This window comes from Kogia breviceps, chromosome 1 (genome assembly GCF_026419965.1).
Source record: "Kogia breviceps isolate mKogBre1 chromosome 1, mKogBre1 haplotype 1, whole genome shotgun sequence".
Classification (NCBI taxonomy): Eukaryota; Metazoa; Chordata; class Mammalia; order Artiodactyla; family Physeteridae; genus Kogia; species Kogia breviceps.
This window is the reverse complement of record NC_081310.1, coordinates 157,577,783-157,787,637: the sequence shown is the minus strand read 5'-3', so window position 1 is coordinate 157,787,637 and position 209,855 is coordinate 157,577,783. Positions and strand designations below refer to the sequence as shown.

Sequence of the window (209,855 nt, the reverse complement as noted above, 5' to 3'; positions counted from 1 at the left end):
GGTATGTCAGAAACCTTCTTTGGGGCAAACTTGACGGGTGAATAGTAACGACAGCAGCCACCATTTACTGCTTACAGCGCCAGGCACCGTACATACCAAGTTGTTTCATTTCACATCTAGGAACGTGGGGTCTGGGTTGAATGATCATACCTCTACTTCTCAGATGAGGAAACAGAGGTTTAAATTTTTTCCCATAATCTCCCAGGGACAGAGTCTGGACCAAATTTATCAGATTCCAAAAGCTTTTTCCGGCTTCTCTTTTTCTCCAGTTCAGTTTCTACCTTGTTCCAAAACAGGAGAAGGATGTGGCTTCGGAGCTCGGTTTCCTGCCGCCTAGAGAGCAGAAGAGAGACCAACAGAGCCGGGAGGCGACGACCGTGCCAGCCCCGCAGTGGGCTGGACCCTCTGAGCCTCAGTGGGTCTGTGGGCGGGCCCATTTGCGGGCGGGCCCATCTGCGGGCGGGGCCTTCCGTGGGCGGGGCCAGAAGGCCGGAAGTTGTTCCGCGGATCGGCACAAGCTGAACGCGAGTCCCTGACGCAGCGTCCTAGGGCACTGAGGGCGGCGGCCTGGTCTCTGTAACCAGAACTCCGCTTTCTCGCTGCTTCCGCCTCCCGGGACGATGGTGGCCGGCCTGCTGCTGCGCGCCTGGCCCCGGGGCCTTGCGTTTGGCCCGGGAGCCCCCAGTCGCCTCCTGAGCACAGGCTTCGACCCGGGCCAGTACCTGCAGCTGAGCATCGTGCCCACTATGCACTACCAGGACAGTCTGCCCAGGTGAGCCCGGCCTCCCGGTCCCCGCCGTCCACGCGAGTTGGGGTTCAGCCCCAGCCTTTCTCCAGTCACTCACGCCTATTCTGCTGAACCCTTTTCCGTCTCTAAAGTTTTACCTGGGACGCTGCCGCATCCTCCAATCTGAAAATCCTGTGACTTTCAGGATCTCATGGCACTGGAACATCAGAATGCCCAAATTCTCTTCCAGAATCCCCCGCTCCCCCCAGCCATTGTTCTCTCAGATTTTCTCTCTTGAACTCTTCTCCAACTCCTACAAAAAACCGACTTCCAATCAAATATCTTATTGTCCCTCACATTTCTCCCTGAAAAATGTCCAACCTGCATATCGCCAACACTACCCTTAGCCCTCCAACTAGGTTGTCTCCCCGCATTCCTGCACAGAATATGGATCGGTCAATTCCTGATACATAATAGGTACTCTCCCTCAATTTCTCCCAGCACGCCACCTTTTTCACGCCTGTTACTCATAACCCTCAGCCCCACTCCCCGTGCCTCCAGTCCTCTTGTATTTTAGCACGCTATCCTCCCCCAAGCAGATTCAAGTATTCATCTTACCCTCCAAGTCCTCAGCAGTCTTCACCTGGAAACCTTTCACTCCTACCAATACTTGCTCAACACTCCCCCCACCCTCCTCCCTAACCCACATTACTCCCTGCAACTTCAGCCCACCCTCACAGAATTCTAGGCAGCACCCTCAGTACCCCTCCCCAAATCTTATCTTATTCACATTAGATACAGAGCCCACCCAAATTCTGTGCCTCCTCACCATAGCTACGCCCCCGTCCCCTTCTAAAACACTTCTCCCAGAATCTACTTCCCCTGTGAAACACAGCTCCCATACATCTTCCTTCTCCTTCCCTCATCCAGTATTTTCTTTAATTCAGCTTCCAGTTTGCCCAGTCTTTGAACTCCCAGCCTTACTCTAAGCTGCCAGGTCTCCTCCAATATTAGAAATGTCCCTAAATTCCTTCACCCCCTAAAACCAAACTTTACTTTCTCTACTCACCAGTTAGTTCCTGGTGCCAAGTTCCAAATTTGTTTCAAAGAGCCTTTTTACTTCCTTTCTCCCCAAGCTGCCATTAGGGATCTCCCTCCCAGTCCAGGGGCTGGAGGCCCTACCCCATGAACAGAACAAAGACTGTCATGGGCATCAACCCCAACTGCTAGGTTGCTGTTTTTCTCTACAGCCGGGAACCCCTTAACCCATTGTCATCACTGCCCACCCCCATCCTCTCAGGAGTATCATCTGAGGGATACTTGTGAAATTACAGTGTGCAAACATCTAAAACAAGTTAAAATGAGATTATCTAGCCCCAGTCCCACTGTTTAAATTTGGCAGGAGGATGGGGAAGAGAAAGAAAAAGTCCCTGTGCCTGTGAGATAAGCCTTGACCTCTTGACTATGAGCTGAGCCAGTATGTGGGGGAAAGGTGAGGAATGACAGAGCCTGTCTTCACTTGCCAAGCCCAGCTGCAGATGGCCTTTAACTTTCAGACAGTCCCGGGCCCCACCCAGGTGTAAGATCAGAGGGGTTTTCTCCATTTTAGAATTGGAAAGCTGGGAAGGATATTAAGAATATCAAGGAGGGCTTCCCTGGTGGCGCAGTGGTTGAGAGTCCACCTGCCGATGCAGGGGACACGGGTTCGTGCCCCGGTCTGGGAAGATCCCACATGCCGCGGAGCTGCTGGGCCCGTGAGCCATGGCTGCTGAGCCTGTGCATCCGGAGCCTGTGCTCTGCAATGGGAGAGGCCACAACAGTGAGAGGCCCGCATACCGCAAAAAAAAAAAAAAAAAAAAAAGAATATCAAGGAATATCAAGATCATTTCCTCCAATCCACAGCACAGATATCTTGGAGCTACAAACAGTAGCGCTTATCACCTGTATATAACTTTAAATGATGACTCCCTCCCCAGGCCTCCAGCACCTCACCTGTAAGTTGTAAGTTAGATAAGATGAGATTCCTTTTATCTGAGATTCTGGAGAGGTAAAATGAATTGTCTTTCACACTCTTTGATGTCACACTTTGTGAAAAGACCTGGCTTTGAAGTCTGGTAGAACTTAGTTTCAGATTTCAGATCTGATACTCTTTCTGTATAGCTTCAGACAATTCAGTCAACCTCTTTGAGCCCTAGTTCTTACCTGTAAGGTAGGAACAGAACACACAATTCATAGGGCTATTGTGAGGCTAGAGTGAGGTAAGATGCCAAAACAGGGAACTGTCCTTATTAGTTGGCATGGGAAGGACTAGTCCCTTAGTATTAAGTGGTCCAATTGGATCTCTCTTCCTCCTTCCCTCTTCCTTTTCCTATTATATCACTGCCTTTTAATCAAGTGGCTTTGGACTTGCTTTCCTCTAGGAAGCTTTGCAGTATCATTTGCTTGGTTTTTAGGTGTTATATTTTTTTCTTTGTTCTTTTTCAGTGTAGTCAAATATACAAAACATAAAATTTACCATTTTAACTATTTTTAGGTGTACAGTTCAGTTAGGTGTTTTTTTTTTTTTTTAGGGTTCTGTTTATACACACTGAGCAGTTAATCTCAGAATATAAAACTTCAAGTCCGAAGGAGAGAAAGGGTGGAACAACCTGACCTACACATTCACATTATTAATTTGATAAACATTGATTAATAGGGATTTGGAGACCAGTCAGTCATGGTGAGGAGCTTACTGTATAGTGGGGGAGATTTAACAGGTAAACAGTTATGATATAATGGATAAGTGGCAAGCAGCATCTCATGGTGGTTACAGTCATGAGATAGGAGTCAGATTTGATTTTTTTTTTTAATTAATTAATTTAATTTTGGCTGTGTTGGGTCTTCGTTGCTGCATACGGGCTTTCCCTAGTTGTGGCGAGCGGAGGCTACTCTTCGTTGTGGTGTGCGGGTTTCTCATTGCAGTGGCTTCCCTTGTTGCTGAGCACAGGTTCTAGGCATGCGGGCTTCAGTAGTTGTGGCACGTGGCCTCAGTAGTTGTGGCTCGCGGGCTCTAGAGCTCCGGCTCAGTAGTTGTGTCGCATGGGCTTAGTTGCTCTGCAGCTTGTGGGATCTTCCTGGACCAGGGCTCGAACCCGTGTCCCCTGCATTGTCAGGCGGATTCTTAACCACTGCACCACCAGGGAAGTCCCAAAGCACGGAGTCTTAACCACTGGACTGCCAGGGACATCCCTCTGCCCATTTTTAAAATCAGGTTGTTTATTTGACGTTGAATTGTATGAGCTGTTTATATATTTTGGACATTAGCCTCTTATTAGTCATATCATTTGCAAATATTTTCTCCTATTCAGTAGGTTGTCTTTTTGTGTGTGTGTGTGGTTTCCTTTGCTGTGCAAAATCTTTTAAATTTGATTAGGTCCCATTTGTTTTGCTTTTGTTTTGTTTTTGCTTTTGTTTCCTTTGCCTTTAGGATACAGATCAAAAAAAATATTGCTGTGATACATGTCAAAGAGTGTTCTGCTGATGTTTTCTTTTAGGAGTTTTATGGTTTCCAGTCTTACATTTAGCTCTTTAATCCATTTTGAGTTTATTTTTGTGTATGGTTTGATAAAATATTCTAATTTCACTCTTTTACACATAGCTGTTCCATTTTCTCAGCACTACTTAATGAAGAGACTGTTTTTTCTCTATTGTATATTCTTGCCTCCTTTGTCATAGATTAATTGACCATAAGTGTGTGGTTTTATTTCTGGGCTCTCTCTTATGTTCCATTGATCTGTGTGTCTGTTTTTGTGCCAGTACCATAGTGTTTTGATTATGCTAACTTTGTAGTGTGGTCTGAAGTCAGAGAATGTGATATCCCCATCTCTCTTCTTCTTTCTCAAGATTGTTTTGGCTATTTGGGGGTCTTTTGTGTTTCCATACAAATTTTAAAATTATTTGTTCTAGTTCTCTGAAAAATGACATTGGTATTTTGATAGGGATTGCATTGAATCTGTAGATTGCTTTGGGTATTATGGTCATTTTAATGATATTAATTCTTCCAATCCATTAACAAAGTATATCTTTCCATCTGTTTGTGTCATCTCCGATTTCTTTCTTCAGTGTCTTATAGGTCTTTTACCTCTTTAGTTAGATTTATTCCTAGGTATTCATTTCGATGCGGTTGTAAATGGGCTTGTTTCCTTAGTTTCTCCTCCTGATAGTTCATTGTTAGCAAGTAGAATGCAACAGATTTGTGTATATCAATTTTGTGTCCTGCAACTTTATTGAATTCATTGATGAGCTCTAGTAGTTTTTTTTTTTTTTTTTTTTTTTTTTTTTTTTTTTTTTGTGGTACGCGGGCCTCTCACTGTTGTGGCCTCTCCCATTGCGGAGCGCAGGCTCCGGACGCGCAGGCTCAGCGGCCATGGCTCACGGGCCCAGCCACTCTGCGGCATGTGGGATCTTCCCGGACCGGGGCACGAACCCGTGTCCCCTGCATCGGCAGGCGGATTCTCAACCACTGCGCCACCAGGGAAGCCCTCTAGTAGTTTTTTAATAGTGTCTTTAGGATTTTCTATGACATAGTATCATGTCATCTGCAAACTCTGACAGTTTTGCTTCTTCCTTTTCAATTTGGATTCCTCTTATTTCTTTTTCTTGTCTGATTGTTGTGGCTAGGACTTCCAATAGTATGTTGATTAAAGGGGCAAGAGTGGAATTCCTTGTCTGGTTCCTAATCTTAGAAGAAATGCTATCAGCTTTTCATCATTGAGTATGTGTTAGCTCTGGAGCTAACATATGTGGCCTTTATTATGCTGATGTATGTTCCCTCTGTATTTACTTTGTGGAGAGTATTGTCATAAATAAATGTTGAATTTTGTCAAAAGTTTTTTCTGCATTTATTGAGATGATCATAAGGCTTTTATTCTTCAGTTGGCTATTGTGATGTATTACATTGATTTGTGGCTATTGAACCATCCTTGCATCCCTGTGATAAATGCCACTTTATCCGGCTGCATGATCTTTTTATTGTATTGTTGGATTTGGTTTGCTAATATTTTCTTGAGGATCTTTGCATCTATGTTCATTGGTGATATTGGCCTGTAATTTTCTTTTTTGTGTGGTATCTTTGTTTTTTGTATCACGATGATGCTGGCCTCTTATAATAAGTTTGGAAGCATTACTTCCTCTGCAGTTTTTTTTGGCATAGTTTGAGATGGATGTGTGTTAACTGTTCTCTACATGTTTGGTAGAATTCACCTGTGAAGCCATCTGGTCCAGGACTTTTGTTTGTTGGGAGTTTTTAAATTACTGATTAAATTTCATTACTGTTAATTGGTCTATTCATATTTTCTGTTTCTTCTTGGTTCAGGCTTGGGAGATTGTACATTTCTAGGAATTTGTCCATTCCTTCTGGTTGTCCATTTTATTGGAATATAGTTGTTCATAGTAATCTCTTACGGTCCTTTGTATTTCTGTGGTATCAGTTTTAACTTTTCCTTTTTCATTTCTGATTTTATTAATTTGGGCCCTCTCTCTTTTATTTGATGAGTCTGACTTAAAGTTTATCAGTTTTGTTTATCTTTTCAAAGAACCAGCTCTTATTTTCATTGATCTTTTCTATTTGTTTTTAGTCTATTTCATTTACTTCTGCTCTGTTCCTTATGAATTCTTTCCTTCTACTAACTTAGTGTTTTGTTTGTTCTTCTTTCACTAGTTCCTTTAGGTGTAAGTTTACATTGGTTATTAGAGATTTTTCTTGTTTCCTTAGGTAAGCTTATAGCATTATAAACTTCCCTCTTAGAACTGCTTTTGCTGCGTCCCATGAATTTTGAGTCATTGTGGGTTTTTTTCCCATTTGTCTCCAGGTATTTTCTGTTTCCTTTTTGATTTCTTCAGTGATCCATTGGTTGTTTAGTAGTATATTGTTTAGCCTCCACATGTTTGTGTTTTTTGCAGTTTATTTCTTGTAGTTGATTTCTAGTCTTACAGCATTGTGGCTGGAAAAGATGCTTGATATGATTTCAGTTTTCTTAAATTTTCTGAGGTTTGTTTCATGGCCTAGCTTGTTTTGAGGCTTGTTTTGTGACCTGTCCTGAAGAATTTTCCATGTGCACTTGGAACAGTGTATTCTACTGTTTTGGGATAGAATGTTTTTTATGTATCTATTAGGTTCTCTGGTCTAAAGTGTAATTTAAGGCCAGTGTTTCCTTATTAATTTTTTGTCTTGATGATCTGTACATTGATGTAAGTGGGGTGTTAAACTCTCCTACTATTATTGTGTTACTGTCAATTTCTCCATTTAGGTCTGTTAATATTTGCTTTATGTATTTAGGTGCTCCTATGTTGGGTGCATATATATTTAAAATTATACCTTCTTCTTGGATTGATCTTTTGATCATTATGTAGTGTCCTTCTTTGTCTCTTGTAACCATCTTTGTCTTAAAGTCTATTTTGTCTAATATAAGTATTGATACCCCAGCTTTCTTTTGATCTCCATTAGTATAGGACATCTTTTTCCATCCCCTCAAATCAGTGTGTGTCTTTAGGTCTGAAATGAATCTCTTGTAGGCACCTTATACATGGGTCTTGTTTTTGTATCCATTCAGCCACTCTGTTTTTGAATGGAGCATTTAGTCCATTTACACTTAAAGTAATTATTGATGTGTATATTCTTTTTTTAAATATAAATTTATTTATTTATTTATTTTTGGCTGTGTTGGGTCTTTGTTGCTGTGCACGGGCTTTCTCTAGTTGTGTCAAGCAAGGGCTACTCTTCGTTGTGGTTCATGGGCTTCTCATTGCGGTGGCTTCTCTTGTTTTGGAGCACGGCCTCTAGGCGCACAGGCTTCAGTAGTTGTGGCACACAGGCTCAGTAGTAGTGGCTCGCGGGCTCTAGAGCACAGGCTCAGTAGTTGTGGCTCACAGGCTTAGTTGCTCCATGGCATGTGGGATCTTCCCAGACCAGGGCTCAAACCCGTGTCCCCTGCACTGGCAGGCGGATTCTTAACCACTGAGCCACCAGGGAAGTACCGATATGTATATTCTTTTTTTTCTTTCTTTTTTTTTTTTGTGGTATGTGGGCCTCTCACTGTTGTGGCCTCTCCTGTCGCGGAGCACAGGCTCCGGACACGCAGGCCCAGCGGCCATGGCTCACGGGCCCAGCCGCTCCGCGGCATGTGGGATCTTCCCGGACCGGGGCACGAACCTGTGTCCTCTGCATCGGCAGGCGGACTCTCAACCGCTGCGCCACCAGGGAAGCCCTCGATATGTATATTCTTATTGCCATGTTGTTCATTGTTTTGAGATTGTTTTTGTAGTTCTTTTTTGTTCCTTTATTAGTCCTTTGTTCTCTTCTCTTGTGATTTGGTGACAATGTTTAGTCTTACCTTTGGGTTCCTTTCTCTTTTTTGCGCATGTTATCAATTATAGATTTTTGGTTTGTGGTTACCGTGAGATTTAAATATAGCCATCTGTGTATATACATGATTGTTTTTAATTGCTGGTTTCTTAATTTCAAATGCATTTTAACAACCCTGCATTTGTACTGTCCTTCCATATCATGATGATGGTTTATGACATCATATTTTAGATCTAATTGTTTTGCGATTCCCTTAACTGCTTATTGTGGCTATAGATGATTTTACCACTTTTTTCTTTTAACCTTCCTACTAGCTTTGTATGTGGTTGATGATCTAAGTTTTTTGTATATTTGCCTTTACTGGTGAGCTTTTTCCTTTTCTAATCTTCATGTTTCTAGTTATGACATTTTCTTTTTTGCTTAGAGAAGTCCCTTTAACATTTCTTGCAAAGCTGGTTTGGTGGTGCTGAACTCTTTTAGGTTTTGCTTGTTTGAAAAACTTTTGATCTCTCCATCAAATCTGAATGAGAGCCTTGCTGGGTAGAGTATTCTTGGTCGTAGGTTTTTCTCTTTTATCACTTTAAATATATCATGCCACTCCTTTCTGGCCTGCAGAGTCTGCTGAAAAGTCAGCTGATAACCTCATGGGAGTTCCCTTGTAAGTAACTTGTTGCTTTTCCCTTGCTCCTTGTAATATTTTCTCTTTATGCTTAATTTTTAGTTTAATTACAATGTGCCTTGATGTGTTCCTCTTTGGGTTCATCCTGTATGGGACTCTCTGTGCTTCCTGGACTTGGATGTCTGTTTTCTTTCACATGTTAGGGACGTTTTCAGCTATTATGTTTTCAAATATGTTCTCTGCCCCTTTCTCTCTCTCTTCTCCTTCTGGGACCCCTATAATATGAATATTAGTACAGTTGATATTGTCCCAGAGGTCCCTTAAACCATCCTCATTTCTTTTCATTCTGTTTTCTTTTTTTTGTTCAGCATGAGTGATTTCCACTACCCTGTCTTCTAGCTCATTTGATCTGTTCCTCTGTATCATTTAGTCTACTGTTGATTACTTCTAGTGTATTTTTCATTTCAGTTAGTGTTTTCTTCATCTCTGTTTGATTGTTCTTCATATTTTCTAAGTCTTTGTTTAAAACTTCTAACTTCTTGCTCTGTGTATCCGTTCTTCTCCTGAGTTCTATGATCGTTTTTACAGTTATTACCCTGAACTCTTTCTCAGGTAGATTGCCTATCTCCACTTCACTTAATTCTTCTTCTGGGGTTTATTTTGTTCCTTCATTTGGAACATGTTCCTTTGTCACTTCATTTTGCCTAACTTGCTGTTTTTAGCTCTGTGTATCTGGTAGGTTGGTTATGTTTCCCAATCTTGGAGAAGTGGCCTTTTGTAAGAGATGTCCTATGTGTCCCAGTATTGCACTCCTCTTTTGTGACCAGAGCTATATGCTCTAGGGGTGCCCTTAATGTGGACTGCGTGGGTCCTTCTCCTGTGGTAGGCTGACTACCATGGGCAGTCTAATAGGCTTGGTTGTCTCCTGGTCTGGTTGGTTGCCAGGCCCTGCCGTGTGCAGAGGCTGCCGGCTGCCGTTGGCTGGGCTGGGTCACAAGGTGGTTGGCTGCAGAGCTCCGGGGGTCCCAGGGCTAGTGCTGGCTCACTGGTAGGCAGAGTCAATTCCTGGGGTCTGGCTGCAGGGCCCAGGGTGCCCAGAGGTTCCAGATCTGGTGTTGGACTGCTAGTGGATGGGGCTGGCTCCTGACACAGCTGGCTGCGGGGTCAAGGGTGTCCCGAAGTTTGTGTTGGCCTGCTGGTGGGTGAGGCCAAGGCCCAACCAGTCCCAGGGCAGGTGCTGCTGGCCTGCTGGAGTCTGAGCTGGGCCCTCCAGCTGAGGGACTGTTGTTGCCCTGGGGCTGGTATCCACCAGCTGGTGGGTAGGCTGGTCCTGAGGCTAAAGCAGCCTTACTGGTGGGCAGGTCAGGGATTTGAGGGCTGGTGCCTGCTCACTGGTGGGTGCCTCTGGGTCCTGTGGTCTCTGGCTGCAGGGCCCTGGTGGTCCTGGGTCTAGTGCCTGTGCGCTGGTAAAATTCATACTTCTAAAGTGTACAGTTCCATGGGGGAGGGTTATATAATCACGGAGTTGTGCAGCTATCACCACTATCTAATTCATCACCTCTCCCCATCATTGCAGTCATTCCCCATCCCCCCAACACCCTTGGTAACCACCAATCTACTTTCTGAAAAGTGACTTGTTTAAAATTTGAACTCGGGTTTGTTTGGCTTCAAAGCTTAGGCTTTTCCAGCCTAGCACACTGTCCCTAAACAAAGAACGAATCCACAGTTGACAGGATTATGCTCCCTTGCATACCTTCAGTTTTCTTCCTAGTTGCCTGCTTGGAAGAGCCTGTGGAAGTGTCAGAGTTGATTCTGTCAGAGCAGGGGGGATCACTGATGGAGTATCCAGTCAGAAGAGGGCAGAGGAGCCAGTCTTGAGAAAGCTGGCACTTTTAGGGCAAGAGGACATAATGGAGGAAAAGAGAATCAGAAGAAGATGTCAAAACCAACAGGATGGGAGAAGAGAATCTCTAACTCCATCTTCTGCATCCTTAAAGGATCTCATGGTCTGCATTCTGATGGGGAAGAGAGACATAAATACATAAATGCCACTAAAAATGATAGAGAAGGGTCCTGGGTGCGTAGAGGGGTAAAGGAAGGTAATCAACTAATTCATTTAACACACATTGAGTACCTATTCTGTGCCCACCCATGTGCCAGTGGAGGTGAGAAAAGGGGATTCAGAGGAAGAATCCTAATGTGTGGTGAGCTCCCCTCTCTATACATCACCAGAATCATGCGAGCCAACTCTGTGCATTTCTACCCAGCTCCACATTCAGTGACATCATGTTGGTAGCCTGAACTTGGCCATGGTGGGAGTTTTACAGAAATTGGTAAGTGCTACAAATCAGGGCTTCACCCCCTACCCACCAGAGAGCTGGTTTACTAACCCAGCATTCCTTGGAGTGGATAACAGATGATGATGGGGAGAAGGTGGTACAATTAGATTTGAGAGGAAAGAAACTTGTTTGATGTTGATGGCAGGTTGTGGAGGTTAGGAGGGTGTTGGTCCTTCCTAGAAGTTGGGGAGTGGCTTTCTTTGAGGAGGAATCTGAAGGCAAGTGGTATTTACAGAATAGTCAGATTTTGAGAAAGGTGACCTGGAGGTAGAAGAAGTTCTGGAGAAGAAGTTATAGAATATAGGGTAGTTTATTCAGAATGGAATGGGGGTTCTGCAAGATAGAGTGGAGTTGGCTTGTGAAGAGTAATAGCTATGTTATTAAACTGGATGTTGCTGAGTGGGTCGAAGGGAATGGCTGGGGACAGGGTTTGTGCCTAAGGTGGGAGGTGTCAAAAGAGGAGGGAAGCAGGAAGCTAGGAGGGAAATGAAAAGGAGATGGAAGGAGCTGTCTATAGATATCAATAGGTATCTGGGTTCTACAAATACACATTCCATATGTGCTATATGTTTAGTGCCTACTATATGTCAGTTACCTTGTTAAGTTCTTTATATATCCTCATAATGGTCCAGTGAGCTAATATTTAACACATGGAGGAAGAAGGGCTGGAGAGGTAAGAAATTTGCCCAAGATCACCTAGATAGTAAGTGGCAGAATCCTGGATGCAAACTCTGAGTTATCTGTGAGAGTCCAAAGGCTGTGACCCTAACCTCTCCATATACCAGCTGTGCTGGTGATAGACTTGTACAGGGTGGGGCTGGAACTTGACAGGATTTCAGATCTCTCTGTGAGGCAGTTCTTCTCTCCAACTTCCTGTGAGGCAGGAAATGGAGTCTGAGGGACATGAAGTAATTTGCCACCTATAACCATATCAGAGAGATTAAGTGACAGAGCTGGGACTTAACCCTACGTCCGATTCTAAATCTCCTTGTCTTTTCACCGTCATATACTTTTAGATTTCACAGATCAGTAAAATTATAGGGGAAAATACTGTTATCAACATTATCTCTTAAAAAAAAAAAGACCTTTAAGGACTCTCACCCAAAAAGGCGGGGTGGGACAATCTCAGAATTAAGAACAGACTTTTCATGTAAGCAAATTTAGCTTTGTGAAAAGCTCACTGTACTATCCATGTTTGTTTCATTTCCTTGTGAATCAGTAACTTCACAACTATGGCCATCTTCTGCAAGTATCAGGTAATCCAGTGATATGGACTATGTTCTTATTTGACATTTACAGTGAGGGTATTTTATAGAAGGCAAAAATATAGACTTGGTAAGTTTAGCATATTCATTAAGTGATCTTTGATAATTTTTATAGAAAACAGGTGACTTTATCCATGATAAACAATTTTTTTGTAGAATCTATACTGCCTTAATTTAGTTCCATTGAGAAAATTCAGTTTGTTGTACTAATAACTCCAAAATAAATCATCACTCTGAAAACTTACTTTACCCCACTAAAGTAAGTTCAGGCTAGAGTTAACACTCCAGGATCTTTTTAATAAGGACTGCTTTTATAAAACTGTCATTGCGTCTAATTTAGAATTATTTAAAAAGAAGATAAATTTTCCTAATGTCCCTACTGTATCAAAACAAAGTCTTGAGAAAGGTAAGTAGGTAACTTTGTAATTATGAGATAGCTGAGGTAGTGTTGGGGATTTTCTGCATAAGTCCATGTAAGGGGACCTGCAGTGTTACAGTGTTGTGAATGGTTACTCAGTGCAGCCTAAGTCCATGATGGCTGTAAATTCAGATTTATTTTTTGACATTGTATTTTGGATAAACATGCATTGAAAAATAAACTGAAGAACTACAGTGTATCTTATAGTAAGGTCTTAAACTGTGTTTTATGGATAACTTTTCAGTTTTCCTAAATGGCTGCTATATTTAGGTATTTTGAATGTATCAGTGTTAATTTTGAGTTGGCAGAGGTAACCTAACAAACTTGGATTAAGTTTTGGCACTAGGGGATATATCTTTCAATAAAATTATTAACATGAAAAAAAAAGTATGCCTCACGACATAGCCCTGGTGTGTTCATTTCACTGTGGACCTGTAACTTCATCGCTATAGCTGTCATTGGGAATCCACTGGTAGAGAATGATGAGTAAGTAAGCACAGAGGAAGATTTGGTTCTTCCTCACAGGACTTCTGGTGAGCTATGCATGGCTTGATGGTCGATCCCATGGTTGGCTGGCCCATTGGACAGACCTGTGTTTCCCTTTTGTGTGATTCTCTGTCATAAAATACACTAGAAAATTTAAAAATAGAAGTTTTTTTTCATCTTTGGAGAGAAAAAGACAGTCGTTCAAACTAAGGGTAGAAATAAAATCAGTGCCAGTATAGGGTTAACACAGGTATTATAACTGTGACAGGAAGCAGAAATTCTGCCCCATTTTGAATCTGTTAGTATGTTTACTAATTCAGCTTATGAAATTCATCATTAATACATTAAAAAGTTACTGTTTTACTTTAAAAAAGAGCTACCAATTGTACTTAAATTCATCTATTCTTATTTGTAAGTGGCTTCCTTTTTTTTTTTAGAAAGAAGTTAATTACCCAGTAATTATTGGTTAGTTTGGGTTGGGAAGCTAATTAACCTCTTCTACAGATTGTCACCCTTACACTTGACCTTACTTTCTTCCCAGGCTGCCTATTCCCAAACTTGAAGACACCATTAGGAGATACCTCAGCGCGCAGAAGCCTCTCTTGGATGATGGCCAGTTCAGGTAAAAGCTGAGAACCCTGAATGGCCATGGATGGGTGGCTCAGGGGAGGCTGGCAAGTGCTGGTGAACCAAGTTTCAGGGAGTATCTGTGATTTGATTGGGTCACCAGGCACCTAGGACCTAGTCTTTACATTTGCGAATTCAGGAAATAGATTTTCACTCATGAAGGGCCGACCAAGCCCTGAGGTGAGAGTCTCTTTAACTAGACTCAACAGGCAATGGTTTATAAGCCAGAATGCCAAATTTGTGCCGTCTTGGTGGGTGTTACCTGGTCGGCTAGCTGGTTCCAGTCATTTATAGGGAGCATGTGCTCTTGTAGGGAGGTTCATTAAGGAGAGCAGGTAGCAGACCAGAAGTTTGCTTGGTGAGCATATGTACTGGGTTGGATAGTGTGCCCTCCAAATCCATTCCCTTTTGAGAACCTCATTATGTGACCTTATTTGGAAATAGGGTAGTTGCAGATGTAATTAATTAAGATGAGGTCATACTGGAGAGAGCTGAGTCCTTAATCCAGTATGATTGGTATACTTATAAGAAGAGGAGAGAGACAGAGACAGCCATGTGAGGACAGAGGCAGATTAGAGTGGATTAACAAGCCAAGGAATGCCAAGGATACCTGGTAACACCAGAAGCTAAGAGAAAGTTCTGGAACAGATTCTCCACTGGAGTCTTCAGAGAGAATATGGTCTTGTCAGCACCTTGATTCTGTACTTCTAGCCTCCAGAACTGTGAGAGAATAAGTTTCTGTTGTCTTAAGCCATCCAGTCTGTGGTACTTTGTTATGGCAGTCCTAGGAAACTAATTCAGTCTGGAATTGGAAAATAATATTGGATATTGTTAAAAAGCGGATTCCATCAAGCTCTTGTATCCTGGTATAGTACTCTTCTTCCACAATGGGAATTTGTTGTGCAAATAACTGGCCTTCTCATTAGAATCACAGAGTCCTTCAATGGACAGTGATGGGAAAAAAAGATGACCATTCATAATGTAGTCCTCTGCTTTTAAATATTCCTCATTAGTCACTTGAAGCTTCTATTGACATGGTAATGATGTAATAGCTACCTGTTACTAAGTATTATGTTTCAAACTATCCTAAATCCTTAGCTCTATAAATATTTAAAAAATCATGTAAGGTGGTATATTATCTCTATTTTACATATAGAGAAACTGAGACTGAGAGAGATCAAGTAACTTGTCCACGGTTACACAGTTTGAAAGTAACAGAGCTAGAATTCAAACTTAGCTCTTCTTGGCTCCAAAGCTTATATCATTTTCTCCATGCCAAGCTGCCTCCTAGATTACACATTGTTTTATGAGATGTGGATTCATCTTCCTGATGAATCATTTTAAGATATCCTAGATTTATCTGTTTAGATTGATTCCTGTTCTTCTGACCAGAGGTAATTTCTGATCTCAGTCCCTGGTTCTAGGGATATGCTATTGGGGACCCAAAGTTCTATGATGAGTTCTTGGCCACGAATCTAAAAATCATCTATTCCCCAGCTGCATAGTACAGGGAGATCAGCTCAGTGCTTTGTGACCACCTAGAGGGGTGGGTTAGGGAGGGTGGGAGGGAGACGCAAGAGGGAGGAGATATATGTATATGTATAGCTGATTCACTTTGTTATAAAAGCAGAAACTAACACACCATTGTAAAGTAATTGTACTCCAATAAAGATGTTAAAAAATAATAATAATAAATAAATAAAAATTATCTATTCCCTGCCATGGTTTGATTCTATCTTTTCTTTAACATTTCAGGAAAACGGAACAATTGTGTAAGAGTTTTGAAAATGGGATTGGAAAAGAACTGCACAAGCAACTAGTCACTCAGGACAAGCAGAATAAACATACGAGCTACATTTCAGGTGGGTAGGCAGGGCTGTGGGCTTGATATTTCCAGAGCCCTCCGTAATGGAAAGCAAGTCATCTCTCCTGTTTTAATCTCACAGATATTTTTGGTGAGACCAGCACTGAAGTGTTATCTCATCCTCTCTTCCTGAGGTAAACATTAAGGTTGAGTGAGTTCATCCTCTACGAGGTGCTGCCTGCAGTCCATGCTCAAGAGCAGTAGCTTGCCTGCTCTGTAGGTGGGATCAAGACAGAACCTAATCATTGGTTCTGTCTGTAAAGGATGTAGGATTTAGTCCTGTGTCCTGTGTATATCATTCTGGGTCCTTCACAGTCTGGCCCAACTGCCCACTCCAGCCTCATCTCTTACCATCCTTCCTGACACACCCATGCTTCAGCAAAACTGAACAACTCCTTCCCTCAACCCGTTAGTCTTTCATTCTTCTTTGCCTTTATCCATGTTGTTTGCACCACCATTTTTAACCTGGCAAATTCTTCCTTTAAGACCCAGTTAGGGTGGTTATGAGAGGTTCGGGACAGGGGCTAGACAAAATGGGAGATGGGGGTCAAAAGGTACAAACTTCCAGTTATAAAATAAGTTAAGTCCTGGGGATGTAATGTATAACCTGGTGACTATAGTTAATAATACTGTATTGTATATTTGAAAGTTGCTGTGAGTATAGATTTTAAAGCTTCTCATAAGAAAAAAAATTTTCTAAGTATGTATGGTGATGGATGTCAACTAGACTTACTGTGCTGAGCATTTTGCAGTACATACAAATATCAAATCATGTTGTACACTTGAAGCTAATATAATGTTATATGTCAATTATATCTTAATTTAAAAAAAAGGAAAAAAAAAGGTTGGGTAGGATGATTTTTCTATGAAACCTTTCAGCCCTTCTTCCCATTCAGAGTTGGTTGCTTCCACCTCTGTTCCCACAGCACTTCTTTTAGCTCAGTTTATGTTTTTAATAAGGTTATACATGCATATAGTTTAAAGAATCAAACAGTTTTCTCAGGCTTGTTAGGAGAAACAGAAATTTCCTGACCTTCCCCTAATTTCTCACTTCTCATTTTCCCCCATTCTCTAAATTACTTACTCATATTAATGCATCTTTTGTAGTTTTAGGCATTATCTATTGATGTCTCACTGTAAAAGATTAGGATTTAGCAGTCTCTTATATCCTCACCACATTTCCATCCCCTCATTGTCACAGTATAGTTATTTGTAATTTTCGTTTGCTCAATACCTAGTGTTTAGACTATTATAATCATGTAAACACTATTGTCACCTGAATTGTGTAGCACATTGGAATTGTTTTTCCTTTCCCATATGAACTTTGGTTTCTCTGAAGTTAATAATTATACTTTCTTTTGTTTTGCTTTCTATGTGCTTAATAATTTACCTTGGATTTTTTTTTTTTTTAATTCTCATCTTCCTTCATAGTCTGTCTCGAATTTCCTTTTTGCTGGATTGTTTTACCCTCTTTTCTTTCTTCAGATGTTTCATAATCCTTCTTTGTTGTCTTAGATCTGAATGAGGTATTTAAAAGTTGTGGGAAGCTCTGTAGATGAGGGTGTGCTTGTCAGTCACAGCTTCACTGTAATGTGATCAGCTAAACCATTTCCTCGGGGTGCCCCTAATGTTGGTGTCTTTGGGTTAGACTCCCAGGGAAGGCTTTTCCAGTAAACTGCCAAAAGATATTTTCCTGTTTGCTGCTGTTGTAGGAGTGGGATAAGGGAAGAAGACTTGAGCTCTCATATGTAACTTATGTCCCCCAATTTTACTTTCTCCAGTGAATAAAACTTAAGTCTCCTATTGGAGTGGGGAAGGAATCTGGGGGGTGGGGTGGGGGTCTAATTAAACAGCCCTTCAACCAGATATATCTAGGCTGCTACTTCCTGAGCTCTCTGGGGGTTCTGCTGTGTAAATCATACTGTTTCTTGGCTTTCTCTGCTGCCAGGTTAGGGTTGGCTTCCTTGAATTGGCTAGAGAGGTTTCCAATTTCTAATATTTGCTCCTTTCTCCTCTCTCATTCTTTGCCTTATTGGTTTCTGTCTCTTTAAAATTCTTTTATTGAAGGGATCAGAGGCATAAATTCATGTCTTCTTTTGTCAAATACATCTTGCCCCCATTTTAATACATTGCATTATGTTTTAATTCTATTTGTCTCCTTTATCAGAGTTCTTCTGGATTTAAGTCCATGCCCTATTCTTCTCTATATCCCCTGGGCCAGGACCTGGCACAGCACTGATTCGCAAGGAATGAAATGGAATGAATGGACCAACAAATGAATAATAGATAAATTCATGTCCATTAATCCTTTCCCAATACTTTATATGTAAAAACTATTTCCTTGAATCAAAGATAGACTATATTTGATTAGGAAGTTCCTAATCCCACCAGGAACTTCCCTTGAAAACACATTTTCTGTTAAGATACTGCCTCTGGAATTTTTACAAGCAAAACATCCACAGGAATACAGAGGGCTAGTTGGAGTGGTTCACTCTCACTGATAGTTATTTCTAATTGCTTTTCAAGCATTTCCTAAAAGAGGGAGTGCAGTAATGTACATAGTACACAGAATGATGGTGAAGACTTTTTGCCATATTAGGGAGACAGTCAGGTGTGAATGTCGTCCCTGAAAGGAGATGAAGCATGAGAAACCTAAGCTGATGGGGTGTGAATTAACAACTATTCTTTTCAGCATGAATGCCAGTGAGGTATTATTGTTTTTTATTTCTGTAAGTATCAAAAAAGGAAACGGAATGAGGAGGAAAAAGCAATTAATAAACATTAGGGAAATGTAAATCAAAACCACCATGATGGTTACCCACCAGAATGGCTCCAATCAAATAAGAATTACAGTAACAATAACAAATGCTGCTGAGAATATGGAGAAATTGGAACCCTTGTATACTGCTGGTGGTAATGGTTCAGCCACTTCGTTTTTTTTTTTTTAATTTATTTATTTTTGGCTGCATTGGGTCTTTGCTGCTGCATGCGGGCCTTCTCCAATTGTGGCAAGCGGGGGCTACTCCTCGTTGTGGTGCGCGTGCTTCTCATTTTGCTGGCTTCTCTTGTCGTGGAGCACAGGCTCTAGGCGCACGGGCTTCAGTAGTTGTGGCTCGCGGGCTGTAGAGCACAGGTTCAGTAGTTGTGGCGCACAGGCTTAGTTGCTCCGCAGCATGTGGGATCTTCCAGGCCCAGGGCTCGAACCCATGTCCCCTGCATTGGCAGGCAGATTCTTAACCACTGCGCCACCAGGGAAGGCCTGGTTCAGCCACTTTGTAAGACACCCTGGCAGCTCCTCAAAAGGTTAAACATAGAGTTCAGTCCAAGATGGCGGAGTAGAAGGATGTGTAGCTCACCTCCTCCCACAAATACATCAGAAACACATCTACATCTGGAACAGTTCTCACAGAACATCTACTGAAAGCTTGCAGGAGATCTCATACAACCAAAGCTGCAAGAAAGATCCCCATGTAACTGGGTAGGAAGAAGGGAAAAGGGATAAGAGGATGTGGGACAGGACCTGTGCTCCTGGGAGGGAGCAGTGAAAGAGGACAGCTTCCCTCACCCTGAGAACCTCCTTCACTGGCTGGGAGGTTCACCAGGACAGATAGGGAGCTTCAGAGGCTGGAGAGGAGAGTGTAGGAGCTGGCTTGCCGCCCTGCAGTGTAGAGACACACCAACACAGATGGTTCTGGCCATGTTGCTGCATTTCTGAGCCCAAGACGTCTGCCTGCTGGTGTGTGCAGTGACTGGGTGCTGAAACTCAGGTTTCAGAGGACAGACCAGGGAGAGGACACGGTTTGACTGTGGGGAGACATCCCAAAGGGCCTGGAGTGTGACCCAGGCTGCAACTGGGGGTGCCCACAGGATGGAGCATGGGTCTGCAGGAGCCCCGTCGTCAACACATGAGGGGAGGGGTGTGGGCCTGCCATAGCAGCCTCACTGTCAGCATGCTCACAGCAGGGTGTGGCTCCAGTCACCACAGATTCTGTGAACTTTGTGGGCGGCACACATGAAGGCGGGCCTGAAATCTGAGCTTATCGCTGGCGATCCCACTGCAGGTGCTGGGTTGCAGCTTTGGCAGGTTGCTGCTCTGGCAGATTTTGGGTTCAGGACTGCACGTGCCTGCCTGGGGGCTGTCTGAGCTGATTAGCAGCAGTCCCACTATGGGCGCAGGGAGGTGGCCCCAGTGAGTTCTCACTCTGGTGGATTTGGGACCAGAACCATGCATGCCTGAAGGCCATCTGGGTCGATTGTAGGCGGGCTCAGGGAACACGACCCCAGTGGGTTTATGGAGCAACCACTTTGTGAGTGCGCCTGCACGCCTAAGGGACCTCAGGTTACCAGAGCCCCCAAGCAAAGGTGTCCCCCAAGGGCAGTGCCAGGCAGTAGTGGTCTTTGTGGGTGCTCACACCAGGTGGCAGGCAGCATCACAGAATCGCACATTCTGGCAGACAGTTTCTGGGGAGAAACATGCAGCGGCTCCTTTTCCAGAGGGAGTGCTCCAGTTCCGCCTACTTCACACCACAGCTTAGAACCAGATCTGGGAACTTCTACTACAATAACTGGGGAGCAGACCCTTCCCCTCTGCAGTGCTGTGACATCCACAAAGCAAAGAGGAGGGCCCACCCAACATCCAGTGCAGGCTTTGGTCACCACAACACCAAACACACCCTGTATCAAGGGGACAAGGGCCACCCTGAGGAAAGAGATGGCAAGCATCCATACCAAAAACAGCCCTCACACGGGAAATTTTGGATTCAGGCAGGCTACACAGGGACACTCCCACATAAAAACAGCCCTTCAAGACCACAGTAGATAACTCTCCTAAATTCAGAGTCAGAGAAATATAAGAAAAATGAAAAAGCAGAGGAATTACTCCCAATTAAAAGAACAAGAGAAATCCCCTGAAAGAACAATGAAACAGATGACCTCTCCAGTCTACCAGACCACAAGTTCAAAAAGGAAGTAATAAAAATGCAGAAGGAATTAAGAAAAGCTATTGTTAGAAATTCAGATCATTGTAACAAGGAGCTAGAAACTACAAAGAGGAGCCAGTCAAAGTTACACCACTCAATTGCCAAGATGAAAACCAAGCTAAAGGCAATAAATAGCAAACTAAATAATGCAGAAGAATGAGTAAGTGATCTGGAAGATAGAATAATGGAAATCACCCAATCAGAAGAGCAGACAAAGACAAATGAAAAAAAGTGAAAGCAACATACGAGATCTACGGGATAACGTAAAGCATGCCAATCTACACATAATAGGAATCCTAGAAGCAGAAGAAAGAGAAAAGGGGATTGAAAATGTACTTGAAAAAATTATGGCTGAAAAATTCCCAGAGCTAAAGAAGGAAACACATTTCCAGGCACGGGAAGCACAGAGGGTCCCAAACAATATGAACCCAAACAGACCTGCTCTAAGACATATCATAATTAAAATGCCAAAGGTTAAAAATAAAGAGAGAATTCTAAAAGTAGCAAGAGAAAAACAAGTAGGCAGTTACAAGGGAACCCCCATAAGGCTATCAGCTGATTTCTCTACAGAAATTTTGCAGGCCAGAATGGAGTGGCAAGATATATTCAAAGTCCTGAAAGGGAAAAACCTGCAACCTAGGATACTCTACTCAACAAGATTATCATTTAGAATAGAAGGAGAGAGCAAGAATTTCTCAGACAAGCAAAAACTAAAGGAATACAGGAATACTGAACCTATCTTAAAATAAATATTGAAAGGTCTTCTGTAAATAGAAAAGAAGCAAGAATCTATAGGAAAGAGAAAACAACAGTAGAAGAGGTAAGTATATAAAAGGATTAAAGCTCACTTAAATAAGTCAGTACATAGGTTTACAAATTTTTTTTAGGGCTTCCGTGGTGGCACAGTGGTTGAGAGCCCACCTGCCGATGTAGGAGACACGGGTTCGTGCCCCGGTCTGGGAAGATGCCACATGCCCGCGGAGCGGCTAGGCCTGTGAGCCATGGCTGCTGAGCCTGTGCATCCGGAGCCTGTGCTCCGCAACGGGAGAGGCCACAACAGTGAGAGGCCTGCTTACCGCAAAAAAAAAAAAAATTTTTTTAAATTCTATGAAAGCGATTATAACTACCGTGTACAGTAAAAGAATAAACATGAAGATGTAAAATGGGACATCAAATCACAAAATGTGGGGGAGGGGAGTAAGAAAATGTAGATCTTTTAGAATGTGTTTGAGCTTATATGACTACCAGTCTAAAGCAAGTAGATTTAGTGATGGGTTAACATACTTGAAAATCAGAGTAATCACAAATCAAAATCATATAAAAGATTCACAAAAACACAAAAAGAAAAGGTACTCAAGCATAATACAAAAGAAAACCATCAAACCACAAAAGGAAAAACAAAAAGAAGAAACAAGATATACAAAATCAATTGAAAAACAAGGTTTAAAATGACAGTAAATACATACTTATCAATAATTACTTTAAATGTCAATGGACTAAAGGCTCTGATCAAAAGATGTAGAATGGCAGACTGGATAATAAGACAAGAACCTACAATATGCTGCCTACAGTAGACCCACTTTAGGGCAAAGAACACATATGTATTGAAAGTGAGGGGATGGAAAAAATATTTCATGCAAATGGAAATGACAAGAAAACAGGGATAGCAATACTTAAATCAGACAAAATAGACTTTAAAACAAAGGTCATAAAGAAAGATAAAGAAGGACACTGTATAATGATAAAAGGATCAATACAAGAAGAGGATATTACATTCGTTATCCTATATGCTCTCAATATAGGAGCACCTAAATACATAAAACAAATACTAACAGACATAAAGGGAGAATTGACGGGAATACAATAATAGTAGGAGACTTTAACACCCCACTGACATCAATGGACAGATCTTCCAGACAGAAGATCAGTAATGCAACAGAGATTCTAAATGACACAATAGAACAGTTAGATTTAATTGATATCTTCAGGACATTACATCCAAAAAAACCAGAATACATTCTTTTCAAGTGCACATGGAATGTTGAAGAGGAGGCAACACTCCCAAAGTCATCCTATGAAGCCACCATCATCCTGATACTAAAACCAGACAAAGACATTATAACAAAAAAATCACAGGCCAATATCTTTGATTAGTATGGATATAAAAATCCTCAACAAAATATTAGCAAACCAAAGCCAACAATGCATAAAAAAGGATCATACACCATGATCAAGTTGGATGCATCCCAGGGTCACAAGGGTAGTTCATATATGCATGTCAATCATGTGATACACCACATCAACAAAAGAAGAGACAAAGACCATATGATCATCTCAGTAGATGCAGAAAAAAACATTTGATAAAATTCAGAGTTCATTCATGATAAAAACTCTTACCAAAGTGGGTATAGAGGGAACATATCGCAATATAATAAAAGCTATTTATGGCAAACCCACAGCCAATATAATACTCAACAGTGAAACACTAAAAGCCTTCCCACTAAATTCTGGAACAAGACAAGGATGCCCACTCTCACCACTTCTATTCAACATAGTATTGGAAGTCCTAGCCACAGCAATCAGACAAGAAAAAGAAATAAAAGGTATCTAAATTGGAAGGGAAGAGGTAAAATTGTCATTGTATGTAGGTGACATGATACTCTATATAGAAAACCCTAAAGACTCCTGAACACAGAAACTATTAGAACTGATAAACGAATTCAGTAGAAGGATACAAGATTAACATAGAGAAATCAGTTGCATTTCTTTACACTAACAATGAAATATCAGGAAGACAAAGTAAAAAAACAATCCCTTTTAAAATTGTGTCCAAAAAAAGTGAAATACCTAGGAATAAACCTGACCAAAGAGATGAAAGACTTATATGCTGAGAACTCTAAAAACATTAATAAAGGAAATTGAAGGTGATTCAAAGAAATGAAAAGAAATACCATGCTCTTGGATGAGAAGAATTAATATAGTTTAAATGGCCATACTACCCAAAGCAATCTACAGATTTAACATGATTGTATCAGATTACCCATGACATTTTTCACAGAACTAGAACAAATAATCCTAAAATTTACATGGAACAACCAAAGACCCAGAATTGCCAAAGTAATCCTGAGGAAAAAGAACACAGCTAGAGGCATAACCTTCCCAGACTTCAGGCAATACTACAAAGGTACAGTAATGTAAACAGCATGATATTGGCACAAAAACAGACATATGGATCAGTGGAACAGATAGAGAGCCCCAAAATAAATCCACACACCTATGGTCAATTAATCTACAACAGAGTAGGCAAGAATACACAATGGAGAAAAGACAGTCTCTTTAATAAGTGGTGCTGGGAAAACTGGACAGCTACATGTAAAAGAATGAAATTAGAACATTCTAACACCATATACAAAAATAAGCTCAAAATGGATTAAAGACCTAAATGTAAGACCAGATACTATAAAATTCCTAGAGAAAAACATAGGAAGAACATTCTTTGACATAAACCACAGCAATATTTTTTTAGATCTGTCTCCTAGAGTAATGGAAATAAAAGCAAAAATAAATGATTGGCACCTAATTAAACTTAAAAGCTTTTGCACAGCAAAGGAAACCATAAACAAAATGAAAAGATAACCTGCGGAATGGGAGAAAATTTTTGCAAATGACATGACCAACAAGGGATTAGTCTCCAAAATTTACAAACAGCTCATACAGTTCAATATCAAAAAACAAACAACCCAATCAAAAAATGGTCAGAATGGGACTTCCCTGGTGGCACAGTGTTTAAGAATCTGCCTGCCAATGCAGGGGACACGTGTTTGATCCCTGGTCCAGGAAGATCCTACATGTTGTGGAGCAGCTGGGCCCATGTGCCACAACTACTGAAGCCCACATGCCTAGAGCCCGTGCTCTGCAGCAAGAGAAGCCACCGCAATGAGAAGCCCATGCACCGCAACGAAGAGTAGCCCCGCTCGATGCAACTAGAGAAAGCCCGCGTGCAGCAGCGAAGACCCAACACAGCCAAAAATAAATTTATAAACAAACAAAAAAATAAATAAATAAATTGTATATCTTTAAAAAAAAATGAGCAGAAGACCTAAATAGACATTTCTCCAAAGAAGATATACAGATGGCCAACAGGCACATGAAAAGATGCTCAACATTGCTAATTATTAGAAAAATACAAATCAAAACTACAATGAGGCATTACCTCACACCAGTCAAAATGGTCATCATCAAAAAGTATACAAATAATAAATGTTGGAGATAGTAGGGAGAAAAGGGACTGTTGGTGGGAATGTAAATTGGTACAGTATGGAGAATAGTATGGAGGTTTCTTAAAAATCTAAACATAGAGTTACCATATGATCCAGCAATCCCACTCCTGGGCATATATCCGGAGAAAACTAATTCGAAAAGGTACATGCTCCCCAATGTTCATAGCTGCACTATTTACAGTAGCCAAGACATGGAAGCAACCTAAATGTCCATAGACAGATGAATGGATAAAGAAGATGTGGTATGTATATATATATATATATATATATATATATATATATATAAAATGGAATATTACTCAGCCAGCCATTAAAAATGAAATAATGCCCTTTGTGGCAACATGGATGGACCTAGAGATTATCATATAAACTGAAGTAAGTGAGACAAAGACAACCATCATATATCACTTATGTGTGGAATCTAAAATATGAAACAGATGAACTTATTTCCAAAACATGTTTGAAACAAGACTCACAGACATAGAAAACAAACTTATGGTTGCCAAAGGGGAAAAGGTTGGCGTGGGGGAGGGATAAATTAGGAGTTTGGAATTGACAGAGACACACTAATATATCTAAAATAGACAAACAAGGACCTACTGTATAGCACAGCGAACTATATTCAGTATCTTGTAATCTATAATAGAAAGGAGTCTGAAAAAGGCTAGGTATATGTACACGTATAACTGAATCACTTTGCTGTACACATGAAACTAACACAACATTGTAAATCAACTGTACTTCAATTAAAAAAGAAAAAATTAATAAAAAATAAAACAATTTCAGTCAAAAAAAGGGGGGGGTTAAACATAGATTTACCATATGACCTAGCAATTCCACTCCTAGGTGTATCCCTCAAGAGAACTGAGAACATATGTCCACGTGAAAATTTGTACGTACCAGCATTATTCAAAATAACCAGTAAGTGGAAACAACCCAAATGTCCATCTACAAATGAATGGATAAACAAAATGTGGTACATTATTGGAACATTATTTAGCAATAAAAAGAAGTGAAGACTGATATACCCTATAGCATGGATGAACCTCCAAAACATTATCGTAAGTGATAGAAGTCAGATGCAAAAGACCACATATTATATGATCCCATTTACCATTTATGAATTATTGCAGAGCAAAAAAATAATCAGAAAATTCCATCCTCTGGAGGTTAATGTCACTTCTTCTGAATATGCTTGATGCTTTTTTTTCTTTCTCAAATTTTATCTTTAGGAACTACATTAACTCTTTATTGTTCATTTTTAATTTTTATTTTTTAGGTCCCTGGTTTGATATGTACTTAACTGCTCGAGACCCCATTGTCCTGAACTTTAATCCATTTATGTCATTCAACCCTGACCCAAAGTCTGAGTACAACGACCAGCTCACCCGGGCAACCAACATGACTGTCTCTGCCGTCCGGTTTCTGAAGACACTTCGGGCTGACCTTTTGGAACCAGAAGTGTTCCACTTGAACCCTGCCAAAAGTGACACTGATACCTTCAAGAGACTCATACGCTTTGTGCCTTCCTCTCTGTCCTGGTATGGCGCCTATTTGGTCAATGCATATCCCCTGGATATGTCCCAGTATTTTCGACTTTTCAATTCCACTCGTTTACCCAAACCCAGTCGAGATGAACTCTTCACTGATGACAAGGCCAGACACCTCCTGGTCCTAAGAAAAGGACATTTCTATGTCTTTGATGTTCTGGATCAAGATGGGAACATTGTGAGTGCCTCAGAAATCCAGGCTCATCTGAAGTACATTCTCTCAGACAATAGCCTGGCCCCTGAGTTTCCGCTGTCATATCTGACCAGTGAGAACCGGGACATCTGGGCAGAGCTCAGACAGAAGCTGGTGAGTGGTGGCAACGAGGAGACCCTGAGGAAAGTGGACTCTGCTGTATTCTGTCTCTGCCTAGATGACTTCCCCATTAAGGACCTTGTCCACTTGTCCCACAACATGCTGCACGGTGACGGCACAAACCGCTGGTTTGATAAATCCTTTAACCTCATTATAGCCAAGGATGGCACTGCTGCTGTCCACTTTGAGCATGCTTGGGGCGATGGTGTTGCAGTGCTCAGGTTTTTTAATGAAGTGTTTAAAGACAGCACTCAGGCCCCTGCTGTCACTCCACAGAGCCAGCCAGCTAACACTGACTCTTCTGTCGCCGTACAAAAACTCAACTTCAAGCTGAACGATGCTTTAAAGACTGGCATTAGCACTGCTAAGGAAAAATTTGATGCCACCATGAAAACCCTCACCATTGACTACATCCAGTTTCAGAGAGGAGGCAAAGAATTCCTGAAGAAGCAGAAGCTGAGCCCTGATTCGGTGGCTCAGCTGGCCTTCCAGATGGCCCTCCTGCAACAGTATGGGCAGACAGTGGCCACCTATGAGTCCTGTAGCACTGCAGCATTCAAGCACGGCCGCACCGAGACCATCCGCCCGGCCTCCATTTTCACAAAGAGGTGCTCTGAGGCCTTTGTCAGGGAGCCTTCCAAGCACAGCTCTGGAGACCTTCAGCAGATGATGGCCAAATGCTCCACGTACCACAACCAGCTGACCAAAGAAGCAGCGATGGGTGAGACAGGGTTTGGGGAGCATGCCCATAGGTCTTGTTGCCCTCAGCACTGGGGTAAGCCTCAATACTATTCTACCCCACATCTGATTTCCACCTCTTCACTAGGTTTAATCCACCTGCCAGCTGATTATTATTTTTTTCTACCTTAGCAGTCCAAACAGCCAGACTAGCCATTAGGGTTCAGAATATTCTCTCCTCCTAAGCAAGGATGGGGAAATGCATCTAACTTCGTCCTCATTTAAGGTCACTTTCAGCCATGTTACATACTCTCTTCCTATTATTTATTGGTCATCAGACTCACTTTTGACAACGTAGGATTTCTAAGCCCACGGCCCCTCTTACTTCACTTCAGTTGAAGTGTATTGGCTGCCTGTAAATAGGCCATCTCAGAAGCTCTTCCCAACCTAAGTGTCATCCTTCTTTGCCTCTTCATAGTAAAATTCGTGACCTAGAAAGGACCTGGAGGATCACACAGTCTAGTCCTTTTATGTAGGCAAAGTCCTAGAACTGAAAGCGACCTCCAAGACATTCTAGTCTCATCCTTCTCTATTTTATAAGTATGAAACTGAGACCACTGGCTCAGGGTCATGCAGCAAATTAGCAGGAAAGCAGAGATTAGAACCCTGGTCAAATACCCCTTCCATTTTGTTCCACTGACTCAATCTTGTCTTTTACACTTGATTTGGACTTTGGCTTTTACCTTAGTTTTTAAGTCCATAGTGTACTTTCCATGTGTTTTTTTTTGACTGTTTGACTAAACTGATTCAATTTCAAAATTTTAAAAATCATGTTCATTTTAGGCTGATTTTTAGCTCAGCTGTTCACAGCTTTTTAAAAAGGAATATTCTAGAATAGACTGCTCCAGAGGTTAGCAAGCTGGAGGTGTGCATGCAGAGATCAACAAACCCTTCTTCCACTCTCAAGGATGCTGTGAAGGTGCTCCTACCATGGGTTGGAGGTTTTACCAAGTGAGGTCCCTTTCAGTTCTGAGATTCTTAGACTCTGGTTTTCCATTTTGTCTCTGACAGGCCAGGGCTTTGATCGACACTTGTTTGCTCTGCGGTACCTGGGAGCAGCCAAAGGGAATGACCTGCCTGAGCTATACCTGGACCCTGCATATAGGCAGATAAACCACAACATCCTGTCCACGAGCACGTTGAGCAGCCCAGCAGTGAACATCGGCGGCTTTGCCCCCGTGGTCCCTGATGGATTTGGCATTGCATATGCTGTTCATGACAACTGGATAGGCTGCAACGTCTCTGCCTACCAAGGCCGCAATGCCCACGAGTTTCTCCAGTGTGTGGAGAAGGCCTTAGAAGGCATGTTTGATGCCTTAGAAGGCAAAGCCATCAAATCTTAACTTCTGGGTGGATGAAAAGCCTCTATTGCTTCATCAACATGAAAATTGGGGCCTCTGTAGCCAGTAGGCACCGTTCTGTGACTAATGAAACTAATTATGAGGTGCCTGAGCACAAGTGCTATAAGGTTTGAGCTTTAAAACCGTGGTTTTAAAGCTAAACATGTAATTTCCAAGTGGAACTAGATCACAACTAAAGATAATGTGAGATTTCAATTTTAAGGACATTTGATCAGGAGGTAAGACTTAGAAAATAACTCAGGTGTATTTATTGTTGAAGCAGAAATAAAATGCAATTCATGCTTAGAGGTGGTTCCTCTTAGGTTTGGGGTTTTTTTGTTTTGCTTTTTGTTTTTGTTTTTAATTGTTTAACCTCATTGCCTAATCCCCACAAAGAACTTCAGTAGTAAGTTCAGGTGATAGTAAGTTCATATTGGCTCCTGGCTCTTTGGGTTATGGTAGGAAATACTCTTTTATCTTTCCTGTAAACTTGCTTCTCTCTCCTGGGATACCCTTTGTTTAAAAACCCTCTTCATTTTTCTAAGGAGTAAACCACTACTGCTCGATTCTGATAGTCCTGCTTCAATGAAGGGTTATACCCATGGATTTAGGGAGTTCTATATCACTGTTCTTCCAGCCAAATGAAGATTAATAACTGGTGTGTATTTATTTTTACCAGTTGAATCTTGTGTGCTAATTATGGAATAAGGTAGAATTATTGCTCTGTACATTTTGCACTTGAAACCTCTCCATTGAGTGAGCACAGAATTTATTGTTAGAACATTACTGCTCTAACAATTTATTGTTAGAATACTGCTGTAATGTGAAAAGGAAGCGTGTTCTGTTTTGTTTTTGAAAAGGAAGGGTTTTTGTTTGTGTTTAATTTTACCTGTGTTTCTAGTGGCTTGCCCAGCAAGTTACTGGACAGCTGGGTTGAATTCTGGTATGAGCCAGTCACAAAGCTCTTCCAATGCATTATCTCATTTAATCCTCCTTACAGTTCATGTAAACACTCCTGCACGTTTTCTTAGCCGACCCTGTCTATCCTTTGCTCATTAACCATTTAGTGAATACCCAACAGGTCCCAGGTCCTCCATTCTCCATGGTTTGATCAGAGAGAGGCATTTGTGGCTGCCAATGCACATAAACATATGGTACTCTCATTCAGGAACCATGCTCAGGAATACCTGAACTCTGGTATCTTGGTTCCACCGTGTCCTCACTTTATGACTATAGGCAAGTTCTTTTGCCTTTCTGGTCTGTGAGTTCCTTTGTAAAATGGGGATAATTCCTATAGCATGGGGACATCATGAGAATTAGCTGTAATGATATAGGTAAAGCACCTAGCATACAGCTGAAGCTGAGCCTGTGCTCTCTTGTTCTGTGATGTCTTGCTGCTGCTGTTCCATTCCTTATTGAAGTGCTGACCCCTCTTGGATAGCAAGTTCCCCATAGCAGGAGCTCTTAAGACCGAAGCCTCAATTGAAGCTTGGTGGAAAAGTATATTTCATGCTTATGTTCAGGTGGATGTACCCTTGGGCAGTACATCTTGGGTGTGAGCAGTCCCTTAAGGGGAACTGCCGGCCTGTCCCAGTGTTCGACATTTGTATTTACAACTTCCTCCACCCCTCCTTCTAATCTTGGATTCATGCTGTGAAGGGTTCTACGAAGTAGCTAGGATGGCAAAAACAGTTATTAAGTCTCAATCCAGTTGGAGCTCACACACAGGTCTTGCACATTTGTACAGAACTCAACTATTTGTAAAGCATCAGCCGATTTGATCCCCTCAAATAGACAGAAGTTATCCCCATTTGTCATACAAAAGATGAACAGGTTGGGGGAGCTTGATAACATGTAGGATTAGGACCAACTCTCTTGATTCCTTGTCCAGTGCTTTTACCCCTATATTTGTTTGTCTAGGCTTCTGGTAATTAGATCTTAAATTAGCTGGCCTTCCAACTCAGGAGGATGAGTTTTGTTAAATTAATACCTGTTGCTCCTGACCCTAAAGCAGCTCCCATGTGGAGTTTCCCACGGTGCTTTGGGAAGCCAGCAAGCTCTGTCCTGGTGGATCTTTTCCATGACTCCTGAACAAGTATGGCACATCTCCAGATCCACGGTCACACCAGCCTCTCTGGAAGTTATCTGCTACTCTTTGAGGTGCCTCCAGGATCCCCAGAGTGAGTTTCGTGGATACTATGTAGGTTACATTTTTTAAAAGACAGCTTTATTGAGCTATACTTTCCATACCATACATTTCACTTATTTAAAGTATATCATTCTGTCATTTTTAGCATATTCACAGAGTTGTGCAACCATCACCACAATCAATTTTAGAACATTTTCATCTCCAGTAGAAAGGCTGTACCGATTAATAGTCACTCCCCTTTTCCCTCAACCCCCTAACTTCCCCCAAATCCTAGACAAAACCATAATCTACTTTCTGTCTCTATAGATTTTTCTATTCTGGACATTTCATATAAATGGGATCATATAATATGTGGCCTTTTGCTTAGCATAATGTTTTCAAGATTTATCCATGTTCTAGAACATGTCAGTACCTATCTTCTTTTTATTGCTGAATACTATTCCCGTATATAGATGGATCACATTTTATTTATTTATTGATCAGTTGATAGTCAAGTGGGTTTTTTCCACTTTTTAGCTATTATGAATAATGCTGCTATGAACATTTGTGTATAAGTCTTTGTGTTGACGTATGTTTTCATTTCTCTGGGGTATTTACTTAGGAGTGGAATTGCTGGGTCATGTAGTAACTCTGTTTAATCATTTAAGAAACTGCCAGGATATTCACCAAAGCGGTTGCACCATTTTACATTCCCACCAGCAGAGGTGAATGTTCCAGCTTCTCCACATCCTCACCAACACTTGTTTTCATCTATTTGGATTATAGCCATTCTGGTGAGTGTGAAGTGGTATCTCGTTGTGGGTTTTATTAGCTTATGTTTTAAATTAGACCACCTTGAACATATTTTCCAAATCTAGTGACACCTATCCAATTATCTTCATGTGACAGAATAACTGACAAAAAAGGAATGGGAGCCAGGATTGGAGGAGGTGGACATGAGACAGTGGGGTAGGTGCTGAAAGGGAGAGAGTTTAGGGTGTTTCAGGAGACACAACTGGGGCTTGATAAACAAAGAGATGAAGGGAGCCTCCAGCAAGAGCTCTGGGAACTGCTTGAGCGGAATTGGTTACAAGTATATCTTCTTTCTGGGAGTCTCCCATTATAAAGAAGACAGGGCCACTGAATAAGCAGAATCACATTTGGTATTTATGATATTAAGTGGAAAACAGTTAAATATAATCTTAATGCTGCTAGGATTATAGCCATATAAAAACATGTCTGTGTGTAGATAGGCCCTGAAAAAGAACAGGGGAAAATAAACACACTTTATTAGGGAGCTAGGATGGTGGGGTTTAAGAAAATGTTTATTTCCTTTTTCCTTTATTGATATCATACTGTTTGTGCAATACCAAGTTGTTAGGCAGGAACCAGAAAAAAATTCACGTTAGCAGCCCCTCACTTCCTTACCAGCCCTCCTCATGCCTCATGCTTCAGCCACACTAAGCCTCCCATTGGTCTCAGACATGTCTGAGCTTTACTGTGACTCTGTACCTTGCAAATGCCATCCTCCATCCTCAGAATGCCCTTGGCTCCAGCACATCCTCTGCCAAATTAGTCCTTGTTCTTTTTAGCCCAGCTCAAATGTCCCCTCCCATGAAGTCACGCTCATGGGGTCTCCCCGGAAGAATGTGTCATCCCTTCCTCCATATTCCGCTACTCCCAGCTTTGGCTTCTGTTTTGGCCAGCGAGGGGCCTGACACATAACGTGTTATTTCTGGAGACTGCATTGTTCCCTCCCGGCACCTGCACCTTTGCAAGGTGACTTTGTAGCGCCTCCTGTCAAGAGGCGGAGCCTATTTCTCCCCTCCTAACTGGCCCTCCTCCTGCCTCTGGACTCCACTCATTCCCTCCAGTCCATTCTCCTCACTGTAGCCAGTGATTTTTTTCATGTACAAGTCTGATCATATCCCTGCTTAAAATTCCTCAGTGGTTTTCCATTAACTTGGAAAACAGTCCGTACTCCTCAGTGTGACAGTTGTGGCCTTGATGGAGCTGGCCCTGCTCATCTTTTCAGCCCCACCTCTCTTAACAGCTTACCCTGAGGAAGTTGCCTCTGCTTGGAGCATAAGCCCCTCTCCACCCTTTCAGTTATCTTCTGCTCAACCTTCAGGTTTCAGATAGACTGCACCTCCTCTCACCTCACCCCTCTGAGACTGAGTTAGTTGGTGCCCCTCCTGTGTATGCCCAGAGCATCCTGACAATCTAACCTTTATCACAGTGCTTTTCAGTTTCTGCAACTGTCTCCATTACTAGATTGTGGCTATATTCCCTGTGCTGTACAATACGTCCTTGTAGCTTATTTTGTACATACTAGTTTGTACATCTTAATCCCCTACCCCTATCTTGTCCCTCCCCCTTTCCCTCTCCCCACTGGTAACCAATTAGTTTGTTTTCTATATCTGTGAATCTGTTTCTTTTTTGTTACATTCACTAGTTTATTTTTAAAATTCCTCATATAAGTGATATACAGTACTTGTCCTTCTCTCTCTCTGACTTACTTCACTAAGCACAATACCCAAGTCCATTCATGTTGTTGCAAATGGCAAAATTTCAGTTTTTTCCTTGTTCTTTTTTGTGTGTGTATCTGTTACAGATTTTTCATTTGTGGTTACCATGAGGTTTATACATAGCAATCTTTATGTATATGTGATTGTTTTTAGTTGCTGATCTCTTAATTTCAAATGAATTTTAACACCCCTGCATTTGTACTCTCCTCCTATCATGATGACTGTCTTTGACATCATATTTTACATCTAATTGTTTTGTGTATCCCTTAACTACTTATTGTGGATATAGATGATTTTACCACTTTTTTTCTTTTAACCTTCCTACTGGCTTTGTGTGTGGATGATTTCCTACCTTTATAGTATATTTGCCTTTACTGGTGAGCTTTTTCCTTTCGTAATTTTCATGTTCTATTTGTGGCCTTCTCTTTTTCACTTAGAGTTCCTATAACATTTCTTATAAAGCTGGTTTGGTGGTTCTGAACGTTTGTTTTTGATCTCTCCATAAAATCTGAATGAGAGCCTTGCTGGGTACAGTATTCTTGGTTGCAGGATTTTTCCATTTCATCACTTTAAATGTATCATGTTGCTCTCTTCTGGCTTGCAGAGTTTCTGCTGAAAAGTCAGCTGATAGACTTATGGGAATTCCCATGTATGTTATTCCTTTCTTTTTGCTTTCCCCTTTCTGCTTTTAATAGTCTCTCTTTATCTTTAATTTTTGCCATTTTAATTACAGTGTGTCTTGGTATGTTTCACTTTGGGTTAATCCTGTATGGGACTCTCTGTGCTTCCTGGACTTGGATGACTATTTCCTTTCCCAGATTAGGGAAGTTTTCAGCTATTCTCTCTTCAAATGTGTTCTCTGCCCCCTTTCTGTCTGTCTTCTCCTTCTGGGACTCCTATAATGTGAATGTTAGTATGCTTGATGTTGTCCCAGAGGTCTCTTAAAACTGTCCTCATTTCGTTTCATTCTGTTTTCTTTTTCCTTTTAGCATCAGTGATTTCCACTACTCTGTCTTCCAGCTCACTGATCTGTTCCTCTGCAACAGTTGGTCTACTTTTGATTCCCCTTGGTGTATGTTTCATTTCAGTTATTGTATTTTTCATCTCTGTTTGGTTCTTTATATTTTCTAACTCTTTGTTAAAAACTTCTAACTTTTGCTCTATGCATCCATTCTTCTCCCGAGTTCTCTGATCATATTTATGATGACTATCCTGAACTCTTTCTTGGGTAGATTGGTGCTCTCTTCACTTAGTTCTTCTTCTTAGCTTTTACCTTGGTCCTTCATCTGGAACATGTTCTTCTCTTGCCTTACTTTGCTTAAATTGCGGTTTGTATTTTTATGTATCGTGTAGGTTAGTTGTTTCCTGACCTTGGAGAAGTAGCCTTCTGTAGACGTCCTTTGTGTCCCAGCATCCCACTCCCCTCTTGTCCCCAAGCTATATGCTCTAGGGTTCCCCCCCATGAGGGCTGCATGGGTCTTTCTGTTTGGCAGGCTATGTGGGCAGTCTGGAAGGCTTGGGTAGCCCCCAGTCCAGTTGGTTGCCAGGCCCCACCTTACGCAGAGGCTGCTGGCTGTTGGTTGGCAGGGCTGTCACAAGGCAGCTGACTGCACAACCCCAGGCGGCCCTGGGGCTAGTACTGGCTCACTCGTGGGTGGAGCCATGATCCAGAAGACTCCAGGATTGTAGTCTGCCCACTGGTGAGCAAAGCCATGTCCTGAGGTTAGTGCCAGACTACTGGCAGGCAGAGCTGGGTTCTGGAGTATGTTTGCGGGGCCCCAGGATCCCAGAGCTGGTGTCGTATCACTTCGGGGGTGGGGGAAGGGAGATTCCTGACATGGGTGGAGTGTGGGGTGTCCCAAAGCTTTGTTGGCCTGCTAGTGGGCATGACCAGGGCCCAGCTGGTCCCAGGGCAGCCTGCTGTGGGCCGACTGGGTCAGCAGGCTGTGGGATTGCAGATTTCTTGCCTCTGGTGTCTGTCCCCTTGTGGGTGAGGCTGGTCCAAAGGTTAGAGCAGACTTCATGGAGGGCAGGGTTGGGGCCCAGGGGGTTCTGGGACTGGTGCCTACCCACTGGTGGGTGGAGCTGGGCCCTGGGCCCTCTGGTGGGCAGGACAGTGTCCAGAGGTGGCTCTGGGCTCATGAGGTCTTTAGCTTGTGTGCTGACAGGAGGGGCTGTGTCCCCAGCCAGTTAGTTGCTTGGCCTGAGGCATCCCAGCCCCGGTGCCTAGAGGCTGTTGTATGGGGCCAGGTCTTGGTGCTAATGAGCCAGAGGACGGGACCCACAGTGGTGCCCACCAGCGCCAGGGCCCATGCGGTAGAAGCAGCTCCCAAGAATGGCTACCACCCGTGTCTATGTCCCCAGTGGAGCCACAGGCGCCCCCCTCCAACCCCCCAGGAGACTCTCCAAGACCAGCAGGTAGGTCTGGCCCAGGCTTCTATCAAATTAGTGCTTTTGCCCTGGGTCCCAGAGCATGTGAGGTTTTGTGTGCCCTTTAAGTTTCTTCTTACCCCAGTTTTGTGGGACTCCTGAAACCAAGCCCCTCTGGCTTTCAAGGCCAACTGCTCTGTGGGCTCTTCTTCCCAGTACAGGAACTCCTGTGGGAAGATCCTCTGCAATATAATTACCCTCATTTGTGGGTCATCCAGCTGGGGGTACGGGACTTGACTGTATCATAAGCCCGCCTCTCCTACCCATCTCGTGTGGTTCCTTCTTTATATCTTTAGTTGTAGATCTTTTCCAGGAGGTTCCCATATTTTTCATTGATGGTTGTTCTACAAACAGTTGTGATCTTTGTGTGCTCCTGAGAGGAGGTGAGCTAAGGGTTTTTCTACTCTGCCATTTTGACCAATTTATCGGTCATGAACATCTTTGATAGATTTAATTCCATTACCTTTGGGGGTATTTTTTTGGTTGCTGTTCCTATTGTAAATGGTATTTTCTCTTGAATTGTGTTTTACATGTTGCCAGTGTACTGAAATGCATTTGATTTCTGTATATTGATCTTAAATCCAGCACGTGATAATGCTTTTGGATTCGCTAAGTGGAAAACCAAAATCTGTGAAAAGTGAGTTATTTCTTTTTAGTCCTTGTACCTTACTTTCTTTTCAGTCTAAGTGCTGCAGCAGGGGCGGTGTAGGGACAATGATGAATAGAGTGATCCAGGATATCCTCATCTCACCCCAATCGTGAATGGAATACTTCAAACATTTCATTTGCTCCGGGTTTCCTGTAGATATCCTTTGTGAGGTAAGGGTAGTTCCTTTCTGTTCCTAGTTTGCTAAGCGTTTCTATGGTTTGTTGCTGAATTTTACCAAATAACTTTTCTGCATCTACTGACATAATCTATTTTCCATCTGTTACTGATTATTTGGGTTCCTCTACTCCCTACAAGATGAGAAAATAATTTACAATATAAAGAAAACCTTGAGATCCTTTTAGTGCTTGCCTTTGTAACGCATACTGGCTAGTACAGACACTAAAACCCAGAAAGCCTGTTTATCCAGCCTGACGCTCCCTTGTTTGCTTTCAGGCCAGGCAATGGACCGTTCTAGTCCGTGGGGGCTGGTGGAGCTGCTGGCCGAGGGAGGCCAAAGAAGCCCTGCTCTGTCAGGTGCAGAGAGCACAGGCCCAGGGGCCAGGAACACGGGGGACCTAGAGGACACGTGACAGCTGCCAGACTGGAGAGGGGACAGGGCAGGCATCTCTTCCCCACCCTTGGCCATGGCTTTACCTGCCTCTGAGGTCCCCTTCCTAGAGCTCCACAACCAGCGTTGGAGTGGGCAGACCCTTTCCCAGAGGGCCACTCAGAAAATGAAGGTAGTAATTCTTCCAAAGAATTCCAGGCTCCAGCAGAACACTGGAGAGGAGTTAAGGTCTCTCGCGACAGGTTTTCCGAATGGTGGAGTCACCGGTATGAAGACGTGAGCTTGCCCTCATGACTTAACTGTGCACTGAACAACTCTGTCCACTATAAGAGGATCTTTAGACCCAGGGAACCAGGCCCACGGGACACAGAGGCCGGGACTGTTGTCTTCACACCTCCACAGGGCTGTCCAGGGGCAGAAGAACACAGAAGTGTGACCACAAATGGGACAAACCAGTACCATCAGGAGGAGCTAAAGGAAGCACAGAGGCTGACTCAGCATAAGGAAGAACTTTCATAGGGATTCCCTTGGTGGGAGGGATTGCCCCATCACAGCAAGTGAGCAAAGACCTGATGACCATCTGTCAGGAACTGGAGAGAGAAGATTCATGCCAGGATGGAAATGCTGACCTCCAAAGTCCCTCTGGCCCTGGAATATGCAGTGACACCAGTGAACAGAGTTGCCTGGGTTTACCCAAGAGCCAAGGTGGTCAGTGTGACATTTTGGCTCATGACATCATTCCGCAGGCTCTGCTGCCCTCTGTACCAATGAGTTTGACACCTCTCGTCCCCTGGGGTGGCCTGTGCTCTCCCCAAGAGCTTGAGAGCTCTTAGGAGCTCTGTGTTCCTATTTTGCAAATTGGATCAGGCTAAGATTCTGTACTGTGGGAAGGTGCCAAGAAGCCATCAAAGCCCTCCAACATGAAGGGGAGTGGAGGGAGGACAGTGGTTTTTCATCCACCAGTGTAGCACAAACAGGGGCTTTATTGGTGGGGCTCCGGAAGCTGTGACAGCCCAGCACGCAGGCTGTGAGGGCCTGGACAGCTGCTAGGAGACAAGACGTGAGGGGACCAGCCTCTGCACTGTGCTGCTTGGGACACGTTGTCCCTTTTCAGTTCTTAGAGGCAAGTGTGCAGGAAGAGGGTTCAGGGCTTCACAAACTGGTGGGTGACCTCGTAGATTCCCACAGACTCCTGAGCCTTTTCGTCATAGTCAGTCCAGTCCTGTGGGAAAAAATGGCAGTGTTAGCCTCACGAGGCAGCCTGGGACAGCATGGGGAGTGGAGGACTAGGACTCAAAAGGCCCAGCTCAGGCTCTGGCTCAGATCTTCAGGAACATGTCAGACCCAGAACAGAGCCAGACTGCTCAGGCCTGAATTCCTACTCTTCTAGCTTTGTGATTTTGGGCAAGTCACTAACTTCTCTGAGCCTTGGTTCTGTCCTCTATTAAAAAAAAAAAAAAAGAGGACAGCAGTAGATTTTACACTGAATGTTGAAAGAATCAAGAGTTAACACATGTAAAAGTATTTAGCCTAGGGCCAGGCACATATGAGAGCTCAGTAAATCCAGTTACTGTTATTAGGTGTTATGCAAACTGAACGTTTTTGTCCTTCCTTCCTCTGAGGCCTGACCATAAGCCTTCCTTATCTGCAAGGCAGTAACATGTCCAGTTGATTCTTGGTATTCACAGTAGTTATGTTCTACAAAGTCCCCACAAACACTGTATTAGTGAATACTGAATCACTGCTCCCAGGGGAAATACAGGGTTAGGGTTAGGTTCCTGGGAGCATATGATTCTGTTTAAAAACACCTTATTTAACATATATATATAATATACATATATATATATATATAGCTGATTCACTAATACTGAACTCACAGCCAACAGTGGTGTATCTCACAGCTGAACAAGCTTGTCTAACACGTATTGTGTCTGTAAGGCACACCCAGCTTTCCTGCGTGTGAACACTAGGCAGCGCTTCAGCACTACGCGTGGGGCTGTCGTAAACACCAAAATCACCAACAAAAAGCACGAAAAGTGTGGAGTCACCTTCCCACTGAAGAGCCTTGTTCACCAAAAGGGTTATTTCCACCAGGTGCCCTAGAGCTCCCCGCAAGGCCCCCAAGTCCCGTACCTTTTCCTGCAGATTAATGTCACTGAAGACTGTCCCGGATTCCACACCCTCAGCAGCAAACCCGGCCTGCAGGTGACAGGAAGGCAGCAGTTAATCTGGGGGAAAGGAGGCACTGGTCTGGCCTGTGGGTCCTGGTCAGGGAACAGGCCTTTCTCACAACACCTCTGGCATGGGAAGACAGAAATACAGTGTGGGCTACTGTTCTGGAATAACTACTGAGCTTCCATACCCTGGCAGCTGCCCTGGAACTAGAGTGGTTTCTCCAAATTAGAGCCCTGGCCCAGAAGGCAGGAGGTGTGGGGTAAACCCTTCCATCACCCTTGATTTTCTGAAACACCCTGGGCATGTCACTTCCCTCTCTGGACCTCAGTTTTCTTACTTATGAAACGGGGATGACAATACTCTCTCTTCTGCCTACCTCACAGGGTTGTGAGGTGAAAATGCTTCACAAATAAAGTGGCCTGAGCACTGGCTCTGGAATCGGATAGAAGTGGGTTCAAATCACAGCTCCATTGCTTACTAACTGCATCACCCTGGGCAAGTGGCAAAATCTCTGAAGTTCTTTTCTCATCTGAAAAATAGGATGTATAACTTCACAGGGTTACTGTGAGGGTTAAGTGAGGTAACATTAAAAGTGACAAGCCTGGTGCCCAACATATATTAGATGCTTAATAAATAATAACTGTTACTCTTAGAAATGAGAATTCCTAGTCCACGGTCTCTGTAGGAAGCACAGTTCTGCTGTCACTTCCTATACGCCCTCCCCAAAGATACAGGTTCCCCAGGAAGACATGCACCTGGGGCTGGAAATCGACTGGTTCAAGTCCTCGGCACTCAAACTCCACTATCGTCTTGAACTTCTCGTTGTCTTCGGCCTAGAAAGGAAGTGTGTTGAGGAGGTAGGTCCAACTGTGCCCTCAGGATGACTCCACAGCCCCTGAGAGCCCAGAATGGGACTCGGGGGCAACTCATCCTGTTCTGGAAGAAGGCTGCCTTGACCTGCTTGCCACGAGACCTTCTTGGATGTGGACTCTGGGGTCAGGGTGCCTGGATGTGAGCTCAGACACAGTTCTGCTTCTCTTCTCCTCTGGGCCTAAGACTGTCACCTGGAGCTGAGGAAACCACTACAGGTTTATTGTGAGAACCTGAACTAGGTGTAAATTGCCCAGTATAGGACTCGACACTATGCTCAATGAATGGTAGATAAAATTATCAAAATAAAAACTATGAAGAATGTTAAGCTATAAGGTTTCCAGGTCATCCGAAAGGCCCCAGTACACTTCACTGTGGCCTTTTGCTAACCACCCGCCATGCTGTCAAGGCAGGGGCTGACTTAAAGCCCTTGAAGTGGGATATGCATGTGGAGGAGGCATACTGAGGGGGGTGGTACAGCCAGGAAATTCATGCCTCCCTGACCCCTGGGCCCACAGACCCCAAGGACACACCCACACATTCATTCTCATTCTGTCATTTACTGTAGAAATGCTTCCTGCACACCAACCATGTGCCTGGCCCTGGATTGGTTTTTGTTTGCTGGTCTGTCTCTTCTACTAGATTATGATTTACTTGAGTGCAAGTCCTTATGTGACTTTTCCCTTTAACTTCAGGACAAAGCTGAGAATTTAGCATAAATCAGACATTTTTCAAAAATACCAAACAAGGAATGGATGAAGACACAGACCCAAAGCATACACTCCCTCCCTCACCTTTGGACTAATCTGTTAATGCAGTAACGTATAAATTCCTAATAAAATCAAATATCAAGGATGGATGCACTGTCTCATCCATGGATTCAGAGAAGGCTCACTAGCCCTCCAAGATGTAGACAAGGCAAGTGTTCCCAGTGATGGAAACTGAGTGGCCAGGTTGGGTCAGAGGTCCCCTAAGCTCCCACAGCCCAACACTTATAAGAAGGCAGTACAATAGCCTAGTTATGAGTCTTTCCTACCGAGCAACTCAGTCAGGGTAAGGTGAATAAATGATTGACTGATTGACAGTGAATGAATGACTGAGTGAATGAATGAACAAGTAAGCACATGAAGTCAATCAGTTCCATGGTGGGCCACTCTGGGGCAGATGTAACTAGAACCCAGGCTCCCTAGTTCCCGGCTTGGATCTAATCCCACCATGCCTGCCACTGCAGCAGGAAACTTACATTGTAAGGTTTGATGGTGCTGCTCAAAATCTCTGAAATGTAAAAGAGAAGACAAAGTCGATTTGAGTTCATATCCCGGCCCCACCCAGGTACCCAGATGTGGCTCTGGGCAAGAGTCTACGGCATTAGCTTGGATACCTCAGGCCTGGGTCCACCCACAGGTAACATGAGCATGCTTTCGGTCTGGTACCACAAAGCCGTGGGCCAGCCTGGCAGAGGTCAATATCCATGGCCTACCTACCAATGGAGTTTTCCCTTGAACACAGCTTGCACTTCTGGACCATGGAGGCACTGCCACGGCCTCCTTTCAGTGCCACGTTGTCCTGGCAAGCAGTAAACAGAACCTCTAGTCACTTATCAGTCAGATGTAAGGGTCCCCAGGAGACCCAGTCCTACCACTTATTATCAATTAATATTATAACAATATTTAAATACACACCATCTAGATCTACCAAGACCCAGACAGGGTGAGCAACTTGCTAGGACAAGAATCCTGGGAAGGCTTCTTGAGAGTGAGGAAAGGACTTCCCCTTGATTTTGAACTCTGCCTCACATCCCAAAGCCCATTGTTCCCAGTTGATCACACTCTGCCTGCCCTCCCAAACCACAAAAAGTGGGGTCCAAAGACCGGGGAGGTGAGGGCCACATATCCCTGCCCAGAGGCCTATGTGTGTCTGTATATGGGTATAGTGGTGGGGGGAGCAGTTACCATCAGCCGAATGTACTGCCACTTCTCTGAAATCTCACCACAGTTGCCACATTTCATCTTGGGGAGGGGGAAAAAGAGTATTAGTAAAGAAGTTGGCTCAGTTGGGCAGATGCTGAGGGAAGGGTAAGAACAGTGTGAGGTGGGCAGGCTCATCATCTTGTCAGCAATCTTACCTCATCCTTATGACCAGCCCCACTAAGGACATAACCAGACTTCTCTCTGGGCAAAGTGTTTCTCATGTTGTCTTGCTCATCCTCCTCTAACAGTCTGGCTAGGGATTCAAGGCTCAAGTAGTACAGAAATGGCTTCAAAGTCCCCACACACCTCCGTTGAGTTAGGAGCTTCCTGTGTGTCCTTACAGGCCCTGTAGGTTCCTGGTAAAAGTCTTTATCATTCTGTTGCTACTCCTCCTTTGTCTCCTTCTCTAGACTCTGCTTTTTGAAGCCAGGAAACATCAACTCCTCAAATAAGCCCTGGCACTCGGGCTTCAAAATACTTGGAAATAAAGGTGGGCGCTTCCTGAAAGAGGGCTTTTGCCAGGTACTGAAGGATTCTGGGGTTTAGACTAAAAGGAAAACAGATCAGAAGCTCCAGGATCTGGGAGAGTAAAGGGCCTCAAACTGCTCAGTTAAGAAAAGGACCTCTGTAGACCATCCCACTAGAGAACCAGATTTACCAACACAGGATGGGGAATTAAGAATGGAGCCATGCACAAAATTAAACGATTTCACAGTAAATAAAACCTAATCAACAAAAGAGAAGGTGAAATTATTCTTACTAAATAATCACAAGATCCCTTCAAGTAGCCTTTCGTTTAGTGTTTGTTTACATAGCATGAAATATGTTACGGAGGAAAAAATTACAAAAGATATTTCAAGGCACTGCCAATTAAGAATTAACCAGGGCTTCCCTGGTGGCGCAGTGGTTGAGAGCCCGCCTGCCGATGCGCGGGACACGGGTTCGTGCCCCGGTCCGGGAAGATCCCACATGCCGCGGAGCGGCTGGGCCCGTGAGCCATGGCCGCTGAGCCTGCGCGTCCGGATCCGCAACGGGAGAGGCCACAACAGTGAGAGGCCCGCGTACCCCCCCCCACACACACACACTAACCAGTAGGGCTTCCCTGGTGGCACACACACACACGCACACACACACACACACACACACACACAAATTAACCAGTAGGGCTTCCCTGGTGGCGCAGTGGTTAAGAATCCTCCTGCCAATGCAGAGGACACGGGTTCGAGCCCTGGTCCGGAAAGATCCCACACGCCACGGAGCAACTAAGCCCGTGCGCCACAACTACTGAGCCTGCGCTCTAGAGCCCGCGAGCCACAGCTACTGAGCCCACACGCCTAGAGCCCGTGCTCTGCAACAAGAGAAGCCACCGCAATGAGAAGCCTGCGCACCGCAAGGAAGACCCAACGCAGCCAATAAATAAATAAATAAATAAATTTAAAAAGAACTGACCAATAAACTTAAAAAAGCAAACATAAAATTCTACCCAGAAGAAAAGAGAACATTTAATAAGCATTTCTCATATAGCCGGAGAGAAAGCTCCTGTTCACCACTGAGATCAGGGTGGGAAACCTTTATGCGGCCCCGGCCCTGGCGCCCTCCCCAGAGCCTTACCTTCAGGTACCACCGGAAGTCCTCGCCCATGGGCCGGAGGTTGGTGACATTCTCCAGGGTGGCTTTGAGCTGCAGTGCGATTTTCTGAGAGGAGCAGCAGGAGGAGGAGCGCCAGGGAGACGGCATCAACAGCGCCCTGGCAGCTCCGCGCCTAGCCCCTGCCCGGCCCCGCCCCTCTCCTCCCCTCCCGGCATGAGCTGTGCCTTTCCGCTCCTTCTCAGCGCGAGCCCACTCCCCTCCCTCCCTCCTGGCGCGAGCTCCTGCCTCCCAGGTTCTCGTCACCCCCCGGCCTCTGCCCAGGCAGCGGCTCGCCTCCGCTTACCCCCATAGCGACTCGGCTCAGCCGGCGTTGGCTGCGGCCACTGCTTTCCGGCCCGTCGTAAACGGCGGGCGCCGCTTGCGTACCCTCCCTGCGGCTCTGGGCGGGGCGCGGAGGCGCGGGGCGGGTCTTAGCGCGCCGCGGCTACAGCCGCACACCTGGCTTTTTCTCCTAGGCAAAGTGATCCTGTGGAGGTAGGCTGAGTCCGCAACTAGCCGGTGCTCAGACCCGCGGAAGGCTGCCTCCAGCAATCGGTAATTCCAGATATTTCCTGAACGCCATGCTAGTCTGAGGGATACCGCAGCAGACAAAGACAGTCCTGCCGAAACCTCTGCGGGGTCCGCTTCCTGCTCTTCAGACTCCGCCTTTCCTCCCCCAACCTCGCGCTTGGTCCCTGCCTGCCCTTGGAGGCTTCTTAGATCACGTCCGTTCACCCAGCCCAGGGCCGGCTTCGTAGATTTGAGAGATGCGACCCTTTTCATCTCCTTCCTCCTTCCCCCAGGGGACCTTGCAGAGGGTTGGCTCGTGTACATGTCCTTCTCATTGTGGTCGCCAAGACTGGACACTCCCTTTCAGCTGGCTCTTCTCTGAGTTCCTGGTTTATTTTCTATCATACATTTACTGAACCTGTTCTTGTGCAGGGCACAGCTGAGACCATACAGAAGCTGTGAGCATTATAAGGAACAGCCTGTTTGAGGCTTTTACAGCTTCCTGAGGTCTAGTTTCTTTAAAATTTGGAGTGACTCTTTCGGATGTCTACTTTGCCACGAAATTACCTGATTGCCAGATACCCTTCTGTAGCAGAGGGTGCACTATAGCCAGGAAGCCTGACATCCCAGGTCCCAGATCTGCACCTAACTTGCTGCCCTGTAATCTTTGAAGGAGGCAAACTAGAGTGTGTGTGTGTTGTGGAGGAACACTTGCCTAGGAGTCACCAGACTTGGGACCTGTCCCAAGTTGGCCTGTCTTGAGGGACGTTGAGCTCAGCCTAATCACCTCCCCTCAGTCAAATGAGATTTATCAAGACCTATTTCCTTTCAGCGCCCACTGTCTGTTCAGTCAGCAATTTGCCTCATTAAGGAAGCCATGCAATTTAGCAGCAAGAAAAAGTTCCTACAGATTTACCTGCTGAACAAATCTCACACTATCTACAACAACTAGGTTGCTTCTTAATGGCCGCTGGTATTCTGATTTTAAAATGAATTATTGGAAAAAATTTCTGAGACCAGGCATTTTATCCTTTATAATGTATTAAACCAAACATTTACCCCCATACTGAAGTAGCTTCAGATACAGCTATAAAGGTGACTTTAAAAACCCCAACCTCAGTTATAAAGCTGGATGAAAAAAAACCCAAAATACCAACCACAATACTATTTCACATCTAAAAAATTAACAATACTTCATTAATACCAAATATCGTGTTCAAATTTCCTTAATGATGTCAATTTTACATTTCCTGAATCATGATCCATATAGGGTTCAAATGTTGTACTGATTGTCTCTCAAATCTCCTTTAATATACAGGTTCTCACTCCATCTCCATTTATTTTATGTTTACAGCTTATTTTTTGAAGAAATCAGATCCCTTGTCCTGGAGTTTCCCAGGACAAGGATATTGATTGGATTTCCACTGTATTTTTTAGCATGTTTCTCTATTCTTTTACTTCCTGTAAACTGGTAGGTATGTGTATAGAGTTGATTTGATTTTTTGCAATACTTCACATAGGATGTTAGTGTTAAAAAGTAATTGAGAAGAGTGCACATGTTCAGGTCTTTATAAAATAATAAAAATTGCATTTTGTTACGTATTTATTAAAGACAATCATTTATAGTTTATAAAAAAAATACTGCCCTGATATACACAAAAATGTCTTGATAATGGTAATTAAAAGCAGCACTCCCACCCCCCTTGTGTCCACACCAATATTCAATCTAGATTGGCTTAATCTTGAAGTGTAATCCAATAAGACTGAAGACCAAACACTTCAGGTCCTGGACAAGATAATAAAATACTCGTAAGCCTTCTGGATCCCTAAAATGCAAGAAGAAAAAAATGTTTAAAAAGCTGAGAAAACTCAGCAAAAAAAATACCATTTACTAACCCACATTATTTATGTACCAGGATATTCCTCATAGAGGTACTTACAGAATTAAAACTTTGAAAACAACCCAGTGTCCAAAAAGAAAAAGCCTATATGCTATATATTAAAATGTAATATTATGAGGTAATTTAAAATGTTAAGGTTTTTCTTAATGAGGAAATGCTTATATTAAGTGGGAAAAAATCATGATTAAAGTAACAGACTGTTGATCTCAATTACATTTTTTGTGCTTTAAAAGACTATATATATTTTTTAAAGCACAGGAAAAAGACAAGAAATACTTTAAGATTAATGGTTATCTAACTGATAAGTTTACGGGCTATTTTCACCTTTCTACTCTTCTGTATTTCCTATATTTTCAACAATGAGCATGTATTACTTTCAGAATTAGGAAAACTTATTTTTTAAGAAGTAGTACTAAGCAGGACCAAGAGGCTGAAGATTACTACAGCATAACTGGGTAAGAACAAGACTGTTCACAGGAAGACAGTTATGCCTAACATGTACTAAAAGTGAGCCATATCTAACCCCAAATCCTCAAAGCACAAGAGCCAAAGAGGTGGCCAGATTCTAAGGATTCTTTGTGGCATGTAGATTCATGTCTCAACTTTATAATTTACCCTACTGACAAAATGAATTTTTAAATTTATATTCTGAATAATTTCAAGTTTCACTAAAGTCAGGCTTTAAGATGTGCTATCTGAATAGCCAACACTGAGGAAGGTGTTCAGACTCACTGATTCTACAGTTTATTTCCAGCACTTGCTTTTTCATGTTTCATTTCTGTTCTGGCCAGATTCTTACCCACTTTGGCTGCTCTTATGGCATTACTCTGTGTGTGTGTGTCACTGAGAAGCTCTTATTAGTAATGATTGACTAAAACACCAAAAGCAAAAGGAGCAAGCCCTTGAAAATATATAATTTGGAGTCTCTCTATTGAGGGGGACAAAGCTGACCAATTCTGTCTTACATTTGTACCAGATCTTACCATAATGGTCCCAATTTGGTTAAGGGTTTCGTATCAGCCTGCTCTAAAACAGACACATCTGGATATAAGGATCATGGATACTTACTTGGATTGATTGACATCAATAAGGGAACCAATTTTTGATGTTGTGAAAGAAATATGTTCATCTCCAATGACAATTTCAAGCTCCTAGAAACATGAAATGTCAAGCTGAATTGGATTTTTCATCAGTCACAAAGGAGAAGGGTTCATCATCTGCCAAATCACACAAACTCTAATACAGTTGGCCACATTACCAAGACCAGTTCAGTCTGAGCCCTAAACTGTACTGGGCACTGGAAACAAAGAGATAAATAATTGGTATAAGATAAATACTGGTTTAGCCCTTGAGTAGCTTATACTCTTAGAGGAAGTTGTGTGTGTGAGGCTCCACCATTTAGAAGAATTTACATCATGCTTTGTATAGTTTTCATTGTTAACGATGTGAAGTAACGTGTATAAATCTGTTTTATGAATATCAAGAATCTAACTTTTCTGGGCAACATGGGACAAGGAAAAGAATTCCAGACCCTGAGCAGATCCCAGCTTTGTCACTTACTAGCTGTATGCCCTTGGGTCTGAATTTCTAAAGAGTGAAACAAGTACTATAATCTTAAAAAAAAAAAATCTATTGGGTGGGGAATTGGAGGGGGCGCCTATGGGACAGATCAGCAAAACCAAACAAACATCTCTGCCCTTGTGGAACTTACAATCTATTTTTTTAATATTTATTATTTATTTATTTGTTTATTTTCTCTTTTTTTTGGGCTGCATTGGGTCTTAGTTGCGGCATGTAGGATCTTCACTGAGGCATGCAGGATCTGTTGCTGCATCGCTCGAGCTCTTCCTTCGTTGAGGCACGCGGCTTCTCTCTAATAGTGGCTTTAGCTGCCCCGCGGCATGTGGGATCTTAGTTCCCCCGACCAGTGATAGAACCCGCATCCCCTGCACTGGGAGGAGGATTCTTTACCACTGGACCATCAGGGAAGTCCCAAACTTACAACCTATTGAGCTCTACTTCTTAACACTCAGATTTTAAAATGTTAATATTTTATCATATTTGTGTCAGATTTCTTTTTTAAGAAATATTACCCACCTCCCACTCTGTTCTCCTTCCTGCCTCCCCAGAAGTTGGGGTGTATTCTTGCCACTCATGATTTTATATTAGGTAGTATATTTTTAAAATTTCACATAAATGATCGTACTATATGTATCTTTTTGCTTTTTTCATTCAACAAGGGTTTTTTTTTTTAAATTTGTTTTTTATTGAGTTAACATTGGTTTTTTGTTGCTGTTGTTGTTTTTGGCCACACCATGCAGCTTGTGGGATCTTAGTTCTCTGACCAGGGATTGAACCTGGGCCCACGGCAGTGAAAGCAACGAGTCCTAACCACTGGACCACCAGGGAATTCCCATATTGGGTTAAAATTGGTTTAAAAGTTTCATGTGTACAATATTATATTTCTACTTCTGTAAATACTACAGTGTGCCCACCACCCAAAACTTAGTTTCCATCTGTCACCATACAGTTGATCCCCTTTACCCATTTTTCAACACCCCCTCCCCACCTCCCCCAGCCCCTTCTCTCTGGTAACCACTACTCTGATTTCTGTATCTGTGTGGTTTTGTTTGGCTTGTTCATTTATTTTGTTTTTTGTTTTCAACAAAGTTTTTGTAGGTAGATCAACTCCATTAGTTTTAAATGCTTTAGAATATTCATTTCCCTATCGAAGGAGACTTAAGTTCCCAATTTTTGTTTCTATAAACAATGTGGCAAGGATATCCTTCTATGCATCTTGTGTATATATGTGAAAATCTCTCTAGGAAATCCCTAGAAGGTAAACATATTTTCAGCTCTGCTAGACACTAACAAATCGTTCCTTAAATGGTTGTACCAATGTTGTTTCCACCAGTATATATGAATCCCCCTTTTCTTTCTCATATCCTTTTTAAAACTTGGTGGTTTTTTTTTTTTTTTGACTGTTCTAATAGGTCTGACATGGTATTTCACTGTTGTCCTCATTTTCACTTTTCAAATAAAACTGTAAATGTTTTCATAAATTTACTGCCCACTTGTTTTTCCAGTTCTGTAATTGTCTATTCATAACCTTTACACATTCTGCCACTAGTTTACCTTTTTATTATTAATTTGTAGTTCTTTATATATTCTGGATAGAAATGCTTTGCCAGTTATGTTTTGCAAATACCTTCCTCTAACCTGTGGCTTATCTATTTTATCTTGATATCTTTAGATAAAAAGAAGTTTTAAATTTAAAGAAGTCAAAATTACTAAACTTTTCCCTTGAGGAGTTTAAAAAACTTCTCTACCTGGAAATAAGACAGTCTATATTTTCTTTTATGTTTTAAAATTTAGCTTTATTTCTGTAAATCGTCTAATTAAAAAATACTCTAAACATATTGCCAATCAACTTGGTATACTTTGTTAAACAGTCCATCCTTTTTCTACTAATTTGAAAGGCCACCTCTGTCATATACTGTTCCAAGTTCCCATATATTCATGGGTTAATGTTTCTGGGTTCTCTATTCTGTCCCATTGGTTTAGTGGTCAATTCCTGAGGCAATGTCACCATACAAATGACTATAGTTTTATAAGAAATCTTCAAAATTATCTTGGCTACTCTTGCCCCTTTGACCTTCCATGAATTTGAGGCTCCATCACGTTTTAGGAAAAATCCTGTTGTGATTTTTATCTGAATTGGAATGAATTTATAAATTATTTTGGTGAAAATCGATATAATATTGAGTCTTCCCATCCATAAAAATGATACATATTTTTATGTCCTTCTATAAAGCCCTTTCCCGTAAGTTTTATATATCTTGTTAAGTTCACCCCCAAGTTCTGTATAGCTTTTGTTCCTGTTATGAATGGGATTTTGTTTTTAATTACACTATCCAGTAGGTTGTTGCTGGTATATAGGAGTATGCCTTGCCCACTTCACAGGACTATTGTGAATGTTGAATGAGCTAATGGAGCTGAAAATTTTATCAATCCTAAAGCAAAATACGTATATATAGTATTACTAAGATCTTATGAACGTTAATTAAAAAGTTAACTTAAGTACTGAGGATGAGATTTTTTTCATTCATCCTCAAGAGTTGGTCCATCATTCTGAGGTTAATTAGAATATGCTTATACGAGTTTTCATATTAATTTAATAAATATAATTATTATTGAGCTTTTACTATACACTGGCACTATTTCAGTCACTAGAGATATAGCAGTGAAAAAAAATAGGTAAAGTCCTTGTACTGAAGGAGTTTGCAGGTGTATGTGTATGTCTGTGGCAGTGGAGGATGAAGAGGGATGCATAAGGAAAATCAAACAAGGCAATTTCAGACAATGATAAATGCTATGAAGACAAAAACCAGATTTTTTTTTTTAAGTGGTGGGGAAAGGCATTTTAGATTGGATGGACAGGCAAGACATCACTGAGGAAGTGACATGTGAAGACCTCAATAATAAAGACAGTCTTGGATAGAATGTTCCGGGCAGCATGTAGGAAATGCAAAGGTCCTAAACTAAGAACCACCTAGGTGTATCTGAGTAACAGAAATGAGACCGGTGAGGTCTGAACACAGTGAGAGATGTTGAGAAAAGTAGAAGGTAAGGTGGGAGTTTGGACTTTATTTTAAATACAGTGGGAAGCCACTGGAGAGTTTAAAATTAGTGGAATAAACAAATTTACATTTTAAAAGATTACTCTGGCTTCAGGAAGGAAAAAAAATGGGCTGTACAGGACAAAAGAAGAAACAATGAAATCAATTAGAAGTCTGGATTAGGAAAGCAGCATTAAAGTGGAAAGAAGAACCTTTCCTATTAATTCAGTCAAATATGACAGTGGCTTTTATTTTTTAATTGCCACAATGTTTTCAGAATAAATATCTAAGCCATGAATGTAAACAAATATACTTAGTTGCTTGCATCATTTTCCATTAGATTGTTGAAATAACTATGTTTTATTTATCTTTGTATCCTCACAACGTTTTGTCCATAGTTGTTACTCAGTAAGTAATATGGGCAGCAGATACTGTGAGAAGCAAGGGAGGGATCACAAGAGGAAATTCAGGGCTGGGCTCTAGGTGGTGAGCAGCACCACTTGCTCTCCCCGATCCTCTGTGTGGGATGAGTGCTTCCTTAGACCACAGTGCTGGTAATCTGCTCTGTGTAGGGCTCCATATCGCACATACATACATGAGTATATTCAGTGTCATATGCAGAGCAGTAAACCTCATCTCATTTGTAAGATTTTTGCACCGTGGATAGTTGCTAAAACACCCACCTGCCGGCCCACTCGGTCAGGAGGAGGCCACAGAGCATCATCCTCTTTGGTAATTTCACTGTCATCAATTATTCTCTTCAGTTCCTCCATCACACTTCTATGTACATAAGCCTGAAAGCAAGTTAAAAAACAGAATTTAAATTGTACCGCTAAGCAGCATTCTGACTCAGATAGTGATGAAAAATAAAAGACTACTCATGAAAACTTATTTCTGGCACCTCTGTAAGTGGGAAGACATTCCGGCTTGACCTCAGCATGCCAAGAGGACGGCAGGGTCAGAAGTGCCCAATGACTACACCTCAGTCCCCCAACTAGTTGTTTCTATTTCTTGGTATATCCTGTTCACATGGACCTACTCCTTGCCTACCTACTAAACTCACACTTGAGCCCCAAACAAAAGATCTGTGAGTAACTCTGGTTAATTTTAACTAAATGACATGCTTCTGAAGAGCAGAGATATGTCTTTTACATTTTACATATTAGTCCACGTTAAAAAAAAATTGTGAGGATGCTGACATGTATGGGTAAGCATAATGCTGATTGCTAATTAAATACAATAGCATGAGAATATACTGACTGTTAAGACATTTTCAAATGTAACAAAGTGGTTAAAAGGAAAGAAAAACTTTGATGAAACCTTAATGGTGTGGTAGAAATCATGCCAAAATGGAGCACATGGACTTGACAAAGGCAGGCATAGGTCTGAATTCCTGCTCAATCTCTTACTAGGAGGGCTAACTTTGTACAAGCCCCATAATTAATATCTGGGCCTTCACTGTCTTATCTGTAAAGGGTATATAATACCACCCATCACAGAGGCTTACAATAGGGGTTGAAATAAGATCACAGATGTATTACGTAGTGTCATGGCTGGCATCTAACATGATTCAATGATGTTAACTTCTTTCCCATGCTCCCTTTCCCCCATTCAAATGCAAATTAAAAGAGCTCTATTGAGTGCTAGGTACCAGGGAATATATCAGACACTAAGTTAGTGGGGGGGGGGGGGGGTAGGTTTTCTGTTTTTGCAGATGAAGCAACTGAAACTTATCAAGTTCAACCAGAAGTGTGCCCAAGGTCACAAGGTTAGTAAGTAGCAGATTCAGGGTTCAAACCAAGATTTGCAAGACTTCAAATGATTACCTGTTACCGATTCAGCATTGTTAAAGAAAATATAAACTAAAAGAAGATTTGAGAAAAACTTTAGAAGCTATCTACAGACATGTCTATACTTCCCTATTCTTTATCTTTCAATACTACTCACAGAAAGAACAAAAACAGGACAAAAGGCTAAATGGCTCTCAGAGGATTCATTACCTCTTTTCTGATCATGACATCATTTTTGTAATTGCTGTTGTTGGCATATCTCAATTTCCCTGTGAGGGGCAAAAAACAAATTCAATATATAATAAAAACATATAAATAAAGGCTGCCTTATCAGTAAACAAAGGATGTTGCCGCCATCAAGCCACCAGCCACACCACTCCCAGCTCCCTCCCCACGGGTGCACCCTGAGGGGATTCAGGGTGGGGGAAACAGGATACTGGCCCTAGATAGTCAAGGTGCATATCAAAGGAATGATCTCAAGGAGCCAAGCATCTTCCTCTACAAAGAAAAGTGCTAACTTCTTTAACTTGAGCTGTCTGGTATTTCTTTAATTAATAGTTAATAGTAATATTTTGATGTTCTGACTACCTGGTTTTTTTTTTGTCTTTGGAGTTTGTTTGGGTTTTTTTGCACAAACTCCTATATATCCTGGCTCATCCCTTACCTCTTCGGAACAGTCCCTCAAAGCTATCTGAGAGCCTGTCTCCCAGGCTTAAGTCCTCAGTATTTCTGCCGAATAAAACATAATTCTCAATCTTTAGGTTGTGCTTTGTTTTTTTAGTCGACACTATTAAATAGCCTCCCAGCCAAAAATACAGCTGACAATGAATTACAATTCTTGCAAAAGGCAGCTCAGGTGTGATAAAAGAACAGACTCTTTTGTGACTGGCAAATCATGTCTCTGCAGGTTAATGTCCTCAGCTGAAAATAGGAGTAATTGATAACTCACCTGCACACAGGGCCTTCTAAGGCTCAAAAGAGTGGTGAAAACTTCTGAAAACTGTAAAATACTTTTTACATATATTAACATGTGACTGTGAAACACTCTCATCTATCCCTATGATGGAAAAGCTGTGGGTTTATTATTGAGCATATTTGGTATACAAGGCCCTTTGTGCATATGTGCATCTAACAGGCTAATTTGGGTATATATGGTGGATATGAAGACGATAAAAGGAAATAGAGGAGATAATTATTTCCCTATAGAAGGCACACTAAAAAGAGCCAAATTAATTGATGCCTCACTGCACTGTCTCTCTGCCTCAAGTCTCTCTTCTTTCAGGTCATTCTCCATACAGTGGATAAAGTGATATAAGTAACAGATGGCTCTTATTAGGTTACTCTAACACTCTGATACTGACAATGGCTTCCCACTGCCTTCTTGATAAAATCCAAATTCCTTAATGTGGCTTACTGTTAAGCTGAGCCCCTTTCCAGCCTCACTCCTATAATAGTCCTCTCTCACAGAGCTGGAGTTAATCAAACTACACTTGACCCTTAAACAACGTGGGGGTTAGGGGCGTCCACCCTCTACACAGTCGAAAATCCGCGTATAACTTAAAAGTCAGCCAGCCCTCTGCATCTGTGGTTCCTTGGTATCTGTGGTTCCTTGGTATCTACGGTTCCTTACCCGAGATTCAACCAACTGTGGATCATGTAGTACCATAGTATTTACTATCGAAAAAAATTTGCATATAAGGGGACCCATGCAGTTCAAACCTTTGTTGTTCCACGGTCAACTGTCTTGATTTCTGCCTGAAACATCCTATGCACTTTTCGGGTTTTCAGCCTCCTTGCTGTTAATGCTGTCCAAAATGCCTTCTTGACTCATCTACCTAACCAACTCCTACACATTCCTAAAGACTCACACCCCCCTTCCCCGTGTCATCTTATACAGGAATCCTTCTTTGACCCTTCAGGATAGGTTAGGTGCCTTCTTTCTGCTCCTAGAATCTTCTGTTTCTTTCTACCACAACACTCAATACACTGTCTTGCTATTGTTAACAAAACTTTCTCTACAATTGGGGCTTGTCAGTTCATCTTTGTGCCCCCATTTAGTGGAAGTTTTCTGTCATCTTTGATTCCTTTTCCTTCACCATGCTGGCCACGCCCCAAATCCTATCAATTGGCAAAGTCCTTTTGGTTCTGCCTCCAACAGTATCCTAAATCCTTCCCTCTACTTTTACTGTCACTGTAGTCCCAACCAACATCCTTTTTGTCTTAACAACTGTAACCGTCTCCCATTAAGTAGTTGCCATTCTTGCCCATTCTGCACCTAATAGTTACAATACTTTTTCAAGGACAGATTACATCTCTGCTTGAAACTTTCCAATTTCTGCCTGCTGCACTTAGAAAAAAATCTAAACTCTACCATGAACTATAAAGACTACATGGTGTGACCCCTGCATTACTTATCCGACATCATCTCCTACTATTCTCCCCAGAGTTCAGTACTATTCAGCCACACTGGGCACCCGAAACACACCTAGCTCATCTCTGCCCAGCTCATCTCTGCCCTACGGCCTTGACACTTGTTTCTCCCTCTGCCTAGAATGCTCTTCTTCTTGAGCTTCACAAGGCTGGCTCCTTCTTGGCAATAAGATCTCAGTTCAAACATCTGCTGTTCACAGAGTTCTCCAATGGCCACCCTTTCTAAAAGCGGCCCACCAGCAATTATTTCATCATTTTATTTTCTGACCACTCATCACTATCTGGAATTTTTTTGTGTGTGTACGATCTCCCAGCACGAGGATACAAGTTCCATGAAACAGGAAACCTGTCCATAGTTCACTCCAGCATCCCAGAATGTGGAACAGAACCTGGCACGAGATATAAGCTCAAGTAATGTTTGTTGAATGAAGCATTATGGTCAAAAACGTCACTAAACAGAAGTCCCTGCACACATACAGAAAGAACCAGTGGGGCGGACATAGGATCGTTCCTTCCAAATCAGCGCCTCACAGCCATCTGTTCCTTCCTCCTCCAGTTCCTCGTACATTCCAGATCCCCGGCCTCCCCACTACCCCGCCCCCAGGCCTAGTCCTCGCTCCCGAGGAGCTTCTCTCACCGTCCGGCCGGAACTCAAACTCCAGGAATTCGTGGCCGAATTTGCCCTTGTGACCCACATAGTAACGCAGATAGAAGTCACTCTCCATCGCTGGCAAAAGGAAACCAAGACCAAACTTTAATAGCAAACCTCACCGCCGCCGTATGCGCCCGACACTGACGTTTACGGCGGCGCGCGGAAGTGACGTCAGGCAACGGCACGGCCTGTAGCGGAGAGAACCCCTCTCTACCCAGTCCACCCGGAGGTGGGACAATGCGGATGTGCGGTCTGTGCAGCCCTGCCGGCTCAGCCCGAGGCGTGAAGGGCCTGAGGCTGGTCGACCTGCCTTCTCTTGGGCTTGAGGCCGGAAGCCCTCCGTGGGCTTATGAGCCCTGCGGCGGGGGGCGGGGGTCTGGAGGCAGCGTTGCCTGACCTCGGGCTTAACACCCGGAATCCTGCGTCCCCCCAGGCTCCACCTCCATTTGGGACACCCGACTGTGTGAGTCGGAAAAGGCCCTTCACCGTCTCTGGACCTTATGTCGTCTCATCAGTAAAATAGGGTTAAAAGGAGACCTCAAGGGAGAACGCAGCCCACCACGGTGAATGCATCTAACGTAGGCTCCGACTGAACTCTGCCTGTTTGAGGATCAGTTCTAGAAATCCTTCTCAGCGACGCTTTCCCTGAATCCGCAGTGGAGCTTTTCATTTCCCTGCAGCTAACTCGGCCACACTTATCCCCCATTTTATCTCTTTCTACCTTTTATTTCTTCCTTTCCCTTTCTACCTCACGGGTCTCTAGATGAGGTGCTGTGAATAGGACTTAAGTTGAATATTTGATCTCCCACTCCCCAGCACAGCTTACCCAGCAGTGATTCTCGGCCCGGCCTGCGCAATCAGATCGCCTTGGAGCACCTAAAAAAATACTGGTGCTTGGGCCCTACCCCAAACCAATTCAACCAAAATCTACAGTGGACCTGTGTGTCGGTATCGTTGTTTTGTTTTGTTTTGTTTTGCTTTGCAGAGCTCCCCAGTTGAGTCAGGATTGAGAATTACTGCCCAAGAGGCTCTTGTCTTTTCAGGTCAAAGTGGTTGACCTCTGTGAAGGCTTTCTGGCTATGGAAAAATTTTCCTCCTTGCTTAGGCCAAGGGCAGCAAAACTCCTAATTAGTAGAAGCCTGCTGTAGTTCATCTAAGTTCCAGCCAGAGGGTAAAATGGAGTTGGAGCTAGAGACAATGCCGAAATGGCATCATTCTTGGCGCCTGTAATTACACTATTCTGTACTCTTCTCATTCCCAGTCTTGCCATTACTACTTTTCTCCCTGAAAAAGAATTGGGGGCTTCCCTGGTGGCGCAGTGGTTGAGAATCCGCCTGCCGATGCAGGGGACACGGGTTCGTGCCCCGGTCCGGAAAGATCCCACATGCCGCAGAGTGGCTGGACCTGTGAGCCATGGCCACTGAGCCTGTGCGTCCGGAGCCTGTGCTCCGCAACGGGAGAGGCCACAACAGTGAGAGGCCCGCGTACGGCAAAAAAAAAAAAAAAAAAAGAATTGGTAGCAGAGTGTAGAGTCGATGTGATGGGGGGAAAAAGTCACTGGAGATTTGTATTAAAATAATCACTTGTGTGACAGTGATTCACTGTGACCAAAGGTGAACTGATTGAATTTTTTGGACTTCAGGTTTCTTATCTTTAAAATGAGCATAATAATGTTATACATCTGGCAGAACTGATGCAAGGATAAGAAACAATGTCTTGGAAATTGGAAAATACTTTATAAACTGTAAATTACTATAAGGCATCCTATTAAAAAAAAAAAACAGTGGATGTGGGTGATAACAAGGGACTTGTATAAAAAAGAGAAGGGATCCATCGTGTATTAGGCACCTAATAAATGTCAACCCCTAGGCTGAGTCTGTTTACAAGTGCTTGTTCTTCGAATCCTCATGACAATCTTGAGGTGGTAGTTGGAGTTAAGTATTTAGAGACATTGGGTAATTACCACAGGATTATTTTCCAAGAGTGAAATTATAAAAAATTACAACATAATTGATGAGTCTGGGCATCTGCAGATATGGCAAGTATCAAAAGTGCTGAGAAGGGCTTCCCTGGTGGCGCAGTGGTTGGGAGTCCACCTGCCGATGCAGGGGACACGGGTTTGTGCCCCGGTCTGGGAGGATCCCACATTCCGCGGAGCGGCTGGGCCCGTGAGCCATGGCCGCTGAGCTTGTGCGTCCGGAGCCTGTGCTCCGCAACTGGAGAGGCCACAGCAGTGAGAGGCCTTCGTACCGCAAAAAAAAAAAAAAGAAAAAAAAATGCTGAGAAAATTTAAAGGACACCTACCTGACTCCAATCAGGCTGTAAGGTGATTTCAGGTTTTGGGGTATGAGGCCACATAGTATAGCTGAAAAAGCATGGTCTATGTGTCTGATGTGCCTGAAATTAGCATAATTTACTGAGCATCTACTATGTGTCATGTGCTGGGAATACAGTGGTGGACAAGACATACCTTTGTAGAGCTTACAGAGGAGGCAATCAAGGAACATACAAGCAATTATAATGGAGGGATAAAATTTACAAATAGGGGAAGCACAGAAAACTATGAAAGCACATGGAATGGCTCCTAATCCAGTCTAGGGGGTCTAAGGGAAGTCTTCCTGAAGAAAATGTTCCAGACCGAAGGCCCAGAACTGTGTGGTTAGAATACAGAATAAGGTTGTGAATTTAATAATGAGGTTGGAGAAGGGGTAGAAGACTAATCATGAAGGGCCATACAACCCATATTAAGGAGTTTGGGCTAAAACCCAAGGCTACTGGATTTAAATGGAAGGAAAATGGATGAAGGGCTTTAGGCAGGAAAGTGGAAAGAGGTGGTGGTGACATGACCTATTGCATTCTAGAAGGATCACTCTGGCTGATTGTAGACTGGATTGGAAAATGGAAAGATTATAAGTATGAAACTCGTAGGCAAGGAGATTAAGATGTAACCAGAGAGGTAGGGGAAAAACCAGGAGTATGGTGTCAACGTAAGCCAAAATAAGAGTATTTCAAGACAGGAGTGCCAACGGTGTTACATACTGCTTCCAGGTCAAGGAAGATAAGGACTGAAAATATTTACAAGGTTTATAATCAAGGAAGTCCTGGGTGACCTTGGTGAAAGCAACTTCATTGGCCTGGGAGTTAGAGGCAGAGCAGAAATATTGGGATACAAATGGAAAAATTTGTTGTGGAAGCACAGAATTACCTAACCCTATGAGTTAGGTCTGAGTCTGAGAGAATAGAGAAGGCTTCCTAAGGAAAGTACTCAAGGACAAATAGGAGTTAGCCAGATGAAGAGGCAGAAAAGGAAAATCGAGGCAGAGAACACCACATGTGCTACACGTACTTTGGGGGCACTAAACATAACTATTGACTCTGGGAAGTTTCTTCACTCATATTTCTCACCTCTGAAATGGGAATGATAATATTGATAGTCTTTATCTCACAATATCATTCACTCCCCCCCTCATTAAAGCATCACAGTACTTTCATATTTTAAAAAAATGAATTTAATCTCTCTCTAGAAACAGTGCACTGATTTTACAAATGTCCACATTTGGTTTTTAGTTCACCAAGATGATGTTGGTACAATCAGCGAGATGCAGCACACCACCCTTTGCCTCTGGAAGAGAAGCCAGACTGCAAAGGGGACTGAGTACAGAAGCTAACGGAACTCAGAAGGACAAGACAAAAAAGCGTAAATGGTTAGTGTGACCCAACATTCTAACATGCCTGTTACATCAAATATGGTCACTTGGGGGTGTTCAGAGGAAGACAAACAAGGAAAGTTCATTTGTGTACAACGTGATGGAGTTTGCAAACCAGTAACACCCCACATCAACGACAGCTTGTATAGAACAAAATGCTATTTTAAAACACATGGTTTGCACAGATATTTTTCTCTCGTAATTTTTGTAAAAAAGTATCAAAACCTTCACGTCTTTAAATATATATATACATATACAGGTGGCTTTTTAAAATTACTCTTTATAGCACAAAGTGTTTGCAAATGCAGAGGATTTCTGCTGATTCTTGACTATGCACATGGTGTATAGCCTGAATGAACAAAGCTTCCTGATTTCTTATATTAACTGAAAATTTGAAGCTATAATTCCTCCACCTCTAAGTTCTCCATATCCTGAAAATCCCCAATACCCTAAAAATAGTGTGAGAAGATTCTGATACTCTTATCTTCATGCATTGCCAGGAAAAGAAATTATTTACTCTGAAGCATTTAACTGATAACTAATTTATATTTTGTGAAATGATGAGTGTATAGCAGGAGTGAGGGAGTGGGGTAGAGAGGCTCACATTGCTGTGCTCTCTCCCCATTCCCCCTAGCACCTGACTGGACAATGCTTGGGGTCCCCTCTGCAGACCCCACGTCTTCAAAATTTCCAGTTTTCTTTTTCACCGTTGAGAAAATCCCAGAGTCTCTTGACAACATGGAATCCTTCTGTGAAAATCCGACTGCCCTTCCATCAGTCTTCATTGACCCTATCAGAAAACTTCAACTCAAATTTATGAAAAGCAGTCAGTTTCCCTTTGGCCACAGGAAAGCTTGAGAGTGAAGACTGTCATGTCTGCAAAGTGCTGGCAACACATTCTGATCAAGTTTCCATGATGCACTTGGTGCCTTATACACAGTAAATGACCAAGAAATGTTTCATTAATTGAATCAGAAATTAAATAGAAGTATTCTATAAAGTGCTTACATTGAACCTGTCTTTCCATCCAGCCTCATTTCTTGCTAAGTCTCCCTTGAGCCTTTTGCTCATTACAATGAATTACATGCAGTTCCTTTAAGATCCCCATGCTGTTTCATGCTTCTGTGTCTTAGCTCAGTGTGTCCTCTGCCTGAAGCAGCTTGGACACCCCTACTTAATTTCTAAGATTTAGCTTAGGTCCACTTTTCCTACAATGCCTTTCTTGACCCCATTCTTACACCTTTGTAAGTTAATAGTACCCCCAAAAATATCTATTCCTTTTGTTTGTTTGTTTCCAGATGTCTTCCTCTAATTGCTACTGTGAGTTCTGTCAGGACAGAAAGCGTTTGACTGACCTGTACATCTGCAGTACCTGGCACTTAGTTGGTACCTAGCAAATAGTTTCAGTGGATGAATATATATATTGCAATCACACAGAACTGGAGGGATGAAAAGTACTTATTGCTATACATTTAAATACGATCTCATTCCGAGGTTACAGTTTACCTCAATCTGTTTTATATGTAATCATGCTATCAAGAGTAAATAAATAAAATTTTAGTTTTCCCCATTTCTGGAAGGATATTTCTGCCAGTGCTTTCAAAATTCCATCAGAAAGATAGGCCATAAGATAGGTAGCAGGTTTGATACAATGTTCGGGTAGCCCAAAGTAGTCTCCTGGAAAAGGAAAGCGAGGAAAAGGGCTGGAACTAGTTTCTTTTACACATATAAAAAAATGTCTGATAAATTTTCGGCCCTTCAGGCCTTATCTCTAAGCTTCCTTCCAGCTCTGTAGTCCAATGACTCTGTGATCCATTATTGGCTGTAGGTATATGATGACGCAGGGGCAAAAGGCAACAGAAGTGCAACTGTACCTCAAAATGCATCCAAGAATAGAGAAGGATGAACCTGACTCCTCAGATTTCATCTTATTTACTGCCATCCAACACATAAGTATTCCACAGTTTTTTGTAGGTTGCTTCCGTAACTGCCTCTTCCAAACTGCAGTTGTAGCATATTCAGGAAACATGGATGTCTCTCAGCAAGTTGTGTTTCATCATCATTTTGAGATCTCAGGCTGAATCATCCTGACCCTATTCATTATTTTTTTCTGTGAAGGACAGGATCTGACTAAAAGTTTAGAAAGTATGCATTAGTCACTATTATCATTTCCCCAGGAAATTCTATTTCTCTGGAGGCAGGTTACAGAAAACGTTGCTTGTTTTGTGTAAGTTTCAGTGTTTTTCACTTTCATGGTTTTTCTTCAGTCAAAAATAATTTTACTTTCCATTCTTGAAAGAATAGTAGTAAGTGATTAAGCTCTATAGGAGTTGGCCACCTGTTCTTAAAATTCTGTTTGGTTTTGGTCATTCTAGGTCAATTGCATATACCCTCTCAATGAATGTTTCAGGACTATCAACACATGTATATCATGAAGAAACTGCTTGCTTATGCAAAGCTTAGTGCCCAGGCTCCAGAATACAGTTATTTTCTCAGAAGACAGGAGACCATGAGCGATGTAGAGAACGGTCCTAGGAACAGGGTGACAGAACCCCAGAATGTCTGCCTGGAAATTCAGAGGGTATCAAGCTGGTGAGCCATCCAAGCTTCACAGAGTTGGGGGCAGCTGGGGAGTAGAAGGGGAGGAATTTGCTTAAAGGTGTCAAGTTCCAGGTATGTTAAGGTTAGATACATGTCCTCTGCTCCTACTTAAACCAAACACTTCCACGTCACACCTTGTCCCTGGTTGTCCAGTGGGAGTGAAGTGGCAGAACAGCAGAGTTAAGACCACACCTTGGATAAGAGCCAACGGGGACTGAATTCCTTCTGGGACTGTAGGATTATCTTTTCAATGGTAGACCCCACAAAAAGAAAAGTGCACTTCTCCCTGCCTCCCCCAAAGCCCAGGAAAAGCAAAGTAAGTGTCCACAATGAAAAAAAAAAATCTATACATATACCCAGAGTTTCTCCTTTTATTTACAAAGCAGTAAACCAAATCCCTGTGTGAACATATATATCTGATATACTGTAGTATTGTGTACGCCGTTTCCCCCTCAAACAGGACTTTAGGTTTGGCCACCTTTTTCTGATTTAAGCCAAATATTAGTTTCATCTATGTGAACACATGATGGTAACAAACCTATGTATCACTTTAAATTGTTTTCTCCACCTAAAGGAAATGGTAGAGAGAAAGGAGAAGGGAGAAATAGAGATGTAACAAAACCTATTCCTCCATCCTTATCCTCAACCCATAGCATACTCAGAGGTCAGTGCCTGAGCCAGTCCCAACAGTAAACTTGGGCTGTTCAAGAAACATCTCCATTTAGCTCTCTATAAGTAAGGATGGCACCCTCAGTGTGCTTCAGAGGAAACAGTGAATTCAACCCAAGTGTCCTAAAGGAAAATGAAGTTACTTGAAATGCTGAACTTTAAAACAAGGAGTAGCCGAGGTTCAGGCATGTTCTCACCTGAGCTCGCGGGAACTTTGGGTACTGTGTGAAGTCTGTACACTGGCTTTAGCCACATAAGAGAAAGCCCAGGTGAGAACCACAGTAGCCACGGGTGAGCTGAGGGGCTTTTGCTGACTGATTGGAATCCCAGGAACAGCCAGAGGCAGAAAAGATCTACCTCTCCCCACTGCATGTTTGCACAAACCATGGTATCTCTTTTCTGATCCAAATTTCCAAAGGCTTCTCTGAAAACTACAGATAACCCTTCCTGTGGACTGTTTTAAAATATATTTATCTTTATGTATCTGAACAACAGCCTAGGTGTGCCTCTTCTCTACAGATTTTTCTTTCTCACTCACATACACACATAAACATAAATGCACACAGAGTCCGGGTGGTAGGCCAATCATACCAAAAATAAATACTCTCACCTCTCGAAATTACTTATAGAACTAATCTTATTTTTGAAATATGTTAATAAATAATCTAAATGGGAGAGGGAGTTGAAGTGTTTTCTTTTTTTTTTTTACTTATGTTGATGGATAGCCACAAAGCATAATCATTCTATTTACAAAAAAAAAAAACAACCTCTGAAACCTAAAAAAGCCCCCCAAAACCAAATACCCTCTGTAAATATAATTTTTAAATGATGAGTAAGCTACTGTACCATCGGCCCCATTTGGTTATGTACATCACGTTAGTCACTCAGCAGTAGCTATTCCATGAATTCCTCATGGGTAGTGCAACCAGTTAAAAAGTGTATAAAACATTATACATATAAAAACTCTCACATCCTTTGGATGTTTGCAGTTCATCATAACTTTGTGGTTACCTTTCCGCAATATAAATTAAAAAAAATTACACACGCACACACACACACAGACACACAGACTCATGTACAGAAACCCTTCCATCCAGGCATACACCATGCAGGGTGTAGTGCATGGGACTGCATTCCGTGAGGCACGAAGGGAGTGGTCCCATCCTCAGGGCAGTCCGTCATCTTCAAGGCTTAATGCCACTCGCTGGGGGAGACAGAGCAAAGAAATCATCATTAGACCCACTGGAGCTATTTATTGGGTCACAAGGTACCAGAAATTCTATTACTTTATAGGCAGTAGCTCACATACTCTTCAAGCTACCTCAGAAGACAGGTTTGTCATATTTATTTTACAGATGAGAAAACTGAGACTCAACGAGCTTAAACAGCATTTGTCCTGGATCATAGAGCAAGCGGGTGAACTCAGTTTGAACCCAGATCTGTATGAATCCAGAGCTATAGCTTTTTTCATTATTCTGTTCTGCCTCTGTAGAGAGGAGGGCTGCAGAGATCTAAACTTTCTCCATCCTCAACTTCAGTGGGTTAGCTTTGGCAAATGTTTAATCCAAGGCCATTAGCTACTTGTCTCTAGCATGCTAATCACAATCAGGAAGGTGACTGGCTGCATCCCTCCCAACTAATTATACAGAATTGGAAGGCAGTGGAGATCAATTAAGTTTAATCCGGCTTTCCCTCACCCCTACTTTCTAGTCATTAGATACTAGACTTCCCTCTGCCACAAATGGCTGACCACCCACTAACCCTTGAGCCAGTCTATTCCATTGTGGACAGTGGACTTAAATTCTTTCCTATATTGTCATGAAATCTGCTTCTTTATATCTTCCGATGTTCCCTGATTCTCTCTCTTAGACTCAGAGAGTTCTACACAGACAACCCTTGAAATTTTCAGTGTTTGTGTTCCCTTCCCTTCCTTCTGAGTGTTTTCTTCTCCAGGCTACACATCTAGCTTCCCCCACCTGGTCCTGATATAATGCTGTGTCCCACTCTTCCATTTCCTGGATACCCTCCTTTGGATAGACCCCAGTGTTTCAAGATCTTTCTCATAGCTATATGAATTTAAGCTAACCACTTCACCTCTCTAAGCCTCGGTTTCATCATGTTAAATGGGAGTAATAATAGGACCTACCTCATGGGGTTGTTGGGAAATCAAATGGGTTTATGTATGTAGAGTGCTTAATGTAGTACCTAACACACATGGGGTCCAGAGTATTCTAAATCAACCTAACCAGCATAAGATAGAACCAGACTAGCATTTTCCATCTCTGAACATTCTATAAACAATAAAAAGTAACTCCACTGCCTTTCAAGTCATCTTTGGATTATTTGTGGTTTTGCATGAATGTCACAGCCTTGCTCCACTAGACTATCTTTTTCTAGTCTGTGACCCTCCCACTCTCCTCAAGATAGATCTCTAGGCCAAAGTCAGGTCCCAGCAGTGATGGTGAAGCTACCTGAGAAGGGGACAGGGGAGAGAACAGGTTGTTGAGAATACTGATTTCCACAGCTTCAAGGCTATATACCATGAGAAATAGTGGAAAAGAGCATGGGCTTTTGTGTACATACAGATAGGAGTTTGAATCCTGGTTCTACCGCTTCCTAGTTGTGATCCTAGGTAAGTTATTCAATTTCTCTGAGTCTCAGTTTCCTCATCTGCAAAATGGGGCTAATATCAAGTATATAGGTTCCTGTAAAGACTAAACAAGAAAATACATGTAAAACACTGAGTAGTGTCTGATACACAGTAGGTTCTTACTAAATGTCAATTTCCTCCCTCTCCTACTCTATTTCTCTGCAGTTGGCAGGAGCTTATTCTTCAGGCCTTAGATTCATCAGGAATAGCTCCTCCTGAGTGGTTGTTTCCTCCTGTAGAAACAATGACACTTTACATGTGCAGAGCACTTTATAACTCACAAAGCACTCTCACATGTGCTATCTCACGTGAACTTTATAAACTTAGGCAGCAGAGAGAATGGGGGTTATTATTCCCATTTTACAAATAAAAGTAATCAGAAAGAAGGGACTGAGATCACAGAGCTGTGGAATAGTGAAACTGGGAGTCATCTCCACTCCAAGCTCAACATTTCTTCTACTGTGCCCCCTCTGATCTTTAAAAATTGGTTAAGCAACTGTCTGCTTGGATTGGCCAAGGTTAAGGATCCTCAAGGCCATCTGCTAACCCTCCTCACTTGCTCGACCTCATTTCCCATGTCTCCCCTTCACGAACAATTAGCTTCAGCAGCAATTCTGTCTGTCCTGCCCTGTACTCAGTCATTTCTTCCACATGCCATTTCCTTGGTCTGCAACTAACCCATCTTTCCTCCTTGCCCCGACACCCAGCTCACAGTTTGCAGCATTCTAGAACCAGAAAGCCTTCTAGGATTGACTGCACCTGCCTGGTTCATGCCCTCGCTCATTAGCCCCTCAGACTCAGAGTGGCACTGCCCTACCTTGCACTTGACGACAGGCAGCTCGGAAAGAGGGTTCTTCGGGAGTTGGTGCAGCTGTGACCTTGGTTCCCCCGGCAAGACAAAAAGCTCCTTGAGGGCAGGGGCTGGGTCTTCCATTTCTCTGGTCTCCCCAAGACAGGGCTCTGCCCACAGTGGGTGATCAAAGCTGCTGATTGCCTGACAGGGGGATGGACTGGATGACCTATGAGGTCACACCCAGCCCCGACTCTGCTATACAACCATGACATCTGCTCCAGCCACTTTGTGGTCCTTGATCCCCCAACAAGCCATGCCCTGTCGTGCCTCTCGGCCTTTGCTCATGCTTCTTTCTGGAATGCCACTTTCCTCCTTCTCTACGTGGAAGACTGCTATGAATCTTCCAAGGACACAGTTCTTCTGTCACCTTTGTTGATGTTTCCATAGCATTGGTTCAACAAATACTTACTGGGAGCCAAATATGCTTTGCTAGGCATCAGGGAAACATTAATCAGACAATCCTGCCCTCAAGGAGCTCACGGTCTAGCGGGGAGACCAATGAGTAAAAAGACAAGTAGACTATAGTGTGACAGGTGCTGTGATGGAGAGAGGTGGTGAGAGAACAGAGAAACCAGGGAAAGTTTCCTAGAAGAGGGGACCCTTGAGCTTCCACCATGGCACTCAGCACACAGCTGTTCAATAGCCAGTGACTCTCTAACTCCCCCACCAGCTCCCTGGGAGCAAGTACATCCCTTCTTTACTTTTGAACACTTGGTATCTTATATGGTACTTGGCACATAACTGGTATACATTGTTCACTGAAATGAATGCATTTGAACTGAATGGCCACAGTTGCCTTTCTAGGCCAAAGGTTCTGAAAACGTATTCAGCACAGGCCTCTTTACTCCAGGAAGAGCCTCTAGGTACAAGGTGGTCCTGATACCCTTCTATCCCAACCACCTACCCCAGCATTCCTGTGTCCCCAGGGCCTAAAACAGTGCCTGGCACATGGTAGGTTCTTGAAAAATGTCTGAAGGAGGGAAGGAGAGAGGGAGGGAGGGAAAGAAGGAAAGAAGGAAGGGAGGGAAGGAAGGAAAGAAGGGAGGAAGGGAGGGAAGGAAGGAAGGAAGGAAGGAATTCTTCCAGCAAGGAACACTTACTGCTGGATAGACATGGCCAATCTGAGCAGCCCTCCCTATGTGGAGCTCATCCTCATCCTCTTCTTCTGTCGTTTTCCTGTATACGGGGTTGTCGAAATTCATGCTTTTGGTGTTCTTCCGCTTCCAGTTTCTCCAGATCAGGTAGCCACTCATGCACAGCAGGGCTATAACCACTGGAGGAAGAGACACGTTACAGTGGATCTCCAGCAGGCTCCAGCCCGTTGCCCAGACATCAGTGCATTTCTCGCCACCTCTCCAGCTTGACTGCCCCTTGTTCCCAGGCTCTGTTTCTGCATATTCTTTTTCTGCAGATGGGAAGCCCTTCTCCTAGCTCTTCGTTCATTAACTATTCATCCTTCAAGATCCAGCTCAAATGTGAAGTCTTTCTCAACCTCTCACGGTACAGTCAGTTGTTCCCTCACGTGTGTTCCCAGACCACAGTGTTGTACTTTATATATGTGTACCCCCAACTAGACTGAGCTCTTTGAAGGCAGGGACCATGCCTTCTTTCTCTCACTGTGCCCAGTACCCAGTAGTGAGTAGATGCTCAGGAACATGCTGAGTGAGTGAGTGAATTTCTTTACCACACTCTTGCCCTAATACTGCTACTTCCCTGGATTTCTCTAAGAAACCATTCTCTCCCAAAATTGGAGGGTGGAGGGTGGGGTGGGGTGCTTCTTTCGAAAGCTGGGGCTCTGCAAGAAGAGGGGCATCTCTAGAAGGGAACACAGCAGGGAAACACAGGCTCTGAGTTAAAATAAATGGCTAAATTAATGAGTAAAGGAGGAAGTTCTCAGATAGAGCCAGGAGAAAATGGGGCAAGCAGCTTCACAAGATAGTAAGCAGTCACCCTGAGCATTCAAGTGGAGGCTGGGTGATAGCTATCTAGGATGCTATAGAGGGGGTTTCTACAATAGTTTGGTAAGAATCAATAATAACTGATATACATAAAGATAAGAAAAGGGCAAGGATGCCTGTTATCGCTGCTAGTATTTGTTGTCCCAGAGATCTAACTATGTAGTGAGACCAAATAAAGAATTGAAGGGCACACATGGGAAAGGGAGAAATCAAACTGTCATTAACAGATATTGTATGCTTGGAAAATCTTAGAAAAGCAGATGAAAAACTATTAGAAATGATTTTAGTTCATCAAGAATCAACATAAAAAAATCAATAGCTTTCTTATTAATCAGCAATAACCAATTAGAAAATGGATGGAATAAGAACACATTCGTAATAGCCCAACAAAAAACTACAAAATACTTGCGATAAACCCAATAAGGAATGTGCAAGTCCTATGTGACCTATACAATTCGACTGAAGGCCATAAAAGAAGGCTCAGATAAATAGAGAGATACATCATGTTCCTCGACGGGAAGGTTCAATGTTGCAAAAATGTAAATTCTCCCCACATCAATTTATATACCCAAGGCATAAGATTCCATCATAAGTTTTATAGAATTAACAAGATGATTCTAAAGTTCACTTAGAAGAGAAATTGAATAAAAATAGCTAAGAAAATGTTCCAAGAATAATAATACCCTATTAGACATTAAAACATATCATAAAGTTGTGTTTCGAGTGTATAGGAATAGTATATAGGAATTGGTGGAGAATAAACAGCCTAAAAGCAGATCAAAGTATATATAGGCATGTAGTTTACAATAAAGATGACAATTCATGTCAGAAGGAAAAGATGGACTATTCAATAATGGTCTTGTGAAAACTAGACAAGCATGTAGAAAAAAATACTTAAATCTCTACCTCTTGCTGCATTCTAAATTCCAAATGGATAAATAATTGAATACTAAAAAATGCTTAAAATAGTAGAAAAATACATAGAGAGATATTTTAAAAATTTAGAATGAGGCAGACTTTCCTAAGCAAGACACAAGGCCCAGAAGTCATAATGTAGGAGATTAACAGATCTGATATTAAAAATTTTTAATTTATGCATGGCAAAAGAGACCATAAACAAATTTTAAAAATCAAGTGGCAGGATGGGAGAAATGATTTGTAACACATATTACAAAGGTTTAACATTAATTATGTAGAAATATAAATATTTCTACAAATAAGTAAGAATAAGACAAGGAACCAATAGAAAAACAAGAAAAGACTGTGAATAGGCAATTCATAAAGGATGCAATGTAAATGGCCAATACGTTTGTGAAAAGATACTCTGCCTCCCAGGGAAATATCAGGGAAAGAATATTCATCTTTCACCCCTCAGATAAGCAGAAATTTAAAATAATGATTCTATTAGGGCAGGTTACATCAGGGAAACAGCATACACATGCCTTTCTATGGAGCAGAGTATGGCAGGACAGGAGTTGATTTCTCTTTCACTAGACAATGCTGAGTATTTTCCACTCTACTCAAAATGAGCCTGGAATAGTCTCACCGTCATCTTTACTAATAAAGCCTTTCAAGGCCAATTCAAATGCCACCTTCTTTAGAAGTGCCACTCCCTCTCCTCCACAGAGCATCGGGTCTCTATTATAGCACCTTATAATATGTAGTAACACCTCTCTTGTATCACCTTTTTTATGATTAAGTCTGACTAAAAACTGAAAGCTCTTAAAGTCTTTTATCTTTTTCTTCCCTGGATCCTTGGTGCCTCGCACAGTCCCTTGGATGGTGTTGAAGTTTTTAAAACACTCACTCGCTAACTCACCACCATATTGGAGATTCTTAGGATAAAAGGGCCAAGTCCTTAACCTTGAGGTACTACACATAGGCAAGTAAGGGAGATAAACGGATGAATGCACAATCGCAAGTCAAAGATGCGACCAAGAGAAGAGACTGGTATGAGAGATAGGATGTGCAGGATACTAAGTGAATATCAGGGTAAGAGAGAATGAATCAGCCCACATGGCTCTCTGTGAGGTTTAACCAAATGTTATATTTTGGCCATATTCCAAATCCACCCCACTCCCGCCCTCCCATGCCATTTCCCATTCCTGGCTTTGCCCATGCTGTCTTCACTTGCTTGGGTTGCTCTTGACCCTTCTTCACTTGGCTAATTTGGCTCAAGTAACTTTTCCACTAGGAACCTTCCCCTGTCCGCTTCCCTCCTCTCCCAATTCCAAGATAAGTGCCTCGTCAGCACTTCTACTGAACTGCATATGGCTTCATTTTAGGACTTACCATGTAAGAATCAAATTATCTGTGTTACGTGTGTCTCTCCAACAAGTCTATTAACTTTTGGAGGACAAGAACCATGTCTTACTTATTTTTAATCACCTTCCCTCCCCTTATCACAGAATCTGGTACATCATAGCTGCTTGATAAATGTTGGTTGAAAACGAAACAGAAAGAAAGCAAGATAGCACGATCTATTAAAGGAATGGCAAGCAGCTCTATGAATTTTTTTTTTTTTTTTTTTCGGTACGCGGGCCTCTCACTGTTGTGGCCTCTCCTGTTGCGGAGCACAGGCTCCGGACGCACAGGCCCAGCGGCCATGGCTCACGGGCTCAGTCGCTCCGCGGCATGTGGGATCTTCCCGGACCAGGGCACGAACCCGTGTCTCCTGCATCGGCAGGCGGATTCTCAACCACTGCGCCACCAGGGAAGCCCTGAATTTTTTTAAATGTATGTTTTTTCTACTCATTAATTTGACAAATACTTTATTTCCTCCCACGTGCCAGACACTGCTAGGAGCTGGGGAGAGTGGTGAGCAAGACAGACACCAGACCTGTCCCCATGGAGCCTACAGTTTGGCTTCACATGGCTGGTGTGTAGAGTATCAGTGAGGGGTAGTGGGGGAAATATGCGGATAGTTGTCTGGGGCCAGGTTCTGAAGAGCCTTGTGTGCCAAGCTAAGAAACCAAACTAAATCAGGACTGGGAGGTGAGCAGGAAGGCGGCCAAGGCAGAAAAAGTCAATGAGAGAGGTCCGTGTGCTAAGTGCTCTATTCTTCTAGTGCTTTTACCCAGACCCTGGGCAGGGTCTCTCTTTTCTCACCAGTGACTTGGGGCCACACTCACCCATAGGCACAATGATCCCAATGACAGCAGCAGTGACTGTTGAGCCCATCTTGCCACTTTCATTCCCATCTGCAAAACACAAACATCAGCAGAACGATGCTCCATCACTGTGAGTCCCAAGTCCTTGCTGGCCTCAAGCAGTAAAAACCACCCAACTGCTTCTAGCCCCCGTTCCAAAATGATGATCCTGGCTACTGCTTAAGAATCTAGTCTTTCCAGATATTATCAGGACAGAGGCCATCTCCATTTCACAGATGAGGAAATTGAGTCTTCTTGGGGTTTTGGGGACTCACAGAGAAGTGGCAGAGCTGGGAATCAATCCCAGGATTTGTGACCTAAATCCCTTACCCTTTCCACAGTATCTGGGTGGTAGGAAGCTCGGGGCTGAGCCCTTAGGTCTTTATGTTACTGACAATTGCCTTTTTCAGCCAGTATCTGTTGTTTTGTCTCTCTTATTTCTGGTGGTCTGTCCATCTGCATCATCAGTTTTTTTTAAAAAATAAATTTATTTATCTATATTTTTGGCTGTGTTGGGTCTTCGTTTCTATGTGAGGGCTTTCTCTAGTCGCAGTGAGCGGCGACCACTCTTCATCGCGGTGCTCGGGCCTCTCACTATCACGGCCTCTCTTGTTGCCGAGCACAGGCTCCAGACGCACAGGCTCAGTAGTCGTGGCTCACGGGCCCGGTTGCTCCGCGGCATGTGGGATCTTCCCAGACCAGGGCTCAAACCTGTGTCCCCTGAATTGGCAGGCAGATTCTCAACTACTGCGCCACCAGGGAAGCCCCCGTCAGTTTATTTTTAATGAGTAATTAAAATGAGACACAGTATAGCATAGTGGAATCCAGAGCACAGGCTCCTGGGTCAGACTTCTAGGGTTCAAATCCTGGCTCTACTACTTACTACTTCTGTGACCTTGGGCAAGTTGTTAGATATTATAAATATTATATTTCTTTATCTTTAAAATGGGGATAATTATATACCTACTTCCTAGGGATATTGTGAAGATTAAATGAGATAATTCATGTAAAATGCTTACTTAGCACAGTGCCTGGCACAGCCTTGCCTAGTTCAGACAGGCCAGGGAGTGGGGTTGGGGTTGTTGTGAGGCCTGAATAGGGTAGATAAAAGCACTTTCTAAACTGAAAAGTGCTCAGAAATTGTATTATATATTTTTAAAAGTAGGTTGTGCCATCTTTTTCACTCTCTTACACTCATCTTCATTATAACATCTGTACAGAACTTTTTAGTTTAAAAAGCAGTTTTCCCTTGGATCCTCATGACAGCCTTCTGAGGTGTGAAGAGGAGCTATCATTTGCTCCAAGAGAGGAGATGACTGTCTCCTGACAACAGCCCAAATGCTATCCTATCAGTGTGTCTGTTTCTCCAAGTTACTCCAAGGGAACCTAATTATTAAGGGGAGAAAAGAGCTGCAGTGCTTACAAAGTTTACCGTAGAAATGCCGTTCTCCTCTCCCTCCGGGTCCCAAGAAAACACAGGACAGTGATATTAAAGCCTAGAGCGTGATGAAGCCAGTGGGGAGACCCCCTGGTTGGAGGCTCGGCCCAAGTGTAAGGAACTGGACTTCACACGTGACCCATCTGCCTCTTCGAACTTCAGGGTAAGCGCTCAACTCTGAAAATCCAGCTTCTGCTGGCAAGATGGGCCTGATTATTATTTTTTTTTTTTCTTTTTTTTTTTTTTTGGCGCACGGGCTCAGCAGTTGTGGCTCATGAACTTAGTTGCACCGCGGCATGTGGAATCTTCCCGGACCAGGGCTCGAACCCGTGTCCCCTGCACTGGCAGGCGGATTCCCAACCACTGAGCCACCAGGGAAGTCCAAGATGGGCCTGATTATTAAGATGCTACCACGCTGCTTAGTTTCTGGGCCATGCACATATGGGAAAAAATTTAAAAGATAGTTTATCCTCTTAAATGAACTCCCCCTAGCAGGTAACTCAATTTAAAAGGTATTTGCTGGTTAATGAGATAGAACATTTCTAGCAGTGACAATTACTGCTCCCGATGATTTAATAAGTGGTGAACTTAATTAGTTTCATCCCAGGGTTTGCAGAAAGGCACTAACAGACCATAGTTATGGATATTACTATGTGGGGGACCTACCGAGAGTGCTGAGAACTGAGACCAGGGCATTTGAAGCTTCCAAATCTGAGGGATGCTCCCTCATACACGTCAGTGATGTGTGACACAGACACACTATCAGAGTCAGCAGAGGCTGTGTGCATGAGCACTTCTGTTTACACAGATGCCTCTGTCTCTCATGGCAACCTTGCGAAGCAGGGAGGGGAAGGGTTATTATTATCCTACTTTGTAGGTGAGGAAACTGAGGCTCAGAGATAGGAAGCAGCTTCCCTCAAGACCCTCTATCAGGTAGGAGCACCTATGACTCCTAAATTGCGAGTTGGCACTCTTCCTTCCGCTGCTTCCTCCTTGTAGACAGCCAATATTTAGCTCTGGTATGACCACTTCTTCCCACATATCCCCCCATCCTGGCTTTCCCTAGGACCCTCCCATGTCATGAAAGAAGGCAGAACTCATTTCCTTACAGTGCTGGGAGTGGTTGCTGGTTGCAGGGCTTGGGGTAGACGGGCTGATGCTGGGAGCCCTGGGGACACTAACTGAGCTTGGGACCGCTGCTGCCAGGCTCGGTGTCTCTGTGCTGTGGTTCTGGTAGGCGGGGCTGTGGACGGTGGTCCCAGGGGCTCTGGTGGTGTCGGCTACTGTCCTCGTTGTTGTGGAGGCTAACGTCATAGTTGAGGTAGACTGAGGCGCTGCGGGGGAAATATCATGAAGGTCACTGGACAAAGAATTCTGCTGTTTTAGTGCCTAAATTATTGCCTCGATGAAGTATACTTATGAACTCATCCTCATGGCTCAGCTCAAACTCCTTCCCTAATCCTACTGAATGGGCTATGATTTTTACTTTAGCTGAATGCCAAGTATCTTGTCTGGGTTTATACTGCGTTTTGATTTGATAAAGATGAGTCATTAAGACAATGCTGTAGAATCAGGTGTGGGCAAGACCACGATAAAAGACTGGGAGGAGTGGAAATTATACATATCTAGAAGGAGTTTGCATGTATACTGGTACACTATTAGGTTCAAAGTCTCACTCCACTTTAAACAATTGAACCTGGAAATCATGAATGCTGCAGCAGACTTATGCTCAAACAAAGGGCCTTGTGCCTTCATCATGACTGGAGGATGGATATAAATTTATATGGTTGAAGTATTAACTGACTGTTAGTCCCAATCATATCACAAAAGGGCTAGATAGTGTGTTAAGTTCTGGATAAGAAACAGGCAAGGTCATAGTCACCTGCATATAAATAGTAATCAGAGCTATGGGGATCAAGGTTTTTAATTTGAGGTCTTCAGGGGATTCCTGATCCCCCTGAAACTGAATTTAAAATGTTGTATGTGTATGTCCATTTTTCTTGGGAGTGAGAAGAGAAAGCCTTGGAGGAACCTATGGGACACCAGCATTCAAGGTAGGTGCAGAAGAGGAGCCTGCAAAGGCAACAAGTAGCCAGAGAAGACGGAGGAAGACCAGGCGCTCATGGTTTTCCAGAAGTCAAGGAAAATTTCAGCGGATGGGGTCTGGCATTGCCAGGGGCCATCCCCTCCCAGTAGCTCTGCTCACCTCGGTAGCACCTCTTCATGTCAGGGCCCAGTCTCATTGTGTCAGGACAGGCACAAGTGTACTTAGGGGAGTGGCTGGAGATCTGAGGAGCAGGAAGGCACAGGTACTCACAGCCTCCATTGGGCTGGGCACTCAGCTCGCAGGCATCTGCAGCTAATGGCACAGAGAGAGATGGGGGGAGAGAGTACTGGGGCACAGACGGGACGTGCCAGGCTCTCCCTCCCCCACGTACGAGGCCCTTCCCACTCGGCTAAATCAAAACGCTTTCTCTACTACTTTTACTGGGCACCTTCCGTCACTGTACCTGCTGTTTTATCCCCACTCTTTCTTCCTTTTTTTTTTTTTTTTTTTAACATCTTTATTGGAGTATAATTACTTTACAATGGTGTGTTAGTTTCTGCTTTATAACAAAGTAAATCAGTTATACATATGTTCCTGTATCTCTTGCTTCTCCCTCCCACCCTCACTATTCCATCCCTCTAGGTGGTCACAAAGCACCGAGCTGATCTCCCTGTGCTATGTGGCTGCTTCTCACTAGCTATCTGTTTTATGTTTGGTAGTGTATATATGTCCATGCCACTCTCTCCCTTCGTCCCAGCTTACCCTTCCCCCTCCCTGTGTCCTCAAGTCCATTCCCACACTTTCATTTAATGTTGATCACAACTCGGAGTGGGGGGGGAGGTGTTATGCCCAGGTTAACAGATAAAAGACTGGCTCAAAGAGAACAAACGTGTCAAAGCTATACCTCTAGTAATTTTGGAGACAATTTAAATCGAGGTCTGTTGGACTCCAAAGTCCATGTTTTTTTCTCCCTATGCCACATACTATATCTCTTTCTTATTTAAATTTCTAATCTAGAATCAGGCACCAACCTTATCTCCTTACCCCTTTTTGCTTTCCCACCTTCACCCTTCCCATTACAGTTAGAATGAGTATATCCTAGTGACAGAGGAAGGGACAACCTAATTGTAGGATTCCTGGCGTCTGCTGCCAACCAGCAAGCCGACTTACTGGTGGCCCTAGGATACATTACTTTATACCTCTGCAAAGTACGAACAAATAGCAAATAAGAAGCAATGTGCTCCTTTACAGCAGAAGGAGCTCTGGAATCAGACAGGCCTCAGTTTAGGCTTTAGCTCTACCACCTGCTAATGCTATTTTACCTCTATGAGCTACAGCTTCCTCAGCTGTTAAATGAGAACAGTAATATCCATACTTTGTAAGACTGGCAAAAATGGGACATTTGCATATTTATTTATTTCTACCCAGCCTTGGTTCACCAAGAGCTTGAGGCAAAATGAAGTAAAATATGTGACAGCAAAAGGCAGTCCACCAATGAGAGGGACTGTTGCCACTACTTCTGGGGAGGCTGAGACGTGACATGAATGTGAATACAGCCTGCCTACTAGAGGGAGAGGATGTGGGCAGGGGACCTGGGACTGGGGAAGGCTCACCTCTTGGCTGCTTCAGCTCATGGAAGATGACAATGTCATGTGGGTTATTGAGGTTCTCAGCTAGGACAGAGATTTCCAGGCCATTGAGCCGATTTGCACTGAAAATGGCCTCATTCTCCAGGTCTGTCCAGAACACCTTGTCCTGTGGGGTACAAATACAGAGGATGGGAAGCCTAGAGCTTAAACCCAGGACCTCAGCCTGAGGGCTCGGCCTCAAACCATAATCACAAGAACTGCTCTGGCATCTCCCCTGAACTCTCTTGTTCACAGATTCATAGTGGGATTCTCAGCTCTGATCTGTGGCATATGCTCTGGTTCCCTTCTGTCTCAGAGGGTTATTCAGCGCTTTGGCCTGAAGGCTGCTCATGAATGCTGAGCTAGGCCTGCTTCCTGGAGTTCAGCAGAAACCAAGGTTGGGTCTCTAGCTGTTACCATTACTAGGGCCTGGGACCAAGATTGGAGAGGATGTATGATCTAGTGAGCAGTATCCCTATGGGGCCTCCTACAGCCTCTGGGCATACACACATACACATCCAATGGTTAGTCCATACAAGCCTAAATGTGCATCTGTAGGCAAATCCACATTTATAGGTACAACCATGCAGCCTCATGTACAGATCTAGACACATACCCCCATGCTCATCTACACACCCAAAGGCACACTTGTACCTAAAATGAACTTGTCTAAGTACTGGTATGCATATTTACACTCAAGCACTAGCACATACAGGAATGCACATTTTTAAACAGACGCATTTATGTATACACAGGCACATACACATACATGCCACATATACGCACAAGCACAAACACATGTGTCTGAACACACCTGTCTTTTGAAGCAGAGGCTGGACTTGGGAGCTGGATCTTTGCCCACAATTTCAAAGCTGTGCTGGGTGATGTCACTCCAAGCAAATATTGCCAATGCCCACCACAGGCCACTGTCCCCTTGCTTTCCCTCCCCTTGGTGGCAGAGTTAGTTTGGGGGAAGAGGTATGGGTGTGCGAGAACTTGGTCGCTTCTGGCTTCCTCATTCCCCAAGGAGAAAGTTGTTAGGATCAGAACATAGGAGGGTCTTGGCTCTTCACCCTCCTGTGAGCTTCTTGAGGGCTGGGATGACGTCTGATTCACTTCTATGACCCCAGGGTCCAGCAAAGGTCAGTGAGAGTGCGCTGAATTGAACAGCATCTCTCAGGCCATTTCCAGTAGTAAATGATACTAAGGAAATGTGTGTTCCTTTTCCCTTTCTTTATTGGGTACCTTCTGTATACGTGGGTACAGTGCTGGGTGCTGAGGGTACCTGGACTAGCAACTTACCTGTGAGAAGTGCTCTGAGGGAGGGGCCTCGGGGAGGAAGCACAGGAAAGGCTGCCAGATGGACAAGGGGCTGCATAGCCTCTGTTTGCAGACAGCTCACATATTGTGTACAAACAAGCCAGTCAGCTTCCCTGTCCCTTTGTTTCCACTTGGACGAGTCTCAGGGAGTCGTCCTATTTGAACAGCCTTTCCTAGGCTTCAGCTTCCCGATGGGGCCATGCCTCCCCTCACGGAGCTCACCTCAAACACAGCTATCCCGAAAGGGTGGCTCAGGAAGTCAGGGGAGGAAATCAGCATCTTCCTGTTGCCTCCGCTGAAGTCAATGCTGGACAGCTGGTGCAGCTTGGAGTCCACCCAGTACAAGCGCTGGTTCAGCAAATCTTAAGGAGGAAAAAGGGACAGGGGATCGGGTTGTGAGCTTGGGACCACAGCCTGGATTTCTGCTCCTCTGTGCCCCTTCCCTGCCCACATCTCCAGGCCAGGCCTCAGAAGGCCAGCCCAGGGCAACCATCAGGAAACACAGGCACTGGGACTGTAAGGGGACACAGAAACAAGACCCATGGAGCTCCAGGCAGTGGTCAGCACCAGGCGCTAGAAAAGGCCCCCCAACCAGGGAAGGCAGGGCTCACCCAGGGTGATTCCATTGGGCCACTCAATACCGTCTGATACCAGTGTCTGCCGGTGCATACCGTTGAGCCCAGACTTCTCGATCTTAGCCTCGTACCCCCAGTCAGACCAATACACGAACCTAGAAGAGAGAAGAACCCAATGCGCTTCTTGTCAGGGGACATGATTGGGGTGGTGTGGGTCACAAGGGCTCAATGGCCCTCTGAATATTGAAGATTACGCTTAGTGAAGACTGGACAGACCTCTGAAGTTCATGGGAACCATCAAACCTTAGCATCGGCAGGCATGTTGGTCTTGGCCTTATCTGAGTGCCTAGAGAAGCCTGTATTCCCCGAGTCCACCTGACCTTGGCTGAACAGCCTGTCAGCCCATCTGTCCCACTTCAGCAGCTCCAGCTACAGCCCTAGCGTGCCAGAGCAGGAAGGAAAGGGCCCTGTCAACCCTCTTACTTTCCTGGTTGACAGAGGAGAAAGCCAATGACCTAGCCAGGGTCACACAGCTAGGACTCTGTCCAGGGCTTCTCTCTCTTTTTTCTTGAACCGCTATTGAGTATTTACTAGGTGAGTGGACTCATCTCATGTACTTACAAATGCAGTAATCACTGACCCTCTAATTCAATCCCCACAGAGCAGGCAAAATGAGCTTCTAAAAATGGAAATACCTTGTCATTATCCTGTTTTTTAAAATTGAGATATAATTGACATATAACCCTAGTTTCAGGTGTACAACATAATGATTTGATATTGCAAAATGAGCACAAGAAGCTAGTTAACATCCAGCACCACACACAGCTACAATTTTTTTTTCTTGTGATAACTTTTAAGATCTATTACTCTCCAGTTTTTAAAGTTTATGATGGTTTCTCCTATTGACCTTAAAATCAGATCCCAAATCCTTACCACATCTGACAGGGCTCTGCATGACTAGGTCCCTGCCTACCTCTCTGGCTGTCTCTCCTGCCACCACTGCCCACTTCCCTTACAAACTCCACACACACCCCCAGGGCTTCTCTTAGATCCTTCAGGGCACCAAGGCCTTCACAGAGCCTTTGCCCCCACTTGTTTGCCATTTAGAACGTCTTTTCAGTAGAGAACCTTCCTCCGACCCTCAATGTAAATAGGTTCTCCCTGTTACTGACTCTTAAAATACCCTGTTTTTTCCTTCCAGAGTGCTCACACATCGGTTACTTACATATGCATTCGGGTGTGTGGTATATTTGTTTACTGTCTGTTTTCCCCACTAGTCTATATGCTCCACAGAGGGCAGGCTCCTCATCTGCCTTACTCCTCATTTTGCACCTGGCAGGTAGCTCGTGTGTGGCATATAGGCCTTATTTACTATTTGTTGAATGAAGTAGCCTCACAATGACCCCAGGAGGGTATAATTATTAGTCCCATTTTACAGATGAGTAAACTGTGCCTCAGAGAGGCTGACTTCCCTAAGATCACATTGTGAATAAGTAGTAAGGCCAGGCTTCAATTTTAAGTTCAAATCAAGTTGGACTCTAAAGCCCGCGTGCTTAATCCTCCCCAAAATGCCTCTACTGAAACCTGGTGTCAAGCCAAGGCTGGCTCCAGGCTAGGGGGCTGCGTGGTTGTTCTGGATCCCTTCCATTTGCCACTTTGAATCCCATCGCCATTCTGCTCTGTATACCAAAAGGCTGGCGCATGTAGGGACCATATCAATGGGCTCAGCTCCCTCACCGTCTGGCTTCCAGTTGTATTCAGCAAAATATCGGAGGGGGAAGGGGAGAGACTGAGGTCAGGATGTCTATTCCCATAACTCCCCCCCCTACAAAGGTGCCTCCAGCTGGCTAAGGTCCTAAAGGTGACCCTCCCTACCCGGCTCTTTCCTTCCCAACTCGGGTAACCCTCCCTGCTCCTGCCCCTCAGGCCTGTTACCTGTTACTAGTCCAGGATAGTGCATTAGACCTTACCCGCTTCTTTGTAAATCGTCCCTTTATTAACCGGCCTTAAATTATCTTAAAATGAGTGTACAGTGGGTTTCCTGGCAGGACCCTGACCGAGCCACAGTGGACCAGGAATGGGCTGAGTGTAACTATATGGTTTGGGGGACAAGGCAGGTGCAGCCCCAGGTCTGTGTGACAGCAGACAGAGAAGAGGGTCGAGGTGGGGGTTAAATGAGATGACTCAGCTGCCTGCAGAGTGCCTGGATGCACCTGTGCGTGCCTATTAAGCGGCAGCTGTCGGTCACTTCCCAAGGCCACGCACACCCTCTCAGGTGGCCAGCCTCACCCCCAGCTGCCCTCACTGGAAGAAGAGGGTTTTCTTATCCCTGCTTAACAGTTAAGGAAACAGCAGTAGGAAGAAGCCGGTGATCCTGGTAAACATAATATGATGCAGCTGCTTAGAAACCATGCCCTCTCAGGACATCCCCACTGAGGGAGGGAGGGAGGGAGGGAGTCCTGCTCTGTTCAGAATCCCTACCCTTGATATGGAGGCATGGGCAGAGCAGGGCAGCCTGGGTGGTGAGGGGCCCAGAGGCTGTGGGCCACAGGGATGGGGATGGAGGTGGGCAGGCTGGAGCAGAGCTGACCCAGTCATCTCAGTCCTCAAATCTTGCTGGCTGTCCTGCAGGGCAGGGAGTAGACATGCTAGAGGTAACTCCGGAGGCCAATGGAGGAAGTCGAAGAGAGGCAGATACGGGAATATGAGAAAGAAACAAACAAAAGACTACTTTCTAATGGGCAGAGCTGCCCCAAAATGAAACAGGCCGTATGAGAAGTAACAAGCTCCTGTCTCTGGAAGTGTGAGCCGTCGCCAGATGTCCACCTGCAGCGCGCAGCAGCCTGAGGGAAGACTTCCTGCCCCGGGAGCGTCTACCAGGCAATTTCTAGCGCCCTACTCGGCTCTGAGATGCTCTGGTTCTATGATATGGTGAGAGAGTAGCAGAGCCCTGGCGACCAATGCGCAAGAGCCCCTCGGTCAGGGGTTCACAGGCTGAGGGGCCCGCATGGACTTTCTTCCCCGTGGCTTGTGTCTGGGTGGCCCAGGGCCTTCCAAAGCCCTCAACGGAGCTCTTGTGACAGACACATGAGGACTGAGCGCCTAGGGCAATTTGGGGTGGGAACACTCACCCTCGCAGGGGGTCGACGGCAATGGCCCGGGGTTCACTGAGGTCACGGCTGAAGAGAGTGCAGCGGCGTCCGCCATCAACTGTGGCCACTGAGATGGTCTTGTTGCCCGAGTCGGTCCAGTAGATGTGCTTGTGGACCCAGTCCACTGCCAGGCCCTCCGGAGAGTGCAGCTGCTTGCCAATGAGGACCTCCTGCTCTGCAGGGTCGCTGGCTTTGTCCATGTAGGCGCTAGGAGCAACCAGGGCTGGCGTGGGCAGGTGTGCCACCCCCGGGCCCATCTGGAGCTGCCCTTCCCCTCTCTCTTCCCTCTGGGCCACAGCAGTGCATTGGAGAGGAACTTGGCTAATTTCCATTCAACACATTCCCTGGGCCACCAGGGTAAGGATACAGGCTCAAGTCAGCCCCAGTCTCTGGCCTGGAGGAGCTCAGTTTAGTAGGGACAGAAATTTACAGCCAGATAACTACACCAATACACTGTGATTACGGAAAGTATCAGAGGCTATAGCAGCAGAGAAATGGAGACTACATCATCTTGGAGGGCTGGAGAAGGCCTTGTAGTTGAGCGCTGAAGGACCAGTTTGTCAGGAATACAAAGAACAGAAGGCAGAGGGAACCGCATGTGCAGACGCTGAGGCGTGTGTTCTGGAACAGTGAAGGATCCAGTGGGGGTGGAGTGGGGTAGGTGGGGTGTAAGACAGGAAGTAAGTGTAGGCAGGGGTCACACCCCGACGGGCTCTGCATGCCACGCTAAAGGCTCAGGATTTCACTGTGGAGGGGTAACTGAACAGGTTGGAGGACGTGGCCAGATGGGCATGTTAGATCACTGTGGCACCTGCGGAATATGCGAGGGATCGGAGGAGGAGGGAATGAAGGCAGGGAGACCAGTTAGGAGGCCGTGATCGACGAAGAGGGTGTGCAGAAGGGCTGAGGCAGTAAGAATGGACAGAAGGGGCCACAATACAGCAGACACTCAGGAGGCAAAATTAGCAGGGCTTTCTCTCTCCCAAATGCTTTCTTTGCCAAGGTTTTCTTCTTCTCACATACCCTCTCTTGGGGCGATTAGCTCCACAGTGCCCACGGCCATCCACAGCTCTGACCCTCTGATCCTGACAACTGTCTAAGTTCCAGACTATAAAGCCAACTGGCCCCCGTCGGACGTCCCATGGACACCTTGAACTCAGCACATCCCAAACTGTTCGTCCCCCTTCCCCTCCTCTCAGCCACACAGACAGACTGCCTACCCCCCACCCGAAACTCCTCCCCTGCTCCCATCTCAGAGAACGGTACCGCCGTCCACAAAACCTCCCAAGCCGGAAACTGAAACTCCCAAAATGAACCTGGGAATTCATTTTGACTCCTCCTCCCACAGCTCCATACCCAGGGCATCATCAAATCCTGCCTCTTTCCATCACAACCATCGGACAGGCACTGCTCAAGCTGGTTCTGGGTGTGACTGCGAATGAGTGTGTCTGTGCGTGCTGGGCTGTGATAGGCATCGAGTTGTCAGTGAGCAGCACTCGCATTGCTTCCATCCATCCATCCATCCATCCACCATTCGTTCAACAGTCCGCCCAGTGCCTGGTCATCGGCAGTCCTGCCAAGTGGATCTCAGGACAAAGAAAGGGGGCCTGGGCATGCAGAGGCTCCTAGGAGAGAACCTCCTTGTGTGTGCGAGGAGCCTTCCCAAGAGCCAGAGTCCACTGACTGTGGTGTGAAGGGCTGGACTGCAGGTAGTGCCACCCAGGAGGACTTCCTTGACCGCCGGATTGGGTCAGAGGCCTCCTCTATACTTTTCCCTCATGATCATCACAATGGATTTCGCTATCCTCTGAGTGGGATCCTCCAGGCAGGACCAGGTCTGAGTTATCTTTGAGTCCCCAGCATCCAACATACATATATGTGAGCTGCTCTGAAAATCCCTACCAAAGCCCAGAGGCTTCTTCCTTTCCGCCCCGGCATAACATTTCCTGTGTCTCGCAACTACCCCATCAGGCCGCCAGAGGTCAGTCAAAGCCCCCATGTGTGGAGCTCAAAGCTGCTCGCCCATCCAAGCCCTCAGCCCCGGAAGGCCCGGCAGGTGGAGAAGTCCTGGCAGTTCCACAACCGCTGTGATCCCCCCCGTGCCTTCCTAAGCCCCATCTCTGTCCTGGGGAAATATAGAGGCAGAAGGGGCGCAGAGGCCACCCTTCCTCTCCTCCTTTGTTGGCCCCAGCCCCGCCCCCAAGGCCTGGTGGCAGGACCCAGGCCTCGACTCACCTGTAGATCTTGCGGTAGGAGAGGTCACACCAGTAGATGCGATTGGTGGCAACTTCGACGTCCAGCGCCACGACGTTCTTGAGCATGGGGATGAGACGCGAGTAGTCTCGCTTCACCAGGTCTATCCTCCGCACTTCGTGCCGGTTGGTGAAGATTAGGGACGGGCTTCTGCCAGCTGCCATGCAGGGGGTGTTGAGAGGGAAAGGGTCAGTGTAAGAGGCAGGGGATCTGGAGACCAAGGCTCTGCCACTGGTTTGCTGGGGGACTCCTCATTTCCTGTAAACAGTGGTGACGACTCCTACCTCACAGGTTAAAGAAGCAGGTGAAATGATGGATACAAGAAGCATAAGATGCAAAGCACCATGCGTAACAGAGGGATTTTTATTCTTTTTATCAGACACAAAGTCCTCCCAAGTCTTTGATGACTCCCCATTTCCTCTGGCCTGCACGGAAGGTCTTCTGCAGCATGATCCCAGCTCCCTGTCCAGCATCATCACTCACCCCCCTAACACCTTGATTCCGGCCACCAGACTACCTGTCATCACTTCACCACGGCACAGCTCTGCTGCCTCGGGGCCTTTGCTCAAGCTGTCCCTCTACCTAGAGTGCATTTCTCCCCGGCAGCTGCCACTTCCTCTGCTCGGGCCCCACTGCAGTGTTCAAGAAGGGGCAACATGAGCGTTAAATGATTTAGAAAGATGACTGAGGCTGCAGAATGGAGCCCGGACCTCAGGGCTAGGGGTGAGACTCGAGGGAGGAGATTCAAGGAAGTCGTGAGTCTTTAGTTTATACAGAGTGTATTGGCATGAGATGAATCTGCAGATGCTGGCAGGGACCAGATCACAAAGGACCCTATGATCCAGGGGAAGAGTTTGTACTTTATTCTGAGCCAATAGCAGGGGTGGGATGTGTATAATATGACACAGATTTTATATACATGCAAAGGGACAACACACAACCCTCCCATGTATACACAAACCCATTTTTAGATTTAGGATTCGATTTTAGGAAGATCTTCAGTGAGCTAGACATTCCTGGCTACTCCATGGGGAGGGTCACTGTCCCCCAGGCCTATGAGGGCCTAGCACTGCGCACAGGCCGCCACTCCTCCAGCCTGTTTTCAGATGGAATGGGCCGCTCTCAGGCACCTGCAATACTGAATGGCAACACCTGCACCTGGAGCTGCCTGTACCTTCTCCCCCTCTTGTTTTCCAGCTGACACTTCTGCAGGCCACCTGGTTCCTGTCACTGTCCATCTGTACCAGGGTAATGTGCTCCCTGGGGACAGGGTAGGGCTAGCACAGAGCCAGGTGGGGCCTGAGGCTGGGCGTGTGACCTGTGTGTAGTGATGGAGATTATTTCAAAGCAGGGTTGGGGTGACAGGGAAGCTGTGGGACAAACAGATACCATGGAAAAATAGAGGTCTAAGCTCAAGGAGAAAGGAGGAAAGCTGGATTCAAGGCCCAGCTCTGCCACTGACAAACCGATTTTCCTCACCTCAAAATGAGAGCAAAGACACTTTATCTTCCTGAGGGCACGAGCTGGGTTACAAGGTACCTTGAGGTGATTTTTACTGAGAGCTGTGACTGTGACAGGAACCCTGTGTGTCTATGATTTGAGTTTTTGTGTAACTGCACTTTAGATATTCACACGTAGGGCTTTGTGTATACATGGGCCGTTGTATGTTGTCTCCACTGCATGTATGTAATCCCTGTTCCGTGTCACACCTGTCCCATGTGGGGGTAAGAACAGGTTGCATGTTACACGTGATGTGCTAATGTATGTGCTGTACATTGTGCAGTTTGGGTGGTATATGTTTGGGGTTTACGGGCTACATGTCAATTATTGTAACTGCTGTGTTGTTATAACCTATAGAACGGGTATTCGTGCATCTGAATTCCAGGTTCATATATCCAACAGCCTACACAATACTTTGCTTAGATGTCTGAACAGTTTTGTTAAATTTAACATGTCCAAATCAATCCAATATTCTCCCAAACCTGCTTTTCTCACCATCTTTCCCAACTCCATAAATAGCAATCCTATTTTTCCAGTTAGTTCGTCAAAAACCTTGGGGTCATCTTTGACTCCTTCTTCTTCTTTCACATCCTACATTTAATTCATAAGCAAATCCTGTTGCTTCAAAATAAATCCTGACCTTCAAAATATATTCATACTTTCATACTGTCCACTTCTCATTATTCCCACGCAAGGCCCTGATCCAAGCACCTCTCTCCTGGCTGACTGCAAGGACCTCTGCAGCAGTTCCCCTGCTTCCTCTCCTGACCCCCGCAGTCTATTCCCAACACAGCCGCCAGAGGAAGTCGGTTAAAATGTAAGGCACACCCTGTCCCTCTACTCTGAACCCACAAAGGCTTCCTTCCCCCTGACTGACAGTGAAACCAAGAGTCAGCCCTTAGAATGGTCTCGAAGGCCTTTGTGATCTGCCCCCAAGTCACCTCTTGGACTTCATCTCCTCCCATGCTCCTTGCCCTGGCTGCCCTGGTTTCCTCGTTCTTATCTGACAACAGCAGGCATGCTGCTGCCTTCGGTTCCTGCAGGTAATGCATGGCTCACTCCTTCATCTCCTTCAGTCTTTATTCAAATGTCACCTTCTCAGTGAGGGCTTTCCTGACCACTCTATCGAAAACTATAACTTCTCTACTTTATATTTCCTCTGAACCCTCATCACCATCTGCCATGCACTGTATTTATTTTTCTGATTTCTTGTCTGTCTCACCAACTAGAGGGTAAGTCCCATGAGGATAGACAGGGATTCATGTCTGTTTTGCTTACTGCTGAATCCCTAGTGCCTACAACAGGTGTTCAGTGTAAAGAACTGAATAAAACAAGTGAATTCCGTTGGCTGACCTGACGATCGACGTTAGGTCTGCACATGGCCTGCTCTTTGTGTGGGCTGCCCGTGCCGTGCGTAGCCAGCACGGTCCAGCCTGTGTCTGGCACTGTGTGTCGTGCGAGTGCAGACTCTGTGGGCTGTACCGGGTGGCGCTGTGCAGCGTCTGCGTGCATGCCGAATATTTACACTCTGAGCACCATGTGTGCAACCTGCCATCTGTGTGTGTATGCGCAGGTGTGCACACCTGCTCCTCACGTATGTGAAGCACGCTGCTTCCTGGACTCCCTCAGAACTGCTCCCCTGCCCCCCACCTTGTGGTGTCCATACCGACGGCCTTGCAGTTCTTGGTCAGGGTGTCCATCTCGTAGCCAGGGTGGCACTCGCACTTAAAGTAGCCCTTGTAATTGACACAGATCTGGCTGCAGGCATCTGGGTCCTCACACTCGTCAATGTCTGTGGGGAGGAGCAGAGGTCAGAACTGGCAGGAGGGGCCGCCTCCTTGAGGGGCTCGGGGAGGGTCTCACCACCACAGGTCTTCTGGTCCAGGAGCCGGTAGCCTGATGGGCACGTGCACTCAAAGCCGATCTTGAGGTCAGTGCAGATGTGGGAACAGCCGCCATTGTTGTGCAGACACTCGTTCAGCCCTGGGGAGGGACGTGGGCTCCTGAGGGTCCAGGAGCTCAGATTGGGGTGGGGGCGGGACAGGGATGGGCCTAGAGCCGAAGCAGAGACTGAGGGCAGCGAGCTTCCCCCAGTGCCTCACTGAGCCTCAGCCTCATTAGCCAGGTGACGGGGCAAGAGGAGGCTCAGAGAGGGCCAGGTCACATAGACAGGAGAGAGTGGAACCAGAACTCGGGTCCTTTGCCTCCCAGGCCAGGGCTCTGTCCACCACCAGGCTGAAGGCAGCCAGGCTGCCTAAGGTCTTTCCTTTCACAAACACGTTTCTTATGGCTCCTCCTTCCTTGTGACCTCGGAGTTGAAGGTGCCTGCAGGTACCACGTCCAACCCTCAGGTACCCCAAGAATCCCTTCCGAAATGCCCTTGCTCAAACACCTCCAGCCTCGGGAAGACTGAGGCAGCTGGCTCTGTGTGGGGTTGGCCAGAGTCCAATGGCTCCCTCAGAATCTCCTTAAAGCGCCGATTCCTGGTCCCCCACCATTCAAGTACCTTTCTCTGGACGCACTCCATCTGTCTGTGTCCTTCTCCGCCAGGGCCCAGAGCTAGTCTGCCACCCAGAGGAGTCTGAACAACAAGGGCTGCCCGCTGCTGAGCTTGGGGTTATCTAAGACTGCCAGGCCTCTTTCTCCACGGAGCTGTTGCTAAGTCAGTTCTCTCCCACCGTGAACTATGGTGGATTTTTTTCACCTCCTCTCATTTCAGCACCTGTCCCTATTCCTACACTTAGTCACAGGCCCGGTCCCAATAATACCAACTGCAGCAAGGGATGAAGGGATGCCAGGAGGTCATCTGGTTCCCCCGTCCTCCACTCCCTTACCACCTCGTGGCAGGGTCCTAGCGGAGATCAGGGAGGCCAGGACCAAGGCTCACCAAGTTCTCACAGCATCTTCTGGGCTTTAGAACCATGGAGGGTTAATTCTGCCAGCCAGGGAAGGTGCCGTGCCACCCTCTGCCCATCAGGCCCACGTCCCACCACTCCAGCCAAGCCAGGCAGAGCTGTGCCAGGCCAGCCAGGGCCATGCACACTGCTGGTCTGAGCTGCCCACCCCAGGCCATGCACAGCTGTGGTGCCCCACCTCCAGCCTGAGCCATGCTTAGGGAATGCTCCTCTTTACCCCTGGGCCGCCTCCTGTTTCTCTGGGATGTTGGCAGAACTGAAAGAAGAAGACCATAGCAACCCCATGACTCGGGGGCCGGGGGGTGAACCAGCCAGGCCCAGCCCTGGGAAGCCCCAGCCCCTCGGGGTGGGCTGAGCTGTGGTAGCTTTGCGGTGGTCTCTGTAGGGCACGACCTCCAGTACTCTTTCTGTCACTCCAGGCCCTCCGTGACCTCTCCCACACCACACTGTTCCCTCCCGTCCATTCATCTGTTCACACGCTCACTCACTTCCAACCCCTCCTTCTGTAGGAGCAGCAGCTCAGCCACTGTATTTACCGAGAGCACTGGGTGGAGGGGCATGTGTAGGATGGCTCTGAAAGGGGAAAGGGAGGAGCCCCACGGGACTCAGGCTTCGATGAAAGACCAAGGAACTGAGTGCTCCAGGGCTGAGGTGAGCCGGGGTCAGAGAATGGGTAGCGGGTCCCAAGCTGTCTATCTCCGTCAACCCTTCCCTGGAAGGTCAGCACTGAGGCAGAGGCTGAGGGGAGTCTCTGGGCCTTCCCAATTCTACCTACCCTGGAGGTGATTCTGCTGGGGGCCCTGCAGGGTGGGGAGAGGGGAAGGTGGCCCAGAGAGGCCTGAGGAGCATTTGAGGTCCCCTGTTGAAGGAAAGGGCAGTGCCCTTCTCCCAGCACGCACGCCCACCTGCATGCACACACGCATGCACACACACACCAGCTTACGTGCACAGGCAGGCACATTCACACAGACGTGGGAGCCGCACAGAGATACGTGATGCAATTCCCTTGCCTTCCTCAGAGAAGGAGCCATGGGTACAGACACTGGCCTCTCACCAGCACAGAGACACAAACACATGCGTACATACGTCTCTTTGGTGTGTCATGCAAGAGACAAGAGAGAAGAAAGTTTAGCAGGTTAGTAGTCTGTGGGTGGGGGGCGGGGGGTGGTGGCTAGGCTCAGCTGTTCCTGCTTCCTTATCCTCTTTTCCACAACTTCCTTCTTCTGGGACTTTCCATGGCAGGGCCTGGGGGGAGTCTGTCACCTGCAAGCTCAGGTGGAGGCCGAGTGACCTTCACCCAGCTACTCTTCCTTCCAAAATCAACTTCTTAATCTTCGATAGGGGCAGAAACGTGCTATTCCAGGGAGCTCCACGGGGTGAAGCTCCTCTGAGGGCCCAGGAGGGGAGGTACTGGGTGGAAATGGGTCTGCCAGGAGGGTAGGGGAGGGAGGGTCTGACCTAGGCTCTGTCCCCCAAGGAATTCTCTGTCCCCTGACCTCAGAAATGAACCTTCCTGGAGCCCACGCTGTTTCCTGCATGCTCTCTAGGATATCCGCCCACCTACAGCCCAGACTCTCCTGTTCTTTTTAGCCTAGAACCTACCCCTACAGCTCTGGCCACCAGGACAGCCGCCTCTTTCCACTCCTAACTCATGTCCAGCCTGTGAGTCTGGTCTCCCAGAAAGCTTCTCAGGGCTCAGGATGGTGCCACCCTCTGCTGCTGGGTCTGCCCTAGGCTCATCTGGGCCTGACCTGAGCCCAGTGGCCTTCAGATGTGCCTCGTCTGCCCACCCGCCTGCTGTTCTCCACCTCCTCCTCTGCAGGGTCTCCTGCAGGGGGCTAGAAGGTCTTGGAGGCCAGCGCCCTGGCTAGGTCGGCAGGGCAAAAATAATGAGGAAGAGAGAAAGTTCCAGAGTGAGCACACGCTCAGAGGTCTGAATCTGGAAGAAGTGAGGAGAGGCTGCATTTGTGAGAGGAAGCATAATTTCTGAGCATCTGGAAAGGAAAGGCCCTTCGATTTGCGGAGTAGCAGAACAAGAGGCCCCAAAGGCAAAGAGCCCCGTCTGAGACCACGGGAGAGCACACGAGTCCAGAGAGAGGGTCAGATCAGAATGTGTGCAGAGGGGCAGGTGAGGGCTGAGGGCCGAGGGCCAGGAGGGGGCGTGGCCGGGAGGGTTAGTCCACCAGTCGGACGGAGACAGGTACTGTACCACACTCTTTCAGAGGCTCATCTGACCAGTCCCGGCAGTCCCTCTGAGCATCACACACTTTCCCGCCGTCCACGCACTCGCCACTCTTACACTGAAATCTGCGGGGACCCTCACATGTTGACTCTGTCGGGCCGGACAAGAGAGTGGACAGCACCTGTGAGACCTTGGGCAGGGAGGGCTGGGGTGGGCTGGGCCCATGGGAGGTGAGAAGAGCTCCAGCCCCAGCCCCTGCTGGTCTCCAGAAAGTGACCCAGGACAGACAGCTGTATACAGGGCCAGTGGGAGCTCTGCTCACAGAAGGACAGGACCCCAGGGATACTCGGGATACCCAAGCATCATCTAGGTGGGCAGGGCATGGGGGTCTGTGTCTGATCTGTCAGTATTAGGGAACTTGGAGGGAAAAGCAGCGGCTCTACAGAGACCCTGCGGATGCACCGACCATCTCCTGAGAGGGACCTATGCTCCAAGTGCCCTAGACAGAGGAGGCCACGTCACTGCCCAATCACTGACCCATTTCTCCAGACGACCAGTGGGTCAGGGTCCCTGCTGCTGCTGCAGGGTGAAGACCGCAGAGCCATCTGAGAATTAAGTGGGCTCCCTGGGAAGCGGGACTCAGCCTCTGCTCAGTCTGGAAACCAGTGAGGGAGGCTGCTTGGAGGCGTAGATGTGGACAAATGGTGGGGGCTGGACTTCCTGCAGTGCCTTCATGTCCCCTCCCCCTAGGCCCCTTTCAGCTTTTGCAAAGTCCTTAAAAATCCAGGTCTAGTGCCACTAGGACCCCAGGAAGGGGATCTGGGTGGTTTAGGGGCAAGTAATGCTCTGAGGGAAGATGCATCTTAGGGACCAAGGGGTGATGTCTCCCTCGCGCTCTCTACGGAGCCAGGGGGAGGAGCTCAGGCATTCGCCTCAGAGGATGCTGCCCCTTTGCCGCTGACCACACGCACCCTGCAGGCAGCCAGCTTCATCACTCCTGTCTGGACAGTCCTGTTCCTGGTTGCAGCGCTTGATGGCAGGGACACAAGTCCCATCCCCACACTGGAACTCGTCTCCACGGCAGGTGCCCAGCGCTGCCAGGAGAGGGGAAGGGGAGAGAGTCAGGGCCGCTGTGGTGCTGGGACAGCTCTCCTCCCCCAACCTCCACCCTCACCCCCACTCCATATCCACCCCTGGCAAAACCAGAACCGGTCGCTGAGCTTGGAAGTCTTCGGAGGACAACTGGCCAAGGCACAAAATGGGGAGACTGAAGCTCAGAGAGGGGGAAGGCCTCACCCAGGGTCACACAGCACTCTGGCTGGCAAAGGCAGGACTACAACTCAGGTCTCCTGTTTCCCACTCCGTCTCTCCCCAGGGCCACCCCTCCAAACAGACACGTGGTCTTCGTTGGAGTCTCCGTGCTCATTACTTAACAACCTAATCCCTTCAGCAAACCCCTCCTGAGTGCCCAGTGTGTGTGTGCGGTGCCGTGCAGGGGTGGGGAACACAGAGATTACTAAGAGCCTCCCCATCCTCTAGGAGCTCAAGGGTGCACAGTGGGGCTGAGGGGCGAGCAACGAAGGGATCACAGTGTGGATGTGCTGTAAGAGAGGGCGCCAGGGACCTGCAGCGGCTCAGGGGAGAGACGCAGCCCAGCTGGATCCATCAGAGGAATCTGGGAGAGGCCTTGAAGGATGAGCAGGCCCAGCAGGTGGAGGGGGGGGGCTTCCTGAGTGTACCAAGGTGTCTGGCATTGGAACCACTGGGTGACTGCTTGGGGCAGGGAAGGGCAGGGATGGGAGGTTCGGGGGAGGGGGGGAGCATTACTGAAGGTCACAGGTACCAGTGAAGACCCTGAGCTCCGCAGCTTAGCAGCCACGTGACCTCACACAAGTCACTTCACTTTTCCCAAGTCCTGTTGCCACCGTTAAAACATTAGGATCAGAGAAGGGCGAGGAGACGCGGCCCCTCCGCGGACAGTCGCGCACCCGCGGCTCTGGGCGATACGGAGGGGAGGTGGCTTACGGCAGTCGGCCTCGTCCGACTTGTCCTTGCAGTCGCGGTCGCCATCGCAGCGCCAGCCCAGGTGCACGCACTCGCCGCTGCGGCAGGCGAACTGGGCGGCAGCGGCGCAGACGGCGGGCGCGGACGTGGCCCTGGGGCCCGCGCGGCCGCAGAGGTCGGCCGCCTCGTCCGAGCGGTCCTCGCAGTCGAACTGGCGGTCACAGACCCAGCGCTCGGGGATGCAGGCGCCGCCATCGCCGCCGCAGCGGAATTCGCGGGGCCCGCAGGCCGGGTCGGCGCAGCCACGCTCGTCGCTGCCGTCGCCACAGTCGTCGTCGCCGTCGCACACGAACACGGCGGCCAGGCAAGAGCGGTTGCTGCACTGGAACTCGTGCGGGGCGCACACTGCGCGGGACAGAGAGCCGGTCGGCCCGCCAGACCCCATCCCCGGCGCCCCGGCCCGCTGGTCCCGCTACAGGGCCCCTGACCCTCACCCACGGGCCAGAATGAGGCCGGCTGGGCGGCCGAACAGGGGACAGCAAAGGGGGCCTCCAATCCGGGTCACCCAATGCTGGGCGACCTGGGGCAGCACACTTGCCCCCCTGAACCTCTCCAGCCTCATTGGGAGTAAGAATTCCTGTGCTGCTCCCAGCAGGATGGTGGGACTAGGAGAGTCTCTAAAGCTGCAGAACACGCCCTGTCTTGAAGGGCTTTGTGATGTTCTCAGGAAATGATATGTGTAACATGATACTGAACCTTCCAGGGAACAAGGTCTGGACCTGCTTCTTTACAACACAGCTCAGGTCCCTCCCCCCTCCCAAGTTTGCCCAGAACTATCCTAAGTCCCTGGGCTTAGCATCCAAGGCCACAGGCATGGAGCTACTGCTCTGCCCCATCACCTCACTCCGGCACATGCTCCGGCTTCATGTCACACACTGGACCATTTGTACACTTTCCCACCTCCCGGCCTTTGCCCAAGCTGTTCCATCTGCTGGGCGCCCATCTCTTGCCCACCACTGTCTCTGTATATCGCAATGATGAGTTCGCATCCTTCAAGGGCCCAAATTCTACCTCTTTCATAACACACTTCATGCTCCCCTGCTTGGCAAGTTTCCACCCACCTCCACTCTCCTTTCTGGTGCCCTTCACAGCCTGCTCACAGATGTCTGGGTGTTGTGTCCTTCTCTGTCTGCGCCATGACCACAAACTGCGTGGGGGTGGGCTCTGAGACTGATCCACTTTTGTTCTGAAGGCCCAGCACAGAGGAGCTCGCTGCAGTGAGTGGGTGTGGTGTGGATGGCGGCTGGAACGGCCCAGGCGTGAGGAGTAATTTAGGGATGTGCAGTAGTTAAGGGCACAGGTCACTGGCCCTGCCTGGGGCCCTGGGCTTCCCCTCTCTGGTGGGCTGCTCTGAGCTCAGAGGCTGGGAGAGCCCTAGTGACCATCAGCCCAACTACCAGTTTACAGATGGGGAAACTGAGGCCCAGAGAGAGGAGCAATTTGCCCAGGGCCACACAGTCAGTCCATGGTGATGAGGGAACCAGAACTCAGGTTTGGGGCTCTTCCTTCCTACTCTGACTCATCTCAGCTTTCTGGTTTTCCCCCCATCCTGAAGTGTAGGCTGTTTCTAGAGCAGCGACCTGGCCTCCTTTCCTCCTTCATTCCTTACACAGAGGCCAAGAACAGGCCTGGGGGCCCAGGCAGGGTGTGGATGCAGGAGCTGTGGCCACAGGTAACTCGGTGGCGGCAGCACCAGATCTCTCCACGTGGGGGCGCCAAGAGTCTGTGTTTTTATTTTCCGGTGAGGAAAAAGTCCTTTCTCATCGTTAGGGAACATAAGAGAACGATGTCTTCAGTTTCACCATGTAGAGCAGCTCGTGTCATGTGTTGCTGACAGCGCTACCAAGTTTCTGACAGATGCATTTTTTTTTTTTTCCCTTTCTGGGCTTTTGGGATGTTAGGGCATTGGTGGGAAAAGCACACCCTACCCTGTGATGTCCACACCTCAAGATTAAGCTGATGCCTAGATTAGCTCCCCTCCTTCCTGTCCAGACAGGGAGGGAGGACTCATCACGATCAGAGTTCTGAGAAGAAATGCTATCTTTATCCTGAGTTCGCCCCAAGGTTTCGAAGCTGACAGCACCTTGACTATCTATATCCTCAGGCCTGTGCCCAGGGACCCCCCATGCCCAGCATTCACGAATGGAAGAAGCTCTGAGGGATGAGAGAAGGGAGAATTCTTTCTGTTTCCCCCCGGTGGTTGGGAGCTGAAGCAGAGAAGCCCCACAGGCCCTTCGAACACCACTATCTCCTATAATTAACAGGAAACAGTCCTGCCACAACATGCCCTTGTTAGAGCTACTCCTACCCCCTGCAGTAGTGGCTGATGGCCTTGATGACTGAGGAAACATTTGATTTTCAGGGGGTAGGGGAGGGAAGAGGATTCTCACTGGCCCCACAAAATTATCACAGCTGAAGAAATGAGTCAATGCCATCAATGGGGCTTTGAAACTGCTGGCCCCAGCCAGGATCTGCCCCCATAACCAGATGCTTCTGGCTTCAGACATATCCAAACTCCAGACTTAGAATCCTAAAGTGCTATGACTCAGAAGCCCCCAGAGGAGATGGCATTCCCCTGGGCCAGGAAGGATGGATAGGATGAAATATAGAAGCCGATGAAGGAGGGGGTGGGAGACAGTGGTGGGCAGGTGCTTGGCAAAAGCCCCCAGGGGTTCGCCCAGATCTCAGCCCAGCCTCACAGCCTAGTAACAATAGCCAGTCTGTCTACCCCGTTAATCATGAGCTCCCAGAGGGAGGACTGTATAGCAGTCACCTTACCGGCCCTTTCGGAGCCTGGCTCCGGGCTTGGCACACAGTAGGTGCCCATCAAATATGAAACATGCACGGTTGGGTTGCGTTCCCCACTGGCCCAGGCCCTGCTGGCCCAGGCCCTGGGAAGGAGATCATCCCTGTGTTTGAAGCTCAGTGATGTGGAACTGCCCCAGTGACCACTTCCATCTGTCCCTGCCGAGGCTGCTGGGAATGCCTTCCTGCCCTATGGCACCGGAGCTCAAATCTGAGATTTTAGCAACAGTCCCCCTCCCCACCCCTGACACTGCCAGTGCCCTGGCCCCGGGCCACCACCGTCTCTCACTACGGTCCCCACCCTGGTCTCCCTGTCCTTGCTCAGAGATCAGTACAGACGTGTGGAATGGATGAGCAGATGTCAGGCAGGCATGGTTTAAGAACGCATGGATTTTGCTGTCCAGACCTGAATTTGAATCTCAGTTCCATCACTCAGCCGTGGGCACTTTTCCTCGCTTGTCTGAGCCTCAGTTTCCTCACCCACAAATGGGGATGATAATGGCTGTTCGTGAGGTGTTCGTGAGGATGAAAAAGAATGTCTCTGCAAAGTGCCCGGCCATTACTAGTGTCCTGACCGTTACCTTTTCCTCTCCACCTGCCAAGCCCCCTGGAGAACCTGGCCCCTCCCCACAAGCGGCCACTGCTCCCCAAGGCTGCCTGACTGTGCTTGGCAAGCCCTGGGGACCTGAACCCGGACTCACAGGTGGCACAGCCGGCCTCGTCCACTCCACTCTCGCAGTCCTTCTCCCCATCACAGCGCCACGAAGCAGGCACACACTTGTGGCTGGTGGGTCCACAGCTCAGCTTCTCTGCGGGACACACCTGCTTGGCTGTGGAGACAGACGCACGTGCATGGCTTAGCCGCGGGGGACACAGGGCACGGTGCCAACCAGTCCTACTGCCTAGCTCCAGCCACCTGGCCCGAGGCCCTGGGAATACACCAGGGCCTTCCTGCCCCATGTCTCAGTTTCTTCGTCTGAGAAGAAGCCCCTGTCTTCCCCTAAGACTTCCTGAATCCTATAACTGACCCCACCACTGCCCTGCCTAACACCCTTTCATGGCCCCCTGGCCCCTGGCCCTCAAGGCCCTCCTTGATCCAGCCAACCCCTGCCTGCCTCACCGGCCCAACCTTCCACCCTTCCAAGCCTTCCCTTTAGGCTCCAGCAATGTGGAGCTGTCTTGCCCTGCATGAGTCTCTGCCATTTCCAGCTGTGTGCCCTTGGGCGAGATATGCCCCATGTGGGCCTCAGTTTGCCTTCCAGATCAGTGACTCCGTGATCTGAACCTGCAGATGTGAAGGGCTCACCAAGGCCCCAACAGCTCCCTCCAAGCCCCCTCCCCTGGTGATGGTGCTGAGCCCGCTGCTGAGAGCAACCGCCGAGTGGCAGGGCCCAGCGAGACCACATAGCTATAATTACTGCAGCTGCAATAATCAGAGGCTGACTCAATCAGGGGCTCGAAGCCCCAGGGTTGATTCTCAATTTGGAAGAAAGAATGAGAATCCTGATCAGGCCTAGGGATGGCTCTCATCTTGAGTGTCCCAGAATGGCCCATGTGACAGACCCAGCTGAGGCAGATACATCTCAGACCTCCGTGGCTGGGTCCCTCTGCTTTGCAGGGTGTACACGAGGCCGAACTCAGTGGTCTCCAGGATGTGCCAGGCACAGTGCTAGACGCTTCCATTTAATCTTTACAACAACCCAGCAGGGTAAAGATTATGTTGGGGCCTCCAGCACGAAGGTCGAGGCCATGGGCTCTGGAGCTTGGCTGCCTGGGTTCAGCTCGGTCACTCACTGGCTATCTACCTTGGCCAGCAATCCTTATCTCTGTGCCCATAAAGTGGGGACAATACTATTCCCTATCCCACAGGATTGTTGCGAACACCTACCTTAATGTCTGTAAAGCACTTAGAACGCCCAGCCAGTGCTCACTAATGATACCTACTATTACTCTCCACGCGTAGCAGCTGAGAACTTGTTTGTTCCCTCAGTGAGTAGCTATTGAGCACTGCTGTGTACCAGACATGGCACCCATCACCAGGTCCTAGTCACACAGCTGTAAAGGGCCGAGTGAGGATGCAGTCAGCTGTGTCTGATGCCAGAGACTGGGCACAGTCCACTGCACCCTGCAGGTGGCAGGTTACTGGTGCCTTACCCTCAGTTTTTCTCTCTGATCTCAGACCAGTTTTTCTTCCTCTTACTTCCATAGCTGGGGTGAGAGGCCACAAGAGATGGAGAAAAGGGCACAGACAAGGTGGGGGTGGGAGCAGGTATCTGAGTCAAGGCCTCCAGACACTACTATGTTGTGGGAGAGGAGTACCTCAGACCCCTAACTGTGGACCCCAAAGTTATCCCTAGGAATACATTTCACAAATATAAGGCAACCTGTTGGGAATACGGGATCCATAGGATTCATTTTACAGAAATTTCCCCTTACAAATACTGTTGTGTAGAGCCCCGGAAAGCATTGACACTCAAAGACCCTTTACAATGGCCTCCTCGGTGCGGTAGTTCAGGGTGTTGAGGGGCCTGGGAGTCAGGAGAGGGGCCCAGAGCACCTCCATCACCCACGTACTGCAGGACCCGAGAAAGCACTTCCTGCTCTGGGCCCAGCAGAACACGAAGGGGCTGCAGCGACCAGCATGTCCTGGAGTCCTGACTAAGGGGTGGGTGTGTGAGGGCTGTTAGAAGTGCAGGTTCTTTGGCTCCAGCTCACTCTAGACTGAATCCAAACTTCGAGGGCAGAGCCCAGGCATTTTAGCGAACTCCCCCCACTTCACCTCCCCTGGTGATTCTCATGCACCCTATTTGAGAACCCCTGAGTTATCATTCTACAAGTCTAAAAGATATAGGATAGTTCATCTCTTAAATTCACTCCCAGAAAAGTGATAGAGGAGGTTCTGTATGTTTGCAAGCTCCTGAGGGAACCATGGGATGGAGGGACAGGGCAGCCACATATCCCTGCGCCAGGCCTTAGGAAACAGAGGAGTTGGCAGGGAGCCACATTTACTGAGCACCTACAGTGGGTCAGGCTGCTCCATTCTGAGGAGCTGATATTTTTCCATGTCATCCTGACCCTCACCCTGCCAGGTCAGCGGGCCCTGCAGGCTGTGAGTGCAAACTCCAGGGGCACCATTCACAAAGATCATCATGTCAGTGGCACCCCTAGAATGGGATAGGGCAGTGGTCCTGCAGGCAAGCACTCTATTTTACAGATAAGGTAACTGAGGCTCAGAGAGACCAAGTAACTGGCCCAAAATGCACAGCAGTGAGGGGCAGAGTCCCGGTTCCTTTGACTAAAAACCCTGCCCTTTTCCATCAAACCCCTCCTGCTCCTGTGGGTAGAGAAGTGGCCCAGAACCAGCCCCAAACTCTCCACCCAAAAGCCCAGGTGACTGGAATGGCCCTTGACCTGTCCACACCGTCTCTGGGTGCCTGGTTCTGCACACCCCAGTGCAGCAGGCAGCTGCTTGAATTCTGAATGAATATTTATACAGTTAATTGCATAACCTTTCAGCAAGGACAATGATTAAACAATCCGTCTGCTTCCTTTCTTTATAATTAATAAGACATTTGCTGTGTCCCTAAATAGAGAGCTCTAATTACAGGCTCTCGAGGATTCAGCAGCGCCTGATACCAGCCCTCCTACCCTCAAAGAGCCAAGGCACCTTCTTGGAACGCCGGGACACAAGAGGCCTTGGAGGTCACACTGAGGAGCAGCCACTGAGGTGACAGGAGGCAGAGGCCCAGAGAGGGGAAGTGACCTGCCCGGCTACTAGATGCTGGGTGATCCAGCTCTGTCTCTGGGGTTTCTCTGTCTCTGAGAAACCCCAGAGACAGAGCTGCTGTCTCTCCTAGAACCCTGCCGTCTCTGTTGGGATGCAGCTGTTCCCCAAAGCAGGAAACAGACCTTGCCCTGAGGGCTCCTGGGTGAGGCTTCTCACCACCCAGCTCTGGGAAGTGAGTCTGGGGAGTGTTGATGTGCAGTGTCTCCTCACGAGGTGGGTGCTATTATTACCTCTATTTTACGGATGGGGAGAGCAAAGCCCAGAGAGCAAAAGCCGTTTGCTCCAAGTCTTGTGGTGAAGGGCAGAGCTGGGCTTCCTCCCCAGGTCCCTCAACTCCAAATGCACTGTTTAACTTATGGCACTGGACACTGCACGTGAGAAAAGTAGGCCCCACGGGTCTCCTGGCAACCCTGGGCTGCAGAGAGGTCACTAGAGGGAGGAGGCTCACTGGGCCTTTGCTTAGGCAGAGTCTGCGAGATGGCAGAGGGCCGTCTGATGTCCACTTTCAGGATAACTAAAGCTAAAAGCCCCAGGCAGCGCAACGCAGGAGACAGAGCATGGGTTTGGAGTCGGACAGGCCTGGGTCCAAATCTCATTTACTAAAATGAAGGTCCTTCAACAAGTCACTTAACCCCTCTGCACCCTGGCTCCCCTCACCTGAAAAAGGGGCTACATAATCTCCCAGAGTTGGTGAGTGGTTTAAATGAGGAAACATGGAAATCCCTACAGTCAGGGCCTGGAGCAAACTTGGAACTCAGCAAACGGTTGCCCTAGTTTTATTTCATGAAGTGCAGATACAAAGGGCTGGGAGGGCCCTGGTCTCACCTCTGGGAATGCACATTACACATTATTAGAGTCCACACGGCCTGCCACGACGCATCCTCCACCCCTGAACTGAACACCTCTCCCTCTCTCCAGCTCTTGTCCTCTCCTGCCCTCTCTCTCTCCCTCCCTCCTCTCTCTCTCTCTCTCTCTCTTAGAAACAGATGCCCCAAGGGATGCCTCTGGCCTGCTGTCCAAGTAACCCCAGGTTCTCCGAGGCAGGAGTGACAAGCCCCACTGTCTCTCAGACATCAGGAACCCTCCAAGTCACCAAGGGCCTGCAACTGCACCCTGGAGTGGCCGGGGGCATTTATAAATTCCCAGAGAAGCCTGCACCAGAAATCCAAATCCAAGGGTACTTTCTCTAATTCCTAAGTTCACAAATTAACAAAAAAGGAAATGTCTGTTGAATAAAAGAATGAAAGTGCTTGACAGCTACTTATTGAGCAAGCACATCTGCAGCGTCAGGTCACGAGAGGCATAGGGGCAGACAACCTCCACATGGGGTCTGTCAGCTCCGAGGGGACCAGAGGCTCAGGCAGTGGGAACTACAGGGTCTAGCTGCTGCCCCAGGAAGCACGACATGGGACGTCCCACTGGGCAGAAGGGGGCAGTTACACCAAGCTGCTTCTCACAGGGTCAGCTGGTTGGCCTCTAACCTTGCTGGGATCTCAGAAAATCTCTGGTCTCTGATAGGAAGGTGCGCTTGGTTAATCTGTGAGGTCCCCCTTTCAGATGGGAAGGCTCTAAGATGCATGAATAAAACCTCATTTTCAATAAGCAGCACCCAGAATTGTAACTCATTCACCTTGAACTAACCTCCCCACCCCCATCCCACGCCCCTCCCAACAGATGCCTGAAGGTGGATCACAAAGGGCCCCAGTCAAGTGAGCTATAATTAGAGCTGAAATGCTACTTTCATTAGGCAAATGTCGGGGCTTTCCCACTGTGACTCCTGGCTCAATTTGATAGACACAGAATCCAGAACCAGAAGGAAACAGAGCTGGGAGAAACCCCAGACAGCTAGGGGCACATGACATAATGGGGGAACACAAGAAGGGCGACCTGCTTCCAAATTCCTTTCCCTTCCATGCAAACCCCCCTCACTTAGACTATTCTAAGGCTTTAAATTGGGGAGAGGGCCTACAGTCAAAACGTAATCATAAAATAACACTGCCATTTGCTCCAGCACCGACACTTCGTGTGCATTTTTTTCATTTGATCCTCATAACCCCCTGTGAGGTAGGTACCATTACCCCATTTTGCAGACAAATGAACTGAGGCTCAGGGAGGTTGGACCTGAGGTCTCACAGGTTCAAGGACCTAAACCCAAATATAGCAGACATCAAACCCACTACCCCTTACTACTGCCTATAATCTTTCTTTGCAGGTGGGCAGGGGGCTCTATCCTGGAAGCTGGCACAGTCCCCAGGAACCTGGTAGGCTGTGGAGGTTGCTATGACAACGCCAATTAAATGGGCAGTGAATTGGCTGCCGGGTTCTCACTTGGTCAGCAGGCTGTGAGCAAGCCTGTTACCAGGTGCTGAGGCTGTGAGCAAGCCTGTTACCAGGTCCCGCTCCCGCAAATTCTGCCTGACCCTCAAGGACCCACTCTGGCTGCCCTCCCCCAGGCAGCCCTCCCCACCCACAGACCTTGCCCACCTGTGACCAATGTAACTGTGCATGGAAAGTGGGATCCTGGGCCTTGTGCCCCAGCTGGGTACAGGCAAGGGAGAAAGAGGGCCTCAGAATCCTAAGAGTCCAGGAGTCTTTGAATCACAGTCTTTGTAATTCTGAACTGTTAGAAACTAGGGCTCAGAGAGGGGTGGGAAAGTATGCAGGACCTCACAGTGAATCACTGGGAGAGCCTAGCGGAGAGCTGGGCCGAAGACTCCCAGGGTGTGGCCTTGGTGGCGGCTCCCACAGAGCCTCCTGTCAAGCCTCAGAGACACTGCGGAGCCTGCCTTTTTTTCTGGAAGGCAGACCAGCCATGAACCACCTGTGTGTCTTGGAAGCAGGGCCCTCAGCTTGCCTAAGCCTCTAGTTACTCAACGGTCAGATAACCGTGCTCTACAGCTGAACACAAAGCAGGCCTGGGAGGCAGGAGGCAGGAGGCCCGAGGGCACCCGCACAGCCCAGAGGATGGGAAGGCAGCGAGTGCTGGGACGGCGATAGGGAGGAAGACAGAGGGAAACGTGGGCAGGGCAGCAGAGAGAGAGCCGGCAAGAGGGAGGGGGAGGAGGGGCAAGCAGGGAAGGGAGGCGGCCCGACAGTGCAGGGCTGGGCAGGAGGGAGATGAAAAGGAGCATCAATGCAAAGAGACAGAGACCTGGGGAGGAGGGGGAGCACAGCTCTCAGGCAGCAGGACAGACCCCAGTAATGATTCTGATGATGCTCCCCCTCCCCTCCCACCTCCAGTGTCCAGGGAAACCGCAGGCATGGGGTCTGGATGACCGAGCTGATTGCCGTGGTGGCCACAGCCCCCTGCCCAAACACACACTCTGGGCTGCACACAGCTTTGCCCTATATTAGCTGGGCAGCCTTGGGCAAGTGGCTGAATCTGTCCCAGCCTCAGTTTCTTTCTCTCTAAACAGATCCACCCCCCACTCCCAAGGTTGCCAGGAGGATGAGTCACAAGTGGGCATGGCTGGGCTTTGTTCCTCCCAAAGCAAAGCTCAGGACAAAGCACTGGGCTGCCCTTGGGCCCAGACACCTGGGACTGCACCAGCTTTGGCTACTTGGTGGGGTGAGGGAAGAATAGGGCCTGCAGCAAGTCCGGGGAAGGCAGGGCAGCTGTGCATGGAAACGAGGGGGTGCCCTGTCTCGGGCGGGGATGGCTCCTGCTCTCCCTTTCTCTCTCCCTTTCTCTTTCTCTCCCACAGAGACTGGTAGCTGTGTTGCTAGGAGACGAGGAAACCCAGTTATCGCCAGCCGCAGCCCTAGATGGGACACTGGCCTCCACTGTCCCCACTTCTGCCTCTGGGGTGACTGTGACACTTAAGGAAGATCCAGGACTGTGACTCACAGGTCCCTGCCAGCCCCCCCCCCCAACCAGGTCCCCCCTGCCCCGCCCCCGTCCTCCACAAACGGCCCCCACCCCAGCCTTTAGTCTCAGGCTCATTCTGCTGAAGCTCTGCCTCCGGGACCACCAGGTCCTTCCCTGCCCCCTGTCTCATTTCCTTTTTAATTTAACAAATGTCATGGAATGACCTGGCGGGTGTAAGTTTGCTTTGAAGATTGGGGCCTGGAAAAGAAATCGCAGAGAGACAAAGCCTGAGTATGGGAGGCGGGCCTGGGGCTCGGCTCTGGTCCTCGCCTCGCCCCTGGCTGTCTTCGCTGCCATCAGCCCGCCCAGAGCAGAGGACAGAACTGGGGCCTCAAAGTCCCAGCTGAGTGGCCTCGGGCAAGTCACTCAACCTCTCTGAGCCTCAGGGTCCACCTCTGCAAAAGTTAGAAAGTGACAGTACCTGCCTCATGAGGCCGCTGTGGGAATAAGATGAATGAAAGCATACACTGCTTAGCACAGTGCCCGCTACATAGTGAATGCTTGATAAGCACCAGCTGCCATTAGCACTATTAGAATTATGATTAGAGTCCTAAAAAAAAAAATAGTGGGGGAGGCTGAGGGGAGGCCTGGAGGATGTGATCTGGCTACTTCTGGGCAGCAGGGCACAAAGGGGCTGTTTCTAGCTCCTGGAACTACAGGAGCAGGGCCCAACCTGCCAGAGGACTGGGAAGAAAGTCCAGAAACAGGCACCGGACACCAGCAACTAGAGGCACCGGACTGTCAGCCCGGAGCTTGCAAGGGCTCAGCACAAAGTGAGTCTGAGGTTGTGTATGACAGATCACCTCACCGGACACTCCCAACCTCCCAACAGGGAAGGCCTGATGAGGAAACTGAAGCCCAGAGCCAGGTCCCCTTCCCCAGCCTAGGGGCAACACTCACTGCAAGTGGCCTCGGACTCGTCGGAGCCGTCGGGACACTCCTCCTCGCCATCACACTTCCACCGCTCTCGGATGCAGTGGCCGTCATCACAGGTGAAGTCGCTGTCTGCACAGGTCTTCTTGGCTGCGGGGCAAGGAGAAGAGTGTGAGGGGCCTGGTGGGCACAGGAGGCTTTTCTAGGACATACACTCAGGTGGCTACAGGATGACCAGATGTACTGGTCTGCAAGCTGGACCACGTGACCTCCCATGGCCCCAGGAGGCCACGAGTGCCTCCCTGACCAAGAGGAGAGGACAGGACAGAAAGGCTTATTCATTCCACACCAGGAAGAGATGGGCAACCCCTGGCCTTGCTCTCCAAGTTCAACAAGGGTGACAGGATCCATCCATCAAGGGAATGCCCATTCCCATCACACCTCTCTCTTCCCCCCAAGTCCAGGTCCACTGTCACAGCCTCCAGGAAGCCTTCCCTGATCACATACGGTAGCTGCCTTAGCCCCTTCAGCCGGTTCTCAGTCCCTTTACCTGCCTTTCCTACTCCCCACAACCAGACTGAAGTAGAGGCTCCTTCTGCAAGCACCAGGGAACTGGCGATAATAAATCATAAAAGTAAATGATCACCTTGTAGCAAGATCGATGAGGTGTGTTTTGTTCAGAGCGAGGGAAAGAGATTCTGTGGGCAAGACATCCAAATCAGTCTCTGCTCCCAAGGTGTTTATGGCCACACAGGGCGTTGGAATCCCAGCTCTGCCTCTTTCTATCTGTGTGACCTTGGGGATGTTACTTAAGCTCTGAGCCTCTGTTTTCTTATCTCTATAATGGGGAGAAAGAATCAAAGGACTCCAAGGAGAAGGAACAAGAAGTTATAATGTATGAAGATCAGGCAGCAGAGACCCTAGCACACAGCAGATGCTCAGTAAGTGGCAGCTATTGCTGTTTTTATGGTTTGAGTCTTAATTAGAAGCAAAGGAAATGCGGTGTTCTGTGCCCTCATAGGGGATGTACACAGCAGGCTGGACTCTCACAGCTGGGAGCAGAACTGGGACAAGAACACAGGGACCAACAGGGTTTGCTTTTCTCTCTGTCCCTCCACTGGCCTGATACTCCCCCCGTGTGGGGATTGCATCAGATTCAGCACAGGACCCAACTCAGGGTAGATTTCAGTGCAGGGCACTGAACCCAACAGAAATGTAGCTGTCCAGCCTCTGCTCCCACACCTCCAGGGCCAGGCTCTTCCCCTCCCTGGGAAGCTCCTTCCCAGTGACCAGACTTGGGTTATGTAAATCCTCCCACAGGCCCTCTGGCCCCCTCTGGAGCCACATGACTGCTCCCTCTGAGCAGCCTAACAGGGATTTGGGGACAGATGCTAGGCCTCCTGAATCCATTCCATTTCTGCCTTTCTTATTTTTTTTTTTTTTTTTTTTTTTTTTGCAGTACGCGGGCCTCTCACTGGGAGCACAGGCTCCGGACGCGCAGGCTCAGCAGCCGTGGATCACAGGCCCAGCCACTCCGCAGCATGTAGGATCTTCCCGGACCAGGGCACGAACCCGTGTCCCCTGCATCGGCAGGCGGACTCTCAACCGCTGCGCCACCAGGGAAGCCCTCTGCCTTTCTTTTCAATGAAATCCTTGCAGTACATCTGCATTCTAAGCTGAGCTCTCTTCACACTTTCCTTAGAAGAACATCTCTGCCTGTGCAGGGCTGGAAGAAACCAGAGGAATCAGAGTCTACCTACAGATGGGGGCCTGAGACCCAGAGAGAGAAAAGGGCTGGCCCAGGGAAACACAGGAAGGCAGGGATCAGAACGAGCTCACTTGCCCCCCGGTCCAGGACCCCCAAAAAGCCCTCCCTGAGCCCTGCACTGAGGGGTCGACATGGGTGATAAATACCAATGTGGTACTGCCTTTTGGTAAATCACGGCTTATAATACATCAGAAAGGAAGTATAGTTATGAACCACGGCACCTGGGGCATTTCCTAATATGAACACCAGAGTGCTCCTTCCACAAGAAGCTCAGCGTCCAGAAAAGAAACATATATTCCAGTGCTTTCTTTTTCCTGTTCTAACATTCTCCAAGGGCATCCTGTGTGCCAGTCTCTGTGCTAGGCACTTTACCAGGAAACCCCACGACGAAGGGCCTGTTCTGTCCTCACTTGACATGTGGGAAAATTCAGCCCCAGGCTGTTAAGTTACATGCCCAAGGTCACACCTCGGTGGGAGCAGAGCCACCGTTGGACCTCACAGTCAGACGTCCCTCTTCCCCACCATGGCTCTCCAAACAAAATACCCAGGGGCATCAGATATGGAAGAAAAGCCCAAGAATAGGTGGGAAGTCCATGGAAGCTTCAGCTCAGCGCTCAGTGAGCTTGTGTCTGTGCCCTGAGCACACTGAGGAGAAGTCCGCCCAGCCTGTCAGCATGAGTGCATGACCAGCAAACCCCAGGAGAGCAAGGCAGGCCTGACGAAGAAAGGGATGGAGGGGCTCCGTCGCTGGGCCTCGGCCAGTCAGATGCTCGCCACGGACCCTTTCCTTCCTGGCGTCCTGGGAGCCTGGGAGTCAGCCGGGCCTCCCACAGTGTGCCAAGTCCCGACAGGCACTAGGTAAAGAGGCCAGAGCAGCCACAAGCAACATCACAGTCCTGAAGGGCAGCACTGAGGCCAGGAAATGGCAGGCTCGGGTGCATGTCCCTTGGTGGTGTTTTGGGGAACACACCTGTTTCACTGTCATGACCAGTTTGGACATTTTCCACCCTTGCTCTGCCCTGGCACCTTTCACTCAATATCCCAGTGATTCCTCGTAGCTATCCTGGCAGCTGTTGTTAATCCCATTTTACAGAAGAGGAAATTGAGGCTCAAAGAGGTGAGGGTGGTAGGTGGCAGAAGTGGGATTTCAAGTCCATGTGGCAGTTTCCAAGGCTTGGACTCTTTATACTAAGTCCCTTAGCCACCTCGGCATTATCGGGCGAAGAATGAGGACCCCAGAGAGGCAAATGCAGTTGGACTAGATCCCAGGGGCTGCAGGACAAGGCAATGTGGCAGATCCACCACAGACCAGAGGCACCTCCCCTGGAATGTGCCCAGAAATGTGCAGTTAGAACAACCCTGGGCCTGTGACAACTTATGCTTTGCTAATGGACCATCCTGGGGAAACTGAGGCAGCATGATCAGTTTCAGGCTGGAGACTAGACTAAACCACCTTGGCGGACCCTGTGTGAAGTGTAACCACATGGAAGGATTTGGAAGCAGAGCTGAGCCTGAATCCTGGCACGACCACCTCTCTGGGTGACCCTGGGCAAGTTCCTTCTCTCTCTGGGCAAATGAGGATGGTGGCTTTCCCAGGCAGCACTGCCACACAAGGTCAAAAGGCAAAAAGGGATCTGAGCAAGCATCCCAGTATCAGGTTGTGCAGTGTAAAGAGCCCAACAGCCCCTTGTCAAGAGGCTACATCAGCCCCGCCAAGAGATGAGGGCAGGGCAGTCTTTTGAAGCCGTCAGAGCAAACCATGCCAGCCCCTACTCTCCTGGCCTTGGCAGCCTTGGCTCCAGCTTCCAGGGTGATTCCCAAGCTGGGCTCGAGGCCACGGCTCTCTATTTCCAGGGGTTTATGTCCCTCCATGCCAGTCACCCCTTGGACAATTCCCACCTCTGAATCCCTGTACTCCACAGCCCAGGAGCAGTACACAGTCATCCAGGATCTGCGACATCATAATCTGGTGTCATGGCAACAGATGGGCCACCACAAAGGACTTGAGATTCCTAAGGGCAGTGGGGAGGGGCCAACCCCAGGGCAGAGGGGGAGAGAATGGGAAATCTAGGACAAAAGAAGGGGGAGCTGCTAATTATAACAAGAACGCAGGCCAAGGAAAGCATCGGACTGCTCACGGTTGATGGAACTCTGTTCTGCCACTTGTGGGCTGTGTGACCTTTTGCAAGTTACACAGGTTCTCTGAGCCTCACTTTCTTCACCTATGTTCAGGGATAAAAACTCTGCTTCACCACACAGGGTTGTTGTGAGAAGCAAACGGGCTAAGGATGGTGCCAGGAACTGAAAAGCAGAAAGGTGCAAGTTTGTGGCATGTGAAGTCAGCAGCTCCGGCTGCTATGTGTGTGATACTAGGCTCATCAGCCACATGGGCCTGCCTCCTCATCTGGATATGGAAGTGTGGAGCTGACTGAACCTTCAGCCCTCTGTGCCCAGAGTCTATGATCTTGCAAAATTGTTATGATCACTCATCACCTCCCAGCTTCCCTGCCCCAAGAAGCGTCCTGCCCCGAGACAATGTGCATCTTTCCTGCTGTTATTCCACACCCGTGCTCATCCTGCAGCCCCAGTGCAGACAGGAGGCTTCAAAACAAAGATTAGCCAGGACTGCCAGGTGGAGCTGCTCGGTGTGGCTTCGTCTTGACACTCACAATGCTCTGTCCTGTCAGAGCCCAGGGCTTTGAAGTCCCCTCTGCGGATCTCCTGTTCTAGAAGCTGGAGCCAGGCCCAGGGAGAAGGGACTGCTCCAAGGCACAGCACGTGTCTCTGGGAGGGCTGTACCTGAGCCCAGGTATTCTGACCCTCAGTCCCACTGTGTGGCCAGGAAGCCAGGAGAGGGCTACCCAGCCATCCCAGGGGTCAGGGAAGGCTTCCTGGAAGAGGGGACTGTGTTCAAGGAAGAGAGGTCATCCAAGCCATGGGAGTGAGGAGAGCAGAGAAGGGTGTTCCAGGGAGAGGGATAACAGGCCCTGGGGTGTGGAGGAGCCAGCGGAATGGCCGTTTGGGGCTGGGGAGGAGGCAAGTGGCAAGGGACCTGGGAGCTCCACTAGGCCAGGGGCCAACTCGCCCCTCCTGGCACCAGGCTGCCCCTCAGAGGGCCAGTGCAGGGACCTGGCTTTCCCTGAGCTCACCTTGGGACTCACCCCACCGCTGCTAAGCACAGGGCAGCCAACAAGACCCACGGCTCCAAGCTGCCTGGGCCTCCTTCAGGATTTGGCGTGTCCGTGCACACGGACCATCAGGTCCCGGCAGAGGAAGAGAGAGGCAGAGGGCAGGACAGAGAGCTGCAGGACCATCCACCCAGATGTTTGGGTTAAGATTTATTACCTTCCCCTTGGAGATTCATGATGCCCACTGGCTTACTAAGGGCCCTGAGAGGCCTACAGTAAAGATATCAGATTGATTTTGTTTCCTCCAGCACTTCCCAAACTTGTTTAGCCAAGGAATGTCTTTGTTGGATGCCACGTCTATTAATTTCCCAAGAAACAAGTGTCCAATGAACCACACTTGACGAAATACTGCTGTACTGCCAGCCCCTCAGATCAGAAGATGAGGCCCAGAGAGGGGAAGGACTGGCCTATGGTCACACAGCAGAGGCTGGTACCCAATCTTCTGTCTCTGGGCCAGCTCCACCAAGCCATGAAAAACAGGAGAGGGCATTCCTGGAGTACTTGGGGCAAAGTGAAACTGAGGGGACTCCACTGGGAGACCCCAGTCCTAAGAGCAGGGACATGTCTAGAGGCAAACCCAGGATGGGGTCAGGGGGGAATTGATACCAGGTCACACGGGACAGGGAGATGCGAGAGATGCAGGTTCTGCCTGCCCTCAGGTTTCTGCAGACAGGTCGTGGGCCCCAGGGAACATTCTCTGAGGGCAGAGCAGGGACCCACAGACAGGTGATTCCAGCTCAACATTGCTGCGGAGCCACCTGGGGCAGGTCCCTTCCCTCCCAGGGTAGTTGAGAGTCTGGGAGAGCAGAGATGTAAACCCTCACCTTGGAGCCCTGTGCACAGAGGGGACTCGTCTGTTCCCACTTTCCTCTCTCAGGCCCGGACCAGCACCGAGCGGCCTGGCTCTGGCCCTGCCGCCCAGCCCTAAGGCAGCTGGGCCACTTGTACCCGGGTCGGGGAGATGAAAGAGCTGCTACCCCCACTGTTCCCCTTCTGCAGAGCTCGCCAGGCCCTGGCGTTGCCAAGACGACCACTGCCAGCAGAATGAAGATCCGGGGTGGGGGCAGGGGGCGTGCCAGCCGGCCCCGGCCTACTAACCTGGCAGGCAGATTTAAATGACAGCCCAGGAAGCTACTATTAAACTGTCACCCCAGTCAACGGCACGACAGACCCGGAGTGTTCTCTGGCTGCAGCAACAACACAGCAGGAGTGAGAGGGGGAGGAGCCAGTGGCCCAGAGCAACCTGCATCCCCTCCCGGGAAGCCCGGTCTGCCTGCCTGTTCACCCGCCGGTCAGAGCCACCCTCTCAGGCTGAGGCGGTTCCCAGCCCAGAGCTGCAGCACAGCACAGGGCCTGGAAAACTTTATTTTTAAGCAGAGGGATGCTTTTCCTAAGTGAGACCCCAGCATATAAAATAGAGTAAAATGGAGCTGCACTACTGGAAGCAGGGCAAGAGGGGACCCCATCCCTCCCTTAGCAGCCCTGGTGGGGCCATGACACCCTGGGCTCACAGCCCGGCAGCAGCAGCTCTGGGGTCCAGCAGCACTGGGTTCAAACCCACCCCGGACACATGATGTTCCTAAAAACCCTCAGTTTAGAGATCCCGTGAGTCTAATACAACATTTAGAATAGCTTTTGTGGGTTTAAGGTTCTCCTAAGGACCCAAGTTTTTAAGACTGCACCACCCTGATCCACACACCCTCAGCCTCATGACGGGACTCCAGGACAGTTACTGCATGACACACACGTGTCGACAAGCTGTGGGCACCCCCCGATCCCATCCTGCAAGGGACTGTGTCCCCAAGCCCATGCTGACAGACTCGAGGCTCTGGGTGGTGCCAGAAAGGCAACCCGTTCCCACAGTGTCCCGACACCCACGGAGCGCGGTGGGAGGGGCTCAGCTTGTGGCTTTGTGCTGCCCAGCAGGATCCGGGGCTCAGGCCACCACCATCCATCAGCAGGTGACATCTGAGTCCGCTTTCTCCTCCACCCTCGCATCCCACCTGGGGAGTAAGAGGAAACTAAGCACAGATGCTGGTGGGGAGGGGTGGGCATGTGAAGGGCTTGAGGTAGAAGATGAAAGAATGAAGGGGGGATGGGAGGATCACTCTTTGGGGAGGGCGCCTTTGCTTTTAAATCGGACAGTGTCCTCGGTCAGGTGTCCACCTGACTCCACACACCAGCGCCTGCCAACATTTCCTTCATCTCAGCGCCCCCCTCACACAGGGTCCGATGCCAAGCAGGTGCTCAAAGAATACCTATGGTCCCACACCTCTGACAGACCGTGTGACCTCTTCCCCCTTGGCCTCGGTTTCCTCAGGTGAACATACCTTTAAGGACCCCCTCCAGCTGACATTCTGGGTCTGTGACTCTATGACACAGGGGGGTTGTGCTTCCCTGTGCTGCTCCAGGGGATCACCTGGGGCTTCCCACAGCCAAGTCCCTCTTCCAGACCCTGGCACATCCCAGCTGCTCTCGGACGCTGCCCGACCCCGGCCCCGCTGTCACCAAGGGAGGTCCAAGCCATCACTGGGATATGTGGGACTCCCTGTCGCCACAGGGAAGATGTGCGTCTCCGAGGGACAGACGACAAAGGGGTCTTCCTGTCGCAGTGATTTGTGGACAAAGGGGTATTCAGCCAGTGACAGCTGTGAGGGGGTCGGGGGGAATGGGTGTGGGGGAGAGGTGGATGGGATCAGCAGGGGTCCCCGGCGGGCGCCTGCACAAGAACCAAGCACCATGCAAGGGGCGCGGCTCAGAGGAGCAGGCAGCACGGAGAGGACGGCCACTCGCTGACCAACTTCCAGGCTCAGGACTGCCCACTCCGGATATGGGACACCCACTTGGCGCTGGGATTTGAGGTTGCAAGGAAACAGCTGGAGGGAAACTCACAGTATCCTCAGGGTAGGAGCCGCCAGAAGGCAGAAGGCGTGGCTAGGAAACCCTCCACGACCTCCAGCCAGAGCCCTGCCTGGTTCCCAGCCATACACTGTCCCTCCGCTCAGGTGAGAGCACTTGGCTGGCCCCAGTGGGGACTCGGCCTCCTCCGAGCTTGGGGACCTTCCTGTCTAACCCCAGTCAGTCACGGCTCCACCTCCCACGAGCAGACCCCAGAGCCTGCCAAGGACACCACCTTCCAGGCCTTGTTCTCCCATCACCAGCCCCAGCGGGAAGACGGACAGCTCTTCTGCAGCTGAGGGAAAGGCTCCAGGTCTCATTCTAGCCAGGCTCTGCCACCAACAAGCTGGGTCGCACCGCCAGGCCTCTCTGGGCTCTGTTGCTTCCACCCCGCTGACTTCGAGTGGGAAACCCAGGGCTCCCTGGACAAAACTCTGCAGCGGTGGGTGAGGAGGTCAGGCCAGAGGGGCCTGAGAAGCTGCCTCAGTCAGCAGCCTGCGTCAGGTTCGCTAAGGCAGTAGGAACCGGGTGGCCAGTCGTTCCTACCCAAGCAGCCAGGAGGCACGAAGCAGTGAACGATGGAGTGATGACCCCCACCTGTCTGGGGGAGGGGCAGTCCCTCCTCACCCCCGACCCCACAGGCAGTAATGGATGCCACACCCTCTGCCCACAAGGCAGCGGCTGGGAAGCAGCCCCACCTGAGTGGAAAATGCAAACGTTTTCACCAAAAATTAGGCTGTTAGGACAAGCGTTTTGAGAGGAGCCCCACTGTGGGGGTGATAAATTTATCCTGGTGATAAATGGGCAGCAACACCCTGTTACTGGGAAATCCATCCCCTGGGGCTGGCTGGGCTGCGGCCTCTCTGGGGCACCCCCTGTGTGCTGGCCCTGGGTTTCTTGCCCAGGAGGCTGGTATGGGCTGTCTGCCACCCTCAGCCCCTCGCCGGCCAATCAGGGAGCCTTGGCCCACTGGGTGCCCAACAGGAGGCCTGAGGGTTAGAGCACTGCTCTGCAGAGTAGTTGAGGCCTGTGTCTGGGAGGCTGCTGGCTTTTATTTGGAAAGAGGTTAGGACCATTTCACTGCAAACAGGGTTGGCACTGGGCTCTCTCCCACCACTGGCCTGGGGACGTGGCTCTACTGTGTGACCTTGCATAAGTCCTCTGCCTTCCCTGTGCCTGGCTCTCTTCCTCTACGATGGGACTGGATTGGACGAGATGACCTCTAAGTTCCTTTTCTTTTTAGTTATGGTGCTAAAAAGAGGTCCAGAGTGAGGCTGGCAAAGGAAGGGATCTGTGGCTCAGTCCCCAGGTCCTCCCAATCCACCCCTGTGGCTCCAGGTAGGGGGCTGGAAATCCACAGCCAGTAGCCACTGTCCTGCTTAAGGCCTCTCCATCATCAGAAAGCCACCTTTTCTGGTCCTGCTGGGTTCCCATCTCCCCTAGAATCTGACCAAGTATCTTAGCAAGGTGCTCAGGGACACTTCAGGTTGCCCTGCTAACTGCTCTCACCCACCCCTAGCTACCAACGCCTCCACATCCACCCAACGGTCATGGACAAACCGTGGGATTGCCTACCTGGTGTCCCTGCTCGTGCAGCTCCACCTGGACGTGCTTCTTCATCTCTACCTAGCAAAACTCTCCCCACTCCTCAAGGCCAGTTCAAGCATCAGCTGTTGATGGCGTCTGACAATGCCCTCTACCTCCAACAAGGCCCAAAGGAGTGGAGTTCCTGCCTGGGGCCTGCCAGGGCCCAGACACTAGCAAGCTCGAGTCACCACAGGGTGCTTATTTTGCTGCCATATTTTTGGCAGGTCAGACCTACCTGGACAGTGCCCGCAGCAAGGCTTCCAGGCTGTGCCCACCCTGGCCGCCAGTGCTGAGGTGAAGCTCTGCAGCTTGGCTGGACATCACTCATCTCCCTGTTGACAGCCTGGGAGGCCCCGGGAGGCTCCACCAGACCAGAGTGGACTCAGTGAGTCATCCCAAGGCTCAGCCAGCCTGTAGAGCTGGCCTCAGGGAGATGCAAACCTTCCCCTCCCACTGTAGCTGGGCCCTTGGCTGTGGGAAAGCCCTTCACAGGGCTATTCTGGGGGCATTCTGCAAACCCAGGCCTGGGTTGCGGCCGGGGGGAGCTGGGGAGGAGCTTCCGAGTAGTCTGGGCCTCAGAGCCCTTGGCACTACTCCAGGTTGCCCCTGACTGCTGGGGTGATCTTGGACAAGTCCCTTGCCCTCCCCGTGCTTTGGTCTCCTCATCTAGACATCGGGGGAGAAAGGAGTCAGGTTTTCCATGTGCACCATTCACAGGCCTGCCTTGGTGCCCCTCCAGGTGGAGAGTGGAAAGGACAGACAGAGGGTACTCCCGGCGTGTGGGCAGGGCTACATGCCCCGAGCCGGCGCAGTCAGCACCCGCGTCTAGAAGGGGAGGCACGTGTGCAGCTGGGTGGTGAGGACAGCAGAGCATGTACATGGCTCAAGGTGGGTGCTCCATGGAGAGGGGGCAAGGGCCCTACAGCAGGGGCCACAAAGCAGCAGCAGCTCAGACGTGGGGAACCGCGGGGCTGTTCTGAGGACAAAGAGAGTCTCTGGCTGGAAACTCAGCGAAGGCCAAAGGAAATCTGGCAGAACTGGGATCCTGAATGAATGCGGTGCTGAGCGGCAGATTCACGACCCCAGCCCCCGGCCCCTCAGTCTGGCTCCTTACAGCAGCTCTGTGAGGCAGGGGGCATCACCCCCTTTGAGAGATGAGGAAGCAAAAGCCCTTGAAAGGCAACGGACTGTCCCAAGGTCACAGAGCTCAAGGGAGGCCCAGAACCCAGGGCATCTTATCCCTAATGTTTGACAAGGAAAGCAAAGGTTGAGAGGTGGACCTTCCCTCACAGATATTACAGCCAAGCTGAGGAGACAAGAACTCAGATATAACGGCCACAACCCAGAACAAGATAAGATAGTCCTGATCACAATCGAGGGTGGCGAGGTTGCTGTGTGGCCTCAGACAGTCATCCCCCTCTCTGGGCCTCAGTGCCCCAGCTGAAAGCAAGGATGCTGAACTCAGCCCTGCGGAGCTCTCACCAGTGCCTCTCGTCTCGTGGGGTGAGGGGTGCTTGGGGGACAGGGGCGGTGAGCTAGGAGCCTTTTGAGTTGGACCTCAAGAAGGGGTGATTTTGCACCAATGGGGAAGCAGTGGGGGCTGAGGAAGCCCGCCCTGAGAAATGTCGTTTGATCCAGAAGGAAAAGGTAGATTCTAAAAGCAGATGAAGAAGGCAGTTTCTTTTCTGGGTTCTTGGTGCATTGGGAAGGAAACAAGGTCCATTCTCTGAAGCCCTTGAACATCCCAGGGGTGGTTCCAGGGGAGAAGCATGAGTGTGTGGGTGGCAACCCCACCCTGCATCAGACTCTGGGGAGAGATGCCCCCGGGCTCCCTCATCACACTGACCACCTCGGGCTGCTCATGCCTCGTTCAATCCAGCCTGCATGTGGCCGGCAGCTGTGCAAGCAGCAAGGGACTCAGGGTCCTGGAACTCACCAGTACAGGTGAGTTAACCTCCTAGAACCTCAGTTTCCCCACCTATAAAATGGGGCTAACAATCAGTAAGTACACCCCTTGGGGGGCAAGATTTAAAGGAGATTGTAGATGTTGAAATTGTAGAGTGAATTGTTCAGCCCACAAAGACGATGGAGCTCTTGTCAATGATCTGGTTTATTTCTTCTTATCACCCCCACTGGCTTTCCTGCTGGGACTTTGGAGGAGAGCTGGGTCGCCTTCCTGCTGGAAGGCGAGAGGGCTGGGGGCAAGTGGGCAAGGGGTGTGGCTCAGATGGGAAAAGCTTCTGGGTTCCCAGAGGTGCCGTGGGGTGGCCAGCGCTGACGGGGCACTGTGTGGACAAAGCTCAGAAGGAGCCAAAGGCGCTGCAGGCAGAACGCACCTTCGAGGCGAGGCAGGACCTGGAGGCCCTCTGGTCCAACCCTCGAATTTCATAAATGGGGCAACTGAGGCCAGAGAAGGCCTGGGCTTTTCACACTCCCAAAGCAGCCTCAGCAAAGCAATTACACCCCCTCCTGAGACCCAGTCATGGAGCAGAACTGCAGCTGAGGAGGCTCATGGAATCATAAAATAGCCTAGAATCACAAAACAGAATCTCCAATTCCAGGAGAGTATCTTAGAATCTTAAAGCGCACGATTTAAAAGTACTTAGACCCAAATGGCTCAATGGTAGGATCATGGATTCACAGCTTCTTTTCAACTTGGAAGTCACAGAGAAAATTTTAAACTTACAAACAACAGAATCCTAGAAGCTTCAAATCGCAGAATCTAATCCAAGCGCCAGGAGTGGCAAAGGCCTGTCCCTTCCCCACCAGCAGTGCAGGAATCCTCTGTTCCCACCGCTGATATATGGCCATTCCACCCTCTTGAATGCTCTCAGCGACAGGGGACTCACTCAGCTGTGCCGGCTGGAGGCTGGACACGTTCCTTCCTCTTGAACAGGGAGGGAAATAAGTTCTCAACAGGAGATCCCCACTTCGTACAAATGGATTTTTCACCCCTCCTTGTTCTTTGGCTCTGGTCAGAAAGATTCCCAGGGAAGTGGAAAGGAGCCAAGAGCTGCCACAAAATGACTTTAACCAGCAGACAGGCTAGTAATGTGTTTTGGTGGGAAAAAGGAAGGAGAGGGGCGATTAATTCCAACTTGCTATGTGATAAAGGAAATTAAGGCATAATACAGAGGAGACAGCAGTTCTATTAACCTGTGTGGAATACCAATTACTCAGGCTTCTCAAAATTGCTGGAAATAGAGAGAAAACCCCTAAAGAGAATGTGATTGTGGCCCAGCGCTCATCTGGATTAGGCTGTTTGTTTGCCCTGGCATCCTAATAATGGGAATGAGGGAAAATTCCACGTTTCCTGGGAGATGGCTCTGCCAGAGTAGGGGAGAAAAGGCAGGCCCACGTGTTGCCACTGGACTGCTTGGCGAGTGCTCACGGCGGAGGGGGTCCCTGCCCACTTAAGGAAGAGTTTGGTACAGTCGGGGTCCAGCACACACCCTTAGTCCTGCACTCTGGGAGGGACCCTGGGAAGGCCAAGCTTCTGACGACCCCTGTTCCCACTGAAGAGTCTCAAGTCTCTGCTTCTGGAAGCTGAAAGAATCAAGTAGGGGGCCTGCTGTGTGCCAAGTACCCTGCTAGGTGCTGGTAAGCCCTGCCATTAGGCAAGATCTTCAGAGGGGGCCGTGTCTCGGGTGCTGGTCCTGCTGGGCTGGTGCCCAGGGCTCTGGCCTGCACCGCCCACCTCTCTGCAGCCAGCCCAGGGACAGGCAGCGTGGGCAGAGTTAATGGCCAAGGGCCGCAGCTCGGTGCCTACGGCCAGAGCCCCAGCAGGACTTCTGTGAGGGCTCCCGGCCAGTGCTGGGCAGAGGAGACAGTTGTGGCCATGGGAAGTGAGCTGAGAGGGAGTGTGGCAGGTGCCCAGCAGAGCCTCACGCCCCACTGGCATCCTGGCCTAGACCCTTGCCACTTCTCAGACCCCTCTGACAGGGGGCCGTCACTCGGGCTCTGAGCCAGCATGGTTCCTCCAACAAGATAGGTCCCACCACAGCCTGGCTGAAAGGGAAGCTGCCTCTGAAACAGCCTGCTCCGTGAGCACGCCCATCACCCATGACAAGTCCATCCTCCTCAGCCTTTTCTTCAAGTGGACGTTTTCTCCCAGTACAGAGATTTGGAAGATGCTTGTCTGCAGCCCTCTGTGGCCCTCCTCCCACGAGGGGCAGGTTAAGGAAGCAGAGCTCACATCCTGGCTTGGGCCCTTACCAGCTGTGTGACCTCAGCCAGGTTACTTGACCTCTTGGAGCCCATTTCTCCCTCATCTAAAATTGTGATGCTGCATCCTGACTTGCAGGGTAGTTGCTTGTAAGATAACATAGCAGTACCCGACGTAGTGATGCAAGTTCCTCTCAACTTTTCTTTTTCACTCTCCCACCCCCAGGCTCTGTACCTAGTAGGTCCTCAGGAAGTTTTTGTTACAATTATTAAAGGGCATCAGGACGCCTGGCCATTGTCATCCTGGGCCTCCTGGTTCTTCCTAACATGGTTTCTCCGTGTATAAAGTAGAAAGCAGGGCTGTTCCTTGGAGAAAAAGGTCCAGGTGGAATCATGGCCGGGCAGCCAGCTGGGCTCAAAGGACAAGCTATTTCAGAAGTGGTGTCGCCACTAATCCCCCCGTGATCATAATCCTGAGTGGGGCAGAGTCAAGACTGGCCCACCTAGGCATACAGGCGGCACGCTCCAGCCACCAGCACGCCCTGCCATCTCCACCCGTGGACCCACAGATAGCCAGGGTCCTCTAAGGGGCCTCTCCTCCATTCTTGGGTGTGGGCCCGAGCCCAGGGTGAGCTACATGGGGGAGGGGAGGGGAGGGGAGCTGGAAGGCGTCCAGCGGCCCATTTCTGGGTGAATGGTCAGTCTGTCCAAGGTCAAGCCCACGTGAGGCCAGGGTGTCTGGTGGGCACATCTTCCTCATCCTCTGGGGTTCCCCCATTCTACTGAAAAGTCTTCCATGACCCCACATGGAATCTGAGGCCTGTTCTGGCCACAGCCTCATCACCCCGTGTTCCTGTCACTCAACTACCCTTCCCCACCAGACTAGCAGCTCATTGGAGGCAGGATAAGATCTACATGGTGAGCACCAAGGGGATGCTTAGGAAATGGATGCTGGATGAATGAACGATGAATGAATAAATGAAAGAACATGTGCAGTCTTGAGGCCTGGGTCTTTTCTATCTATACAGAACTTACAGCCCAAGATACAAACCATCTTTACCATCCAGCATTCTGCATACACAGTAAAAACAATAATCACTGAAACAATGCTTTAAAAATCCTTCATTCATGCATAATGAACTGGAGCTTCAGGGGATCCCAAGTTCTCTCCAGCTGGCTGGTACCCCCACCTCCCTCCCCGCAGGTACAGGAACCACCTCTCTGTTCTCCTTCTCCCTTTCCAAAGACACAGTACCAAGGAGAACAGAGCCAGGGCCCAGGAGGCCTGCATTCTGGTCCCAGCTTTACTCCTGAGCTGCTATGTGGCCTTGAGCAAGCCACTCACCCTCTTTGGACCTTAGTGTCACCACCTGTTGGAGAAGAGGTGGGTCCCACTGCTCTCTGAGCCCTGTTCCTGCTCTAGTTCATCATCACAAGCCACATGTGGGAGACTGGAGCTGGAAGACAGTAAGTGCCAGCACTCAGCACCCAGGCAGATAGTTCTGGGGAAAGGTTCACAGTCTGCAAGGCTGGGGAGGGCACCAGCCTCCGTCCAAGGCCCCACCTCCTACCTGCTCCTCAGGGAACCCTGGAGACATGTGGCCCTGATCATAGTGTGACAGCCACCCCTGGGCCAGGCCCTCGTCTATCTGCCACACCTTGAGGTTTACAAAGCCCTTTGCATGCATCTCCTTATTTAGTTCTTACAACACCCACGAGGCTCAGAAAGGGACAAGATGGGGCTTCCCTTGTGGATCAGTGGTTAATAATCCTCCTGCCAATGCAGGGGACAAGGGTTCGAGACCTGATCCGGGAAGATCCCACATGCCGTGGAGTGACTAAGCCTGTGCGCCACAACTACTGAGCCCACGTGCCACAACTACTGAAGCCCACATGCCTAGAGCCCGTGCTCCGCAACAAGAGAATCCGCTGCAATGAGAAGCCCATGCACCGCAACGAAGAGTAGCCCCCGCTCGCCACAACTAGAGAAAGCCCACGCGCAGCAACGAAGACCCAATGCGGCCAAAAATTAATAAACTAATTGATAAAAAAAAAAAGAAAGGGACAGGTTGGGCCCAGGCCACACAGCAAGTCAGTGACCATCCATCGGCCCAGTGTTCTGCCCTGACTCCACCCTCCTCCACACAGTAAGAAGGATGCAGGATCTGCAGTGCAAATCCTGACCTTGCCCCCTGAGCAACCCTGAGAAATGTGAGTGCTACCCTCTCAAGAACTTCTCTGAGCCTCCATGAAAATCCAACAGCATAAAAGAAGCCAAAGGTGTAAAAAGAGCACTGCACAGGGGGGCCCAGAGCCAGGGCTCCAGTCCTGGCCTCTCCACACACTGGCCTGGGTTTCCCCACCTATCAAACAGGGGATGAGAATCCCACCCTGCCCGCCCCCTGCAGGCTGTGCACTTGCCAAACCTACCCCGGTCCCACCTGTGAACGGCCCACCTACCGTTCTGTGAGCATCACCTCAGCCAGGAGGGGTGGAGAGGCTGCCCCCTCTCTGCAAAAAGCTCATTTTGACTCACCGCCCCCAAAAGCCAGGCCTGGGCACAGAAGTGTGCTCAGGCAGACATGCAGACCCTCAGGCGCATGCACACAGCACATGCAGATGGGCACACATGCACACAAACACACTGCCCACTTGCACACTCAGATGTGCACCACATACCAAACACAGACACACACGCCATGGTGTGCACACACCGCAGCACACGGGCCACACACTCACACATACACAGGTGGCTTCATATGATGCTTACACGCTACACACAGATACGCATAGATTTTCCTGCCTCTCCTATGACAGCCAGATGGTGGGATTCTCCCAGAGGGCTACCATTTAATGCTCTAATTAATTTTTTAAAAGTTCTATGTACCCAGAGCCTGGGTTTGTTCCAAATGTCCCAGGCATGGCCCAGTTCGAAACCAAGGAAGGAAGCAGACCTTAGGGGGAAGGACTGTGGGGCCGGGGAGGGGGAGGGACTCCCACTGCCCGGGAGAGCCTGCATCCTCACCTGGAGGTCTGATACCTAGCCTAGTAAGGGGGGTCCAGACTCAAGGGTCATCTGCCCAGATGTGGTCCTGATCCTGGTTCCAAGAGCACCCTATAACCCAGGACAGGGAGAGACCCCTCGCAGCACCCCTGGCCGGGTTGTCTGGTCCTGCCAGCACACTTCGGTTCCTCAGACTTCACTGCAGAGGAAGGTGTTTACAGACACCAGGGTGGGCTCTGGGGCTCCCGTCCAGATCCCAACTCACACTTTACGAGCCCTACTGTGTGACTCCACTGTCAGAGGAAACAATGCACAGAGCCAGCGCAGTCTGCAGGGTGAGATGGATGAGGCGGGAAGACGACGGGCCAGCCCAGGGGGACTTGCAATGCTCCCTGCCTTCCCACTTACATGCCTCCAGTGAGGGGAAGCTCACTCTGTCTCCAGGCAGCCTGCTGTGAATGGACCAGAGACCATCCTCATCCAGGTCCCCTGGTGAACCCCGGCCGTTCTCTGGGTCACGGTCCCTGGTGGTCCAGGCTGCGGGAACCACGCAGCACTTGCCCTCCAGGCCTTTCCTCTTCCTTTTCCGGGGGCATGTTCTTCGCTGCTGAGTGTTTGGGAAAACGCAGCAATAAATTTACCGCTTCACTTATGAGTAATTTGCTGTCAGGAGCTCTGCGTAAACAGAGGGCTGAATTAACGAGGCTTAATTAACATGAATGTTGTGACAGATTTCAACTGAGTCGGGAAATCCCCCATCCCCATCCTCGAAGTCCAGGCCCTCGCCTGCCACTTCGCAGCTCACATGGGAGAGGAGAGGCCCAGGGAGAGCACTCAGTGCGGCTGATGGATGTGACCCGGGGCTGCCTCTTTCCCAGGATTAGGAGGGATTTGGGATCTGGGGGATGGAGGTTTGCAGATCAGCACAGGAAGCCGGGAGCCTTTGCAACACCAATTCCAAAGGAGTTTTCAGGCTAAGCCCTTCGTCCCTACCTGGCTCAGTGACAAATGCATGGGCCTCGGAGCCTGAGACCAGGGTTTGGATCTGCCACTCACACGCTGAGAGGCCTTGGGTGAGTCACCCTACCTCTCTGTGACCCCCCATCCCCGTCAGCAAAGGAACAAGACAAATTCCCCCTCACAGAGTTGTCAGAGGATTCCTGAGGTCATGCGTGGAGAGCAAAGGTGCTCTGAGATCTTCATTTCCTCCCCCCACCCCGTCATGAGCGTAAGAACAAACATTACTGAGTGATTACCATGCGCTGTGCTCATCATCCATCTCATTTAATCCTCCTCATAGTCCTTTGAGGAAGAAACTACCATAACCCCATTGTACAGATGAGAAAACCAAGGCACTCAGAGGGGAGCTAATTTGCCCAAGGTCACACAGTCAGGGGGGTGAGGGGACCACAGTCACCCATGACGCTCACTGAGAGCCCCTGGAAGGATCTCAAGAGCCAAGGCAAGGGGTGAGGTCAGGCAGTGGGGGCCATGCTGGGGTGGGCACGGGGCCTGGCAGTAATGTTCGTGGAATCAATCTGTGGATGACGGAGGAAGGGGAGAAGCAGGCCCTTGAGCAGTAGGTATCCCATCAGAGAGGTATGTGTTTTTCAACCACTAAGACTTTATTAAGTTGCCCCCCGAGGGACCAGCCTGGGTCAGGCTCTGGGGAAGAGAAAAATGTGGTGGAAGGTGCACCCGCTGCTCGCAGGATTGGTCCCCCCCCTTCTACTCTCCTCGGCTTTCCCCCAGGGCACCCAGCCCAGCCCTGGCATGGGGCGGGAACACCATAATTTATCATTAATGATTGCCATTATTAATATTAACATGGAGGACACCTCTGACCAGAACCAACTTTAAGGGGAAGCAGGAAGGAGGCCCAGTTCCCACCTACCCATCTCAACACCTCGGGCCCCCGGCCATCACCCTGCACACCTTAGATCTCCGAACAGGACAGGCCATGTTAAGGTCCTGGGGCTCCCCATGGAGCACAACCAGGGGAACAGGCGGGGCTCTGGGCCCCAGGTCCCCAGGGCTCACCTGAGAGACACCCAGTTGGAGTCTTGGTGTCAAGGATGTGTCTGGGAACAGTGTAGGGAGGAGGGAGTGGACAGTGTGTGGTGCAGGGTCAGATCTACCTCCAGAGTATAACCCTCCTCAGCCCTGCCAAGCCCCCCACACCCCCCCAAGTCCTGTCCCAGGAGGCCTTCCCCTCCCCCCAGCTCACCCCCCAACTTCCTGATTCAGACACGAGCCCCATGACCTTGGGGAAGCTTCTCATTACCTCTGCCTCATTTCTCTCCTCTGCACGATGAAGGATCAAAACAATACCTATCTTATCGGGCTGACCTGCGGGTTGAGTGAGGTACCACCTGGCACTGAGTGGCAGCTCAATAAACTATAGCTATGATTACTGACCCTCACCCCCCGGTTAGCGGAGACCAGCCCTGTCAGGTGCCACTGAGGAGCCGGGTGGGCTCGGGGGTTCTCTGGTCTCTACAGGGCAGCTCCAAAGCAGCAGGATTAGCCAGGGGGCTCTGTACAGCCCCTGTGACAGGCCTGGGACCCACAGGGCCTCTCAGGACAGAATCAGAAAGAACTCTGTTTTGGGAAATAAAAAGAACTGCCTTATAAAGAAGTGAGGTCTCCGTCCCAGGAAGTATGCAAGCATGAGATCCCTCCATGCATTCAACAAGCATTCACTGGGCCTCTCTGCTGTGCTGGGCCCTGTGTTGGCCAACGGGAGTTGGGAAAGAGAGCATGAGACACAACCCTGCCTGGAGAAAACCACGATCTAAAAAAGCAAGAGCTACTGAAGTTGCCAAACTGACCCCAGGCCAGGGCTGCCCACCCCTGTACGCGTGTCAGAGCCTGGAGAGAAAGCAAGAGGCCCTTTGGCATGAAGGGGGCTTGGGGAACACGGGGGGCAGCTCAGTGAATGTGCTCTGGCCCTGCAGACATGAGGTCAGGCCCCACCTGCTCTGAGCCCCTCGTGGCCCTGTGATCCCGACGGCCTCCTGGTGCCTAAGCTCTCCTTGCCCTGGTCCACCTTGACCACAGCTCAGCATCAGCCTCCAGAGCCCCCACCCACCCCGAAACCCAGTCGGGGGGGTAGGAGGTGTCCTTGGAGGGAGGGCCCCTGCTGGCAGCAGAGGTGGCTCTGTCTGCCTGGACAGGGGCAAGGGCATGGCCAGTCCCAGGCAGGTGGCAGGCTCATCCCTTGCCCACTTTCCTGCCACCCCCCCAGCATCTACAACCCTGCCAACCACGGTTCCCGGGGAGCAGGCTCCAAGGAGGCCCAGCAGCCAGACCACCAGCTGCTGCCCCCTCCCTGTACAAACACTAGCCACAAAGCACCCTCCCCCAGCTCTGCCCGCCTGTGGTGACAGCCTCTTGGCACCAGCTCTCCCCTTCCCTCCATCTGTCAGGGATCGGTGCAGACAGACTGTGAGAACCACAAGAGGAAGTAGCGATGCTGCTTGGACCCCACCCCTCCCCCCTACCTCCCCAGTGCTCTCTCCCCCGCACCCCACGTCCTCTCTCTCCCCACTCCTCTCTGTGTCTTCCTTTCCCGTGCATCTGTCTCCTACTGATGAAGCCACTGACAAAGTTGGGAGTGGGGAGGGCAAGAGGACCAGCCAGCCAGTGACCCCCACTTACTGATAATCACCACACACCACGGCCACAGCACGGCCACCCACCCATTGGTCTTCATCCTTTACGTTCTCTCAAACCATTAAGGAGTCGAAATCCTGTGCGACTGTGGGCTCAGTGTCCCCCTCTGTACAACTGGTACAGCAAATCCTGCTGAGCCCGCCTCCCAAGGGATACTAGGAGCCCAGAGGCAATACACGGAAAGCGCTCTGTAAGCCACAGAACCTTATACAAGGCAAACAGCCTGTGTTCCCAGCTTCTTCCTATCTGATGTGGGAATAAAGATCCTAGTGTTGCCCTCCTCCTGCGAGTAACGAGGCCAGGATGGGACATGAACAGACAGAAAAATGCCTTGAAGAATATAAAGGGCAGCAGGAACGCAGAGGCAGGGTTGTCGAGGCAACGATCCTCACCGTATCGATGTGAGGAGAGCAGGGCAGATCTGGGGAAACTGAGGCCCAGAGGGAGCTGTCACACAGCTCGCTGTGTCAGAGGCAGGGTCAGAACAAAGGCCAGGCCTCCTGGCCATGTCCACACCAGCACCGCAACAGGGATGCTCAGCCCTGGCTCCTCCAGACCTTCCAAGGGGGTCTATGTCTCTTCGAATTCTCCCAAAACGTGGGGAAGAAATCAGCTTTTTCCTTTTTTTAGAGTGAGCCCTGCCCAACTGGCAGCAGAACCTACAGGTAACGGGGGAAGACCTGTTGCGGAGCCGGGGGAGCAGCGACAGGGGTGGGCAGGGTGCAGGCCGGCGGGCCAAGCGTCCCATTGGACGTGAGGCTTTTCATTTTAAAACGGGGGCGGTTCCAAGCTGGGCACCCTGCACGGGAGCAGGCGCTTGGTAATGCCAAAGTGTGGGCAAACACGGGGGTGGGTCTTTGCACCGAACAGAGAGCATAACCCCTTTCTCCCTTCATCCCAGCGAAGCTTGGCCCAAGGCCCCACAGGCCCCAGAGGGGAGGAAGTTCTGGTCTAGCTGCCGTCTCCGGGTCCTGTGAGGCCACGACTGCCCTCAGCTACAGCACAGATGTGCCCAAGGAAAAGGGGAAGGAGACATGGGTCCTCCACCCCTTTCACTGCCAAGGAAGCTTGAGGTTCAGAGAAGCCAACGGCCCAAGGTCACATATTGAGTTGGGCGGCCAAGGCCTGCTTTTCCATCTGCAGATCCTCCCCAGGTCCCAGCAGGGCACTGGCACAGAGTAGGCCTGCAGTGGATGCTGGAGCTCAGACTCGAAGGCTCCAGTCCACACCAGGCACTTCTCGGGGGCTCACAGAAACACCATGTGCGAGCAGGCACGTGGCGCAGGAGGGTGCAGCACACAGGGAGGGAGCAGAAACACAGCCTGGGGTGGGAGGGGCGCCGGGCGTGTGAAAAGCCAAAGAGCCCCACCCGCTCTCCTCCCTTCCCTGCTTCTCCACAGGCCCTAGCCAGGTCCCCCGCCCCATCCTCCTGAGGCCCCTGGTCTGGTGTGAACCATAGACTCTTAATCGGACCATCCTGATGCAGAGTGGTAAGGATGGAGATGGAAGGAAACACAGGGACGGGGGAGCCCAGAGGAGGCCCTGACTCAGCTGGGGTGTGAAGGCTCCCTGGAAAAGGAGACTCTTGAAGCAAAGTGGGGTTGGACACGCAGAGGAAGGGCCTTCCAGGCAGAGGGACCCACATGTGAGAGTGTGATGATGCCCCTGTGACATCAAACACACGTGGGGTGTGGCTGGAGCCCAGAGCCATAGGGCTTGGGGGGACAAGTGGATGGTGAGGTCTGCAGCAGGAGAGCTGCCAGGTATGTGTTTGGGCGTTGAAGCGCCCCGAATGTTAGCAAGCAGACTATCCTGTGAGTGGTGGATGTCACTGTGCAATGCTGAACAAGGGCAGGACAGAGCTCCACGTGTTTGAGAGGGCTCGGCTGCAGAGTGGAGAATGGACAGGTTGGAGGGAACAGAGGTGAGTTCGGTGCTGCTAACGTGGTCCGGGGAGGCTGAAGTGGGATGGGGAAAGGGCCTGGACCGGCAAGTAGGAGGGGAGGATCAGGCCTTGGTGGACGTTAGAGGTAAGGGAGATGGGGACTGTGATGACTCCCAGGTTCCTAACCAAGGCCAGGGCAGTGTCCATGCTGTGGACTGGTCTCAGGGCAGAAGAGGTCCATGCACAGCCCGCAGTGCCCGCGTGTCCGGCCACAGGTCATCGCAGGGTCTGGGCACTACCAGCTTGCTGACCCGGAGACAAGCTGTCTGCAGAGGTGTCACCTTTACTGCTGGACATGGCACATCTGTCTTCAGCCCCCCACTTCCTTGGAAGGTAGGTCACGGTTACAGAAAGCAGCCAATGTTTATAGAGCCCAGAGTGTGCAGCCCACCAGGCCCCAAGAAGCAGTGGCCAGAGAGGGGATAGGCCTTACCCAAGGCCACACAGCATGTCAGCTATCACAGGCCAGGAAGGGACACTGAGCAGGCTTGGAGTGAAGGTAGGGGGCAGTGTTTGTGAGCAGAGGTCCCAGAAACAGTGCTGGGACCTGGGTAGGGCAGAAGCGTCACAGGAGACAGATTTGAGATCGAAAGGAAGACAGATTTTGTAACAGGAAGGGCTATCCAGGGACAGAAAAAGCTATCAGGTTGCCTAGTGAGCTCGCTGTCCCTGGAGGTATTTAAGCAGACAATCCCCCTCTCCCCATCTCCAGCCCCTGGGGCTGCTGAGGGGATTCCTGCATTGGGATGGGGGTGGGGAGCCTGCTTTGGCCAAATGAAGATGCTGCTCCAGCCCCAAGAGCCACAGCTCACTCATTCATTCACCCAACACGCATTCACCAAGGTGTGCTCTGTGCCAGGCCAGAGACATTGGGCACCAGGGGCAGGTGGAGCAGAACAAGAGAAACCTCATCTCTCAAGCTTCCCCACCCCCATCCAGGGGGGTGAGGCCAAAGCTGGGCAGGGGGCAGAGGATGGAGGCCCTGGCTGCCCACACTCCATGTCACAGGTCTAAGGGGCTGGGCTCCCTTATCTTTCTGGGCACATTTGGGGCATGGGGCCAAGGGTTGGGCAGGATCAGACACAATGCACCCTCCTCCTGCACCCCACCCCTCCTGGAGGTCCCCAAGGCTCTGGGCTCATTTCCTAATGAGGTCCCTGGAAGGACTCTTCCTAATTAAATTAGGACAGTAAGTTATGGCCTGGGGCCACGGGGGAAGAAGCAGGGACAAAGGTGACTTCTGGGGGTGCTCCCTGGCCCCTCCCAGCCCACCCAGCAGTGCAGCAGCCTGGCATGGGAGGGGATTCCTAAAGGACAGATGGGATATGGAGGTTCAGAAAAAGAGGTCAAAATAAGCAGAGCAAATCTTGAATTGAGCACTGATCACGTCCAGACACTATTCTTGGTGCTTTTCCTAAACAAACTCATATAATCGTCCAACCACCTAGAGGGTTAGGTGTTGATGGCTCCATTTTAGAGAGGAGACAAGTGCTCAGAGAGGTGAAGTAACTTGCCTAGGGTCCCACAGCTAGGAAGCAGTGAAGTATGGACTCGATCCCAGGCAGCTTAGTTAGAGGCCCTGCTGTTATCTGAGTCACAGTGGAGTTGCTCATGGATGAGGCAATGCAGAAGCAGTCAGACGTAGGGGATCTGGGGGGCTTCCCACCCCTGTGTCTATGGCTCCCACCTGGCCGCACAACAAGCAGAGGTTTGGAGTCAGACCTAGACAGGGGTCAGGGAATCTGAATTTCAAAAGGTGTCCAAAGTGACACAAACTCCTGATCCAATCCTCACAGGTGGGAAAACTGAGGCCCAGGGAGGAGCAGAGACTTGCCCAAGTCCCTCAGCACGTCAGCGACAAGGTGAGGCCACCTGGCTCCTGGTGTGGTGAGGGTGAGAGCCTGGGGGGGACTCGCTCGTAACGGACCAACAGCGACAAAGGCTCAGGCCTCTGCTTCCAGGGGGAGAACTCAGTGCAGAATTTGCAAGTGTGGGAGAGGCCAAAGGCCAGGGAGAGGGAGGGCGAGGGGTCTGTGAGAAGGGGTGGCAGAGAGAACAGGGGCTCCAACCACATGGCTGGCAGACCTCTGTGTCCTGGTATGGCCCAGTTCCCAGTGTAGGAAGAACCGACTGGCTCTGTGAGACCCAGTGAGGCTTCAGGTACCCTACTCAGACCAGGAATTGCTCATTACCCGCGTGCACAGAGCAGGAATCTGGGGTTCAGATTCGAGGGACTTGTCCCAGGCCTCCAACTAGAACGTGGAAGGACCGCAGTGGAAACCCCAGTCCAGCTGACACTGGGAGGTCATGCGTGTGCCTCGTCTGTGCACCTCCAAGAAGCAGGCAGTTGTGCAGATGGGGGACGAAAAGATGGGGAGACATGAAAGCATTACATATGCAGCATATTTAAAGCCTGGGGCTACCGGTATTAAAGAGTTGGCCTGGTCAGATTCAGCAAAAAAATAAACAGGCGGAAACCCCCGAGCGGATATAGGTGCTGCTAATAAACAGTTGGTTCCAGCTTTGCACATGTGCGATGGGCTGGATTTCACAGCCCTTGCTCCCTGCTCTGGGCCTTCTGGGCCTCAGGGAATGGGGGCAGCTCCTTGGACCACCACATCTGGGTCCTGGCCATGGCAGAGCTCCTGTGAACTCCGTGGTTCTCAGGGGAAAACAAAAGAATCCCAGGGAATTGGGACTGAGAGGGGCCTGGAGGTGCCCCGCTCCCAATAAGCAGAGACCCAAGAGGGGCAGAGACCTGCTGATGGCCATTAGGTAACATAGGAGCAGAGGTGGAGCTGAGGTGGGCCTGGTCTCCAGGCCATGGCATTTATATCAACCTCAGCCCTCTGGGTGGGGAGTGGGTGGGTGCAGACAGTGGGCTATAGGCTGAGGCTTGGAGGGGAGGGGCTGCCATGGCAGGGGGCAGGCTGGGAACAGAGACTGCTGGCACCTCTCCAGCTACAAATAATTCCCCGCCACAAACAGCCCAGTGGGGGGCTTTGGCTTTGCCTTGTCTAGGCGGCCTTGGCCAGCATGGGAGGAAGAGCGTCACCTTGTCCCTGCAGCCTCTGTGCGTCCAGAACAGTCACCTCCCTCCTGGTGCACACCCGCTCTCTGAGCACGCACACTTCATGCACACGCACGCGTGCTGGTGCACATGGCTGAGTGCGGCTCTGAGGGTGATGGGGGCAGCAGATGGCAGCTCAGGGTCCAGGAAATGGAGAGGGAGGGAGGGCGGGAAAAGCACTGGCGTGAATATCCCTGGATTCACGCCACCAGGAAAACCCACCCTTGGCCTCCAGCTATTCATACCAGCAGCTTAACCTGGGCCAACGGGCCCTTCCTGCCTCTCATCAGCTGCCAACTCTCTGATGTTAAACTGGACCCACTGTTGAACCAAGGCCCCCTCGTAGATAACTAACTACGCCAGGCCCGGATGGTTAACCAGCTCTCCTTGGTTCTCTCTGCTTAACCAGCTCCCCTAGGCCACCCAGGAAGCAGCCACCCTGGGGCCCCCGGTGCAGATGGCAGCGGATGAGATGATTCCTACAGTCCCACCCAGCCTGAGAAACTGCTGTTCTCCCAGGCAGCCAAGTCCTCCCAACTGGCCAGCTGACCTACATCTCTCCTGCTGCTATTTCAGCAACTGCCCTCTTGTTATATCCTTGGAGGAGGAGAAGGAAAGCTGTTGACGGTCGCTTCTACTTGGCGGGGATCACGGGCTCGGGAAGGGGAAAGGGGATGCTCATTTCAGGGCCAGGTCTGGGCAGAACACTTTACATCAGCCTGCACACCTCTGAGAGGTGGGCTCATCATCCCCATTTCAGAGACCAGGGATCTAAAGCTCAGAACATAGGACCCATACCAGGGACCCTGGCTAGTGGGTCACAGGGCTGGTGGCCTGACTCCATTTTTCTCCATCACTCCACTGCATCTAATGCAGTCACGGGCACAGGAAGAAGACAAAAGGGAAAGTGGCCCAAGGAACCTGGGTCTTAGGGCTGAGTTCTGGAAGTGGACCCTAAAAAGCCCAGCTACTCTCCATCTGCCTGCCTGGAATCTACCCACAAAGCCAGGTACACTCCCACCAACCCTCACCAGGCATTAAGGAGCCCGAAGGCCACAGGTCTCCCTCCCCCAGGCCAGGACTGGTCCTGAGCCCAGCTCCAGGGAGAAGAAATCTGCTCAGAGTGCTGGTTACAGTGCAGGTGGAGCAAGGACCAATGGGTAAAGGGGAGATGAAGTTCAGAGAGGGAGAGCCCCTCACGCAGGGTCACACAGCAAGTTAGGGGCAGAACAACTTTTATAAAGCTGTGGAGGAGACAGATTCTACAAATATCTTGAGAAAAATGAAGACCAGTTATACTCCCTTCTGTTTTCTTTGGTGGGGGTGGGGAGTCCTTGGGGCCAGAACACAGTTGTCCCTTCTCTTTGTTTTGTGAGGCCTGGAACTGGCTACTTTGTCTGCCCCACAGGGCCAGGGTGAGGTGGCCCTGTGCTCAAGGAAGAGGGAGGTCCTGCTGTCCGCCAGCCTGGCTGGGAAGGGCCATGGAGAGTCAGGGGGTGTTGTGAGATAGGAAAACAGCTCCTTGAGGGAGAGCGACAAGGTGAGGATGAAAACGCACATGCTCAGCCATGCCTTTCCTAGGCCTTTCTCTTAAGGGAAGAACCAGACAAATGCACAAAGGTGTAGTACTGATATTCACTCCAGCACTGTGTAGAACAGGAAAAAAAAAATATATATATATATATATAACCAACTAAACACATGTCTATCAATAGGAGACTGTGTCATTAAATTAGGGAAGATTCATGCAGTGGACCACTATCTAGCCTTTTAAAACGATAATACGTATCTACTGTTACTGACCCTGAAAGATGTGCATGATGTGGGGAGAAAACAACTGGCATAACACACGCTCGTTTTGCAAAAACACCCAAAGACAAAAAAGAAAACCCAGAAACACACATGTTCATGCACACCAGCTTGCATGCAGAGAATGCAAGAACACCTCTGGGAGGACAGGCAGCTCCCACAGTGGTATAACCAAGGGGGACTCCTACCTTCCTCTTTTCCCTTTTCTGAATTGTCTGTGTGTTTTCTTTTCTTTAAATTACAAGTATGAAATTACCTTTATATAATCAGAAAAACTTACTTCCTTTGGAAAAATAAAGGAAATCAACTGAAGTGAGTTTCAGCTTCAGCACTACCAGTAACAGGCTGTGTGGCCCCAGGCGAGCCCCACACCCTTGCTGAGCCTCATTTTCCTCATCAGGAAAATGGGGACGATAATGAACTCCTGCACCACCTTTCTCCCAGAGCAGCTGTGAGGCACAAACTGGAAAAGGCCATACTGTGGTTCGAATAGGCTGAGAGGACCGGAAACTGAAATAGTCTCCAGAGAGGCTAGGGTAAAGTCCCTTGTGGCATCTCAAAGCCAGTGACCAAGGGAGGGTGGTGGTCACGTTGACCATTCCCGTGTACTCCCAGACTGGCAGACCTCAGAGAGGCTTTGGGCTGCCATATCCAAGGGGCAGGTGCATGGAGGCCGTGAGGGGTCATGGGAACTGTGTGGACCTAGGAGCCCCATGGCCCTGCCTCTCTGGGTGACTCTCCTAGTCACTAGAGGGTGTTCTAAGGGGCCTGATAAAAAGCTGGGTTCCGAGCCTGCAAAGCAGCTGGCTTGTGGGCACCTGGCCTGGGCCCTGCCAGGATCAGGGAGGTCAAACCAGGTGCAGGGGGATGGGGGAGCTCACAGGCAGGGCCTGCTCCTGAGCCACTGCAGCTGAGGGGCTATTCCTAGGGCCTGTGACATACATCGGCTTGTAAGAGGAGCCATGGCAAGCACGACTGATGATCAAAACTGACACCTGGGGCCGCCCTTATGCTTGGGGGCACCCAGGGGCCAGAGCTGCTCAGGAGGGAGCCGGTACACCCACTGGCAGGGGATGGCAGGGATGGATGCCTGGGGTATGTAGAAAGGAAGGGCGGTTGCAGCACACTCCAGGCCACTTCCACTGTAGCTGTGACTGGGATGTGTGAACGTGTATCTCTTCCTTTCACCTGTGTCACAGTGAAGCCAGACAGGCATGGCCCAGTCCTGCCGCTGACCCTCTGACCTGCCTGCGGCAAGTGACTTCACCTCTCAGAGCCTCGGCTCTTTCTCTGTGAAGTGCAGTGATGATGCTTCCAGGCACCGGTTGAGGGAGGTCTTGCATGAGAAAGCCCCCAGCAGTGAGCATGCTCATGAACTCTTACTATGGTTAACAATATTATTTTAGATGAGTTCCCAGCGATCTGGGGGTGGGCAGCAGGCCCCAGCCAGGGGCAGTGTGCACCTGTGGTCCCCGTGGGGAAGTCCCAAGCCCTTTCTGTGTGCAGGAGCCAGTGCCCGCCTGCAGCCTGAGAATACCTTGCTCCCTGGTCCAGCAGGGAAAGGAGAGGGTGGGCAGGGTGGCAGCAGGTGGGAGTTGGGAGCTTACTGTTCTGACTCAGTCCCACCCAGGAACTGAGGACACCCTAGTTCTGAGAATGGGTCCCCACTGACACCTGGAGCTGATGTCCAGCCACCAGGGCCTCGGTTTCACCTTCTGAAGCCCAGGGCTGGGAAGCTCCCAAGTTTGCAGGGTGAGCACTGAGAGGTCTGTGTGCCCAGGCCCTGTGTGACTGTGGATGTCACTGGTGCCCTTGGGGCTTCAGGTGACCCAGCTCACAAGAGGGGGCCTGACTATGGTCCCTAAAGGACGCCCAGCTCCCTTCTCCAGCTTCAAGGACCCCTCAGGGCCTTCTCGGAGGCCCCTGGGTCCCTTACATCTGACCAATATCAGCTTCTCACCCTCAAAAGTGGGTGACATTTCCTCAGTCCATTCATTCATGCACACACCATCCCTCAAATGCCTCAGCTCTGGGCCAGGCCCTGTGGTTCCCCACCACAGACACTCCCAGCAACCACAAGCTCCTACGATGGGCTATTACAAGGGTGCACAAAGCCATGGGCATCCAGACATAGGAGAGGTTAGATCACACCAGGAAGACAGGGAAGGCTTCATGGACGTGGTAATGAGCTTCTGCCAGGGAAGGACAATCCAAGCAGAAGAAAAGTATGCATGTACAAGACCTAGAGTCAGCATATGGGGGTCAGAGAACCAAAGTCCACATTTTGGATGACTTGGGCTCTTGGCCTTTTCTGAGGAAGGATGGTAATATTGGAAATGACACTCCTGAAGTCATCTGCATCAGAGATATATCACTGGGTCCTCAGTTTCCCTATCTGTACAACAGAAACAGTACTCACCACCCCACAGGCAATGGCCAAGGAAGGCCCTTGGAAACTGTGAAGGGTCACACTCATGGGGGTTGCTGGACAAGGGGGGCCTTATGTTGGGGCTCCATGTGGTCCCCAGAAAAGACGGTCCCTCCTAGACAGAAACCTGTAGCACAGGGAGGCATCACTGGACACTGCAGCCCCTCACCCTCTTCTTCCGTGCCCTCTGAGCCCCAGGCCCTCTGACCCCAACCGGGTAGACAAAGCTCAGAGAGGAAGACACTAAGGAAGAGTCCAGGCTCCAGAGTGGACAGGCCTGGGCCAAATCCTGGCTCTAGCACTCAAACATCGTGACATTGGCCAAGTCACTTCTCTGAGCCTCAGTTTCATCATCTTTAAAATGAGAATAATAAGAAAACAGCCCTCACAGGGTTGTGAGTAGTAACGTTAATGAATGCGGATTGTCCAACATGGTGCCAGGCATGGGGGTAAGTAGCCAGTATCTGTTATTAGTAATTCCCTCAAGGGAGCTATTTATTTTGGAATCCCTCGTGCTCAGCACAAGGATAGCAGAGCAGACAATGCGGAGAAGACAGATCTGAGACCTAGGGGAGAACAGGGACATGTTGTGGGAGCTCAGGGACTAGGGAGCAAGAGGACAAGAGGTCAGGGAAGGCCACCTGGGGGAGGTGGCATCTCCACCAGGCCTTCAAAGACTGGGTGATCTGGGCATGTGGGCATTTGCAGAGCAGGTGTTACCAGTGCTGCTGAGATCCAGGGCCCCGAGGCCTGGCTGCCCAGCCCTCAGAGCAGGGCCCCACACCCTCCCCTAGGCCCAGGACTGGCTTCATGGGGATGGCACTGGCCTGGGGGTCTGACTGAAGACCCTGGGCTAGGAGACTTCCACTTGGTAACAGCCCTGAAGGGTGGCACAAATAAGCCTATACCCTCCTGCTCCATCAGCCCTCTGGGTCCTCTCCCTCCTCACCCTCTCCCTGGGGGCATCTCTCTGCTGTTGCTATTTCCCCAAGGAGGGACAGCTGTCAAGTCAGCTGCCTGCAGACAACCGAGAGGACTAAGCCAACCAGCCCTGAGGCCTATTGCACTCAGAACCCCCAGCAGGCCTGAGAAAGCCCAGGTGGTTCCCAGAGGGGAACTCCGTCCCAGGAGAGCCACTGGGAAGGCCCATGGGAGAGTCTTCAGCAGAGACACTCCCAAGGCCTGCTGGGGCCAGCCATGGAGACACTGACCTGGCCCTAGGGAAGGGAGAAGCTTAGGCCCTGTGGGGCAGAGCCATGGGGGCTGTAGGGCTCCCTTCCAGTCCCAGGCACAGACAGGTCTGGAAACCAGCCTTGGGACAAGCATACGGCCTGAGGGAAGTCTTCCTCTACCCCTCCCAAGGCCCTGGCCACTCATTCACTGAGACCAACCAGGCCTGTTTGATTCATTTCTTCCCTCGGGCCCTCCCTGGGTACCTTTCTCCACTCCCAGTTCCATCTCAGGGCCGAATGGCCTTGGGACCACCTCCACTGTGGGGAACCCTCTGGCTGAGGCACACCTCAGCTGCGGGAGCCTTTGGATCTCGGGCTGAGCAAATGCAGGCAGGAGAACCAGGGGGTTCCTAGCAGACAGGTGTCTAGAGACCTCAGTGAAACTCCTCCTCCAGAAACGGACAGACCCACTGCCATTCACTGAACACCTACTGCTTACCAGGCACATCATCTCACTTAATCCTCATCACTGGGAGGGAGAGACTATTATCACCTCCAAGGCCATTCAGCCAGAGGTCAAGTTGGGATAGAAAACTAGGAGTATCTGATTCAAGGCCACATTGAGTTATTCCAACACACATCTCTAAGTCCCCTCTTTCAACTCCTGTATCTCAGCCCTGGGGAAAGAGGGTAGCAGGGAGGGCTTTCTGGAGGAGGTGCACTGGAGGAGGAGATACCTGCACTGATGATTCTAAGATGACAAAAAGAAGGTAGCCAGGTGAGGGAGCAGAAAGTGTTCCACACAGATGGAATAGCACGTGCAAAGGCCTAGCAGTAAGAAGCAGCAGGAAGGCCAGAAGGTGACAGAAGTTTGGTGTCACAGGTTCACAGAAAGAGCAGGAAGGGGCTGGAGGGCAGTGGGCAGTGGAAGCTGGTCACAGAGGGCCAGATGCAGAGGAGTCTAAGCTGGCCTTATTCTGTGGGTACATGGGAGCTTCGGGAGGACTCCGAATGGTGGAGCTGGTGGGTCAGATGAGGAAACCGAGATTCAGAGAGAGCCGCACTATCTGTCAGATGTCTCCATCCAAAAAAGGACACGAAGCTGGGCCTTGTGTCAGGAGTGTGAGAATGGCCTAGGCCAGGCGGCACACTGAAGACCAGACGCAGCCTTGCTGCCCCAGCTGGGAGCTGTGGGCGAGCTTTAATTATTTACGAGGCTGCTTCCCAGCAGGCCTCAGCACTCCTGCAGCCTGGCCTTGCCAGCTAATGAACTCTCAGCCATGGGAGCCCTTGCTGCGGCCACTCTTTATTAAAACTGGAATGGAGCAGTGATGGGGGCTGGGAGAACAGGGCAGCCTAAAGAAGCCTGAACAGGTAGAGGAAACTGAGCATACGACCGGTCCACCTGTCTAAGCAGTCCATCCACATGGAGAAGCGCAGAGCTCTTCCCAGAGCTGGTAGTGGAGTGGGTGTGTTGATGTTCCCTCAAGATGGGGAAACAGAGGCCTGGGAGGACTTGCCTGGGGTCATCAGCTAGTGTTTGATGCAGCACAAGTTCCATTAGTTGGGTGCCTGCATTCACACCCCAGCAGTTTCAGTTTCACTTAAAAATCATATACCCTTGGGCCTGTCACTTAACCCCTCTGTGCCTTTGTAAAATGAGGAAAATGCAGGTACTTCCAAGAGTCACCCCATTTTATAGACTCAAGGTGCACGAGGTGATACATGTAGAATCTCAGCACAACTCCTGGTCCACAGCAAGTACTCAGTAAGTGTTCATTGTTGTTGCTGTTGTTACTCTGGGGGCAAAGGGCTGGCTGGAGACCAGAACCCCTGTCTCCGCTCCCAGACTAAGCAGCAACAGGAAACTGAGGCCAAGGCGCCAGCTGGCCTACGTGACCCAGGTGCAGCCAGGAACCCCACCCCTTCCCCTGGCCGGGCCGCCGCTGGGCTTCCAGCCCCTTCCTCCACTTTGAAGGCCCTTTGAGCTGGGAACTGAAACCCCATGAGCCTTTCCCCTCCCCATTGCCGTCAGCTCTATCTGTGTCTCCAAAAGGCCAAGTCCCATCCGCTGCGGGTACGTTTCAGCACTTAGAAGGTCTTACTTTGAGTTCCAGCTCCAACCCTGAGGAGCTGTGTGAATCTGGGGGAGTCATTTCACCTGTTTGAACCCCAGTTCTTCTTCTATAATGTGGAGACTGCATCACCTATTTTTAAATGGTAAGCTCTGAGGGAATGGCATTAGTTACCATCTTTCAAGGCCTGCCTTAGCTGTCTCTTCCTCCAGAAAGCCTTCCTTGGCTTCCTCCACATACAAGCTCCCTCCCTCCAACCTCCATCAGCTCTCGGAATTCATGGTCTGCATTCTGGCTCCTTTGGGAGCCTGAACTCATTTTGCCCCACACAGACTTCACTTACAAATGGCAAACCCCAATTTGCAGGCCGAGAGGCATAGAGATGGGGTGATTCAGGCCCTCTCACAGGGTGGAATGGTTGGAGTGGTCAAATATAAGGCAGGGAGGATGGTTCCAAGAAATGCAGCTCGGGCAGGTGGCCCGGAATGGAGGGAACTCCCCAGATGGGGAAGGAAGGGGTGACAAAAGACCATTTTCCAACACCACGTCTCATACAGCCACCCAAAGTTCCCACCCCTTTCTTCAAGATTTCTCTTTGTGGTCCCTAGGGGTCCCTTTCTAAAGACCTTGGTGGTGTGAACACTCATCCATTCCCTTGTCTTCATCAGCCCCATGTGAAGACTTTCTACAGGTAGAACCGATGGTGAAGGAACAGCTACCCCCCATTTGGCAGATGAGGAGACAAGCCCAGAAAAGTCCAGTGTGGGGGACGGATACTTGACACCAACAGTAAAGCCCTCAACGACGGTTGCTTTTGTTCACTAACCTTCTGCCTGTGACTCCACCCCATCCATCTCAGAATGAAAGCAGGAGCCCAGAGTGGCCATCAGATTGGCCTTGGTCCCATCTGGGGTCACCCAGCCACCCACTACTTCACTCCTCCATCTTGCCCAGAGCCTCGATGGAGATGAAAAGCACCCGGATCACCCTCCTGGGTCCTTCTGCACCACACTCCCACCAGAGCAGACAGTGCCCCTGAGCTAGGAGGCAGGTGGACACCCCCACCAAGTTCTGTCACTCTCAGCTGTGTGACCTTAGGCAAATCACTCAACTTCTCTGAGCCAGAGTCCTTATCTACAAAGGGGGATGACAAGAAACACTTGTGCTCTTCATGGCCACCCCCCACAAAACTGTTGTTATACAGAGCCAGGGAGATAAGGTAAAACCAGCCCAGAAACGCACAGTTTCCGCTTCCCCGCCTCATCCTCAGCACTCCCACTGTAAAGGAACCACAGAAGAACAACTCTGGGCGAGGAGACTCACTATCACATTTTACCCTGCCTCAGGCATTTTCAGAATTTCAATAGCATTGGGAAATGGTTAGGGTCATAATTAGGCTAAGAACTCTGGAGTCAGATGCTTAAATTTAAGCTCCTACTTAGCAGCTCAACAGCTGTGGAATAACTAACTTGATCTCTCCGTGCCTTGGGGTTTTTTTGTTTTGTGTCTTTTGGGTTGTTTTGGTGTATAAAATAGGACTGCTCTGAAGGTTACAGGAGTTTATATAAGATAAGCACTTACGACAGCGGTTGGCACACAACTAACAGTCAGCACATGTTAGTCGCATCACTTTCAGTTACATTTCTAGAACTGGTCTTCAAAACCAGGGCAGGAATCATTAGCCCAAGTGGTCAGGAGAGGAAACTGAGACAGGACGGAAAGATGCGCCCATGTCACACAGCCACATCTGGGTTGGTCTGAGAATGAACCTGGATGCTGACGGGCAAACCCCGAAAAAAACCACTATAACTCAACAGACAATGCCTGTCTAGGTGGTCTCTCTGCCCCTCTTGCCACTGCGTGGTGCTGTGGGCCTGTCCACCTGTTGCCCTCCTCCCACAGAACCTGCACTCCCTGGCCTGCAGGGTGGGCCTGTTCTCCAGAGTGTCCCAGTGCCTGGCATACAGCAGGTGCTCAGTAACGATGAATGAATGACGGCCCGCGTCTGTGTTTTTATAGCGTCCTGTTTATCTGTTCCTGGAACTACACTCCTTCCACTTGTGGCAACTGCTTGCTAACTCGCCTCAGGTCCCACAGACATCAGAAACCACGTGCACCTCACGAAACAGCTTCCAAAGCAGGCGCGCCCGGGTGTACAAACACCACACTCAGCAAAGGTGGCCGGCCACCTGCACGTGACCATGGGTTCACGCACTGCCTTGGGATCCTCACGCCCCTTCCAGGAAACAAACTCATCCTTCTGGCCCCCTCCTTCCTGCTCTGCCCCATGATTCATGCCTCAGTCTGGCTGGCAGGAGAGCGCAGTCGGACAACCAGGGTGGCACAAGAAAGGTCTTCACCATGACTAGGCAGAAAAGCAGCGGGCGCCAGCGCCCCGCCTGCACCTGCTACCCAGGGGAGGCGCGGGGGTGTGGCCAAGGCGGGGCCAGGGCAGGGCCCCAACGCCACGAGCGCCAGAAAACTGCACACCCAGCCGTTCCACGATTGGCCTGCTCCGGCCACAGGGACCTATGGGGTGGTCCTCGCACAGCCAATCAGGGGCCCCGGGGAGCCCATTCATTCACAAAACCCAGCAGGAAAAGGAGTGAGGCTAGGCCCAGAGTTGCCTGGAACTTTGAGACACGCACGCGTTCCGTGGGGCCTAGGCAAGAGTACCAGAGGGCATGATCGCAGAAAGCTAGACGCTTGCAGGGACCGTCGCGTCGCCGCCCCACAGTTCCGGCCCAGCAACCCGGGCGTGGCGTGCCCTCCTCCCGGGCCGTGCTGCGCCGGGCTTCGCCTTCCCCCCCCTCCCCGGCTCCATCAGGACCTGCCGGCCGCCCAGAACCCGCTGGGTCCCTAAGTGCCTGGAGGCAAGGGGCTCCCGGGAGGGTTCCTGGCTGCAGGCTCCGTCAGTAAAGGTCCAGGCAGGTGGCCCGGTGGCGGCTGCAGCCACGTGGACGCTGAGCAAGGCGTCCCCCACCTTTCCCTCCCTCCCCGGCCGGCCACTCACGGCAGTCATCCTCGTCGCTGTTGTCCGAGCAGTCGTCGTCCTCGTCGCATCTCCACACAGAGGGGATGCAGCGCTCGTTCCGGCACCGGAACTGGTCCTCTTCGCACTCCTTGACCGACCCTGCGCGGGGGAGAGGGGACGTGAGCCGGATCCCCGGAACAAACGATCCCGGCCGCGGGTAGTGGTTTACTGAGTGAAGGAGAGGGCCCGATGCTGAAGCCAACGACCTGGAGGCCTCTGGCACCCTCGATCAGGAAGGAGAGCAGGATGGTAAGGGTTCCTGGGATGACGGGCTACTCTGTGGCAGGCACACACGGTCGGTGTCCCACCACTTAGGTATGCCCCCCATTCAGAACACTCACCCGCACACACGGCCCTTAGTGAGAGATCCACGCAGACACAGCCCACAGGGAGCCCCTGAACACGCCGCGACACGCGCACTGGGCGCTGCGGGCACATCCGCCTCGCATGCAGCCCCTCTTTCTCTGCCACACGCAGGGGTCGCCGGAAACGCATTGTCAGGCGGGGTAGTCTCCGGGCTCCGCTCATCGCCGCCGCGGAGCGCGCGTGTCAAATTAACGCCAACGGCGAGAATCACACAGCCCTCCCGAAAGCATCAGTGATCACCCCCAGCAAAGTTCCCGGCCCGCCCGGCCCCCACGGCGCCCATCCCCCAAGAGCAGGTGCCGGAGGGCAGAACCCACCACACATGGAGCCGCGGGGCGAGGGTCTAGGGCAAATTAAGGGAGAGCTGGGTCCCGAGGAGCATATCCCACCCGGGCGCCTCCCTGCCAGGCCCGGGCTCGGGGGCCCCGGCGCAACCCGCTCCCCGGCCGCCGGGCCGTGCTTTGTTGGCCGCTCCGGCGGCGCAAAGCCGGGCCGGGAACCGGCCGCACGCACCTTGGCCGCCGCGCAGTGGATCCGCCGCCGCCTCGAGATGCTGGAGCTGCAGTAGCAGCAGCAGCAGCAGCAGCGCCAGCGGCCGGAGCGCGCCCCGTTCGGGGCGGCCCATGGCGGGCCCCGGGCTCCGGCCGCCGCGCCCCGCGCACCCTGTGCCGCCGCCGCGCCTCAGCCCTCCGAGTCCTTGCCGCGGCGCCGGGGCTGCCGCTGCCCCCGCCGCCGCCGCCGCCGCCGCTGCCGCCCGCCCCGGCTCCTCGGCTGCATTTCAAGCAGGTTCCGTGACGCTCGGCGGCGGGGCGGGCTCAGGCTGGGCGCGCGGCCCCAGGCCTGGGCTGCCTCAGCCTGCGCGCGCGCCCCCTCCCGCTGCCGCCTCCGCCCCACGCTCCTCCCGCTGACGCCTCCTTTCCCTCCTCCCTCATGCCCTTGGTCCACTTCTCCCTAGGCCTGCGCTCGGTGACCCTGCTCAAGGCCCGCCGCGTGCTGAGTGCTGCAGACGCTGGGATGAGCCAGACGAGGCCCCTACCGCCAGAGGTGGCACAGACGGCCCAAGGGAAGTAGCACAGGCTGCCTGGAGGAGGTGACATGCTGATAGGCGGCTGAGGGAGGCCTAGGAGTGAAACTGGGCGGGAGGGGAGCTGATGTTCCCGGGTGCACAGGCCTGGGCATGTGCACACGGAGCAGGGATGGTAGTAGACAGGGATTGGGGTGCCAGGATTCGTGTGATCAGGGAGAAGCTGGGGGAGCAGGAATGGACCTCTGCACGCCTCCAAGACTCCAACCCGGATATTACAAGTCTGTGTAGCTGGTTAATGTGCCTATGTTGCATTCTCATGTGAGAATTCCCACGGCCAAGGATGTGAGGCAGGGGCCTGGGCCTGGCGCACAAACTTGATCCATTCATTCTCATTCAGTGTTCTGTTGGCCAGGCAGAGGGGCAGACAATCAGGGGGAACTGCAGGGGTGACAGGGTGGTCCTTGCTGTGATGGAGAAGGGCAGAGGCTGTGGGACCCCACAGAAGGGACGCCTCATCCCTGCTAATAGGGGACGCACACCCAGGGCTGCTGTCTGCTTCTGCTGGCATGAATAAGACGTCTCCCCTGGAAGGTCTCAGCCCCATCTCATCCATGCCAAGGTACAGGTGACTAGATTTTAGCTACCTGCTGGTAAGCAAGGCCCAACCAGCCCAGCCTTTTTGGACAATGAGTTTTGAGGGCACTGGCCACTAAAAGAGACAGACTGGAAGGTGGCTAGGTCCAGTGTAGGTCCACCCTCCCCTCCTCTCTTGCTGCCTCACCTCCATGGCAGAGGGGCAGAAGAAGGGGCTTCAGGAGCTGTTAGTCTCAGGCCTGGAAGCCATTCTGTCTCATCAGCAGTCCTGTTACTGAGCCTTGTTTCTTCCCACAGAGGGCAGCCCCTTAACAATTCGGTCATCCAGCAAGCACATCCCAGCTCTGCTCTGTGCCAACCCTGGGCCTAGGAGTGCCAAGGTGAATCAGACATGGTACCAGCTTGATTTGTGGGGAGACAGACCATCAACGGACAGACAATGAAATGCAAGCATGCTTTCAACAAAAACTTATGGAGCACCTCCTATGTGCCAGGCATTGCCCAGGGATACAGTGTAGAAATAGATTATGTCCCTCTTTTCTCTCCTGCACCTTACATCTTAGTTGGGAGAGACAGACACAAAAGCAAGAAAACAAACAAACAAGAAATGATAATAATTTCAGATCATCATAATTGCTATGGAAAAAATAAAGTAGGGTGATGTGAGATTGATGGGAGGTAACTTTAGAGAGGTGATCAGGGAAGGCCTCTCTGAGGAGGTGACATTTCGCTGAATGGCAAGAAGGAGCCTGCTGTAGACTGAATGTTTGTGTCCTCCCAGAATTCATATGTTAAAACCTAATCCCAAATGTGAGGGTATTTGACAGTGGGGTCTTTGGGAGTCAATTGGGACATAAATGGGATTAATGCCCTTATAAAAGAGGCCCCAGAAAGATCTCTGGCCCCTTCTATGATGTGAGGACACATTGAGAAGAGAGTCATCTATGAAACAGGAAGTGGGCTCTCACCAGACACCAAATCTGCTGGCATCTTGATCTTTCAGTGCCTTGATCTTGGACTTCTCAGGCTCCCAAAAAATTTCTGTTGTTTTTAAGCCACCCAATCTATGATATTTCGTTATGGCAGCCCATATGGACTAAGACAGAGCCCAACCATAGGAAGATTGGCTGGAAGGGCATTCCTGGCAAAGGGACCAGCAGGACAGAGGCCTTGAGGTGGGCTGGAGCTTGGTGATGAGAAGTTGGGTGACCAGGTGAGGTCAGAGTCAGCAAGGTTCTGATCACATGAGGGCTTTGTAGCCCCCAGCAGGAGGTTTGGATTTTGTTCCAAGCACAACGATGACCACTGTGACAGCAGGATGCCTGGGAGTCTGGAGACCCTCTTGTGGCCAAGACTGACTGTTTCATCTCAGCCCCTCCTTCACTCTGTGGTCTCAAGGAAAGTCAGTTCCCGCCTCTGAGCTTCAGTTTCCCATCTGCACAATAGAGATGGGGAATTTCAAAGGTCTATTCTACTTTTAAGATTGTGTAGATTAAAGTTCGGAGGCAGCAGGGTAGAGAGATTAAGAGCATGGGCTCTGGGTTAGACTACCTGAGTTTAAGTCTGTTCCTTCCCTTCCTAGCTACATGACCTTGGACAACTCACTTAACCTCTGTGGCTCAGTTTCTTTATCTGTAAAATGGGAATGATGACAGTACCTCACAAGGTTGTGAGGATTACATTAGAGGAGAGGCACAGCATGCACTGTACTGTAGGTGCATAATAGCTATTAGTTATGTTACTGTTATTCAAACATAATTCCCTGTCAAAAACCCCTGATAACCTCCTAACGCTCAAAGAATAAAGACTGAGCCTTCCTTCACCTCCCCTCCAAGGGGCTCTTTGCTCATACTGTCCGACACACATCCAGCTGCGAAAATGGGCAACTCCTTGTCTCTCGAAAAACCCCTCATTGGAGGTTCTCCAGGCTCCTCTCAGCCCCCACCCAATTTTGACCACTTCTCTCTCTCCCTAGTCAGCCTGTGACCTTCCTGAGGACAGGAACCAGATCTCCTGCGTTGCTGGGTTCCTACAGGGCATGTTTGATCAACGTTTGTTTGTTGTTGCCTTTACCATGGTTTCTGGATGCCTAGGAGGACTATGTCTTATTCATCCCTATTTTCAGAGGATAGATACAAGGCTTGCCGTATAATAGGCATTAGATAAATGATGTTTAAATCCTTGAAAAGGTTAAAAGGAAAACCATATCAAGTAATAATAATAGCTAATACTTATTGTACACTTGCTGGAGGTGGGGAGGGGGTCAAGCACCATCTAGGTGTTTTAAACGCTTTAACTCATTTAGTCCTTAACAGCATCTCCATGAGGCAGGTTTTATGTTGATCCCATTTTACAGATGAGCAAACTAAGGGGTGGGGAGGTCATACAGATAGTAAATGGCAAGCCTAGCATTTGAACCCAGGGGGCAGAAATGGGAATTTTTCAGGGCACCTAAGTTGGTTAATCTAGTGAGGGGCAAATGAAGAAAGCTTTGACACACACCATACACCAAATGGACACTGAGGTCCTTGTACAACTTGTTCCCAAGTGACTTCTTGTCCTCACCTGTCCTCTCTCTCCATCCTGGGCTGACTCAAGCATACAGGCCTCGCCCAGTCCTGGGTTTCCAAAGAAAACCCTCAAGCCCAACCCCAAGTGCAATGAATTCCCCACGAGACAGAAACAGGTGACATTCCACCTGCTGTCAGCATGTCACCCTGCCCATCCCAAGTCTCTGTGTCCTGCCTTCAGAGCCACCAGAGGCCAGTGGCCCACACCTTGCACATTCTACTCCCTCATCCTGTCCTCCAAGAGAGCCTCAGGCCTCAGGCCTCTGCCAGGCTGTACCCTCTGCTGAGAACACTCTCGCGCTGGCTGACTTCTGTGCATCCTTTGGGCCTCAGCTCACATTCCTCCTCCTCTGGGAAGTCCTCTGGCCTCCTCTAGAGAGGTCCTCCCTACCCCTCTGGCCTCCCACAACACGCCGTGTCCCAATCTCTCTGATCGCACTGGGCTATCATTGTTGTATCCTCCATCCAATAAGGAGCTGCTCAAGTCAGAAACTGGGTCATCCTGGTCCCTTCTGTGTCCCCAGTGATAATTTGTTAAAGGGTAGTGTGAACATATGAATTCTCTCCAGGGCCAGGGCCAGAGAGCCTTCTGCATATACACCTCCCCCAGCCTGCTCTGGCTGGCCTTGCACCAAGCAAGGGGTACAGATGAGCAAGACTCCATCCCTGACCTTGAGGGTCTCTGGTCTGGGGGCAGACAGTGTCAGTGCAGGGTGATAAGAGCCCCAGAGAGGGGCTGCCCACAGGCAACACATCCCCACCCCCAGGTATCCAAGGCTGTGTCAACCACGCAGCCAGGGACAGAGACCAGTGGCCCCAAAGCTAATCACAGCTGAGCTGCAAGGGCAGCAGAGCTCTTCCACTGTCCCCTATCATCACTTTACAGAAGTCTAGCCTAAGTCTGTTATGCTGTACTAGGAACCAATTGCCAATTTCTCTTTGCCACTGTCCCTGTGTTTCCCCCCCCTTTCTCTCTCTCTCTCTCTCTCTCTCTCTCTCTGTCTTTCCCAGCAGTGTCTTCATTCCTGTAAAAAGGATTCTAATTTATTACATGAACTTTCTACAGATCCAAACCACCATGGTTTAAATCACTTGATAACTGTGTGATCTGGGACAAGTTACTTGAACTCTCTGTGCCTCAATTTCCTCATCTATAAAATGGGGATGACAATGTTACCTAAGAGTATTCATTACCTATTGCTGCATAACAAAATACCCCAAAACTCAAAACAACAACAAATATTTATTATCCCCCACATTGTCTGTGAGTTAGGAATTTGGGAGCAACTTATTTGGGTCACGATGCTGGCCAGGCTGTAGTCTTCTGAAGGTTTAAGTGCTGCTGGAGGGTTTGAGTTGTGGCTCACTCACATGGCTGGCACGTCCACATTGGCTGTTGGCAGGATGACTCAGTTTTTCACCACACAGATTTCTCCACAGGACTGCTTGAATGTCCTTATGACATGGCAGCCAGCTTTCCCCATCCAAGAGGGAGAGAGAAGAAGCAAGGAGGCAGTCACAGTGTCCTTTATGACCTAACTAGGGAGGTCACACTCCATCATTTTGGCAATATCCTATTGGTTTCACAGGTCAGCCCTATTCCATGTGGGAAAGACTATATAGGAGAGCAACAGCCAGGAGGCAAAAATCACTGTGGGCCATCTCGGAGACTGGCTGCCACACGATCTCATAGGGTTAGTGAGGATGAAATATGTGAATATAAGTATTTAGAAGAGTTTTCTGTACCTAGTATACCTTATATATGTGTTTGCTATTATAATTTTTGCTGCTTTTTCTGGTACACAGTAGACACTTCCTAAGGATTATCTACAGTTATCGTCAACATTACTGCTATTAGCTGCAGAACCTCATACAGAGAAATATACCCAGGAACTGAGAGGATGAAGGCGTTTCAGGGTGTCAGAGCTGACCAGAGAAGAGCAAGACAGACCCAGTGTTGGTTTCCTGCCTCCTGGCCGTGTGCTCTCAGGAGAGTCACACGTGTCTCCTTCACTGCCTTGCTAGAGGACACTGGGCAAGTCTATTTTCCTCTCTGGGCTGGGGTCCCCTAACCCATCCCTAACATGAGGGTTGGACTAGGTCAGTATTTCCCATGACCAGTCAGTCATTCTTATCACTGGGGAATGACTTTCTCCATTTCCCCTTACCTGCTCTACCGTCATCCTAGTATTTCCCTTTAAATCCTTTCACTTAATAAACTTCGCTTCATCCTAAGCAATAATCTCCATGAAATCACAGGTTTGATATGCTAATCATATTTTCCAATACACATTAAAATAAATGTGTGCTTATTCAAATAAATAATGTTCCTCCGTCCATCCAGATGTGTCTCACTTCTCTCAGGGCCGCCAGCTCTGCGTCCCCCATTTAATCTGGGAAAAAGGATAGAGGGCAGAAACCCTGGCCACTCTGCCCGTGTAAACAGGCTCCTCAGCGTGACTCAGAGGTCGTCAGGCCCTGGGTACCCACCACCTGAGTCACAGGGCCTTCTGGGGAGGCTCAGCAATTTTCTGTTTTGTTTTGTTTTGGTTTAGTTTTTATTTTACTTTTGCTTATCAGTTTTACTTCACATAGTTTAAAGAATAAAATAGTTCTGTACACTTTGTTATGAGAAACTTAAGTCGTTCACTCCCCACCTCCATCTCCTTCTCCCCAGAGGCAAACACTTTCAAATCTTTTAGCTGATTCTTTTGGTATTTACCTCCCTATAGTTAAATAACACACATTTCTATTTCTTTTTTTATTTTATAAATTTATTTATTTTATTTTTGGCTGTGTTGGGTCTTCGTTGCCACACACGGGCTTTCTCTAGTTGTGGTGAGAGGGGGCTACACTTAAGTTGCAGTGCGTGGGCTTCTCATTGCAGTAGCTTCTCTCGTTGCAGAGCATGGGCTCTAGGCACGCGGGCTTCAGTAGTTGTGGCACGTGGGCTCAGTAGTTGTGCTGCATGGGCTTAGTTGCTCGCGGCATGTGGGATCTTCCGGACCAGGGCTCGAACCCGTGTCCCCTACATTGGCAGGCAGATTCTTAACCACTGTACCACCAGGGAAGTCCCACATTTCTATTTCTTGATCTTTCTGTTTCAGGCACTATCTTTTGACTTCCCACCATGAAGACAAGCATTTAGCTCTCTCACCACCACCCCACGGTACCCCCAGACACATACACACACAGACTCTCACACACTCACTCTCTGAGTCAACCCTCAACCATCCTTCCAATATGGTTGTGATTCTTTGATTTTAAAAAGTATTTTTAAAGTTTTAAAATTATTTTTAGATGTGGTAAGATATGCATAACATAAAAGTTACCTAACCATTTTTAAGTGTACAATTCAGTGGCATTAAGTACATTCACATTGTTGCATAACCATCACCACCACCCATCTCCAGAACTCTTTTCGTCTTGCAAACGGCAACTCTGTACTCATTAAGTTACTCCCCATTCTCCTTTGTCCCCAACCCCTGGCAACCACATTCTAACTTCTGTCTCTATGAATTTGACTACTCTAGGTACCTCATGTAAGTGGAATTGTACAGTATTTGCCCTTTTATGATTGGTTTATTTCACTGGCACAATGTCCTCAATGCTCATTCATGTTGTAGCATATTGCAGAATTTCCTTCCTTTTAAGGATGAATAATATTCCATTATATGTATATTCCACATTGTGTTTATCCATTCATCTGTCAATGGACACATATGTTGCTTCCACCTCTTGGCTATTGTGAATAATGCTGCTATGAACATGGGTGTACAAATATCTCTTCAAGTCTCTGCTTTCAGTTCTTTGGGGTAATATACCCAGAAGTGGAATTGCTGGATCATATAGTAATTCCATTTTTATTTTTTGAGGAATTGCCACATTATTTTCCATAGTTGTTGCGCTATTTTACATTTTACCAGCGGTGCACAAGGGATCACATCTTTGTCAACACTGGTTATTTTCTGTTTTGTTTTGTTTTTTATAGTAGCTATCCTGACAGGTATGAGGTGGTATCTCATTGTGGTGTGGTTTTTTCTGGCCGCACTGCCAGCATGCGGGATCTTCCCCAACCAGGGATTGAACCCATGCCCCCTGCAGTAGAAGCGCCGAGTATTAACCGCTGGACTGCCAGGGAAGTCCCCTCATTGTGGTTTTGATTTGCATTTCCTTGATAGTGATATTGCACATCATTTCACGTGCTTCTTGGCCATTTGTTTATCTTCTTAGGAGAAATGTCTATTCTAGTCCTTTGCTCATTTTTAAATTAAGTTGTCTGTTTTTTGTTATTGTTGGGTTGTAGGAGTTCTTTATATATTCTGGATGTTAATCCCTTACTGGATACATGACTTGAAAATATTTTCTTCCATTCTGTGGGTAGCCTATTCACTCTGTCGATTGTGCCTTTTGATACACAGTTTTTATTTTTTATTTATGTTGTCCAATTTATCTACTGTTTCTTTTGTTGCCTGAGCTTTAGTGTCATATATTGAAAGGATTTTTATGTGATCATAACAAAATAAATGCTATTCACAGTGTGCCATGGTTAGTATCTTTTCCTGCATAACTGTGTTTTTCCTGGAGTTAGTAATGGATATTTGTTTATTTATCATTTTATTTTTTGCTTCATTTCTAAGTATTCATCCCTTATCCCCAAACTCTCCCTCATTTGTGTAAACTCCTATTAATACAATCACCCATATTAGTACTCTACCAATTTACTTGACTGGGAAGTCGCTGCAGATTTCTGACTCTCCATCCTGGACTGATTGATAGCAAGACCAACTGCTCAGCTCTCCTTGTGGGCTTTCCCCTCCCATCATCTGGAGGCTTCTCTGCACTTTTCTCCTGTGTTGAATCTCCTACTTCCAACATCCCGTGTCTTCCTCACTACCTTATATGAGGCAACATCTGCTCATAGCTTTTTTATTCTTTTTTGTAATGCAGTCCACTGGTTAAGACTCCATGCTCCCATTGCAGGGGGCGTGGGTTCGATCCCTGGTCAGGGAACTAAGATCCCACAAGCCGCACCATATAGTCAAAAAAAAAAAAAAAAAAAAACGGATAAAATGAAGTATAGTTGACTTACAATATTGTATTACTTTCAGGTGTACAGAAAAGTGACTCAGTTATATATATATATGTATATTTTTCAGATTATTTTCCATTACAGAATACAATAAAATATTGAACATAGTTCCCTATACTATACAGTTAATCCTTGTTGCTTATCTATTTTATGTATAATAGTTTGTCAATCTCATATACCTAATTTATCCCTCCCCCTTTCCCTTTTCCCTTTGGTAATCTCAGGACATGGAAACAACCCAAGTGCCCATCAATAGACAATTGGTTTAAGAAGACTATATGTAATGTAATATTAGTCTGCCATAAAAAAGAATGAAATAATGCCATTTGCATCAACATGGATGGACCTAGGGATTATCATATTAAGTGAAGTAAGTCAGACAGAGGAAGACAAATATCATATGATATCACTTATATGTGGAATCTAAAATATGATACAAATGAACTTATTTACAAAGCAAACAGACTCACAGACATAGAAAACAAACTTATGTTCATAGCTTTCTGAGAGGAGGTATGTGAGGTAAACTTTTTGAGAACTTGCATTTCTAAAAGTGCCTCTCATTTAATTGGTGATTTGATGAGATATAGAGTTCTAAGCTGGAAATAATTTTCCTTCTGAATCTTGAAGGCTTGCTCCATTGTCTTCTAGTTCCTGTTGAAAAGTCCAATGCCATTTTGTTTCCTGTTTACAGAACCCTGTTCTTTCTCCCTGGAAGTGTTTGGCACCTGTGTCCTCAGTGTGTCTTTGAGTAAATCTGTTTCCATTCACTGTGCTGGGCGCCCAGTGGGTCCTCTCATTCTGGAAACTCATCTTCAGTTTGGAGAAAATTTTCTAGAGCTACCTCTATAACAGAATGATTTCCTTGCCTCCATTTTCTCTGTTTACTTTCTGGATCTCCTTAATTATTCCAATATTGGCCCTCCTGAACTGGTCTTCTACATTTCTTATATATATATTTTCACCTCTTTTTGTTTTCTATCTAGAAAATTTTTTCAACCTTCTACAGAGGTTTTTATTTTTATTTTTCCTCTGATCATATTTTCAAGAGCTCTTTGCTTTTTCAACGCCTATTCCTTTTTTATAGTACCCTGTTCTTTTTTCATGATGCAATATTTTCTCTTATTTCTTTCAGGATGTTAATAATGTTTTGTTGTTGCTTTCTGTTAGTATTTATCACCATGTATAGTCTCTTCTTCCTCCAAGTTAATTTTTTTCTCATTGTCTAAAAGACTAGCCACAGATTGGGAGAATACATTACAGCACAAATAATGAACAAAGCATTCTACCCAGAATACATAAAGAACTCTTACAAACCAATGCTAAGAAGACAAACAACTCAAAAAAATAGTAAAAGATATGAACAACATTCACAGCAGAGGCAATATGAATGGAAAATAAGCCTGAAGAAACGATGCCCAACCTTATAGTAATCAGGAAAAAGCAAATTTATGCAATGAGATTTTCCACACAAAAGGAATCTGACAGTGACAAGTATTGGTGAGGATGTGAAGCAACAGAATTTTCCTATGCTCCTAATGCAGTGAAAATTGCTGCAACCACTTTGAACTTGTGATTTCATTACTAAGCGTAAACCCTAGAGAAACTCATGCATACAAGCATCAGGAGACCCATACAAAAATGTTCATAGTAGTGCCATTTATAATGGCAAAAACCTGGAAACTAAGCTAATGTCCTTAGAAGGAAAATGAATTAATAAATTATGCTGTCTCCATATAATGAAATCCTATACAGTAGTGGAAATGAATCAAATATACCTGCAGACAACTATGCGAGGAAATCTTAGAAACAATGCTGAGGGAGAACAGCTTGTTGCAGAAGACTTCATAGGACAAAATCCAACATTTAGAAGGCTCAAAAACAAGCAAAAATAAACTATATTGTTTAGGTTTTCATACATATGTGATACAAGCTTAACTGAGGAAATGATTCAACAAAATTCGAGATAATGGTTACTTCTGTAGGGAAGGCAGAGAAAAGGGATAAGGAAGAAGCCCATAGCATTAGTCATGCTCTCATGTTTAAGTCGGGTTCAAAGGTGTTCATTATTATGCTTTATACCCAGGGTGGCCATACATCCGGGGTTTCCAGAACAGTCCTGATTTATACCTGTTGTCCCACATAATTATTCACCGCAATCCCTTTCTTTCTCAGAAAGTTCTGGCTTGGATAATAAAGCATATGACTAGTCTGTTTATTTCTTATAAAAATGCAACACACGTCTATTTTATATATATATCTATTATTAGATAATACGTGTAATTTTTAATGTCAGGGCCACAGCCTGGCCACGGTCTAAAGGGATGTTTGTAGTTTGGCCCTGACATCCTTCTGAATCAGTCTGGGTATCTGTCCTCAAGGCCTCAAATGACCCCCTCCAGCCACTCTGATCTCCCTATGCCCTAGTCCTCACACCACCCCCCCACCCTGGGCCTTACCCCCGACTCCTCTCCACCTGTCACTCTGTGTGGGGCCATCCCTCAGAGTTCCTGAGACCTCACCTGCAACCCAAGGTCACTGATGTCCCCTCTGTTCCAGGCCCTGTGCTGGACAATGTTGGGGTCCCAGCCCAGGTCCTGCCCTATAGGAGATGTTAAGATTCAGAAGGAGGTGGAGACTGTGGCAACCCAGAGGATTAGAGGAGAGACACAGCCCTGGGCTACAGCACTGCAGAAAACATGGCCAAACCTGGAGACCCCGGGACGGCTGCCTGGAGCTGAGTGAACTGGTGGGAAAGGTGAGGAGACAGCTCCAGGTAGAGACAACATGGAGCGAGACGTGGGGTGGGAAAGAGAAGGCTGGGCTCAGGGAAGGCAGTTCACACAGTTCAATCTAAATAGAGCACAGGGCACAGGACAACAGGACAGTGCAGCAGCAGGAAGCAAGACTGGAAAGGGCACCTCCTGAGGCCTTGAATGCCAAGCCTCAGATCTTGGGCTGTATCCTGAGGGCAGCAAGGAGGCTCTGAAAGAATTAAAGTGAGGCAAGGAAAACTATGAAGTTGGGAAGAGTGATATCAAATGAGGTTAAGAAGGAAACTGGGGAGAGAGAGTCAGAGAGACAGAAGGGGACAAAGCAACAGAGAAATTTTACTATTCGGCTTAATCTTGGAAGTCCACTCCCCGGACAGCCTCCCCTCCTCTGTCCTGCATTCACCACCCAGACACCGAAGCTACACATGCTAAGAGATCTGAATAGCCTAGAGGTCTTGTATCCAGGCACTGCTGTAGGACTTCCTGGGTTCAAATCCCAGCATTTGCCCACATCCTACCTGTGTAACCTTGGACAAGTGGCTCAGTCTCTCTGTGCCTCCAGTTTCCTACTCTGTAAAAGGAGGATGAGGAATGTACCTGCTTCAGTGAGGCTTAATTGAATCATTAAGGGCCAGGAACATAGTAACCTCTTAATGAGCCATCACCGTGATTAGGTCAGATACTATCCCCTCCTCCAAGACAGAGAAGATACAGCTGAGAAGAGAGACGGTCTCTCTGCAGAGCCTTGCCTTGTGGCCCAGGGCCCCACACAGGGCTGGAAGTGTCCCCCAGCTGAATGAATGAAATTTCATGCCTTCTTGAAGTCTCTTTCCCCTGACCTTGCCTGTGGTGGGTGGGATGAGAATAATGACAAACCGTCAGTGGATTCTCTGAAGCAAATCTCCCCCCTTTACAGTTTACTGTTCCTCACTGATCTTAACAGCAGCCCTGTAGGTGAAGCATCTTCACCTCTACTTTCGAGGTGAGGACACCGAGGCTCAGGAAAGTGTGAAGCTTGCCCAAGACCACATAGTCAGGGTATATGACCAAGTTCAAGCCACCTGACTTCTACTGCCCACAGCTGTCTAAATACAGAATGTCAGGACATCAGAGCTGGGAGACCCTGAGAGAGGACACTTTGGATGTGGGATTTTAGTCACGGAGTTCTTTCTTCAATAAAAATCTTTGTGCAACCTCAAGATATAAAATCCATCCAAGAGGAATATATTAGCCATGCTAGTCTGGGCTCTGCTGAGATGACAAATAAACCCTGAAATCTCAGTGGGGTAACACAATAAAAGTTTGTTTCTCACTCACACAAATACAATGTGGGTTAGTGGCTCTCCTGAGCATCTCTCCTCCACATGATGACCCAGGGATCCAAGTTGCTTCCATCTTAGTGTCCCTATCTATGATGTAAGTTCAATACTTGTCAGTATGAGAAGCAAACAAAAGAGCAAAGAGTGTCACATTAGGGGATTTAAAGCTGGGCCTGGAAACAACGTACATCACTTCTGCTCACACTCTCCAAAGAACCCAGTGACTGGCCTTTGTCACATTGGCAAGTTAGGTGAGAAATGCAGTCCTTCTGTGGGCCCAGGAAGAAGAAATAAGACTGGCGAGCCTGTAGTCACACTGAGTGCTCCTGCTGAAGGGTGAAGAGGAATCCTAGAGCCCCAAAGGTGGCAGTCCTCCACCCAGGCCCCCTCCCCAAGTGGGGTACATAGTTTGAAAGTCTCTGCTGGAGTCCAGCAGTTGGGGAAGCCCAGGCCTAGAGCAGTTTCATGCTTCCTCTAGATCTGAGCTCTGTCTGCTCCTGGCTGTCTTGCCTAATTTATAAAGGCAATCAGCCTGGCATGGAGGTTTCTTAGCGATAAGATTTTCCTGTGGTAATTTCTGAAACCCTTGGTGCCAGATCCAGCCATTCCCTTGCAGTGCCCACAATAAACTGAGACACTCAACCCCTTCAGGTCAGGGGCTTCAGGAGCCTGGGGTCCCACAGGAATCTTCCAGGGATTCTACCTCTACCTGGTAACTGGGTCACAGCCTGTTAGGACCCAGAAATGGGGCTGGGAGCACAGGTAACAGCAGCCATTGCTGTTCCACCAATTTCTATGACTTTCAGACCTGGAGTCCCTCTCCTGATTTGTCAAGGAATTGACCTCCCAGAGGCAGAAAGTCCAGGCTGCACCACAGCAAAGTCTACCTCATTGCCTCCCCAGACGCTGGAAAAGACTCCACCTCACCCTGGGGTCTCCCTGCTCCTTCTGCTTCCCTCAGGAGTAGGTGAGGGTGACCCAGTGTTGTTCTGGGAGCCCAGGGACCAGGAGTTCCCTTGGGAAGGCTGGTCCATTTCTGCCCCACCACCCCCTGGCTGTGTTATTTGGGGGAAGTCGCTTTACCTCTCTGAGTCTCCATTTCCACTCCTTTAAAATGGGCAGAATAATCCTACATGTCAGGTGTCAAGAGGATCCCTCCAGATGGTGTCAGTGCTGTCAGAGTAGACACCAGCATGAGTCCTGTGAGGCCACTGGGGTGGTATTCTCCCAGTCTGGCCCTGTGCTCAGGGAATGCTGGTAAAAACTGGTTCCTATTATTTGACAAGGCTGCCAAGGGCACCTAGAGGAACAGCTTAGGCCTGGCCTGAGGGCAGGAGCTTGCTGATCTGAAAGCACAAGTGGCAAGTAAGAAACAAGAGCCAGGAATCAGCCCAAGAGCCCCTGTCCTGCACAGGACCCTCCGCCCAGGAGCCCAATAGACACATTGTTTATCCTCCCCTCCAGGAGCGAGCTCCAGTGGGAGGTGGTAGCCTCGTTTCCCAGGCCCTGCTACCCAGGCTCCAGACTGTTTCCGAGGAGACATCCTCCCAGCCTCAGGCCAGCCTACCCAGGGAGTGACTCTGGAATGTACACAGTTCGGCATCTCCATATGTGATCCCACTGGTGGATGTTGTTGCATGTTTCTGCATGACTGAACATCTATGGGTGTTCAAGAGTGTAGAAGGCTGACTATTATTGCAGTATGTGATTCTCTGTGGGTAACTTGGCCCTGTGTGCTTGGATTGTGTGCCATGAGTGTGTATGTACATGTGTGTGTGTACATATGTAAAGTCACAGATGTTACCTTGATACTTGCTTGAGTGTAAGCACGTACATGGGTGTCTTGGTTAGAAGGTCATAGTGCATGTATGGGCCTTTGGGTGTGGGAGTGTACCCTATGAGAAGAAAGTCGTATATTTCTATGTGCTTACATGTCTCTGAGTTTTTTGCTATGTGTGTAGAGGGCATTGTGTGCTTGAAATGACACATACACAATCACAATGGTGTGTGATGGGACATGAAAGGGGCCATGGGGGCCGTAGGGTATCAGAGGAATGCGGGACAAACTTTGCTTACAGGGAAAAGGAGGTCTTTCCGAAGGGGTGTGAGAGAGCCTTCAGGCAGAAGGAGTAGTCCGAGCAAAGGCCCAGAAATTGGAAAGGGCATAATGAAACAGCATCATAAGTGCCCTCACTTAGGAGGACCTGGAGGGGTGGGATACAGGACAGGAGAAAGCAGAGTATGCTCATGGCTCCCAGATTGTGGTGCCTGCTGTAGAGTTCCCTGTCTAGGCTCAGGGAACTGAGAGGGGAAGGCCCGGGTGAGGATAGAGAACAGGAGGCAAACACCTCATCCCTCCCGGCATCAGCTGGGCCAGCCCTCTCCTGGGTTTCTAGGGAGATGGATGGTGCGGCTCCTGCATTGTACTCAGGCTGTTGATTCTTTGTCCTGGTGGTTATGGCCTGTGTATCCGACTAGACCCTGGGGTGGGGCTGGAGTGGTGGGGGTGGGGAGCAGTCTGGGGCAGGAATCCCTGGGGCCTGCATCCTCATTGCTGGCTCTGCAGCTGCCATACTGATGATGGAGCTGAAGGGGAGAGGCCCTGTGGGTTTGGGGTTCAGCACATGCCTCATGCATGGTGCTCTATGTTCACAGCATAGTGGGTGAAAGCAAGGACTCTGGAGCTGGAAGGCTTGAATTCAAATTCTGATTCTACCACTTACTAGTTTGTGACCTTGGGCATGTTAACCTCTCTGTGCCTCAGTTTCTGGATCTATAACAGGGAGATGATAATAGGAGCACTGATGCCTGCTGATACTGTTGATGTGTGGGTGAAACCACTTAACATGTATAAAATACTTAGAACAATCGTACCAATGTTTTCTTAGGTCAGTCTCCCAAGGCGATAGAAATAAAACCAAAAATAAACAAATGGGACCTAATCAAACTTACAAGCTTTTGCACAGTTAAGGAAACCATGGAAAAAAAACCCCCCAAAAACAAAAAGACAACCTATGGAATGGGTGAAAATATTTGCAAATGATGCAACAGACAAGGGCTTAATCTCCAAAATATACAAACAGCTCATACAATTCAACAACAAGAAAACAAACAACCCAGTCGAAGAATGGGCAGAAGACCTTAATAGGCATTTCTCCAAAGAAGATATACAGATGGCTAGTAGGCACATGAAAAGATGCTCAACATCACTAATTATTAGAGAAATGGGAATTAAAACTACAATGAGGTACCACCTCACACTGGTCAGAATGGCCATGATTAAAAAGTCTACAAATAATAAATGCTGGAGAGGGTGTGGAGAAAAGGGAACCCTCTTGCACTGTTGGTGGGAATGTAACTTTGGTGCAGCCACTATGGAGAACAGTATGGAGGGTCCTCAGAACATTAAAAATAGAATTACCATATCATCCAACAGTCCCACTCCTGGGAATATATCCAGACAAAACTATAATTCAGAAAGATACATGCACCCTTATGTTCATAGCAGCACCATTCACAATAGCCAAAACATGGAAACAACCTAAAAGTCCATCAACAGATGAATTGATAAAGAAGATGTGGTCCATATATACAGTGGAATACTACTCAGCCATAAAAAAGAACAAAATAATGCCATTTGCAGCAACATGGATGCAACTAGAGATTATCATACTAACTGAAGTAAGTCAGAAAGAGAAAGACAAATACCATATGATATCACTCATATGTGGAATCTAAAATATGGCACAAATAAACCTATCTAAAAAACAGAAACAGACTCATAGACACAGAGAAGAGACTTGTGGTTGCCAAGGGGGAGGGGGACAGGGAGAGGGACGAACTGGGAGTTTGGGGTTGGCCGATGCAAACTGTTACATTTAGAATGGATAAACAACAAGGTCCTAATGTATAGCATAGGGAACTATATTTAATATCCTGTGATAAATCATAATGGAAAAGAATATTTAAAAAAGAATGTAAAATATTTAGAACAGCCACTGGCACGGTAATTAAAGGCTATGGAAGCTTTAACTACTATTTTATTTTTTATTCTATGTTCTCACAATGACCAGATGAGGTGCATATCACTTTCTTCATTTAAAGAACTCAGGCTTTGGACTCACCCAGACTTGACTCTGAATCTACTCCCAGCTGTGCAACTAGGGGAAAGATTGAGCTTCCATCCTCCCAGCCATGAAATGGGGCTGTCATTGGGAACACGTGGAAGGGTGCATGCAAGGCTCTGAGCCCAGTGCCTGGCTCAAAGCAAACACTTTTGACGAGTCATAAAAGATGAGGAAAGGAGAATCAGAGAGGTTAAGAGGGTTGGCCAGGGTCACAGAGCCAGTAAGTGGCAGGGCTGGGACGAGTGAAACCCAGGCACCTCCACCCTGCCAGGCTGCCTGTCCCCAGGCCTTGGTTCCCCCGTTTGGAGGGCGAGGAGCTGGGCTGAGAGGGTGGGTGGGTGGGTCAGCCGGAGGGAGGGTACTGGGTTCAGGCTGCAGGGTGGCAGCCTCCAGACAGCAGCTGCCAACCTGGGAGGAGAGGGAGGAAGCCCAGAGTGCCAAAGCCAAGCCAGGGCCGGAATTATGTTGCTGAGGCTCCAGACCTCTGATCTCCTGCCTCCCACCTTCCCTACCCAGAGACCCTCTCCTGAACCCAGTCCCCTCAGGACCCGCTCCATAGCAGCGGCCCCCGCTGCAGGAAGTCACGTGTCTCTCCATCTGAGAAACCTCTCCAAGCCACATGCCCTGTGACCTTGGGCAAGTCTCAACCCCTCCCAGCTTGGCGGGGCTCATCTGCGCACCACACGAGATCACTGCTGTGAAAGTGTCTGGCTGTGTGTCAATGGCCAGCGCTTACTGAGCACCTGCTGTGTGCCAGGCTCTTTTCCAGGCACTTTATCTTCATTAATTCAGTTAATCCTCCCACCAACCCTGTAAGTGGCATACTAGTCCCTGTTACCCTCTCTTCCCCAGGATGGAGAAGGTCCCACCTCACAGGGGCATGGTGAGGGACAAATGAGATAATGGAAGAAAATTGCTTTGGACAGAGCTGGGCACCTGGTAAGTGCTACCTACATATTTGTTATTGTTATTCCTGGGACTTCAACGTTTATAAAATGCCAGGACCTCCTTGTGCTCCTCTGGGAAAGTGAGGGGCAGGGAGCAGGCATTATTATTATCATTTTTGCTGTGTTCATTTATTTATTCATTCATTTATTCATTCATTCATCAACCCAGCACATGTCCAATGACCAGGCCTGGGCCAGGAACTCTGGGGTCGCTGAGGCAAGAGTCTGGGGGCTCCCAGCTTGACTCAGGGGTAAAAAACCCACCAGCTTCCAGGGGCTGCCTGGCCTGTGAGGACTGGAGAAAGTGACTTACTCTAGTGGGTTATTACCTGACAGGGGTGGGAACCCAGTGAGCCCAGATCTTCTGATTTTTCAATGAAACCTGAAAATCTAGATTTTTTTGTGTGAAATTTCCTGATCTTTTATGTTTTAAATGTTGGCAACCAATTTGATTAAAACAAACAGACAAACTACAGTACAGGCTGTGTCCTGCCCTTGGAATGTTTGAACCCTCTGGGAAATTGAGGCCCAGAGATATGAGGGAACCTGCCCAAGGTCACACAGCTGGGGGGAGAGCTGAGATTCAGACCCAGGACTCTTGAGACTGCATCCCCTTCATCAGGTCTGGAACATGTAGAATTGGTGGAGTGGACTCAGGTCATTAGCCCTCCAGTGGGGACTGGCCACCTGAGAGATGCCCCTGGGACTAAAAGAGAAGCTGCTTTAATGGACGGAACCCCAGGCAGCCCAACCCTCAAGCCATGTTAAGAAATAAAATGCTCTGGCCCCACCCACACTTTCAGCTTGCAAACCTGTACAGGCACATGCAGAGTCCCCAAAGGCCGTACTGGGAACAGGGCTGGGAATCACAGCAATTCCAGCTTCCTGGTTCTTCTGAGAAGCTCTGACTAGCAGGCATGTGTCCAGCAGCTGGAACGATCATGGTGGCCAGGGCAGGGCTGGGCCCAGCCGACTAGACGGTGGCCAGAGCCCTTGGACACCACTGAACAACATGTTTGGTCCCATCCTCCAGGGGCATAAATGTGACTTGGGCCACAGCCCCATTTCCTCTCTGGGCCTGTGTTACAGGGTTAATGGTTCCAGGGCTATGTGATAGAGAGCAAGCAAAAGTGGCAGGTCCGTGGCTCTGCAGAGTATCAGGTCTAGCCTGAGGAAGGGGGCATTTTCTCCTGGGAAAGGGATTTGTGGGGGCCTGGGGCAGAGGCAAAGCTGTCCCTCAGCTCAGGCCTTCCTACCCGGTGAGGTGCCCAGCTAGAGGGGAACCCAGAAGACAGCTCGCCCTCCCCTCCCCTCCACACAGACACCGCCAAGCATTCACTCGATCTCTAATTGCACATCTTAGGACGGGTCACCTACCCCTCCCTAAGCAACCCCTCCATTGCTGGGCTGCTGTGTTGATCATAGATTCCTTTTCTGTGTGCCTTCTGCCTGGCTTCCTTTCAGAAGGCAGCATGGTGGAGTAGAAAGAGCTCTGCCACTGTGTGATCCCCCAAATTACTTAGCTTCTCTGGGTCTCAGTTTCCCTATCTGTAAAATGGGGGTAATAGTACCCACCTTGCTGTTTGTAAGGATCAAATGCATATAGAGCATCCATCCCATGCCTGGCACAGAGTAGGTGCTCAGTCAGTGATGGTTCCCTTCTCCCACAGGGTTGCACACCAGAAGCCTCAGGAGCCAGGTACGTGGTGTCAGCTGAGCTCTCCACACTGGTTTAATTTCCCTGTTCCACACTCAGCATGGCAGACACCAGGTGGGCAATGCTGGCTGCAGTTTCCTGCCATTAACAGAAGGCACCGTGCATGCCTGGAGTCCCAAGAGGCAGGGCCAGACTGGGTCCCCTGGCTACCTGCCCCTTGTGGGGCAGCCCTGCAGGGCGAGGCTAGCCAGGCAGAGCTGGTCCCAGAGGATGCTCCCCACTGCCGGTCAGTCCCTGCCCAGCCCAGGCCTCCTGCTCACCCTCCAGGTCCCACCATGACCCTCCCCCAGGTGCCCACCCTGGGCCAGGTTGCCCGCCCTCTCTCGCGTGACTACTTCCGTGGCCTCCTCACTGTTCTCTCCGCTCCCACTCTTCTCTGCCCCACAGTCCTTCCTCCCACCCAGCCAGAAGGGTTTTTCTAAACCCCCATGTGACGCTGTTGCTCCCCAATCTAACGTCCTGCCGTAGCTCCCACCCCCATCTAACCTTTGGCCTGGCATTCAAGACCCTTCTCAGTTTGGGCCTTACTACCTTTTCCCACCTCACCTCGAGACCACACTCTAGAAATCCTGCATTTGGTAGCGCCTTCTTACTTCCCATGCCCTTTCACATCCCTGAGTCTCTGAATGTGCTGTGCATTCTTCCTTTTATTCATTCTTTGTTTAACTAATACTTGAGGCTACTGCACATGGGCACTGCTTAGACACAGAAATATAAAAGCAAAAAAAACCAACAAAGGCCCTCCCCTCAGAGAGCTTACATGCTAGTGGGAGAGCCAGAGAATTAACAAATCAGCAAATTTAAGGTACATCAGATAAGGACCATGCTCAAAGGTTAAAGCAGAGAAAGGGGACTGGAAATGTTAAGGCAAGGAAGATGCTGGCATCTTACACAGGGTGGCTAGGGATAATCTTGCTGGGCCCAGCCCAGGACCTTCCCACCTTGGGAGAAACCTATGTGCCTGGGAGTTAGGGGGCTGAATCTGAGCCATTCCAGCAGGGCTTCCTGGAGGAGGCGTCCTGATGCTGACCTTGAAGCATGGGAGGTTAGTACACAGGGTGTGAGAATCCCAATAGGAGGGATTCCTGATGGAACCTGGGAGTTGATTCACTCCTAACCCATTGGATGCCAGGCAGGGGACAGCCCTCACCCTAAAACTGGGCCTTGAACCTCGACTACTGGCCCAGGTACTTCACCCCCAGGAGCACCTCAACTCCCACCAGACCCTGTTCTCTGGATCAGGAACTGTGGGGCTGAGCCAGTCAGGGAGAGCACATCAGGCAGGAACACGGCCTGAGCAAAGGCCTCGTGCCCAGACTCAGTGTGGCCTGTGGGGAGGGCAGGTGGACATGGTGGACAATAGGCTGGGCCTTCCAAGGGGCAACCGTGCCAGGTCCCCTGCCAAGGTGGCCAAGGAGCACAGTTTGTGGCCAAATTGCCACAGCCCACTCTGACTTTATTTATGAACTTAATTTGTCCCATACATCACACAAACAGCTCAGAATCAGGCCGCCGTGGGAGCCACTTGCCTGGTTCTTCTGCTACAATTCTGCCTGTGCTTAGGTAAATTGGGCCCCGTGGTGCTTCTCTGCTACTGATTTGTGCCCGGAGCCTCTGGGGATGGGGTGGTTAGGTTGCTATTTGCAGAAGGCCCCTGGGGCTTGGAAATCTGACCTAGTATAGTTTCTTATCCCTGGGTTCAGAGCAAACTCACTGTCCCCATTTTACAGGTATGGAAGGTAAGGCTCATGGTTACACAGTGAGTCTGTGGCAGAGAACCCAGGCCTGCTGCGTCCCAGTTGGAGCACTTTCCATTGCCTCATCCAGTTCAGGATTTTGTCAACAAGTCTTCTCAGGTGAGAGGATGATGTTCCCATCTTTCCACCAGTAGGGAAGTGTGGGGGCAGTGTGGACCCCATGGACCCAGAGCCTGATGGGATACTGGGCTCTTACTCAGAAATATGCGTAGGGCTTCCCTGGTGGCGCAGTGGTTGAGAGTCCGCCTGCCGATGCAGGGGACACGGGTTCATGCCCCGGTCTGGGAAGATCCCACATGCCGCGGAGCGGCTGGGCCCGTGAGCCATGGCCACTGAGCCTGCGCATCTGGAGCCTGTGCTCCGCAATGGGAGAGGCCACAACAGTGAGAGGCCCGCATACTGCAAAAAAAAAAAAAGAAAGAAATATGCGTAAATGGGGGTCAGGAGAAAGCAGAGGGTCCTTGCCCTCCCTGAGTCCCTGGCAGGCACGAACTCCCTCTCATTTCCTCAGGGAGTTACATTACTGTTTGAAATAAACATAAGTCTCAGTTTTGGAGGCAACATAAAAAATCGTATCTGTGGGAAAAACCTAGAAAGTAACTCTTCGAATGTGGTCATCTTTCAGGAATGTAGGAACTGAGATCCCCACCACGGAGGGCATGCAAGCAGAGGCTGGATTTCCCCTAGTGACAGCACCAGGCCTAGAGTCTGAATCTGAACCCCAGGCCACTGATTCATTCATTCATCTGCTCATTCAACCCTTATTTATTTAGCACATGCTAGTGTCAGTCTCTGTGCTAGGCATGGGAGTGTAGTGCTGAGTAAAGACAGCTGTGTCCCTGCCCTTATGGAGCTGACAGACTAGTGTAGAATACAGTGTTGCGGTCTGAAGTAAAACTAAGCAGGTTGAGCGGGGTGGGGGAACTGTAGCTAGGCGGTTAGCAAGGCCGCTCTGAGAGGGACATCTGAGCAGACACCCATTTAAAGGGAGGGAGGGTGCCTCCAAATACACAGGAAGAGTACAGGGAACAGCCAGTGCAAAGCCATGACTGCACTGTCCTAGTTCCCTTCCCAGCCTAGGTGGAAGACCCCCAGGATGCCTCTGCCTTCCTCACCTAGACCCCACAGAATCTCCCTACACAGCTCCCAGCAGGGCTGCCAGAGGGAACTGGAGAGTTTAGGTGGCATCGTTGCAGAAAACAACCATGGAGGTCCATGGAGATCCTTCCCACATTAGGGACTGATTTCCCCAGTGTGTGGCGGTCATATCAGGAGGGATGCACAGGGTGATTTTAGGAGGTACATGGCCAAATATCTTCTTTTCACAGTAATGTATTTATTTTCAAGTGTTTTTTTTTTTTTTTTTTTTTTTTTGCGGTACGCGGGCCTCTCCCGTTGCAGAGAGAGTTGTGGCCTCTCCCGTTGAGGAGCACAGGCTCCGGACGCGCAGGCTCAGCGGCCATGGCTCACGGGCCCAGCCGCTCCGCGCCATGTGGGATCTTCCCGGACCGGGGCACGAACCCGTGTCCCCTGCATCGGCAGGCGGACTCTCAACCACTGCGCCACCAGAGAAGCCCCTATTTTCAAGTGTATTTAGAAAGAAATAACAAGCACATCAAACCTGGTATTATTGCCAAGGACACACGAAGAAAGGCTTTGTTTCAATTCAAAATAGAAGAATACACACAGGTAGAGAGAGAATGTTAGTGATTGTTGAAGTTTGTATAAGGATATAGGATGTTCATTTTCTAGTCTTTCACCACTTCTATGTAATAGAGGAATTTCAGAGTACAAAGTTGGTTGGGGGAGAATAGAACTGAGGAGTGGTGGATGTCACTGTGCAATGCTGAACAAGGGCAGGACAGAGCTCCACATGTTTGAGAGGGCTCTGCTGCAGAGCGGAGAATGGACAGGCGGGAGAGAACAGAGGTGAGTTCGGTGCTGCTGCCTTGGTCCGGGGAGGCCGCAGTGGGATGGGGAAAGGGCCTGTTTTCTCTGCTCTCGGTAACAGAGCACAGCCATATGCAGACTTGGGAGCCTGACTACCCCCGCGTGGCCCTGGCCTGTGGCCTTGAACAAGTTCCTTAACCTGCCTCAGGGTCTCCATCTAAAAACTGAGGTAATAATAGTACTTAGTACCTCATCAGGTTATTCTGAGGCTCTGACAAGTTAATAGATGGAAGGCATCGGAACAGTGCCCCACCAGAGGCAGGACTCCATCAACGCTGGCTGTGCTATAGCTGGTCCATTCCTCAGAGGACTCTTGGTAGGGCACTGGCGTGGGTCATGGTGGAAAACAGCCTGGTGCCCGGTGATGGCCCTGCCCTGGGGAACGCTTCATGGCACACACGCACAGATCCCAGCCAATTCTGCATGCAAAATGCATTATGTAAGTCAGTCAGATTTATTAATACTTCTGTTGGGCTGTTAATTTTTTATTTTAATTTTTAAAATTTAATAACATTGTTTTGTTTTCGTTGTTCATTTTTTAAGATTAAAGTCTATTTGAGGCACATCATGCCGGTTTCATGTGCAGGAATAATGAAAAGTTTCCTTTTAAAATAAAGTTTAAGAGAGTTGGTCGTTCTCTGAACTACCTTCACAATATTCCTGTAAATCTAAAACTGTTCTAAAATTAAAAATTTATTCTAAAAACTCAGATTCAATTTTTTTTAAGTTTTTACAGAAAAGAGAGTTGATTAAAGTGAAATATTAAAGACTGGCTTTGGAGATTTGCAGGGACCGATGGGTGGGAAACACTTCTTTGCTGGGAACCAGCTTGATCAGTCTGTTTTCCTCCCAACCCTATGTCCACAGGGGAAGGTCTTGTGGGGCAGGGAGAGGGGAAAGGAGGAATTATGGGTGATAGAGCACCGGGCACTCTGGGGGCAGGAGCAGCATTGCAAGGGTGTCTGCCAAGGTCCTTCTCGAGTCAGGATGGAAATGAGTCCAATGACAGGGTTAAGGGTGGTGAAACACCCTGAGCCTAGCAAGAGTGGGGAGCAGTCAGCGCCTATAGGGCTGTTAAGGCAGCCCTGCCCAGGGCCCTGAGGGCTGAGGCTCTGGGGAGTGCCACCTGACAGAGGATGCAGCCTGGCCCGGCAGGGAGGGGCCCGGGGAACAAATCCCCAGTCTCTCTCACCTCCACCCTCCACCCTCCAAGCTCCTGCTGCTGCTTGGTGGGGGTGGGGGTGAGGGGTGTGGGGGTGTGGCTGAAGGAACCGGAAGTCGGAGGCGAGGGGCCTCATGTGATGCAGTTGGTGGAACAGAGGGCAAGGCAGAGGGTGTGTCTGCAGGGCCAGTGGAGCACATCCGGTTTATTCCCCGGGCAGGTGCAGGTGGGAGGGTGGCTGCAGACATTCAGCAGATTTGCGGAGAAAGCCAGGAATCTGAGTCAGACTGCCCGTGCTTCACACCTACTGTGTGATACAGGGCAGTTGCTTCCCCGGTCTGTCCATCACGGTAGCAAACACCCACTCCGGGAGTGCGGAGAAGCTGAAGTGAGTCCGTGCAGACTATGTGCAATTGGGCACACAGTAGGCTTGCTGGTCAAAGGAGAATATCATTCACCCTTTCCAAGAGAGGACAGAGCCTCTCCCATCTCCTCCCCTCTCCACGGGCCACCCCGCTCCTCACAGCCACTCTGGGGCCTGTAATGTCCTCTGCACAGCTCATGGTTGTCCCTGCCACCTCCAGGTCTCCTTGCTTTCTCAAATCCCACCACACTGTGTCTCCCCTTGTCCCCTTCTTCACGGTACAGACCAGGAGCCCAAGGCCCAGAGAGAAGAGCAGCTCGTCCAAAGACACACAATAAGTTAGTGGCCGCTCAGTGGATTTACAGGGGCCTGGCTGGCCGGTTCATCAGCAGGAAGGCCCTTTCACCGGAAGTGGGCTGATGTCCTGGCCTAGGGGGGCCTCCCCAGGAGGTGGGAGAATCATGGTGAAGGCTTCCGGCTGTCTATAATTTTCCAGCCTAATTAAACACCTGAAAATCCATTTGCTACTACTGATATAGAAGGAGCCCCAGAGAATACCTGGAGGGGAAAAATCCAGTCATTCAAATTGAAGGAATAAATAAGCACAGTCCTGCAGAAGTATAGGTGCCAGTGGGTTTTGGTGATTTCAACACCCACCCATCTCCATCAAGCCACCCCTCCCCATTCTTTTACGAATACTTGATGGCCTTTTGGTCTTAAGTAAGAGATTGCAAAAGCACCATCAAGCCCCACTTCCTCCCATGGCCTCCCTTCGCCCAGCAGGGAAAGCCCTGGTTCCAGTCCCTAGCCATGCTGTGTGGCCTTGGGCGTGTGCCTGCCCTATCTGGGCCCCAGTCTTTCTCATCTGTAAAAAGGAATCATGGTCCCTCTCCTCCTGTCCTCATTTGCCAGTCCAGGAGATGAGAAAACACACAGACCCAGCCATTCTTATCTCTCTCCCATCTCCTGTGCTCTAGCCACACTGAACTTCCCGCCCTTCCCCAAATATACCCCATGAGTTGGGGGGGTATATCAGTTAGATTTTGCTGTGTAACAAACCACCTCCTAAATTCAGTAGCTGGTTTCAAACAATAACCATTTACAGGTCAGCCGGGCTTATTGCTACACCTGAGTCAGGACTTCCCTTATGTGACAGATTGATTATGAAATTGGCCCGTTTCCCACACTTGTTCCCATATCCATGCCCCTAGCAATGTGCCTCTCTCATAAAGAGGGGGAGGCTATTTTCCTACCCCTGGTCTTAAGACTTGCTTTGATCAACAGAATGTGGCAGAAGTGACGATGCACCAGTTCTGAGCTTTGGCCTTAACAGGACTTGCATGTGTTCACTTGCTCTCTTGGACCCCTGTCATTGCTGCCATGAGAACAACCTGGGCTAACCCACTGGAGGATGAAAGACACCACAGAGAGAGGTGCCAGCCATCCTCACCCAGGCCCACGTAGACCCGACAGCCCCAGTCAACTAGGGTGACCAACTGTTTCAGTTTGTCCAGGATTGAGGGGTCACCGGGGAGGCGGGTCCTTTAGTGCTATAACTGGGACAGTCCCAGGCAAACCAGGATGGTCGATCACCCTACAGCTGACTCAGTAGCTGACTCAGGTGCAGGAATAAGCCTGGTTGAGATCAGAACTAGCCAGCTGACCTGTAAATGCTTATTGTTTAAAACCAACTGCTGAATTTGGGAGGTGATTTGTTAGACAGCCAAGTCTAACTGGTGCACCTTCTCCATTTCTGTGTGAAGAACTCAGAGTTGCCCTGCACAATTGCAGGGGGAGCCAGAGACTACCTTGTGAATGGCAGCACTTGAAATTGTGTGGGATAGAACCCTGGATAAACTTCAAGGCCCTAGTTCAAGTGTCACCTCCTCCATGAAGCCTTCCCAGACTTCCCCAGATCTAGTTTACCAGGGAAAAGATGTCTTTTGAGCTGAAAATGATAGGGATAGAGTAGGATAATTAAATAATTGGTTTAGAAATCCCACTAGGGGATTAAAGACAGAAAGGGAATTTTAAGGTAGTTTGAGAGACTGTTGTAAGCTAATGACCACTCAAGAAAAGAATCCAGTAACCTAGCAACAATCTACACTACCTTGTAGGAAGACCAGGTGCATCCAAGCACCAGGCACACTCAAGCCACAAACCCTGATAGTTAAAACACAAGACAATAGATATGGGGTCTGAATCTTATTACATGAAGTCAGAGAGGTAATAGTACTTGAAGAGTAGCATTTCTGCATGTAGACAAAACAGGTAGGTGAAAGGTTAAAAAAAAAAAAGTAGGGGAAAGGGAACATTATACCGAAACCTGAGATAAATGACCATATTTTAGTACATGTTGCAACACTTTTGCTAAAATACATATTATTGAAATAGTGCCATGACAGTCCCGTTTAGACCATGCAGGGTCAAAGGAGGCGCTAATGATGTGAGTCTTGACATATGCCCATGAACGATGAAGAAGGTGGTCTTCTCCCCTCTCCATTTTTTCTTTGATTATAAAAATGTACCCCTCCTTGTTCTTGGGGCTGCACTCCTTTGCCAGCTCGCTTGTATCTCTCACTAGCATCTTTTGCTAATAAACCCACTCTTTGCCCATCACTTCACCTCACACTGAATTCTTTCTGCCATGAGACAAAAGAACCTGAGCTTCAGTAAGTCCTGACACCAGGTGAATGGTTTCAATTAAAAGACAGTGGGTTCATGTCCCCTCCTAAGTCAGGGATTGTGGGTTCAAGACCCACCTGAGAAGGAGTGCGGTTTCAAAAAGAACCGGTTTTGGAGTCAGACCTGGTTCAAAGGCTCTGCCACTTATACCTTGGGCAAATCACTTTTACCTCATCTGGAAAATTGGGATGACAAAAAATAACCAAAAATAACCTCATAACCATTGTTATGAGGAGAAAGCACACAGTGCCCAGCAAACAGTGTGTGCTAAGTTGGGGTATATTCAGTGTGTGCTAAGTCGGGGTGTATTCCATAAAAGAATGGAGCACAAGTCTTTTTCCTCTACACTTCTGAATTCTTTCCTCTCTGTCCCCACCACTGATGCTCCTTTCCCCAGGTTCAAAGAATTTATTTTCCCCTAAAATGCAATCAGCTCCTCACTGGCCTCCTGGAGGACCAGGCTTGCTCTGTATTATGCATTAGAGCCAAAGGGACATTTCTTTTCAATTTTTATTTTTTAATTACCACACAGAAAAATTTACTTTTATCTTTTTATGTACAGTTCTATGAATTTTAACACATGTATAGATTTGTGTAACCACCACCGTAATCAGGACACAGACAGTTATATCACTTCAAGGGACTTTCTTTTCAAAATATACATTTTTTATTTTAAAATTTGGGAATAGTTAATACACATACTTTGTAAAAAATACATTTAAAAGTATACAAGTTATTTGTTGAGAAATCTTTCCCACCCCAATCACTACCCAGATGCAATCTCTAGTTTCTAGTGCCTCCTTCTAGAGATATTTTATACATATGCAAGCATAAATATGTAGAACTATCCTGCACACCCTGGTTTTATACCACTGGAACTGCATTTTGTTTTTTTGTACTTAATATATTCTGGAGATGGTTTCAGATCGGTAATAATTCTAGTCTATCCATACCTAGTACTTACCATGTGCCACACCCTGGTCTAAATGCCGTAAAACCAGTTTTACTCATTTACTCATCAGCACATTTTGAGGTAGGTGACGTTATTATTACTGCTACTTATCCCATTTTAGAGATTAGAAAACTAAGGCACGGGGAGGTTAGGTTAGGTAACTGGCCCAAGGTCAGTCCCACAGCCAGTAAGTGGGAAAGCTGGGGTGAGGACTCAGGCATTGTGGCTCTAGAGTCCATGTTCTGAGGGACCACATTAATCTACTTCAAGCAGTGTCATGGAATCCCATTACATCCAGACACGGTCATTTATTTAACCAGCCTCCTCTTGATGGCCATTATTTGCCACTGTGAACAAGGCTGCACTGGTTATCTCCATCATTCATCTTTCTGGACATGTGGAAGTGTATCTGTTGAATTCATTCCTAGAAGTTGAATGTCTGGGTCACAGGGTATATGCAGTTTTATATTTGATAGATATCTCTAGACTGTCTTCTCAAGAATTGTAACAATTTTTACTCCCATCAACAATGCATGAGAGAGCTTGCTGCCCTACACTGTCACCAACACAGCACATTATCAAAAATTTTGGTCTATGCCATCTATTAGGGGGAAGTGGTAACTTGATGTAGTTTTTGTTGGCATTTCTCTTACTGTAACTGAGCATGGACATCTTTTCATATGTTTAGAAGCCATTTGTATACACTTTCTGTGAACCATCTGTCCATGTCCTGTGACCATTTTTCTTTTAGATTTTTGATCTTTAAAAAAAATTGACATGTGGTCTCTCATGTTTATATGATAGTTTATTCATTTTCTTTAAATTTTATTTGTGGGTATTTTTCAAATCAGACATGTTCAATTTTAATAGTCATGTTCATATTTTCTTCAGTGGCTTCTGGTTTGAATCATTCTGAGAAAGTCTTTCCCTTTCTCAAACTCAGAAACACAAAAGAATCATCAATGTTTGCTTCAGTACTTTCATGGTTTCATTTATTTACCTTTAAATTTTTGATCCATCCCAAATTAATGTTGGTGTGAACAGTAATATGTGGTTCCAAACTACTTTTTTCCAGTTATCTCAGTATCATTTGTTAAATAATCCATTTTTACCCACTCACTTGAAACGACACCTGTATCAAATTAAAGTCTAATACGTGTTTGTGTCTAATTTTGGATTCTTTTTAAAATCATCTTCACAGCTATTCTTTTTGTGTTTTTTTGTGATATCACTTACATATAATAAAATACACAGATCTTATGTGTTCAGTTCACTAAATTTTGGCAGTTGCATACAATGTATAACTACCACTCAAGAGAAGACAGAACACTTCCATCATCCCAGAGATTTCTTCATGCACCTTCCCAGTCAACTTCCACCCCTACCATCCCAGAGGCAACAGAATACACGTTTTTTCAAGTGCACATGGAACATTTTCCAGGATAGATCACATGCTGGGCCACAAAGCAAACCTTGGTAAATTTTTTAAAAATTTAATTGATGTTATCTAGTATTTTTTTTTAAATTTTATTATTTATTTGGCTGCACCGGGTCTTAGTTGCAGCATGTGGGATCTTCCTTGCTATGTGCAGAATTTTTAGTTGCAACATGCAAACTCTTAGCTGTGGCATGCATGCAGGATCTAGTTCCTTGATCAGGGATTGAACCCAGCACCCTGCATTGGGAGCATGGAGTCTTAATCACTGGACCACCAGTCTTAACCACTGGACCACCCAAGCCTTGGTAAATTTAAGAAAACTGAAATTAAATCAAGTTGGGAAGTGCTCATATTATTTTTCTCCATAGATAAAAAAATTCAACATTCATTGCTGATTTTAAAATATATTTTTTTATTTATTTGGTTGTGCCAGGTCTTAGTTGTGGCAGGCAGGCTCCTTAGTTGCAGCTTGCATGCTCCTTAGTTGTGGCATGTGAACTCCCAGCTGCGGCATGCATGTGGGATCTAGCTCCCTGACCAGGGATCCAACCTGGGCGCCCTGCATTGGGAGCATGGAGTCTTAACCATTGCACCACCAGGGAAGTCCCTCATTGCTGATTTTTAAAAGCAGTATTTCCTGAAAGAACTTGTGTAGAATCACTATTATTTCTTCCTTAAATGTTTGAGAAAGCTTACCAGTGAAGCCCATCTGGGCCTGGAGTTTTCTTTGTGGGAGGGATTTTTATTACAAATTCCATTTTAAAAATAGATATGGGGCTATTTAGGTTCTCTATAACATCTTTTGTCAGTTTTGCTAGAGTTGCATTTTTAGGGATGTTGTCAACTGCATCTAAGTTGTCAAATTTTGCATAAAATTGTTTATAATGTTCCCCATGTACGTTTTTCATGTGAACTTAAGAATCTGTCAATTTTCCCATGACAAAGAGTGCTTTAAACTCAGTTCCTCTGTTTCCTGAGCACTCAGACAACATAGCATAGCCTCTTGTAATTAAATGTAATTATGTGATAGAGTTCTAGCAAGTAATGTGATAGAGTTCTAATGCAAGTAGAAGTGATGTGTATTACTTCTCAGACTGGCTCATGATAACTTGCCATGCTTAATCATTCATATTCCTCTGCCAGCTTCAGGCAGATGAGCATAGTCACCTTGGAAACCATGTGTTGAAAATAGCAGAGCCAAAGATTAAAGAATTCTGATTGAGAAAGACACACACATAGATGCCAAGCAATCAGGAACATCCATTTTGGGATTTATGTAAGTTAGAAATAAACATCCATCATGTTCTAGCCATTATATACTCAGGGTTTGTTTGTTAAAGCAATTAGCCTACTCTAATTAATATACACTCCTAAGAACCCTATTTTTATTTTTATTGGAAACATTCTAAATGTATATAATAATATAGGGAAAACTGATTTCTTTTTACTATATTCCTACACAGAACAAATTATCCCTTCCATTTATTCCTGTTTTGTTTTAGGTATCCAGTAACATTTAAATTTTTTTCATGTATATCTTGCATTTTTCTTATTAAATGTGTTGCTAGACATTTTATCTTCTGTACTTTGTCTTCTTTGCTATTTTCATACATGGGATTTTTCGTTTAAGTATCTTCTATAACTCACTGTACATGTATAGGAAAGTTATTAATTTTTATGTTTTAATTTTGTACCCAGTTATCTTGCCAAGTTATATTATTTATAATAATTATTCTATTTTATTGGGCTTTTCAAGTGTATAATCATATCATATACCAATAACAATACTTTTGTCTCTTCCTTTCCAATATTTATGCTCCTCGTTTCTTGTGAAATTATAGTGGCTAATATCTCTAGAGTAATGTTAAACACGACTGGTGAGAGGGGACATCTTTGTCTCGCTCATGAATTTATTGGGAATGCTTCAAGTCGTTCACCATTACCCATGCTGATGGATTTTGCCTTGATATACATGATCCCATTAAGGAAGTATCCATCTATTTCAATTTTATCAAGAAGTTTTTAAAAATCAGGAATTAATCTTGAATTTTATCAAATGCCCTTTCAGCATCTATACAGAAGATAACAATTTTCTTCCTCTTTTGATCTATTAATGATGACATTTTATATATTACATTATTGATATTAATATACATTACTAGGTTTTCTAAAATGGAACCATGCAAAGACTAGTTACAGATGTGTACTATTTTCTTAATGTGCTTCTGGATACTGAATGATATTTCTATTAGTCAGGGTTCTCCAGAGAAACAGAACAAATGGGATATGTGTGCATGTCTGTGTGTGTGTGTATATGTATGTATATATATGTATGTGTATGTGTGTGTGTGTGTGTGTGTGTGTGTGTGTGTGTGTGTGTATATATGGAGAGAGGGAGAGATTTATTATAAGGAATTGGCCCATGCAGTTATGGAGGCAGAGAAGTCCAGAACCAGGAGAGCAGATGGTGTAGTTCTAGTCTGAGTCTGAAGGTCTGAGAATAGGAGAGCTGACAGTTTAAGTTCCAGTTCTAGTCCAAATCTGAAGGCAGGAGAAGGTCAGTGTCCTAAATGGAAGACAGTCAGGCAGAGAAAAAGAATTCCCCCTTCCTCAGCCTTTTGCTCTACTCAGGCTCTCAACAGATTGGATGAGACCTACCCACATTAAGGAGGACAATCTACTTTACTCAGTCCACCAATTCAAATGTTAGTCTCATCCAGAAACACCCAGAATAATATTTGACCAAATATCTGGACACCCCATGGCCCCATCAAGTTGACACATAAAATTAACCATCACAATTCCTGTAATTATTATTTCACTTAGGATAGTCCCTCCCCCAATATTTACGTGAGATTGATTTATTGCTTCTATGTTGTGCTTTGTTGTGTTCTGTTATCCGTGTTAAACAGTCTTCATGGTAATAATGGGAAGCTTTCCTTCCTCTCTGCTCTGGAACAGTGTACTTCGATAGAACTTATCTGACCCTTAAAGGCTTAGAAGAAGATTCTGTAAAACCTTTAGAGTATGGTGGGTTTAGAGAATAACTCTTTAACAATGTCCTTTGTTTATGCTCTGCTATTTGGCCTTTTAAAATTTTCTTTCAGAAAAGGCAAATTTGACCCTATCACACACCTGCTTAGTCACCTGCAGTGACTGTTCCTAAGGTAACCTAATATTTAATAAAGGGAAGTTTCTCTTTGGAGAAATAGTCTAGCTGAAAGATGGTAATGGGATGATAGAATCAGAATATCTTCATTTTGCAAACCTTAATGAACTGATGGCTCTAGTCAATGTTCATCGATGACCACTAATAGCACAAAATGAGTGCACAGATTGCAGGAAGCCCGCCCTGACCCAGCCCTGCTCAGTGCTCCCTGGTGCTGTTACTCCTCTCCCTCTACCTGGTGAATCGCCCCCTCCCATCATTCATCACTGGTAGGTCCCAGCCTTCCTCAGTTCCAGGTGGGTCAGGGGCTCCTCTGACACTGCAGCCACTGGGTATCCCTCATTGGTGTGGGGTGAGCTTCCTGAGGGGTCTACCCCATCCCCCAGGCCTGTGGGTATTCGTAAGTGACTGAGCACATCTCTTCTGGCTAGGGCACTTGGGTCTGCAGAAATCTCACTTCCAGCAGGCAGCCCCACTGTTTCAGGTGGGAGCGGACCCAGAAGCCCTTGGATCTGTCATCTCTTGCTTGGGTGCCTCACACTGCCCCGGCTCCAGGACAATGAGGGAGACAGTGACCAGCTAGCCCCAAGGCATGCCCATTTGGCAGATGGGAACACTGAGACTGGCAGCGGAAAGAACTTACCTCATGCCGTGTAACTAATAAAGGGATTAGCAGGCCAGGAACATTGATCTACGATGGGTCTTTTAATTCTCTCCGGGGAGAGGAACAGTCATCGTGAGCAGGCACATGTCACACTTCTTGACTATTTAGGGTGACATCCAAGCTCAGAGAGGCTAAGGCCCCAAGGGCACAGAGCTAGAAAGTGGGCAGGTGACTTCTTTGCCAAGCCTCAGTTTCCTCATCTGTACAAGGGGGTATGAAGCTGGGAGAGGGTCCCAAGGAGCAAAAGAGGGGCTTAGGAACCTCTCAACACTTGCCCATGAGAAGCAGCTCCTGAGAGCCAGGGTTCCAGTGAAACCAGTTCCCGACATGAGGCCAGAATCTCCCTGGGGAAGAGGCAGGGAGCAACCTCTTCCCCCCTGTATACACCAGCGCTCCTTAAAAGTCACCCCCACCCTCAGTGGCTGCCCATGGGCGGCAGTGAAACCTTCTTGTGCTATCACAGGAGTGACAACCGCCACATGAAGGCCTGCGTCTCCCAGTCATCCCTGCTCCCCTTGGCCACATGCTCACCTCACTGGGACCCAGAAACCTGATCTGATGAGTCACAGTCCTCAAGGAGTTCACAGGCTTGCACGTGTGTGCACGCGTGTCCGTGCATGTGTGCGTGTGTGTTGCGGGCGAGGAGCACGTGCATGCATGTGGACAGGGGTGGGGAGTGTTTGGGGTTCAGGGAGTAGAGAAGGAGAAGAGGGAGGAAAGAAGCCGATGGTGACTGCATAGGTCGATCGGCACCAGGGAACATGGGGGTGAGGAATCACAAGGGAGGTAACCTTCCCAGCCTGGAGATCAGGGAAGACTTCTTGGAGGTGGGAACCCTGGAGGAGGAGTAGAAAAGCAGGAGAAGGGCATGATAAGCAAAGGGAAGAACAGGAGCTAAGATGGAAAGATGAGGACCAGCCTGCTATGTCTGGGGAACTGCAGGGAGTTTGGTGGAAGTTGTAGGCTGAAAAGCGGTTAGGAAGCAGACAGGTGGAATGAAAGAGTCCCAGGCTAGGAACTTGGAGGTTACTACGTAAATGATGGAAAACCACTGAAGGTTAGCATTAAAAAAAAAAAAAAAAGCTTTATTGTAGACAATTTCAAATCTGTATACAAGTAAAGAGAATAGAATAATTCACCCCCACGTACCTGTCTTTAAACTTCAACAATTATCTGCTCATGGCCAAGTTTGTTTCATTTTTACTTCCACTGCCACCCTCCCCCACAAACTGGACTATTTAAAAGCAGACCCCAGATAGCATATCATTTAATGCATTAACGTTTCAGAATAAAATATTAAAAGATACGGATTCTTAAAAAGACATAATCACAACTGTTAATGGGTTGAACTATGTCCCTTCAAAATTCATATGTTGAAGCCCTAACTCCCAATACCTCAGAATATGGACTGTATTGGCAATAGGGTCTTTAAAGAGGTAATTACATTAACATGAGGTCATTAGAGTGACTCTAATCCAAAATGACTGGTGTCCTTATAAGAAGAGGAGATTAGGACACAGACACATAGAAAGGGAAGAAGATATGAAGACACAGGGAAAAAAGGGCCAGCTACAAACCAAGGAGAGTCCTCATAAGAAACCAATCCTGTCGACACCGTGATCTTGAACTTCCAGCCTCCAGGACTGTGAGAAAATAAAATTCTGTTTGTTTAAACCAACCAGTCTGTAGGACTTTGTTGTGGCAGCCTGGGCAAACTAGGGAAGACAGAGTTATATTTATTTATTTAGGTGTAATATTATTATAACACCTAAAATATTAAACAGAAATACTTAATATTGTCAAATATCCAATTCTAATCATCTCATGATTTTGTTTAACAGTTGGTTTGAATGAAGATCCAAATAAGGTCCACACGGTGCATTAGATCCTGAGATCTATGTAAGTCTCTTGATCTAAAGGTTCTCGCCTCTTTTTTTTTCACCATCTGGATTTTTCTTATTTGCTTACCAGTAACATTATTTAACATGTTCCTCTGTCCCCTGTATTTCCTGTAAATTGGTGGTTAGATCTAGAGACTTTATCGTATTCATGCTCAGTTTCTAGAAAAAAAATTCATAAGTAGTATTGTGAACTTCCATCAGCAAGAAACTGAAATCAGAGGGCTCTCAAGCTCTGCAGTCACCATCATCTTGAAATTCTTAATAATGTTCGAATGAGAGGCCCTACATTTTTATTTTGCACTGGGTCCTGCAAATTATGTACCATTCCTGTGGGGGCGGATGAGACTGTCACCAAAGGACAGGGAAACAGCACACTGCAGAGTAAGGGCAGGATTGGGGCATGACTTATCCCTGACACTGTGGACCCCGACAAGTCCCTCTCTGGGTCTCAGCTTCCCCATATGAACAGCAAGGAGGGCAATTAGATGGTGAAACATGAAAGATTTAGAACAGTGCCGGGTGGGAATAGGAGAGCTCAGAGTGGAGGCCTTTTCCTCGTCCACTTTCTCTCCCCACCCCATCTTCTCATCCCTCCTGGGAGCTAATCTGATTATAGAATCCTGTGGATGGAATGTGCTGATAGTGCCAATGGGTGCCTCATTTTCCCTGCAAACACCTTGTTTGTGCTGTTCTGGGGTCCTCATTCCTATGAGGATTTGACTGCCATCCTGGGGGATCTCCAGTCCCCTACAGGCTGGTGGGATAATGCCCCCACTACCACACGTCTCCCACAGCTGACCACTCCACAAAAAAACCACCCTCTTTAAAGATCTCCCCCTACCTGGGGACAATAGGGTGGCCCACGACCTCCCAGCCCGAGGCTGCTCTGAGCAAGCTTTGGGTAACCCCCCTCCACCAAGCTTAACCCAGCCCCGAGGCCCTGGATCCCCAGGCTGCCTTCCTAGGGTCTGGCCACGCCCACAGATCCCATGGGTCACCCAGCAGCCGTCTTGGTGACCCTGCAGAACTGCAGGAGGCCCAACACCCCTGGTGTGTGCCCCCCAACAGAAGTCCTCCAGAGTCCACCCTCCACATAGGAGGGTGGAGCCTATGTGCCTGGGCAGAGCTCCAGGCAGGTAGGGGGGAAGGGGGGTGACCTCAAAGGGTGCCGGGGGACCATCACAGAAAGCTAGACCATTTGGGATCTAAGCTCCAACCCAATGTTCCACCCCACCCCCCAACATATCTGGCTGTTTGTCATGCAAGCAGCCTAGGCTGGCTGAAATCGACCATAAATGGAACTCTGCATCCTCCTAAAAACCTGCTCCTCCTTCACAGTGCATTAGATCTCAGGATCTAATGCACTGTGTGGACCTTATTTGGCTCTTCATTCAAACGTGTTCCCCGTCTCCAAGGAGCATATCCATCGATCAGGCACCCAAGCCAGGAGCCTGGACATCAACCTAGACCCCACACTCTGCTTGCTGGGCCTCCTCCCGCACTCCTCTACCCTGCTCTGAACTTGCCCTCTGGCTTCCAGGTGGGTTTAGCCAGTGGGAGGTACCATCTGCAATGGCAGTTGGGAGAGGCAGGAGTGAGGTTGGGGTATTTACTCCCCAGGCTCTCTCTCTGCCAGGTTACAGGCAGGCTGGTCCCTCTGAGCCTCAGCTCCCATCAGGCACCCTCCCCCTCAGCTGCCCTGCCCAGTTCCAGGGACCCTGCCCTCCCTCTGCCGTAGGCCTGGGGGCAGTGATGGCTCCCAGATGTGCCTAGCCCGGGTGTGGCACCACGCCTCGCTTGCTTCCCTTATCCTGCCTGGACTTGTAAGCAGTCCCTTTGTTACACCCTCCTCCATAACCCACTGTGAGGGCAGCATCAGCTTCCTGCCAGCATCCTGCATGAAACACCCTCTCCCCTCTCCCACCCCTCCACCAAAAAGTCACCCAGTCCTCTCATCTGTACCTTGTAAGTAACCCCCAAATCCACCCTCTTCTCTTGCCCTTCCTCAAGTTGTCATCTAAATGCCCCGAGAGCTCTGAACCGGTCTTTCCACTCCACCCTGGTTCCCGAAACTCATCCTTCACAAGAAGCCACAGTGGACTCCTTAAAATGCAAATCTCCAAAGAAATATTTTTAATATTAAAAACATTTTACTATGAAAGCCGTACTTGCTTATTGTGCAAAATGTCAGAGAGGTCTAAAGTGAAAAGTAACAGCCCCTCCTCCTCTACCCCTTCCTCAGAGTCACCATGGGTGATGGTTCCTTATGGGTCCTGCCACACATTTTCCATTCCTATGTGCATATATTAATGCACATCTTTTTTATTCATGCAAATGGCTTCATTCATGCATATGAGCCTGCGGATACTTTTTTCACTTGTAATATATCTTGGAGAATTTCACGGGTCCACATGCAGGGATTTACCTCTTTCTTTTTGATGGCTGTTTGGTATTTTGTGAGATGGATCTACCTCATTCTCTCATCCATTGCCCTGTCAGTGGGCACTCGGTTGTTTCACGTTCCTGATGGCTACCAATAGCGCTGCCATAGACACTCCTGTCCAGGCGTCACTGCACGCGCGATCAGGCACGTCTGCAGTGTTGACTTGCTAGGCCTAAAGGTATGTGTATCTAACATGTGGACGGATGTGTCAAATTGTGCCTCCAAAACACTGTTCTGATCCCCACGTCCGCCGACAGAATATCAGGGTGTCTATTTCCCCACCTTTTTGTCAAAACTGGGCTTTAAGAAGAAAACCTGACTATGTGAATTTCCTGCTTAAAACCCCTCACCTTCAAGGAGATGGAACATTATCCTCCCACCCTGTAAGGTGGGTGGGCTGTGCAGAATGACCTGCTGCTAAGGAAGATATTACGGAAAGGGGGAAAAAAGAGTAACTTCACAGTTACAGTGGAGAAGCCTGACAAACACTATCTCAGCCAGGGGATCAAGGTCAACAACAACAGTGGTAAGTTCTGCTGGCAGCAAGTACAGTTTTTATGTCATGAAAATGGCCCTTTATCTCTGGGCTCTTCCTCCCCAAAACCCACAACCCCAGTATAATCATGAGAAAAGCACTAGACAAATTCCAACAGAGGGGCAGTCTACAGAATACCTGACTAGTTCTCCTCAGAACTGCCAAGGTCATCAAAAACATGGGAAGAAGAAGAAACTGTCACAGCCAAGAGGAGCCTAAGAAAACATGCAACTAAATGTAATGTGGGATCCTGGATGCACTCCTGGAACAGAAAAAGGATATTAGGTAAAAACTAAGGAAACCTGAATAAAGTATGGACTTGACTTAATGTACTGAATAATTAATTGTAACATACGTACCATACTAATGTAAGATGTTAATAATAGGGGAATTTGGGTGTATGGGAACTCTCTGTGCTACATTTGCAATTTTTCCAGAAATTTAAAACTGTTTTAAAATATTACATTTAGAAAAACAATCTTCACGTGGGCACCCAGTGACCTCTGAGACGGAGCCCTTGCCTCCTGTTGAGTTGTGTCTCTCTCCTCTCTCCTCTGGGAATTTTCTACTCCCACGATATCTACAAGTTGAATTTTCTGGAACACACTATGATTTTCAGTTCTCTGGGCTGTTGCAAACCATGTTTCTCTCCCTGGCTTGTCTTCTCCCCTCCCTTCTTGGGAAGTACTTCCTACTCAAGGTCAAAATCCAGGACAGGCAAGACTTCCTCTGAAGAGCCAGCCTCCTCTCTTCTGATCCCCAGCCCAGGCCGGGAGTGCCCAACCTCGGGGACCTCCAGGGATCTCCTGGAAAGTTTCCCCAAGCTTCCAACTGGATATGAGGCCTGTACTCCTTTTCTGCAACTGCAGTAACAAATTACCACAAATTGAGTGGCATAAAACCACAGAAACATATTCTTTCCCAGTGTAGAGGCCAGAAGTCCACAGTTAAGGTAGAACAACACTCCCTCCAGGAGCTCTGATGGGGTTCCTTCTTTGCCTCTTCTGGTGACTCCCAGCTTCTTTGGCTTGTGGCCACATCACTTCCATCTTCAAATCACCTTCTTGTCTATGCATGTCTCTCTCCTTTGTCTCACTCGTTCAAGGACACATCATTGGATTTAGGGCCCACTTGAATAATCCAGGATGATCTCCTTATCCCCAAATCCTTAACTTAAATGTCTAAAAAGACCGTCTCTACAAATAAGACAAGACTTAACAGGTCCTGGAGATTAGGACATGGCAATATCTTTGAGGACTACCATTCAGCCCACTACAGGGCCCAGTGTGGCTGGCTCCACAGGCATCTTCCTGCCTCCCCTTGCACACAGGTTCCTCATTTTCATGGGTTCATCCTTGCTCCTCCTAGAGTTTTTTGGGGGGTGGGGCTCGAGAACTGGCCACCGAAGCCATGCTGCTCACAAAGGAGTCTGTGGGCACAGCCAGGACTCAGCCACCCCGGCTGGAACATAAATGTACCTGTTGCAGGTGGGGATGTCCAGGAGCAGAGCCCGAGATGGAGTCTGATGTGGAGGATATTTACTAGGGATCAACACCTGGGGAAGGGAGGAGGCGGAAGCAGGATTAGGTAGAGAAGCTAAAGGGTGATGCTGGTCCAACAGAGCTTCAGCCACCCCTGGAGCCAATACGACCCATCTAATTTTCCATGGTGGACGGAATTGTCTGGACCGTTACCTCCTAGCCATGATCAGTCACCAGTTTACCCTTCTGTGAAATGGGGAAATGACAGCTCCTACCTCCTAGGTTGGAAGGGAGAAATGAAAAGCCCTGGGTTCACGGCTGCCATCTACAACAACCCCAGGAGGCAGTTCTTTATATTGGGGGAAGTCAAGGTCCAGAGAGGGTAAGCAACTTCCAAGGCCACACAGCAAGTAAGGGCAGAGCCAGGACTCAAACCCAGGTGTGCCTGATGCCAGAGCCTCAGCCCAAGACAACTGGCCCAGCTGAACCCAGGAGCCCTACCCACAGTGTCTCCCTCCACTTCCAGCTCTTCCCCTCTTGCTTCTCTGTGGACTGTGCCCTGTTTCTCTTCCTCCCAGCCATTTCCCACAGGCCTTCCCTTCTCCAAACCTCAGAGAGACTTCCATTCCTCAGGGGACCCCACCAGAGGGTCACCTTGCCTCCCTCCCCACCCTACTCTCTTGGCCAGTGCTCCAGCCTCCCACGACACGCCACACTTCTCCAAGCTGCCCTGCCCTGCTCTGCCTCTAGGACTTTGCTTCTGCTCCTCCCATGCCTGGAATGCCCTCTTTTTTTGGCAGTACGCGGGCCTCTCACTGTTGTGGCCTCTCCCATTGCGGAGCACAGGCTCCGGACGTGCAGGCTCAGCGGCCATGGCTCACGGGTCTAACTGCTCCGCGGCATGTGGGATCCTCCCGGACCGGAGCACGAACGAACCCGCGTCCCCTGCATCGGCAGGCGGACTCTCAACCACTGCGCCATCAGGGAAGTCCTTCACTAAGTACTTTTGATTGGCACTCTCCCTCCTGTCTCTGTCTCCCAGGGGAGTTTATATCTCAATCACAGCTCAGTTGCTTTTGGTCTGGTATGAATCTGTTTCCCTCACCAGACTAAAACTTCCAGGAGGGCAGAGAACTGCTGTTAGCTCTGACACAGCCTGCTGAGTGACCCAGGGCTGGCCACTTCCTTTTTTCTGAACCTCAGTTTGCCTGTCTATAAAATGGAGCTAATGGCCCCAGGCACAAAATAGGTACTCAGCAAATGCTGGCTCTGAGCCCTTAGCCTGTGTGCAACTGTGCATCACCTGCAGCGCCTGAGAACTCTCCATGCTCAGCTGTCCCCTTTGCTTTCAATTGCATATTTTCTTCCCACACGCTCTAGCCCTCAGTTTCTCTGGTGTTAACTGGGCTGTCATACAGTTGCACGCTGCAGGTTGTTGTGAGGATGAAATGAAAACAAGGCAGTGCTTTCTGGGGCCGGCCCAGCTGAGGTTTTGGTGGGGAGTACTGCTTCCTTCTTTTCACCCTTCCAACTGGGAGCCAGGTGGGCCCTGATGGCTCAGCCTCCCACGTGGCGTCAGTGACAGGCATCCCTCCCAGGACAGCAGCTGCTCTTCACCTGGGAGCAATAGTTGGGTTTTGGCAGGGGGCGGGAGGCAGCCCCAGTGCCAGTGACGCAGATCTGCTCCTTGATCGGGGGTGGGGGCTAGGCTGCTGCTGCTGCTGCCCACAGTCTGTCCTCCCCACCACCCCCAGGCCTCCCCTTCTTCCTTCTCCCACAGTCCCACCCACAACTCCAGCAGCCTGAGTCCTTGGGTTCAGCCTCCTCCAGGTCCACTTTGAGGGGAAAGAGCAGAGCTCACCACCAGGCTCTGGGGCCTTGGCGGGTCCTGCCAGTGTCTGGGTCTGGGGGGTGGCAAGGGTCAGCACTGACAACCCAAGAACTTGGAAAGCAAATCCTCCCCATCCGTACCAAGGCATGGTGTGATGGTTAACAGTGTTGACTCCGAAGACGGCTTTAGTCACTATTGGCTGTGTCTTTGGGAAAGTTATTTAACCCTCTGTACCTCTATGACCTCATCTGTAAAGTGGGATAATAGTACCTACCTTTCAGGACTATTGTGTGGGCTAAATGAGATATACATGAATGGCTCTTAGGGCAGCAGAGCCCCCAGGAAGCACTCGATAAGGATGAGTTGTTATTATTTATCTGTGTCTTGTGAGTGGGTAGGGCAAGGACTATGATTCCCACCCATAGGTGGGAAACTGAGGCCCAGGAAGGGGCCATGGCTTCCTAATATCACACAGCACCAGGCACTGTAGCCAGGCCTCAGTCCCGACCACCTCATTCCCCAGACTAGCACCTCAACCACCACACCAGCTCTCTACCTCCCAGTCCTCTGGGACTCAAAACACATCCTGTGTGCTGAGCGCTGGAGGGACTCGCCCCAGCCAGTGTAGGGCCACAGGAGGTGGAGCTTGAGGGTGCTTTACATTAAAGTTACTGATGAGATGGTGGAGGCTCAGAGGGCTCAGAACACTGGTCCAGGGTCATGGCTGGCACATGGCAGCCAAGTCTTGAACCCACTTGGCTTGAGTACTTTGCCCCAAATCATCTCCCAAACAAAGCTTTTCAGGGATACCCTGAACAGAGCCCACGAACCTAGGCACCCACTTTTCCTCAGACTCAGAAAGAAACCCAAGGCTCAAGTACCCATTCCCCAGCCAAGAACCCCTCCTCCCACTATTACTTCCCGGCCCCGCCCCGCCCCTTGCAGCCACCAGCGCACTCTGTCACCCACCTTAGAGCAGAAGAAGAATCTTGGCAGTCCCCGAGAACGCTGCTGCTACTTAGGATTACAGAGGGCATGAATATCATGTGAGATACCAGTTTATGTTTTTCTCCTGGTATTTCTCCCCTCTCTTCCCTCTTTCAAGCAAGGGCTCTTCTCTTCATGGTTTGGATTTCAAAAGCTCATTCAGGAAATTATGCTTGTGAGGGGCCCTCTGAGGGAAGCTTGGGGAGAGGGAAGGAAGAAATTTCCCCAGAGGGAAAAGACAGCAGCCCTCACTGGGGGGTACACACTGGCCCTGAAATAACAGGACCTCAGGCAGGACTGGACACATGATTCCAGCCCCTCCAGACACCCGAGTGAGGACTCAGAGCCAGAGGCCTGCCAGCACCAGGTGCTGGGGACAGTACAACTGGACAGTGACTGGTGGGGACCAATCTGTGCTTTAGCCGAAGCCACAAGCCCCTTCTTCTCACCACCTGGGGCAGATTAAGTTTTCCTGGAAAAAACGGGAAGGTATTACACACCTGGGCTTGTGGGCTTGACCCCTGCTTCCACTCAATGGTCACCAGACCATGCTTTACCTCACCTCCCCACACTGGGTGACCTGAGGGGGCTGTGCTCTTATCCTCCACGGAGGGAAAGCAAGCGACCTGCCTGCAGTCCCCTGCCCTGGTTAGGACCCTTGTCCAGTCATGTGGAAGAGGGCTGGCATCCCACAGGCACACCTGGGTCCCCATAGTGACAACATAGGCCCCTGAACGGTCCAGCCTCTATTTCTGCCCCAAAATCAGAGGTGCTTCCTCAGGCAACAACCACATCCCTGTCTGAGGTCTTCCACTCTTCACAGGGCATCCTTACCCCACGCCTCCCTGCCCGCCATTCCCGCCATTTCCGCAGGGGCGCCCCATCCTGCTTCCTGCCTGTGTCGGGAACCCTTTCCCGTTTGGGGGGCTTCTGAGGGGCTCTCTCCAGTCCTCTCAGACTGTGACCCCGGCCTGTTCTCCCTGCCCCGTGGTTCTTCGATGGTTCTTTGAGCTCAAGAGTGAGACCGTCCCCATCCCCCGCCGCGCCCGCGGGTGTAATTAACACTCTAACGCGGGCGCGGAACCACCTGCAGGGGGCGCGGGATGAACCGCCACAGCCAGCGCAGGAGCCCTGAACCTCCCCTCCCGCCCCCACCCGCTTATCAGCCTGGAGTTTCATCCCCGCCTTGCGGAAAGTCTCTTAAATAATCTATTCGGACGTTATCAGAAACCCACTCCTGGCGCAGTGGGAAGCGCGTGAGCAAAGGAAGCCGCGACCGGAATGACAAGCAGGGCAGGCGGGCTCCCGAAGTGGGAGCCCGGCACCTGACTGAGAGGAGGGGCCGGCCCAGAATGCTGGGGGAGGGGAGGAGCCGGCCTGTCCTTAAAGAGGCTCACGTGTAACAAGGGCAAAGACACACCTGCCCTATTCATCTCTTGAGATAAAGAGACCCCGCAGAGCCCAGTGGGTACATGCAGCGTCCTTCCCTCCCCCTCCCCTCCTCTCCCCCTCCTCTCCCCCTCCCCTCCCCTCCTCTCCCCCTCCCCTCCCCTCCTCTCCCCCTCCCCTCCCCTCCTCTCCCCCTCCCCTCCCCTCCTCCCCTCCCCTCCCCTTCCTCCCCTCCCCTCCCCCTCTCCCCCCCACCAGTCTCTGCTTTCTAGGCTCAGAGCCGGCACTGAGGACCTGCTTGGTCTCCCTCCCTCCTTCCTTTCTTTCTTCATCAATGGCAGGCATGAGTGTGAACACTCAGGGTACAGCCAGTAAACAAGACAAGGCCCCGTTTTCATGGGCTTTGAAAATCGGAGTGAACAACAAACAAGTAAATTACTAACTGAAATAATTTATTGAGAAACGAAAACAGGGTGATGGAGTTAGAGGGACCCCATGTAGGTAGGCCACCTCAGGTGCCAGGCCTGCCAGGGAGGGGATGTTGAGCTAAGACTGAACGATGATGGGAAGATGTTTCAGACAAAGGGAACAGCAGATGCTAATGGAGAAAGAGAAGGACATGGGAGGGTAGACCAGTGTGTGTATTACTCAGGGCCTTGTAGGCCAGGTGAGGAGTTTGATTTCTATTCTAAGTGTGATGGGAAGTCAGTGGAGGATTTAAGGTAGAGGAGTGATAGTCTGCCCCTCTTAGCATGTCTGGTGAATGAATGAATGAGAGAATCAGTGATTGTGTGCGTGAATGGGTCTAGTCATACGGATATAGCATTATTGTTATCACCACCACAATGAACAACAGTGTGACTAAGTTTACGCACCCCCTTGATTATTTTCACAGAATAATAGTATTCTTGGGACATGCAACTCGGTGTTACAGAGAGAACTGGGAGAACGTGGGAAGCAGGACCCATCTGTCAGAAGGCTGCCCCGAGCAATGAGGTGGTGACCCTTAGACCTGACAGGTGAGTCTGGCCCCTACCCTTGGCCCCTGCACAGGATAGAACTTCACTCTTCACTGGCGTGTGGGACAAGGCCTCTCCAGGTGGCCTTATTTCAAGGTGCCAGCTCTGTATTAGACATGGCCAAGAGTGTTCCTGAGGGTCAGCAGTCTGCCTTGGGCCTCCTCCTCCATCACCATCCTCTGTGCTATATCATCCCCCAGTCACCCCCACAGCTCGCTTCTGTTCTCTTTCCAGGCCCTTTTCACCCAGGCCTTGGAGCTCCATTATGAGTGAGAAGCTAGATGTCAGCTTGAGAGGAGGGACTCCTCCGTGAATACCACCGTCTTCTCTCCTCAAGGTCATGCCTGTCCACTAGCCCGAGGAGTTTGTCTGTCCCTCTCCCCCTGTAGCCAAACTGGGCAAGGAGCAGGTGCCGGAGACCTGGGGCTGAAGCCAGGGCAGGAGGAACCTGGATAGACAAGCTTGGAGTCCCAGGCAGCCCCGGAGCCTGAGCTAGAGCCATGGCATCCAGGTCCAGTTCTAGATCTAGAATGAATGGTCAAGGTCTGTGGTCAACATCCTGGCTCCTTAGCTGAGTCTCTGGGCCTCTGTTTTCTCATCTGTAAAATGAGAATAGTGATCATGCCTCCCTCACACAATTGAGATAATAAATAATAATAACAAATAAGGAACAGCATTTTTGTTATTATTATAATAGCTAACCCTTTAAAAACACTATGGCTAGGGACTTCCATAGCTGGTGGTCCAGGGGTTAAGACTCAGCGCTCCCAGTGCAGGGGGCCAGGGTTCGATCCCTGGTCAGAGGACTAGATCCCACATGCCACAACAAGAGTTCACATGCCGCAACTAAAGATCCCACATGCAGCAACGAAGATCCCACGTGCTGCAACTAAGACCCGATGCAGCCAAATAAATGAATAAATAGCTAAATAATAAAATAAAAACACTATGGCTAGGCACGGTACTAAGTGCAATTAAAATAATCACTACAAAGTACATAGCATGGAGCCTGGTACTCAGTAGGTGCTTAATAAGTGGTGAGTGAATGAACTGAATGAACCTTCCTAGTTTCCAAGGACAAGTCACCCACTCACAGACAAACATGCACGGGGACCTAGTGTGCACCAGGCCTTGGCTTGGGGTCGTGGACCCTGCCTTTCCCTCCCATCCAGATTGCAGCATGCTATTTCAGGCTGTCAGAATGAGACATAAAGAGTGAATTCTGGGCTTCCTTGGTGGCACAGTGGTTAAGAATCCACCTGCCAGTGCAGGGGACACGGGTTCGAGCCCTGGTCCGGGAAGATCCCACATGCTACAGAGCAACTAAGCCCGTGCACCACAACTACTTGAACCTGTGCTCTAGAGCCCACGAGCCACAACTACTGAGCCCATATGCCACAACTACTGAAGCCCACATGCCTAGAGCCCACACTCCACAAGAGAAGCCACCGCAGTGAGAAGTCCACACACCACAACAGAGAGTAGCCCCGGCTCGCTGCAACTAGAGAAAGCCCATGAGTATCAACAAAGACCCAACGCAGCCATAAATAAATTTATTTTTTAAAAAAAAGAGTGAATTCTGAGGCTGCGGTAATTAATACATGTCATTATTGTTTTACCCTGTCTTCCCCATAGTGATTAGCTCTCCACAGACAACTGACCAAGTTGTCTGAGGGTGGCCAGGCCTCACGCAGCTTTGGGAGGTGCGGAAGGGAAGGAGGGTCTCATTTGCTCTGAGTATGGCTCACTGACAGCCCAGCACACAATCTGATCAAATATTTAGGTCCTCAGGAGCCCTGCCTGCAATATTAATGTGATGAACCAGAGGCCATGGCTGCAGCCATGCCGAGGCTGGGGCTTCAATAATGAACGAGGGTTTTGCTTGGAGAAATGTGAGCCATTCTGGCCGTGAATAGGACAAAGACACCACAGGAAAATATCTGAGATGAGCCCCCCACCCCCGACACACACACACACTCGGAACCAGTCCAGTTGCAGACGTCAACATGGCATTTGGTAACAGGCATCCAGAGACTTTTCTTTAAAAGTTTGTACAACTTGACCCCTGGGTTTTCCTTTCTTGACATCTAGATGAAGGAAATAATCAAAAATATGGGAAAGCTTTATGTTTAAGAATATTCATTTATTATTTATGATAATAAAAATTTAGAAATATCCAAAATTCTAAATGATAAGGAATTTGTTAGGGAAATAAGAGCATGCTCTCTGGCAAGAATATTCTGTAGCCAATTAAAAATTATGTTTACAAATAGTTTTAATGACATGGGGACATGATAATAATATAGTTCAGTGAAAAAGGCAGGATAAAAATTGCCATGTCTAATACTAACACAATTGTTATGATAATTGTTTAAACTGAGAAAATTTCTTCATCCCTCTGAGCCTCTGTTTCCTCATCTGAAAATTATGTACAATACCTACCACATGGCTTGTTGCGAAAAAGAATAAGACGATATTTGGAAATGTTCTAGGACAGGGTCTGGAGTAGACAAGAAATTCATGGTTCTTGCTATAAAACCTTTAACAAAAGGGACTAGAAGACACTATCCCCAAACATTAATGACAAGCTGTGTTCAAGTGGTAAACACACCCACTGGATGTGGATGGGAGAGACAGAGAGTCTTCCAGGATGATCCCAAGTTTTCTGGCCTGGGCAACCGGAAGGGAAAGCTGTCCCTGCAGATGAATTAGGAGATGAGGAAGGAAACAAGTATATTTAAAAATAAAACCGAGCACAGCGAGAGAGAAGCTTTTGATGTGCAAGGCTCCCCGGGTGAAAGGAGCCGGAGGAGGAGTGGACCCCAGTGCCCGTGGATCTGGGGGAGCAGCCCGGGCCTTGTGAATAATGGAGGAGGCTGAGCCTTTGATGAGGAGAGGCTGCTGGAAGCCAGGGCGGGAAACAGTTCTGCGTTGGCCACTCTGGGACTCCCAGGAGACCCCTTCCCCCGGGTGGACTTCTTCTGTTTCAGCAGAAGTGATGCTATGACTATTCTAGAAGCCCGGAGCCTCTCAACACGACTTCCACAAGGGCAGGACTTCCTGCCAGATGGTCCCTCGGTCCCTGGGCAGCAGGGGCTGGGGTTGGCGGGGTCACAGGTAGAGGGAGAACCCTTCCATGGTCAGAGTGGAAGGGAGTCATCCTTCTCTACTGTTCTTGCTGCACGGCCCCCCACCCCGGAGGCCCACCCAGGCTTCCTGGAGACCCTGCCCAGGTAAAGGCCTCTCCTGCCTGTGACTAGGGGCCCAGCAAGGCCCAGACTGGAGAATCTAGAACAATGAGCTAGCTGCAGGGATGAAGCCTGACTCCATCTTTTGTTGGTAATTTATGGCTTAACCTGCATCCTCCTAATCCCATCCCTCACCATCCACCACCCTTCCACCCGCTACTTACTCGTCTGTCTGTCGACATGTCCAAGACCATGTAATTGTCCTCGTTCCCGCATCCACCACCCCCACCTCAGACAGAGCGGATCTGAGTACTGGCTTGGCCACCTCCTAGCTTTGTGTCTGGGACGTGCTCCCTGCCCTCTCTGGGTCTCAGTTTCCATCCCTGTGAAACAGGGATATTAATCCCTACCTACCTAGCAGTGGTTGTGGGGGCATCACACGACACGTTGTGAAACACCCAGTGTACATCTGGGAACAGATGGCCCTTGTGGGGGTCGTTTCCCTTCCTTCCCATCCTCCCCCGGGTAGAAGAGCCAACCTCATCTGTGGCATCCCAGACCTCCTGTCCTGGCCCTTCCCCCGACGGGGAGGCCTCCAGCACCTTCCTGCTCCTCACTAAACCTGCCACAGCAGGGATGGAAGGAGATGGCAGGGCACAGAGGCGAGCAGCCTAGCCGGAAGCCAGCAGCTGCTGCTTCTCCTTCTCGAACTTTCCATCCTGGAGCACTCAAAGTGCTGCCCTCTGGGAAGGGGCAGGAGGGGAGCAATAACGGATTAGGGTCAAGGAACTCGAGTCTCATGGTAGAATTTTAGGCAGCAGTTCACAGGTGAGGGGAGAATATTCACCATATTGTATTCCTGGCAAGGGAAGGGCCTTTGTTGACTGTAGCGTGCTGTACAAATGCAAGCATTGCTATGATTGCTGTGACTTCTGTCTGGTCCTCAGAATAACCCAGTAAAGTGGGAGAAGCCATAGCACTCATTTTAAAGAGGAGGAAACCAAGGCTTGGAATGAGCAGCGGGCAGTAGGCACCGGTCTTTTCAGGGCACCCCACCCATCTCCACCTGTGTCTCTACTGACGTCTCCTCAGTGGAGCCCCACTGGCTGATGCACTTAGCCCCAGGCCAGTGCCAGGATACAGCCGACCACCACTGCTGCGGGTTCTCCATGCCAGGCAGCCCTAACCCTGCCTGCGTGGAATGAAGATTGCACCTTACGAATGTCACTCATCATGAGGCAGTGGCTCCCCTTGGATTGCATCCTGCCCGAGTTCATGAAAAGCAATTTACTGTGTGTTAAGTGACCACAGGAGATACAAGGAAGGCCCCTCCCTGTGCCTCCTTGGGCGTCTGAGTGAGACAGTAGGCTGCCCAGCAAGCCTTTGATTAAAGCTGGGAAGGAATGATGCCCATGGGCCCAGCTGAGCTGATTCAAAGAGGCCCAGAGCCTTGTCCCAGTCACACTTGCCTGCTGGGCATCCTCCCCAGATGCTTCAGCTCTAACTGCTGAGCCCAGAGTGGAGCTCTCGACACCTCCCAGAGCCAGCCCTCCCTCCATGGGGCACCTTGCTGTGCCTAGCTCAGGGGCCGGATGGACTGGCCTGGCCACAGTGGTCTCAAGTGCTAAGTTAAGGATTTTGGACCAAATGAGGCAGAACAAGGCAGGGGCAGGGTGGAATCTCTGTAGTTCTGCTGAGGATCTGGGTAGGTTTGGGAAGAGTTTAGGGAAATTCTCTAATGGTGGGTGAGTGATGGGTAACTGAGGGGAGCAGGACATGTTAACCTTGTGATACTCATCAAGGAGGCCAAACTTGGGCCTTCTCAAATCCCTCCTTTGATGGTCTCTGTGCCAGAAACAGAACCTATTCGGACATCCTTCCATCTAGCTATTCACCTGTCCATCCATCCACCTATCCACCCACCTATCCACACACCTCTCCATCCACCCCTCCCTCCATCTATCTATCCATCCATCCAGTACATACAGAGTCCATCCTCTGTGTGTGGTGGTGGCGGGGGGCTCTGTGAACCTTGGCTTGTAGGGCATCTCAGATGGGCCCCAGGGTGGGGGGAAAGGTCCAGCATCCTCTCTGGACAATAACCATGATGTTAACTCTCATACTCAAAGTATTAACTGGGTACCATGAACTGTGCAAAGTGTCAGACACATATTCTCAGCATGGCCTGCCCACACCACCCCATGAAGTGGATCTCATTAGCCCACTTGCAAATGTGGGCTCTGAGGCTGTGAGAGATTAAGTGCCTTAGCCGAAGTCCCATCATTCATAGGTGTTGGGGTTAGGACTGAAATCCAAGTCCACATGACCCCAGAGCCTGTGCTCCCAACTTGTTCTAATGCCTAACGTGTGATGGGGCTTTGGAGAGGAGGGTGTGGGTATGGGCTTGTGGGCCTGTGCCTAACACAGACGGCGTGTCAAGCGCCCCCTCTGCCAGACTCGTTCTCTTGTTCAGTCCCCAGAGCAGGGCCACGGTGTGTGTGGGGTGCGGTGTGGAAGCTCCCATGGGAACCAAGCCAAGTCTTGAGAAAGACTCTTGGCATATTGTAGTGTGAAGTGGTTCTTCCAGCAGCCGGATTTAGTGTTTCCCAGGTTGGAGGGAGGCAGACATGGCGCATTAGTTAACAGTGAGGAGTGTAAATTATCAGGCACGGCTGCTTAGGTTCATGCACTTTGTCCGCAATTCTTGCTCCGTTCCGGTGTGATCAGAAATGGAATCCGGCAAGCTGTGCCCGTTACCGTGTGTGGGCCTGGAGTCTTCAGGCTTATCTATCCCTCCTAATCCACTTGGCAGTTTACAGGCCCGCTAAAAGGCCGCCTGCCACAACACCTCCCAGTTTTTTTTTCAGCTGAGGATCATCCCTCCTCCCTGCCTGGCACGGGGCAGAAAACAGAGGAAGCTGAGAGTTGACACCGGCGGTGCAGGGCGGCAGGGCGAGCGGCGCACAGTAAACTCTGACACAAGCTCTCTGTGGGCAGTTCCCTCTGTGTCTAAGAGCAAGGGGTCCAGAGATTAACTTGCTGAGTGACCTTCAGCGCCTCTGAGCTTCTCTGACTCTCCATTCCCCACCCGGGTTGGACTTGGTAACACACACGCCAGCTCTAGTCCCCCGGTAGGGCTGCCCAGCACAGAGTGCAGACTCTGACTCAAAGGTGCCCCAGGTTCACGGGGAAAGATGCCTGTCTGATCAGTAGCGTTTGCCGTGGTCAATTTGATTGGTGATGCTACATATGCCACGTATTTACAGTTCCTAATAGCTGCTTCTAAGGGCCTTCTAGCTCTGACATTGGGGCCTTTATTGTGCTTCTCTGTATACTGGAGGGATAATATTTCTCTATTTGTAAACTGGAGGGTTTGGCCAGGAGACTCATAGTCTTCCTCTGTGCTCCTGTAGCATTTTGTAAAGGCTACTGTTAGCCAGTACGTGTCACATGCTAGACTGGGATATTTTGCGGGCTGGCATCTATCTCTGGGTCCCTGGCATCCAGCACAGAGCTTGGTACAGGGCAGGCATCAGTGAATGTTTGATGAAGGGATGGAAAGATGAGTGCCTGTGTGGAAAATGAAGGAATGAATGCACGAGTGCATTCCAACCTCATAGAGTGTTAGTGAAGATTAACTCCATGCTGTTAGGGTCACGGGAACAGGGAAGGGAAATGGAACGTGAAAGGTAAGATGTCCAGAGTGTCCAGGGTGGCGAGCACGAAGAACAAGGACACAGCCAAATGAGGAGGGAGTGTGTAGGGGCTGGAACCCGTCTGGGCGATAAGCAGGACTGGGCTCCAGAAGAGAGCCAGCTAGGGGGTGGCCGCTGCCTCTATCTGAATGCACTGGGCCAGAACACAGGCACTGGTGCTTCTGGTTTTGTTGAGCAAATGGGATTGCCCTTGTTGCTTTCTCTGATCCTCTACGCAATACATTCTCCTGGTAAAAACATTCACTCAGAACATAGAGTAAACAGAAAAAATTAAAAATCACTCCAAATCCTACCACTGCAAGATTTAGGTGAACCTTTTTCAGACGTCTGTGCACCTAAATACATATGCACATGCATATATATTAAATATGAATACAAAGCTGCAAAATGAAACACTACATGCTGTGCCATAACCTAATTTTGTCACTCAACAGCATGTTGGAATGTATTCATCTGTGTCATCATTTTAAAGTTGAAGAAATTTCAGAGATGTGAGCCCATTTGCCCACATGTCCACACTTGGGGTTCTCTCTCTGCCTGCCCTGCCTTGTTTCCTTCTCTCCTTCCTCCCTTCCTTTCTTCCTTCCTTTTTTTTTTTTTTTTTTTTTTGCAGTACGCGGGCCTCTCACTGTTGTGGCTTCTCCCGTTGTGGAGCACAGACTCTGGATGTGCAAGCTCAGCGGTCATGGCTCACGGGCCCCATGTGAGATCTTCCCGGACTGGGTCACGAACCCGTGTCCCCTGCATCGGCAGGCGGACTCTCAACCACTGCGCCACCAGGGAAGCCCCATTTCCTTCCTTCTTAAAGGAACTAATTCACTGGAAGCACAGAAACAAAGAATTATAAGTCTTACCATGGAGTATGTGAATGGATGATATTTAAATGACGTTTTCATTTGACTCTAAACCCAAAAAGCAATCTGCATGGAACGTGCAGAGCGGCTGTGTGGATTATGTAGGTCTGTGTCTTTTCTCTTCTTTTGAAAAGCCTAAAGCCTTAATTTAAAGGGCAACAGTGCATCTCCGTGGCTTGGGAGTTGGCAGGTGTGGTGCAAACAGGGGCTTGAAATGTGCATGGCACAGAGCGGGGGGTGGTGGTGTGGGTGGGGCTTGCGTGTCCCTGCCACTGCTAGGAAAAGAATGTGTCCCAGCTGGGCTGCTGGCCTGGGATGAGGATGAGGACGGAGTGAGACCTATGGGGCAGAGCCACTCTAGCCAACCCACAAACTTGTGAGTGAGTGAGAAATACATGCTTATTGTCTGGCACCACTGCGGTTTTGAGGTTGCTTGTTCTGCAGCTGTGGTTGGACAACACATCAGGGATACAGTGCTGAGTTACTCCAGCCTTGGGTCCCAGTTCCCTCATCGGAAAAACAGGGATAGTGATGATCTACCTAGCAGGGCTGTTGTGTGAGTGAGATCGGCTCCTAGCTGCGGAGTTGGTAGTGAGCATTCCATTAACCTTAGCTGTTATTAATGTGTGACCTTAGAGTGAGGCTTTTCAAATCATAAAACCCACTCACAGGCCGTGGAATCAACTTAGTGCGTCACCACTAGCGTTTTCTCTTGATAGAGCAGAAAGTTATCACAATACTCACAATTAGAAAGGGTAAATATTGTCTTGTAGGACTTGTTTTAAAGTGTGTGTGTAAAACCCATTTCTTTCTGTGGGTCACAGTCAAAAGGACTGGAGAGCCTCTGCCTGAGCGAGGTCAGGCTGTTTCTTCCCTGGAGGCCGGCCAGTGTTGATGGGGCAAGAGCAGAGGTGGGGGGATGCCAAGGGCACCACTACACTCTGTGTGCTTTCCCCCAGGCCCCCGCCTCCTGTCATTGAGCTGCCAGGCAGGGCAAGCCCAGGGCGTGGACGGCACAGAAACATGGAGGCTGCCCCGGGCTGGCCCTCCTAACCTCCACTGTCTCCGCAGCTTGAGGGGGTTCCGTGGGCAGGATTGACGGGGACACACCCCCTCCAAGTTCTCAGCTGCCCTCCCCCTGGTCCTCCCAGAGCACGTAGGCAGAGTCCAGAAGGGACAGGACTTAGAGTCAGACTTGGACACAGAGCCCCGCTCTGCCCATTACTAACAGAGGAAACTAGGGAACATTCTTGCCTTCGTGCAATGAGACCGTGGGGGTCTTACCTGAAAAGGGTAAAGTATTGGATGAGACATGTATTACCGTGCCCATTTTCAATCAGTATTTACTGAGCTCCTCCCAAGTGGCGGGAGGGGGATCAAGTCCAGCACACAGTAAGTGCTTCATAAATGGCATTATTATAATTATTATTGTGTAGTCCCCAGCATTTTTCTTGTTTTCACTATATTCATCCATTCAATTGCTTCGTCTACAAACACATACTGAGTACAGACTGCTGGGGACATGGAGATGACCCAGGTGTGGCCCCCCTTTCTCTCCAGAGGCTGGCCCTTTGTTGACGAACCTACACTGCAGTGAGGGGTTAAGAGCTCTGAGTCTAGAACCTGGCGGCCTGAGTCTGAATCCCGACTTCTCTACTCACAGCTGTGTAACCTCGGGCAAGTTATCTATCCAGCCTGGCTCCTCCATAAGATGAGGCCATTGGAACACGCACCAGTTTGTTGAGTGGGCCAAATAAGTACTCACATGGGCCAAGCGCTCAGAACACTGTCTGGCCCACAGGAAGTACACAGCAAGGGTCTGTCGGTTGCTGCTACTACTCTCAAAGTTGAAGTGTATGACCTGGAAGGGACCCAGGAGACTCTTCTAGCCCAGGGGTGGCAGCACACTTCATCTCAGTACCAGCTGCCTGAAGTGTTGTTTTGAGAAGGATTCTGAGACCAAATCTGGGCTCAGTAAATAAAGCCTTGAGTAATTAGAGCTGTCAGCATGGGCAAGGGAAGGAGGAAAGGGGGTGCAAGGTTCACGTACTTGTCACCCCTGATCCAGCCCGATCTTCTGATTTTACAGAAAGGGGACGAAGCCCCAGAGGGGGGAAAGGACATGCCCTGGGTCTTAGCTGGCATTTGAGCCAGACCATTAGACTCAGTCCAAGGCTCCTGGTGACTTCCTTCTGCCTCAGTGTGTTTCAGGAGGCATTGTAGCATCTCCCCTCCACACCCCCTCTGCCGGGATTCAGTAGTTTGCACCGGGCTTAGTTGGGCTTGGGAACATTCGAGGCGAAATACAGGCCTGTGGAGAGCGTTCACTTGAATGGCACTTTTCGCTGTGATGAGTGTGCTTGTTTGGATTTGAATGAGACCGAATCAGCAGATACAGTATTGCACTGGAAACTGAGGGGGTGGAGAACTCTCCTTTTTTTCCCTTGGAAAAGCATGATTTTTTATACTGCAATTAAACAGCCCTTTGGGCTGATTTTGCTTCTCTGCTGCTGACATTGAAAAATGCCAAACAAAGATAGCAGCCCTGCTCTCCTTGAGACGTGCCTCCAGAGATGGGCAGGCAGCCGTCGCATCTCTCAGGAAAATTGAGTGAGGGATGACGACACCATCCTGGGAAGCATGGCTTCCCACCCTGTGTGGAAAAAGGCCCGTGAGCATCTGGGGAACCCCAGCCCAGCGGTCCCCATGAAGTACCTCTAGCCCATGCTGCAAGTTGCCCATTCTTCCCTGGAACCCGGGAAGACCCTACTTGCTAAGAAGCCCAAAGTCTGTGTAACTCAACCCCTAGCTAGGGGTCCGAAGGTTTTGAGGACCAGACATGGCAGACAGTCCTTATTAGGAGCTATCTCAGGCCTGTAGGGGTCATTGGCATTTGAGGGTCACCCCGCATCTGAACCCCTCCCACATGTGGGGGAATCTCAAGACAGTTGAGATGCAGGGCCATACCTTTCACTTTGGAAATTGAAGCAGAGAGACGGTCTCCTCTCCTCTCCCTGAAAGCTGGGCCATGGGCTTAGCTCAGAACTATTCTGGGACCTTGGATCCTGAAGGAGTGACACAAAGTAGAAGGAACCAACAAGGATGGTAGCAAGAAAGCAAACCAAGGTGGTTAAGAGTGTGGGGTCTGGAAATTGCCAGCATGGTGGAATCCTGGCTCTTCCATTTACTGGCTGTTAATGTTTGGGCAACCTGCTTCTTCATTCTATGCCTCGGTTTCCTCATCTGTAAAATGAGTAAGTACAGGTAAAGAATTTGGCATGTGCCCGCACCTGGTGAGGGCTCAGTGAAGGTTAGCTGATGCTGCTATTGGTGATGGTGGTGACGGCAAATTCCTGCCAATGGAGGCACGTCTTCCATGGGATCCCCAGTCATGCTGCAGGGATACCCTAAGCACACTGATGCTAGGCACGGTTGTGGCTGGGTCCTCCGTGGCCTGGACCCCTTGGCTCAAAGCAATATCCTTTCAACAAGCCTCTTTTCCGCTCAAGTTGCTTAAGTCTATTTTTGTTGTCCTTAACCAAGACCCTGAAGGGTCATGCCATAATTAATCCACAGAATGGTTTAGAGGAAGCTTCAGAATCCATTTGTGTGGTCAGGGTTGCCTCGGATTAAGAGTGTAATATCTGTTATCTGTCTAATCCTCCACACGCCCCCTGGGAGGGACAGAATGCCTTCTGTTTTCCACTTGCTACATAAGTACTTGTAGATTCACAAACGAGACAAGGGATATGAAGGCTCGTGATAAATGAGGAAGAATTTCACCACCAGTGGTTCATACTTCAGCAGAGTATGGCAGGATCTGCAGCACACCCCAGTTCAAATTTTTTTTTTTTTTTTTTGCTTTCTTTGGACATATCATCCCCCACCCCCTAGGCTTAGTTTCCTCATCAGTAAAATTGGAAGAATAACACCCAGAAAAGTCCAAAAGAGAATACGGTAATGCACCACAATGGGAATGTTGGTTGGCAAGACAATGGCAGACTTTACTAAAGAATTTTCTGGTGGGTAGGGCAAGATAGGGGTAGGGGATTAAGAGGTACAAACTACTATGTATAAAATAAATAAGCTACAAGGATATATTGTACAGCACAGGGAATATAGCCATTGTTTTATAATAACTATAAATGGAGTATAACCTATAAAAATTTTGAATCATTATGTTGTACACCTGAAAGTAATATAATATTATAAAACAACTATACCTCAATAAAAAATTTGAGAACAAAAATATGTGATAATAGTAAAAAAAACTTCTAACAGTGCATCGCATCTTTTTGCTTGTTAAAAGGTAGAACAAAACCCTAAACAGCATTCTGGGAAGGCAACCCCAGAAACCAAAAATACCCCCCGGTTTTTTTTTTTAATCAGGGACTTACACACTCTTATGCCTATGGTAAAAATGGATTAGATTATGTAACAACTGCAAAGTATTAGATTAAATTGGAAGAAGACTTACAAAAAAAAAAAAAAAAAAAAGAATTTTCTGGTTCTTTCAGGCCTCAGGGCAGGGGAAGAGCTCTGGGACTTGGGGGCAGGGTGTGGGCATGGGGGCGGGAGAGACCTGCGCTGGGCAGAGGGCCCAGTCGGCTCCCTCCAGGATGGAAGCATGGCCTCTGTGTGGCTCTTGGCTTTAGGAGTCCTCAGGTCTCTTGCAGTCAGTTCCCAGGACTGCATTTTCTTAGGGGCTCAGCAATTCTCAGGCTACCCCAGCCACCCAAGCTCCCCTGCATTTTTGTAGAGAGAAGGGTGGATAGGTATTGTGGAGGGGGGGGCTTCTGTTAGCTAAACAAATCATAGCAGTTAACAGAAAGGTTTTTGTCGTTAGAGTGTCCAGGTTAGAATCCCAGTAATGCTACCAACTTGATGTGTGACCTTGAGCAAGTTAATTCACTGCTCTGAGCTGTAATTTCCCAATCAAGTGCTCACAGGGTTTTGGGGAAGAGTAAGTATTTAGCACTGAGACTTAATAAATCGTGGTTATTAGTATTACATTGTTGCTGAGTTTATCTTATCAATCACCTCCTAACAGGTTCCCTTTATCTGCTACTCCAGGTCTCTACCAGCACCAGAGGGAAGAAAGGTTGGTCAGAGCAGAAGTTCAGCTAACAACAGACCTTGGCCTGCTCTAGGCTCCCAGGCCGAGGCCTTCTTGGTGTTCACCAATATTTGGAGCAAACCACTGCCTGGCTCTGGTGCCCAGGAATGTGCCTGGTGCACGGACAGAACTCCCCGAATGAGAGCTATAGTTATTATTTTGGGCACGGGGTTTCATTCAGAAAGTCGATGAGTTTAATTACAGGAAATTTATGAATAATGTGATCCTTTTCATTCCTGTAACTGTAACTTACACACACCTGCTCCATTCAAGAAAAAAATAGGTTTAATTTGAAAAATGCTTCTTCTGCACTCCTTAATCACCACCTCATTGAAGTTTGTGGTACAGAATGTCTTCCGTTGAGGAAGTGCATCAGAGGGATCGGAAAAGTCTGGGAGGGAAGGTGGAGCCCCTGGTGTGGGAAGAGCTGCACCTCCTTATACTTGGCTGGGATGGGCATTGTCCAGACTCACGGACAGGGTCAACGAAACTTGGTCACACTCTTGACAGAATATTTTGCATCTCTCACAGTGACATCTATGGAATGTTTAAAGTCCCATGAAAATGCTGATGTTAAAATATTGAGTGAGAGAGATGATGCTTACTTCCTAAGAACTGACAAAATTTCTCACATAAAAAAAGACTGGAACTTCACTTCCATCCAAGCTGGAGTATCAGGAACTAGACACCCTCCCACCCAAGAGAGCTAAAACACTATACAAATTATATGAAACAATGGATTCCAGACATTGAACAAGAGGCAGTGCAGGACAGTCACCCTGAGAGAGGAGACACCCCTAGGAGTGAGTCTTTGATTGTCAGAGCTTCCTGTCAGGAGAGTTTTCTGGCTTTGGTGCAGGAAGAGGAACCCAGCTGCATCTGGTCCCCCTGAGCTAAAGAGACAGAACAAAAGTCTATGGAGCTGACACAACCAGAGTTCTCAGGGCAGAGTACCAGAGGAGAGGGGGCTGCCCAGAGAGAAAGCTCTGCAGATCTGCCTCGCTCATGCCTTCAGCTGAGAACTGATCAGGGCATGTGTATGAGGAGACTATGTGAGTCTGGGGAAGAGCTGCCCCAAAGGAGCAGGGGACACAACATCCAGAGCTCACACAACATAGGGAATCATTTGTGTTCCTACCAGCCGTAGGTGCAAAATTCTTAGCAAAATTTTACCAAATGGAATCCAACAATGTATATAAAGGACAACATATCATGACTAAGTGGAGTTTATCCTGAGAATGTAAGATTAGTTTAATTTTCAAAAACTGTAATTCACCATACTAACAGACTAAAAAAGAAAAACATGATCATTTTAATAAAAGAAAAAGAGTTTTGACAAAATCTAGTCTCCATTCATGACAAAAATTGCTCTCAGCAAGCTAAGGATACAGAGGAATTTTCTCAACCTGATAAAAGGCATCTACAAAAGACCAAATGCTTTCTAGGAGAAAGCTGAATGCCTTCTAAGATCAGGAACAAGGCAAGGATGTCCTATCACTTCTATTCACTTCTATAATGCTGGAGGCTCTAACCAGTGCAATAAGGCAAGAAAAAGCAATAAAATGCTTTCAGATTATAAAGGAAGAAGTAAAATTTATTTATTCACAGATGACATGATTATTTATGTAGAAAATCTTATACCTCCTACACAAAAGCTACCAGAAATAATAAGAGAGTTTAACAAGGTTGCAGGATACAAGGCCAATATACAAGAATCAACTGTATTTCTATATACTAGAAATAAAATATTGGAAATTGATATTTTAAAAGTAATATACTATAGCATCAAAAATATAAAATACTTAAGGATAAATGTGTTAAAAAGATATTCAAGACCTAAACATTGAAAATTACAAAACATTGCTCAGAGAAATTAAGACCTAAATAAGATGAGAAATAGACGATGTTAATGAATCATAAGCCTCTATGTTGTTAAGATGTCAGTTCTTCCCAAACTGATCTATAGAGTCAATGCAACCCCAGTCAAACCCAGCAGCCCTTTTTTTTTTTGCAAGTGTGTGGAAATTAACAAGCTGAGTCCAAAAGTTATATGTAAATACAAAACACCTAGAATAACCAACTTTGAAAGAGAAGGATAAACTTTGAGGACATACACTATGTGGTTTCAAGACTTATAAGGCTACAGTAATCAAGATAGTGTGGTACTGGTATAAAAATAGACAAATAAATCAATGAGACAGACAAGAAAGTTCAGAAAAAGATCCATACATATATGATCACTTGATTTTCAACAAAGGTGAAAGGATGCTCTTTTCCACAAACAGTTCTGGAACAATTATATGATCAAAATGACCAAAAAATAAATTTTGGCTCTTATCTCACACCATATACAAAAATTAACCAGAAGAAGATCATAGACCTAAATATGAGAGCCAAAACTATAAAACTTCTAGAAGAAAACATAGAAAATCTTCATGACCTTGGGTTTCACAAAGATTTCTTAAATACAACACAAAAACTACAAATTACAGAGGAAATAAATCTGTAAGTTGGATTTCATCAAAATGATATTCTTCAGAAGGATATGTTAAGAAAATGAAAAAGCAAACCACAGACTGGGAGAAAATATTTGCAAACATATATCTGACATTGTGATCAGTGCATAACTTTGTGAATATACTAGAAGCTGCTGAATTATACATTTTATAAGGGTGAACTTTATGTTATGTGAATTGTATCTCCAAAAAACTGTTAACAAAAACAACATATATCCTACAAAGGGCTTGTATCTAGAATATATAAAGAGCTCTTGCAACTCAATAAGATGATAAAAACTTAATTTTAAAAACTGAGGAAAGATTTGAACAGAGACTTCTGAAGATATAAGAAGGGCAAATGAGTACTGTGCATGCAAGGATGCTTAAGATCTTTAAGGTCATTAGGGACATGCAAATTAGAAGACACCACGCCCCCTGGGAGTTCCATTTTGTCAACTCCCTGCAGTCCAGGGGATCCAGGCACCGGGGCAAGGCTGGTTTCCGCTCCCACCTTCAGTTCCAACAGAGGAGCTTGGCAGCCAGAGGAAGTTGGGTAAAGAATGAGCCAGATATGGGAACATACATATATGTATAACTGATTCACTTTGTTGTAAAGCAGAAACTAACACACCATTGTAAAGCAATTATACTCCAATAAAGATGTTAAAAAAAAAAAAAAAAAAAGAATGAGCCAGATTCAAGGGGCTGAAGTTGGAAGGGACTGAGGAAAAGTGAAGTGAGCAGATCTGAGAACTTTGCAGGTGGCATCAAAGGCACTGGATGAGAAATTGGATTGGGGCGGGGGACAAAGAGAGACGAGTGAGGATGAGCCAGGGGGCCAGGGTCACGCTGTTCACCAAGCCAGAGAGCACGAGGAGGAAGAGAGGGTACACGGACAGACACCAGCTTCCGCTGTGCAAATGATCTGTTTGGGCGCCCATGGCATCCGGGCACATATCCAGCGGGCTGCTCGCTGTGTGGGTTTGAGCAGGCACCTAGATGGTCAGCAGATGGAGAGTCTGGGAGACTTAAGAGTGGAGCCATTGCCCAGGGAGGGGGAGAGGAGGACGGGGTGCCAGTGCCAGGTGCCGAGGGGCACCTAGAGTAAGGGAAGACCAGGTTCTTGAAAAGGAAAAGGAAAGCCAGTGGCCTGTTTCCCTGCCAGCTCCTTCCTGGCTGGGACTTGAGATGGCATAAGGGAGAGAAGGGGTGTGGGGGAGGACTCTGGCCCCGAAATTAGAGGCCTTCTCAGAGGTGCCAGACAAAGTGCCCACCCCAAGGAACAAGACAACCTGGTGTCCTAATGTTCCGATCTGTTTTTTTTTTTTTTTTTTTTTGGTAAGAAGTTGGACAAAATTCCTCTCTGTAGTCCATCAGCCCTTCTGCTGTTTTCTTTTTCATTCACTCATTCATCCAGCAAATGTGATGGGGATACTGAGCTACCATCACATGCCAGGCATAGGCTGGTGCTGAGGACACACTGGGGACTGAGTCAGACACGGTCCCTGCCCTTAGGCTGGGGGCAGCCAGGTTACTGAGGGGACTAGCAGTGACTCTGGTGGGGCTCTCCGGAGTTGTCATCTCCTAACCCTTTCCTTCTCTGTTTTCAGCGTTTCATCCTCCCTTTATGTGGGTGGCCTTCGGCACCCGGCCCAGCTCCTTTGTCCCTCTCTCCCCCTCCCTGGGCAATGGCTCCACTCTCAAGGCTCCCGGACTCTCCCTCTACTGACCATCGAGGTGCCTCGATGGTCAGCACTCCTCTCTCTCCTCTCACTCCTCTCTCTCCCTTTCCTAGCAAGTCCAGTCACTCAGGGAGTCCTATAGTTGATGCCTGCTAAGTTCTTCTTGGATCTGTCCAATTTTCTCTCCCTAGCACCTGTGCAACTTCAAGTTCCCTCCCATTCCCCACCTATCTTCCTTTGGCCTTAACCTTCCCTAACGTGTAGCAGAGAGGAGATTTTTAATTGCAAGTGACCTAAAGCTAACTGAAATTGGCTTGAGCAAAAAAATGAATTTATTGGCTCACACATCTAAAATTTTCAGCAGTGGCTTCAGGCCTGGCTGAATCTAGGAGATCAAATGATGTCAATAGGACCTGGTCTCTCTGCTTTGTTTATTTTCATCAACCAGTATAAATTTGGGACGGCCTCACTTTCCCTACATCAGGGCCCGCAGAAAGAGATTTTTTTCTTCCCTGCAGATCTAAGAGTCCATTGACTGTGACTGGGTCACACGCCCATTCCTGAACGAGTCACCACTGGGGGACAGGTGTGGGCAGTGTTCTACCTGGGCATGTTTGGGTCACAAGCTCACCCCTGAAGTTAGGTGTAGGGTCAAGCACTACCAAAATCACATGGACTGCAAGCAAGGGAAGGAAAGTTCCTCCAGGAAAATCACTGTCTCTGTGAGTGTGGGTAAGATGGACATGAAACTGATGTCAACCCTGCCATAGACAGGAAAGCACTGGCGAAGGACAGGAAGCTGTAGAAAGGTTTGCTGAGCAAAAGCAGTGTTAATTATAGTCATTTATGTGACACATGTTCTATTTCTGCCCAATTAATCCCACTACACAATCGCCTTCACACATGTCTTTAAGTAGGTGTGGGATTAACTTTGTTGTATGTAGTATTTAATTACAGCACTGAACTCTGCTCACATGACGCTTATCTGCACAGCGCATTGCATGCTCCTGAGCAAGGCTGCCTGCTCTCACCCTAAAATAACCAGAGAAGGTCTCCCCGCAGCCTCACAGCACACTGTGCCCACCCAGGACGGTTCTGAGGTAACCTTGGAACTGACTTCAGGGTGAACCAACCTGAGCCCTTGAGCTTGGTCAGAGCCAAACCTGCCAGTGCAGGTGTCCTGGGAGTGGGGATCCCCGATCCTGACACCCCTCCCGGCATGCAGAGCCCCTGGGAGGGAGGGGCCTAATGAGGGAACACGAGTGGGCTCTGAGAAATGGCTCTGGTGAATGCCCTGGGAACCTCTTCCAATCAGCAACCGCCAGCCCTCACCCTGAGATTATTTATTTATCTCCCTTCCTCCATAAATAGGACTGACTAGTTATCTTGGAAAAAGCATCTCCTGGCGGGGGCTTTTCAAGAATCCCTCACTCCAAAAGACTGGGTTTGGTCTAGTGTGTCAGGTGCAGAAGGGTTTGTCTAAACATGATTAACTGAAGACATCTGACCATCTGGGCTTTAGGAAAAAGAGGAAAAGCAGGCACACTGGTTTTGAGTGTACGAAGGACTTCGTTCCTGGGTGATCCTTGCGGTCGAGTCTAAAGTCATCTGTCTTGGGGCGCCCCCTGCTGGCCATAGTTGTGTATGACGTCCAGGCCAGCTCAGGCCTCCACTATGTGTGGACAGAGGCTCAGGGGCAGATGTATCGTAGAACTACTCTGCTCTTCAGGCCTGAGGCCTTCCAGTCCTGCCAGGCAGTCCTCTTGGGTGTGGGCAGGTAGCACCCCGGGGGAGATGGCACCCAACTGCTGAACACAGAAATGCATGAATGACATTTTCTCCTCTCCCTCTTCAGCGGGCAGGGTGGCAAGGAATGTGCCAGGCTCCAGCCTGGACCCGCCACAGGATGACTGGGACTCTCTACATTATCTGCCCACCCATGAGGTGGGGTTCACACACTCGTGGGTTCACAGGGTTGTCTGAAGGGGGCCATGACAGTTGTACATAAATTCACAAAGTGCCTCTGTAGATGTTGCTTGAGACGGCACTCACATAAGCATCCTATAAGAAGAGCCACACACAGCCTAAACCTGTCGGTGTGGCTCGTGTACATCCCCTGCCACAGGGACTTTTCTGCCATGAAAGTCTGATAATGTTGCTCTCCTGGGGCCTCACCATTGCCTCAGGAGAGTCCAAAGTCCAAGAGGCTCCCGAGCTATCAAGACGTGGGAGGGCCCTTACCAGCTGCCTCATTCCTTATTCTCCAGGAAGAACCGATTGCTGCCACCCACCAGCCTTCCTCCCCAAGGCCAAGGTGCCTCATGCCTGCCCTGGCTCAGGGCGTTCCCCAGGCCTCTCACCCGCTACCCCCTCCTCACCGTTGGCCCAGCTTAGCCTGAATGTCACCTCTGCCAGGAAGCCCCTCTGGCCTTCCATCAGGGCCGGTCCCTCCTCGGGTTCCGCAATCCAGGGATTTCCTCTGACCTGCCTGTCATAATTGTCTGCAGCTGGCCTTGCCACCCCCGCCCCCACCAGAGTGTGAGCCCCTCCAGGGAAGGGCCTGGCACCAAAGACAGGCTCAGTGAGGGGTGGGTGAGAGAAGCAGGCTGTCCTCGGGAACCCAGCCAGTTCAGCGTCTACCAGACAGCCTGCTGGGTGGAGGCCAGGGACCGGCCTCCCGCCTTATCTGTGAGAGCTGTGGTCGGAGGTGCCGTTACTGGGGGAGCTGTCTCTGGACTTATTCATTCACACGTGTGCGACAGCCAGTGGGTGCGGGGCCCGGTGAGGGCTCCCAACAGGTCTGCGCCTCCCCAGAGGGATGCTGAAGGCACACCTCCCACCTGCATAAAGGCAGAGACGGACCCAGAAACAGCCAGGGGCTGCTACCCTTCATTCACTCATTCCCTCATTTTTCAGTGATCTATCAGCTGTGTAGAGATAAAATTCCATACAATACAGTTTACCTATTTAACACAGTCTGAGATGTTTTGACAAAATGTAGCCACGCCCCACAAAACATAGGGCATTTCCGTTATCCCCCGAAGTTCCCTGAGGACCCTTTGCAGTTCAGGCTCTACCCACCCCCAGCCCTGGCCACACTGGTCACCCTCTGACTCTCTATCCCTGTAGCTTTGCCTTTTCCAGAATATCATAGAAATGGAATCATACAGCATGTATCCTTCTGAGATTGACTTCTTTCACTTGGGATATTGTTTTTGAGATTCATCACTGTTGTTGCATGTGTTCATGGGTCACTACTATTTATGCTGAGTACTATTCCTTGATGAAGATGTGCCACAGTTAGTTCAACCCAGGCCCCAGTGGAGGGACCACCCAACCCCCTTCCTTTTTAAGGGAGAAGGATTAAAGGTCCTAAAGAACTGTGTGGATGTGGTTCTGGGAGAGAAGGGGTGGCAAGGCCCCTTCCAGAGGGGACAGTCAGGACAGGCCCTTCCCAAGGGCTTCTCTAACTGGGTCATTGCTGCCATTCCCAGCGAAGCTGTGGAAATGATTTTTTCCTGGCTGCATTCCCAGATCTGATCAAGAGCTTTCCCCAACCGAAGTCTTTTGAACAGAGCATTCATTTAATTTTCTCTGTGTGGATGTTCTGTTTTTCAATGTGCAGGTATTAAAGGTTATGAAAAAGCTGCGTGCACTCTCCTGGATTATGCCTGCCCTTCCTGAGCAGAGCAGAGAAAGCGGGGCCTCGGCTGGGCCAGCCGACACGTGAGGACCCCTGCTTGCCCAAATGGGTGGCAGCTGCAAGGGTCTGCACTTCTCTTCCTGGTGTGGGTGACCGTGGTGGGAAAGCCCCTCCACCCATAGTGACAGTGCGTGGCCTTGGGCGAGCCAGGCCCATGTGGAGGAGACAAAAGGACAGGATGAGAGAGACAGAGAGACTCGGAGCCGTGTCTCTGGCCAGCTGGGCCCTCAACAAGAGCCCTTGCCTCCTGGGGCTTCAGTCCTGGGGGGCCTCAGTCCTGGGGGGCCTCAATCCTGGGGGCCTGAGTAGGAGAGGACTCTCACAGTTCTTAGCTGTAGGTGAAGCTAGCACCTGGAAGACCCAAGTTCAAGTCCCAGCTTGTACTCATTGTGGGGCCCTGGCCAAGTTGTTTAGCTCCTCTGGACTCAGTTTCCTCATCTGTCAAGTGTGAGGTCACTCAGAAGTTATGTGAGCAGACAAACGGAGGAATCACCCCATGCCTCCTGCTTGGCCCTGCCCTTACTCCTCTTCTGAACATCATTTAAATGGGGATACTAGGTATCCCCCACACACACCAGTTTAGTGTCCCCAGGCCTGTATCCTTTTAGGGATTAGGGAGTCTATACCCTTAAAATCAAAATTTTAGATGACTGGTCCATTAACGAGAACACCCCGCGGGCTTCCCTGGTGGCGCAGTGGTTGAGAGTCCGCCTGCCGATGCAGAAGACACGGGTTCGTGCCCCGGTCTGGGAGGATTCCACATGCTGCGGAGCGGCTAGGCCCGTGAGCCATGGCCGCTGAGCCTGCGCGTCCAGAGCCTATGCTCCGCAACGGGAGAGGCCACAGCAGTGAGAGGGCCGCGTACCACCAAAAAAAAAAAAAAAAAAGAATATCCCCTATTCATTCTTCTTGCTGGCATCTCAACTCCCCCCCTCTCCCCGACCCTGCATGCAAGACTTTGAGCAAGTGACTTAACCTCTTTATGCCTCAGTTTTCTCATCTGTAAAATAGGGATAATAATAGTACTAACCTTCATAGGACTGTTGTGAGAATTCAACAAGACAATAATGAAAGATGGAAAGTGTTTCTAACATTGCCTAGGACAAGGTGAGCACTCAATATAAGCTTGCTGCTGTTGTGATGATGATCGGGGGGAGGGGTTTGTCCTGCAACCTGACCGGACGCCAGATGGGGTCTGCTCCTTCATGCAACTACCTACACGTGGGCTACTGCATGAGGCTGGAAGGACTGGCCACCAGCCACCATGCAACTATACCTCTACCTGTCGCTGCCCTAGTGCAGCCTCTGAGGGTGCCTCCTCGCACCATACGGCTGGTCTCTGCCTCCACAAGGGATGGTGGTGTCGATGAGGACCTCAAGCCCTCCAAAATCATAAGGACATTAGTATGTATCCTAAAAGTTAAAAACTCAACTAACAAAACATGTTTTTAATGTTTCGCTCCCTCAATGTCATGCTCTCCTTTGCTCTGGATTAATACTAATTTACTTTCTTATCAAATGCATAGGTGAATTTCCTTTCAAATATATGTTTTACTATCCTGTGTTTATTGTTACACACTGCTTTCAAAATGCATGTTCGAAACACTTTTCAAACAGTTAAAATGTGTTTGCTTGTGAGAAAAGGCCTCCCTCCCCTGGGGGATCCCAAAACAATTTCTGGGAAGCTGGTGAGGATGGATCTTGGGCTGGACTCATGAATAAATAAAAGAGACCCTGAAAAATCAGTGTGCTGAGGACTGAGGTGGGCTGGTCTCTGTGCCCAGCGGATGTCTTGTTTTTCCCTGCACATACACTCTTGCAGGAACCATGTCTCTCCTCACAGGATCCGGGTTGCCAGGTAATACTGAGCACACAGAAGTTTCCTGGAGAAAGTGTGAGGAATAATCCTTTTCTCATCGTGACCAGCTATGGAGACTCTACTTTGTCACAAGCACTTCACTCTTACTACCTCTCACCCTGACAACTCCAAGTCTGGCTGTGACTATCCTCATCCCACAGTTATGATCCTCATTTTTGCAGAAAACAGGCTCAAAGCCCAAGCACAAGTGGCCAAGTTACGACAGCAGGCAGAGGTAGGGTGAGAACTCAGGGGAACTATGGACTCCAGGATCCACTGTCCTGGAACAAACCTGCATGGGAATGACTGACAGGGTGATCACTGTATCTGCCCATCTGCCATGAGCCTTTCCATTTTATGTCTCGACCCCTTGTACTAAGTCTTGTACACTTGGCTGCATTAAAAGATTTCTTAAATGTAGAATCACTGATCTCTTTTTGTATGCAATTTGATGTTTTGGCATATGCATACCCTCTGTGAAACCATCTCCCATCACGAGAGTGAATTTATCTATCACCACCAAAAGGTTCCTCATGCCCCTTTGAAATTGCTTCCTCCTGGCTCTTTCCCGATAACACTCTCCTCCAAGCAGCCACCAGTCTGTTTTCTGTCATTGTTGATTAGTTTGCACCTTCTAGAGTTTCCTATGCACTCATGTTTTGTCCAGCTTCTTTCACTCAGAATAATGATTTCTGAGATCAATACATGAAGCATGTATTGATGGTTCATTTTTTGGAATTTTCCTTGGATTCCTGTAATAAGCCCTATGTGGTTATGGCCTATTATTCTTTGAATACTCTTGGTTTGCTAGTAGTTTACTTAGGACTTAAGCATCTGTATTCCTTAGTGAGGGTGGTGAACCAAGATTTGGACCCAGGATAGACTGACCAGATAGCCAAGAGCAACGTAGAAAATATCTGGTAGAAGCTTCAGGGCTCCAGCAACAAGACTTTAGGAAACGATGTGATTGCACGAGCCTGTATCCGTGTGCAAACCCACATGGGGTCCACGATGGGCTTCCCATATATTAACAAGAAACCAACGGTTGTCCCCTCACTGGGCACAGAGTGGACTCCTGGTGAAATAACTGACCCATCTCCATTTGGGGTTTCCTTTTATTTTATTTTATTTTTTTTTATTATTATTTTTTTTGCAGTTCGCGGGCCTCTCACTGTCATGGCCTCTCCCTGTCGTGGCCTCTCCCGTTGCGGAGCACAGGCTCCGGACGCGCAGGCTCAGCGGTCATGGCTCACGGGCCTAGCTGCTCCGCGGCACGTGGGATCTTCCCGGACCGGGGCACGAACCCGTGTCCCCTGCATCGGCAGGCGGACTCTCAACCACTGTGCCACCAGGGAAGCCCTGGGGTTTCCTTTTAGAAGGAGGAAACAACCAGTGGGTTTTTAAATTTTTATTTTCTTAATTCCACAGAGAAT

The 209,855-nt window shown here is 48.6% G+C and overlaps 4 protein-coding genes across 18 annotated transcripts; 1 reads left to right on the top strand and 3 right to left on the bottom strand.

Moving 5' to 3' along the window:
* The first annotated feature begins 469 nt into the window (after positions 1–469).
* On the top strand, positions 470–29,193 carry CPT2 (carnitine palmitoyltransferase 2). Its single transcript, XM_059063794.2, has 5 exons — positions 470–772; positions 13,738–13,818; positions 15,579–15,685; positions 26,226–27,530; positions 28,559–29,193. Exons 1-5 carry the CDS (start codon positions 621–623, stop codon positions 28,888–28,890), a joined length of 1,977 nt encoding a protein of 658 aa, XP_058919777.1. The 5' UTR covers positions 470–620; the 3' UTR covers positions 28,891–29,193.
* An 8,960-nt stretch (positions 29,194–38,153) lies between these two features.
* CZIB (CXXC motif containing zinc binding protein) lies at positions 38,154–44,432 on the bottom strand. The gene is given in 10 exon segments (XM_059063816.2): positions 38,154–38,412; positions 39,324–39,389; positions 40,121–40,198; positions 41,479–41,510; positions 41,720–41,801; positions 42,188–42,244; positions 43,817–43,900; positions 44,139–44,255; positions 44,258–44,368; positions 44,370–44,432. Coding segments are annotated over 10 exon segments (753 nt in total). The 5' UTR covers positions 44,418–44,432; the 3' UTR covers positions 38,154–38,334.
* Positions 44,433–45,929: 1,497 nt separating this feature from the next.
* On the bottom strand, positions 45,930–55,906 carry MAGOH (mago homolog, exon junction complex subunit). The gene is made up of 5 exons (XM_059060120.2): positions 55,722–55,906; positions 52,865–52,923; positions 51,548–51,658; positions 47,314–47,396; positions 45,930–46,170 (listed from the first exon to the last, which is right to left on the bottom strand). Exons 1-5 carry the CDS (start codon positions 55,807–55,809, stop codon positions 46,071–46,073), a joined length of 441 nt encoding a protein of 146 aa, XP_058916103.1. The 5' UTR covers positions 55,810–55,906; the 3' UTR covers positions 45,930–46,070.
* A 6,491-nt stretch (positions 55,907–62,397) lies between these two features.
* LRP8 (LDL receptor related protein 8) lies at positions 62,398–140,564 on the bottom strand. 15 transcript variants are annotated; one of them, XM_059060104.2, is made up of 21 exons: positions 140,427–140,564; positions 139,527–139,646; positions 103,758–103,880; positions 95,904–96,032; positions 92,359–92,742; positions 91,305–91,427; positions 90,361–90,483; positions 88,330–88,407; positions 87,100–87,219; positions 86,903–87,028; positions 83,719–83,893; positions 81,463–81,690; positions 78,368–78,486; positions 77,979–78,118; positions 76,422–76,563; positions 74,968–75,120; positions 73,871–74,095; positions 71,306–71,374; positions 67,317–67,489; positions 66,181–66,357; positions 62,398–63,917 (listed from the first exon to the last, which is right to left on the bottom strand). In XM_059060104.2, exons 1-21 carry the CDS (start codon positions 140,536–140,538, stop codon positions 63,879–63,881), a joined length of 3,078 nt encoding a protein of 1,025 aa, XP_058916087.1. In that variant the 5' UTR covers positions 140,539–140,564; the 3' UTR covers positions 62,398–63,878. The 15 variants fall into 15 exon arrangements, with proteins under 15 accessions (XP_058916087.1, XP_066863488.1, XP_066863490.1 ...); XM_067007387.1 differs by having other exon boundaries at positions 88,369–88,407; XM_067007389.1 differs by lacking the exon at positions 66,181–66,357.
* Positions 140,565–209,855: the final 69,291 nt, after the last annotated feature.

Excerpts from the sequence above, each read along its gene's own strand:
- CPT2 (XM_059063794.2), top strand. The coding sequence starts at position 621 with ATGGTGGCCGGCCTGCTGCTGCGCGCCTGGCCCCGGGGCCTTGCGTTT. Across the intron at positions 773-13,737 it reads TACCAGGACAGTCTGCCCAG|GCTGCCTATTCCCAAACTTG; the intron begins GTGAGCCCGGCC and ends CTTTCTTCCCAG. Across the intron at positions 15,686-26,225 it reads ACATACGAGCTACATTTCAG|GTCCCTGGTTTGATATGTAC; the intron begins GTGGGTAGGCAG and ends TTTATTTTTTAG.
- MAGOH (XM_059060120.2), bottom strand. The coding sequence starts at position 55,809 with ATGGAGAGTGACTTCTATCTGCGTTACTATGTGGGTCACAAGGGCAAA. Across the intron at positions 47,397-51,547 it reads CTGACCGAGTGGGCCGGCAG|GAGCTTGAAATTGTCATTGG; the intron begins GTGGGTGTTTTA and ends TCATGTTTCTAG. Across the intron at positions 46,171-47,313 it reads ATTGATGTCAATCAATCCAA|GGATCCAGAAGGCTTACGAG; the intron begins GTAAGTATCCAT and ends CTTGCATTTTAG.
- LRP8 (XM_059060104.2), bottom strand. The coding sequence starts at position 140,538 with ATGGGCCGCCCCGAACGGGGCGCGCTCCGGCCGCTGGCGCTGCTGCTG. Across the intron at positions 78,119-78,367 it reads GCCCAATGGAATCACCCTGG|ATTTGCTGAACCAGCGCTTG; the intron begins GTGAGCCCTGCC and ends TTCCTCCTTAAG. Across the intron at positions 76,564-77,978 it reads TCGGGATAGCTGTGTTTGAG|GACAAGGTGTTCTGGACAGA; the intron begins GTGAGCTCCGTG and ends TGTACCCCACAG.